The 288358-nt window shown below is 37.2% G+C and overlaps 6 protein-coding genes, 3 long non-coding RNA genes and 2 other non-coding genes across 15 annotated transcripts; 4 read left to right on the forward strand and 7 right to left on the reverse strand.

Moving 5' to 3' along the window:
• Positions 1 to 24038: 24038 nt before the first annotated feature.
• Positions 24039 to 44363, forward strand: LOC148854203 (mediator of RNA polymerase II transcription subunit 22a-like). 2 transcript variants are annotated; one of them, XM_088985635.1, is made up of 4 exons: positions 24039 to 24659; positions 26644 to 26838; positions 33249 to 33314; positions 43958 to 44363. In XM_088985635.1, exons 2-4 carry the CDS (start codon positions 26653 to 26655, stop codon positions 44192 to 44194), a joined length of 489 nt encoding a protein of 162 aa, XP_088841761.1. In that variant the 5' UTR covers positions 24039 to 24659; positions 26644 to 26652; the 3' UTR covers positions 44195 to 44363. The 2 variants fall into 2 exon arrangements, with proteins under 2 accessions (XP_088841761.1, XP_088841762.1); XM_088985636.1 differs by having other exon boundaries at positions 24061 to 24655.
• Positions 33585 to 34442, forward strand: LOC148854204 (uncharacterized). Its single transcript, XR_016113167.1, has 3 exons — positions 33585 to 33698; positions 33906 to 34160; positions 34304 to 34442. It is a non-coding gene; the product is annotated as an uncharacterized LOC148854204 (long non-coding RNA).
• A 2900-nt stretch (positions 44364 to 47263) lies between the features above and the next one.
• Positions 47264 to 49413, forward strand: LOC148854205 (uncharacterized). Its single transcript, XR_016112577.1, has 4 exons — positions 47264 to 47423; positions 47533 to 47593; positions 49041 to 49221; positions 49310 to 49413. It is a non-coding gene; the product is annotated as an uncharacterized LOC148854205 (long non-coding RNA).
• On the reverse strand, positions 47621 to 169564 carry LOC148854206 (PH, RCC1 and FYVE domains-containing protein 1-like). 3 transcript variants are annotated; one of them, XM_088983040.1, is made up of 9 exons: positions 168586 to 169564; positions 154020 to 154106; positions 152709 to 152798; positions 89267 to 89347; positions 88776 to 88964; positions 86561 to 88684; positions 54427 to 54573; positions 50784 to 51076; positions 47621 to 48269 (listed from the first exon to the last, which is right to left on the reverse strand). In XM_088983040.1, exons 1-9 carry the CDS (start codon positions 168631 to 168633, stop codon positions 48131 to 48133), a joined length of 3198 nt encoding a protein of 1065 aa, XP_088839166.1. In that variant the 5' UTR covers positions 168634 to 169564; the 3' UTR covers positions 47621 to 48130. The 3 variants fall into 3 exon arrangements, with proteins under 3 accessions (XP_088839166.1, XP_088839167.1, XP_088839168.1); XM_088983041.1 differs by having other exon boundaries at positions 88776 to 88916; positions 168586 to 169544; XM_088983042.1 differs by lacking the exon at positions 54427 to 54573 and having other exon boundaries at positions 168586 to 169546.
• A 13345-nt stretch (positions 169565 to 182909) lies between these two features.
• LOC148854207 (HVA22-like protein a) lies at positions 182910 to 190838 on the reverse strand. The gene is made up of 5 exons (XM_088983043.1): positions 190545 to 190838; positions 190290 to 190316; positions 190073 to 190195; positions 188981 to 189224; positions 182910 to 183247 (listed from the first exon to the last, which is right to left on the reverse strand). Exons 1-5 carry the CDS (start codon positions 190598 to 190600, stop codon positions 183179 to 183181), a joined length of 519 nt encoding a protein of 172 aa, XP_088839169.1. The 5' UTR covers positions 190601 to 190838; the 3' UTR covers positions 182910 to 183178.
• A 16183-nt stretch (positions 190839 to 207021) lies between these two features.
• Positions 207022 to 211186, reverse strand: LOC148854208 (transcription factor BHLH062-like). Its single transcript, XM_088985141.1, has 5 exons — positions 210866 to 211186; positions 210143 to 210266; positions 209167 to 209285; positions 208828 to 208955; positions 207022 to 207802 (listed from the first exon to the last, which is right to left on the reverse strand). The coding sequence occupies exons 2-5, from the start codon at positions 210184 to 210186 to the stop codon at positions 207344 to 207346; spliced, it is 750 nt and encodes a 249-aa protein (XP_088841267.1). The 5' UTR covers positions 210187 to 210266; positions 210866 to 211186; the 3' UTR covers positions 207022 to 207343.
• Positions 211187 to 223107: 11921 nt separating this feature from the next.
• On the forward strand, positions 223108 to 230273 carry LOC148854209 (uncharacterized). Its single transcript, XR_016113249.1, has 2 exons — positions 223108 to 224067; positions 229677 to 230273. It is a non-coding gene; the product is annotated as an uncharacterized LOC148854209 (long non-coding RNA).
• Positions 230274 to 246464: 16191 nt separating this feature from the next.
• Positions 246465 to 246537, reverse strand: TRNAV-UAC (transfer RNA valine (anticodon UAC)). The gene has a single exon. It is a non-coding gene; the product is annotated as a tRNA-Val (tRNA).
• Positions 246538 to 251311: 4774 nt separating this feature from the next.
• Positions 251312 to 252949, reverse strand: LOC148854211 (transcription factor TCP15-like). The gene has a single exon (XM_088982314.1). The coding sequence runs from the start codon at positions 252584 to 252586 to the stop codon at positions 251414 to 251416; it is 1173 nt and encodes a 390-aa protein (XP_088838440.1). The 5' UTR covers positions 252587 to 252949; the 3' UTR covers positions 251312 to 251413.
• A 9142-nt stretch (positions 252950 to 262091) lies between these two features.
• Positions 262092 to 275908, reverse strand: LOC148854212 (ran guanine nucleotide release factor, putative (Mog1/PsbP/DUF1795-like photosystem II reaction center PsbP family protein)). Of its 2 annotated transcripts, none has more exons than XM_088983646.1 (8): positions 275647 to 275908; positions 275312 to 275414; positions 275161 to 275196; positions 274881 to 275018; positions 270213 to 270299; positions 264422 to 264469; positions 264264 to 264340; positions 262092 to 262450 (listed from the first exon to the last, which is right to left on the reverse strand). In XM_088983646.1, the coding sequence occupies exons 2-8, from the start codon at positions 275384 to 275386 to the stop codon at positions 262303 to 262305; spliced, it is 609 nt and encodes a 202-aa protein (XP_088839772.1). In that variant the 5' UTR covers positions 275387 to 275414; positions 275647 to 275908; the 3' UTR covers positions 262092 to 262302. The 2 variants fall into 2 exon arrangements, with proteins under 2 accessions (XP_088839772.1, XP_088839773.1); XM_088983647.1 differs by having other exon boundaries at positions 275312 to 275397; positions 275647 to 275871.
• A 62-nt stretch (positions 275909 to 275970) lies between these two features.
• Positions 275971 to 276042, reverse strand: TRNAM-CAU (transfer RNA methionine (anticodon CAU)). The gene has a single exon. It is a non-coding gene; the product is annotated as a tRNA-Met (tRNA).
• Between the last annotated feature and the right edge of the window lie 12316 nt (positions 276043 to 288358).

Below are 288358 nucleotides of genomic sequence, written 5' to 3' on the forward strand. Positions count from 1 at the left end.
TTGGTTTATTTAGTTTGTTTTTAAGCGAATAAGCCAAATGCTCACCCCTAGTCAAATGAGCCAATCTATGTTGCCACGGTCAAATAATAAAATGAAAAAATTAGAAAATAAAATAAATTGGGAACATTTTTAACATATATATTAAACAATAATAAGTATGATAAATAAAAATGTTTTAATTAATGATGGAAATTGAATGTCAAATTTTAAACCAACTGGAAATAAAAATATTTTTCTCTTATCTGTCATTAAATCCTATATCTAAGATATATTTTTATCGTCATTAAATTTTTGTAATTAAACCGATAATATTAATTTTAATAGCATAAAAATAAATATTTTGAAAAGTAATTTGAAAACAAACCATTTTCTTCCCTCCCAGTGGTGGACAAGCAATCCGTCCATTTGAGGTCAAATGGATTAATAAATAATGTCACAATTAAATAATCAAAATTAAAATAAATAAGTATTTTGATTGATGATGAAAACGGAATGCCAAATTTAAAATCTACCAATAGGTGAAACGATGTCATAGTCAAATAGTAAAAAAAATAAAAATAGAAAATACAAAGAATCACAATAAATAAATAAAAAAAAGATAGCGCAAAATTTGGGCACATAACTAATGTTATATATTTATAAAAAATAAAATATTGGGTACATTTCTAATATTATGCATGCGTTATATTGAACAAAAATAAGTGTTATACATAATAAATAATTTTGTCAATTATATAAATTTAATACAAAAGTTAATGCCAACCTAGCAATCAAACTATTTTTCTTTTTTGGTCGTGGGATAGTGGTTTTGGTCAAATCATATCATAGACAAACAAAAATTAAGTGTGATAAGCAAAAATTATGTTATATAATGTAAATGAAATATATAATTTAAATGGAAAATTATAGTCAAAGTCATACATTTAAATTTATGTCGTAATTTGGTATAGAAACCAACAAAACTATGACAATTGGCTCTACATTTCAAATTATAAAAGCCTCTGCCATGTCATTGGAGGCTTATGTGATTGTTGCCAAAATGAGACTCTTAATCCATGTTGGACAACAAAAAGCCTATACCAAAAATATGTTTTCAGTTTCTCCCCCGCTTCATCTATCTCCCAATTTCCCTCCCTTCTTTCTCATTCATACAGTCATCTTTCAATATCTCGCTTGTCTCTCCTAGTCTCCCAGCTTCATTTTGTAACCAAAGTGAAACTTCCCTCTCTCTCTCTCTCACACTCACACACACACATACTTTCTCCCTTTCTCTCACTCACTCTATCTCTGTCTCAATCTCAATCTCTTTCATTATTATCCATCACACTTCATCTCGGTCAATAGCTCTTTCTCCCTCAATCTCTATTGTTCCCTTAGTCTTTCTCCCACTTTCTCTCTTGCTCTTTTTTTTTTCCCTTACAAACTTATACAATATTAATCAAACCATTACAAAAAAAAATAAAGTAACCAACCATTTATACACTCAAATTATAGATTTCTATCAAATTGGTGTAAATTTTATAGTAAAGAGTTTATTGTGAATTTTTATCAAATTGGTGTAATGATTTTTGAATCATACCAAGTTGGTCTCGTGTATTTGTATACGATCTGTTTAATACCATATGAGTGTATAAGAAAAAAAAATGAGAGAAGGAGCAGTAGAGAAACAGAGGGAGAACAATAAAAATTAAGGGAGAATGACAAATTGACCAAGAAAGAGAATGAGAGAGATTGAGGGAAAACGATAGGTAGAGAGAGCGAGAATGATAGAAATTGATAGGGATAACGTAAATACATAAACAAAAAACCATTTGTATTTATTTCAAATCACACAATCATTGAGCAAAGAGAGACGATTGTGAGAATGAGAGAGTGGGGAGAGAGAGAGAGAGAGAGAAAAGAAACTAAAAACCCTTTTTTATTTTCCAATCACCCATCATTGAAGGGAAATTTTTGTATAAGTTTTTTTGTTATGTCCAACATGAATTAGGTGTCTTGTGTTGGCAACAGTCACATAAGCCTCTAATGACATGGTGAAGTTTTTATAATTTGAAATATAAAGTTGATTGTTAGAGTATAGATATAGATATAGATAAAACTATTGATTCTTGTGAAATTTAATGGAGTAATGGAGATAGTTAATGGCATAATTAATGAGGATAAGAGAGATAGTAGATGGTGACTTTGAAATAAATAAATAAAAGTGACTTTGAAAAGAAACTATAAAGCATAAAAATGCCATATTGGCATATTCCATTTTAATATGTAGAAATTATTTATTAAGACACATTCCGTTTTAATATTTATATTCTATTGGTTTGTTTGCCTAGAACATTAAGCCATACATTGGTATAATTATTTTGTTCTATAATTTGAGAATAATGTTCTAGAATAAAATTTTTGGATTCTTTTATTGTGGTGGAATTTTTTATTGGACTAGCTATTAGCTCGTCCTTTCCTATTTTTATTGCTTATAATGGTGGGTAAAATGATTCCACAAATTTCCCTGTTGTCGTTGTTTTCCAAGCTTTAGATAGATTTTCTGCAACGCATAGTTCAAATTCTACCGTTGGAGGTTTTATATTTTTTAATTGTTTTTTTTTAAAACCAATCACAAAATGGGGTGTTTTCCTTTAATTCTACCATCTCCTCGTACCATAATTCCTTGGTAAGATCTTTCTCGATTTTAGAGAATGATTTAAAAAACCATTTTTTTCTTTATTGGTTGTGCATTAAAGTCTAACTTGATAAGGTCTTTATCAATTTGGAACTTTTATTCTAATTCCATCATATTTATTTCAAAATCTGCCTTTGTGGGCTCATAATATTTTATTGATTGACCTTATTTATGAGTTGTATGATAGTCCGAAATAGACTTGTTCATGGGTTGGGCCGCCCCCGGACGGGCTTGAACAAGTATATGGGCCCGCGGGCTTAACCTCAGGGCCAAAAAGCCTGGCCCACAATAAATTCGAGCTAGGCTCGGGATTTGCCAAAATAGCCCAGCCCGAGCCTGGCCCAACCCGACCTATACTTAAACCTAAATAAAACCCCTAGTCGAGACATTTATGTCTCTTCTCATTCTTTTTTTCAGCCGACCCTTCATCTCCAATCTCCAGTTCTCCACACTGCACAGTTCTCATCCTCACACTCTCACGCAGCCACAACCGGCGAGGCGGCGAGCGTTCACCGATGCAACAACTTTGGCGGCGGTGGTGAGCTCTCTCTCTCTCTCTTTCTTTCTCAAACGCGAATTGATCAAGTGATCATTGTCAAAATCGCAGGTCAAGCTCGCAGCTCACAGAGCACATTCACCGTGAATTCTCCGGCGAATACAATCACCGGCGGCAACGATGAGTGGCTTGTTTCTTCTCTCTGCTGAAAAGAACAAGAAGAATCGCATAAGTGGCTTGTTTCTTCTCTCTGCCTAGGAACAATTAACATACATAAATAATCAAAATAATATTAAACAATAAAATAAGAGAAATGTTGTAACTTGTAAGCCATAAAAGAGGGATGGGGTGAGAATTGAGAACTTGTTAGTGCTTGAAGCAGAAACTTCAGGAGACTCATAAACGTCAGGCTTCGGGCTCGGGCTCGGGCTTCCGGCTTTTTGTCAGAGTTGGGCACGGGCCCAAGTTCTAGGCCCATTGGTCGGACCGGGCTCAGGCTCGGGCATATCATTTTTCTGTTAATGAAGACTAAAAGCCCGGCTCATGAACAGGTCTAGTTCGCAATTGGAGTCTCATAGGTGGCATAAATGATGCCTGAGGGAGGACATGTAGATTTTGTTAAATCTATCGACCTCCTGGAATAAGATCTTACATCCACTGGTTCGGAGTACAGAGGCCTCGAAGGGGTTGAGGCCCTCCTAAACCTTAATTCTACAACTTTACTTATTACCCAATAATTTGCTTAAGAATTGTAACATTATTCCTAGCATTGGTTTGGAACATGGTAGTCATTCCCCTAGTTCTTGTTATTCTAGTATTATGACAAACAGTATTCATGGTTTTAAAATAGACCTTATAGAACAACGCTATATTCTTCGATCCTGGTTTTATGTCGAAACCCTGGGTTTGAAGCCTAAGGGATAAGACTTCATGTATTCCTGGATCTGTTAGTGATACAAAAAAGTTTGGGAAAGCATTGAAGTATATGTGTCATTAGTGAAGACTTTCTTCTATGACTCCTAACAATGAGTCATTGAATTTATTATGTATGGATTATGTCAAACAAGCTAAAGCAACTATTTGTAGTTCCAATTTGGTTAATGGTTTTATGGCTACTCGTATTAGGCCAAAATGTATAAAATTCTAATAAGATCTCTTCTTGTAGACTTTTATCACCTTCTTGTCTATGAGAGAGAATGTTTATGATTCATTTCCTAGTGCTATAGTCATCTCTACAGTTCTACATTTAAGTTTGTTCTTAGACTAAATATTCATTTCTTATAGATCTCAAATGGTGCAATTTTTGGAATAGTCCAATTGTGTAGAGATTTTTCTATATTATCATAATTTACTTCTATGTTTTTTATCGGCAGTGATTTGGTCAAGGATGAACTACCACTACCTTCTTCAGAATCATTGCTTGAGCTAGAGGGAGTCTTAAATAACTTTTTCATCTTATCCTTTTACTTCACCAAATACGGTGAGTCAACTAAGACGACCTTCAACACTTTGGCCTACAATGCGACTTCAACCTTGGCTCAAGGGTTCTAGCCTTGGTAAAGCTGGTAGATGTTTAGTCTGTCCAGTTGGGGTTCTAGCCTAATGATATTTCCGAATAAGTTACAGTCTTTGGGTTATAACCAAAGGTTCAAGGATGCTTACTAGTAGACAAATATTTGGATGGGGTAGAAATAGGTTAAATCTGTAACAAATTCGGTCTATCAAAGAAGGATGGAGGGGGGTTTGGGATCAATGGCTCTAATACCAAAGTTAGATGAACAATATGAACAATATGACACATATGACGAAAGGATAAGAGGGTTAGGATGGATATGGAGCCGATGGAGATAACAACACGAAGATGAATATGTTATGAAGAAAACATAACGATAACAACGATTTTAAATATTTCTTCATATAATGAAAGCAAAGATTTAAATATTTCTTAATATTGACTTATAGATAAATAAATCAGACAGATAGATTCTTAGCGATGATACAACAACAAACAATCTCATAAAAAATTACAAAGCTCACAAATAACACCCTTCTAAGATCACTCGAAAATAAAAACACTAAAACTATTACAAAGTACTAAAAACTTTGAGACTTCTGCACTTCGGAAATTTTTTTCACACTCTCCAATCGGGGCTGAAACTCCTTATATAGAGGTTGTTGCAACTTCTTGAAAGGAACTGCTTTATTCGAACTTATCTGCTAGGGTTCTATGATTAAGATTCCTTTTGGATATTTTTGGCGAGCATCTAAATAATTGAGATGCCTTATTATCTTTTGTCCTATTAGGCTAGCTGTAGAAGCTTTTTACTGTTAGGATAGGAACGGATTTCTCAACAGTGATGTTGACCTTAGTGCGAGCTGAGTGAGCGGATTCTTTCCGTCTCGCTGTTTTTTGAGATGCCTTTACTTTTTTCTTTCACCCTTTTGCCATATAGAGGGACGGGTTCTCAAGCCCAATGGGATCCAGGTCAGGGAATTTGTTGTAGAGCTTATCCACGTATGACTCGAAGAAAGATTGAGAAATGTTGTATTTGTCAAAAGAAGGCTTTAAGGTTTATGTGATATCAAATTTATCCCACCACTTTATCTCTATTACTCAATCAATGGATGAAGTCATTCAGGAAACATCCAACTGATAGCTCCATTTTAAGATCTATGGGAGACAGAAGGTTTTTAAGAATTCAAACGGTTTGACATGGTCGAAGTCCAAACAACTTCTCTCTCTTTCCAAAATTTTTATACTTGTCAGCTAATTCTTGACAGGGGAAAATATCATCTGAGGCTCCCCATGAGGTCCACCAAACATAGGCCCAGTCAGGGTAAGGTCATTGAAAATCTTCAAAGAATCTGATAAACCACGAATGTCCAAAAATGGAGTTTTGTAGCATGAAGAATTTATGCTAGGTGATGAAGGAGAATTTGGCCCGACCTCGTGACAGGGAGACATGTGGACGCAACCCCGCATAAGCGACAACTTGATACTCAATTTGGTTGGCCAAATAGCCTACGACCAAACCGAACCAACTCATGAACACTCATAATTTCAGCTAACTTAATACTCTCATATCTGATAAATAACAATATTTTAATCTCCAATAATTATTGAAAATTTATAGTGAAAAATCGCAATTATTGAAATATATTGATAATGAAAAAATACAATAATTATAATAATTACAAAAATACAATAAGTACTAAAAATATATTAACTCAATCAATTAATAGTATAATCTCTAATAAATATTAATTAATCAATATGTTATAACAAAAATACAATACATTCAATTTAAAAAAAAATCAATAATAGTTGTTTAATCTTCAATAGTTAGTGAAAGCTTTCTGTTAAATAACAAAACAAAATAAATTTATACATAATCATTGAAAATACATTTATAAAAAAATAAATAATTATTAAAATACAATAAATACTAATTTTAGTATATTTAATTATATAATAAACTGAGATTAAGTATTTAAAATTATTATTAATAAATATATTTTTGAAAGTTATTTTTCTCGACTTATTACTTGATATAAACGAAATTAGTTATTTACAATATTATGTAAAAATATTAAATTCTTATTAATTTCAATATTTTGTTATAATTATTTTTCTACTTTTCAGATTTTTTTTAATTTATTTATTTTAAATATAGTTATGTAAAATATTTAAGTTTTTAAATATTCATAATTTATTGACTTTAAGTATCCATAAAAGCATAATTTATACTATTATTACATAAGTTCATTATTAATTTTGTAATATATTAAATTACTATTAATTTCAATGTTTTGTTGTAATTATTTGTCTACTTCTAAGATTTTTATTACGTGATTTTGTTATTTTAGCTATTTAAAATATAGTTGTGATAAATTTTTTATTATATAAATATTTAAATAATCTATAAGATATTTAAAGTTTTTGTTGTTTTAATTTTATTTATTTATATCTATTACATATTATTAAATATTTGAAAAAACTAATAAATATTTAGAAGTTATTATATAATTTTAGAATATTGAAATAATAATTATTTTTTTAATCCAAACATTTTTTAGATAGATGTAGATAAAAAGTAGGGGAGAGGATAAATAGGAATTAAAGATACTTTATAAGATAAATAAGAATTAGAGATAATTTTGGAGAAAGTGGAGGAGGTAGTTTAGCATAAATTTTAGGAGAAGAGATTATGTAGGTTATATGAAAGTGCATTTCATTCGTTGTTTAAAAAATGATATGGAATAAAAAAATAAAAAATTCAAAGAATAAAAAATTTATTCACTGCCTTGTTTTAATATATATAATTTTTACTTTATACATTATATAGTATAAAATGCTATTTTAATATATACTATAAGGGTGTCTTATTATAATATTTATTACAATATATAGTAAATATTTGTCTTGGATTAAGTGTAGGTGATATGAATTAAATTTGAATATATAATATTAACTTCTTTCTCTCTCTCTCTCTCTCTCTCTCTCTCTCTCTCTATATATATATATATATATATATGTATGTATGTATTATTCAATTAACTTGAATTATTAGGCCCAGGCTTGACAAAAAAATTTGTGGGCCTAATGTCTAGAATTTCTTGGTTGGGCTTATACGGGTCGAGCTAAACCGAGCTAAAATGGTTACCCTATCCTGAGTGGGCATTCTAGCCTGAGTTCCCATTATAGACCTCTTATAATTTTTTTTAAAGGGAAAATTCCACTTTAGTACCATAAACTTTGGGGGCAGTGTCAAGTTAGTACCTGGATTTTCAAATATGTCATTGTTGTACTTAAACTTTCAAAAAGTATTAAGTTGGTTCCTATCATTAACCAACCATTGGTTATCTATTGGAAATGTCAAAGCTACCATTCAAAAGAAGACATTGTTTATTGTCTTCTATCTAGAGAAGTGGTAATATTCAAAGAAAAAGAGAGAGAAAACGTGAAATATGATAGAGGGAAACAATAATGAAAGCAATGATATAGATAATAATGCATTTCATATCTAAATGTAGAGGACAATGACTTCATTAGTTTAGAATCTCAAACATCTCAAGCGATTCGGAATAATGTCTTCTTTTGAATGGTAGTCTTGACATTTTCAATAGATACTTGACTTTCATTAATGGTAGAGATCAAATTGACACTTTTTTTGAAAGTTTAAGTACAATGTACTAACTTGGCAGTAGGCATTAGACCTGTTTATGGGCTGGGTAGCCCAACGGCCCAGCCCAGTTCGCACCCCGGCTGGGCTTGGTCATATAATTAGGCCTACGGGCCTGACCTCGGGCTTAACACAGTAAGCCCGACTGTGTTTCGGGCCGAGCTCGGGATTTGTCAAAAAAGCCCGGCCTGGCCCGACTCAATATTATATATTTTATAAAATATATAATATGTATTTTATATATTATATAAAATATATAAATAATATAATATTTATTAAATTATATATTTATAATTTAATATATATATATATTTATTATTTTCTTTATAATTTCAATCTATCTCTCTCTATTCAATTGCTTCAACATTAATAATAATAATAGTATAGGCTAAATTTTGGGCCCGGGCCCAGACTCGGGTTTCGGGCTTTTTATGAGGACCGGACTCGGGCCCAAGTTGTAGTCCCGATGGGGTCGGGCTCGGGCTCGGGCATTAAAAAAATTTGTTAATACACATTAAAAGCCCGGCCCGGCCATGAACATGTCTAGTGGGCACTACCTTAAAGTTAAAAGTAAATGTAATTTTCCTTTTCCAAAATATTTTGCCGAAAAAACCATCATACGTTCATTACTCTACCCGACTCCAATCCATTATCTCCAAAACTGCCGGCACCCCTAACGTCAACGACAATCATCTCCGGCGAGGTAAGACCAGTCTCCTCCCTTCTTCAGTTTCTTCTTCTTTTATTATTCCCCTGTTATCTCTCTCTCTCTATCTCTCTCTCTTCTTCCTCCCATATGTCGCCCCGCTGCTAAACCCGGCGGCGGTTGGTTATCGTTCTATCCCTCTTCTTTCTCCTCCTATCGTCCCAACTCTCTGCCGCTGTCACTGTTAAATCAGCCGAACAGAGCAGCACCAAGACAATGGCCAACCGCTGGTCGTCGGTCTTCATCCTGCTCTCTTCTTCCGATCCCTTCTTCTTCTTCTTTATTTTTATTCTTAACTGACCACCCTTTCGATTTGCAATCTGTTATGCTTGACAGCAATATTCAGACTGATATTTTGAGCAAAAATCATTTGCCTTGTTTACAGCAATGTATAGAACGTTTTTAACTGATCGTTACAGTTTTCAACATTTGTTGATTGGTTTTACTGCTGTGTTTTCCATAGTCATAGGTTTGAATGTTGTGTTCGCACTAGAGTCCCAGATTTTTGGCTGGTAATTATCCCCTCCCCAACAATACTCTGATGAAATATCATTTTGGTTAGACAATAATTTATTTATTTTTAACTGGTACACAAAGTATTACAGTTGATTAATATGGAAATGTACAACTCATTAATTTCCAAAGAACAAAAAAAAAGTTACTCCTGATCTGCATATTTGTTTGTTTGTTACCCAATTAAAGCTTTTTATTTCCTCAACTAGTTCATTGAAAATATAACAAACACTTTATAGAACCTACCGCTATAAAGACAGATTGCTTGGCCTGAGGTTTCTTAGGCATATGAGCTAGAACCAGTGTTGCAAATGGTTTGGTGAATATGTGCACCTCTTATCTCCAAGATTCCCACCCCTCTTATCACCAACACATTGGCAACAACCGTTGGTCCGTTGCCAATGTGTGCATCTATTGCAAAAATATAATAAATGGGTTCCTTTTGAAGTTCTTTTTATAGGGGCAAAACTGGAAATTTTGGTTGATTATGATTATGGCTTCCAGTTGAACCAAGCAACAGTAATTGGAATCCGATTCCAGTTCCCATCTGAGCCAAGTAGGCATTGGGAATAGGCGAGATTCCGATTCTGGTTCAAATTCCGATCATGAACACGAACCAAACGAACGGCTATTCTTCTTCTTACTGAACTCCCGATACTTTTCTTTATTTTTCTGTCCTTTTCCTGCCTTTCCCTCTCTATGGATCTGTTATAGGCAGAGGATCAACTGTAGCCAGATTGGTCACTGCAGTTGAGGGGCAAGTTAAAAAAAAAATATTTATAAAGAGTAAAAAAATATTTATGATCAATATTTAAAAAATATAGAGAAAAAAATAAGCATAAGGGGCAAGTTAAAAAAAAAAGAAAAAAATCAAAGCAAAAAAATATATTAATCAAAATTTCAAAAAAAAAGTTTAAAAAAAGAGAAAGGGAGAAATTATAAAGACCCTTTAAAAAAATAAAAAATCAAAAAATCAAAATTATGAAGAATTAAAAATCATTAAAAAGTAAAAAATATAATACAAAAAAGAAAAAAAACAATAAGGAATAGAATGATGGCAAATAAACAAGCGATGAAATGGTGGTAATAAAACAAATTAAAAAGGGAAAATCAAATAAATTAAAATAAAAAAGGAAAAATGGTAAGGAAAAAAAAAGGGGGATTTCTTGGGGAAGTAAAAGAAAGTAGTGTGTTGTAAGTATGTGTGGCTAGGCTAAGTTAGCTCAGCAGAGTATCTCCATTCTGATCTCTCAAGTCAAGGTGGGTCCTAGTCATCAGCTCATTTGCTCCATTCATTTAGATGTTTTGGCTTTTCGGGAGTTGTGGGTTTCCTTTGAGTCATCAATAAGACCATGGGAGCTATTGGTCCTGGCCGAACAAAACCCACACCTGTTGAGTTTCCTTCCCATCTGGTTTAAAATGAGGTCCCTTCGTGATTCTCAGTCTTCGGCAAGATCTTAACTCTACAATCCCACTACTTGGTTGGTCTGGCGCAGCATGTATATGACAGTAATAGTTTGTATGGCCCAGTTTGGACCTGTTGTAGTTATCCTTGAATCTTCCTTATTGGAATGTAGTCACCCCGAAGGTCTTTATTCCCTAGTGAGTGTTTCCCAGTAGCTTCATTTGGGCGAATCTGTGGGGTTTGGATAGGTTGAGATTTGTAAACTCAAGGGACAACGACTCGTCTGAGATCTTTTTAGTTCATGTTTCCCGACTTGAAGGTACTTAAAAGAACCTTAGCTGAAGTTTTTGGGACGAGCCTTCCCTCATGAAAGCACTTCCAGGTGTCTCTTTTCACCAGAGCTTGTCACCCTAGAAAGCCAGTATATGTGCTAAGTTCCGTTCTTTTTTTCTACTCAGGAGAAAACCGTTCAGCCTAGGGGTCCTTGTTCAACTTCTGTCCAAAGCTGCAGGTTGATCTTTGTTTGCGTCTTTTAGGAAATTAGAGGTTTAGCGAAACCTGGGGCGCAGCATCTACTCCTCTGTTCCCTACGTAGATCCGGTTATTGGACATAAGAAGATTGACTAATGAAGCTAGAAATTCTTACTTCAAAATAAGAAATCCCACTTGCATTAGGAGATGTGAGAGAGCTTGGTGCTTTCAGCACTAGTAATGTCTCTAAGAAAGCTTGGCTTTGAAGGACGTCCAAATGGAGGAGTGTACACCCAGCAACATCAAGTCCTAGGTCCCCAGATTCAATCTTGAGGCCTCGTCATTGCCCAAGTTCCACCGGTTCTTATAGAAGCCAAATCCAGCTTACTCAGTGCCTTTGTTCCAAAATCACTGTCATGCTCAATTTCAGTCTGGTTTTCCAATTTGCAGTGTCCACCTAGCATCATTAAAGCCAAACCCCTTGGTTGGTCTTCGCCATAGCGTGTGAAGTTCAGCCTTGTCTATGTCAATGTCGGCACAATACCCAGTTATGTTAAGTGAGCATGAGATTCGGGTCAGCCTGGTTTTGCAAGGTCCTCCGGTGCCAGTTTTCCCCTCGGCATAGGAGGACCGTGTTCAGGTTCAATAGGAAGAAGGCCAGCTCAGGTCCCATGAGCAGTTAGGATGCGGTCTTAGATGTAGCAATTTCCGTTGCGAGTGGGAGCTTAAAGCTGGTTTTCTCTTCTAAAGAAAATAAAAAGAAAAGCAAGATCTTGTTGAAATTAGTGTCTTTACCATCTCATGTTGAGGATTGGGATCCTTCCTATTGAGTATGTAGGCCCGTTTAGCTTGATCAACCGTGGTTCACGTTTAGACTTCTCAGTGAGATCCTTGGGGGATGACAATATGTTTTTAAAAATAGAAAAAGAGAAAATGTAAGATAAAATAAGATGCAAAAAAACTAACAAACAAACAAAATAAAAAAAAGGAGAGAAAAAAAATTGTAATAATAAAATAAAAAGGGGAAGCAAAAAGGAAAAAAAAAATTAAAAAAAAGACAAGAAGGAGTTGATAATCAAATATATAAACAAGCCATGATGTAATAAAGCAAAGCAAACAAAACAAAAAAAAAAAAAAAGAAAAAGGAAGAGAACTCCTCTATACAATGGCAAGTTGCTTCATACTCAACGTCTTTTTGCATGATCAGGCATGGATTTTGAGTTCTCCGAATATTCCGGTTGTGGCCCAGATTTGATGAATAGAATCCGAAGTGGCATATCTGATGTCGTCTGCCTCCTTGGCTCCATTACGTGGGCAAATGTCATTCACCTGGCTCGTGTTGAACTGAACTGGCCTCTGCTCAAAGCAGCCTTTGAATGCTGATTCCCTGATAAGATGGTCTTCCGTTTTGGCAATAATCAGTTGTGTCCGACTCTTAAAGAAATAGCCTATCTACTATGTATGTGGATCAAGGATGAGGTGATAATTCCTGTTAAAAAACCTGGGTACAAGAAAGAGGTGGCCCAGTACCTTCAGTGCAAAGTAAGTCAGGAAAAAATGTTGAATGATCACGTGCTCTCTATTGGCTATCTGCTCTGGAGGAGTGTTACCCAACTCAAGCAGCATGATGAAGAGTGCGAGTTTTGGTTACGGTGTAGCCACACATAGACCCTTTTACCCATGATATTGGCTGAAGTTCTGGCGGGTTTGACCTTGCTACGAAATGTAAGGAAATGGCCTTTTCAAGGATCCCTTCAGGTGTTGCAATTGTGGCTCTGTCACCATCTTCCCTTCTTGACAGCACCCAGAAGGACATGCATACAGCACCGGATTCCTTTACGGGTCGTGGAAATACTTTCCATTCGCTAAAAGTTTCTACATACAACTTGGCTGGATTGTTATCAAGTACTTCTGGAAGCCACCGGCGATTCAACCGTCTGGCAAATAGATCGGAGGTTGCAGGAGGGATGTGATCAACCACGTCTAGCCGTTGAGCATAGACAGAGCATTGTGCTAGTAGGCATCTCATCATCAGTTCCATATATCCCAATGAGAGTGCTTAGGCAGTTTGGGTTTAAGCAGATGGTGCCTGTTCTCGGTTGCGTAAACAAAGATTTCATTCAGTTTTCGGAGCCAGATTCAAGATTGGTAAGGTTCTTCAGGCGGCAATGGGAAACAAGTAAAAGAACCATACCTGTGTTGGAGCATAGCGAGCAGCCGTCCTGCAATCCAACTTATTACTCATGGCTACAGCAGACAAGAAGTCTTTCCGGTAGCCTTCCCACGGAGCTACCTGAAGCCACATCAGAACCCAGTCCACCCCGAATCCCACCTAAGCCGGCCCCCAGTGATGTTGATCCATATGAGGTGTCCAAGCTGCAAGCAAAGAGGATCCACAGACCCAGTGAGTGATGTAGTGTTGGTGAAGGGAATGAGGAAGAGCGAAAAAAAAGGAGTCGTTGTTTTGACTCATTTGATGTCACCTATCTTTTGATATTATATTTTCTGACATGGGGCATGACAATAGCTTTCTTTTTCATATGTACATGTGACGAGGCAGTTTGCATATACGTGTATATTCCTTGTTGTTTCTTGGGCCTCACAATCTTGACTCTTTTCGTTGATAAAGATACAAATATGATAAAAAAAAGAGAGAATGATACATATATATATATATATATATATAATAAAAAATAATAAAATGTATAATAATTATAAAAGTGATAAAAAATAAATCATATAATAATAAATAAAAAACAAACAAACAAGCAACCAAAACAAAAAAAAGAAAAGGAGAGAAAGAAGGAGAAAAAAATTAAACAAAAAAAAGAGAAAATAATAATAATTAATAAACAAATAAGACAAAAATGATGATGAAAATGAATGAATAAAATGATGAAACAAAAAAGGGGCGAACAACACATCACTAAATTAAGTTTTGGTGGTTGTTAGAGCACCATTGGGAATCCTATACCTTGGCGTATAATCGCAAGGTCTGTTGCGAGAGCAATGGCACAAGAATAGCATCAGAGTGATAGCACCATACCCCCTTCCTCCTCACGTTCAGCTACTTCGTTAGACTCGAGGATACCAGCCTTGGTCCATACGCTGAATATCTCAAACTTCAAGAACAGTTGGAAGATGTAATAACTCATTTTGCAGCTTTTCCAAAGAATATAGTTAATCAATGCCACCTCCTCCCTTCTCCACAAATCCAAATCCTCAGCCCCCAATATCAGGAACCACACCCGCAAGCATGCCTCCTCTTACATCAACTACTAACAACACTTTTACACCACCTTCCTTTACCTTCACAGCTTCATCTCAACAATCCTCGCCCCAATCATCCTTCAACTTTGCACCTCCGCCCCCACTCGTATTTAGCTCTGAAGAGCAAACGTATCATGAGTATTTTTTCTCAGCCATCTTTTACTAAACAATCTTACCATCAACCCCCACGACAGCCTTCCTTTAGCTTCCCAGGACAAGCTTATATCTAACTCTCCCCAACTCTTTTTGGGGAGGAGGAACCAAAATTCTCTATGCCACCTCCCCTGTTTCAAACCCCTCTGAAGGATGATGTAGAAAAATTGAAGGAGGAGATGAGACAAGTGAAAGTTGTGCATAATTCAGGGATCATGAACTTTAAAAAGAGTTATGTCTTTACCTTGACATTAAGCTTCCTGAGAAGTTTAAGATTCCAGATTTTGAAAAATATGATGGTAAGAGTTGCCCTCAAACTCATTTGAAAGTCTTTTGTGGAGATATGTTCCAGTATGGGTCCGATGAGAAATTGTTGATTCAGATGTTTCAAAAGAGTTTGACTGGCGGTGCAAGAACATGGTTCGTTAACCTGAAGGAGGACAAGAAGAGGTCATGGAAAAATGTCTCGAAAGCATTCCTCCTTAACCACTTTTCTTATAATATGGAGTTGGTATTGGACCAAGCCGATTTAGAGTTGGTGAGTCAAAAGTAGGGGAATCATTCCTGGACTATGCTTACCGTTGGTGTGAGGTGGTGGCCAAGCTCTATCAACTCTTTCCTAAAGAGGAAATGGTTAGGACCTTCATTAGGACCTTGAAGGATCCCTACCATACATTGTTAGTGGCCCAACCATTGAAGGACTTTAGCGATGTTGTGAATAGTGTTGTGAAGATGGAAGAGTCTATGCGTCACGGGCGCATGAATCTCATCATATCCTATCCCCTTCCACAAACTAGCTTTGTAGCCACCGTTCAGGCTCAACCTACACCCGCCAGATCACCTTTGGTAATGAACCCTCCACTTAGACCGCAACCACCAAACCCAATGATGCCCTATCAACCTGCACTTACAATAAACCCCCAACATCCCCCTCCTAGGTACAACAACATGCCTCATATCTATCCCCCAATGGCTCCTCCTCGTCCCCGCTTGGAATGGAGAGAACTCGCCCAGATCCCGTATCCCCATTCTCAGTTATTGCCTACCTTGGTCCAGGAAGGATACTTGAAACTATTGAAGTGGAAGCCGCCTCAAGAGCTCAAACCCAAGCATTATGATGAGAATGCATATCGTGCATTTCACTAGGGGCCCGACCACACCACAAATCATTGCATAACATTGAAGTTTGCTATCCAGGATTTGATTGACAAGAACCTAATTACCTTCAATCCAGTATCAGACCCCCCACCACAACCTGGTATAGGCATAACACAAAACCCTCTTCCTAATCACAGAGCTGGTTCCAGTTTGTCAATTAACTTCATAGAGTGTGGAATGGAGATTTTTGTTAATCCAAAAGAGGGAGAAGAAGAATTTCATCACCGGCTTGGCACAAAGCTTTATAATGGTAGTGTTTGCAAGATGGACCAAGATGATCATGTCGATCCAGTGCATCTAATCCGCCCATGAGAGGTTACCGGTTGAAGCGCCTATCCCTTAGTGTTGGGAGCTGACACTGAGATTAAATCATTTTCTCAGGTTTGAATTGTAATGCCAAAATGGGGAGTCAATGATCTCTATCCCACTTCTTTTCATATTGAGAGTTTCTAATGCAAATAGTTAAAATACAATAATGTTTTATGTCATTCAATGACACTAGTAGAACTACGTCCGGCCTGATCCCTTTCACAAGGGCACGTAGCACAACCCATATCACGGGTCTGACCCCTATCGTAGGTATTTCTTATTTCCCCTCATTACTCTCTTGTTCCAGGAATTCACACTTGAGCTGTACGATTTTGATATTGAGTTAGACTTCACCTTCATGGGCATTGAACAAGAAAATCCTGGTGAGGAAATTCCAAAGGAGCTTCTTGATCAAATAAAGTGATTTGGAGAGAATAATCCGAAAGTCAAATCTGAGGCCATAAATTTGGGTACCAAGGGTGAGCCAGAGGAATCATCGATTGGAGCAGACTTGTCCCGTGAGTAAAGAGCGGGCTTGGTGGAAATAGTTATATTTTTGCATGGGCTTATAGAGATATGCCTAGTTTGGATACTAATATAGTGATTCCTGGTTATTCTGGTGCAAAAACAGTCAATGTGAAAAAAAAAGATAAAAAAACCAGGAAAATAAAAAAAGAAGAGAAAATAGAGAAGGAAAAAATAAAATCCAAAATTCAAAAGGAAAGGTGTAAGAATGCTTTGACCTAGACCCGTACCCCGACATATATTGCTAGGTTAGTTATCGAGTCATGGCACAAAATTCTTTCCATCACTTATCAACTAGTAAATCCGATTGTTTCCTCCTTAATGAAGCCCATTTCCATTTTGAACTACGTCTGGCCTAATCCCTTTCAAAGGAGTACATAGAGCAGCCCATCTTATGGGTCCAACCACTTCCATAAATAAAATATCATTTTCCCCTATTTTCTATCTCCCTCACCTGAGATGCTTACTCGTAAGAGAGTGATTGGTCCGTTCAGGGTTAATTGCTCGTAGAATAAGGCAGTGTTATTCCCTTTCAAAGTCCCAAAAGCATGATTGAGGAAGGTTGTTTGTTGATCAAGAGCTCTATAGTTGAACTTATTGTCAACCTCCTAACCTTGTAATCAAGTCATCATTCTTATCCAAACTGGGGCAGAGTTATAGTTGCCAAAACATAGTCCATTCCCATTGAATATCGCCTGAGCCGGCACAGAACAAAGGCATCACCCTAACCTAGTGCTCTGTTGATCAATCAAAGAAAGGACTGGAGGCCATCCCCAATTGTTCCTCTTTCCTCATTGATTATTTGAAGTCACAAAAGTTGCTAGTTAACCAATTGAGCTTATACATTAGACTTATTTTTCGGCAAATTAGCCAAACCCACTGAATGCACCTCAAGAATCATCAAAGGGCTAAAAAAACAAATCAAAAAACAAAAAAGAAAAAAGAGAAAAAAGAGAGAAGAGAAAAAAACAAAAAAAGAAAAGGAGAGGATGAAGGAAAATGCTCAACATATGCTTCTTCAATATGCAACATGTAGTCAATAATGTGAAGGGAGGACATCCTTGACCGCTTGTTTGACCTTGTGCATTCCATCATGATAATATATATTAAAATCCCCTAGTTGGCCCTTTGAGCCTTTTTATCAGCCTTTTCTTCGCAATAAACACCTTACAACAAGTAGGTGTCAAAACAAACAGAAAGCGATTAGGGAAATTAAGCAAGAACAAAAAAAAGGAAGAGAGGAGAAAAAAGGGAATCAACTTTTGGTAATTCTGCTAATAATGAAAACAAGGCAATTGTCACGTAAGATCAATGCAAAAGTGAATGGGCAAATGGAGAATCAAGAAACAATTATAAGCAATTGGGCAGCTAAGATGGTTTTATTGTTATGGGATCTTTCATGATGACATCCACATGTTAGTTTTGATTTTCCTTACCTACTTACATTTTGTCCCAAAATAAAGTCCTCCATAATCAATAAGAAAGCACAATTCATATTGGTGAAGAATATGAAGAGCAATCTCCATCCATACAGATAAGAAGAAAAGCCTTGAAAAAAAAAACAAAATAAAATGATGATAATTTCCCAATAGGTGATCCAGGTATTTGATACCTCATATCAATTGTTATTTGGGCCTTTTAACCCATCGTTTGTAACCTCATTCTCGTACCACATTTTGTCCTAATGAGCAAGACCTCCTTGATCTTTAAAAAAATCGATAGATCAACACTAGACAAACCTATTTGGCCGGCGATGAAGAATCATAATTGTCACTTGCTCCATTGAAATATCAACTTCATAGCCCACCTTTTTTGTTCAACAAAAAAAAAAAAAAAACTGGAGCAGACAGCCTATGATAAGGCTTTTCTTACAACAAATCTCTTGTTCAACAATTTATAATTCCATCATGCATTTTTTGAATTCAATGAGTTTTAAGTAATGATCGGATACACATGCATCTGATGTAAACCGGATACAACCCATTTGGACATAAACTACTCTCATATGAGTTGGGGTTGAAGGCACTTTTGCTCTTGAATTTTTGAAAATTTTCCTTGTTACCATTTTCATATTTCATGTTTGTGTGCTTTGCTCAATAATTAAATTCTTACTTATGCTACATTTTGAAATGCTAGACCTTTTCAGTGCGTACTCTGCTTTTATCTGGCTTTATCATCACATCATATTCTTTTGCTTACCCAGAAAATCCATCGGTCATGTCAGCCTTTATGCCTTGATCTGCGTTACAAGTCCTGTTTGGAAATCTCCATTCTTTGACCAGTACTAGTTTTAATTGAGTAAATAGAGATGACATAAGTAATAAAAAACAAACCAAAAATAAAAAATAAAAAAAGATAGAGAAGAATATTATCTGAAACTCTGTCAAATCTTTTAAAATGTTATAAAAAAGAAAAAAGAAAAAAAGGGCTAAAAAATATTTGTTGGTGTTTTGTGAGCGGTTTACTTTCCCTAACATGTTTTTCTTAGTGATAGATTTACTTTCGTCAAGTTTTTACACATCCAGATGTACTTTAATCCAAATTTTCCCAAATCTAGTTTTCGTAGATTTCCCATATCCAGTTTTCACAGATTTATCCTAGATCTAGATTTCACATGTTTACTTTAATTCAGTTTTCATGGATCCATATGTACTTTAATCTAGATTTTCTCAAAACCATAATTACTTTGTTTAGTTTTCACAGTTTTATCCCATATCTAGTTTTCCCATATTTACTTTAATCCATTTTTTCGTAGTTTTTTTCCCAAATCCAGATTTCCCATATTTACTTTGATCCAAATTTGCGCAGATTTTTCAGATCCAGATTTCCTAGATTTACTTTAATCCAGTTTTTGCATATTTATCCCAATCCAGATTTCATAGATTTACTTTAATCCAGTTTTCACATATCCATATGTACTTTAATCCAGATTTTTCCCAAATCCAGATTTACTTTGTCCAGGTTTTACAGTTTTATCCCAGATCCAGATTTCCCATATTTACTTTAATCCAGTTTTTTCGTAGCTATATTCCCATATCCAGATTTCCTAGATTTACTCTAATCCAGTGTTTAACAGATTTTCTAGATCCAAATTTCCCATATTTACTTTAATCCAAAATTTCACAGATTTCCCAAATCCAGGTTTCGCATATCTACTTTAATCCAGTTTTCCGCAGATTCTCCCATATGTGGTTTCACATATGTACTTTTTGTCTAGTTTTCACCATTTTATCTTACATTCAGATTTCGCATATTTACTTTAATCCAGCTTTCCTAAATTTACTTTAATCTATTTTTTTGTAGTTGTTTTCTCAAATCCAGATTTTTCTAGATTTACTATAATCCAATTTTTCACAGATTTCCCATATTTATTTTAATCCAAAATTTTCACAGATTTCCCATATTCAGATTTCGCATATCTACTTTAATCAATTTTTTGTAGATTTATCCCATATCCAAAATTCACATATTTATTTTAATCAAATTTTCATAGATCCATATGTATTTTGATCCAGATTTTTCCCAAATCCAGGTTTACTCCAGTCTAGTTCTCACAGTTTTATCCCAGATCCAAATTTCACAAATTTACTTTAATCCAGTTTTTGCAGATTTATCCAGATATAGTTTCTTATAGGTTCACTAAAACCTAGTTTTCGCAGATGTATCATTGATTACACAAGGAGGGGTCTTTTCTCCAAATAGTTTTCCTATTATCAATCATTTTCTTTCAAGGCAAATGTACCATGATTCTAAAGGTTCTTGATACCTTGGAAATGTCGCTTTGCCAAGAATAAAATGGTCAGAACGTAATGAAAGGATGCTGCACGAGAATTCCCCTTATTCTTTTCCTTCCCTTACCATAATTCTCCTTCCTCGTCTTGCCCTTCTTCTAAGCTTATCCATCGCAAAAATCTCCGTGTGCTTCTTTTGTCTTTATTGTTTCGTGGTTTCCCACTTCACAACAAAGAGGGGCAACTGTCAGCACCTGATTTTTTCTCGGTCCACCGCCTAAGCCTCCAATTCACCCCAAACACCTGTTTAGACCCTTTCAACCTCTCTGAAACACCCAATAACTCAGAAAGCCCAAATTTCACCCCGAGAGCCCTCAAATTCACCATTAAACCTGCTTGATACCTATCCAATGGCCCCGATCGACCCTCACTTACACCTCAACCATTAGATTAGATTAGACACAACCATTAGACCCAGAACATCTCGGAACACGTACCCATGAAATTTGAACTCAAGATTCCTTCATTCACCCGTCCATCAAACAAAGATTCCATTTTGACCATTCACGCACCCACAACCTATATCCACTTGATCCGAACACTTCTAAACTAATCAAACTTTTCTAATCACCCCAGAGTAACAAAAAACCCCTACATATGAAATTCCAGGCCAAAACACCTTTATTTACCCTCAACCCCATAAATATTATATTTTGAGGCTCTAGATTGATCAAACTCCAAATCTACCCGATCCAAGCCCTATTGGCATAATCTAGCCTTAAAAATCACCTCAGACATCCCAAAAATCCTATCCCATGAAATTCCAGCCCAAAACACCTTCGTTTACACTCGACCCCACTAAGATTTCATTTCGAGGTTCTAGATTGACCATATTCCAAATCTGATCGATCCGGGCCTAGTTGACTTTATCTAACCTTACAAATCACCTTAGATTACCCAACAATCATACCCCTATGAAATTTCAGCCCAAAACACCTTCATTTACCCTTCATCACACAAAGATTCTATTTCGAACCCCTAGATTAACCGAATCAAACCCTTTCAAGATCTGCCAAATCCAGACCTTGTCAAGCCAATCTGACCTTACCAATCAACCTAGAATGTTCGAAAACCCCACTCTACAAAATTTTAGCCAAAATTTCCCTAGTTAATCCTTTCATCCAAAAATATTCTATTTCGGCTAATCCTATTAACTCACTCATCAAACCCCTTCTCAACCATCAGACCCACCTCGCCAATTTTTTGACCCGGGACCACCCATCATTGAACCAAGAACCCAATTTAACCCAACTTGCCAAAAATTATCAAAAACACCAATGTTTCCTCAAAATTACAAAACACTCCTAGCCCATTATAAAAACTCTCATATTATCTTTTATATATATTAATACATTAAGGTGGTCTCTTCGTGCAGGAAATGGACCCACGTGAGAGTAATCCAAATCGGTTGGATGCAATTGGAAAACATGTACTGATATATAAAAGGTTATGGCTATGGAGATAATTACTCACAGCAGATCTTGTGGTATCAGGGAATTGCTCCATGATCAACATTTTCACGCCACGGTAGTCGAAAAGGAATAGAAGCAGCGTATACCAGGTGATACACTACAACACGATGACCTGAACCATGAGACTGCCTGCCTTCGGATTATACATGTCTACCAAGAGAGGGATCCTAATAACTAAGGTGTTGGGCAACGTGGAAGATCAATAGAGAAGATTGTGATTAACCATTCAAGGCTTCCATTCCTGGTAAAGTTTGCCCAGATGCCGAGAATGATGATCATAATTATCTTCTGTAATGTATCAGTGGCGATGAAATGGAAGTTCATCTTGTAAGGGTTGTTGGTAGAGATGAACTAGAAGGAGAGAAGCAGAATAGCGAATATAGCAATGAAGTGTTTGATGTTGGAGCACTGGTCCGACGAGAAAATCTTCCACCACCGAATTGAGCCATATGCTGATAGGCTAAGATCATAGCCACGTAGAAAGGAACCATGGTGGCTAAGACCGTGTAGAGATCTCCCCATGAAATCATCTTTCGAAATTGTCGTAACCGGTGAGAATCAGAAATTGGTAGTTAGGTTTAGATCTAATGAGGCTGAAAACCAACAGTGTAGAGTGAAATTGAAGATAGGAATTAAGGGTGAAGTGGGTAGTCCGGATCTTTTGCCCACGTCTATCCACAACACGCTATCCCCGTGAATTGGGAACATCTCCCCCTATACAATACTATGTAAAGGATGAGATGTTCTCCATGTATGGCTATGATTAACGTGGGCAGGAGATCCAAACTCTAAAATGGGGAGAGAGGAGGAACTTTTTATTAACTAACCGGGTATAAAAGACCCCCACTACTGCTCCTTCTGTTGTTATGTTGATGGCCAGGAGAGAGACTGCTTGAATCAAAGAGGACAACCTAGAGAGAGAGAGAGGTGTTTCACCCGATTAGACCCTTCCGACCTCCTGTAATTAAGTTAATCGGAGAAGATGGATAGGTTAGGGGGTTTATGAATATAGGTGGCTCATGTTAGAAGAGGACATAGGATTGTATATGACGTGTACACACTCCCAAGAAAAACTTTGGCTGTTGAAGAAGTCCTCCCTCCTCCTAGGGAGACTACCATCGTGCTCTTAAAATAGGGGCTTTCTTTTCCTACTTCGGTAATTTTTTGTTCAAACAGAGAAAACATAATTGGATGAAACATTTTTTCCTTTAAAAATGATTTTGGGATGGTTGTAATTTGACCCTAGAGATACCCTCCATAAATGTTGTCACGGACCAAACTGGATGGTTTAAGGGTTAGATCTAGGGATGAGTATGGGTTAATTTGGTTGGGTTTGGAGGCAAAAACTTGAATCAATTCTCTAAGATTGTGTTTGGTTTAAAGGCAAATCCAATTACACTTAACGCGTGTGCCCACTCCTCATGCCCGAATATAAATCCATCTATTTATTTATATGTCTATCTATCTATCTATCTATATGGCATCACATTTTACTTATGCAATATAAACTCCGGTGCAAAGTTTAAAATATCAAAAATGTATTTGAACTTTGGATATGTATAGGTAAAAAGAAAATTTAAGATACACAAGAATACACCATTGACTTATTAACATACAATTAATTTAGTATCTTTTATTATTTTTATTAAAATTATTTTATCAAAATTTAAAAATCAAGTTATTATTTAAATAAACAACTATTGTTTTCAATATAATTGGGTTTATAAATTTGTTCATTTTGAAATTAGTCCTACCTAGACCCAAACACATAGATCAGATTAGGGCTTCACCATTATAGTTATTTATTATTCTTAAATAATATAGTTATAATTATTTTATTTAACGAAAATAATAATATAATTTATTAAAGTAAATTAGAGATAGATATCCTGTACTTTGGAGTAATGACAGATAGGTACCCTAAACTTTCATTTTTTTCTATTTTGTTCGCAGGGGGTTCCCTGCTAGTTTAACCTAATCCGGAAGAAAAGACGGGAGAGGCACTGTTCATTATATTCTCCGCTTGAACCAGCGGCGGAGTAGCGAAGATCTCCTTCCTCCCTCGGTTTCACCTTTCTTTCTCTTTTTCTCCCTCTCTCTCAGTCTTCCTCCTCTTCCCCTTCTTCATCTTCATCTTCCACCGAACCTATTCTTGGAGACGACGACCCTGTGCATTTCATTCCTCCGCCAGGCCCAGAAGCACAGCGGCGGTGATAAGGAATCCTTCCCACCATCAAATCTCCCCTTCTTTCTTCTTCTGTTTTTATCTGTTTCGAAAGCACTGTTTATCGTCATTATTCATCATCTTCCGGTGAACAGCGGCAGCGAACGAACCCCCTCCGATTGCTCCTTCTCGCTCTAAAAATTACAGAGCAAGTTTTGTTCGGACAGAGCACCCGTGCAGCACCGATTCCAACTTCGCTAGACAACTTGGGTTTCACTGAAGCCCAGAAGTAGATCGTTCTCCATCCCCGCCGAGGTATTCAGCTACTTCGTTCTCCGACCACGTTTTGGGAGCAAGTGCGTGTAGGTAATCTTCCTTCAACCCGTTTCAGTGCCCTCACTCTTCCATTTTCTCATTCTATCTACTTATTTGTGCATGATCGAAGAATGAGAAAAGGAAGAAACCGATCCTCTGTCAGCTTTAATTTGGTTCATCTGTCCTCTGCTAACCTCTCTTTTCTAATAGTTTCTTATTTCTGATAGCTTCTGTCTCTCTCGTCTGTTTCCGATAGTTGCTGATAGTTTCTTGTTCGTTAATTTTATCTTTCTTATTCTGTCTTCTTATTATTGTTTTAGTCTGCATGGAACTTTTCGAATCTGTTTATTGTTATATAAGGTTTAAATCCCAGTATTAAATTTGTACCTCCGGTTCCACGTTATTCTTTCTCTCTGAATTTTCGCTAACATGTTTTATCAGGTCTTTGATATTCCTTTGTCCTTGCTGTTTCACCACTTTTTTGCTGCGTTTCATTTTTACCTATTCTTCTCTGTTATCTCTTATCAAACCGCATGGGCGTTTCCGGTCCTTGAATGTTGCCGTTCATTTTCTGTTACATCTTTATATTTTGTTTTACCCACTGCCGTAACAAGTTTGATCAGTTTCGGGTGCGTTTGATCTCTTTCCAATTCAGTATGGCTTCAAGAAGATTTTAGTTCTTGCCGAATGACAAGCTTAGTTAGTATGAGTGTTTTAATTTCTGCTGAAAAGTAGATTAGTGTTCTAGCTTATGGTTTTCTTTCACCTTATTTTCGTTTTGTTTTGTTTTTATTTTTATATCTTCTCTTTTTGTTTTTTATCTTCATATTATACGGTTTTCTTGGATCATGTTAAATGGTTTGTTCTAGCTTGTGCAGTACGTAAAATAATTGTTAAGATGTGTGCTCACTGTGGTGGCAATAGGCTGTCTCTCATTAAGTTTGTTTTTGTTGAATAACATGTTTCGGGTATTCATGTAATCCGGGTCATCAGTTTCCTTAGTCTGTACATACTAATTTTTAGCATTCCAAATGGGCCCCACCTTTGGACTCGGGAGAGAGGTGCCTAACGCATCCGAGTCTAACCCGGACTGGTTTAGCCAGTGCCTAGGCTTTGGAGTCGTATTAAACCAAACATGCTTTCTGATGTTGATCTCGAAGGTCCCATCACCCCTACTTACAGGTACCAGCTTTTGTATATACTACTTTTCCATATTTCTGAAACATTGCAACATAGTTAACATTATCGATCCATAAACGTTTTTTCTTGTGTTTCTATATTATTATGGATAAATCAGGTATTGTCTTGTTTGCCTTTTTGTTTTAATTTTATTTATGACAAAGATGGCATTGTTTATTATGGATTCTTCATTCATCAATTAAATGTTTAGCTAGTTGGATATTTGTATTTCTGATTTAGTTTGCTTTACAAGAACCATTTGTCATCAACCTTTTCTCTCGCCTGTTTTGAGTTTCAAATTCTTAAAATGAAAAAGAAGAGTTTGGACATTTATGTTGAGAGAGAAAATCAAAACAATTTTCCTGGGGGTCTTTTGAACCCCATCCATACTGTGAAAAATTACCTTACATCTCAGAGAAAAAGGAAAAAAGAAAAGAAAAACAATTTTCCTAAATCTTGAGTGTTTTGAGGCGGTCTCCTCCCCTCTCTGTGGAACAATCCCTCATCATTGATAAACAGGTATGCCTCCCAATTTTAATGAAAAGAGGAGAGTTTAAGGTATACATATTATTGCTGTTCGTTTGTTTTTCCACAGAAGATGATACGATTCATGTGTGCATCACAAACTCTCCTAGGGGTCAATCAGGGTCACTGTAAATTTCCAAATTCCAAACCATGCAATGAAATGCCTCTTCACATCTCTTTTTGGAGAGTTAAGAGACATTATTTTATTTCGTTTTACCCTTGTTTTTACCTTTTTTGCTTGCTAGGGCTTTATTATTACTTTGCAGTTAGAAATACCTGTATTATTTTTTTTTGGGAAAAGTTAGAAATACCTGCATTATGTCTCGTCCAGGAATAAAAAATGAACAAAGGAGTTGGAGTCGGAGTAGGAGGGGGTGTGGGAGTTGGTCTTGGAGGTGCTGGCAGTGGACCAACTGCAGCAGCTGCAGCAGCTGCAGCTCAGAAGCAGAAGACTTTGTTGCAGAGGGTTGACACTGACATTACCAACATTGTTGATAATTTTAGTCACTTGGTTAATGTTGCTCGGGTAAGCACTAATCTATATCTGTGTTCTGTTTTTTATTAATAGATCTGCTTCGCATTGTTGTGTAGTTAATTGTGTGTTCAGGATCCTTTTTTTTTGTTTTTACATCGCTTCATGTTTTGGTAATTAATTGTACCGAGTTTTTGAAACTTTGCCTACCAATTCGACTTTTGATGTTGAGAGTCCATGTATACTAATGATCAGAAGCTATCTTTTTTCTCAATTAAAAATAGCATTTTGATAGTTATGAGTTATGGCATTTTTCTTTAGCTGTTTGAGATCTCAATATTGATGAACTGCATTATGTCCAATGGGAAGTAGAGAAGTTGAGAGGGAATTACAGGTTAGGAATACATTTCACTTATTAGATAGCTATGATAAATTGACAATAGCATTGAGCTCCTAGAGGGAGCTAAATTACACAGAAAAGTCTACCTTTTCATTGTTCTGAAATCATTTGCTACACATTATGCATAGATAAAAGAGGAGGCTGGATGGTGGTTCTATATATGTGAGAAGAGGAAAGCTGTTGAATTGTTACAAGGGATAGGGTGGGAAGGAACAATTTATTTTGGCTATGATGTAATCTCAATCGGGCGGGGCCAAGAGAGTTTATTCTTTCCCCCCCCTCTCTCTCTCTTGATCAGTATTGGCAAATATTAAGATTATGAAACTTTAATTACAAGAGAGGAGGGAAGTAAACTTTCTTAACTCCCCCACCGGCACAAAACAAAGGATACAAAATTAGAAATAAGCCCAAAAAAGGAATCCCTATTCACCCCTTGCTTGGCTAACCCCTTTTTTTAATAAATGAGTAAAGCTTTATTAAACCAGCAAATAAGAGTTACATGCAACCCATAGAAAGGCATGAAATGTGACATTTCCTTTAAAGTTAGTTACAGAGTTATAAATACAAAAGAAATTACACGTAAGCCCAAAATAAAGTATCCTGGAGAACCCCTTGTTTTGCAAGTGAATCAGCCATTGAGTTTGCTGATCTGCCTACCCACTGAACTCTGATTGTCATATTCCTTGTTAATCATTTAACCTTTTTGAGAAGATCTCTAAAACCCCAAATCACAGTGTCCGGATCCTTTAGCCAACCCACTATCACTTGGGAATCCCCTTCAATGATTAGATGCTCTATGCCTATGCTTGACTAACCCATTATCCAACTGTATTTCTCCTCAATGTCCCTATCCACTTAAACTTTTTCCTTTCATTGCTGTAGTTCCATATACCAGAGTTGTCTTCCTTTAGCCATCTCACCACCACCTCTCAGTCACCTTCAATTACCGATTTTCTTAGGTTCAATTCCTTTTCTCATTGGGCACCTTATAGAGCCGCAAGGATCTCAGCCCTAAGAGAGTCTCCTTCTACAATAGGGCTTGAGAACATGGCTATAATAAGCCCTTCCTCATTCCTAAAGACCCCCCCTATACCAGAGAACCTTGGGTTCCTTAAGCTACTACCATCAAAGTTCAGCTTTATGAATCCAGAGGGGGGAGAGGTCCAAGAAGGATTAGAAACCTTATTAACCCGGGCAGAATTAGCTATCTCTAACCAAATTCTCAGCAAGTCATCCAAGGAGAAAACTGTGAATAGGTTCAAGGATTTCAGCCAGTGAGCCACCCTTAAGTGTAGGGGTGGATTCGAGCCGAGCCGAGCCGAATACTTGGCTATTTGAGCTCGGCTTGCTGAAATTGTGTTAGGCTCAAGCTCGAGCTTGGCTCGGTTCAAAGCTCACAAGTTCGAGCTCGACTGCAATCCAATTTTTTTTCTAAAAAATAAAAACTATACATATAAAAATATTTTTTATTTATATATAAAAAATAAGAATTATAAAAATGATTTATTATTATACATATAAAAAATAAAAAATATACATATAAGAGTATTTTTATTTTACATACAAAAAATAAGGATTATAAAACTATTTATTATTATGCATAAAACATAAAAATATTATATATAAATATAATAAAAATGATTTACTATGAACCCATTTGGCGTGTCTTTCCGTGCGGTCTTTCGGCTGTTTACAAGCCAGGAAGACCGATTTTCGGTCTATTTCCGTTTGACATGTGGAAGATCTAGTCGCCAAAAGACGAAACGCCGAAAAGACGTGAAAAGCCCATTTTTGGCTGATTTCGGGAAGCTCCAAATGAAGATTCTCGTGTCTTTTGTGCTTTATTCTCGCGCGGAAAGACGCATGGAAGACGCGCGTCTGCCAAACGTGCTTCAGGCTGCTCAGATCTTCATGCAAAAGCTCAATGCGTCTTTTGACTGTCAGAACTACCAGAAGGTTTTCCCAAAAAGACGCACCAAATGGGCCTTATATGTTTATTTATATGTATGTATGCATGTATATAATAAAAAAATATTTATTTATTATACTAGGCTCGAGTAGGCTTACAAGCCGAGCTTTACTGGGCTTGTGCTCGGCTTGATTAGCAAACGAGCCTATATATCAGGCTTGAGTTTGGCTTGAAGCTCGGTTTAAACTGAGCTGAGCTCAAATAGCTTGTGAGAAGCTTGACTCGTGGCCACCCCTATTTAAGTGTATCAGGTCCATTACATTCTCAATGGTATCCTCCTTTTCTAAGAAGATATGTAAGTTTCTTTCTTCCCAAATAAACCAACAGACTGCTGTCCTAATACATCTGTGCATAATTCTCCCTCTTTTTAATGGACAAGTAAAGTAAGAATGAGAGAAAAGGCTTTGCACAATAGAAGTCTCCCCTTCTTTCTCTTATATTGTGCTTATTCTCTTTTTAATTAATAATATTGTTTCCGTTATTATAAAAAATAGTTACTCAAACAGAAAAGGGTACTACCCAAAATATTTATAGTCCTGTATTGACTTTTAAAATTGAATAATAAACAATGAAACAAATGACTTTATATTCTATGTTCAAAGGATGTGCCACAGTTGCTTTGGATAATCACAACCAATTAAGATTCTTTCATCTTTAAGTGCTTTATTTATTTATTTTAAGGACTAGGATCCATCTTGGTTTGTATGTTTTAGATCTGGGTTCTTTTTTGTAATTGAGTGGCAGTGGCTGGGATTGTTTATCATTGTAACAACATTTAATCCTTGAATTTTCCAAAAGGCTGAGTCATATAGTTGGTTCATGTAACCTTAACCCAACTAGAATCTCATATTTGATTTTTTCCCTTTTTTGGAGTAAAGGCAAAAAGGGTTGGTACAAAAGTGCTTGGTACAATGGTAAACAATCCCAGCAACTGCCACTCAATTACAAAAAAGAATCCAGATCTGGATTTTCTTTTGGAGTAACACCATTTAAAAAGTGCTTGGTACAAAAGAACATCTGCAGATGTAGTGCAGCTTGGCCACCCAAAGTCTTTACTCTTTAGCAAGGAACCCAGATTTGCTACTCACTTTTCCTACCCACTCTCTACCTGCTGTGAATTGCAGGCTCACGGCAGGTAGAGAGTGGGTAGGAAATCCCATTTATTAGCAAGAGGGTTCTATTTTGTGGAATCTGGTCCCTATAGTCATCTGCTGGTAGATTTGGTTGGAGAGGAATCAGAGGGTATACTCTATTTGTGAGTGATGTCGTATCACTTCCTTGTATCTCTCTTTCTTTTTCTCAAAAAATTTTCTTTTTTATTTGGTACATAAAAACTGAATTCTTAGGCTTGAGTTTCTCTCTTTGTAGTTCTCAGTGGCAATGGGTATTTGGGATGATTAATTTGTAATCTGAAATATTTTTCTTGTTTTTGCTGAGTCAGTTGTAATTATGTGGGGGAATCTCTTCTTTTTTGTTTTTTTTTTTGATCAGCAAAAGAGAATTTTATTTGAAACTAGGGTTAAAATAAGGTTTTACAGCTTTGTGTATGGGATTAAAGCTCCCACACTATTACAAGTTTCTGTCCCACTTTACATTGCAGCCCAAAACAATTGTTGCCTCAAAGCCCCTTGTTTAGCAAGATAATCAGCTAGTCCATTTGCACTCCTTCTAATCAATTTGAATTCAACCTCAATGTGCCTCATTCCCTGTTGCTTAGCTATCTTCAGCCCTTGTAGCAATGCCATTACCTCCGCTTTTAGAGAGTTGCCCATGTCAATCGGTCCAGAGAACAGATCTAATATTCTCCTTCCAGAATTTCTGATTACTCCCCCAATACCTGACAGTCATGGATTTCCAAAAGAGCTTCTGCCAAAATTCAGTTTAAACCTGTTACCATCTGGAGGTTTCCATTCTCTTTTAGTCTTGAGGATTGTGCTACTTCTGTCCAAGATATGATAATGTCTATGATTGAGAAATCTTGGAAGATATGCATAGATCTTACCTAGTGAGCTACTTTAACTTTGATGGTGTCAATTACCTCCTCCATTGTTCTACTTCTGTCCATAAATATTCTGTTGTTCCTTTCTTCCCAAATCACCCAGCAAATAGCTGCCTTTGTAGCTTTCCACATAACCTTCCCTCTTTTCTTTGGTTGACTCAAAAAGTCCTGGTTGAAGAGTCCTGCCACATCTTGAGGGGAAACCCACCTGCAACCAAGGAGAGTACAAAAAATTCCCAAATGTGATGCACAAAGGAGCAAGATAATAATAGGTGTGCCAGGGACTCACTACTTTCCATACAAAGGGGGAGCGCAGGTGAGGAGAAAGGCATACATAAGGCCTTCTTCTCTGTAGCATATCGCAAGTATTTACCTTGCCAAGGAAGATTTCTCAATAGAAAGAATCTCTTGCCTTCTTTATTTTATATTTTAATGAAATCTTATTCCATCCATCTTTCAAAAAAAAAAAAGGAATATCTACATGTGTATAATAACAGAAACCATGGAGAGATCCTTCCCGTGCACAAAAACTAATAAGGCAACGAGCTGTTGTTATACAAGAAGGTTCTTTCTACCTTGATTTGTTAATCTATCAGGTACTCGATTCATCTATTTAGGAATCCATCTTCTCTGAGCTGGAATGGGTGCCAAAGTCTCCAATTAAGTTTGATACCCATGCACTGTCACTGATTGCTGCAGTCTGGGCAACTCTCCCCTAGGATCCCTTTGTAGAGTTTTTTTTTTTTTTTTTATTTTATTAAAGCCTTGCTTATATATATATATATATATATTATTTATACAATTGATTCAAATTTACTTATAAAAAGGATTTCTCATGCTCATCTCATATAAGCCAAACCATATGAATAAGGCCTTGTTTTTGTTTTTTTTTTGATGAGTTAAGGCCTCTGTAAAATTCATCATGCTATTTTCCTTCCTATTTAAGAGATTTTTAATATTCATTTTGCTATACACCTTTTGATTTAATGAGATATACCTTACCTTTTTCAAAAAAAGTAAAGTATTTTTTATAATTTTAAATGATTTTATTTATTTATATTGTAAACACGGAAAACCAATCCTTTTAATTTCAGTTTGTATTGTACTAGCACATTCAGGATTCTCTTGGTGACAGTATGATGCATTTCATTCAAAAAACTATGAGTCTGGATACAGTCCCCATGTATACAAGAAATTGTACATTAGGACTCAATGTGGGCCCAAAAAGGCAAGCATATGAAGTTACCAGTACTGTCTATTCAAAAATAATTTAGGAAAGCAGCATATGACACATCTTTAAAATCTGTTTATCTCAATAAAGCCTTACAGATATAAGATGCCATAATCACCAGGCCTTCAGGATTTCTACAGGCTAGTCAACAAACTGGCCTTTATATTAAGATCTCTCTCTCTGTCTCTCTCTGGGGCACAGGGGAGGGGTCCTGATCAAGCTAACATACAATGCTTGAGAAGCCACCTCATCTACCAGTACATAAAAAAAAGGAAAAAAATAGAAGCAGCAGATTTGCCTCTTATTGGGCAGGAGGCAAGGACCAAGGATTTCATTGAGCATGGCCCATATGCCTAGCTATGACAAAGGAAGGTTATGGTTTGCATCATAGTGAGTGTACTCAAATGTGATATACTTTAATCAATAGTGACTCCAAGGGTGAAGAAAACATCACATTGAAATATTTAGATCAAACAAGAATTTCTGTGGAAGCACTCATAGAAGAAAACATCACATTGAAATATGATAACTTTATGCATTTGGAACTTGGCATGAGAGACTTGAATTTGGAATTGTTTTGTTTCTAACTAAAATATATCCTTTCTAGGCTAGCTAATTTCCTCTATGTTAATGCATTTTTGGTCTATTGATGAAATGCTGTTATTAACTGATGTATCATAGAAGAATTCAATGTATTATATTTTTCTATATATTTATATTTTATGGTGCATTGTATTTCCTTTTTAAATTTCAAAGAAAATGTATAGTTCTAAAGCCTAATGGTTTGGGCCCTGATTCAAAATTCAAGTTAACATCGTTGATGCAAACACAAGTATTTTCCTCAAGAGGTTATCACTTCTTATAGGTCAATGATCCACCAGTCAAGAATTCTCAAGAAGCATTCATGATGGAGATGCGTGCAGCCAGAATGGTAGGGGCATCTATTCTCTTATTGATATTTCACTAGCTTGTCTTAGAAGCAGATATTTATCTAGGAATTGTTCTAAAAATATAGCCTTATCTACTAACTTCTATATTTTCAATTAATATATCTTATGGAGCCTTAAAAGGTCCATGGAGAAAAAAATGTTGTAATTGAATTTATTATTTTTCACTGATATAATTTGTAGAGCCTTGAAAGGTCCATGAAAAAGAAATATTTTAATTGGATTTCTGATGTTCTCTCTTTTCCTTTTATATGTACATTTTGGAGGGAGTCTAAGGTCTTAGGTGCACTAGAAGGCTTTAACATGATGGGTTCCTACCCACCTTTTCATAGATTTGACATGAGGAATTTCTTGCAACAATGTTCTAGGTAGGTTTTCAGTCATTTCAATTTGCAAACCTCACACTTGGATGTAAAACATGTAAATAGACCATAAAAAATCCTAACCATTTTCATGTGATATTCATTTGATCTTTCCCATATCTGTTTTCCCCTCTTGACTTTTCAAGGAGAGAATTGTTTGATCTAAAGTGTCAGTGGGATGAGTCTATTTAGGTGCTACTGTTTTTTCTGTAGGTATACAATCAGTGGACTACTGCCTCCCCAAAAGAAAAAGAAAGAAAGAGGTAGAAAAGAAAGAAAGAAAAAGAAAAGAGGAAGAAAAGAAAGAAAAAGAAAAGAGAACAAATTTCTGCGTACTATTTTTGGGAAGAAAGGAACATGATGTTCATCACTATACCTAGGAGAAGGGGTAAGTTTATGTAGAGATGCACAAGGCTAGAGTGATTTGGACAATTTGGGATAAGCAGCTGAGTCCATTTATTAATGAAAGTAAAAATCCTAACCATTTTCATGTGATATTCATTTGATCTTTCCCTTATCTGTTTTCCCCTCTTGACTTTTCAAGGAGAGAATTGTTTGATCTAAAGTCTCAGTGGGATGAGTCTATTTAGGTGCTACTGTTTTTTCTGTAGGTATACAATCAGTGGACTACTGCCTCCCCAAAAGAAAAAGAAAGAAAGAGGAAGAAAAGAAAGAAAGAAAAAGAAAAGAGGAAGAAAAGAAAGAAAGAAAAAGAAAAGAGGAAGAAAAGAAAGAAAGAAAAAGAAAAGAGAACAAATTTCTGCGTACTATTTTTGGGAAGAAAGGAACATGATGTTCATCACTATACCTAGGAGAAGGGGTAAGTTTATGTAGAGATGCACAAGGCTAGAGTGATTTGGACAACTTGGGAAGAAAGGAACGCAAAAATGTTCAAGGAGAAGGCACAAAGCAAAGAAGACATCATTCAGAGTATTGCAGTGAAAGTGGTACATTGGGTAAAAGATCATGTTTCTTTTTTATTTTTTATTTTTTTTGGGGGAGGGGGGGGGGGGATAAGCAGCTGAGTCCATTTATTAATGAAAGTAAAAAATGAGGTAAGAAGTACAGGCATTCCTTTGGTATGGTAGCAATTACTGCCCTACATCAAATAGTATTACAACAGTAGAAAAGTTTGGACAACCTGTTTTGATATAAAAACTGTAAAAGAAAGAGAAGAAAAGGTTTCAGCTGAGAAAGAGAGAAGCTTAGAGTTAGGTTTGGCCGCCCCTTTCATTAGATTATATACTAATAAATAAAAGAGAATACAAAGACAAGTATGCCCTTAGTAAGTCGACTAATAACTCCCTAACTATGCTATGTAAATAAAAAACATGTTATATCAGCCAAAAGCTCATCACTCCCCCTCAAGTTATAAATAAATGTCACACATTCCCAACTTGTGTAGACCATGCTCTAGCTTGTATCTTGCAACTCTTTTTGTAAGAACATTAGCAAGCTGCAAGTCAGATGCAACATATGGCAAGCAAACTTCTCTAGATGTCACCCTTTCCCTTATAAAGTGTCTATCCACTCCTATATGCTTCGTCCTATCATACTGAACTGGGTTGTGGGCAATGTTAATTGTTGTTTGACTGTCACAATAAAGCATCATTGGTTCTTCAGACTCAATTTCAATATCCCCTAACAAGGAACGGATCCAGAGGAGCTCTGAAACACCATGTGCCATGACTCTGTATTCAACTTCTACACTTGACCCTGCTACAACTATCTGTTTCTTACTTTTCCATGAAACTAAATTACCTCCAACAAGAGTACAAACTCCTGATGTAGATCTCTTCTCATTTAGGCATCTTGCCCAATCAGCATCTGTGCAAGTCTCTAACGTTAACTGTCCATGGTCAACAAACAATATGCCTCTACCTGGGTGTCCCTTCAAATAGGAAAGTATCCTATCCATAGCCTCCCAATGTTGAACTCATGGGCATGCATGTATTGACTCACCACACTCACTGCATAAGAGATGTCTGGTCACGTCATACATAAGTATAGCAACCGCCTCGCTAACCTTTGATATCTTCCAACATCCTTCACTAGTTCATCCTTTGAAGCATTTATCTTATAGTCTGATCAATAGGTCTTTTGGCTGTCCTTGCCCTAAGTTTTCTTGTTTTCTGTAGTAGATCTAGAACATATTTTCTTTGTGAGATGAAGATCCCATGCTTGGACCTCGCTACTTCAATGCCCAGAAAGTATTTCAGCTCCCCAAGATCCTTAATCTCAAACTCTGTGTGCAGATTCTTTTTTAGGGTATCAATCTCACTCTAATCATTTCCCGTGACTACAATGTCATCCACATATACTATCAAAACTGACACTAGTGACCCCCTACTCTTCACAAAAAAGAGTATGATAAGATTGAGTTTGAGTATAGCCAAATACAACCAATGCACTTCTAAACCTATCAAACCAAGCTTTAGGCGATTACTTTAAACCATATATAGACTTCTTTAACCTGCATATATTTCCTTTTTCCACATTATTGTAGAAGCCACCTAGAAAGTCCATATACACTTCTACAAGTCCTCATTGAGAAAGGCATTTGGAAGAGTGGCCAAGAGCATGTAGCTGCTAGTGATAGAAGAATCCAAATTGAGCTCATCTTTGCCACAAAGTTTTCAAGTAATCTATGCCATAAGTCTGAGTATACCCTTTTGTAACCAGCCTCGCCTTGTATCTTTCTATACTCCCATCAACCTTGTACTTCACTGTATAGACCCATTTACATCCAATTGTCTTCTTGCCATCAGGCAAATCCACAATCTCCTATGTTTGATTTTTAATCAATGCTTTCATTTCCTCCTGCATAGCTGTTTTCCACTTAGGTTTGGAGAGAGCTTCACTAACACTTATGGGTATAGACACAGAGTCAAGGGAGGAAAGGAAGGCCTGGTAGAAGTTGTTTATGGTATCTTCCCCGAGCTTGAAGTGATTCAATCAATGTGACTCAATTAGTGTTGAAATCCTCCCAACGAAGCACAAACTCATACCGATGTGGGTCTGAGGATTTCTAGGTGGCAAGAAATAGGAATGGCGACAACCGTGACAATGACGAACAACGACAAATCTTAGAGATGGAATAGAGGACGATACACAAAGAGTTGGGGGATTTCCCAGAGGTCGGTAGATGGAGAAGATTCATCAAGGTGGAGTCAGAAAAACTACTGATGGAAGAGGTATTCCACCAAAAAAAGATAACAGTGAAGATCAGGAAAGGTAGAAAAGGAACAATTTATCTTGTAGGGGCGGCGATCGCTTGGTTTCAAGGTTTTCTTGATGGAGCAGCGAATGTAAGTTGGCTAGCAGAATGCAAGGGCACCCTAAGACTACCAAATAAAACTTACATGGCAAATAGAAGAAGAAACTCAAAAGGATGGTTCGTAACATTGGAAGAGAGGTTTGAGAAAGGGAGAAAACAGATAATTATTATACCAAAAGGTAAAAAATTAGAAGGGTGGATTGGGATAGCCAATGAACTGTATCAAATTGTAACCAAGATCTGGACGACGAGAAGCAGAAACAACAGGAGGTTCAGAAACGAGTTGAAGAAAGATTGAAGCAAAACAAGGTGGTCTCGAAGGAGGAGATGAAGGAGAGAAGAAAGAGATTAGAAAAGATGGCTAGTTTGGGAAGGAAGGAATAATTGAATCTTTAAAGGCGTGGAGAAGTCCAAGGAGGCAATTGTAGATAGGATAATTATTATGACTATTCATTGGTTGAAAACTTTGGGTTTGTTTAAAGACTTATCAGCTGAAGATATTTACAGGAATTGGGAAGTGGTGGCTTTTACAACTTCCATGAAACCTATTGTGCAGGATTGTGGTCCCCACCAACACAACAAAGAGTGAAATTGAATTTTGATGGGAGTTCAAGAGGTAACCCGGGCCCTTCAGGTATAGGAGGAGTTTTCAGAGATGAAAATGGCAAAATTGTGGCTTTGTTTTCAGGACCAATAGGAGTGGGGGACTCATTGAGAGCGGAGGTGATGGCCTTGCTTCAAGGTGTAAGATATGCAAAATAGTTGGGGTTACACCAAATTGAGATTGAGGGAGACTCTAAATTGTTGATCGAGTGGCTGCAATCTGGTAAGTTGGGAGCCTGGATTTATAGACAGCCCATAAGGGAAATCCACAATACAACAAGGGAGATCGGTGCTTCAAATGGACAAGGAGATCAGCTAATGGTTTAGCTGACACGTTGGCTAAACAAGGGACTGTGAGGGAGAGTATGTTTTGGGCAGTTTTGTAAGAAAGATAACTGGGGCTCAACACCTACTTAGGGGGTTGACAGTTGTATTTAAATCTGGAAAGTTATTTAATGAAGTTACCATTTCCAATAGAAAAAAAGATTAGAAAAGCTGGGGACAGAGGAAGAGTTAGATGAAGCAAATATTGCTTTGGTGGCTCTATCAACTACGACATCCAAAATACTTGTAGAAGGGAAAAGTGAAGATTGGAAGAAAAAAGTAGTGCTCAATGTGAAAAGCAAGGTGAACGACTGGAAGTCGGTGCTTGAAGAAGTGTCAAACAAACTGGGACTGAAGTGGACGATCATTCTCATGCCATTTGAAGAGAATAAGGCGGTGCTGGATTTGGGCTTTGAGGAGGCTTAACACCATTGAAACTTGAGAGGGCATACCATTAGGTGGAGCAAGAGACATATGTGTTTGTGTCAGTCGAACTTGGAATCTCCGATGAGCTGATAGGGAGTGACGTGGGTTCCTCTACTGTGGAATCAACCTCCCTTTGTTGTCGTAAGCACTGTTGTGTAAAACACGGAGATATAGGATGTAATGGAGGTTGCAAAGTGGGTGAGATAGGTAGGTCAGACACTGGAGTAGACAAAGGAGTTGGAATAGGAAATGGTATAGATTGCTCACTTCCTTCTCCAAAACACTCCCCACTGAGAAGAACCCCTCTGAGAAAAATGGTGTGAACTCAAAAAATGTGACATCTATAGTAACATATTGACTCCTATAGACTGGATCATAACAAAAATACCCCTTATGATTTCCTGCATATTCATGGAAGACACTTCTTCGCCTTAGGATCCAGCTTTGAGTTGTGAGGACCAACGACATAGACAAAGCATACACATACAAACACCCTTAGAGGAATATGGAATGCCTCCCTCTTAGGAAAAAGAAGGCTGAATGGAGTGCTATATCCAAGAGCACGAAAAGGCACCCGATTAATCAAGAACATTGCTATAAGAAATGCATCACCCCCAAAACGAATTGTAACTATAGAGTTCAACATTATGCTTCTTGCTACTTCTGCGATATGTCTGTTCTTCCCTTTTGCTACACCATTATGTTGAGGAGTGTATGTACAACTGCTCTAATGGATAACTCCATGCTCCAATGGGTGTGATAGTTTTTTTTTTTTTTGGTCCAAATTTTTCATTAGCATTGTTTGATCTAAACACTTTCACTCATACCCTAAACTATGTTAGCACCTGATGGAATTGTTGGACCAAAGACGATACCTCATCACGGGATCTCATCAAATATATCAAAGAGTATCGAGATTAATCATCCACAAATAAAAGAAAATACCGTTAGCCATCTATAGGGGAAACATGATATGTCCCCCACACATCAGTATGCACATTATAAAAAATAGAAGAATGTCTACAATGCTTTCAAATTGATAACCCTCACACTCCAAATTGGACAAATTGACGGACTCAAACAATTTGGAAAACAAAAGAACGCAAAGAAGCAAAAGATAAATGTCTTAACTGATTATGCCAATGCATAATTTGACCCATTGATTCCGACTCAATACTCCTGCTAATATGATGACTCTGATGATTGGTAAGTGCATCAAGAAGATATATTCCATTCACCTTACGACCACTTCCAGTCGTCCTATTTGATTCTCGATCCTGCAAAACACAATGGCCAAGGGAAAAAATTATAGAACAATTCAAATTCTTTGTCAAGCTTCTAACAGATAAAGGATTAGTGTATAGCCTAGGAACATGAATGACAAAAGGTAGGATAATGGTATCAGTTATCTTGACTGACCCTTTCCTAGTAATAGGAGCATGTGATCCATTAGTGGAAACTCTATCTCTGCCAGAGCAGGGGTGGTATGAGGTGAAAATGGTGGAAATGTTGGTCATATGTTTTGAGGTTCCTGAGTCTATAATCCGGGGAGATCGCCCCTTACCTGTAGTGGATACATATTTTGCAGTGGCATGTGAACTACCTGTGTATGCAAGCGAGGTAGAATGACTACCTCCTAATCCACCTGCACCTTGCTGGCCACTTGATAATGAGTTGGAACTGGCGGTATCCTTCTGATTTAGAAATTGCCCATATCTCTCTAGTTCGGCCTTCATTGTAATTGCTGCAACAGACTCTAGAGGGGTTGTAGTAGGTGGCCTTGGTAAACCACTAGTCACTGCAATATTCACATTTCCCTTCTTATTTCTGAGCCAGCTCGGTACAAGGTGTGGGTAAAGCTTCCAACAAGTATTTCTGGTATGTTTGGGTTTCTTACAGTAGTCATAGATCAGATCCCTTTTGTCCTTCATTGGTTCATTTCCACCCTTGTCCCCATTCGGCTTAGGCTTCACTATGCTAATCATAGCTGACTGCTCAAGGCCTGGGTTCCTCATCATCATATTCTTCCTATTCTTCTCTCCAGACACAAAGGCATATGCATGCGAGAGAGTTGTACCGTTTCAGGAAAGAATATGTTGTCGTGCAATATCATACTCAGGGTTAAATCTAACTTAAAGTTCAAAAACCCTATTTTTCTCTACCAGCTTTTGATAAATTGTTGCATCTTTGTTACTTTCCCAAATCAGTTTCCAAATGATCTATCTCTTGCCATAAGGTTTTGAGGGTTGAAAAATAAATAGCAATAGACTTATCTCCTGGCCTATTTGCAATAACTTGGGTTTTCAACTGATAAACTCTAGCAACATTTTCATTTTGTGAATAGGTTTCTGCTACTCCATCCTAAATCTTCTTAGCTGTGTTAGCCTATAAAAAATTTGTACTTATATGGGGCAACATGGAATTACATAGCCAAGTCATCACTGTGTAGTTCTCCTATACCCATTGGGAATGGTTAGTTTTAGGTTTCTTTTCCTCACTAGTAATATGCCTCAATTTCCCACGAGCACCAATGGCCATCTTTGCAGATTGTGACCATTCTAAGTAGTTTGTACCATCTAACTTGACTGTAGTGATGGTTCTGACCTAACACCTATTTTTCCAGATCCTAGTTCTTCTTTAAATTTGTTTTCAACTCCACAACCCTCCATAACTCTTAGAATAGATTAGGAAATCAATTTGAGATGAAAAGAAAAGTATTTATCTCCTTTAGAAACCTCAAACACCCTCCTAGAACCCTAGAAGCCCCTTCCTTTCTCTAAAGATTCTTTTTTCCGTGGGAGCAGGAGAAGAGGGAGAAAAGGCTGACCTCCAAAAAGGTTGGGACTTGAACCACCCCTTCATAAAACCTCAAGAAACCCTAGAAAACTAGATTGCCACTTCCTAAGTCAAAATTGAAGAGTCCTACTAAAACAAGATTCTCCCCTTTCTTCAGTTCTTCCTGATTTTGGTGTAAAACCCTAGACCATCTATAAGGGATTGCAATTCCACCAAAAAATCCAAAAAGAAATCTTTAAAATTGCTCTGATACCAAGTAGAAAAATTTGGACAACCTGTTTTGATTTAAAAGTTGTAAAAGAAAGAAGAAAAGAAAGAGAAGAAAAGGTTTCAGCTAATAAAGAGGGAAGAGAGATAAAGAGAATGGGAGAAGCTTAGAATTAGGTATGGCCACCCCTTTCATTAGATTATACATTCATAAATAAAATAGATACAAAGACAAGTATGCCCTTAGTAAGTTGGTTATTTTTGAGAACTTAAAAACACTTTTAACTTAAAGCATAAACTAGTGGCCTAAGGCCCAATAACTTCCTAACTATGCTATGTAAATAAAAAAATGTTATATTAGCCCAAAATCTAACAACAACAAGCATAATCTATCCCAACACGTTTGGTTTTCTATTAACCCCTTGCTTAGATAAAGCATCAGCTAGCTTGTTTGATTTAATAAAGATTACTTTTTCCCATAAAAAAAGCTTTAGCATCCTATACTAATCTTGATCCAAAAGGGAGAAAAAATTTTCAAACTTTTAGCCAATGGACCAGTTGTTTCCAACTCCATGGAAGATATTATCTGCAATCAAAAGATAGAAGAAAATTGCCAAACACCAAATACAAGAGTTTAGTGAATTGAATATAGTAACAAATGTTTGGTGACAAAAGCCAATTAGGCCTTCTCTTTTGCAATGTCTTTTTTTTCTCATCAATAACACCTTCATTAATTCATCAAAGTAGATTTACAAAAGGAAGACAAACACACTTATCTTCCAGGAGCAACAAAGAATCTCAAGAAAAGGAAAAAAGGAGAAAAGAAAGAAAACACACTAAAGTTACAGTTTGGCCCAAAAAAGTGAATCCCTTTCTGCCCCTTGTTTAGCTATACCGTCAACTAGGGAATTATCCGATCTTTTAACCCAACGTATCTTAACCTCCATCTCCTGCACCAGCCACTTGAATTTCCTCTCATTATTGTACTTCCATAAGCCATTGTGATATTTAAGCAGCCACCCTATCACCACCTCTGAATCCCCTTCAATTAAGAGTTTCCTGATGTTCAACTCCTTAGCCTTTTGGACTCCTTCCATAATTGCAAAGATCTCAGTTCTAAGGGAGTCACCCACTCCAATTGGGCCTGAGAGCATGGCAGAAATGACCCCATTTTCATCCCTAAAAACACCCCCAGTCCCCAATTGTCTCGGATTTCCCCTGCTACACCCATCAAAGTTTAATTTCACGAATCCACTAGGTGGAGGGGTCTAAGCCACACTCATTACTGACTTAGTTTGTGTGCAACTTGCAATTTTACCCCACTTCCTCAACATGTTATCCACAGTGTAATCTGTGAAAAGCTCCAAAGATTTCAGCCACTGTACCACCCTAATATGAATGATAGCCCTCAGATCTGCTGCTCCTCTCTGAGCTTCTGAGAATATCCTGAAATTTCTTTTTTCCCAAAGTGTCCAATATACCGCAGCCCTTAGTCATCTTCACATTGTCCTTCCCCTTTTTATCTGCCACTTGAAAAAAGGGGAAAAAAGGCCTTACAAGTCTGATGGGGGGTTCCAACAACAACCAAATAGGGACAAAGCCCATTCTCAAATTGACCTCGCAAAATGGCAAGACACCAGTAGGTAAAAACAGTCTCCCCATCCGCTTTACAAAGAACACACCACTGAGGTGACAAACAAGTATTGGGGAGAAAACTGGTGGTAGGTCATGAATAGCTTTCTCCACCCAGGTTTGTTTCCAAAATTTTATGGAGTTACCGGAATTCAAATTATACCTGATATTAGGGGAGAAAACTGGTAGTAAGTCATGAATGACTTTCCAAGGAGAATTGCTTGTGGTCCTAGCTCTGATTTCAATGTCCCATCCATTATGCTCCAGCCCATGAATACTTGCCACTATTCTAGCTTAAAGATTCTCCTTCTCCAATGTGAATCTCCACAACCACTTTCCCAACAGAGTCATATTCCTTCTCCTAATATTCCCAAGCCCCAAGCCACCACAAGTCTTACTCCTACAAACTATCTCCCAGCTCACTCTATGATCCCTCTTTTCCTCTCCCGGTTCCCACAGGAAATCTTTCATTAACTTCTCCAATCTATTAGCAACATTCATTAACTTCTCACAAGTATTAATCTTTTAAGTACATCATCTCTCAATAAAAAGCTTGGATTTTAGGCTTTTAGGTTGAATTAGTCTTTACCAAATTTCAGAATACTATATTGCTTAAGCAATTGGGGTGTTATGTAATATTCTTTGCATAATTTTAACCCATGTTACATAAGTTTGGATGTGGGTACATGTTAATGAGTCCGTTCCACCTGACCTCCTCAGACTCATATTTATGTTCTAGTGTCCTAGGTGTCAAAATGGGTACTTAAGATAAATACAAGGAATGGGGTAATATGGCTTTTAACCAATTAGGTATTTTTTAGATTTGTATCTTTAGTCTTTGAAAAGACAAGGTTTTAATTGAGGGTAATTTTCTAATGTCTAGATTGATGATATGCTTTTCTATTCTCTTAGTTTCAAAGACCAACTTATCTGTTATGGAACAACCGATATGCTGACTTTAAAAATACCTTTGTCTTTTTCTAACTCAATCCAAAAACAGGTTCAGGCAGCAGATTCGCTTCTTAAGCTGGTATCGGAGCTCAAACAGACAGCCATATTTTCAGGATTTGCATCCCTTAATGAGCATGTTGAGCAACGGATTACTGAGTTTAACCAACAGGCAGAAAAAACAGACCGCTTGTTGGCCCAAATTGGAGAGGAGGCAGCTGCTAGCTTAAAAGAACTTGAATCTCATTACTACACTTCTATCCAGAGAACCGATCAACTAGAACCATGAGTTAGAAAAGAATACCAGTCATCCTTTTTTTTCCCTTTAGATGAAAAATGGAATATGGTTTTTAATGTTTTTGTGTTCTCTTGTAATTCACATGATAGCATTATACATAGCTTGTAGATTTGAACAAAAAGGAAATTATACAAATAGAACCTATTGATAGGGGTGTAAACGGATCGAATTCGAATTGGATCAGGTAATATTCAAATTCGAATAGAAAATCCAATATCCAAATTCGATTTGATATTCGTTCGATATTGAAAATAATATCCATATGGCAATATGATTAAACGTTCGAATATTTGATTAATTAATAATTTTAGATAATAAATATATAATATGAATATTTTATTGATATAAAGTATATAAATTATTTATATAACTTAATTATTATATATGAATTATATAAAATATTTTATATATTTTGTAAAAATTAAATAATCGATCAAATTCAGATATTTATCGAATCGAATCAGGTCATATTAGAATTCGAATTCGATTAATTATTCGGTAGGAATAGGATATCGGAATTTGATTGATTAGATATTCGAATTATCCGAATTTGATTCGATTATGTCGAATATCAAATTCAAAATCGGATTTTCGAATACCGTTGACACCCCTACTTATTGAACTGTTTCATTTGTTTATTTAAACTAGTAAGTGTGCATGTGCTTTACATGTGACAATTTCAGATGATGATAATGATGGTAATAATTTATTAATTTTTTTTGTTTTAATTATTAATCGGATGTAAATTGCAAAATCCAAATTTGATTATATAAGCACCTTATCCAAATATGAGATAATCGGATTGAGTTGTAAAGTTTCAAGTATCATTAATAGGTATACTTGTTTTGCTAGATTCTTTTTTTTTGTAATATTTTATTTTTTTTGTGTATTTTGTTTATTCATTTATTAAAGAAATGTAAGATTTAAATAGAGGGAATTTAATGAGGTAAAAAATAGTAGTTTAATTTACAATTTAAACTTCATAATTACATAGGGACTAAATTAAAAAATGAGTATTACAACCAAAAAGTTTCACAATCATCTTATTCATGTTTTTAATAGTAGTGTAAATATAGAATTATAAATACATTCAATTTTTTATAATTTTTGTATTATGACATGTCACACTTACTTTTTTGTTTAATATGGTAATTATATGATATACATGTGCTTGAATGTTTTTTTTTGGTAAAACTTACATAGTTTTTCATTTTTGTATATTTATATTTTATTAATTGTTGTTATTTATTTATGACATTAAATGTTAACACGTTTGACTTAAAAGTTGAATTATTGACCTTTGCCAAATAGTAAAATAATTTCATTTTTTGTCGGTTTTAAATTATGTATTTTATTTTCATTATCAATAAAAATATTTATTGTTTATTATACTTATTTTTAATTTGATTAATACAAATATCATAAATGTGTATTTTTCTACATTTATTTTTATTTTAAAAAAATTATTACATAACTATGACTTCATAGGTTGATCAATTTGATTTGGATGGTTAAATTGCTTAGCCACTACTTAGATAATTGAGTTAGTTGTAAAATATATGGATTTAAATTGTTAAAAATATTAACGTAGATATAATTAGTAGCATTTATTAGCAATAAATAACTTAAATATAAGATTTAATAAGAGAAATGAGAGTTAATACCTCAAGTGCAAGCATTAATGCGAGGGGATTAAATGAGATGGAAATTAATAGTTGAAGTTACATTTTTAACCCTTACAATTAGAGATGAATTTAATAGATAAATATGAATAGTTTAGTTGCCACTAAGGTTGACATAAAGTTGTAATAAAATAACTTTTATATCATTTCTCAAACAAATAAATATAGGGTAATTTTAGTCCAAAAAACTTTCTCTGCATCTGCACTTTATATATAGTATAGATTTTAAACGAAAAAGGATTTTTAGTCATGTTTGAGAATTTATTTTTGGATTTTGAGGGGGAAAGTTGGTCAATGGGATTTTGGTTCCCATTGACCAAGAAGCCTTTGTTCTTTTTTCAGATTTATGTAAGATCCATGGAAAATTTATTTTCCCTTACCATCTCTCGGGTAAGTAACTTTTCAATTAGGGAAATTGCTAATACTTGGATGTGACAGAGTTGCCTTTTTAATAATGATTTTTATAATTAAAATGTTCATTGTCTTATTTACTTGGGAAATAAAAGAACATGGGTAAGGTAAATACATGGTTCAAAGTATCGATATGCCCTTATGTATCGCCAGGGACATATCAGTGCTTAAAAACACACGCTCAATGTTTTTTTTTTTCAAAATATGATTTACAAAGATGTTTTTAATGTTTTTTTTATTGAAATAAACCAAAGTCCCAAAACACCTGTAAATAGGTGTATCGAGACTAAAAGATACGATTTCATACGCCCAATACAATACGGGATGTATCATATCGATACTTTGAACCTTAATTAAATGCACCTACTTAGGTAAGTGTTTATTGAGAAATACTTATCCGATAAATAATTTACCAAAAAGAGTGGCTGAATTTTGCAAAGTTTTTGAACTAGGCCTCTTCTCCCAACCACCAAGGCTATCAGCATGATGATTTTGCCTTAAATCTTTGACAATACAATAAGGGGGTGTTTGCCAATGTAAATGTTTTTGTTTTCTAAAACGGAAACAACTGCACGTATGCCATTGGTGAACTAAAATGATTGTCGCCCTTTCCAGCAAAAATAAATTGTGTATAATTCCTCCACGTACGCCATTAATTTTTCATATTCTTTTTACGTATTTCCATATCCCTGCGAAGTATTAAAAGGCAATACTTTTGGATGTAGATCTTTGCGAGAGGACAGAGGAGTGATTGGGTCTCATACCATTGGATGGACACTTGAAAAATCAGTGGGTAAAAAATCAGTGTAGGAAGCTTTCAGTTTTACCGCTAACATATGAAGCGTTCAACTTGAAGGGAAAAACTTAATAACCAATCGTTCAAATCTTACTTTTGTTTTTAGCTGTCAATCAAGTATATACTTAAGTAACTAAACTGCCTCTTCCCCCGAAGTGCTGCAGTCAGGATCTCAAATGGGTTTTTGAGCTCTGGGCTTGGGATGTGCACTGCTTTAATAAGAAGGCTCAAACTGGCCAAATGGGCATTAAATGGAAACAATTCACAGTTATTTATTGCAGCATGGAAGGGATAAGTCCGAACATTAGCAAAAGATGGGTCCCTGAAAAAGGTAATGAAGTGATTTTGGTGACTCAAAATCAGTTGCTCTTCCGTACATACTCGGTTCAAAGATAAGAAGGAATTTCCTGCTAATATGCTTTTCTTTCAACAATATCCAGGACCCGGGAAGATTAATTTGGGTTGTGATAAGCATCCGGAAGTGAAGCAATCAATTTGATGGTCCAAACTCCTGACTCCAAAACTACCTGATAGAATAATGTATCAGTTGAACTAGATAAATTAGTGATTTAAGTACCATGTCTCTCTGTACAATTAGTATACTGTGGAAATATCAATTAAGTTTCATGCATCCACAAGCTTTTCAATGCTATCCTCTGTGAAATAAGCTAGCATTTTCTTTGGTTTCTTTCAAGAAAATCTAATCTAGTCTAATTCAAGTTAATGGAAACCCAGAGACCAAGGGCCGAAAAACAAAAATTATGCTGTGAAAAACTAACCAGTACCTCAACTGGAAATACATGAAATCCATCCAGTAAACTTGAGAGTGACAACTGCATAAATTCAACACAGGCAGCAGAATATCCAGATTCCTTGATATATGTCTTCTTAATTGCTTGAATGCTTCAATTCTTTTCCGACTACCTGAAATCTAACCCATGGATCCTTCTAACATAGCAAGCCCCACATAAGCGGTGCAAAAAGAATTTACAATTACCGTTAGTGGGGAGGGTTATGTATATCATTAGTATCAATTATTTAGGCTGCTTTCTCTCCTGGTGCTGCTGATGAAATGCCTATGGATTTCTCTGTACCAAGGATGTTGTGCCGCTGGAAGATCTTTATCCTGTTTTCAGCCCACCATTTCTCTGCTTGTTTCTCACTGAAATGTTTCCGACTGCAGAAAAGTGAAGAGGAATTGAATAAGTACAGATTATTGACACAACATGCATTATCAGTGACTGCAGAGGGGTTACTGATAAAAAAATGACTACATGGATGATTGAAACACCCTTCCAATTGGTTTAGTGAAAGGGCATTTATGTTTGTGCTTTCTATAAGGGCCACTATACCCAACAGAACCAAATGGACCAAACCAATAATGTTGGTTCTGGTTCTGTGGCTTTGTCCCAATTAATAATTGGGTTGAGACTGGTTCGTGCCATTCAAACCAATTCAGACTCGAACTGTTTACATAGTTAATAATATATAAAGGCTTCTTGGTTTTCTTGTAATTTTTGTTATATTTTATGTCCAAAAGGGTAAATTTCATATGTAGTATCTAAGATAATTTTGATTAAAAACTGCTTATTCAAAAAAAAAAAAAAGATTACACACTTTTTTATCAACATATAAACAGTTACTATTTTACCATAATTTTTATTAACATTATATCATAAAAAATAAAGTTTTAAATTGCTATTATCATAGGTTATTATAGATCTCAAATATAATTGGGTCAGATCCGATTGTCCCAATTAATAACTGGGACGGTTGGGTCTATCATATGGGACTGATTAATAATCAGTTTGGGATTGGTACACCCAGTCCCAAATCAGACCCGACCCATTGACAAGTTCTAACTAAAAGATGTACTGGTGATCAACAATATTACTACTATAATTGTCGTATGCATTTCTTACTATGTAATATCAATTTTCTTTTATAGGTATTTCTTGCTGTACAGTTGGGGGTTATTGCTTGGTATGAAGGGAAAAAAATCTTGGGCTGACAAGTGTGACGACATGGTTCAAATCTAAGAGCCACCACTTAATGCAAAAGTTGCCAGGGGTTAGGTCTGTATCCAGTCTCTCTCTTCCAAGACCTCTGATAGCTAAGATCATCACTGGGTAAGGCTCTTTTTTTCCCTCTTGCTTTATACCCTCCATAGTCCAGGGCATTGGAACTGAGGCATTTAAGCTTTTAGTTGGTTCACAGGCTTTAGTTCAAAAGAGATGCAGAAAATGCTCGGTATCAAACAAAAACAAAAATCTTCCCAGGAGAGAGCAGTTGAAAAGAGAGGTTGTGAAACCAGAAACAAGCTTCCTATAAGGTGCCTTCAAAATTCAAATAATGGTTGACTGAGATATGAATGCAGTAGATCCTTTATCCAAAGAATGAACATTCATGCATGCATATGTATATATGTAGATAAACAACGTTAGTAAATAAAATTGGAAATACAATGGCAAAGACTGGGATATGCAAGGAAAACCTTCATAGAAATGCCAGACTTTCTGGGTATCAGGGAATTGCATCTTTATTATACAAGGACAATGTGATGGCATGCTTGATGGACTGATGGTTTATACTCTTTTATTTAATATAATATCATAGCACGGATGTAGTCTCAGTTTGATCATTTAGAACCCTAAGAAGAAGAGATGATGGTTTTAACCATCTCATCAAGAGTGAAAAACTTGACTGGCTAAAAATAAGTTACCAAAGCCATTGGCTAGATCTGTGCAATTGGTAATAATTTGTCTTGTACTCTATCTGAGAGCTTGTGCCATTTGGCTCATAAATGATACTTCTAAGGCACACATGGAGATTTTAGTAATGCTTCTTTTGGTAAGAGTGCAAATGCAAATATGTTTGGTTTATGGAAATGCAAACTTGGTTTGGTTTTGCATTGGTAAACTTTGTATTCTTACCAACTTTATTTGGTTGTGGTTGTATAAAGTACAAACATGAATTTCAAGACTGATCTACCTTTTCTACATTGACCAACATTGAGTGCAAAATTTTGTGGAAGCAAACATTGCTCCCATTTTGAATGCAAAAATGTCAAAAAAATTACTTTCATTTTCAACACAAAAATGCATTCTTACCAAATGCATACAAAACTAAACCAAAGTGCAAATTCACTTTGGTTCAGCACTTGTATTCCTACCAAGCACAGCCTAAAAACCAAATATTAGGGCATAAATGAACTAGGTCCAGGTGGATCTGGATTATACTGGATTTGATTTTACTTTGCAGATGTTGCCTGCAACCAATTTTAACGAGCCCAAGTGAAGATTCCTTTTTTTTTTTGTGGAGAACCTGCATCTTATCTGACTTGTAAATCAAATATAGCTCGAATACCAATATGCACTATGAAATAATGTACACTAACAATGTCAAGTATCAAGTAAATGCAGTCTAGCTCTATCTCAGATCATGATCAACCAAAATATGACATCCAATTTAAGGTTCTGATCCCAACCACATATTCAATAAGATAGAGCAGGGCTTAATCCTTTTATACATACATGAATCTCTATTTCAAGGTTTACTCTAGGAAGGATGTAGACTGGGCCAGAACCAAGGTACTGCTTCTCTATTTTATGCCCTTTGCAAATAAGTTGGAATCTGGAAAATTCCTTTTGACCACCAACTAGGAACAAAGTAGATGGTATTGTTCTCATACCTGAAGCGTATGCGTTTGAGGTCATTGCCACCACCTGGCAAGGAGGAAAGAGTTATGTAGACTCCTGGTTCATCTTGTACAACCCAATCTGTTGGTTCAGTTTGTGCCTGGTTTCTATTGCATAAGTATGGATTCGCCTGGATGTCAGTGGAACCTTGTTCAAGAGAAGTAAGGCTGTTCAAGTGGTTCTCAGTAGAAACAAGGCTTAGAGCATTGGATGTTTGTCCAGCAACTGAACCTGATTCGCTGTTGATAGTAAATCCACCAGGCACCCTTTCAGCCATGTCTTTCAACTGGTAGAACATTGACCATATATTAGCACTAGAATGCCAAGTGATGCATGTAGTAGTAACACGTGGGAACTGTAGGAGACAAATGGGAAAACAACTGATTCATGGGATGATGATGATGAGTTCCCAGTCCTTTCATCATTTTCCATGTTGGCACACAAATTTGGATCCCTTCATATTCTCTTTTGATTTTCAATATGGGTAGGTCCTGGGTACATTTTGATGCATAAAAAGAACATACCGTAGGGGTATCATGCAAAACACAGTATTGTTATTATCAAAACAAGAAATGCTTAAGAACTTGGTTAATATAGGATATGCTTGTCAAGGAAAATTTGCTCCCAATAAGCTCAAGAGCACAATGTAAAAATAGAAACAAGTGAGTCTGAGCTAGATAACATTATGAGGTCTTACATATAGTGGCCCAGTTAAATGGCCATAAAATTGAATAAAGATGTCATATTATTCCCAACGAATATAGATAGAATATGGCTATCAACAATATGCAGGTATAATCTTCATTTCATGATATGCAATGTTCTTTCTTTCTTTTTTTTTTTCTAATTTGGATTTGGATTCCATTTCTGCCCTAATGTATTTCAGGTTACACTAGGAGCCTGAGTTCACCAGTTTTTGTCATTCTTGTTATTACTTTAAGTTCTGTTTTTATTACTTGAGTTTGGTCCCACTTCATAAGGGCAAAACTTGCATTTCAGTTGTACTTGAGAGGCTATATAAACATCAGCCACCTGGTGGAGAGATTACTTTTCTTTATTCCACCATTCTTTCAATTCCTCTTGCCCTCTCTATTTTGTCTTCTCTATAATATAACAGTAGTTATAATATGGAATCAGATTTTCTAGTGGCCTGTGATCATCCATAGAAGTCTTTTTTTTTATAATAAAATAAAAATTTATTAAAAGAAAAAGACAAATACAAAGAAGGTGACCAGTAGTCACCCAAGAAAAAAAATTCTGACCCTTCAAACATTTCCAGGGCAAACAACCACCCAACAAAAGAAACACACCAGAAACCCAACACTCCAACAAGAAAAGCCTAAAAAACCACCCCAACCATACAAATACTACCCTTTCACAAGCCTAACATCCAACAAGGGGGGTGGGGAAGAACAAAAGAAAAACTCTCCACTCCTTTGGTAATTTCTTGAATTTCATCACTTTCTTATTTGGTCCAAGCCCTAAAAGACATCTTTTTTTTTTTACTCTTGAACCTTCTAATGCAAGATTAGCCTTCCCGACTTCCAAGATATCCTTAAGCTTATCATTAATCCTTTCCAGTTCCATAACCACCACCACCATCATCATCTACACTAATTCTGTTTTGCCAATCCGTTCTATTTCAAGCCATATTCTTGATTCTTTTTTTTGACTCATGAACCTTTTTAACTGCAAGATTAGCCTTCCTGACCTCCAACATATCCCTAAACTCATCATTAATCCTTTCCAGTTCCAGAACCACCACCATGCCTTATCCCAACTATAGGGGGTCGGCTACATGATCAATCCGTTCTACTTAAATCTATATCCAGTGTGTTTAAATCATTTCTTACTACTTCTACCCACATCCTTTTTGGTCTACCCCTTTCCCTTCTAGCCCCTTTAACTTGTGACAAATCACTTCTTCTAATTGGTGCTGTTGATGGTCTTCTATGCATGTGACCAAACCATCTTAGTCTACTTTCTCATTTTATCACCTACTGGGGCTACTCCTAGGTTCCTATGGATGACTGCATTCTCGATCCTATCCTTTCTAGTTTTTATGCTCATCCATTTTAGAATTCACATTTCTGCCACTCATTTTTTGGACATGTTACTTGACTGCTCAACACTCTGCTCCATACAACATAGCTGGCCTTACAGTTGTTTTATAGAATTTTCCTTTTAGTCTAAGTGGTATTTACCTATCACATAAAACTCCAGATGAACCCATCCGTTTTGCCCATCCTGCTCTAATTCTTTGGGTGACATCCTCCTTAATCTCTCTCTTGTTACGAATTATTGAACCAAGGTATCGGAAATGATCACATTGAGTTATCTCTTGGTCTCCAATCCCAAGTGTATCCCTATGCACTTCTACTAGTACTAAACTTACATGTCATATACTCTTGTTTTGGTCCTTATAAGCTCAATTATCTGATCAGCCACTAAAACTTCACTCTTTTCATTAATAACTCCTACAACCACATCTTCATTCCTTTCATTGATAGCTCCTGCACTTCTAAACTGTGTCTACTGTGACTGTCAACAGAATTTGAAAAGCTTTCTTCTGGATCAGCATCAGTCATCCTCAGATGCAATGGATATTTCTCTTCCGATTCTTTGAATTTCTTCCTAGCATAATCCTCTCCCCTAATGTTGTATTTTTTCCCTTGAATATTTGATCATTTATCTCATTCCCATAAACAGTTCTATCTTGTTATCCTTTATCTAAAAAAACCATTACCCAATGTTGGTCCCAACTATCTGGGGTCTTGGGAGGGGTAAACTGTGTATGATCCTAACATTTGGCATTTTTTTCAGACAAAATGGACTCTCAGACTCGAACCATTTTCTCACACTTGTAGTAGGTCGCCTCCTCTTCCTCTTGGTAAACATGTTGTTAGCTATTGTTGGGTATATGCTATAAAGTCCCTGCTCAACAGGACTATTGAGTGATCAAAGGCTTTGCTGGTAGCAAAAAGGTATACCTAAAAATATGGGATAAATTACTTTTTGACATTCTTTTCCATAGCAAAGGCTTTGCTGGTAGCAAAAAGACATACCTAAAAATATGGGATAAACTACTTTGTGACATTCTTTTCCATAGCTAAGGTTGGGTTTGTTCAAGTCATTAACTCTCCCAACTAATTTCAATTAGGCATTGCTTTAACTCAATATTAAAAATGCTTATCTACATAGAGACTTACAAGAAGAAGTGTTCATGGAACAATCTCATTGGATTTGTTGCTTGGATGGAGGATAAAGTATGTAGGTTACAAAGAGAAATATATCACCTAAAGCAATAGATAATGGCTTGGTTTGAGTGGTTTAGTTAATTTGTGGAGTTTGGTATGAAACAATGCTGGGTTGATCACTTAGTATTCAGCTATGGCAATGTGTATAGGAATATTATATTGGTGGTTTATATTGGTGAAATTTACAGGGAGTGATACTCAAGTGATATATATATATATATATATTTGGAGAAAAGGTAATGCATTATAAGGATTATTACATTGTTATTGGCCTTATTTCTATCAACATCACTATGGATGTAGTAGTGGTAGTAGTAGTAGTAGTAGTTGTTGTTGTTGTTGTTAAAGAACATGAAAGTTTAGCATGTCTTAACCTCACCTGTATGGTTAAACATTTGATTACTTCCTTTGCAGCCTTGCATTTTTCAGCTTCATCCCTTGCTAGAGCAGTGGCTTCCTTTAGTTGCTTTGATGTACTTTCTAACTTAGCTTCCAGTACTTGGGATTTGTAGGTCAGATTTTCCACCTATAGAATCCAGGTAAAATCTTGCTTAGTGATCTTGCAATCAGTTTAAAAAACTAATACACAATCAAGTAGTTATTTTATGGGTCTAGTGATATACAAGGTTTGATAACTAGATACCTGCACATGGCAAGAATACTAATGGCCATAGGGTAAGATATCGGTATAGGTATGTGGAGAAACAGTCCGGTAAATTAGTGTGGTCCCTGCCATATTAGTTACTATTTTTCATTTGCTTGTTAGTAGTCTTTCTGAGCCTTTTTAGCTACTGTTATTGTTGCTGTTATTGTCTGTTAAGTAGTGGTTTGGTTGGCAGGGGCATAGATGTCATTGTAGTTATTTTTATGATAGAAACATATAAATAATAAATCTGGGTGGCAGAAATAGATTAGATCTGCTCCCTTTCTCTTCTCATTCTTCCTCTCTTCTCTTCTCTTCTCTTCCTCTCTTCTTTCTTCTGGTTTTCTCTTTATTTTTTCTTGGTTTTCTTGCTGAAACTGCACCAGAATACTGGCTGACTCTGAACAGCACCAGCCTTCATGGTAGCAGAGCAGGGTTTAGGGCATGATAGGGTTCCCATGTAGGCTTGTTCCAGTTGAGGGAAAGCTGGTGGAGGAAATTACTAGTGGCAAAGTGTGGTACAGACAGGTGATTGGGTAATTGTATCAAACTTCTCTTCAGGGTGTTCATTATGGAAGCAAACTATGGAAGTTTCCAGCTCAGAAGAGTGAAATGCTCAATCTAAGGGTGAGCTGCTCAATCACATTGCTTATCACTGCAATCTGTGCGCTTCCAGCTCAGAAGAGTTCAAAGGATTCAATGTTAATGACCTCAACGGGAATGTGTATTACTTTCTGCACTCCTCCCCCTCTATTCCACACACACCCCATAGTCCCCTCAATAAGAAGGAAAGGAACTTGGACTCTAAGCTTTGATGGAAGTGTCTTGGGTAACCCTGGAGTTGCCGGCATAGGGGGAACCCTAGGAGATGAAAATGGGCTCATCTGCTGGGTATACAGTGGACCGATTGGAATAGCTGACTCTACAAAGGCAGAAGTGTTAGCATCTCAGGGATTCGCCTAGTCGGCAAACAGGGTATTCAGAACTTCTCCATCGAAGGTGACTCAGCAAACACTAGAAAAAGGTTAGGACAACAGGAAGCTGGATTGTGGAGACTTAGTCACTTCTTAACAGAGGCAAGAGATCTATTGGCTCTTACAAATGTTTCTCTGTACTGGATTCCAAGGGAGCTAAACGCCATTGCAGATGGATTAGCAAAATTAGGTGCCACTCTGGAGTCCTTGTATTGTGACAAAACTCCTCCTGTGTAATTCTCAGGGGTCTGACCCCTGTCATGTATTTGTACACCTTGTGTACCCTTCTCTCCTTTTAATGAAAACAATTAACTTCTTTCAAAAAAAAAAAAAAAAAAGAAAAAAAAAACTATGGAAGTTTCTCCACTTCTAAAGAGAGGATTGCCTTTAAGGCTTGGATCTGGTCACAGACTGAGATTCTGGAAGGACATTTAGTGCAATAGCAGGCCTTTAGCCGAGTTATTTCCCCAGTTATACCAGCTTGCAGAGAATCAGGAGGCAATGGTGGCTGACTGCTATGAAGTGAGGGACAACAGCATTTCCTGGAGCCCTTATTTCAGAAGACAGTTCCAAGATTGGGAAATTGACCAAGTGGTTGAGCTGTTTCAGTTTCTGTCCAATCAGTTGGAAGAAGACACTTGGATTTGGAACTGGACAGCAGATGGGCTTTTTTCAGTTAAATCCTTTTCCGGAAACTTAACAACTGGAGATAGAGCTGATGTTCCTGCTGACAAAATCTGGAATCCGACACCCCCCTCTAAAGTAAATGCTTTGGTTTGGGCTGTAGTTTTGGATAGAAGTCTATCTAAAAGGAACCTGATTAGAAGAGGTATACAGATCCAAGATCTGCTGTCTGTGCAGTATGGCCAAGGAGAAGAGGAGAACAACCATATGTTCCTTCATTGCCCTGTTTTTGCAGAAATTTGGGGGCATTTTCTCTCCTCCTTGGGGATTATCTTGGGTTATGCCAAATCCTGTGATGGATCTGCTATGGTGCTGGGAGCTCCAGGGCCTGCAAAAAGTGTGTGGATGCCTGTTCCTGCAGCAGTGATTAGTACCATCTGGGCGGAAAGAAATAGAAGAATTTTCCGAAACAGTTCCAAGGATGTAGATTGCCTAATTTCTTTTGGCAAGTTAGTTTCTTGGACAGCAGCTGCTAAAGGTCTTCAGACCAGGGTGCTTGGAGCCCAGCTGGGGTCTAGAAGTCTGTTTGAGCTGTAATTTAGTTTAGGGTCTTGGACCCAGTCTGTTGCTCCTTCAGTGGGCCCCCTCTGTAATCTCTTGTTCTGTTCTAATAAATTTACCTTACCTTTTTTCAAAAGAAAAAAAAAATGTAGGTTTGTTCCAGCTGGATACATGAGGATATACTAGGGCGGGATATTTCAGCCTGTTTTTCCTGATTCTTGGAGGTTTGTTGGAGAAATTCTTTCTGCCCAAGATCTGCAATTTTGGAGATCACCAATAACCAGGAAGAATCAGAGTTCTTTGGATCAGATTAAGGTTTAGGGGCTAAACCTTTGGAGAGAAGATGGGCCGAATGGCCCATAGGCTGTTTTCTTATTTTGTTTCTTCATGTTCTTTGCTGTAATGGGCCTCAACTTGGGCCTTTTCTCTTATGTTATGTACTTTTTAATTATTTGCCCAACTAAGGGCCTCTCTGTAAATTACTGAAATTAAGTTAATGAAATAGGATTAGGGGTGTAAGAGGAGATTATGTTCAAAAATCTCTCTCTGAACCCTTATTGCCGCCACCTTCTTCTTCCTCTTCTCTCTTCTTGAATCCTGATTTCTGCTATTCTCAATCACTTTTCTGCGTCTTTTTGAACACTCCATTCATTTCAGAAGGTTGTTTTTCTTCTTGGTACCAGAGCGGGCTGTTCTTTTTCTCTTTTCTCCTCTTTCTTCCCATACACAGTGTTTATGGAGAACTGAATTGGATGAATAGTTAAAGAAATATTTTTCAGCCTAGTTGTTAGTGGTTTTTGGAGAGGAGGCTATCTTTGTCGTCCCCTTGACAGTATCAAGTGTGTTGTCCGAAACCCTAATTAACTGGAGAAATCTGCTTGTAGGCCCCATAGGGAGTTTGACCTTGGCGCTCAGTGACTGAAAGACTTCTTGTTCTTCATCTTGAAGATCGATTCAAGTTGCTTGGTGTTCTGTGAAGTCTACAAGGTGCAACTAGTTTTTTCTGTTTCTCCTGGGTTTCGGGTGTGACGCAGTTAATAGGTACGGCTGCATAGAGGTTGATTCACAACACAATATTTTTTCTCTTCATTGATTGTTATTTGAAGTTATTAGAAGTTATTTTTGAAGTGTTTTAGAAGATGGACCCTTCGGAAGTTGAAAACAAGCATGTTGCTGAATCCGGACAGGTTCCAGGAGCCTTTGTTGACTCTCTACTGGCTGTGACCATAGTCAAGCTTGATGGAACTAATTATTTGGCATGGTCACAATCAGTAAAAATTCATATCTGCAGTAGAGGCAAATGGGGTTATATCTCCGGGAGCAAGAAGGCTTCCTCGAAAGATGATCCATCCTATGAAAAATGGATGCAAGAAAATTATACTGTAATAGGATCTAACCCAATGCAACCTCAAATTAGTCAACACTATTTGTGGATGAATTCAGCAAAGGAAATATGGGACAGTGTTGCTAAAATTTAAGGCAAGGGGAGAAACCTTTGGCTGTTTATTTCTCAATACTGAAATCTCTTTGGCAAGAAATTGACTTGATGGAAACTGTAGCCTAAGAAAGCACTAATGATGCTGAAACCTACAAGGAACTAGTTGAGAGAAACATGGTGTTTGAGTTTTTGACGGGATTGAATCCTGAGTATGACATCACAAAGCAGAACATCTTATCCAAGGATAGTGTTTCGTTGTCTCAAGCCTATGCCTTGGTAAGCAGTGAAGAAAGCAAGAGACTAGTCCAGGTTCAAGGGGCTGGTCTAAATGATCACTTTGCTAACATGGGGGTGAAACCTAAGGGAATTACAGGAAATCCAGTTGGCTCAGGGAAGAAAAAAGTTATTTGTGAGTACTATAAGAAACCAAAATACACAAAAGACAATTGTTGGAAACTGCATCCGGAGTTTCTTCCCCTTCGTTTTCAAAAGAAGTCTAATAATATGAAGGCAAGAAGTGCCAATATTGCTGCTGGTCCAGATAGTGACAGATGCCTAACTGAAGAGAGGACTGCTAGTGAACAGTTAGCAGTTATAAAGGCAGAGTATGAGAAGTTTGGAAGGATGATCAGTCACCTAGAGGGTGCGGCCTCTTCTTCCAATCCTCTAGGAAATTCAACCTCTTCTGCATTTGCTCATTCAGGTGTACGGGCTTCTGCCAACCATGCAACTATCTCAGGTAATCGTAGGATCCCTTGGATTATTGATTCTGGTGCTTCTTAGCCGTGATAGAATCACCCTAGCCAATGGCTCTCTTGCTCCTATCTCTAGCAAGGGAACCATCAAAGCTACAGATTCTTTGGTACTTCCTTCTGCTCTTCATGTACCCAAACTAAATATAAATTTGTTATCTGTAAGCAGCTTAACTAATTCTTTGAACTCCTGTATAATCTTTTTTCCTTCCTACTGTGTTTTTCAGGATCTGGAGTCTCAAAAAGTGATTGGGAGTGGCCACGAGGCGAATGGAATATATATGCTGGATACTCTTGGACAGGGCCAAGGATAACCTGGGAAAGCTGCCTTTGGATCTACATCTTCAGAGTTTGTCAGTCGTGTCATGTTATGTCATTTTCATTTGGGTCATCTTTCTTTTACTTCATTGAGTCATTTATTCCCAGAACTATTTAAGGGAATTAGTTTGTCAAGTCTTCATTGTGATTCTTGTGAGTTATCAAAACATTGTAGAAGTAGTTACCCTTTGAGTAATAAAAGATCTTCTTCTCTATTCCATATTGTGCACTCTGATGTGTGAGGGCCTTACCACTTACCCTCTATGGGTGGCTACAAATATTTTATCTTGTTCATTGATGATTTTTCACGATATACTTAGATATTTTTGATGAAGTCCTGTGATGAAGTTCCCAGACTTGTGAGGTAGTTCCATGAATTTGTTCTAACCCAATTTGATACCAGAATCAAAATTTTCGTATCTAACAATGCAAAAGAATATTTTGAGAAAACCCTAACCTGTTATCCCATTGATTTGGGGGTTATTCACCAAAGTTCCTGTGTTAGGACTCTAGAACAGAATGGAGTTGCTGAAAGAAAAAACCTGCATATTGTTGAAGTTACAAGAAGTATCCTGTTTGCCTCACATGTCCCTATAAGATTTTGGGGTGATGCTGTTCTCACTGCAACCTACCTAATCAACCGTATGCCATCCAGGGTGTTGGGGCTTAAGTCTCCTTTCAGTCTTCTTCATTCGAGCAAGGACCTTTTTCTTATTCTACTCCGTGTCTTTGGCTGCACTTGTTATGTACACATTCCAAGTATCCAGAGACATAAATTTGAACTGAAGGCCCACAAGTGCATTTTCCTTGGTTATTCCCCCACACAAAAGGGTTATTGTTGTTTTGATCCAAAGACTGGAACTCGGTGTGTCTCAATGGGTGTCACCTTTGATGAGCTTTCTTCTTTTTATGATCCTTCTCAGGAGAAGCATTGTCCAAAGGGGGAGAATTTGTCATAGTTGTTTGCTCTCCCCCTTCCTATCCTAGTTGAGTCTTATTTTGAGCATCTTCCTCCTTCAAATGAGTCAAGGGAGGATCAGTCATCTCATTCTCATTCCAGTGTTCCTATTCCTCCTCCATTACCTCCTCGTCTTCTTTTTAATCCAAGGCTATACCAACGACGGAGAACTAGAAGTGAGCAGATTGTTTCCTCTACACCACATGAGCCTCTTGCACTCCCAGTCACAGAAGAGACAACAGGTATTGATACAGTCCCTTTGGAGCCATCCTTCCTAGATCTTGATGTCCCTCTTGCTATCCAAAAAGGTAAAAGGAAGTGTACTGCACATTGATACCCAGGTCTGTGTCAGAAGCTCTTACTTTGGCTATCTTTCTTATAGTTTGCTCTCTCCTTCATATTTTGGCTATCTTTCTTCTGTTGCTTCTAACCCAATACCTAGGTCTGTGTCAGAAACTCTTACTATTCTAGAATGGAGGGATGCTATGAGAACAGAAATTGATGCCCTACATAAGAATGACACTTGGGAAGTGGTTGATTTGCCTGAAGGGAAGGAACCAATAGGCTATAAGTGGGTTTTCACCATCAAATATCATGCTAATGGCACCATTGAAAGGTACAAAGTTAGGCTGGTTGCAAAAGGTTATACATAGACATATGGAATTGACTATCTAGAGACCTTTGCTCCTATTGCAAAGATGACTTCTGTGAGGGTTCTGCTATCTCTGGCTGCACATTCAGATTGGCCACTTTACTAGCTGGATGTAAAAAATGCATTTCTGAATGGAGAGTTACATGAGGAGGTCTATGTCTCTTCCTCCAAGGATGTATGACATAGATATGGAAGGGAAAATTTGCAAGCTGAAGAAATCTCTTTATGGACTTAAACAGTCCCCTAGGGTATGGTTTGAAAGGTAGAGGTGTCAATGGACCGGTTTTGGGTTGGACTTTGTTCAAATCAAAATCCATTTGGATGGATTGGACGGACCAATAAGACATATTGAATTTAGACAGACTGGATGGACCAATATGACATATTGGATTGGACTTGGTCCATCCATAATGAATTTATATTGGATTAAGCCAATATTTGGTTCATTGATAGAAGATAAAAACATAAGTGTCAATGGACCAAGTTTGAGTTGAAACCAATCTAAATTAACAGGAATTTGAATAGATTGGACAGTCTTTGGACCGGTCCAAAATGGTCCAAAATATTCATTGTACTAGATTGGACCAGGTCCATTTGTAATGGACTCACACTGGACTGGGCCGGATTGGACCAAATCCAGTTCAATTGACACCTCTATTGAAAGGTTTAGGGCTGCCCTTGTTAACTTTGGCTATGTATAGACTCAGTCTGATCATACCCTCTTTGTGAAGAGGAGAGGCTCTTTGGTAGTATATCTGATTATGTATGTTGATGATATAGTTGTGATTGGAAATGATGTATCAGGGATTAATGATCTTAAATCTTTCCTTCATACAGAGTTTGAGATCAAAGATCTGGGGGAATTGAGATATTTTCTTGGCATAGAAGTTGTTTGATCTAAGGATGGGATCCTTATCTCTCAACGAAAGTATGTACTTGACTTGCTCACTGAAACAAGGAAGATGGGTGCTAGACCAATTGCTACTCCTATTGATATGAGTCATAAACTCTCTGCCTTAGATGGAGTATTGTTGAAAGATAAGGGAGTCTTCCAGAGGTTACTTGGGAAACTGCTCTATCCGTGCATGACTCGACCAGACATTGCATATGCTGTCAGCTGTATTAGTTAGTTCATGCATGCTCCCAGGGACACTCACATGGCAGCAACAGAACAAATTCTGTGTTATTTGAAGGGTTTTCCTGGAAAGGGAATTCTATTTGCTAAGCATGGTCATATGAAACTTGAAGCCTACACAGATGCTGATTGGGCCAGAAATGTTGATGACAGAAGATCTACCTCTGGGTATTGTAGCTGGGTGGTAGGTAATATTATTTCTTGGAGAAGCAAGAAACAATCAGTTGTTGCCAGATCTTCAGCCGAAGCTGAATACAGAGCCATGGCTCATGGAGTTTCTGAGCTACTGTGGCTTCGATCCTTGATGGAGGAACTGGGTATTGAGATGATAAGCCATTGATGTTATACTGTGATAATCAGGCTGCCATGAACATTGCTCATAATCCAGTACAACATGACAGAACCAAACCTATTGAAGTTGACAGACATTTTATTCGAGAAAGAGTGGCTTCTAGAGAAGTTTGTCTACCTTTTATCTCTTTTGAAGGATAGTTAGTTGATTTCCTTACCAAGGGCATCCCCAAGGCTAAACTTCAGCATGATATTGGCAAGCTTGGCATGATTGACATCTATGCTCAGCTTGAGGGGGAGTGTAGAGAAGATGGGCTGAATGGCCCATAGATTGTTTTCTTATTTTGTTTCTTTATGTTCTTTGCTGTAATGGGCCTCAACTTGGGCCTTTTCTCTCATGTTATGTACTTTTTAATTATTTGCCCAACTAAGGGCCTCTTTGTAAGTTATTGAAATTAAGTTAAATAGGATTAGGGGTGTAAGAGGAGATTATGTTCGAAAATCTTTCTCTGAACCCTTATTGTCGCCATCTTCTTCTTCCTCTTCTCTCTTCTTGAGTCCTGATTTCTGCTATTCTCAATCACTTTTCTGCATCTTTTTGAACACTCCAATCATTTCAGAAGGCTGTTTTTCTTCTACCTTCAATTGGTACTGGCACTCAGTGGTTTCTGAGTAGAGAATAGCCTTTTTTGAGATCGACAATTTATAGGAAGTGATTGGGCTCTTCTGGAAGGAGTGGCTGAGTCTTGTTTGGTTTTCTCTATGCTGGTTCTAGGTTTCTTTTTTTTTTTTTTTTCCTGAAAACAGGCCAGTTTTAGGGTTTTGACTTATCCTAATTATTTCCACTACTTTTGATTCCTTTACTGGGTTGTTAAGGGAGTATTTCAGACCTGTAGTTTGTACTGCTGCATAGGGTCTGTTTCAGTCATCTTCTTAAGTATCAGTGAGATCTTGGTGGTGTAATTATCATGGAGACTGTAGAGGAGATGGGCTGAATGGCCCATAGACTGTCATTTCATGTTATGTTATGTTTCTCTTTGTTATGGGCCTTATTCTGGGCCCATACTTTGTAATATTATGTTTTTTGTATTTTTCTGCCCACTCAAGGGCCTCTCTGTAATTTATCAAAGATTAACACCTTAATAAAATGTTTAGAGTGTTAGAGTGAGGTTAAAGTTCGAAACTCTCACTCTCTAACACTCATTGCCGCCAGCTCTCTCTCTTCTCTTCCTCTCTTGTTTGTTTAGTTTCTGTTTTGCATCTAATCTCAAACAGTTCCATACAACAAGTGAATTGTTTTCAACTTGGTATTAGAGCGGGTCATTGCATGGCGTGTCCCTCATGTGGTTCTAGTTCAGCCAACTGCATGAGGAGGTTCTAGGGCTGAATGTTTACAGTCATTCGCCTGGTTCTTGGAGGTCATTGGAGGGTGCCCAAGTTTCTATACACTTGGAGAAGGGTTCGGTGACCAGGAAGAATCAGAGAGCAAGTTTTCCAGCCTGATTTGAAATCAGAAAAAGGGGATTTCGAAGCTAGCTCAGAGAGCAAAGTGTTCAGCCTGGTTTGAAGTTCAAACCAGAGATACTGTAAGTTGTTTTCTCAGTTCTTTGCTGAGTTATTTTGTTATTCGGGAGGACTGTTAAAGCATTCAAAGCACACCTCCATTCGGCCCACTGTTGTTGGACTGATTCTACTCAGAAATTTATGGGTTATTCTGGAAGTGTGGTTCGACTGTTATTGGACTTCCAAAACTGCTGAAAACTAATCTAAACTAAGTAGTACAAGCCTCTACTTTAGTTCAGCTACTTCTTGGACCTAGACGGAGTGTTTTTGAAGTGATTTCTACTGGGTTAACAGTGAAGTGTTGACTGTTGCATACATATTGTTTGTAAAAAGTCCTCTTAGGTACTGTGGACTTCATTTTTTGTTCTCCTTGGGAAATTATTGTTGGGAACCAAGGATACATATTGTTTGGAGGCCTGTTGATTGTTCCTTGAAGGCTGAATCAGGGTTTCTTCTCCTTGAAAGTGCTGCCACTGAACTTGGTTCTCACGGCTGTCAGATCTGAACTGAGTTTGTGTGTTGCTATGTTTGCTATTGTTTCAACCCAATCTGAGTTCTTTGAAATCAGGTCACTTTTGGAAGGCTTACCGAAACCCTAATTGAAGCTGTTACATAATGGACTTCTCAGAAATTGAGAACAAGAGCACTGCTGAATATGGACATAATTCGGGAACTACAACTGATTCCTTGTTGGCTATAACTACAGTTAAACTGGATGGAACCAATTATTTGGCCTGGTCACAATTCGTAAAAATTCATATTTGCAGTAGAGGAAAGTGGGGGTTTATCTTTGGGAGCAAGAAAGCTACCCCAGAGGAGGATCCCTCTTATGAGAAATGGGTGCAGGAGAATTACACAGTGATTGGGTGGCTTGTGAACTCAATGCAGCCACAGATTAGCCAACATTAGCTGTGGATGAACTCGGCCAAAGAAATCTGGGATAGTGTTGCAGAAACTTACTCCCAGAAGTTGAATGTTGCCAGAGCCTACAAATTGAGAAGTGATGTGAAGAATCTAAGGCAGGGGGAGAAGTCACTTGCAATATACTTCTTAACCCTGAAATCTCTATGGCAAGATGTTGATTTGATAGAGGCCGTGACATGGGATACCCTCAAGGATGCTGAAACATACAGGAAATTGGTTGAAAGGAATAGGGTCTTTGAGTTCTTGACAGGGCCGAACTCTGAATATAACATTACAAAGCAAAACATCTTGTCCAAGGAAGGTGTTTCATTGTCACAAGCATATGCTTTGGTCAGCAGTGAAGAAAGTAGGAGGCAAGTGCAGGTTCAAGGAGTCAGTATCAATGATCATTTTTGCAAATATGAGAATTAAACCCAAAGGGGTTACAGGAGCTCACAGTGGCATAGGAAAGAAGGAGGTGGTGTGTGAATATTGTAAGAAGCCGAAACACACAAAGGACAAGTGCTGGAAATTGCATCCCAATCTTGTTCCTATCAGATTCCAGAAGAAGAACGATAGTAGAAAGACAGAAAGTGCACATGCAGCCACAAGCACAGATACAGAGGTTGAGTCTACCAGTGCACAGTTGGCAGCCATGAAAGCTGAATATGAGAAGTTTGGAAAGATGATCAACCAGCTTAAAGGTGTAACTTCATCATCCAACCTTTCTGGAAGTCCAGCCACCACCGCATTTGCTCACTTAGGTATAAGGGCTTCTGCTAACCATGCATCCACCTCAGGTAATCTCAAAACCCCATGGATCATAGACTTAGGTGTTTCTGATCACATCACCAACCTTTCCACTTTGTTTGTTTCATATGATTTACTTCCTGGTCATGACAAAATCACCTTAGCTGATGGTTCTCTTGCCCCTATTTCTAGCAAGGGAACTGTCAAGGCTACAAACTCCTTACTCTTATCTTCCACTCTTCATGTACCTAAATTAAATACCAACTTATTATCTGTAAGTAGTTTGACCAAGTCATTGAATTGTTGTTTAAACTTTTTCCCTTCTCACTGTGTGTTTTAGGACCTGAAATCTCAGAAGGTGATTGGGAGTGGCCATGAAGCGAATGAAATATACTTGCTCGACACCCCTGGCCAATGCTTTGATCAGCCCAAGAATGTTGCTTTTGGTTCTACTTTTCCAGAGTCTATCAGTCAAATTATGTTGAGTCATTGTCGGTTGGGTTATTTACCTTTTTTCTGCTTTAAGTCATTTGTTCCCAAACTGTTTAAGGGAGTCAGTGTGTCAAGTCTCAATTGTGAGTCCTATCAGTTGTCAAAGCATTGTAGAAAAAATTATCCTGTGAGCAATAAAAGATCCTCTTTTCCTTTTCATATTGTGCACTCTAATGTGTGGGGGCCTTACCACTTATCCTCTATGGGGGGTTACAGATATTTTATCTTGTTTATTGATGACTTTTCTAGATTCACTTGGATATACTTAATGAAATCCCGGGATGAAGTCCCAAGACTTGTGAGGCAATTTCATGAGTGTTAGCGTAGGGGAATTTCTGTCTTTATACATTGGTCGATGTTGCTGATCTGTAATGTTGTGTTGAAACATGTGCTCTTAACTTAAGTAAGGGCACATAGGTCTTTTCAGTTATGTTCTAATAATAATATAAATACTTACTGGCCGACTGGGAGAAGTCAAGTTGACTCTTTCAGTTCGAACCAGAATTCTCTCTTTTCTCTTTCTCTCTTTCTCTCTTTTTTTATCACTTTTTCTTCTTCTATATAACTGAACTCAGTCAGGCCGAACTCTAAGGCAGACCTGAATTATAACATGGTATCAGAGCTAGGTTAAATCTGCCTAGATTTCTGCTTGCCTAGGTTTCATTCTCTATGCACCCTATCTAGGGTTTTCCTCTTTTTTTCTGTGTTCAATTGGAGATAAGGGAAAGGGCTGAAAAGGAGTGATCACCCTCTTCCCTTGGGGGTCTCTATGCCTCCAGTCAGGTCATATGTGGTCGGTTGCTGTGATTTTTGAGATCGTCCTCTCCTAGTAGAGGAAGAATAGAGGGCCGAACTGTGTGTGGCTGTTGTGTGTGAAGCGGCTGTTGTGTGTGGACTGCTCTCCTGCTCGCATGGGTGTTACTTCAGCGACAAGGTAAGAGATTCAGTGCATGATATTTGTTATGGATTAAATAGGTGTGTTTCAGACCATTTGCTAGGGTTTCGGCTAGTAAGTGCTAGGGTTTATGCTGGTTTCTTTGTGCATTTTGAAGGAAGAAATATGATCATATAGTGGTGAGATTTCAGGTAGTTGTAGGAGTAGGGTTTGTGGTGTGAGCACATTTTTTAGCAACAAGTGCTGAAATCAGTGTGACGGGTGTGATTTAGGGTTTGTGGTGTAAAGAGCACACATTCCAGCAACAATTAGTGCTGTAATCAGTGTGACAGGTGTGACCTAGTGGTGTGTAGTGTGCAGATCTCAGTGATAATAGAATTCAGCAAGTGTGCAGAATTGGTGATAACATAATGGGAGACAATAATGATTATAAACCTAGTGTGATGGTGCCTAAAGACTACCTGAATGTTCAGATGACCTCCATTAAGTTAAATGGAGAGAATTATGTGCCTTGGGCTAAATCCGTTGAAGTCTTTCTAAAGGCAAAGAAGAAGGTAAAACACATCAGAGAGGAGAAACCCTCCTCTGACTCTCACGAGTATGAAGACTGGGAGCAAGAGGACGCTCAGATCATCACATGGTTGTAGAACAGTATGGAACCCAGGATTAGTGTGAACTTCATGTTCCTTTATACTGCCAAAGATGTGTGGGACCATGCGAAGAAATTGTATTCGGGGCAGGACAATACTACCAGAGTTTATCAGCTTTATCAAGAGTACTTTAATCTGCAACAGGGCAATCAGAGTCTTGAGGAGTACTATGCCAACATGAGGAACATACATAATGAGTTGAATGTCTATCATCCTCACTTCTGATGTCAAGATTCAGCAACAACAGAGAGAGCAACTCGATGTGACTAGATTTTTGGTGGGACTAAAGTCTGAATATGAACCAGTACGGGCTCAGATATTAGGGGGATCAGCTCTTCCGTCCCTAGAAGAGGTATTTGCTCAACTTCGGAGGATTTCTATCGGATCTACTGAGAACTCTAATATCTCAGATAGATCTGCCTTTGCTGCATTGAGAGGCCGTGGTGGTAGAGGTGGAGCTCGGGGAGCTCAGTCTGGCCATGGTGTTGGTAGTGGTTCTGCATATGGCCGAAGTGGCAATGGTGGGTCTACTTATAATCGTGGTGGTGGTCATACTGGGAGCAGAGATTCAGGGGGAGCCTGTGGTAGAGGACGTAGCTCAGGCCCGAGGAAGTGCACTCATTGTGGTATGGATGGACATACCATCAACTATTGTTATGATTTACATGGTCCTCCCTCAACCTGGGCCAATCATGCCGCGACCAGTGACTCAAGTTCCAGCTTTAGACAGGAGAATCATTCATCTGACCAGTTGCCTCCTACATCCACAGATGGTCCCATGAAGGAGATGGTGAGTGTTCCCCGTGATGAATATGAGAGGTTTATCCAATCACAACAGAACACGACGACTTTTGCTCACTCAGGTATGGCTTGTCTGGCATCTACTCCCAATCCCTAGATCATTGACTCTGGAGCCTCCGATCACATGGCTGGAACTCCAGTTGTGTTTTCCTCCTTATCTCATTGCTCAACATCACAATCTGTCACCCTTGCTAATGGTTCCACATCCTCAATTTGTGGTGTTGGTAATGTTGACCTAGATCCTGTATCCCTCTCATCAGTTCTGTATGTTCCTAAATTGCCTTTTAACCTTATGTCTGTTAGTAAGCTGACCAAATCACTTAATTGCTCCATTACCTTTTATCCTTCTATGTGTGTCTTTCAGGATCTCAAGACGGGGATGAATATTGGTGGAGGGCATGAAGCAGGTGGACTGTATTATCTTGACGGTGGTGGTGGTAGAACTTCAACAGCTCTCCAGTCATCTCTTTCTCCTCTCCAGTGGCACTGCCGATTTGTCATCCGTCGCTCAAAGTCTTGAAGTCCTTGGTTCCATCCTTGAGTCAGCTTTCTGTTTTGGATTGTGAGTTGTCAGTTTGGGAAACACCATCGCGTTCCCTTTAGTTCTAGGGTTGATAACCGTGTGTCGAGTCCTTTTTCTTTAATTCATTCAGATGTTTGGGGTCCTTATAAAGTAATGTCATATAATGGATACAAATATTTTGTCATTTTTGTGGATGATTTTTCAAGGATGACGTGGCTCTATTTAATGAAAGAAAGAAGTGAATTGTTTACCATTTTTCAAAAATTTTATGCTGAAATTCGTAACCAATTTGGTACCCACATCAAAGTTTTTCGTTCTGATAATGGCCGCGAATATTTATCCTCATCATTTCAGGAATACCTAGACCAACACGGCATTATACATCAGACCTCGTGTACCTACACCCCACAACAAAACGGGGTGGTTGAGAGAAATAATCGCCATCTCCTTGAAACAACAAGATCCCTAATGCATCACATGCATGTTCCCAAACCTTTTTGGAGTGATGCAGTGCTTACCTCTTGTTTTCTGATTAATCGGATGCCCACGTTCATCCTTGATGGTTAGTCTCCGTTTCAGGTCTTGTTTCTCACTTTGTCTCCGTTCCCTCTTACGCCGAGAGTTTTTGGGTGTGTCTGTTTTGTCTATAATCTGGGTCCCGGGAACGACAAGTTTGATGCCCGTTCTCTCAAGTGCATCTTCCTTGGCTATTCTCGGACCCAGAAAGGGTATAGGTGTTACCATCCCGGTTCTCGACGGTCCTTTGTGTGTGCTGATGTCTGTTTCTTTGAGTCTACTCCGTTCTTTTTGGGGTCTGGTGATGCTTCTTCCTCCTCATCACCTCCTCCTCTTCCACTTCCTGTTGTCGATCCTCCTCCCTTTGTTCTAGTCGTGACCAAATCCTTGCCTCCGGTGCCACCACCTGTTGAACGCCCACCTATCCGTCATGTGTATACACATCGCCCACGTGCACCAGCTACTACTCCTCCGGCTACATCTCCGTCGACGGATCCGACACCAGACCCCCACTTAGCATCTGAGATTGATCTACCCATTGCTTTGCGGAAAGGTAAATGTACTTGCACCCTTCATCCCATTTCTAATTATGTTTCTCTTACTCACCTTTCCGCTTCCCATCACCAGTTTGTTACCTTGTTATCATCAGTTATTGTTCCTAAGGATGTCTAGGAAGCCCTTGCCTCTCCAGGGTGGTGCCATGCCATGGAAGAAGAACTCTCAGCCCTTCATCATAATCATACTTGGGACCTCACTGCTCTTCCTCCTGGGAAGCAAGCTGTTGGTTGTAAGTGGGTTTATACGGTTAAGTATCTGCCTGATGGTAGTGTTGAACGCTTGTGCGATTAGTTGCAAAAGGGTACTCCCAAACCTATGGCATTGACTATACAGAGACCTTCTCACCGGTTGCCAAGATAGGGTCAGTTCGTGTTGTGATCTCTCTTGCAGCCATGTATGAGTGGCCACTATATCAGCTTGATATCAAGAATGCCTTTTTGCATGGTGACTTACTCAAGGAGGTCTACATGGAGCAACCTCCAGGGTTTGTTGCTCAGGGGGAGGATGGTAAGGTGTGCAGACTAAGGAAGGCTATATATGGGCTTAAACAGTCTCCTCGAGCATGGTTTGGTAGGTTCAGTGAGGTGGTAAAGAAGTTTGGCATGAAACAGTGCAAAGTTGACCATTCTGTATTTAGTCATGACTCTTCGGGAGGAAAAATACTGTTGGTGGTGTTGTAGATGATATTGTTATTACTGGGAATGATAATATTGGTATTGACAGGCTGAAGACTTATCTGTAGGATCACTTTCAGACAAAGGATCTGGGTAAACTGAAATACTTCTTGGGGATAGAGGTAGCGAGATCCAAGTATGGGATTAACCTATGCCAGAGGAAGTATGTGCTTGATTTGCTGGAAGAAACATGCTTGTTGGGTGCCAAACCAGCTGAAACACCCATGGACACAAATACCAAGCTAAGCAGTGATATGGGTGAAGTGTTTGAAGACCCTGGCAGATACCGACGAGTTGTGGGCAAACTGAACTACCTAACCATTACCAGACCAGACATCTCATTTGCAGTTAGTGTGGTAAGCCAGTTCATGCAAAAACCTCTGATTTCTCATTGGAATGCGGTTCTGAGAATTGTGAAGTATCTAAAAGGGGCCCCGGGTCGCGGTCTGATATACAAGAGTGGGGGAAAACTTGAAATAGAAGGGTATTCTGATGCTGATTGGGCCGGTTCTATGTCTAATAGGCGGTCTACTACAGACTATTGCACGTTTCTGGGAGGTAACCTGGTGACATGGAAAAGTAAGAAGCAGACGGTTGTGGCAAGAAGCAGTGGAGAAGCAGAATATAGGGCTATGGCGCATACCGCTTGTGAATTAGTGTGGCTAAGGAACGTTGTATAGGAAGTAGGGTACAACATTAACACTTCAATGAAGCTCTATTGTGATAATCAGGCTGCAGTTCATATCTCCTCTAATCCAGTGTTTCATGAAAGAACCAAGCACATTGAGGTTGACTGTCACTTTGTGAGGGAGAAGGTGCTGAATGGAGAGCTAGACACTACACATGTTAATACAGGAAATCGGTGGGCTGACTTATTTACAAAAGGCTTGAGTCGGGGAAGAGTGGGCTACATATGTAACAAGCTAGGAGTATATGATATATACTCACCAGCTTGAGGGGGAGTGTTAGCGTAGGGGTACTTCTGTCTTTATACCTTGATCGATGTTGCTGATCTGTAATGTTGTGTTGAAACATGTGCTCTTAACTTAAGTAAGGGCACATAGGTCTTTTCAGTTATGTTTTAATAATAATATAAATACTTACTGGCCGACTGGGAGAAGTCAAGTTGACTCTTTTAGTTCGAACCAGAATTCTCTCTTTCTCTCTTTCTCTCTTTCTTTATCACTTTTTCTTCTTCTACATAACTGAACTTAATCAGGCCGAACTCTAAGGCAGACCTGAATTATAACAATGAGCTTGTTTTAACTCAATTTGATACCAGAGTAAAGGTTTTCAGATCTGATAATGCAAAAGAGTATTTTGAGAAGAGTTTATCCTTTTATCTCTCTGACATGGGGGTTATTCATCAAAGCTCCTGTGTTAGAACCTCTGAACAAAATGGAGTTGTTGAGAGGAAAAATAGACATATTGTTGAAGTTGCAAGGAGCCTTTTGTTTGCCTCACATGTTCCCACAAGATTTTGGGGTGATGCTGTACTTACTGCTACCTATCTCATAAACCGTATGCCATCCGGGGTTTTAGGGTTTAAATCCCCCTTCTGTCTTCTTCATCTAGACAAGGATCTCTTCCCAATTCCTCTTCGTGTGTTTGGCTGTTCCTGCTATGTTCACATTCCAAGTGTGCAGAGACATAAGTTTGAACCGAAAGCCCACAAATGTATCTTCCTTGGTTACTCCCCCACACAAAAGGGTTATTGTTGTTTTGATCCAAAGGCTGGCACCCGACATGTTTCTATGGATGTTACCTTTGATGAACTTTCTCCTTTTTATGGTTCCTCTCAGGAAAGACATTGTTCACAGGGGGAGAGTCTGTCACAAGTTTTTGCTCTTCCTCTTCCTGTCCCAGTTGGGCCTCTTGACAAACCTGTATCCTCACCAAATGAATCAAAGGAGGATCAATCACTTCATACCTCTTGTCCTAGTGCCCCTATTTCTTTACCTCCTTGTCCTACCCATAATCCCAAAGTGTATCAAAGGCAGAGATCCAGGAATGAGCAAGTAGTTTCCCTTACAACAGATGAGGCTCATACATTCCCAATCACAGATGGGATAACAGGTACTGCTTCAGCTCCTTTGGAGTCGTCCTTCCCAGACCTTGATGTCCTCATTGCTGTTAGGAAAGGGAAGCGGAAGTGTACTGCACACTGCATTTCCAAACACCTTTCTTATGACATGCTTTCTCCTTCATACTTTGCCTACCTCTCTTCTGTTGCTTTTAACCCCATTCCTAGGTCTGTCTCAGAAGCTCTTGGGATTCCAGAATGGAGAGATGCCATGAAGACTGAAATGGATGCTCTACATGCAAATGGTACTTGGGAAGTGGTGGATTTGCCTGAAGGGAAAGATCCAGTTGGGTGCAAGTGGGTCTTTACCATTAAATACAAGGCTGATGGAACTATTGAGAGGTACAAGGCCAGACTTGTTGCAAAAGGCTACACATAGACATATGGGATTGACTACCTGGAGACTTTTGCCCCTGTTGCCAAGATGACATCTGTGAGGGTTCTTTTATCTCTGGCAGTTCACTTTGATTGGCCTCTCTATTAGTTAGATGTAAAGAATGCTTTTTTGAAGGGTGACTTACATGAGGAGGTCTACATGTGTCTTCCTCCAGGAATGTATGGGAAAGATATGCAAAGAAAGGCATGTAAATTGAAGAAATCACTTTATGGTCTCAAACAATCACCTAGAGCCTGGTTTGAGAGATTGAGCTGCATTTGTTAAATTCGGCTATGTTCAGACACAGTCAGATCATACTCTGTTTGTAAAGAAAAGTGGATCTCTAGCAGTGTATCTCATTGTGTATATTGATGACATTATAGTGACTGGTGATGATGCCTCAGACATTCTGGCTCTTGAGTCTTTCCTCCGTACAGAATTTGAGATTAAGGATCTGGGGGAGTTGAGATACTTCCTTGGCATAGAAGTTGCCAGATCCAAGGATGGGATTCTTATTTCCCAAAGGAAATATGTCCTTGATTTGTTGTCTGAAACTGGAAAACTGGGTGCAAGACCAACTGCAACTCCCATTGATATGAGTCACAAACTTTCAGCTTCGGATGGAACTTTGTTGGAAGACAAAGGGGTCTTTCAGAGACTTCTTGGGAAGCTTCTGTATCTGTGCATGACTAGGCCAGATATTGCATATGCTGTCAGTTGCATTAGCCAGTTCATGCATGCTCCTAGAGATACTCATATGGCAGTAGCAGAACGGATTTTGTGCTATCTGAAAGGCTCTCCAAGAAAAGGAATTTCTATTTACCAAGCATGGTCATCTGAAACTTGAAGCCTATACTGATGCTGATTGGGCTGGATATATTGATGAAAGAAGATCTACTTCAGGGTATTGCAGTCTGGTGGCTGGTAATGTTGTCTCTTGGAGGAGTAAGAAACAATCTGTTGTGGCCCGATCCTCCGCAGAAGCAGAGTATAGAGCCATGGCACATGGAGTCTCAGAATTTTTGTGGCTAAGGTCCTTAATGGAAGAACTTGGGATTGATCATGACAAACCCATGATGTTGTACTGTGATAATCAGGCTGCCATCAACATTGCTCACAACCCGATACAACATGATCGAACCAAACATATTGAGGTTGATCGACACTTTATTCGAGAAAGAGTCTCCTCCGGTGAAGTGTGTCTTCCATTCATTACTTTTGAAGGACAATTGGCAGATTTTCTCACCAAGGGCATTTCCAAGGCAAGGCTTCAACATGACACTGGCAAGCTGGGCATGATTAACATCTATGCTCAGCTTGAGGGGGAGTGTAGAGGAGATGGGCCAAATGGCCCATAGACTGTCATTTCATGTTATGTTATGTTTCTCTTTGTTATGGGCCTTATTCTGGGCCCATACTCTGTAATGTTCTGTTTTTTGTATTTTTCTGCCCACTCAAGGGCCTCTCTGTAATTTATCAAAGATTAACACCTTAATAAAATGTTTAGAGTGTTAGAGTGAGGTTAAAGTTCGAAACTCTCACTCTCTAACACTCATTGCCGCCAGCTCTCTCTCTTCTCTTCCTCTCTTGTTTGTTTAGTTTCTGTTTTGCATCTAATCTCAAACAGTTCCATACATCAAGTGAACTATTTTCAACTGAGACAGTTGGAAAGGAACCAAAATCCTTTGGAGAAGGATCTATGGGGTCTGGGAGTATGTAAGATAACACCTTTTAGATTACTACCATTAAATTTGATGGAACAAATTATTTGGAATGGGCCCAATCGGCTATGATGGCTATTGGAGGATGGGAGAAGCTTGGATATGTAATTGGAGACATTAAGCAACCAGCAAAGGAAAACCCAACTTATGCTAAATGGGTTCAGGAAAACTATCTAGTGATGACTTGGCTGTGCAACTCTATGCAGCCACACATCAGTAGAAATTACTTATGGGTGACGACTGCTAAGGAAACCTACTCACAGCCCCTGAATGTTACTAGGGCATATGATCTGAAAAGTGAAGTGAATAACTTTAAACAGGGGGAGAAACCTGTATTGGTTTACTTCTCTACCTCGAAATCTCTCTAGCATGAGATTGATCATTTGGAGACCATTGAATGGGAAAGCCAAAAGGATGCAGCAACATGTAGGAAGTTGGTTGAAAGAAACAGGGTGTTTGAATTTCTTGCTGGACTGAATTCAGATGGAGGTAATCTGGTTTCATGGAAGAGTAATGCTCAGTTTGGGAGTACAAATACAAATTTGTAGAGTGTAAAACCTTGTATTTTGTATTATTTTGTATGTATTTGCACTGTACATATTTGTATTTGTACTACTACCAAACTGAGCTTAAGAAACAATCAGTTGTAGCAAGGTCAAGTGCAAAAGCTGAATACAGAGCTATGGTACATGGCGTTTCAAAGCTCCTCTGGGTCTAGTCCATGTTAAGAGATATCGGAATAAAGGCAGAAGAACCTATGATGATTTACTATGATAATCAAACTGCAATTAGCATTTCCCATAACCCAAGTTTGCATGATAGGACGAAGTGTGCGTACCATATGTTGCATCTGACTTACAGCTAGTTGATGTTCTCACAAAAGGTGTTGCAAGAAACAAGCTTGAGCATGATCTATGCAAGTTTGGAATGTGTGACATCTATTCCAACTTGATTGAGAACTGTTGAGATTGGGCTGATAACACTTATTTCTTGTTCATAATGTTTAGTTAGAGTTATTGGCCCACAGCTCATTAGTTTATGTTTTGTTAAGGGTGTTTTTTATGTGCTTTTAGTCGTAGCCGACTTACTAAGGGTATACTTGTCATTGTATTCCTTTTTTTAGATGAGTATATAAGCTAATGAAAGGGGTGGCCAGATCTGATTTTGGCTTTTCTCACATTCTTTTCTATTTCTCTCTTCTTCTCTTCTCTGCAGATTTTTCTTTTCTCTTACTTTTCTTTCATAGGTTACAAATCAGATTGGAGTTTTGCAGTTTCTACTATGGGATTCATCAACGGACAGGTTAAGGAACTGAAGATGGAAGACCCTACCTATGGGAGTTGGACTGAGAAAAATGCCTTAGTTATGTCATAGCTTCTGTCCTCTATGACTTCAATGATTGCTAGGATAGTTCAGCACTATCCTACAACCCATCAAATTTGGCAGAGGCTATCTAATACTTATGGACAATGAAAGAATAATGGAAGGGTTTATAGGTTGACACAAGACATTGCAGTTTTGAATCAAGGAAATTTATCAGTTGCTACTTACTTTGCTACCCTCAAAAGGCTCTGGGAAGAACTTGATCATCATCTCATCATTGATTGAAAAAATCTGAAGATAGGAAATGTATCAAAAACAAATTGAAGGAAGGGTGTTTAAATTTCTTGTCAGATTAGACTTCAAATGATGGAGACAAGAAAAATTTGAAGTGTTCTCACTATGGTGGGAGAAACACACTGAGGATACATGTTGGACTCTGCACCCCCATCTAAAACCAGCAGCTCTACAGAAGGATAGGAAGCCAAGTGAAGGGCCGAGAGTCCTTGGGCATGTAGCAAGCTCAAATATGATGGATGGAATGCATAAAATTGGAACCACTAGTGTTTCATCTGGTATGGGACAAACCACTACTACTTCAAATAGCTTCCCCGAGTTCATAGATAAGTAGGTAGACAACCTCAATCAAGCTATGGCTCAGTTGAAAAAATCCTCTATTGCTTCCTCCTATTTTGCCAAGACAGATGCCTCTGCACTTGGTGCTATTCAGTCTTGTTCCCTAAACTCATGGGTCATTGACTCATGAACTTCTGAACACGTGGCCAACAATTCTTCTTTATTTTCATCTTATCATCTAATTTTTGAACAAAACAAAGTAAGGGTTGCTGATGTCTCTCTATTGTTCATGGGAAAGGGGATATCCAACTTGGAAAAGCTCTTTCTCTCAACTCTACCTTGCATGTTCCTAATTTTGCTGCCAACTTGCTTTTGGTTTCTAGAATAACAAAAACTTTGGATTGTATTGTCACCTATTCCACTCATTGTGTTTTCCAGGATCAGTTGGCAAAACAAATGATTGGGAGTGGTCGTGAGTTTGGAGGTTTCTACTATCTCAATGAAGAAATAAGTTCAGCTCTCGAGGCATTGTCTACTAATATTAGTGAATGCAAGGAGTCTAGTACTTTGTTCTATCCTTGACATGCCAGATTGAGGTCCTTCATTGTAATTTGTGTCAAATGTCTAAACATTGTAAAACAAACTATTCAAGTTCTAGTAATGTAGTCAATGCTCCTTTTGATTTAATTCATTCAGATGTCTGGGGTCCTTCACTCATTACTTCCATGGATGGATGAGAGGGGGAGAAAAAAATTTGTCTCAAAATGGGTAGTTGAGGGAGTTACTTTAAACCAACATAGTCAGATTGTCATGGATTTTGTGCATTACTTCAAATCAATATTTAGGAGTCCCTTCGCTGAAAGGAATGTGGATAGATGGTTTGGATTGGGCAAACTTTTCGGAGGCTTCCAAAAGTTGGTTGAAAAGAGAGTGATTTGGAAGAAACCAAGGAAGCTGTGTTCTCAATGGTTAGATCCGAAGCACATGGTCCGGTGGTTTTACGATGGCTTTCTATCAGGGTTGTTGGGATTTGCTGAAAGTTTTTTAGTGAATTCTTTGAGAGAGGAGTGATTAACCCGGGGCTCAATTCTACCTTTATAGCTTTAATCCCAAAAAATCTGAAGCCTTTCATCCAAAATATTTTAGGCTGATTAGTTTGATCAAATTTTTGTGTAAAATAATTGCTAAGGTGCTTTCAAGAAGGATCAAAGTTGTTCTCCCTTCCTTAATTTCTCCTTGCCAAGGGGCTTTTGTTGAAGCCTTGAAGGCAAGCAAATTGTTTACCAAATCTTGATTGCCAATGAAGCTAATGAAGATTTGAAGAGATATGGGAGAAAAGGTTTGGTGTGTAAATTGGACTTGGAAAAGACTTATGACTTGGTAGATTGGGTTTTTACGTTGGAGGTTCTAGAAAACTTTGGATTTGGTGATAGATGGTGTAAACGGATACCAAAATGTGTCAGGACTTTTCATTATTTTGGTTAATGGAACTATGGTGGATCATTTCTAGGTATTTAGGGGATTAAGACAAGGGGACTCCCTTCCTTCTTATTCACATTAATAGCAGATGTGCTTAGAAGATTGATTTCTTGTGCTGATTCTAGAAACTTGTTGAAGGGTTGGATGGTAGGTAGAAAGGAGGTTCCAATTACCCACTTGCAATCTGTTGATGATACCATTGTTTTTTGTGATGGTGGTAATCCTAGATGGGTGCAAAATTTGAGGATGGTTGTACTTATCCTTGAAAAGATGTCAAACCTGAAAATTAATTGGAATAAAAGTTTTGTGGGCATCAATATGGAGAGAGAAATTGCAGAAAGGGCCAAAACTTTGGGGTGTAAGGTTGCTCAATGGTTGATGAACTATTTGGGTTTGCCTTTGGGGGATAATCCAAGAGGCAACCATTTCTCACCCTAATCAGTTCCACACTAGCAATTTTGTTGGTGTATCCAAGAGGCAACAATTTCTGGTATTCGGTAATTGAGAGGTTTACTAAAAAATTGGCCACATGGAAAAGAAGTATTTGTCCTTGGGGGGTAGAATCACCCTAATCAAATCCACACTAGCAAATTTGTCAGTGTACTTTCTTTCAGTTTTCAGGATTCCAGTGGGGGTTATTAAGAGGTTAGGAAAAATGATGAAGGATATTTTGTGGGATCCAAGGGAGAAGGAGGACCATAGAGTCAGATGGGATGTAGTAAGAAGCAAAAGGTTTGGAGGGTTAGGTTTGGGGAGTATTCAGGAAAGGAATGTGGCTTTGCTAGCTAAATGGCTTTGGAGGTTGTCAGTTGATAGGGATAAGTTGTGGGTAAAGGTAATTCTAAGTATCCATGGGCTTGCAGCTGATGGTTGGGATGCTAGAGTTTCGGCAAGGGCTATAAGAGCTTCTCCCTGGAAGTCTATCCATGCAATCCTTCCTCTCTTCTTGCCACATATCAGGTATAATCTTTGTTTTGGTAGTCTTGTAAAGTTTTTGGAACATGTTTGGTTGGGCACCTCACTATTAAAAGAACAATTCCCTTCCCTTTATGCAATTTCCAATTGGAAGAATGAATTGCTTCTTTTGTGGCTCCTTCCAATTCTAACTCAGGGCTTGATTGGGGTTTGAGGTTTAGAAGAGGTTTGTGTGATTGCGAATTGGACGACACTTTTTCTTTGATCCAAAGTCTTGAAGGGGTGTTTTAGAACCCTTTAAGATGTGGTTGTTGAAATTGGATTCTTTTCCCGTTGGGTTCATTCACGTGTGCCTCTTTCTTTGTGTCCTTAACCCAACCAAGTGATAGTTTGGGCATATCTTTTCTGGTAAAAGAGGTATGGAGTAAGACAATTAAACTTAGGATTAGAGGCTTTTGCTAGTAAGCGTTTCTGGAAAGAATTAATACTTATTTGCTTTAAAAGAAAAGACCTAATTGGTGCTTATCCCCTCACTAGTATCCCATCTGTAAGGCTAATGGTGAATCTTCCCATCACTCATTGATCGCTTGCCCTCTGTATCATTAATTTGGGAATGCTTTTTCTCCTTGTTTGGGTGTAGGTGGAACTCTCTGCCAAATGTAAAAGCTTTTTTAGTCCAACCTTTGTTAGCTAGAGGACGAAGAGGGGAAAACTTTTGTGGAGATACATGAGAGCAGAAGTCTGTTGGACTATTTGGGAAGAAAGGAAGCTGAGAACAATTGCAGAAGAAAAAAAGAAAGGAGTAGGAATGCCCTTATTGAAGCCATCGCCATTAGAGTGTTACATTGGGTGAAAACCCTAAGATTGTTTGAGGATGTGTCTGTGAAAAACCCTTTGCCACCAGCCTTGCCTTATACCTTTCAATAGACCCATCAACACGATGCTTTACTGTAAACGCCCACTTACAACCAACATAGTTCTTTCCCTTTGGAAGATCAACAAGGTCCCATGTGTGGTTTTTATGGAGGGCATGAATTTCCTCACACATAGCATTTCCCCATTCAGGTAATTGCAAGGCCTATGTAACACACACTTAGGGATAGACACTACAAACAACAGAAATGAAGGCACGGTAATAAAGCAGGCAATAGTATGCTTGATACAAGCCCTCACACTCTTATGAAGGGCAATAGGAAGGTCAACATCACGAGGAGAAGGTTCAAAGATGCCTGAAGGATCACAAAATGAGATTTGCCTCATGAGAGTCTGAAGACAACAGCTGCTAGCTGATTTTACACTTGAATTCAGTGGCTGATCTAATGACAGACCTTTGTAATGCTGCCAAGTATAATGAGAAAAAGTATGACAAGGCGGCGGAGGCATTGGAGACTGCTGTTGACATGGGGAAGGCTGGGATTGGGACTGCAAGGGAGTAGGAGCACGGGAAGGAAAAGAAAGAATGTCTCACCTCACCACCACTCTCCCTTGAGGTGAGGCAACAAAGAAAGGATGCGACTCAAAGAAAGAAACATCCATGGAGATGTATACCTAGTGAGACACAGGGTCAAAGCACTTATATCCCTTGTAAGTAGAAGGGTAACCAAGAAACACGCAAGGAATTGCATGGGGGTCCAACTTACTGGATGAGGGAGAAAGGTTTTGGACAAAACATTAACACCCAAACATGCAGAGGGGATGGAAAACAGAGGAGATGAAGGGGAAAGTAACTGATGTGGAGCCCGCGAGTGTAATAATCTCGACGGCATGCAATTAATTAGGTAAGCCACAGTGACAACTACATCAACCCAAAATCGCTTTGGAACATTCATATGGATTAACAAACCATAAGCCACTTCAAACAAATGCTTGTTCCTTCTTTCAACCACACCATTTTGTTGTGTTTTTTGGCAAGAGCCATGATGTAGTATACCATTATCCAAAACATAGGCATTGATATCCTTATAAAAGTATTCTTTGGCATTGTCTGAGTGAATAATTTGAGTACGAACATGAAACTGAGTATACACCATATGATGAAAATTCTTTATAATGTTAGGAACTTCATCACTAGAACACATTAGCATCAGTAATCATCAATAAAACTGATAAAATACCGACACCCACCTTTAGCTACAATAGAACAAGGGCCCCATACATCAGAATGCACAATATGGAATGGAAAATCAGCTCTTTTATTAATAGGAGGATATGAGCTCCTATAGTGTTTGCTTAACTGACAAGTAGCACATTCTAATGACGACAAAGACACTGACTTGAACAAAGGACAAATGACCCAAATGACAATGCCAGAGATAAATTTGGTCTTTGTTACATTGACTCTTATGCAAGCTAGACTGACTCAAGTCACTCCACAAACTGGTGCTCTTAGAAGAATCAGAGATCGCTAAATCCAAAATGTAGAGCCCATCTGTCATGCAATCTCTACCAATCATTCTCATCAAAGTCAAATCTGGAAATACACAAGAGTTAAGGAAGAAGGTTATAGAGCAATTTAAAGGTTTAGTAATGCAATTAATAGATAAGAGATTAATAGGAATCTTTGGAACATGGTAAACATTACAAAGGGTTAGGCCAACTAGAAGAGAGACAACTCCCTGTCCAGTAATAGAATAACAAGAGCCATCAGCAAGTTTAACTTTATCTTTTCCAGACAAAATATGATAAGAAGAGAAAAGTGAAGACTTACCGGTCATATGGTTTGTAGCACCTGAATTAATGATCTGGGAAGACTGAGAAGGAACTGGGCAAACATTGAAAGCATTGGATTGGTTACTTGAATTTGCTGAACACGAGCAGTGTTGCTCTGACTAGACTGTTGACTATCATGGCTAGTTGTGGAAGAAGCAACATTAGCTGCATTAGGTCCTTTGTTCTGCTTCCCTTGAAACTTCTTAGGTTTACCAACCAAATCCCAACAAAACTCCTTTGTGTGTCTAGATCTCTTACAATGAGTACACTAAAACTTGTCTTTGTCACTTCCTCCCTTCTTTTGTACCTCACTCTTCTTGCTGTCCCCCTTAGACAATAAAGCCACTTGCTCCCCTTCAGGAGGATTCATGTCAGCCCTCCTAGTTTCCTCAGATTGTACCAAAGAAAACACTTCCTCAAGTCTTGGAAGCCCCTTACCACCCAAAATCTGAACTCTAATAGGTTCATAAACAAAATTCAGGCCTGCTAAGAAAGCAAACACCTTTTCTTGAGAGATCAATTTCTTGCAAGCAGAAGCATCCTCTTCACTCTTCCAATCTATAGACTTGTAGTGGTCTAGCTCTTTCCAGATGGAAGTGAGGGAAGAATAATAGGCTGCAAGAGATTTCTCTCCTTGTTTCAACGCAACTGACTCCACTTGAAGTTAGTAGATCCGAGTAAAATGCCTTTGTTCAGAGAATGTGGCCTTTGCTTGGTCCCAAATTTCTTTGGCTATTTCAGCCCATATAAAATTCTTTCTAAGTGCAGGCTGAATGGAAGATGTAAGCCAAGGCATAATAAGGTAGTTCTCTTGCTCCCACTTCTCATATTCAGCCCCTTCATTAGTAGGCTTCTTAGTTTTCCTGGTAAGGTACCCTAAATTTCCTTTGGCTCCAACAAACATCTTCATACTTTTGGACCATTCCAAACAATTCAGTCCATCAATAAGGACAATAGATACAAGGAAGCCAACACTGTCCATCCCACTACCAGAACTAACTAGTCCCCCAGAAGGGTTTGAAGTGACAGAACTCTCTAAGGACATAACTGAAACACACTATTTTAGAATCCAAACTCCAAAGACTAGGGTTTTTTCTGGCACACTCAGTCACATGACTGCAGCAGTCCAAGATAACAGCACAAGAACTGATCTAGGAAGGGTAAACTGAAGCCTAGAAACACTTACTCGAGGACTGCAACCACTTGGACATAAAGCTGGTCACCAAAAAATAACTTCCCTTAAACCAAACACACCTTACGGTTAACTACCAGCACCTGTTTTGGACATAACAGCCTTCAACCAACCTTCAAACACAGTCCAAACCAGAAACCCAGCAAAAAAAAAAAAATTCCTTATATAACTTCTGTGGTCCTCTTACATGCTTCGGTCACTTGACGGTCAGCCCAGAAACAAGAAAACACAACTTCGTCCTATGACCAAGGAATGGGGAATGAAAAACTTGATGAGACGATCAGATCACAGGGCAATCATGAACTATATCCTCTTGAGAAATGAACTAATGTGTTGAAGAAGAGAAGGGAAATCTAGAATATTTTGTGACAGATTATTGCTTTGATACCATGTAATCAGTCACAACATATTCTAGGAGAGAAGAGGAAGGGAGAGAGGAAAAAGGAAGAAGACAATGAACAAAATGAGGGAAAAATTGAATGGGTAAGTGGCAGCTCCCACTTCACCCTAATATATTAATAAGATAAATAATTACAAAGTGGTCCTTGGAAGAAAGAAAAATGACAAGAAACCCCCTGTGCCTGAAACATTCATAAAAGCACCCCTTACAACACAGGTTTTCCCCAAATTTATTTACGGAGAACAAATGGATGGTAATAGTGAAGGATATCTATGCATCGAGCTCAAGCACCCCTTAATCCATATTCTCCACCTTTCCCCCAACTCAAACTTCTCCATAATCTCAAGAAGGAAAGATCAGTCCACATAATCATAAGCCTTCTCTGATCAACAATTTGTCTACCCTCAACAAAGACACCTTGAAACTGTGAGGTCAGAGGGTAAAACGTTTTTTGGCCTGCCAGTTAATACTTTTGCACTTAACTATTATTTTGTAAAGGCTTCCCACCAGACTTACAGGCCTGAAGTCCCTTGGGGTTTTCGATTCTTTTTGGGCACTAAGGCAATGAAAATAGCATTTGCTTGTGTATTGAAGTGGCTAGATCAAAAAGTGGCATCAATTTATCTCAAAGGAGGCATGTCCTAAATTTACTTGAAGGTTATGGTTTTTTTGGTAAAAAACTAGAAGAGTCCCCAATGGATCCCAACTTTAAGTTGGGCACTACTAATCAAGGTGAACTATTTGATGATCTGGGGAGGTATACGAGGTTTTTGTTTTTCTTGATAAGTGAAATTTTATTAATGAGTAGTAAACATAGGCAATACAAGCATCCCCGCAGAGAGGCACAAACTGCTACTTCTCACAGATTAAAAACATATTACAAATTGTCAAGCACAGCTGAGCCCAATACAAGTCATCCCTATTTACCCCTTGCTTAGCTAGTACATCCACCATCAGATTAGTTGATCTCCTAACCCAATGCATCCTCACATTCATACTTCTAGTAAGCCATCTAAATTTCTTCATCTCATCCCTAAAGCACCAAATTATAGACTGGTTCCTTCAGCCAGCCTACCACCAATTTTGAACCCCTTTAATCTCCACATTTATCAAACTTAATTCACTTACAATTTGTACCCCTTTCAATGCAGCAATCAATTCCTCCCTAATGGAATCTCCTACCCCTACTGGACCTGAGAACAAAGCAATGACATTTCCTTCTTTGTCTCTCAACACCCCTCCTATGTCTAAGGGGCCTGGGCCCTGGGGTTGCCTTGACTACTCCCATCAAAATTTAGTTTCACAAAATCTTCAGCTAGAAGCTTCCACATTAAATTTGCACTTTCCTTTCTCGATGAGATTCTGGTCACCACCTCCCAACTTCTCCATATGTCAACAAAAGAAAATGGTGATAAGGAGTCCAATGTTCTAATCTAGTGCATCACCCTCACCATAACATGATCTCTTACTGCTTCCTTACTTCTCTCCATCTCTGAGAAGATTCTAGCATTTCTTTCTTCCCAAAGAGTCCAAATTACAGATACTCTTACACTTCTCCACATATCCTTCCCCTTCTCTTAGGCCAAACAAAGGTAGAATAGGTTTATTGGAAAACTACTTGATTATGTGACCAAATATTTCCCTTGCAGTTAGTGTTGTGGGTTAATTTATACAGAATCCTCAAATTCCATATTGGGATGCATAGAACAAAATTGTGCACTAGACTGCTATCTAAAAAGCTCCTCTCAATGGTCATTTAGAAATTAAAGGATATACAAATATTTATTAGGATGGGTCCACGTTTAACAGGGTCTACTACAGAATCCTCAAGTTCCATATTGGGATGCATTGAACAAAATTGTGCACTAGACTTGTATCTAAAAAAGTTCTTCCAAATGGTCATTTAGAAATTAAAGGATATACAAACATTTATTGGGATGGGTCCACATTTGACAGGATCTACTACTTGGGATTTCACATTCCTAGGAGGTAATCTTGTCAAGTGAAGTATAGTTGCCAATAGTAGTGCTAAAGCTGAGAGTATAGGGTTATGGTGAACTAGTCTAGCTACAAAACTTGAAAAGATTAGATACTCTTTGTTGACTCCTATGTTGTGTTATGACAATCAAGTTGGTGTCCACATCACATTAAATCCAATTTCTCATGAAAGGAATAAGCACTTAGAGATTGACTACACTTTATGAGTGAGTGAGAGAGAGGGAGAGAGAGTACTCAATGAAGTTGTCTTTTTCCTATGTGAGATTTGAAAATTAGTGAGCTAATTTGTTTTCAAAGAGTTTGAGTTGAGTTGAGTTAGTTAGGGTTATTTATGTCTTTTTCCTTATATTTTTTTGTTTCTTTAGTGTTGTCTCACGGTATAAGTTCTTTTCTTCCACCAATTTCCTCTTCTCTTTATTTCTCTCTATTTGGTCTTGTTCACTTCTGTGTAAGTCATAACTAGCAATTGCCCTTTTGGATTTTCAGTTGGAGTTCCTATTCTAATATCTTAATGTTGTGAAGCAGATATAAACAATGAAAAATTAATAAAGTAATGGAAGAATGTAATCTGAAAAAAGTTAAAGTCCCATCTCTTTTATTATTTTTGTGTGTGCACATCATCATTATCATAAGCCTTATCCCAACCATATGGGATTGGCTACATGATTCCTGTTTCGCCATTCCATTATGTTTAGTGCCTTATCCATTGTTAAATTATGTGCAATTCAATCATTTCTTACTACGGATAAGTTCGGGAGTGCTTATTTTTAAGTGCTTATCAAATAAGAACTTATTTTGGGCCTGGACCACATCAATGAACACTTTTTTGCATTTGGGAAATAAGCCCAAGAAGCCCAAATTTTGAGCTTATTTTTAAGTGCTTATTCAGTAAGTTCTTATTTCCTTTCTGGTCCATCTTGGCCCACCACATCATTTTGAAAATACCCTATACTACCACTGTTTGAAATAGGTGCTTTTTCACCTATATGCACTTATTTATAAATAAGCACTCTCAAACATGGGTTACTACAACCATGTTTACTGCCATATACATGCATCAGAGAAATAATTACCTGTGCCTTGAATCCAATAATTTCTTGTATGAGGTTGTCATTTGTGCGTTTTGAATCATCAAAACTGACTCGAGAGGTGCGAAAAGGAATATGTGGTGCAGAGATTGCTGAGTGAAGTGGACTTGGCTTTTTTGATGCAGGAGATGTTGAACGAGAACCTGTCCTTGAAGCAGGAACAGAAGCAGAAAACACTTTCTTTGAATTTCCAATCAAGGAGGCAAATGTTTTTGATGAGGAAAAACCTCCCCATGATGAAATTCCCTCCCGAAGAGAAGAGCTAGTGCAGAACCTTTGTTCTACTTTTCTGTTGCCCTTGGGCTGCCTGCTCTCAACCAGCCTCAGTGGTTCAGAGGAGAATCTTGAAAGTTGCCCATGTAATCTAGAATCCAACTGATCTTTTTCTGCTAAGTCACTGGAAACATGACTTATACTTCCACTTTGAGTCCTAGATAATCGAGAAATTAATCCAGAATCCATTGAGTTTTTAATTTTAGTAAAGCAATCATCACACACACGATAAGGCTTGTTGGTGTTTGGAGCCAATGAAGCTTTTAGAGATTTCTTAGTGCTGCATGCTTTGCAAAATACAAGCCCACAATTATAACAATTGTGACGCTTTCTTCTGAAATTAAATGCATTGTGACAACTGGAGCAAATGGAATGATCAGCACCAGTAACCCATTTATGGAGACAGATGACAGCAGTAAAATTTGAACCACACACAACACTCCTAGCTTGTTTATCTTTCAAAGCTTCAACAAGTGTAGGAGCATTTCTGTCATCATTATCTCCATGTCCTAATTGGCCATTTTCCCCCTTTCCCCATGTATAAACCTCGGCTTTTGAAGTCAAAATTGCTACATGATAAGAACCACATGCTATCTCCTGGACAAAGCAGTTGTTGATCTTACCTCCAATGCAAGTGGGAAGCTTTCCATCAGATCTAGGACAACCCAACTGCCCATAAACAGTACTTCCCATTGTATATACTCTTCCTGAGGTTGTAAGAGCAATTGTGATGTCATGCCCACATGCTACTTGGCAAAGATCAGTGTCATTCAAAGCAGTTACACATTCAGGGATTAGTCTAGAATCCCTGTCACCATGCCCAAGTCGGCCTTTATCCCCATCACCCCAGGTGAATAGCTTTCGAGATAAAGAGATATCAGAACCAGAGGCCTCAACCACAATTTCCACCACAGCAGCAGTATGCCAAACACCACAGGCTACTTTCACTGTGTGCAATCCCTTGAGGGATTCTACTTCTCTTGGAATTCTTGTGCTGCTACGATCTCCATGGCCTAGGGCACCAAACGTACCTTCACCAAATGTAAACAATTGGCCTGAAGATGTTATGGCAGCTGTATGCCAAGGTCCACAAGAGATTGATACCACATGTGTACCTTCCATTTGACCACTTAATCTTTTAGGGATCCAGTGGCTAACCTCACTTCCATTCCCAAGAAGACCAGTATTGTGAGTACCATCTCCCCATGTATAAAGATCACCAGATAGTGTAACAGCGCACGTGTGATATTCACCACATGCTGCTAATTCAATATTCATTCCACTGAGAGCATTAATGAGCTTTGGGTGGGAAATATCTTTTTCTATTCCATGACCAAGCCTGCCTCCTGACTCTTCTCCCCAACTAAAAATCTCCCCTTGCCTAGTGACCAACACAGCATGTCGACCACCACAAGCAATATTTTGGACATCAAGCACCACTGTAGAGTCAAGTGCCTTTGGAAGAAGTGCATCCTTCTTGGGGGCAGATGAACTTCCAATTCTGAGCATACCACCACCCAGGACCCCTTCACCAATGCCTTCTCCCCAGATAAAAACATCACCCAGTGCATCAAGATCATCATGACAAGATCCCTGGCTTGATGGGCTTACTGCACTAGATAGACTAACTCGAAAATTATCAACTGTAGAAGCCCGGCCATTTGAATCATCAGCAGTAGAAGATGAGAATGAACCAAGAGAGTTGGCAACTGCTTCTGATTGAGTAGAACCCTTGGCAACTGCAGTATATGATATCACATCAGAGAATGCCTTTCTCAGACCACTACGTGGAGAACTCTCATGAGGAATCTGAATTTGTTCGGTAACTCCAGGATCCTGTAAGTTGGGAACAAAATTGACATGAAAATTGAATTGAAAAGGTATTCAATAAATAAATAGAGTTACATGATCATCATAGCAAGAAAACCTTATGAAAGGTATCACTACTGCCACAGGTAAAAAAATTGTGGGAGTTTCTTTGAGTACTGCCACGTGGACTATCTGATGAAATTCTATCAATCCTTGATTCATTTCTCCAGTTGGGGTAGCTACCGCGTGAAATCAATGCCTTCAGACCAACAAACCATACCTCAGCTTCGTCTTTATCCTTACATATCTGTCATAGTTCATAATGTTTTAAACCAAGACAGTTAAATGAGTAGGATGGTACAATTGTATATTAACCTTCCAAGCTTAGTCTGAAGAACTAATTATTTTAAGGAAATTTCTATGGTACTGTACCTAAAGCACTTTAACCAATTACACGTGAATTTAAATGAAAATACCAATTGATTGGTTATGGATCTGTTGGGTACCATACTTCACTGCCATAGCACAATTTTTATTTTAAATCTCTTTGTATTTTTTAATGCAGCAATGTTTGTATGCAGGCAAGAGCAACAAAGCAGAAACACTCACCAAATCCAATGATCTGTCACTGTATATAAGAGAAAATGATTGATATTCTTTCTCGGGGCGTGGATAGCGCTTAAATATTGCCTGAAATACAATGAAATAAATTGTATTCTCTATCATAAAGTGAAAAATAGATATAATCAACATAAAAAGATTTAAGTAATGGGAAATAGAAGTTTATAATTGTTCTACCTAAAAATTTATACACAAGCTAGTATGATAGTCATTAGAAGTCAACTAATCAGGGGTTTTTCAGTCATTTCATCATGTTCTAATTCTATGTAAATGAACAGTCATGTTCTAACTTAAGTTACGCAGTTCATACTTAATCAGGGGTGTAAGTGTCATTTTACTTATCTTTAGAAATCTATAAATAACAGTTGACTGGTGAGATGGGCTACCTTGTTCTGTTCAGCCCTCCAGTCTTCTTTTATCTTTCTCTCTTACTCTCTTTTCTATCTCCCTTCTCTTTTTTTCCTACCGACTCCGGTAGGGTTTATTTGAAAGCTCAGATATTATATCATAGTATCAGAGCTCTGAAAACACATCAGAAGGCTGTGAAGGCAGAACTGGTAGGGAGTTTTCATGCACCTACTTTTTCTTTCCTTTCTTGGTGTCATCCTGTGTGACAGGATTGGTGGTTGTGTAGTAGTGTAGATTGACCCTCTATTTGGTTGTTACCAAGAGGGCAGTATGCTGTGTGATATTATTGGTTAGTTCTCTGCTGCTTCTCATGCTGTGCAGTTGAGAAATACACCTGTAGTAATTCAGAAAATATAGGAAAAGGAAGAAAGAAGGGAAGAGAAAGGAGAAGTGGTTTCAGTAGTAGGTTGTGGAAGAAGAAGAGAAGGGAAGAGGGAAAAGAAGAGTTTGAACCTCTCTCTCAAGCCCCTTTGATCTCTTTTATTAACTTAATTCTAAAATTAAGTACAATTATTACCAGGATGCCCTTAATGGGGCAGCCGGCACTAGAGAAATAATTAAAGAAACAAAAAAAAAAACCCATAACTAAGGCCCATAACCAACAAACATAACCTTAAATACTACTTAAAAGAAATAAAAAGCACTAAGGCCCATTCAGCCCATTCTCACTACACTCCCCCAAGCTTGCTTACATAGTGTTGAAGCTTTTGGCTTTGGAACTCCCTTAGTTAGAAAATCTGCTAGTTGCTCTTCTGATGCAATGAAAGGAAGGCACACCTCTCCTAAAGCCACTCTCTCCCATATAAAGTGTCAATCTACCTCAATGTGCTTAGTTCTATCATGCTGAACCGGATTGTGAGCAATGTTAATAGTAGACTGGTTATTACAATACAACATCTGTGGCTCGTCACATGAAACATCCATCTCATCAAGGAGAGATCTAAGCAATAACTCAGAAACCCCATGGGCCATAGCCCTATATTCTGCCTCAGCTGAAGATCTAGCAACCATTGACTGCTTTTTACTTCTCTAGGAAACAATATTTCCCGCTATCATAGCACAATAACCTAATATGGATCTCTTGCCATCCACATTTCCTGCCCAATCAGCATTAATATATGCTTCTACCTTCATGTGTCTATGTTTAGCAAACAATATACCCTTCCTGGGGGTTCCCATTGTTAGATAGTGTATGCCCTTAGCTCCAACTAGATTGATGTATAGATACATTTATTTAAATGAATAAAAAGTACATTATTGTTTTATGTTGATATTGGTATGCATCTGTGAAATAACCCCTTAAATTGGATACTTATGAGACTCGTGTTAGTTTAGAATGTTCTCAGTCGTTGGATAGACTTGGGGAGTTTATCCTGCCAATGCTGACATTGATGTGCTGCCAAAGAAGTTGGGATAGCTTGTCTCAGCTGCTAGGGTTAGACCCAAAGCACATGCATTGTGTGTTTGGATGACACATTGAACCCGGACCATTTTCCAATTATGCCCTAGACCTTGGTGATTGATGGGCAAAACTAGAAAGTTACACATAACCCCTAGACTTGGTTATGGTACTGCACTAGGAGTTGGATTGGGCTATCTTTGACATGCCAATCAGTGAGATCAATTGAGGGTCAAAACATGGGTATGCTGGGGTAGTCGGAGAATTCATTTACGTGGATGATCATAGTGATAGGACCGGCCCCTTTGTTGGACAAAGTGAATGATAGGGCTTACACTCTCTCTGATGGAAACCTAAACTTCCGGCAATGGATTTCAACTGTATTTGAGATTTGGTTTTGCAAAATATATTTATATGATATATATATATTAATGTTTTATGAAAAATGTTTGCAAAAGGTTTTAATTCCCGGGATCCATTCGGGCAGAGAGTGTGACACTGTACCTTGTAGCCAGGGGAGAGGTCCTTCCCTGTTAGGCATTGTTGTGATCATTATGGGCTGAGAGGTTAAGTGTAAGAGACCATTAAGGGTTGATTACCTGATGAGCTTTATCTTACTTAAGTCCATTATTCTTGGGTCTTCATAGGATGGCTGAATTCAAGGGTCATTTAAGTGTAAATGTTGGGCCCATATTGAGCCCATAGTGATGTGCTCAGGGGTTCACTGTGTTTAGTAGTGAATTCGACCAAGCCTTTTCACAGAGGCTGGGCCGAACCCATGTAGACTTATGTGAGGTCATTGTGGGGTTCCACGCCATACAAATCAGGCCTAAGTTGGCCATGCAACATCTTGGGTCATGAGACTTTGAAGCAAATGGGCCTAAGGCCCATAATTAATAAGATTAAGTAAGCTGTCATGTCATGTGCTCTGGGTCGAATCTGGGTTTGGAAATGGGTATGGAGAACCCATCCTTTAAGAGGATAAGGTTTATCTCTTAATAGAGTCCAGATCCAAATTAGATTTGGATAATCTCCTAATTTGATTAGGAGAAGTGCTCCATAAAGAGATGAAAGAAGAAGAGGGCGAACCAGACTAGAACACCACTCTTTCTTGTTTTCTCTTCTTCTCTTTTGTCTTCCAAGAAACCCTATCACAACCTAGGCTTTCAAGGACTGATAAAGATCGATTTTCTTTTGATTTTTGCAAGAAAAATTCAGAGAAACTTCAGGCTCACCTTCCCCAGTTCGATCCAAGCAGTTGGGTTGCAGTTTTTTTCTGAAAATTGCTGAATCAACTTCACCTACACACTACGCCACCTTCAGTGGAGGCTGGTTTTAGGACTAATTTGGGCATGAACTTCCCACCTTGGGATCGACATTTGTGGTATCTGTATCAGGTATAAATCTCCCTCTTTGATTGGTTTCAAATCTGGTCCGGTCCAATGCAAGACCGACCCTGAAAAATGTTGTTTTTCAAAACATAGGGAATTTGATTCCCAGAAGGATTAGGAAGTTTTTGAAAATATGCCCAGCATGGTTCGGCCATTCATATGATGGATCCTTCCAACAATGGTATCAGAGCACTAGGTTCAGCCCTTGGACTGAACTAAACTGGATTTGAACCAAAACTCAAATTGGCAAGAACTAGTCTAGCTAATTTGAGCAGTTAGAAGAAATCTCTGAGAATTTGGTTCTCAGAGTGGGTCATGATCTGAAATTTTTATTGATATATTCTGATATATTATAGAATTGTTCTATTATGGATTCTTGAAATCTTGGGCAGAAAATGTGATGGAGATCAAACTCTTGATGGTGGCAAGATTTATGCACACTGAATTTATTAATTTGGTTATTTGGTCTGTAATTAATTATTTTTCTTTTTTAGAAAGAATGTATTAGGTTTTTCTGATGTGAGCAATAGAAGATAGGGTTTTTCTTTTTTTTTTTTTACACATCGGAGACATCGTTGAAGCTTGCAGAGAAGACAGAGATTGCATATGGAGATCGATCTGCAGATGGCAGCTTCACAGGGATGTTTTTGTCCGGATTGGATTCAAACCATCACACTATCAGCCCTAGCCATTTATTTCTAACTATTTGCTAATATGATTGTGAATCATAACTGAGAATTTCAGATCATTACCTATGTGAATTGATGCATGTTTTGGACACCAAACCCTAGGCCGATATGACCTAGTTTTGGTCCAATCTTGTTGGGCTGAACCTATGGTTCTTTGGGGTTTGATCACAACCCCTTGGATCACGGTTTAAGTGACCGAAAATTATTTTAGGCTAAGGGTTTGATGGCCCATTTCATGGACTAATTTGGCCCATACTTGAAAAACCCTTTTATGTTAGATTAAACCAAGACTATCCCATTTCAGCATGGAATGCTATACGGGCTGAATTGCTATTTGCAATTTAGCCCATATACCAAGATAAAATTTTAGATAATTTGGTCCATTGATGGGTTGATCATGTGTTAATCTAAATGGATATGGGTTTTACAAGTTTTAAATTGATATGGATAAATTATGTATGTGTATGTGATGTGCTAAATGGATGTGATTTGTTTCATGGGCCATAAGTGCTTGGCCCATGTATTGACTTATGTGCTCTCTACGAACATCATGGTTGAATGCACATCATTGCCATGATGCCCATGGATCATTACATGATCTCATTTTTCTAATGGGCCCCCTCAATAGCTTGTTCCCCAAGAGGAACCTCGCAGGAACCCTAACCCATTAAGGGTCCATTTGAATTTGACTTTATGAAAGTCAGTGGGGTCATAAACTAGTGGGAGGGGCCTATCCTAAAATGGAAGCCTCTTCCATAGTACCTTGGGGCTCCCGATATGACGGGTCTGCACTTACCAGACATAAAGGTTTAATCTAAAATAGCAATGAACCTTGTTTGATGGAGGCTAAAGGGAAAACTCATTGGATGGGTGGATATGTGATCCTTCACAGAAAGTGATGGGGTTATGCAACTTAAATAGTTGGCCCCATGCACCTATGTGATTTCCCACATTTCCAAGGACATGAACTGTGTCCTCATCACTAAGATAGGAGGGAAATATCAGAGATGAACAAATGGAGATGGAACATAGATAAAAGTCCATTTTATGAAATATAACATGAAACAATATTATGGTCGTGAACTAATTAATCGTGCCTTTTATCATAAATGGCACATGGACAGTTCGCTAAATTGTTAGATGACAACAAATTGAAAGGACCCAACTATGCAGACTGGTTTCGTAACCTAAACTTAGTGCTTATGCTAGATAAATTGGACAAGGTTGCCAAAAACCCAACACCAGAACGTCCAGGTGATAGGGCTTCTGAGGCAAGGAGGCAATATCAGGAATGGGAAGAAAAAAAAATTCTCTTGCCCGGTATTATATCATAGCCTCCTTGGATAATTCTATCCAGATACAATTTGACAAAATCAATATATGCAAAGATATCTTGGATAGTCTAAAAACCATGTATGAAGAGCAGAATCGTTCTGCAAGACAAAAGGTCCTCAAAATGTTGATGACCACGAGGATGACCGAAAGCCAACTAGTTCATGACCATGTCATGCGGATGATAGGTTATATAAAAGAATTAGAGGCTCTTGGCTCCTAACTTGACGACGACACTAAGACTGATGTCCTGAATTCTCTACCCTCATCCTTCAATCAGTTTGTCATGAACTACAACATGAACAAGCTAAAAGTTAGCTTGCAGGAGCTCAACAATATGTTGCAAAGAGCTGAATAATTGATTAAGAAGGACAAGCTAACAGTCGTGCTTGTTGAAGGTGGCAAATCTGGAAGGAAGAAAGGGAAGGGTAAGAAGAGGCCTTAGAAAAAGGGAGGCAAATCGAAAAGGCAGAAGAGAGATAAGTCATTTGATGAATGTCACTTCTACAAGCAGATTGGGCACTGGAAGAGCAATTGTCCTCAGTATCTGGAGTCCTGCAAGCACAAAGATGGTAATTTCGAATCTCGTCATAGAGACCAATATGTTGGTCACTTCTGTATCTTGGTGTATTAATTCATGCATGTAATACATTGTAGAGGTTCAAGGAAAGTAGAAGGCTAAATGATGACGTGGTTGTGCTTTACTTGGGGACGACTGCAACTATTGCAGCTACTGCTATATGAATAGTAGATTTAATTTTTAGAGAAGGAATTGCTACATTAAAAGATTGTCATTATGTACTTTTATTTAAAAGAAATATGATTTCAATTTCTAAGTTGTGTAATGATGGTTATCCTATTTTGTTTAGTAATAAGATTACAATTAAATTGAATAACAAATTCCTTATTCACGGAGAACATGAGAATGGTCTTTATGTTCTCCATCCTTCTCTAGGAACAAATGTGACTGAAATTGTATCGGAACACATCCCCAAGAAAAGAATATGTGATACAGTTAATCCCACGTGTCTATGGCATTACCGATTTGGCCATATTAATATAAAACGCATCACAAGATTGGTGATGATGGTCCTCTAGATTTTCTCATTGTAGAAGATTTACCAACTTGTGAGACTTGCCTCCAAGGCAAGATGGAAAAAAAGGTCATTTACAGGTAAGCCTCAATGAAGTACGGGCACACTTGACCTTATACATACTAATGTATGTGGTTTCATGAATATTAGGACACGGAACCAACACTGTTACTTCATAACTTTCACCGATTATTCTCGGTATGGTTACGTGTACCTAATGAGACATAAGTTTGAATCCTTTGAAAGGTTCAAGGAGTTTAGACAAAAAGTCGAGAAAAAGTTAGGGAGACAGATCAAAACCCTTCAATCAGATCGAGGAGGTGAATATTTGTTTGACGAATTAATTGACTGCTTAAAGGACAATGGGATTATATCACAATTATCTCCTCCTGCTATAGCACAATTAAACGGTGTGTCAGGAGGTGAATATTTCAGAGTTACTTGTATCCTTTTGGAGGCATGCATTGGAGACTGTAATTTACATGTTGAACCGGGTTCCAACTAAGTCGGTTCTTAAGACTCCTTCTGAGCTATGGACCAGCAAGAAACCAAGTGTAAGACATTTGAAAATATGGGGTTGTCCAACACATGTCAAAAAGACAAGTGTAGACAAATTGGAGTCCAAAATCAATCGCTGCCTATTTGTAGGTTGCCCTAAGGACTTCGTAGGGTATCTTTTCTATGATCCACGAGAACAAAAGTGTTTGTTAATCCAAATGCCTACTTCTTGGAGGAGGACTACATCCTGAACAATCATCATTAGGAAGTTGTTCTTGATGAAGAGAGCTCAGGAGTAGTAGGAAATAACCTATAGATTCCAAATGGTAATATCCAACTTAGAAGATCTGCCCAGGTTTCTAGACCTCCAATTCTTTACGACTATGATCAAGAAAGTTACTTGATGGAAGCTACGAATAGTGAGGAAGATCCCATGACTTATGCAGAGGTTATGTTAAACATAGACTCCTTGAAGTGGGTAGGTGCCATGAAAGTCAAGACAGACTCGATAAGAAATAAAGATACCTTCCTTGGACCTAGCAACCTCAATGCCAAGAAAATACCACAACTCCCCTAAGTCTTTGATCTCAAATTCAGAACTGAGAAACTTCTTGAGAGCACTAATTTCTTTTGTATCACTGCCAGTAACCACAATATAATCTACATAAACAATAAGGAATGTCACCAAGATGCTTCTTCCCTTAACAATGAGGGTTTGATCTGATTGAGTCTGAGTGTAGCTGAATTGAACAAGAGCAACCCTAAACCTATCAAACCAAGCATGTGGAAATTGTTTTAGGCCATAAAGTGATTTCTTCAATTTGCACACCTTACCTTACATCTCCTTTCCATATATACTAGGAGGACGGGACATATATGCCTCTTCAGTGAGATCACCATTCAAGAATGCATTCTTAACATCAAACTGATACAGAGGCCAATCATAGCTCACTACTAAGGATAAAAGAACTTTCACTGAAGTCATTTTAGCAACTGGAGAAAAAGTCTCAATGCAATCTATCCAATATACCTGGATATATTCCTTAGCAACAAGATGAGCCTAATACCTCTCAATTGACCCATTTGCACAATACTTGATAGTGAAAACCCACTTGCACCCAACAGGTTCCTTCTCAGCTAGCAAGTCAACAATATCCTAGGCATTGTTTTTATGAAGGCCTTCTATTTTAGTCCTCATAGCATCCCTCCATTCTAGTGTGGCTAAGGCTTCTAAAAACAGACTTTGGGATGGGTTGAGAGGAAATGGAGGCTAGAAAGGCATAGTAGGATGGGGACAACAAGTCGTAGGAAAGGTGTTTGGAAATACAATGAGTTGTACATCCTCTTACCTTTTCTCAAAGCAATGGGTAGGTTAAGGTTTGGAAACAAGGGTGCTGGTGGAGGGGGTGATGGACATTTCCTTTCTTCAGTAATTGGAAGTGCCTGAGGCTTAATTGGAGGTGTGGGATCAACTTGTGTTTGCCTTAGCCTTTGCTGCTGGTACCACCTAAGAGAATAGGTTGAGTGGTAAAAATTGAAGGACTAGCAGGAGGAAGGGGAGGAGCAGGAATGGAAGACCTTGATAAAGTTTTGATTTGCACTAGAATCGTGTTAGAATTAGTATTAGAGAGAGTTACAAGAGAGAATAGGAGAAGAAGAAAAGAAGAGAAAAGAGAAGGAAAAGGCTAGAGAGAAAAATCACTCTCTCTAGTCGGCCATGTTATATTTATATGTTTCTATTCAATAAAGCAAAAGACTACTATGTCCCTACTTAAGTATGGGACACATTACTTAACATAAACATTACACATCAGCTTGAACATAAAATAGAAGGACTAAACTACCCCTATATAGTCGACACTAACAGTCCCCCTCAAGCTAGTGAGTATATATCATATAGTTCCAACTTATTACATATGTAGTGCACTCTTCCCCAACTCAACCCTTTGGTGAACAAGTCTGCCCATTGACTTCTTGTGTTAACATATACAATATCTATTACTCCACTAAGCACCCTCTCTCTCACAAAGTGGCAGTCAACTTCCATATGCTTTGTTTTCTCATGAAACATTGGATTAGAAGAGATGTGGATTGCAACTTGGTTGTCACAATAAAGCTTCATTGGAGTGTCAATTGAATATCCCATCTCCTATAGAAGATTTTTCAACCACACTAATTCACAAGTGGTATGTGCCATGGCTCTATATTCAGCTTCTGCACTGCTTCTTGCCACAACTGTCTGCTTCTTACTTTTCCATGTCACCAAATTACACCTAAGGAAAGTATAATAACTTGTAGTGGACCTTCTATCAGATACAGAACTAGCCCAATCAGCATCGGTGTATCCCTCTATTTCAAGATTTCCTCCACTCTTGTATATCTAGCCACGACCAGGAGCTCCCTTTAAATAACTTACAATCCTTAAAACTACATCCCAATGTGGAACCCGAGGTTTCTGCATAAACTGGCTCACCACACTAACTACAAATGAAATATTTGGCTGAGTAATGGTTAGGTAATTTATCTTACCCACCAACCGCTTGTTCCTTCCAGGATCTTCTGTAATCTGAAGAGCTATACTCGAAGTAGTAAGAAGGAGAAGAGAACCACAGAACTGAAGAGAATGTCGAACTGTTCTATCCAGTCGACCAGTCCTTTATTTATAGATGAATATGGTACAAGGTACAAGAAATTACTGGGATGCCCCTGATTAGTGATGGGACACCCAGATGACTTAAATCATTAAACAGGATTAGGCCCAGGCCCATTAACACAAGCCTAGTTACAAGATAAGGTAAACATAAGAATGGGCTAATAAGAACTCTTATCAGCCGAACATCACTCTAACATTCTAACATTCCCCCTCAAGCTAAGCATGAATATCAATCATGTTTAGTTTGCCAAGTATGTCCCTGAACTTCGTTGATGCCAGCCCTTTAGTTAATACATCTGCAATCTGCATCTCTGATGGAGTATAAGGCACACAAAGTTCTCTTGAAATAATTCTCTCTCTGACAAAGTGTCGATCAATTTCAATATGTTTTGTCCTGTCATGCTGCACAGGATTGTTGGCAATGTTGATAGCAGCTTTATTATCACAATACAACTTGAGAGGACCCTCAGTCTTGATACCAAGCTCATTAAGGAGAGTCATGAGCCATAAGAGTTCAGCAACCCCGTGTGCCATAGCCCGGTATTCTGCTTCTGCACTTGATCTAGCCACAACATTCTGCTTCTTACTACGCCATGTGACTAGGTTTCCTCCCAAGAATGTACAGTAACCTGAGGTTGATTTTCTGTCTCCAACGGACCCAGCCCAATCAACATCAATGTAGGCTTCAATTTCAAGTCTGCTGTTTTTTCTGAATAGAATTTCTTTCCCTGGGCAAGTTTTCAAGTATCTGAGGATTCTTTCCACTACTCTCATATGAGGGGTCTTTGGTGAGTGCATGAATTGACTGACAACATGCACTGCATAGGCAATATCTGGCCGAGTAAGGGATAAGTATATCAGTTTTCCTACCAACTTTTGGTACCTTTCCTTATCACAGTATTCCTCACCCATTGATTCTTGTAATCCATGGCTTGGTTCTATTGGAGTGTCTGCTGGCCTGCACCCCATCATGCCTGTTTCTTCTAGGAGATCTAGCACATACTTTCTTTGACATATGTAGATTCCTTCTCTTGATCTAGCAACTTCATCCAAGAAAGTATCTCAGATTTCCCAGGTCTTTGATCTCAAATTCTGAAGCTAAGAACTCCTTCAGCCTCTTCATCTCTTTCACATCATTTCCAGTAATCACCATATCATCCACATACACAATGAGTGCTGTAAGTTTGTCATCCTGTCTCCTTGTAAACAATGTATGATCTGCACTGCTCTGAGTGTACCCTACTTTCTTCATGGCCAAACAAAGTTTCTCAAACCATGCCCGGGGAGATTGCTTCAAACCATATAATGCTTTCCTTAGTTTACATACCTTCTTTCCAACATCATATCCAGGTGGGGGTTCCATGAATACCTCTTCATGAAGATCACCATTTAGGAAGGCATTCTTCACATCCAGCTGATGAAGTTCCCAAGAGAATTTTGCTGCTAGTGACAGTAGAACCCTGATTGTGTTGAGCTTTGCTACTGGGGCAAAGGTTTCCTTGTAGTCAATTCCTTCCTTTTGTGTAAATCCCTTTGCCACAAGTCTAACCTTGTACCTCTCAATTGACCCATCTTCCCTGTGCTTTACTGTGAATACCCACTTGCACCCAACAGTGCCTTTCCCTTCTGGCAGGTCCACCAATTCCCATGTCCTTGCTTTCATTAGGGCTTTCATCTCCTCATTCATGGCTTCTTTCCACCTTGGATCAGATGCCGCCTCTGAATACCTGGAAGGGACACATACAGAGGAAAGAGCAGACACAAAGGAATGATAGGCAGGGGATAAGTGTGAGTAAGAAACATAATCGACTATGGGATGCCGAGTGGTACAAGAACGAACAGGCTTACGGAGAGCAATAGGAAGATCCAAATCTGAATTGAGTGAATCAGAATTACCTTGGATTGCAGAGACAGATTGATCTGAGTTCAACTGGTTGCAATCATGAGGTTGAGGGGCCTTCTTCCTTCTACTGTATGTAAGTATCTCTTTTTCTTGTTTACTGGAACCTTCAGGAGCATCAGCCGAATCTGGAGAAGCAACTGGCACAGTGGAAGTCTCACTAGGTTGACCCGGAATGTTACAGCTAGTAGTAGTGGAAGGTGATGAAATGGGAACAAAAAAGAAGGGAAAATGAGAATCCTCTTCCAACACACTACTCTCCCCCTGAAGAGGATTCAGAGAAGACTGGAAATAGGGTTGAGACTCAAAAAAGACTACATCCCTAGTGACATTTTTTCTTGGAGACAGGATCATAACACTTATACCCCTTCTGCGTAGGAGAGTACCCCAAAAATATTCCCTTTGTAGCCTTAGGATCCAGCTTGGTCTTCTTTGGATCTTTCACATGTATGAAGCATGTACAACCAAAAACCCGCAGGGGAGGAGGAAATTCTGGAAGAGTGGGACACAAAACAGAGAAAGGGGTCTTCATACCCAGTACCTTAGATGGCATCCGATTTATCAGGTAAGATGCAGTAAGAACAGCTTGAGACCAATATTGCTTGGGCACATTGTGCTGGAAAAGAAGGGCTCGAGCTGTCTCCAATAGATGCTTGTTCTTGCGCTCAGCAACCCCATTTTGCTGAGGGGTGTAAGCACATGATGATTGATGTAACATGCCTGCATCTTCCATGAATGAGTTCAGGAATCTTTCAAAGTATTCAGCTGCATTGTCTGAACGGAATTGCTTGATCTTTTTATCAAATTGTGTTTCAACCATCTTGCAAAACATCATAGTTATCCGGGGAACTTCTTCACGTCCTTTCAACAGATAAATCCAAGTGCACCGAGAATAATGGTCAATAAAACTGATAAAGTAACGGAAGCCATCAATGGAAACAATGGGTGAAGGACCCCAAACATCAGAATGAACCAAATCAAAAGGGGCTTGAATTTCATTACTAGAAATTGGATACATTGATCTACATTGTTTTGACATTTGACACACATCACAAATTAAACTTTGACTCGGAATGCCCTTACATAATTCGGGAAACAACATTGCTAAGGAAGAAAAAGGCAAATGACCTAGCCTAGCATGCCACAAGTGCAGCCTAGCTATTGACTCCACACTTTCCGGACTAGTAGTAGAAATTTGCAAGGCTGAGCTGACATCTTCATCAAAATAGTAGAGGCCCCCATACTCATGACCACTCCCAATCGTTCTCCTCGTCAAGTTGTCCTGGAAGACACAATGAGAAGGAAAGAAAGTTATACTGCAGTTCAAGTTTTTTGTAAGCTTTGAAACAGACAACAGATTTGAGGTAAGACTAGGAACATGTAGGACTGATTTAAGAGAGAGATCCTTGCTTAGGTCAACCACCCCCTTTCCAGAGATGGTGGAGAGGGACCCATCAGCTACTCTCATCTTATCCTGGCCAGACAACAGATGATATGTGGAGAATAAGGACATATGTGTCATATGGTCAGTGGCTCCGGAATCAATCACCCAAGAGGTAGAATTAATGGAACTAGATGCACTAAATGCAGAGGTTGTACCTGATTTGGCAAGAGAGGTGGAAGCTAAAGAATTGTTCTTCAGACGGGCTAATGCCCGACTGAGAACCTCTACCTCACTAGCTGTAAAGCCCAAAGTACTTGGTCCAGAGGAGTTGGTAGCCTGCCTTGCGGTGGAAGATGACACTGTCTGAATACTCTGTGAGTTGTCACTACTGTTGTTGGTGGCAAGATTCCCACTTGCTGTGTGGCCCTTATGTTGCCTTTTGTCCTTTCTCAGAGCAGTTGGCTTCAGATGAGGGTACAGGACCCAACATTTCTTCTTTGTGTGTTTCTCACCACCACAATGTGTACACTTGAGGGACTTCTTGTCTGAAAATCTATTCCCCTTAGTGGAGACTAAGGCTGAATGTTCTCCAGGTAGTTCTGTTGACTGTGTCTGAAAGTCAACTTGCATCTCCTTTCTCCTTACTTCTTCATTCCTCACCAGGTAGTAGACATGGTGAAGCTCAGGTAATTCATCTCTCCCTAGAATCTATGACCTTATACCTTCATATACAGGGTCAAGACCCGCCAGAAACTTGAAGGCTCTGCCCTCCTCAATCTGCTTATCATGCCTCCCCTTATCATTAGCATTTTCCCAATCCAAAAGCAAATGGTGGTCAAGCTCTTCCCAAAGGCCTTCCAGTGTTGCAAAGTAGGTTGCCACGGACATGTCTCCTTGCCTTAGGGCTGCAATGTCTTGGTTCAGCTTGTAGATTCTAGCATTGTTCTTTTTCTGGCCATATGTCTTAGATACTTTCTCCCAAATTTTAGCAGTTGTGGGGAAGTGATGAACAGTTCTGGCCACCCTAGGAGTCATAGAGGCCAACAACCAAGACATGACTGTGGCATTTTCCTTGCGCCACACGGTGTATTCAGGACTGCCAATTTCTGGTTGTTTCTTGTCTCCATCCAAATAGCCTGTGAGGTCACGAGAGGTAATGAACAGCATTGCTGAGACAGACCACTCTTTGAAGTTATACTCATCTAGCAGCACACTTGTAATCTGCAAGCTGTGCAGATTAGGGTTTTCCAGGTTTGAGGACCTTGTAACAGGTCTGTTATCTCTAGAGGAAACTTCACCGGATAGTGAGGACATCCTGACTTCAGTCCAAGAGTTGTTCACAGTGCTGTAGGTGGTTCTATTTAGGCCTGGCCGAAGTGGTCACAGTGTTCACAGTGCTGGTAGAAGTGTTCATAGTTCGGGTACTGTGCAGTGCTGTTTAGGACTGGTCGAAGTAACTGAACCAGTTCACAGTGCTAGTAACCGAAGTTACTTCAGTTAGGGCTTGTTCTGCAACCTGAAGTAACTGTGCAGTGCAGTAACTGAAGTTTACAAGTAGGACTGATAACTGACCTGAAGAGAATCTGTAACTGAAGTTACCACAGTTCTGCCCAAGTCTTGCTGGGGCACGAAGCTGCAACTGTAGAGAAGGCTAAGTCTTTACCACTTGTTCTGCGCAAGTCTTGCTGGAGTACGACGCAACAACTGTAGAGGAAGCTCTCCCCCTTTCGGCTAGTGCTAGGACTGCTGAAATCAGTCCTCAACTAGGTCTGTCCTATACAGACCTCTCTTAGTAGCCCAATAGCTACTATTTGCTGGAGATAATCTAGTAGGACATCTACTTCTGGGTCTTACTTCCCTTGAGTCCTACAACCAAGAGAAACCCTAGGTTCGAACTTGCTTTACTCTCTTACACTCCTAGGTCTTGACTGCAGCAACCCAGAAAAGGAAGAGAGAAGATGAAAAGACAGCAAGAGAAAAGAGTGCGCTTGCTGAAACCAGGAAGGAGCTAATGCTCTGATACCATGTAATCTGAAGAGCTATACTCGAAGTAGTAAGAAGGAGAAGAGAACCACAGAACTGAAGAGAATGTCGAACTGTTCTATCCAGTCGACCAGTCCTTTATTTATAGATGAATATGGTACAAGGTACAAGAAATTACTGGGATGCCCTTGATTAGTGATGGGACACCCAGATGACTTAAATCATTAAACAGGATTAGGCCCATGCCCATTAACACAAGCCCAGTTACAAGATAAGGTAAACATAAGAATGGGCTAATAAGAACTCTTATCAGCCGAACATCACTCTAACATTCTAACATCTTCAAACTCCTCACCCATGTCACTACTCAGCTTGGTATTTGGTTCCATAGGTGTTTCAGCCAGTTTGGCACCTAACAATCCTGTTTCCTCCAACAAATCAAGAACAAACTCCCTCTGGAACAAATTAATACCATGCTTAGACCTTGCTACTTCTATCCCCAAGAAGTATTTTAATTTACCAAGGTCCTTTGTTTGAAAATGCTATTGTAGAAAGGTTTTCAGCCTATCAATCCCCAATTTATTATTGCCGGTAATGACAAAATCATCTACATATACCACCAGTAAGATCTTCCCAACATGCGAATCATAGCTGAATACTGAGTGATCAACTTGACATTATTTCATACCAGACTTCTTTATCACTTCACTGAATCTACCAAACCACGCATGGGGGGACTGTTTAAGTCCATAAATGGCCTTCTTTAGTTTGCACACCTTACCATCCTCCCCCTAAGCAACAAACTCCGGTGGTTGCTCCATATAGACCTCCTCAAGGAGATCACCAAGTAAAAAGGTAATCTTGATGTCAAGCTGAAATAGAGGTCAATCATGCATAGCAGCCAGAGATATCATAACACAAACTGAACCAATCTTAGCAACAGGAGAGAAGGTCTCCATGTAGTCAATACCATATGTAGGAACACCCTTTGGCAACCAGTCAAGCTTTCAACCACTCTACACTACCATCAGGTAAATACTTAACAGTGTATACCCACTTACAACCAACAACATGCTTACTAGGAGGGAGCGTGGTGAGATCCCACGTATGATTATGAGCTAAAGTAGAGAGTTCTTCCATTGCATGGCGCCACCTTGGAGAGGCAAGGGCTTCCTGGACATCCGTAGGGACAGAAATAGAAGACAACAGAGAAACAAATTGGTGATGAAAAGCAGAAAGGTGAGTGACAGAAACATAATTAGAAATAGGATGAAGTGTGTAACTGCGTTTACCTTTCCACAAGGCGATAGGAAGATCAAGGTCAGAAACTGGGGGTGTGGCTGGTGTGGGAACAACTGCAAGATTTGTTGATGGTGACGAAGTTGGAAAAGGAGCTGGTACATGTTGTCAATGCACATACACTTGACGAATGGGTGGCCATTCAACAGGAAGTTGCATCGGAGGCAAAGACTTAGCCACAACTAGAACAAGTGGAATGGGGTCCTCAACAGGAATTGGAAGAGAAAGAGGGTGTGAGGAAGAAGAAGGGACACCACCTGACTCAAAGAAAAAACTGAGTAGACTCAAAGAAAGTAACATCAGGACACACAAAGGAACATCGGGAACTAGGGTTATAACACTTATACCCTTTATGGGTCCGGGAATAGCCAAGGAAGATACACTTAGTGGATCGTGCATCTAATTTGTCCTTTCCCGGTCCAAGATTATGAACAAAACATACACACCCGAAAACCCTAGGAGTAAGAGAAAATGGAAACAAGGTATGAAACAAAGTAGTGAAAGGATAATGACCTTCGAGGATGGACATGGGCATCCGGTTTATTAGGAAGTAAGATGTAAGCACAACATCACTCCAAAAATGTTTGGGTACATTCATATGGTGCATAAGGGACCAAGTAGTTTCCAAAAGATGACGGTTCTTTCTCTCAGCTACCCCATTTTGTTGTGTGGTGTAGGTACATGAAGTCTAATGGATAATGACATGTTCCAAATACTCCTAAAACGATGTATAAAAGTATTCTCGGCCATTATTTGAAGAATCTTAATGTGTACACCAAATTGGTTGCAAATTTCAGCACAAAATTTTTGAAAAATGGAAAACAATTCACTCATTTCTTTCATTAGGTAAACCCACGTCATCCTTGAATAATCATCAACAAAAATAACAAAGTATTTGTAACCATTGTATGACACTATTTTATTTGGACCCCAAACATCTGAATGAAGTAAAGAAAAAGGATTCGACATACGATTATCAACCCTAGGACTAAAGGGAACATTATGATGTTTCCCCAACTAACACAACTCACAATCCAAAACAGAAAGATGACTCAATGACGAACCTAGAGACTTCAATGCTTTAAGCGATGGATGACCAAGTCTACAGTGACACTAAAGAGGAGAAAGAGATGTTTGAAGAGCCGTTGACGAACTACCACCACCATTAAGATAATATAATCCACTAGCTTCATGCCCTCCACCAATCTTCATCCCCGTCTTGAGATCTTGAAAAATACAAGAAGAAGGGTAAAAATTGATAGAGCAATTAATAGACTTAGTTAGTTTACTAACAGACATAAGATTAAAGGGAAATTTGGGAACATACAAAATTGAGGACAGGGATAATGGGTCTATGTCAACATTACCAACACTACAAATGGAAGATGTGGAACCATTAGCAAGAGTAACAAAGTGTGGTGTGGGGCATTGAGAAAGGGAGGAAAACACATTTGGAGTTCTAGTCATGTGATCGGAGGCTCCAGAGTCAATAACCCAGGGGTTGAGTTTGGATGCCAGACAAGCCATACCTGAGTGTGCAAGAGTAGTTGTATTCTGTTGAGACGTCTAAATAAACCACTCATACTCATCACGTGGGACACTCATCATCTCCTTCCTGGAAACATCCGTAGATATAGAAGGCATCTAATCAGCTTGTTGACCCTCTTGTTTGGAACCACTATCACTGGCCACTGCATGATTTGCCCAAGTTGAAGGTGGGCCATGCAAATCATAACAAAAGTTGATGGTATGCCCTTCCATACCAGTGTGCACCTCCTTGGACCATTACTACGTGCTCTACCACGAACTCCCCCTAAATCTCGACCTACAATACGTTTGCCACCACGACTATACATAGGTCCACTACCACTAGTACGGCCGGATTGAACTCCCCGAGCTCCACTTCTAACACCACGGCCTCCCCCTCTTGTCACTGCAAAGGAAGACCTGTTAGAGATATTAGAATTCTCTGTAGGCCCAACAAAAATCCTCCGAAGATGGGCAAATACCTTTTCTAGAGATGGAAGAGCTAACCCTCCTAATATTTATACTCTCGCTGGTTCATATTTAGATTTCAGCCCGACTAAAAATCTGGTCACATCTAGTTGTTCTCTCTGTTGTTGTTGAATCTTAACATTAGAAGTGAGGGGATGGTACACATTCAACTACCTATCCTGGAGGAACAAGAGGAAGATAAGGATGAACCCTCTTCATTGGAACCCGATCCAAGAGGGCAAAATCATTCTACCTATCCTGGATTCCTTTGATTGAGTTTCAAGACATATCCTGATTTCGAGCTTGAGGACAAGCTCTTAGTCCAGGAGGGGAGTAATGATGTGGACACGTTTATTGGGAAGAAGTATAGCCGCCGGCAGCAGCAGTAATTGGGTGTTCTCAGTTCCCATCTTATCTAATTCCAACTAGATACAGTTCTATCTTATCTATTCAACATTCTTATCTTATTTGTTTTCAGTAGTAGGATTAGTAGGGTGTTTTATCTGTTCAATGTTCTTATCTTATCTTATCTGTTTTTAGTAGTAGGATTAGTAGGGAGTCTTATCTATTTAGTGTTCTTATCTTATTTGTTCAGTAGTATAGATTAGTAGGGAGTCTTCCTAAAAGTAGGACTCTTATCTCTTGTAATCTCCTATTTAAGGAGATAATAATATTCAATAAAGGCATCGAAAATTTCAGTCAAGAAAGAGAGCAAGGAGAGTTGGTGATCTCTTGAACAAATCACCATTAAGGCGCTGAGATAGGCTCCTTAAGAAAATGGAGGAACAAGGGAAAACAGGAGGTTTTCCCCGTGGACTGACCCGTGACGAGATCCTATTCGCGGGCCCATAACAAGCTATCCCTATTCGGAACTGTGGTGTTGGGCACAAGTCAACACAAATATTTGAGAGGAGCCAACACAACTCAGAGTAATTCAAATGGAAAAATGATAATCCATACTATACCATAAGTGAGTACACAAAATAAGGATTTGTGAGAAAACCCTTTATAAGTTAATTTGAGAGGAAGATCAGAATGAGGTTTGCTTGTTTGTTTCTGTGCTGCCAGTGCTGCATTGCTAGCTACTAGTTCTTTTTGCCAAGCAGCCTTTTCTGGGTGTTGTGTGCCCAGTATCAGAAGGAAAAGGTCTCTAATAAGAAAAAGTAATAGAAAAAGTCTCTTTCTATAATTATAGTGATTGTAGTCTTGTAGAGGGCCTTTGGTTTTGGTTTGTTGTTCATATTTTGGCCTGGTTTTTGTAAAAGTATTTCCTGTGTTTATCTTGTGTAAGAAAGATATTGTGTGGAATTGTGGTTGACACCATCTCCCAATGCAGTATGTATGACACAATTGAGTTTTTCATACGGCCAATCTAATCTCATTGTCATAATATTACCTTATGCTCTCTCTCTCTCTCTCTCCAAAGTCAGTCCTTGAAACTAGCAATCATACCTCCTTCATATTGAGGTCTGTGAGGTTCTGCTAGACACTGAAAATTTGGATAAAAGATGAAAGAAAACATTAATTGTTTGCAAAGCAAAATGCCTACTAATTCCTGTTACAGAAAGCATGCCTCAATATAACTACTGCTCTGTAAATCTTGATATTTTAACTACTTATAAAATATATATTTTTTCTTTAAGGTTAGTCTTGAATCTTGATGTCTGGAGATAATTCGAATTCTCTACCAGTACTAGCTAGCCAAAGTGCTATCTCGTCTCTTGCTTCAACCCCAAATGAAGATGATGCAACTACAATAGCTCCTCCATCTTCAAGCTCTGGGAATGATGTTGGCAAAAGAAGTTCAAGTACCACAACTTTAGAGCCACTATCTAAAAAGAGAGTTATTTCTATTGTATGGGAACATTTTAAAAAAGTAATTATTGATGGACGAGTCAAGGCAGTTTGTAACTATTGTAATAAGAGGTTTGGTAGGGAATCAAAAAATGGAACTAAACATTTGCACGAGCATTTGCATAGGTGCCCAAGGCGTAATCAACAGGATATAAGGCAACAATTTTTAGGGGCAAGTCAAAATAAGGATGGAAAGTTTAAAATCACATACAACACCTTTGATCCAGAAAACTCAAGGAGAGAACTTGTTAATATGATTATTCTACATGAGTATCCTCTCTCCATGGTCAATCACATTGGATTTAGGAGATACTCATAGTCTAGAACCTACATTTACAGTGGTTTCGAGAAATACAATTAAAAAAGATATTCTAAAGATTTTTGAGCAAGAAAAGAAGAAGACAATTAAGTTGTTTGGAGAAGAACGAGAGTAGAGTAGCCATTACAACTGACATGTGAACTGCTAATAATCAGAAGAAAGGGTTCATGGCCGTCACAACACATTTCATTGATGCTGATTGGATTTTACAAAGTCGAATTATAAGGTATGCCTTTTTAATATAATAATTCATTAATAGTATTTAGTATTCTTAAGTAAGTTTTGGCATTTTTTATATTTATTTTTTGTTGATTAGCTTTGTTATGTGTTTTATTTATTGTTATAGGTTTGTTTATGCGCCTTGTCCACACACAAAATAAGTTTTTGCAGATATGTTAGTGGAGTGTTTTTTAGATTGGAATATTGATAAAAAGTTATCTACAATTACCGTTGATAATTGCACTACAAATGATGCCATTTTCAATGATATTGTAGATAAGCTTTCTATGAATTCACTTATATTGGATAGAAGATTCTTGCATATGTGTTGTTATGCACATATACTTAACTTGATTATATAAGATGGATTAGTTGTGATTGGAGATGCCATTGAAAAAATTCATGACAGTATTGTGTATTGGAAAGCAACCCCTAAAAGAGAACAAAAGTTTGAAGAGACATCCCAACAGTTGCAAATTCAAAGGAGTAAGAAGTTGTCTCTTGATTGTAAAACCAGATGGAATTCAACATATGAGATGCTTCATATTGCTTTGATTTATAAGGATGTTTTCTCTCGCTTAAGGCAACGTGAATCACAATATAAATGTTTGCCAAGTGATGAAGAATGGGAGTTGGCAAAGGAAATTTGTGGGAGGTTAAAGTTGTTTTATAATATGACTGAGTTATTCTCAGGAACCAAGTATCCCACAACAAATTTATATTTTCCCAAAGTTTGTGAGATCAGAATAGCATTATCTCAGTGGCTTAGATGTTCATGTGAGGTTGTAAGGAAGAGGGCATTGAAAATGGTGGAGAAATTTAACAAGTATTGGTGTGCGATTAATGGCATTTTGGGTGTGGCAGCAGTATTGGATCCAAGATATAAGATGAAGTTGGTGGAGTATTGTTTTCCTATGATATATGCAGATGGTGCATTAGATGAGATTGAGAGGATTCACCAATTGGGTTATGACTTGCTTCATGAGTATCAATCCAAATCAAATATAAAGAAGTTGGATATGATAGTGAAATTTTAGTTAGTCCGGTTTATACATCTGAAAACATTGATATGGAAGAACAAGATCCGTTTTCCAATTATGACTTGTTTGTTAATAGGAGTTCAAGTAGTTTGATTGTGAAGTCAGAATTGGACTATTATTTGGAAGAAAATGTGCTGCCTAGAAATTAGAACTTTGATATTTTAGCTTGGTGGAAGTCAAATGGACTCAAGTATCCTACCTTACAAATAATTGCCAGGGATGTGCTAACTATTCCTATTTCCATAGTTGCTTCAAAGTCTGCCGTTAGCACTGGGGGAAGGCTAGTAAGTCCACATCGTAGTAGACTTCATACCAACACATTAGAGGCATTGATGTGTTCTCAAAATTGGTTGGCGCATGAAATTCAAGGTAATGTTATTTAAATTGAATATTTATATATTGAAAAAAAAATGAATGTTCATCATTTCACCTTTATAATTAACTTTCTTCTTTTATGTAGATGCTCCTGTTGGTGAGGATCCTTGCACTTATAACGCCATCAATAGTGATGATTTAGATATAGATGATTAAGTATTTAAATAGTGATGATTCTGATATAGTTTTAACTTAAACTCCATATACTAACTCTTGGTTTTTTTTATTGTTTTAGGAAAGTGGGGCTGTGGATTGAAGTAGAAAGTTGATTGAGTGAGATGGAGATGCATTTGTGTACTTTGGGTTTTCTTCTAAAATTTTCTCTCTTCTTCTCTCTTCTCTAAAATTAAACTAGCAAACAATTTATTTTCCTTTAGTTCTAGAGAGACAAGTAAATTATTAAAAAAAAAAACTAATATCATCTCATATGTGAAGTCAATTAGAAAATGCTTCAATATGGCTTGTACAGCAATACCTACTAAAGTGCAGCAATATGCTCACTGGAATTCCTACAGCAAAACTGCCAAGGTAGTATAATAGTTGTTTTGTAAATTGTTCTTGATCTTTATCTTGCAAGATTGAAAAACAGAATATAATTTAATTGGTGAAAACACACTTAACCTTCTAAATGTTTCTATCATAAAGCTTTTATGTGTGGATTGTGATAATACTGAATGAAAAGGGCTAACAAAGAGAAGTAAACCCAACACACCATTAAACCATCTCTCTCTCTCTCTCTCTCTCTCTCTCTCTCTTCCATTACATTGGCATTTGATATTATAACCCTATAGTTGATGCCTACTACCCCAAGTAATTTTCTGGCTATTTATTTTGTAAATAAGAGATCAAGCACCATCAACTGTATGACCCAGCTCCAAGCCAAAAGGTTGTTTTGTGAGATATTTGATAGTTTTCTTCTTTGTTCGAACTGTGATAGTTTCCTCTTGTTTGCAGATCACCGCGTGGACGCCATTCAAGGAGTCCTAGGCTAAGGTACTGAGCCTAGGCTAAGGTGTAGCTCGTGTAGGGCCATTTGGTTTGTGGTTGTGGGATTGGAATTTAGAACCGTGATGAAAGATTTCGGTTGATACTTGTGAGCACTTGGTTGTGGCATTTTTTTTTTATTTTTAATGCGGGACTAGCTTGTAGTTTTTAACTCATTCTTATTTTTTCTTTGTATTCCTCTTCTTTAAAACATATGGTGTTTGAGTTAAATTAAATACTTAGAATTTGTTACAGATACTGGTAAGTTGCCTAGATTCATCACAGACTTGTCCACTATGGGACTTGCTTTATTTTTGATGGATGCTTGGTGTTTATACATTATAGGTTCTACTCTCATGCTAATGAGCTACTGGTTAGGCCTTCAAACTGGTCAAATTGATTAGTGCAATGCGATCATTTTTATAGATTAACGAAATGATGCAGGAGCTTAAGAAAGAATGATAATCGATTTTGGAAAGGAACTTTAGTAGACTGTGAATAAGCAGCTGCTAAATCTAAGGCTGCTAAGCACAACATTATGGGTGTAGCAGTAATGTCAATGTGACCATTTGGAATTGGATACAATCATCGGGGCGGGGCGGGTACACGTCAGGGATTACCCGTCCCCAGAACTTTAGTTGCGGGGCAGGTACATGTCGGGGATTCCCTGTCCCCGACAGGGCCGGGGATGGGGGTTGATTCTTCACCCCGATACCGGGGACAGGTGCGGGGATTTTAGCTGTGGGGTGGGGACGGGGAGTGCCTTCCCTGCCCCATACCCGCCACATTGCCATCCCTACCCTTCATTAGATTATATACTCATAAATAAAAGAGAGTACAAAGACAAATATGCCCTTAGTAAGTTGACTACTTGTGAGAACTTAAAAACACTCTTAACTTAAAACATAAACTAATGGGCCTAAGGCCCAATAACTCCCTAGCTATGCTATGTAAATAAAAAAAATGTTATATCAGCCCAAAACTCAACACTCCCCCTCAAGTTGGGAATAAATGTCACACATTCCAAACTTATGTAGATCATGCTCCAACTTGTTTCTTGCAACTCCTTTTGTAAGAACATCAGCAAGCTGCAGGTCAGATGCAAAATATGGCAATCAAACTTCTTCATATGCCACCATTTCCCTTATAAAGTGTCTATCCACTTCTATATGCTTCATCCTATCATGCTGAACTAGGTTGTGGACAATGTTAATTGCTGCTTGATTGTCGCAATATAGCATCATAGGTTCTTTGGCCTCAACTCCAATCTCCCCTAACAAGAAACGGATCTAGAGCTCGAAAACACCATATGCCATGGCTTTGTATTCAGCTTCTGCACTTGACCTTGCCATAACTATTTGTTTCTTACTCTTCCATGAAACTAAATTATCTCCAACAAGAGTACAAACTCCTGATGTAGATCTCCTGTCATCTAGGCACCCTTCCTAATCAACATTTGTGTAAGTCTCCAACTTCAATTGTCCATGGTTAGCAAACAATGTGCTTCTACCTGGGTGTCCCTTCAAATAGGAAAGTATCCTGTCAACAGCCTCCCAATGTTGAACTCATGGGGCATGCATGTATTGACTCACCACACTCACTACATAAGAGATGTTGGGTCGTGTCATACATAAGTATAGCAACCACCCAACTAACCTCTGATAACTTCCAACATCCTTCACTAGTTCACACTCTGAAGCATTTATCCAGTGGTTCTGATCAATAGGTGTATCAGCTGCCTTTGCCCTAAGCTTTCTTGTCTCCTATAGTAGATCTAGAACATACTTCCTCTCTGAGATGAAGATCCCATGCTTGGACATTGCCCTTCCTCGTGGTTAACTTACATGAGGTAAAATGTGAAGGCATACCAGTCATGGTTTCAAATGCCACCAAATGTCGCTAATGTCGCCCGACATATGTTGATGTCGAGGCTCACCGACATGAAAGTGGATGGTAATATAAAAATTACATTATGTCGGTTGACATTTCCTATACTTCGGAAATGTCGACCAAACCAGTCCAAATAACCAAAAAAAATACAATTTTTCCTATTATGTTGACTAATGTACATTAAAAATATAATATATTAGTATATTATATTAATATAGTACAGTATATTAATATAGATTATTCCATTAATAATTTCTATTTAATATTTCAAATAAAATATTTATAAAAGAATTTACACAATATAAAAATAAAAGAATGAATTAATTACTTTATAATATAAAACATAAAATGTATTTATTATAAATTTAGTGTTAAATTTTATAATAAACCATATTCTAAATTTAATATAAAAAATCAGAATAAATTTAATAAATTTTATACTAAAATCATAATTTATTATAAATTTAGTGTTAAAAACCATAATAAATTCATTAAGTTTTATAAGAAATCAGAATTTATCATGATCTTAATACTACAAAAAGGAGAACCAATTTATTAAATTTATAATAAAACATAATGTATTATAACTTTAATATTTAAAAAATCAGAATAAATGTATTTCTATTTACTAGTGTGAAATAAATATATTATAATTTATAACAAATCAGAATTAAAAATAAGAAAAGAAAATATCAGATAACCTTGTAAAAACATCAAAATGCATAATGAATCAGTAAATCATCATTTACTAATTTGTTATTGATCTTAGTTTCTTAGCTTTATATAATGGTTGGGAATAAGATAATAGTCTAGAAATATGTATTAATGCTTCTTTTATCATTTTACAAAATATCTTTGCATATTTCCACATATTTCATAATATTTCCACAATGTCTCTAATTTTTACAATATTTCCCCTCGACATTTCTGACATTTCCGACAAATGTCCTATATCTTGGTAAGCGACATTTCCATCGACATCGACATTTTAAACCTCGATACCAATCATATGAGCACTGGCCCCATAGTCTACAATCCATCGGCTAAAGGAGGTGGAACAAGCAAGTGTAGTACCTGTTTTGGCATATGAACTAGATAGATTACTAAATCCAGAACCAGATGACGATGTGCCACCCTTCTCTAGTTGCAACAATATATTCCTGAGTTTGTCCATCACATCAGAGGAGTCGAGCACATCTGAGGGTTGACCATCATTAGTAACTGAGCATTGCCCTTCTTCCCAGTTTTGTATTTCTCCGGTTTTAGATGAGAATTGAGCTTCCAACACCTTTTGTTAGTGTGTCTTGGCTTCTTGTAGTACTCACAAATAACATCCTCGACCTTCTTTGCAATGGGATGTTTGCTAGTATTTTGCTTGGGTCGAGATGACATAAAGGCAGAATGATCACTCAGAGGATTGCATCATGGCAGTTCTTCAGCTTTCTTCCCCTTGTACAAGAGAGTAAGCAGTAGCAAGAGAGACAACGCCTGCACTAAGAATGTGTTGCCAGGTGAAATCAAACTCTGGGTTTAAGCCTGCCAAAAAATCAAAGACTATTCTCCTCCATGTAATTCCAATATTGCTCACCATCTTCAGGGTCTTTCCAAACTAGAGCTTTCAAGTGATCCATTTCTTCCCAGATAGACAGTAGAGAAGAGACATACATAGCAACAGATCTCTCCCCTTGACGCTTACTGCAAGCTTCCCTCAAAAGCTGATACACTCTAGTAGCATTGTTAACTTGGGAATAAGTAGCAACTACCATATCCCAGATATCCTTGGCAGATGGAAGAAACATGTAATTTCGGGCAATATGAGGTTGCAGTGAGCAAATCAGCCATGACATAACAAGGGAGTTGTCTTGTTCTCACCTTGCAAATTTTAGGTCTTCAGGACTCAGCTTCACTTTCGTTCCTGTGATAAATCCCAGTTTACCCCTCCTAGTAATGGTAAGTTTAGTAGACTGACACCACTCTAAAAAATTAGTTCCATCTAGTTTAACAGTAGTTATCATACCACTAGAAATATCTCCAGTTCCTAGGAACACACTGGGAACCATCTGAAGATCCTTACATGATTCCATATGCTAACAAGACACTTTTTCACCAACCAAAAAAATGACCCCCAACACTTTAACTGAGGTTCCAAACCCAAAAACTAGGTTACCACACGGTTAAGAACCAAAGGAAGACCCAAAAAACTAGGTTGGCCGCAAAATAGAGGCAGAAAAAAATCTCCCAAAAATACATAGTGCTCATAAAATTACGAGACCACTTCCCGTCAATCACAAATTGAAAAACGACCTGAATGGTCTAGGTTTTACAGCAAAAAAATATCATTAAACCTGTTGTACATGGCTCAACATCAAATATGGAATTTCTGCGATTTTTCCTTGAAAAATCCACCAAAAATCATAGAAGCTTCATATGATGACGAGTCATACCAAAATTTTTCTAAAATCAGGGTGAATCAAATAGTGCTGGTTTCATAGACTACCACCAACACCCGTACGAACTGCTGACATCATCCAACAGCGGTCTGACATCAGTAGTTCGCCTCTGGGTAGGAGATCAGCAAAGAACCAACTCCCAAATGTTTCTACCTGCTCTGATACCAAGTTGCAGAAACTAGGTTTTCAAGAGAGAGGAGGAAGAGAAGAGAAGAGAAGAAGAAGAAGAGAGCAAGTGTTGATGGGTGTGTTATTCACTATTCACACCCTCAAAAGATTACTTAATTTGAGAAAATAATAATTACAAGAAGGCCCTTATCTGGGTAACCAAATACTGAGAAAGTATAAGAAAGGAGAAAAAGACCAAAAACACCCCTGTCTAACCATTCTCAACAGGGCCCACATGTACCCCTGCTAGAAGTGGGTTCCTAGGGAGGCCTAGTTAGCTATTCAACATTGCTTCTTATTTTCTTGAGTTATGAAACTTTATATGGATTTATAGTTGCTTGTTAGTGTCCTAGTCTTTCTTTAAGTTGAGTCATGTGACTATCATGTGAGTCACTTAAGTGGGGGTAAATCCATTAGGAAAAGAAATGAGAAAAACAACAAACTTGGGATGTTAAATTAGAATATTAAGAAAAAAGTCCACTTGATTTATCCAAGAGAAACTAATAACTTGATTGGCCTTTTTTTTTGCATTGAATTCTCTTCAGCTAAAATACTAAGAGAAACTAATAGAACTTGATTTGCCCTATTGGTTTTTTATTTTTACTCTTTTTATTTGGCCCATAATTATTAAAGTGCTTTTTCTATATATTTTGAACTATAAAAAATGCATAAAAATATGTATTTTTTGCATGAAACCACCATAGTTGTCAAGGCGCCTAGGCGATGGAATTTAAAAGTATAAAATATATATCCCTACTCCTCTTAAGCTATGTTATTGGTTTTTTATACTAACAAACATACCAGTATGCTAGCTATTAGCAATAAAATCATTTGAATAAAACATAAAATTCCATAGCTAGCATCTAAGCCAAAAAAAATGGGGGATTGCAGATAAGAAAAGAGTGAAAAATAAGGGGGCGGAGCCCCTGTTTCGTTCACAACGTAAGTTGTCCATGAGGACGATGTGGACTGTGTTCAAGGGGGTGGAGACCCTGTTTCAGGCTAAAAAAAATGGAGGAGGATTGTTAAGAAGAAGAAGGAGAAGGAGGAGGAGGAGGAGGCGGAGCCCCTGTTTCATCCCAAAAGAAGAAGAAGAACATACCAGGAAGTCTTCCTGTCATCGTTTTCTCTTCTCAGCTCTCGTTTACTATTCTCTTTTATTAAAGTAAAAGAGAATTACTTCAATAAAAAAGATAATATACAACAGGGTGTATTGTAACAAGATAAAACAAACCAATAAAAATGATATAATATATATGTACATTCAAAAAAACAGTAGAGCATATATATGTGTGAGTGCCTGCCTTGACAACTATGGAAACCACTAAATAATGTTATTATTTGTGGCTTATGCCTTTTTACGCCTCATGCCTTGAGGCTTGAGGCTTATGCCTCATTCTGACAAAGGCTTAAGCCTCAAACTAAAGTTGTGAGGCTTAAGCCTTGAGGCAAAATCTGAGCACCTCGCCTCAGGGCTTAAGCCTTTTAAAACAATAGGTAACCGTGGAGTGAGAGGAGGCCATGGTAGTGGTAGAGATGGGAGCATTAGAGGTCTTGGTGTTAGTGTTGGTGGTAGGAGTATGGTTAGGGAGTGTAGTCATTGTAGACGGGAAGGACATACTGTGAACTTCTGTTATGATTTACGTGGCCCGCCATCTACATGGGCCAATCATGCTGCTCTAGGAAAGAATGGTGGTGCTATAGGTGATGAGTCTATTGCTTTAGGCACTGGAAAGAGAAGGAAATGTCTCTATAACCCGAGAAGAGTACGAAAAGCTTCATCTATCTTCCCCTTCCCTTGGTAATACTCAACCCTTGCAAAATTAGGTGCAACCTGCCTTGTTTCCTCTTTTAAGCCATGGACTATCGACTCTAGGTCCTTAGATCACATACTGGGTCCTCAGACTTGTTTGTGTCTTTATCCCCTCCCTCCACTGCCCAGTCGGTTACACTTGCTGATGGTACTGACTCTGTTTTTCTTGGTACCGGTGATGTAACTTTACATTCTGATTTGATTTTGCCTTTTGTGCTATATGTTCCTATATTTCCTTTTAGTCTTATGTTTGTTAGCAAGTTGACGAAATCTTTGAATTTTTCCCATCCTATTGTATTTTTTAGAATCTTAAGATGGGGAAGGCGATTGGTGGCAGGCATGGAGCTAGAGGATTGTACTATCTAGATGGTGGTGGTTCGCAAAAATCTCTTCATTTTTCCATTACACCATTGCAGTGGTATTGTTGATTGGGTCAACCATCTCTTTTGGCTCTCAGGAGTCTTGTTCCAGATGTCGTGTCTGTTCGTGAGTTGTAGTGTGAAATCTGTCAACTTAGTAAACATCACCGTGTTTCTTTTGCTCCAAGAGAGATAAAGTCTCGAATCTTTTTGAACTTGTTCATTCAGATGTTTGGGGACCGTGTTCCGATTGAGTCTTTTAATGGTTTTTAAGTATTTTGTTTCCTTTGTTGATGATTTTTCAAGAATGACTTAGATTTATTTAATGAAATCTCGTACCAAAGTTTTTGATATTTTTCTCTCCTTTTTTTTTGAAGAGTAACGAAGAAAATTTATTAAATTAAAAAGAAAGATACAACTTTAGTAGGTGACAAGGTAGCACCTGAACAACTGAAGCAATGAAAACATGTTTACATTGCAAGTTGGAATATCAAGAACACCCCAGAGATTTTCTTCTAGGTCTGCACTATTAAATTGCTCAAATTCTAGTAGAATAAAGACCCAGCTTGAAACAAGCTTTCCTACCGAGGCCACCACAGCTTCAATCCTTTTGGACTTGTCTTCGAACAACCATTTGTTTCTTTCCTTCCATAAAGTCCAGCACACTGCAAAAGGGATGCAACTCCACAATATTTTTGCTTTATTGCTTCCTTTAAACCTTGGCCAGGCTGAGAATATCTCTACAGGTGAGCAAGGCTAGAACATTGACATGTTGAAAAGGAAGGAATAGAATTTCCAGATGAAATTTGCCACTTCACAAGAGAAGAACAAGTGCCATAATGATTTCTCCTCTATTCTGCACAGGTAGCAGTAATTGTCTATAGAGAAACCCCTTCTCTTCAGATGTTCTGTTGTTAGTATACTGTCTAGTGCTACCAGCCAAGCAAAGGCTTCCACTTTTGGTGGGACAGGGTTCCCCCATACTCCATCTACTTAATTCGCAATTAATTCCTCCTTGATCAGAGATAGAAGGATTTCACCAAAAACCTCCCATCCTGCATTCCTTCCACCACAACCCATCATAGAAGACAGAGATAGCTTGGACTGTTCTAACTTATCCAACAACAACATGCACTCCTCCACTTCTTGATCCAGCAAAGGTGAGGTTGGGACACCACACCAACTGATCACCTCTCATCTCGTAACGTTGTGCAATCACCACCTGATGTTCTGCTAGTCTGTAGAGTCTTGGACAGATATCACACAGCTTCCCAACCCCACCCCAATCATCCTCCTAAGTCCCAAAACCTCACCCTAGCCCCCACTCCCACCCTAACGCTCACTAAACTCCTGAATTCCTGGTTAAATCACATAATGCCCTTCCATACACACTCCATAAGAACTTGATACCTCTCTTGGCTCCCAACCCAACCTTGCCACTCCATATTTCCCTACTACCACCCACCTCCAAAGAGAACCCCTTTCCCTTTCTAACCCAAACCTCCATATTTCCCTACTCCACACACACTCCACAATGTCCTAATCTGACAGCCCAAGGCTGCTGCAAACCTATCCAAATCTGATTGACCTAAATTTCCAACTCCAATTATATGGCTCTTTTCCAAATTCACTTTCAGCCCTAAAAACAGCTCAAAGTTGGCTAATATAGCTCTTAAGTTCAACACCTACTCCACATCACCATCAAGAAATATCAGTGTGTCATCTGTGTATTGTAAATGGGAAATGCATGGGCCTTCCCTCCCCACCTTCAAACCTTCAAACCAACCTTGTTGAACCCCTTTCAGTAGCAGCAAGTTCAGCACCTCCATAACCAGCACAAACAGGAGAGGGGAAATCGGATCCCCTTGTCTCAGCCCCCTAGAGGCTTGGAAAAATTCCAAGGACACTCCATTTAGCAGTAGTGAAAAAGAGACAGTTGATATACACCCAAACATCCACCCATCAAATTCTGAATTCCTTCCAAGAAACCCCACTCCACATGGTCATAGGCCTTCTCTATATCAAGCTTGCACACTAGACCAGGTTTCCCACTTCTTAACCTTGAATCAGTGCACTCACTAGCCACCATAACTCCATCCAGTATTTTCCTACCTTCTACAAAGGCTATCTGAGAATCTCCCACCACTTCATGAAGCACTTTTTTCAACCTCAGGACAAGACTTGGGCTAATAATTTATAAGGACATCTTATTAGACTGATTGGCCTCAAATCTCTGATATTCACAGCTCCACTTTTCTTCTAAATTAAAGAAATGAATGTTACATTAGCTCTTCTTTTCAGACACTTGTTCTCACAGAAATCCTTGATCATCACATGAAGTTTTCCTCCAAGAAATGCCAACATTGTTTTATAAAATTAAAATTAAAGCCATCAGGTCCCAGAGCTTTATCTCCACTAATCCTTTTTAATGCCTCCTTCACCTCGGCTACCTCAATCTCCCTCTCTAATAGAGGTGTCAACGGTATTCAAAAATCCAATTTCGAATTTGATATTTGACATAATCAAATCGAATTCGGATAATTCGAATATCTAATCGGTCAAATTCAGATATCCTATTCTTACCGAATAGTTAATCGGATTCGAATTTGGATATGACCTGATTTGATTCGATAAATATCCGAATTCGACCAATTATTTAATTCTTATATATAATATATAAAATATTTTATATAATATATATAATAATTAAGTTATATAAATAATTTATAAATTTATATACTTTATATCAATAAAATATTTATTTTATATATATTAATTATCTAAAATAATTAATTAATCGAATTTGAATCGAATCGAATATTCGAATATTTAATCGGATTCGAATTTGGATATTAATTTTCAATATCCGTCGGATATCGGATTTTCTAATCGAATTCGAATTCGGATATTGCCTTATTCGATTCGAATTCGGTCCATTTACACCCCTACTCTCCAACCAACCTACTGAAATATCACTAAGCTTTTTAGGCACAATTTCTCCCAAAGAAATCCAACACAAAGTTCTTCATGATGCTCTCCTCTCACCGGAATGGAAGAGGGCGATGGATGATGAATTTCATGCTCTTCGATCTAACCACACTTGGGACCTTACCTCTCTTCCTTCTAGGAAGAAAGCAGTTGGTTGTCGGTGGGTTTATACAATTAAGCATCATGTTGATGGTAGTGTGGAAAAATATAAAGCACGCTTGGTAGCCAAAGGGTATACACGAACCTATGGAGTTGATTATACTAATACTTTTTCACCCATAGCTAAAATGGGTTCTGTCCGTGTGCTTATTTCCCTGGCTGCACACTTTGATTGGCCGTCGTTTTAGGTGGATATCAAATATGTTTTTTTTTCTCTCCATGGTGACCTAGAAGAGGTGTATATGGAGCAACCTCCAGGGTATGTTGCTCAAGGGGAGGAAGGAAAGGTGTGTCGATTAAATAAAGCAATATATGGATTGAAACAATCTCCGATGGCCTGATTTGGGAGATTTAGTACTATGGTACATCAGTTTAGGATGACACAATGTAGGGATGATCACTCGATGTTTAGTAGAGATACTACTTCTGGGAAAATTGTGTTGGCAGTCTATGTTGACGACATTATTATCACAAGGAGTGATGGGCATGGCATTGAAGAACTCAAACAGTGCCTACAAAGCCGGTTCTAGACTAAGGACTTGGGGCACTTGAAATATTTTATGGGCATAGAGGTAGCAAGGTCAAAGTGGGGAATTTCCCTCTCATAAAGAAAGTATATGCTTGACTTGAAGAAACAGGTCAATTAGGGGCAAAACCAGTGGATACACCTATAGATCCAAATGTGAAGATGACCGATAGTGAGGGGGAGCCCCTAGTTGATCTTGGACGATATTGGAGATTAGTTGGGAAGCTGATTTATCTAACCATCACAAGTCCAAATATCAAGGTATAGTGCTCCATCTTCATCTTGGAGCACAATTTAGGATTGAATTTTGGGTGTGAACAACCACTTTGGGAGCTGCAATTTGTGGTCTCCATATCAGGTGCAAACCTATTCACTTTTGGAAATCAAATTGGGTCATCTAAGGGGAGATCAATCCTAGGAGAAATTGGAATTTCCAATGAGAATTCCGGTTCTCTATTTCTTGGTCTGTTAAAAGTATTGAATTTCACCATAGAAACCCTAGCAAGATTTGACCTTTTGGGTAATCTATAGTCCTTTCAACACTTTGAACCATTAATCTTGGATTGGTCCAATTCAATGTCTTATTGGACTGCCCAACCCGTTCAAATTGGTTTTGATTCGGATGTGGTCCAACCTAAACCAGGTCCATTGACACCCCTGGTTGAGTGCCTTTTTTATGGAAATAAAAACAAATTTTCAATACTAAAATGAGGGTTCATTTCTTCTAAAAAATGGTAGCCACTCTTTGTTTTGAGTTGGCCATGAGCTTCTTGGAGCTCACACACCTATTGTGGTTTAGATTGTCATTCAATTAATTACCATTATGGCTTACATGGCCCACTATCCACTTAGGCCAATCATGTTGTGACTAGTAATGAGGAGATAGGTGGCTCTCATCAATGGGTAGCTAGTAATCTAACTCCCTCAACTTCAGAAATTGTTAGCAAAAGGTATAATTTGTGTCTCACAAGATGAATATGAAAGATAGGTGGCTCTCATCAATAGGTGGAGAAAGGCACAAAAGGAGATGGAGAGAATGAATCCTCTTCCACCCTACTAGTTTCCCCTTGAAAAGGATACCTAGGAGTTTGAAAGGACAGAAACTCAAAGAAAACCACATCCTTGGTGACATACTTTTTCTTGGTAACTAGATCATAACACTTATAGCCCTTTTGTGTAGGAGAATACCCTAGGAAAACACCCCGAATAGCCTTTAGATCTAACTTTGTTTTCTTCAGATCCTTGACATGAATGAAACATACACAACTAAAAACTCGAGGAAGAGGGAAATCATCATGGGTAGGACATAGAACGGATAAGGGAGTTCTCATGCCCGACACCCTAGGTGGCATCCCATTCATCAGATATAAAGTTGTAAGAACTGCCTGAGACCAATAATTCTTGGGCAACCTGTGTTGAAATTGTAAGGTATGAGTTGTTTCTATTAAGTCTTTGTTTTTGCACTCAATAACTCCATTTTCTTGAGGAGTACTAGCACAAGATGATTGATGCAAAACACCTGAATCCTCCAGGAACACATTCAAAGAGCTTTCAAAATACTCAATTGCATTATTAGAATAAAGTTGCTTAATCTTCTTGTCGAACTATGTCTCAACCATTTTGTAAAAAATAATAGTAATTCATGCTACTTCGTCATGACCTTTTAATAAGAAAATCCAAGTGCATCTAGAATAATGATCTATAAAGCAAATAAAATGTTATAAGCCATCTATAGAAACAAGAGGTGAAGGGCCCCAAACATCAGAATAGACTAGATCAAAAGGAACTAGAATTTCATTACTTGAAATTGGATAAATGTTTCTACATTGCTTTGGCGTCTAACACACTTAACAAACCAAACTTTGACTCAACTGTAATTTTGAATTGATGTCTTCATCAAAATAATAAAGGCCTCCAGACTCATGACCGCTCCCAATCATTCTCCTTGTTAATTTGTCCTAGAAAACACAATGAGTAGGAGAAAAAGTTATACAACAGTTTAAATTCTTAGTAAGTTTGGACACAACTATCAAATTTGAAGCAAAACTAGGAACATGAAGAACATTGTTGAGGTTTACCCCCCCCAAAAAAAAATAGTGGAGAGGGAACCACCTGCTACTCTCGCCTTATCTTGACTAGACATCAGATGATAGGGGGTAAAGAGCAAGGACATATGTGTCATATGGTCAATGGCTCCGAAATCGATGATCTAAGAGCTAGGGTTAATATCGCTAGTAACACTATGAACAGAGACAGTACTTGACTTAGCGAGAGAGGAGGATGCAAGGAGATTATTCCTCAACCGAGCCATAGCTCACCTAAGGATTTCGACCTCATCAGCTGTGAAATCTAGAAAAAATGGTGGGCTAAAGGAACTAGTGGTCTGTCTTATTAGTGAAAAAGCAACTGCAGATATCATCTTTTGACCTTCTGCACTGTTACACATGGCAACATTCCCACTTGGTGTTTGACCCTTTTGTGGCTTCTTATCCTTCCTTAAGGCTGCTGGATTCAAATGAGGATATAAAATCCAACACATTTCCTTGGTGTGCCTCTCACCCCCACAATGAGTACATTTGAGATTCTTCTTGTCAAAACCCTTTCCTCTCTTTCGGCCAGAAGAAACAAGGGCTGAATGTTCAACAGATGGCTGCAGCTATGTATCAATTTGCATCTCCTTTCTTCTTACCTCCTCATTCCTCACAAGGTAAAAAGAATTCTGTAAATCTAGAAGTTCATCCCTTCCCAATATCTTGAACCTTATACCTTCATATATGGGGTCCAACCCAGCTAGGAATTTAAATGTCCTTCCTTCAGTTTATTTGTCATGTTTCTCGTTGTCCTTTGTGCTGTCCCAGTCAATTATCAGGTGATGATCCAATTCTTTCCACAACCCTTCCAATGTATGTAGCTACAAACATGTCTCCTTGCTTTAGGGAAGCAATATCTTGTGTTAATCTGTATATTCTAGCATTGTTCTTTCGCTGTCCATAGGTCTTAGAGACCTTCTCCCAAATCTTGAAGGCGGTAGGGATGTGCTGGACAGTCCTTGCAACTCTTGCAGTCATGAAAGCAAGGAACCAAAACATAACAGTCGCATTTTCTCTGCACCAGGTTGAGTATTCAGCATCTTCCTCCTTAGGTTCCTTTTTCTTTCCATTAACATACTCCATGAGATTTTGGGAAGTAATAAACAACCTGGCTGAGACTGACCATTCCCTGAAATTGTACTCATCTAGCAACACAAATTTGGATTATCAAGGTTGGAAGTTCTCCCAGCAAGTTGGTTGTCCTTATAAGACACTTCACCTGAAATCAATGACATTTTTCCCACTTATCAGCTCACAAAGAGCAACCCCAACACAAACAACAACCTGTATACTACTGAGACACAGGTATGAGATCCACAAGAGCACTCCCAGTCACAAAAACTAGCTATAGTACTCAGACCACCTGAACTGTTATACTTCAATTGGCTACACCAACACTTTGGTTCCAACACAAAAGTAGGACGGTCTACTCAGTCCTAGATCTGTTCAAAAAACAGATCTCTCTAGTAACCGAATGGCTATGGGTTTGGTACAAAGGCGACTTGTAAAATCAAGAATGCATAACGTTTAACATCACATTAGCTATTTGGAGTAATGCAATGGGGGGAAAATAAAGAGATTGAGAGTTTCACATGTTTGAATGTGTTTTTTATGTTATGCATGCTCTTATTTTTAAATTTTCATTTTAAACATGTTTTACAAGTTAAGTTTATGTATTTTAATTCGAGATAATAAGTTTTTTAAAACTAAAGTTTATATTTTTAATTAATATTATGCTTAGTACTTTTAATTTTTCGAATTGTTGTTTTTTGAAAATTTTGGCTTTTTTTTTTTAATTTGTGTGCCTTGCTTTGAAAAGGCATGCACCTCATGCCTCGAGCTCAAAATGCCCCTTGCTAGGACTGTACACAGGTTGGTTCTGTTTGGTTTTATGTACTTGGACCAACTGAACCGATCCTATCAGGTTATTTATTTAATTAACTGAAACCCACTGAGTAATTTGTAAAACTGTTCAACCGAATTTAAATGTTTGTTGTCGGTTCGGTCAGTTTAATCAGTGAAACAAATGTATGTTCAACAATCAATGTTGTTGCTGTATCAGAACTTAATAGCCAGTGGGACCCATAATAGTAGCATGCCAATGCATAGGGAGATAGGACAGCTTGATTAGTCAAGTGAAACTGTCAAAGTTCTTTTCTTATAAAGGTTTGGTGGGACCTAGTGGGACCCAATGTCATAATTAACATTGGAAAACCTATACCAATCCATAGAGGGGATTGAGTGATAATAGGGTCCAGTGGGACCCAGTGTAATACTGTGAGAAATGAAATAATGTGATGATGTCATCCCACTAAGATGCATTTAAATTTCGGTTCGGTTTTGATTTACAACATAATAAACCACAACCAAGCCAAAGAATCAGATTTTGCATTTTTGAAACCGAGAATGGCCAATTTTTCTTGAAAATCGACCATCTCGGGTCGAGTTGGTCCAGTTTGGTCAGTTTATAATATTTTTTGAACAGCCCTACCCCTTGCGCTCTTTTTGCACCTCCCCTCACATTTGCATCATTTGCTATGGTAGTGACAAGACGGTTCCACACTTGCTAATCTCCTGGCTTTTTGGTTCTTTTATTTGGGAATGGTTTTCCTCTCTTTAGTTGCAGGTGGAACCCTCCCTCTGATGTGGCAGGCTTTTTTTATGCTAGCTTCTTTAAACAACTGAAGAAGAGAGGAAAGATAATGTGGAGAGCAACAAGAGAAGCAATGTTGTGGTCAGTATGGGGGGAAAGAAATAACAGATTTTTTTATCAACAAGAATAATTTCATTAATAAGAAAATGAGTAGAATGGAGCACCACGGAGAGAGATAAACTCTCGTAATTCTCTCTGGGATGACAGCTGATTACACAATTACAACAGACTAGAAAAGTTGATCCCTTCCCACCCCTTGCTTTGCCAAGGTATCAGCAAAAGAATTGGCACATCTTTTTTACCCACTGTAGCTTAACTTCTATGCTTTGTGTTACCCACTTGAATTTCCTTCTTTCAATCATATAGGTCCACCAACCAACCTCCTCCTTTTGTAGCCGGCTCACTACTAGCTTTGAATCTCCTTTAATGATCAATCTTCTGATGTTCAACTCCTTTGCTTTTTGAATTACTTCCATCCCTGACATGATTTCAGCCCTCAATGAATTACCCATACCTATTGGACCTGAGTAGAGAGCAATAACTCTTCCCTCCTCATTCCAAAAACACCTCCTATGCCTGAAGGACTCAGGTTCCCTTCACTACTACCATCAAAATTCAGCTTGATAAATCCAGAAGTGGGAGAGGACCATGTCGGCCTGATGACAGCTTTAGATAGAGAAGAATTAACCACACCCTTCCACTTTCTAAACAGGTCATCAATAGAAATCCCTTCAAAACTGTCTAGCAAACAGCTGCTCTTGTACACCTCACAAGATCCCCCCCCTTCTCTTTCTCCAATTGACAAAGGTAGAATCAAACAAGCCTTGTACATTTGGCGGAGGGTTCCAAATCATACCCAAATATCATAAACAAAAGAAGAAGAGATTAATAAGTGATAACAAATCTCAGCATTGGCCTTAGAAAGGGAGTTCACATCTGCCCCCCACAGAACACGCCCCCAAAACGCCCCACATGCACATCTCAGCATGCATTGAGAACATCTCCCATACCCAATACACAGTTGGGATGTGTTGTGGGACGTTTTTGGGGCGCTTTCTGTGGGGGGCAAATGTGAATTCTTAGAAAGGATACACCAATTAGGAGAAAGGCATCTCTTGTCTTTTTCTTTGAATGAGATCAGAAGTATTGATTCTTTCTAAGAAAGCTTCCCAACAAAAAGCACTAACCCTAGGAGGAATAGGCTTTTTCTAGACCTCCTTAACAAGAAAAGGCACCATGGAGGTGTTTGGGGGTTGGGTCAAGGCCAAGGAGTAGGGGTGTAAATTGGATCAGGCAATATCCGAATTTGAATCCGATTAAATATTCGAATATTCGATTTGAATTCTAATTTGACTAACTAAATATTCGGATAAAATAAATATTTTATTTATATAAAGTATAGAAATATATAAATCATTATATATAAATTATATAAGACATTTAAATATTCTATATATTATATATAAGAATTAAATAATCGGTCGAATTCAGATATTTATCGAATCGAATCAGGCCATATCTGAATTCGAATCTGATTAGCTATCGGTATGAATAGGATATCCAAATTCGACCGATCAAATATTCGAATTATCTGAATTCAATTCGGTTACACTGAATCTCGAATTTGAAATCAGATTTTCGAATACCGTTGACACCCCTACTGAGGAGGCACGGGAGAAAAAAAATAGAGGATGCAAGACACAAAACCATTTGACTCTAAGGGGTTCAAGAACACCCCTTCCAAACAATGAAGTAATTTCAAGACATTATTTACTTCTACAACACTAAGCCCCCTCCTAAACCCCAAATTCCAGGCAAAGCCAGAAGTACGGGTGCAATCAAATCGAGCTCTAATTGAATAATTTAGGCTTAAGTTTAATTAGGCATAGCTCGAGTTCGATTCTAATCAAATTTGAATTGAGCTCGAATCTCAAGGTAAGCTTAATTAGTTATTCGAACCCGAGATTGACCAATAAAAGGTTCGGCTCGAAAAACTTATGAGCCTAGCTCAATTAATACACATACACAAATATTTATATATCTATATATATATATATATATATATATATTTTATAATATACATTATGAAAAAATATTTTTATATTTTATATGTAATATAAGAATATACTATATTATTTAGTCAAACTCAAACTCAAGCTCGAACCTAATAGAATTTTAGTCAAGCCAAGCCAAGACATGTCAAAGTTCGACTCAACTTGGTTCGATTGCATCCCTAGATAGAAGGCATCAAGAAAGAAGACACAAGCTCATCCTTAAGGTCAAACATATTATAAAGATATGGAAAATTGTTCCCTTAGTGGTGAATCACTAATCCATACATGCTCCCAAAATTTAACCAGTTTTCTAGAGCACAAGTTATATCTGATAAAAGGAAAGAAAGCAGGTAGAACATCATGGATAGATTTCTAGGGTGAAGCTCTTGTTTCTCTAGTCCAAAGTCTAGCATCCCATCCATCAACCACAAACACATGAATGCTTATTAACACCTTTGCCCACAATCTATCATTTTCTGTTGGTAATCTCCATAACCACTCATCCAATAAAGTTGTATTCCTTTTTTGGATATTCCTTACATCCAGTCCATCGAATTCCTTGCTTCTACTCACCATCTACCAACAAACTCTATGATCCCTCTTCTCTCCTAGTTCCCATAAAAAATCCTTTATCAATTTTTCTAGTCTTCTACTCACTCCTAGAATTCTGAACACTGACAAATAGTACACAGGTAAGTTGGTCAATGTTGACCTAATCAATGTAATCCTCCCCCCCCCCTCCCCAATGACAAGTTGCTTTTCTTCTAGGAGGCCAACATTTTAGTGAATCTCTCAACCAGTGGGTTCCAAAATCTAGTATTTCTTGGGTTATCACCCAAACCCAAAGGTAGCTCCAAAAATGTCATAGGCCATTGAGACACTACACAAGGGCTAGGTCTAAGTAAGTACTGGTCGATAGTATCCCTATCAAGGTAGTATATTGGTTGAAGACTCTTAATTTGTTCAAGGAATTCTCAATGGATAATATACTTAGAGGTTGGAATGTTGGTTGGTTATCTAAGGTCAAGGTCTGTGGTTCTGGAAGAGTGGTCCACATTGGCACAACAGAAGATTAAACTAAATTTTGAGGGAAATTTAATTAGTAATCTAGGTCTGTCAGGCATAGGAGGAGCTCCTAGAGATGGAGAAGGAAGAGTATTGGTTCTTTACTTGGGACCAATAGGGGTAGGAAATTCCTTAGGCTCAATTTGTAATGGACATTCAATCTCTGGAGTCATCCTCTTTTTTTTCATCTAACGAACCACTGGTGCCAAGACCAAGGAAGAGGAGGTAGAGGAGGAGGCACAATAGGAGTATTACTACCACTACAAGGGGGAAGAGGAGAAGGAGAAGGATCAACTATACTAGTTACTGTTCGAGCAAGAATCAACATACAAAAAGAGTCCAATCTTCACTAGCAATCTCCCCCTGAGGAGAAGGACGAGAACAAGAAAAGAAGGGAGTAGACTCAAAGAATGTAACATCTTTGAACACATACCTTTTTCTAGAGTGAGGGTCATAACAACGGTACCTTTTTTGGACTGAAGAGTATCCCAAGAAGACACGCTTAATAGACTTTGGATCAAATTTCAAACTAGAAGGACTCATGTCATGGACGAAACAAATGGACCTAAAGACCTTAGGAGGAAGATGGAAGGTATCCTCATCGGGAAAAAGAAGTTGATGAGGAGACTGGAGATGAAGGGTCCGCGAAGGAAGTCTGTTAATAGGATATACAACTGTTTGTACAGCATCCCCCCAAAACCGAGTTGGGACATGCGCCTGGAATAACAATCCCCTTGCAACTTCGACCACATGTCTGTTTTTCCTCTCTGATGCCCCATTTTGTTGAGGGGTATGAGGACATGAAATTTGGTGAACTGTTCCTCTCTCTTCAAGGAAAGTTTGTAAGTGCTTCTCAAAGTATTCCTTGGCATTGTCAGATCTAATAATCTTAATCTTCTTTTCAAATTGTGTCTCCACCATATTAAAAAAGCATTTTATAATTGAAGGAACTTCATCTCGGCTCTTCATCAAATACAGCCAGGTATATCACGAGTAGTCATCAACAAAGAGAATAAAATATTTATAACCACCCATACATGGAATAGAATAAGGTCCCCAAGCATCAGTATGTATTAAATGGAAAGCAACATTACTTCTCTTGTTACTTGCAAAATATGTGGTTTTACATTGCTTTGATAGTTGACAGACTTCATATTGTAGACCAGAACTAGACAAGGACTCAAACAGACAAGGAAATAAAAACTTCAATGAACCAAAAGACACATGCCCAAGACGATGATGTCACAATTTCAATTGACTTAGTTTTTCATCATGACAGGACTCGGACTGACACATTAACCCAAACTTTGGACACTAATCAATAAGATAAACTCCATCGGCTTCATGTCCACTGCCAATCGTCTTCCCCATACTCAGATCCCGGAAGACACAATAAGATGGAAAGAATGTTACAGAACAATTATGAGACTTTGTAAGAGAGCTAACAGATAAGAGATTTCTATGTAGTTGTGGGACATGGAGAACTAATTTTAGAGAAAGGTTGTTGGTAAGTTTAACTTCACCCAAACCCGAGACTGGGGTCTAAGATACATCAGCAACAGTAATCTTACCTTTTCCTAAAAAAAATTATACGTGGTAAAGTAGGAAGGCATACCAGTCATATGATCGCTGGCTCCTGTGTCAATTATCTAAGAGCCAGAGGATGAAGCATGACACGCAAGTGCAATACTTGATTTTGCAAAGGCACTGGAAGGTGTATGTGAACCAGCAGATGTAGGCAACCCACTCTTTTCAAGATGGAGCAAGACGCCTCTCAATTTTTCAATCACATCAGAGGTGTCATGAGTAGATGCCTGAGTAGAAGAATTTCCCTCGAGCATGTGAGTCTGAGAATCATGACTAGCTGTAGCAACATGAACATTTACCTTCTTTCCGATTTTAAACCTCTCAGGCTTTAGGTGGGGGTTTAGTTTCCAACACCTATCCTTGTTGTGCCTTGGCTTCCTGCAAAATTCACAAATTATATCTTCAGGTTTACTAGAACTCCGTTTGGGTTTTGTAGACACAAGAGCTATGTGCTCACTGACAGGAACTTGCATCATGGCAATCCTCCTACTCTCTTCATTCTGCACCAAAGAATATGTCGTGGAGAGTGGGAGAGTGACAAAATATCAGCACTAAAGATGTGTTGCCTAGTGAAATCATAATCGGCATTTAGTCCAACAAGAAAATCAAAGACTCGGTTTTTCTCAATGCACTTCCTGTATTGTTTAGCATCAATAGGATCCTTCCACTCCAAAGCTTCTAAATGGCCCATTTCTTCCCAAACTATTTGTAAGAAAGAGAAATACATGGCCACTGATTTCTCCCCCTATCGCATATTACATGCTTCTCTTCGTGACTGATAGATTCTAGCCATGTTCTTCGCTTGAGAATAAGTTGAAGTTAACCTATCCCAAATGTCCTTAGCTGTTGGAAGGAACATATAGTTGTGGGCAATGTGAGGCTGCATAGAGCATACTAGCCATGATATAACCAGCAAATTATCCTGGTCCCATTTGGAATAATTTGGATTTTCAAGCTTCAGCTTAGCTTCCTTGGCGGTAATAAACCCAAGCTTACCTCTTCCTCCGATTGTGAGCTTAGCTGATTGAGACCATTCAAGAAAATTTATACCATCAAGTTTTACAGTAGTAATTTGCCCTCCAGCACTGTCATTACTTCCCGGGAGGACATAGGTAGTTACGTACACATCCTTGTGTGAATCCATTGATCACCACCCCTCTAAAAACACTTTTCTCACCAACACCACAATCTCCCAACACTAGCTGAACACCCAAACACCTTTCCTTGAAGGTTAAACACGGGCGACAACAATAAACAGAGGAAACGAAGGTGCTGGCGGCAAAATAGGGGAAGAAAATATTCCCAAAAATAATTTTAAGGCTCCAAAAAATCTGAGACTACTTCTTGTAGTCTCAAAAAATCACCACACTTCAAACGCAAGTGGGTTTAACTACAACCAGCCCACCATGCGAGCATGCAAACCCTAAACTCCAAATCTGTAATTTTCGCCAATTTCATCTAAAAATAAAATGTAAAACAGCTTCAAACCTCCATGATATGTATATCAAAATTCCTCTAAAAATGAGGCGCATCAAGGGGTGTCAAAACAGAAAATGAACGTCGCCAACTGTACGGATTGCTGACGTCAATTGACGGCGTGCTAACACCAGCAGGTTCATCTATTAGTCATGACCAACGGCGGATGCTCTCCTTGATCTTCCTGTTGAAGATTAATTAGTTTTATGATGTTTTTCTGAGTAGATGTTTTATGTTAGTTGTTAGATAGGAGGTGGGGACCATAGTAGTTAAGTGAGTCCAAATTTTATTATGTTTTTTGAGTGTTATATATGTTGTTTTATGTTTTTCCACCCTATAAGGGCATAGTTGTCTTTGTACTATTCTATTATTTTAGTATAAATAATAAGTGAAGGGGGCGGCCAGATTATCGCTCTCTTTTCTTTCAACTTCTCTTCTTCTCCTCTCTTCAAGAAACTACTTTCTTTCATATTTTTTAATTCAACAGATTTCTACTTGGTATCAGAGCGAGGTTAGGGTTTCTTGAAGCATTCTTATGCAACCCTAGATCAGCCAACTACATGAAGTATGTAGAGAACACTGATGTGGGCCCCACATCTATGGTCCCACTGTGTTTTTGGGTAGAATGTGTTCTAGTCATCCTAGGGTTAGCTGGTGGTTAATCGGTTATTTCAGTTTTACTTTGTTCTATTTGTTATGTAAATACTAAGGGCAGATCTGTCCTTTCCATGTAATGAGCATAACCTATAAATACTAAATAGAGTGGCGGCGCAGAACATTTAGATTCTGTCCCTCCTTTCAACCCTTTGTGTTTTACAGTTCTCTCTTCTCTTCCTCTTCTCTTCTCTACTTTTCCTTCTATTTTCGAACCTGAAATCTATTAGGGTTCAAGGCTGATAGCAGTCTTGAACTTCTACATGGTATCAGAGCAAGGTTAGGGTTTCTCATGTGATTCTAGTCCAACCGACCACATGAGAACCATCTAGGGCTGGAAGCTGATAAAGTAGAGTTCGTTGACTGATTCTTGGAGATCACCAGAGGGTTTAGCAGTTGTTGAAGACTTTCCATGGTTGCAAAGTGTTGGTGTTGGTGATCAGGAAGAATCAGAGAAGACTAGGGTTCGGGTAACCTTGGAAGGCAGCGAACAGCATTCTCTTGTAAGTTATTTTATTTTCAAAGAGAAGTACTATCAGAGAAGATAGGTTGGACCTATCTAGAAAGGGCAGCCAAACCATTCTAGGGTTTTCTTCTTTCTATTCTCTAGGGTTTGGTCTTAACCCTACAGCAAACCCTACCAATCTTGCTGCAAACCCTGCTACTGGGTCGGGCCTTGTGATCTACTTGTGAAGCTCTTCTTAAGTTTTTTTCAGCATTGATCAGTTTTAGGGTTTCATATTAACCCTACTACAAGTCTTATCTGTATGGTACTGCTTGGAATGTGCGGCTGAGAATTTTTTTTGACTGATTAAAACCCTAATTCTGCTTCAGCACATCAGATCATTCTCCAAACTGTATTCAGATCTTTTTAGGGTTTCAAACTCTTTTAAGGAGTGAAAACTGTATAGACTGTTGCTGTTGTGTTTGCTAATTGGTTTCAGATCAGACTTATACTGGTTTCATGCACATATACCGTGAATATAGATTAGTTCTATACTGATTTTTGATTGTGATTGATAGTCCAAGTGCTGTTCTTCGACTATAGTAACCCTAATTTTCAGACTACTGGTTCTTGAACGAAATGGAATTTAAAAATCAGGCAGAAGGCAGTTCTAGGAATAGCAGTTATGGTAGTGTTTTTGAGATAGGTTTTCAGATTACAACTGAAAGATTTGATGGATCAAACTATTTGGAATGGACCCAATCAGCCATGATGGCTATTGGGGGAAAGGGTAAATTAGGCTATCTCTTGGGAGATGTGAAAGAACCTTCCAAGGGAGACCCCATGTATACCAAGTGGGTCCAAGAAAACTACTTGGTTATGACATGGCTGTGTAATTCTATGCAGCCTCATATCAACCGAAATTACTTGTGGGCAAAGACAGCCAAGGAGATATGGGATGTTATGAAAGAAACTTATTCCCAACCCCTTAATGTTGCCAGAGCTTATGAATTGAAATGTGAAGTGAACACTCTTAAACAAGGAGAGAAACCGGTTTCGGTCTACTTCTCTACCTTGAAGTCCCTGTGGCATGAGATTGATCACTTTGAGACTCTTGAGTGGGAGAGTCCCAAAGATGCACAGACCCATAGAAAGCAAGTCGAGACAAACAGGGTGTTTGAGTTTTTGGCAGGTCTGAATTCAGAGTATGATATTGTGCGACAACAGATATTGACCAGAGATAGTGTGACTCTCTCCCAGGCATACTCCTTAGTGCATAGTGAAGAGACTAGGAGGAAAGTCAAGATGCAACCTCAGCCTCTTACACCACCCCTTGTAGTTGTTAAACCCAAATTAGGAGGTGATTCAGAAAGGGACAGGAAAAGGAAGATAAAAGAGATGTGGTATGTGAGCATTGTAAGAAACCCAAACACAAAAGAAACATGTTGGAAACCACATCCTCATTTGGTCCCGACAATGTTGAGAAGCAAGAAGGGTAATGCTCATGTGGCCGTGAACACTACTTCAGCATCCTCGTCTGGCACAAGAGGCACACCTTTAGAGAACTTAGCTACAGTTTGAGCTGCTTTAATAAAGTTGGAAAAGGAAGTTGGGAACTCAGCTTAGCCACCGCAGTCACCATCAGCCCTTGCCACATCTGCTTTTGCACATTCAGGTACTCGAACCTCAGCCTACCATGCCTCAACTCCAGGTACTACTGAACCCTGTTAGGTAATAGATTCAGGTGCATCCGACCATATGACTAGCTTGCCTTCATTGTTTACCACTTATCATTTGTCTTCTGGTAGGGATAAAGTATCTATTGCTAATGGTTCTCTTGTCCCCATTTCTGGCAAAGGTGACATCAAGCTATCGGATACTATCTCCTTGTCTTCTGTCTTGCATGTTCCTAAGCTTGATACTAACATTCTTTCAGTTAGTAGTATTACCAAACATATGAACTGCTCAGTAACTTTCTTCCCTGACCGATGTGTTTTTCAGGACTTGGAGACGAAGGAGGTGATTGGGACTGGCCGTGAGACGAATGGGATCTATTTGCTCAGGGAGAGTTCTCGTCGGGAACAGTCATTGGATAAGAAGTCACTTGTTTCTCAGATTGTGAGTCCGGTTATGCCAAGCATAACCGATTGGGTCATTTGTCTTTTCGATCCTTAAAGAGTCTGTTTCCTACTTTGTTTTGAGTCTGTTGAGTTGTCACAGTTGAAATGTAAAAGTTGTGAGTTTGCTAAACATTGTAGAAAATCCTAATCATTGAGTAATAAAAGGAGTAATAGTTCTTTTGATATTGTGCATACTGATGTTTGGGGGCCATATCACATCCCTTTTATGGGTGGGTACAGATATTTTTTGTTATTTGTTGATGACCATACTTGGTTTTCTTGGGTTTATCTTATACGTTCACGAGATGAGGTTCTCGCCCTGACCCAAAACTTCCACCAAATGATCCTAATCCAGTTTGATGCCAAGATCAAAGTTCTTAGATCTGATAATGCAAAGGAATACTTTGCTAAGCCATTGGCATCTTACCTTCTTAATCATTGGGTTATCCACCAGAGCACTTGCCCTCATACACCTCAGCAGAATGGGGTTGTAGAAAGGAAGAATAGGCACATCTTGGAGGTGGCTAGAAGTATTATGTTTACCTCCAATGTCCCTATTCACTTCTGGGGTGATGCTATCCTCACGGTGGTATATCTTATTAATCGGGTTCCTTCCCGGGTTCTTGATATGAAATCTCCTTGTTCCCTTCTATACCCAAATGGGGAGTTGTTTACTGTTCCCCTTAAAACATTTGGTTGTACCTATTTTGTTCAGCTTCTCGGACCCCATCACTCCAAATTTGAACCAAAGGCCTCCAAATGCATCTTTCTTGGTTATGCACAAACTCAAAAGGGTTATTGCTACTATGGTCCTGTCTCAGGGAAGAAGTTTGTCTCCATGGATGTCACTTTCTTTGAGGAGACACCCTATTATTCTCGGGTTTCTCTTCAGGGGGAGAGCAATGAGAGTGGGGATTTGGGTCCTTTTCTTCAGGGGGAGAGCAGTGAGAGTGGGGATTTGAGTCCTTTTCTTCAGGGGGAGCACAGTGAGGGTAGGGTTAATACTTTTGAGGCTGTTCCCTTACCTATTCCATTGGGTGATGAGGGCTGCAATAGTGAGGGTGGTCAGAGGGATCAGGAGTTGAGAGTCTATCACAGGCGGTGCAGGCAGGCTGATCCCGGTCATCAGCAGTCTAGGCCAGCTCCAACCTCTTCTGCGGCTCCAAGTCCAGGTATTACAGTCCCAGGGCCCACAAAGACTCCTTCCACTATTGCCACTTCACCTCCTGCAGACGACCTTGACCTTCCCATTGTCGTCCGTAAAGGGAAACGGCATTGTACCACATCTACAGCCCACTGCATTTCCCAATTTTTATCCTATGGTCGCCTATCTCCCTCCTACAGGTCCTATCTTACTTTCGTTGCCAAAGTCCCTATTCCAAGAACAATGCAAGAAGCCCTATCAGTCCCGGAGTGGAAAGATGCAATGCAAGTTGAAATGGATGTCCTGTTGAAAAATAATACATGGGAGCTAGTTGATCTACCCAAAGGAAAGAAACCAGTTGGATGCAGATGGGTATTTACTGTGAAGCACAATGTGGATGGCTCCATTGAGAGGTACAAAGCTTGGCTAGTTGCAAAAGGGTTCACCCAGACTTATGGTATAGATTACTTGCAGACCTTTGCCCCGGTAGCCAAGATGACCACCATTCGAGTTCTATTATCTCTTGCAGCAAGCCACACTTGGCCTTTGTACCAAATGGACGTTAAAAATGCTTTTCTGAATGGAGACCACAAGAAGAGGTTTACATGCGGTTGCCTCCTGGATTCTATGATACAGAGACAGGTAAGAAAGTCTGCCGGCTCAACAAGGCATTGTATGGTTTGAAGCAGTCACCTAGAGCTTAGTTTGATAGATTTAGACAAGACCTTGGGAAGTTCGGTAATGTACAGGCCCAATCAGATTATACACTGTTCATCAAGAGGGTGGAGTCCTCTCTGACACTACTTGTAGTATATGTTGATGATATTGTGGTGATAGGAAATGATAGCCATGAGATTGAGTCCCTCAAACAGCTCCATCAAGAGTTTGAGGTGAAAGATCTTGGTGCTTTACTGTATTTTTTGGGTATTGAGGTTGCTAGATCTAAACAGGGGATCTTTGTCTCTCATAGGAAATATGTTCTAGATCTGTTGGCGGAAACTGGAAAGTTAGGTGTCAAGCCTGCGGATACACCCATTGAACAGAACCACTGGATTAGTGTAGAGAGTGGGGAGCCTCTTGAAGACAAAGTTATGCTCCAACGATTAGTGGGAAAGCTCCTATATCTCTGCCTCACTCGGCCAGATATCAGTTATGCAGTTAGTGTTGTCAGCCAGTACATGCATTCTCCTAGAACCACGCATCTTCTTGCAGCAGAAAGAATATTAGCATACTTGAAGAGATGCCCGGGTAGAGGTATACTGTTCAAGATCAATGACCACATGAAGGTGGAGGTCTATACGGATGCCGATTGGGCTGGGGGTGTTGATGACAGAAGGTCTACCTCTAGATATTCTGCCCTTTTGGGAGGTAACCTTGTCTTTTGGAGGAGTAAAAAACAGAGTGTTGTCTCCCGATCTAGTGTTGAAGCTGAATACAGGTCAATGGCTAATGGAGTGGCTGAAATTCTATGGCTTGGATCACTACTTGAGGAGTTGGGTATTGAGTATGAGAAGCCCTTGATGTTGTATTGTGATAATCAAGCGGCTATTAATATAGCGCACAATCTGGTGCAGCATGACAGAACTAAACATATTGAAGTTGATCGACATTTTGTACGAGAGAGGGTCTCATCACAAGAAGTGTGTCTCTCGTACCTCACATCCAATATGCAGCTAGTAGATATCCTCACCAAAGTGGCCCCACAGCTATGGTCCCACTGTGTTCGTAGGGTAGAATGTGTTCTAGTCATCCTAGGGTTAGCTGGTGGTCAGTCGGTTATTTCAGTTGTTCTTTATTTCAGTTTTATTTTGTTCTATTTGTTATGTAAATACTAAGGGCAGATCTGCCCTTTCCATGTAATGAGCATAACCTATAAATACTAAATAGAAGTGGCAGCGGCAGAACATTCAGATTTTGTCCCTCCTTTCAACCCTTTGTGTTCTACAGTTCTCTCTTCTCTTCCTCTTCTCTTCTCTACATTTTCCTTCTATTTTCGAACCTGAAATCTATTAGGGTTCAAGGCTGATAGCAGTTTTGAACTTCTACAAAGTACTAAACGGCTTATCGATCTGCTATAGATTGCCCAGTTCTTGGGGTTTTTGGTGGGATCTAGACATCAGGAAGGTGATCTACTGTTTGGCATCAAAATCAGGAAGAACTGGAGTACGGAGAAGAGTCCCAGAAAAGTTGGACTCTTTGTTTTTTATCTGATCTTGGGCGCCCAGGTATTGTTAGTTTTCTTTTGATTTTCTGAAGAGGGCGGTTTGGTTTCTGAAATTTTCTAGGCCTCCCGGAGTGATCGATTCACTTTTCTCTCTATTGGGAGGCATGGGGAGGAGAGAGATTTCCCTCCAGCTAGGGTTTTCTTCTTCCGGAAGGGTTGGTTTCTATGTGTATGGTACTAAATTATTTTTTGAAGGTCTTCAATCAATTTTTTCTTATTGTTGAACTGTTTGAAGTAAAATGGAGAGTTGGAATACCGAGATGAAATCTACTGGTACTGTGGGACTAGGTGTTGGAGATATTTTTGGGTCTGGGATCATTACTACAATAAAACTTAATAGTACAAATTATTTGGAGTGGGCACAATCAGCTAAGATGGCTATTGGTGCCCGTGGAAAATTAGGGTATCTCACTAGGGAGAAGAAACCTGATACAGACTCTTCCCGATGGGTGCAAGAGATACATGGTAATGTCTTGGCTATGTAATTCTATGTTACCTCATATTGCAAAAAAAGTCCTATGGGCTAATACTGCTAAGGAGATTTGGGATGGAGTGACTGAAACCTACTCTCATAAGCAAAATGAAGTCTAGGCCTATTAGTTAAGAAATCAGGTGATAAGTACGAAACAGGGAGAAAAACCTCTTGTTGTGTATTTCTCCATGCTGAAAACCCTATGGTAGGAAATAGATCACTTAGAAACTGTGGTATGGGAAAGTGTAAATGATGCAGCAACTTATCACAAACTGGTAGAGAGGAATAGGGTTTTTGAGTTCTTGGCAGGGCTGAACCCTGAATTTGACATTTCTAGGCAGCATATTCTTTCTAGGGAGGGTGTAACACTCTCTTAGGCCTATGCTTTTGTCTCTGGAGAGGAGAGTAGGAGGAATGTAATGCTAAGACAGCCTGGGATTGACCAATCGGCTATGGTTGGTGCAACAAAACCTAAGCCAAATGGAGACAAGGGGAGTAGTGAGACTAGAAGGGAAGATGAGAAGGACTTGGTGTGTGATCATTGCAAGAAGCCTAAGCATGCCAGGGACACTTGCTGGAAGCTTCATTCAAATCTTATGCCTACTCTGATAAGAAACAAGAAGGGAAATGCAAATGTAGCCACTACAGGAGACTCTTCAGCCCCTCTCTCCCAAACTGATTGGGAATCCATTGCAGTAACAGTAGTGAGAACAGAATTGGAGAGGTTTGGGCAGCTTATGAGTAAGAAAGATTCACCTAGCTCTAGCCTTCTAGATGGACAGTAGAATGCAGGAGCCAACTACACCACTTCCTTTGCACATACAAGTAGTTCATATGCAACTGCGAATCTTGCATCCACTTCAGGTGAGGAGGGACCTCCCTAGATTATAGACTCAGAAGCATTTGAGCATATGACTAATGCCCCTACCATTTTCAGTTCCTATCAGTTGTGCTCTGGTAGAGGTAGAGTCTCTACAGCAGATGGTTCACATATACCCATTGTTGGGAAGGGGACAGCTAGAGTGACCAATGATATAACTATGTCATCTGTTTTACATGTCCCTAGACTTCATACCAACCTACTGCCTGTTAGTTCTTTGACAAAAATTTTTGAATTGCTCTGTGACCTTTCTTCCTGGTAATTGTGTTTTGCAGGATCTGGAGTCAAAGAAAATGATTGGGAGTGGTCGTGAGGTGAATGGAGTCTACCTTCTGGATGAGATTCCGAGACATCAGGGCCATCATGTTAGCAGCAGTAGTAGTAGTGGGTCAGAGTCAGTAAACCAGATTATACTTTGGCACAATCGCTTGGGACATCTTTCTTTTAGTTCTTTGAAATGTTTTTTTCCCAAAGTTGTTTGAGTCTGTTCAATTATCTACTTTGGAGTGTGAGAGTTGTCAGTTAGGAAAGCATTGTAGACAGTCTTTTAAACCAAGTAATAAAAGAAGTACTTCTGCTTTTAATATCATTCACACTGATGTATAGGGGCCATATCAAATCCCTTGCATGGGAAGATTCTGTTACTTTCTCTTGTTTGTGGATGATTAAACACAATATTCTTGGATATATTTGATAATATCACGTGATGAGGTTCCTAACTTAGTACAACAATTCCACCAGATGGTTCTCACACAATTTGGAGTGAGAACTAAGGCTTTTAGATCAGATAATGCCAGAGAGTACTTTGAGAAGGAACTAACCACGTATCTCTTAGAACATGGCGTAGTTCATCAGAGTAGTTGTGCATATACACCGCAACAGAATGGAGTTGTTGAGAGGAAAAACAAACACATTGTGAAGGTGGCAAGGAGTCTTATGGTGTGTGCTTCAGTTCCTGTGCAATTCTAGGGAGATGCAGTTCTTACAGCCGTACATGTGATTAACCATGTTCCTTCACGGACTTTGGGGTTTAAGGTGCCATTTAGCCTCATTTTTCCAGATGGAGAGATATTTCATATACCTCTGAGGGTTTTTGGTTGTGTTTCTTTGTTCACATTCTTGGTCCTCATCGCAAGAAATTGGATCCTAAGGCCAAGAAATGTGTTTTTCTTGGGTATGCACAGAACCAAAACGGGTATTGTTGTTATGACCTAGTGTCAAGGAGCAGATTTGTCACTATGGATGTTACCTTTTTTGAATCCACATTCTTCTTCTCGAGTGGTTCTCCTCAGGGGGAGAGTTTTGGGGAGAACTCACAATCTGCTCCTCTTCCCGTTTCTATGGTGCCTCCATCAGTTCAGCCACCACCTGCACCTTCAGTTCAGCCAGCATCGGTTCAGCCAGCACCTGCACCTCTAGTTTCATTACCTGAGCCACTACGGTCAGCCTCACAGCAATATCAGCACCGACAGATGATGGTTGACTCCACATATCCTCGACCCACACCACTCTCTGTCAGTCCTTCTGAAACTCCAGATTCAACAGATATAGTTCCAGGTATTCCTCTTGAGCCTGAGTCTGTTATGTTTTCTTATGATAATGTTTTTGTCCCTAACATCATTGTTGCAGCTGATCCCACTGACCTTGATCTTCCCATTGCACTTCGTAAGGGGAAGAGAAAGTGTACAGCCCACTGCATTTCACACCATCTTTCCTACAGTGCCTTATCACCATCCTACCGTGCTTTTCTTTCTTCCCTGGATTTTGTGTCTATACCCAGAAATGTTACTGAGTCTCTCTCCAAACCTGAGTGGAAAACAACTATGCAAGATGAGATGGATGCTTTAGTCAAAAACCAAACTTGGGAAATAGTTGATCTCCCCCCAAACAAGGAGACAGTCGGATGCCAATGGGTATTCACAGTGAAGTATAAGGCCGATGGCAAGATAGAGAGGTACAAGGCAAGGTTGGTAGCAAAAGGGTATACTCACACCTATGGTGTTGATTATCTAGAAACCTTTGCACCAATAGCTAAGATGAGTTCAGTTCGTATCCTTTTATCTCTGGCAGCCACCTATTCATGGCCCTAGTTCCAGCTTGATGTAAAAAATGCTTTCCTCAATGGTAACTTACAGGAGGAGGTATATATGAACATTCCAGCAGGCTTTTATGAAAATGTTGGTAAAGGAAAGATGTGCAGACTCAGAAAATCTTTGTATGGACTGAAACAGTCACCCAGGGCTTGGTTTGACAGGTTCAGAGGGGCACTCATCCGTTTTGGATACATATAGACACAGTCTGATCACACCCTCTTTGTGAAGAGGAGAGATGCTTTGGTGTCAATTCTGATTGTGTGTGGATGATATAGTGGTGACAGGAAATGATCTGGAGGAGATTGATGATCTCAAGAAATCATTGCAGCAAGAATTTGAGATCAAAGATCTTGGTGAGGTCAAATACTTCTTAGGGATTGAAGTTGCAAGATCCAAGCATGGGATCTTCATTTCGTAGAGAAAGTATGTACTTGACCTACTGCGAGAGACTGGGAAGCTGGGGACCAAACCAACAGACACTCCTATTGATCCAAATCACAGAATTAATGGTGTGGATGGTGAACTGGTAAAAGATGTGGGGAGATATCAAAGAATGGTGGGCCGACTGCTATATTTGTGTATGACACGACCAGATATTTCCTATGTTGTCAGTGTTGTGAGTCAGTACATGCATGCACCTCGGGTTCAACACTGGGAAGCTATTGAGAGAATACTTGCATATCTGAAAAAGCACCCTGGCAGAGGTATTCTTTTCTCAAATCATGAGAATCCGAAGCTAGAATCCTATATAGATGCAGACTGGGCAGGATGCTTAGATGACAAGAGGTCTACATAAGGAGTGTGTACCTTTGTAGGTGGAAACTTGATCTCCTAGAAGAGTAAGAAGCAAGCGGTTGTGGCAAGGTCAAGTGCAGAGGCTGAGTACAAATCCATGGCTCATGGTGTCCCAGAACTTCTTTGGGTTAGATCTCTTTTGAGTGAGATTGGGGTGAAAGCAGAGGAACCTATGATGTTATACTGTGACAATCAGACTGCAATCAATATTTCCCACAATCCAATTCAGCATGATAGGACAAAATACATTGAAGTTTGTGAATAAACCCTAGTTGATTCTAGGTCAAAGTAGAGAAGAAGGAAGAAGAAAGAAAAGAGAAAGAAGGAGAAGAATATTCAGCCAGACTAGAAGAGAGAATCTGAAAAAATCACTCTCCTAGCCGACCCACTTGGATTTTATTCATAAAACTTGGAGTTACAAGAAAGACAGTTTTGTCCCTCATATAAGACGGGACACATAACTTAAACTCAGATACAATAGACCTTTCACTTCCAAGAAGATAAACTAGAATGACCAAAATACCACTGACTCGAGCACTCTAACACTCCCCCTCAAGCTGGAGAGTATATATCATATAGTCCCAGCTTGTTACAAATGTAATCTATTCTTCCCCGAGACAATCCCTTTGTGAAGAGATCTGCCTACTGATTTCCTGAGCTTACATGAGATGTAGTAATTACCCCACTTATCACTTTCTCTCTCACAAAGTGACAATCCACCTCAATATGTTTAGTTCTTTCATGGAAGACGGGATTGGATGAGATGTGAATAGCAGCTTGGTTATCACAGTATAGTTTCATGGGTTTGTCAATTGAGAACCCCATCTCCTGTGGTAAGTTCTTCAGCCATACTAGTTCACATGTGGTATGGGCCATAGCCCTGTACTCTGCTTCTGCACTACTTCTTGCCACCACTGCTTGCTTCTTGCTCTTCTAAGTTACAAGATTGCCACCCAGGAAGGTACAATACCCTATGGTTGACCTCCTGTCTGATATAGAGCCAGCCCAGTCAGCATCTATGTATCCTACTATCTCAAGAGTTCCCCCCTTTTGGTATAACAAACCACGACCTGGAGCACCCTTTAGGTACCTAACAATTTTCAGAACAACTTCCTAGTGAGGAACCCGAGGGTGTTGCATAAACTGACTCACCACACTCACAACAAATGATATATCTGGTCGGGTTATGGTCAAATAGTTCAACTTTCCCACCAACCTTCTGTATCTTCCAGGATCATCAAATTCTTCACCGGCATCCACACTTAACTTGGCATTGAGTTCCATAGAAGTCTCTGTTGGTTTAGCACCTAATAACCCTGTTTCTTCAAGTAGATCAAGAACATATTTTCTCTGACATAGGTTGATCCCCTGTTTTGACATCGCAACCTCAATCCCTAGGAAATACTTTAGCTTCCCCAGATCTTTCGTATTGAACTGGTCCTGTAAGAATTTTTTTAGCTTGTCAATGCCATTGTTGTCACTTGCAGTTATGACAATATCATTTGCATACACGACTAGCAAGATTGTCCCATCCTTGGAGTTATAGCTGAACACAAAATGATCAACTTGACACTGTTTCATCCCAAAGGCCTTCACCACTTCACTGAACCTGCCAAACCATGCACGTGGAGATTGTTTCAGTCCATAGATTGCCTTTTTGAGCCTGCACACCTTACCAGCCTTCCCCTGAGCAACAAACCCTGGTGGTTGCTCCATATACACCTCTTCAACAAGATCACCATGTAGGAAGGCATTTTTGATGTCAAGTTGCACAAGAGGCCAATCATACATAGCAAATAATGAGATTAACACCCTAACTGAACCAATTTTAGCCATAGGAGAGAATGTCTCCATATAATCCACACCATATAACTGAGAATAGCCCTTGGCCACTAACCGTGCCTTCAATCGTTCCACACTGCCATCAGGGTGGTGAGTTCCCACGTGTAATTATGTTGTAGAGCAGAGAGTTCTTCTTCCATGGCTTGCCTCCACCCTAGGGAGGTAAGGGCTTCCTGTACAGTCTTGGGAATGGGAACCGATGAGAGTAAGGATATAAACTTGCAATGAGAAGCAGAAAGGTGAGCAATGGAAACATAGTCTGAAATGAGATGAGAAGTACAAGTACATTTACCTTTCCGTAAAGCAAAAGGAAGATCAAGATCTGAGGGAGAATGAGCAGTAGCAGGATCTGTCGACAGGTGCTGAAGTGGAGGAGGGGCCGAAGCACTTCTGCGGGTATACACTTGAGTAATTGGCGGCCTCTCTGTAGTAACAGGCATATGATGTGCATCTGCAGTAGGAATGGGAGCTACGGGGAAAGGGTCCATAACCGGTACAGGAAGAGGAACCACAGAGGGAGAAGAAGAGACATCGACATCTGAGAAAAAATGAACTGATTCAAAGAAGGTGACATCAGAGCACACAAACGATTTATGAAATTTTGGGTTATAACACTTATACCCTTTCTGAGTCCTCGAGTAGCCAAGAAAAATACACTTCATAGCTCGAGCATCTAGCTTGTCTACTCCAGGCCCCAAGTGTTGAACAAAACAAACACAACCAAAGACTCTTGGGGTGAGGAAATGGAGACAAAGTGGGAAACAACACGGAGAAAGGGGATTGACTTCCAAGGATTGACATGGGCATCCGGTTTATCAAAAAACAGGATGTAAGAGCAGCATCGCTCCAAAAATGTTTTGGGACATGCATATTGATCATCAAGGACTGAGCAGTTTCAAGAAGATGTCTATTTTTCCGTTCAGCTACACTGTTTTGTTGCGGGGTGTAGGCACAAGAAGTTTGATGAATTATTCCATGATGTTCTAGGTAATGCTGAAATGGTGAGGAGATGTATTCTTTGGCATTATCAGAGCGAAGTATTTTCATATGAGCACCAAATTGAGTGCGTATTTCAGCATGAAATTTCTGAAAAATAGAGAACAATTCACTACGGTCTTTCATAAGGTAGATCCATGTCATCCTTGAAAAGTCATGAACAAAGATTATAAAGTACTTAAACCCATTGTATGACACAACTTTAACTGGACCCCATACATCAGAATGAACTAAAGCAAAAGGACTAGAGACACGACTATCAATTCTTGGACTAAATGAGACTCGATGATGTTTTCCTAACTGACATGACTCACAATCTAACGATGAAAGATGACTCAAAGAAGGAACTAGCAGCTTCAAAGCCTTGAGAGAGGGATGACCGAGTCTGCAGTGCCATTGGAGAGGAGTAAGAGACAACTAAAAAGCCACTGGGGGGCCACCACCATCAAGGTAATACAAACCACCTGCTTCATGCCCTCCACCAATCTTCTTCCCCGTCTTGAGATCCTGAAACACACAAGAAGAAGAATAGAAGGTTACAGAACAATTAAGAGACTTTGTTAATCTGCTAACAGACATAAGATTAAACGGGAACTTAGGAAAATATAAAACAGATGCTAAAGACAAGGAGAAATCAACATCACCAACACCACAAATAGGAGATGTAGAACCATTAGCAAGAGTAACTGACTGAGATGTGGAGGAGCGAGAAAGGGAAGAAAATACATCAAGAGTCCCAGACATATGGTCTGAGGCTCCGGAATCAATGATCCAGGGTGAGGCTTTGAAAGCTAAGCAAGCCATACCTGAATGGGCAAGTGTAGTTGTGTTCTGCTGAGATGTTTGAAGGAACTGCTCATATACTGCCCGTGGTACACTCACCATTTCCTGCCCGGAAGCACAAGTGGGTGTGGAGGGGGTTGGGGCAGTTTGCTGGCTTTCAGTAATTGTGCTACTACTCTTAGATGTAGCATGATTAGCCCAAGTGTTGGGTGGACCACGCAAATCATAGCAGAAATTAACTGTGTGCCCCTCTAAGCCACAATGTGTACATTTTCTCTGAGCATTACTCCTTCCTCTTCCACGGCCTCCCCCTGACTCTCGGCCTCCAGTCCGGCCACTAGACCGGTTAAACATGTGTTCACCACGGTTGCTTGGAGGGCCATTGCTGCCACCACTACTTTTACTTCCACAGTCACTCCCTTTAGTCACTAACAAACCAGATCTATCAGAGAAGGAAGAATGTTCCACCGGCTCAATGGATGTCCTTTTAAGACGAGCAAAAACTTCTTCAAGTGAAAGGAGAGCTGATCCCCCCCAATATCTGTGCTCTGACAGGTCATACTCAGCCTTCAAGCCCACAAGAAACCTAGTCGCATCAAGCTGTTCACGTTGCTTTTGTTGGATCTGGACATCTAATGTTAGAGGGTGATACACATTTAGCTCATTGCGGATGTTCCTCAAACTTGCATAATACTCCTCTAAGCTTTGACTTCCTTGCTTCAAATTGAAGTACTCTTGGTATAACTGATACACCCTAGTTGTGTTGTCTTGTCCAGAGTACAACTTTTTTGCATGATCCCAGATCTCTTTGGTTGTATCTAGGAACATGAAGTTCACACTAACCTTTGGTTCCATGCTGTTCCAAAGCCATGTCATTATCTGTGCATCATCTTGTTCCCAATCACTAAACCCAGGAGAATTAGAGGAAGGTTTCTCCTCCCTCACATGTTTTACTTTCCTCTTGGCCTTCAAGAACACCTCCACAGATTTTGCCCACTGTACATAGTTCTCACCATTCAACTTGATGGATGTCATTTGAACACTTATATAATCTGAAGAAAGCATGATGCTGGTTTTGTTGTCATTCCCATCTACGAAAGAAGCCATCTCCATTATTTCACCTTCAAGTATACAACACAACCACACACTCTTTCACACGGCTTATCTCACTTATAGCACCACCAACCCCAGCTTTAAATACACATTACACACCACACACTAAGGCTGAAATCACTCAGTCTTCACATCAAACACCTGGGCTACACACTGCAAAACCATTCACCACCACACACTAAGACTGAAATCACTCAGTCTTCACATCAAACACTTGGGCTGCACACTGCAGAACTGATTACACACAAGGTCTAGCACACAACCACCATCACCACCAATCACCACGACACAATCACCACCAATCTATTGCTGCTGTGAACTTCAGCAGTCGACAACTCTTCTTTCAGCATACATATGAAGAGAAATGCAGAGAAATACGACTGAAATGCATATCAGTCACACCAAGCATCACCACAACCAACTTTTGAAGCAACAAGAAAACATTCGCAGTCCTTTACTTGGACAAACAACAGTAGTGTTCATACCTGTCCACATTCAGCCCTCTTCGATACTGAATAGAGGGTTTAGTAAACCACTTCAACGACCACCACAGCAACGACTGGAGGCATTCTCACCTCCAGAACCACAAAACAACAGCTCCTTTTCAGCCCCTTATCGAACCTCCACTCATGTCAATCGAAAAAGAAGAAGACGACTGTGAAAGCTGGCGGCAAACCCAAAAAGAGAACAGCAACAAGAAAGAAATAAGGATACAACCTTACAGCTCTTATACCATGTGAATAAACCCTAGTTGATTCTAGGTCAAAGTAGAGAAGAAGGAAGAAGAAAGAAAAGAGAAAGAAGGAGAAGAATATTCGGCCAGACTAGAAGAGAGAATCTGAAAAAATCACTCTCCTAGCCGACCCACTTGGATTTTATTCAAAAAACTTGGAGTTACAAGAAAGACAGTTTTGTCCCTCATATAAGATGGGACACATATCTTAAACTCAGATACAATAGACCTTTCACTTCCAAGAAGATAAACCAGAATGACCAAAATACCCCTGACTCGAGCACTCTAACAAAGTTGATAGACACTTTATAAGAGAAAGGGTAACAACTGGAGAAGTTTGTTTGCCTTATGTCTCTTCAAAGTTGCAACTGGCCGATGTTCTCACTAAAGGGGTGGCAAGGAACAAGCTTGAACATGATCCACGCAAGTTGGGAATGTGTGACATTTACTCCCAACTTGAGGGGGAGTGTTGAAGATTAATTAGTTTTATGATGTTTTTCTGAGTAGATGTTTTATGTTAGTTGTTAGATGAGAGGTGGGGACCACAGTGGTTATGTGAGTCCAAATTTTATTATGTTTTTTGAGTGTTATATATGTTGTTTTATGTTTTGTCGCCCTATAAGGGCATAGTTGTCTTTGAACTGTTCTATTATTTTAGTATAAATAATAAGTGAAGGGGGCGGCCAGATTATCGCTCTCTTTTCTTTCAACTTCTCTTCTTCTCTTATTCTCCTTCTCTCTTCAAGAAACTACTTTCTTTCATATTTTTTAATTCAGCAGATTTCTACTCTTCCGATGCTTTGATACCAAGTTAAAGTACTTGAGATCTGAGAATAAGAAGAGGAGGAGGAGAAGAAGAGGAGTTTGTCGAAGAAAACTGATGTATTACTGTTCACTCCTGAAGAGCCTTCTTAACATTTTTAAGAAAATTACAAATGGGCCCTTGAATAGGTGCCCAAATACAAAAAAGGACGAAAAGACATAAATGCCCTTACATTCTCAACAACATTCATCTATTCCTTTGTGTCAATCATCTCGTATTTCTCGTCCACCTGATCGCTATGGCTTCTTTTCAAGTCATAGCCTCCATAATTGGTAGTCGATGGGTTTAGACCATAAAACTCAAATCTGATGGTACTCTGGACAGATACAAGGCCCGTTTGATTGCTCAAGGCTACAAGCAAAAGTATGGGATTGATTATAATGAAACTTTTGCACCTGTGGCCAAAATGACAACAATTTGTTTGCTACTAGCCATTACCGCTCTCGAACAGTGGACAGTTCACCATATGGATGTCAAGAATGCCTTCCTCCATGGAGAGTTACAAGAGGCAGTTTATATGAAACCACCTCCCAGCTACTGTGACAATACTCAGTTGGTGTGTAAACTGAAGAAATCTCTATATGGCCTTACAAGCTCCATGGACTTGATCTGATCGCTTCTGTACAATAGTGTTGGAGGCTGGTTTTCAGCAGAGTGATTCAGACTACTCTCTCTTCACTCTCAAGCGGGCTCAGGGATTGACTCTTCTTCTGGTCTATGTTGATGACATCCTTATTACTGGAGATGATGTGGATGGTATTAACAAACTCAAACTTCTACTTAGTAACTCCTTCAAAATGAATCTTGGGCCAGTAACATACTTTCTTGGACTCAAAATTCAAAGATGTCATCGGGGTTACTTTGTCAACCAACAGAAATATGTTTCTGATTTGGTGTCTCTTGCTCGCTTGACTAACTCTAAACATGTTGATACACCTTTGGAGCTTAATTGTAAGTTAAGTAAAGATGACAATGGTCTTCTTCCTAATGCTACCCTGTATCGACAACTTGTAGGTAGTCTTATATACCTAACCATGACTAGACTTAACATTTCCTATGAAGTTCAGATTGTGAATCAGTTTGTTTCTGTTCCACATCAACCTTACTATTCTACAATTCTCCGAATTATTCGTTATGTACAGGGTACACTATCACATGGCTTATTTTTCTCATCCTCTTCATCCACACAACTCCGAGCTTATGTAGATGCTGACTGGGCAGGTTGTCTTGACACTCGTCACTCTACTACTAGTTGGTGTATATTCCTTGGTGATTCTCTGATTTCTTGGAAATGCAAGAAACAACAAACGGTTTCCAAATCATCTACTGAAGCCAAGTACAGAGCCATGTCTTCAGTATGCAGTGAGATCATCTGACTTAAGGCACTTCTTCATGACATGAATATTGATCACTCATCTGCTATTCCTTTGTTTGCTAACAACATGAGTGCAATCAAGATTGCAACCAATCCTGTATTTCATAAGTGCACTAAACATATTGAGGTGGATTGTCACTTCATTTGTGACCTTCTTCATGCGGGTCACATCTCTCTCCCACATGTTTCATCAGGTCTAAAGGTTGTGGATCTCTTCACCAAAGCCATGACCAAGCCCAACATAATTTCCTTGTTGACAAACTGATGCTTATACCCCAGCAACAGTTTGAGGGGGAGTGTAGAAGAACTACTGAAGGGTAGTTTTGTAATTCTACTATACTTTATCTTTCTTTCTTGTACTGTAATAGGCGTGTACTTTAGTGTACAGTTCTTTTATTCTCTTTGTAAGGACAATCTTGTCCATTTACATAAAATTAATATAAATATTTCTTTTCTGGGTTGGTTCAATCAGATTGATCAACCCTAACAGATCTGAGCCTCTGTCACTTTCCTTGATCTTTCATTTTCTCATGAACTGACACTCCAGAGTTCTCTCTTCCTCTCTTTTCTTCCTATCAATTCCACTAGGGTTTACTTGAAAGCTTAGATATTGTAGGGAAGAAAGATATTTTAGACTGTAATTTTTTATTGGGAAAGCAAAAAAGGGAAGACAAGGTTATGGTATTTCTCAAAAACAAGATATCATGAATGCAAGGAAATTGGTCATATAGTGTTTCACTGCAAGAAGAAGAAACAACATCAGGTTCCAGTAATCACCCCTCCATTAAGCCTTCCATGTAGAACATTCTAAATTTTAAAAAAGAGCACTATTATGCAAACTTACAGTACGCTGTCCAGGTATTATTCTTGAAACATGACTTAGTTTAAGATGCTTCTCCTCTTTTCCAGAGTACCATATCAATAAAGACTCGTCCTGAAAAGTGAACACATGAAACCAAGAAAATGGAAGATGTCAAAAAAATCATCCTACTCAAATAACAAAAATTGTTGAAACAATTGAGAGAGCTGAAACCAACCACAGAAAGCTAACTCATAACCTGGAGTCTTGCCACTAGAGTTTTAGCTTCACTCATAGTTCAAGGACAAACTACACTGCACCATGAACACTTTGCTCAAAGCAGCATGTCTCTCTTTTTTCTTTTTTTGATAATTGAAGCTTTCTGTATTTACGATACTTAAATTTTACTCGCAAATCTATGTAAGCTTTACATTCTAAGTGCATGTTTGTTCAATTACACCCAAAGGTGATGATATTCAAGATGTGGGTTCATCTTATTCCATGTTTTCCCACCATTTAATTTTATATGAGAAACAGGTCCACAACAGTTTTTAACTCTGCTAACAACTTATTGAGGAAATTCCAATTAGTGCATTGGGAAAGTAAAATGCCACTTGTTAGGTCATCCAACATGCCATTAAAATGTACATTGTCACAAAATCTCATTTTCCCAAAATATGTACATCATTACTTCCAGGAAATCAGATGCTTAGGTCTTGAAATTCAAGAATTGAAGCAGGCTTAATTAATATTCCCCTATTGGAAATTTTCTATATAGGTTACAAGACAAGAATGTTGTGAAGGGAAGCAAATGGCTGTTTATATTTCCTTCTCCTTTCATGAAGACAACCAAAGGTGCAGTAGCCAACAAAACAAATCTGGTTTCTGTATTACATGATATGGAATACATAACTGTAGAGAAGATGGGCCGAATGGCCCATAGGCTGTTACTGTATATTATCTTTATGTTCTTCTCTGTAATGGGCCTTATTCTGGGCCCATACTCTTTTATGTTCCTCTTTTGTAATTTCTTGTCCAACTAAGGACCTCTCTTGTAATTACTAAAAGGTTAACTTAATAAAAGTGTATTAGAGAGTTAGAGGGAGGTAATGTTCGAACTCCTCATCCTCTAACCCTTATTGCCGCAGCTCTCTCTTCTTCTCTAATCCTCTCTTGCTAGTTTTCTTTGTTTCAAACACAGTCCCTACTTCTAGGACTGTTTTTCAACTATAACAAGCACTGTTAACAGTTGAAAACTGCAATTTAGAAACCATGAGTCACTACCACAATGCTGAGGAAAACATCATGAGATAGGAAACACAACAGTTAATCATATGTTAGCAATTAGAAACTTACATTAGCAAGCCGAAAAGGACAGAACTTTGGTTTCCCTCTCCTTCCATATTTTAGGAGATATGCTCCTTTCTTAAGGGCTGTAATAGCCTGCACTCATAAAGGGGAAAGAGAAAAAGGGAAATCTATAACATGAAATAGATGCATATAAAAAGGAACATTTGGTGCACACTCTATATAGGAAAGCAAATATGAACTTATAAAATTATTTAGTAACATGTCTTACTCTCACAAAAACTTTTGGATAAAAAGGGAACAACTTTTTGTCCTTCAAGAGAAATATGTTTCTAAAGGGGCATCATTGCCTACTTGTAGAATATGTTGTAGAAATGCATAATTATCCAAAAATAATACAAAAACAGAAAGGAACCTCAAAAGAATGAAGGCAAGATAAATTGTTGGTGCTATAATCAATCAAATTATTCATAGTGGTAAAAGATAGAACTTGGATGACTGCCAACTATCCAGAAGAAGATTTAGGTCAATCAAGACCTCAAGGAACTAGATTATGGAACAAGCATACAATGAATTTCAGCTTAATAGCATCACCAAAAGGATACAAAGAGGACAAAGGAGTTGAGAGGAAGAGGCATCAGCCACCACCAACACTCAAAACTCTTAATGACTATGTCACAAGGTTTTAAAAGGCTAAAGGCAGGGGCGAGGTGGTTGGGTGGAAAAGAGGTGAGGCTTAAGCCTCGAAGCGGTTTGAGGCATAAGTGTCAAAGTATAAATACAATTTTCTTTTATTTTTATGTATATAAGTACAATGTATGTACATATATGTATATAGACACACAATTCATTTCATTTTATAGCCAACTTACATATTTTCTTTTGATTACATATATTCTTTCTAATATGAGCAGGCTAGTTGGTACCTTCGAATAGACTTTTTTTCTTTACTATCAAAAAATTCCTTAACTTTGTTACAATTACTTCTTGATCCTTGTAGCTTCAACAATTGTATCATCCAATTGTGGTCAAACTGTCCAAGAATGAATTCATTTTGATCTGCATTCTGCTGCACTGATAACTGATCATAGGAATGGAAATTATCCTTGATACCCCTTCTTTTGGCTTAAAAAAAAATCCCTTCTGTTGTATAGTGTATACTTACTTTCTTAAATTTTTTGAGGGTAACAGCTCTAAATATTCTGCACTTTAGTCTAGAGAAGACTTTGATAATATGAACTAGCTGATGATTCTTATTCCCCTTTATCCTTCTGGCAATACTAAAACTTTTAGCCTTCTCCATTGGTTCTTCAATGGATGATATATCCAAAACATATTCTCTTTGTAGCTTGGCTCCTTCTAAGATTTGACATGGCTCGGTAGCTATTATGGTTTTACAGTTTTAGTTGGCATAGCATCATCCTGATTATTAGATGTCTGACAATTGACATATTGATTGCAAAATGAAACATATAAATTACATGGCTCTCCACACACATAATTATTGCATCAATACTTCCTAGCACTTCAGTACACGATAGAAAAGGAAATAGTTATTAATAGGTCACCTGCGTAGCTTCTAAAAGTGAAAAATATTTGATCAGAAGTAGAAGAGCAGTGAGAGAAATCAGATTTGAAGTGTTCCCACTAGAGGGAGTTAAAGATAGGAATGTTAATTTTAGAGGATGTGCAATTTGTATCAACAAAAATACACTCCAAGAAGAGTTGGTTGACAGTTACACATCTAGGAGTACTGGAGTACCTACCCAATATCATTCTTCTATATTCTATTGTGTTGAGATTCAGCAGTGTTTTTTATGTTTTTTTCTCATTCATAATCAGTAGTGAGTGTTGTTGGGTCATTAGCTAGTGTTATTGGGCCCAAGGCCCATTAGTTTATATTGTCTTTTGGGACCGTTTATGCTATAAGCAGTAGCCGCCTATTAAGGGCATATTAGTCTTTGTAATCAATTATATTTTATGAGTATATAAGACATTGAGTGGGGCAGCCATATCATTATTGGCTTCTCCCCTCTCTTCTTCTCTTTCTCCTCTTCTCTTCTCACGAAGAACTCTCTCTTTCTTTCTCCTTTTTCACTGTTATCAAATTAGGTTGCTATTTTCTCTTCTTCTATTTGGTATCAAAGCAACTTTTGTTTTTTTTTTTTTTGAGTTCACCATCATGCAGCCCTAGATCAGTCAACTGCATGGTGCCCAGTTCTTGGATTTTTTGGTGAACCTAGAATCCATTCTCGAAATCAGGAAGAACTGGAGGAGGAAAAGTCCTAATTGCAGGACTCTTTATTTTTTACCTAGGAAGGGGTGATCAGGATTTTGTAGACTTCTTGGTGTTTTCTGAAGGGAGTGGTTCAAATTCTGCAGTTTTCTAAGGTCTTTGGAGGGAGCGACAGCCTTTACTCCTGTTTCTACCAGCTCCCACGGAGATAAGAATCTTTGTGGGTGGAGGTTTCTGGGTACTAGAAGGTTGGTTGATGCCTCTAAAGGGGATAAATCTATTTTTTCTCATCTGCAGCTGATTTTCTAAACTATTATGGGAATTATGGAGGGCAGTGGAGTTGAGTACAAGTCTACCAACGAAATGGGACTAGGTAGAGGAGGTGCTAGTGACCCGTTTGGGGCAGGGGCCGTCACTACAGCTAAGCTTGATGGTACAAAATATTTGGAGTGAACACAATCAGCCAAAATGGCTATCAGTGCTTGTGGAAAATTGGGGTATGTCACCGGTGAAGAGAAGAAACCTGAGATTAACTCTTCTTAGTGGGTACATGAAAATTACATGGTGATGACCTGGCTGTGTATTTCTATGTTACCCCATGTAAGCAAGAACATTTTATGGGCTAACATAGCTAAGGAGATTTGGGATGGAGCTGCAGAGACTTACTCATAGAGTGAGAATGCTGCTAGGGCCTACCAATTGCTACTAGGCAGGGAGATAAATCTGTTGCAACTTATTTTTCAGCCTCCAAAACCTTATGACAGGAGATAGATCATTTGGAGGTTGTGGTTTGGGAGAGTAATAAAGATGCAACTATTTAACAAAAGTTGGTAGAGAAGATAGTATACCTAGGGTTTGAGCTTCTAGTAGGACTCAACCTAGAGTTTGATCATGATAACATGTTCATTCCCGTGATAGTATACCTCTCTCTCAGACATATGCCTTTGTGTCTGGAGAAGATAGTAATAAGGATGAAACCTAAGCTATTTGCTAAGAATGTGACGATAAGGAACTTAAACCTTGAGCTATTTGCTATGGTTAGCACAATGAAACCTAAGACCGGTGGTGATAAGGGTGGTAATGAGAGTAAGAAGAAGGACAAAAAGGATTTGATCTGTGACTACTGCAATAAGCCTAAGCATACCAAAGATACATGTTAGAAGCTTCATCCACATCTTATACCAAGCCGGCTTAGAAACAAGAAAGAGAGTGCTAATATGGCAGTGACTAGTGACTTATTTGGACCACCTACCACAACTTCTTTAGAGTTAGTTGCAATAGCTGCAATTAGGGATGAGTTAGAGAGATATGGGCAGTTTCTAAGTTTGAGAGATACAACTAGTTCCAGTTCTTCACTGAGTGGACAAAAAGGTGCAAGTGGCTCATGAGCTAGTCATTCTAATTCATTTGTACATATAGGTAGTTCATATGCCATCGCAAATCATGCCTTCACTACAGGTAGGGGGGACCTCTCTAGATTATAGATTCAGGAGCCTTAGAACATATGACCAATATTTTTTTTTTATAGGAAACGGTAACTTTCATTAGATAATTAAAAAGATTATAGACTTACCACCCACAAAAATGATGGAAAAAGAAAATCAAAAACTTACAAACAGGCACAAAACAAAGCCTTCCTAGTAACTCCTTGTTTAGCTAAAGTGTCAGCCATTCCATTTTCTGACCTTCTTACCCAATTAAAGTGCACCCCAATCTCCCTTGCTAAGCTAATAATCTTTCTTAGAGGCTGTCTAAGAGACCACACTCCCAGGTTTCCAGTTTGCATCCACCCTATTACCAGCTTGGAGTCTCCTTCCACTTCTAATTGATGCATGCCCCATTGTTTTGCCAATTTCAAACCTTGAAGTAAGGCCATTACTTCTGCCCTTAATGAATCTCCCACCCCAATTGGACCCGAGTAAAGGGCCAAGACTTTTCCTTCCTCGTTTCTGTACACACCCCCAACTCCCAACGGACCTAGATTACCCAAGGAGCTTCCATCAAAGTTTAGCTTCACCTTGAATTGAGGCGGTGGTACCCAAAGTAGAAATCTGCTAAATTCAAAAATATGAACAAAAAAAGTAGTTTCTTGAAGAGAGAAGGAAGAGACAAAGAGAAGAAGAGAAGAAGAGATCTTGAAAAGAAAAGAGAGCAATCATCTGGCCGCCCCCCCTTCACTTATTATTTATACTAAAAATATAAGAGTAGTACAAAGACAACTATGCCCTTATAGGGTAGCATAACATAAAACAGCATATATAAGGCTCAAAAACATAATAAAATTTGGACTCACATAACTATTGTGGTCCCCACCACCTATCTAACAACTAACATAAAGCATCTACTCATAAAACAACACAAAACTGATTAATCTTCAACACTCCCCCTCAAGTTGGGAGTAAATGTCACACATTCCCAACTTGCGTAGATCATGTTCAAGCTTGTTCTTTGCCACCCCTTTAGTGAGGACATCAGCTAACTGCAACTCTGAACAGACATAAGGCAAGAAAACTTCTCCGGTTGTTACCCTTTCTCTTATGAAGTGTTTGTCAACTTCAATGTGTTTTGTCCTGTCATGCTGAATTGGATTGTGGGCAATATTGATTGCAGCCTGATTGTCACAGTACAGCATCATACGTTCCTCTGCTTTCACCCCAATCTCACTCAAAAGAGATCTAACCCAAAGAAGTTCTAAGACACCATGAGCCATGGATCTATACTCAGCCTCTGCACTTGACCTTGCCACAACCGCTTGCTTCTTACTCTTCCAGGAGATCAAGTTTCGACCTACAAAGGTACACACCCCCTGATGTAGACCTCTTGTCATTTAAGCACCCTACCCAATCTGCATCTATATAGGATTCTAGCTTCAGATTTTCATGATTTGATAAAAGAATCCCTCTGCCAGGGTGCTTTTTTTAGATATGCAAGTATTCTCTCAATAGCTTCCCAGTGTTGAACCCGAGGTGCATGCATGTACTGACTCACGACACTGACAGCATAGGAAATATTTGGTCGTGTAATACACAAATATAGCAGTCGGCCCACCATTCTTTGATATCTCCCCACATCTTTTACTAGCTCACCATCCACACCATTAATTCTATGATTTGGATCAATAGGAGTGTCTGTTGGTTTGGTCCCCAGCTTCCCAATCTCCCACAGTAGGTCAAGTACATACTTTCTATGAGAGATGAAGATCCCATGCTTGGATCTTGCAACTTCAATCCCCGGGAAGTACTTCAGCTCACCAAGATCTTTGATCTCAAATTCTTGCTGCAATGATTTTTTGAGATCATCAATCTCCTCCAGATCATTTCCTGCAACCACTATATCATCCACATACACGATCATAATTGACACCCGAGCACCTCTCCTCTTTACAAAGAGGGTGTGATCAGACTGGGTTTGAGTGTACCCAAAACGGATAAGTGCCCCTCCAAACCTGTCAAACCAAGCCCTAGGCGACTGTTTCAGGCCATACAATGATTTTCTGAGTTCACACACCTTTCCTTTACCAACATTTTCACAAAAACCTGCTGGAATGTTCATATATACCTCCTATAAATCACCATTGTGGAAAGCATTTTTAACATCAAGCTGAAACAAGGGCCATGAATAGGTGGCTGCTAAAGATAAAAGAATACGAATTGAACTCATCTTAGCTACCGGTACAAAGATTTCCAAATAATCAACACCATAGGTCAAAGTATACCCTTTTGCTACCAACCTTGCCTTGTACCTCTCTATCTTGCCATCGGCCCTGTACTTTACAATGAATACCCATCTACATCCGACTGTCTCCTTGTTTGAAGGGACACCAACTATTTCCCAAGTTTGGTTTTTAACCAAGGCTTCCATCTCTTCTTGCATGGTTGTTTTCCACTCAGGTTTGGAGAAAGCCCCAATAACATTCCTGGGTATAGACACAGAATCTAGGGAAGAAAGGAAAGCTCGGTAGGAGGGTGATAAGGCACTATAGGAAAGATGGTGTGAAATGCAATGGGTTGTACACTTTCTCTTCCCTAGGGTCGACACCAACATCCCACCCATTAGCTGCCATCCCATGAATAATTTCCACCACCAAGTGCCACAAACTATCCTACTCCAAAGGAAATCTCCACAACCACTTTCCTAACAAAGCTACATTTCTTAATCTAATATTGCCAATGCCTAGACCTCCCACTTCCTTTTTCCTAGAAACTACTTCCCACTTCACTAAATGGTCCTTTTTTGAGTCACCCGGTTCCCACAGAAAATCTCTCATGAGCTTTTCTAACTTATTGGCAACCTTGGCAGGAAGCTTAAAGGTAGATAGAAAATACACCAGAATGTTGGCCAAAGTGGGCTTGATTAAAGTGATTCTACCCCCTAGTGAGATATAATTTCTCTTACACCCTGCTAGCTTCTTAGTGAATCTTTCTAAAACAGGGTACCAAAAATTTTCTGTTCTAGGATTTCCCCCCAGGAGCAGACCCAAATATACCAGAGGCCAACAACTTACCTCACAACCTAAAGCCCTAGCCACCAATCGCACTTCATCATCCCGTAAATTCACCCCCGCTACACAACTCTTGTTCCAATTGATTTTCAAATTAGAGACTCTCAAAATGCATCACCACCAATCTCAAATTATCCATCTCCTCAATTTCAGTAGATTTCTTGAATCAGCCCTAGAAATCAAGACACTTAGGACATCCACTACTAAGGTGAATAAGAAAGGTGACAAAAGGTCTCCTTGTCTAAGGCCCCTCTTTGCAAGAAAGAAGTCCCTAGCTACTCCATTCACTAAGATTGAGAAGTAACAAGAGGTAATACAACCCTTCATCCACTTACACCATCTCTCCCCAAAACCTCTATTCCTCAACACTTCTAGCAAGAAATCCCAATCCACCAAATCATAAGCCTTTCCTAAGTCAAGTTTACAGATCAGACCCTTTCCTCCTTTTCTTTTTTTGTAATCCACACATTCATTGGCTATTAAAATTTGATCATCAATTTGTCTCCCTTTCACAAAGGCCCCTTGATTCGGTGAGATTAAGGAAGGAAGGACTTTCTTAAGTCTTAGTGCAAGAACTTTAGAAATGATCTTATACAGACTCCTCAGACTGATTGGTCTAAAGTCCTTGGGCTGATATGCAGGCACCTTCTTAGGGATCAAAGCTATGAAAGTAGAATTTGCACCCGCATTTATTTTTCCTCTTGCAAAGAATTCCAAGAAGACCTCCACTAGGTCATCACCTAAGATATCCCAACAGTCTTGATAAAAATCCATAGTGAATCCATCCGAGCCTGGGGCTTTTGGTCTTTCCATAGACAAAACTGCCTCCTTTATTTCTTGAACCTCAAAAAGTTTTTCCAGGGGTTCCAACGGTTCCCTTTCTCCAACATGCCACTCAAAGTCGGTTAGAGTCTATCTTGCTCTACTGGGGCTGTCATAAATGGATTTAAAACGCTCCACAAAAGCTTTTGCAATCTCTTCCTCTCTTGTCAGCATTGCCCCATTGCATCCCAAACTTTCCACTATGTTCTTCCTCTTTCTTCCACTTGCCAAGCTATAGAAAAATCTTGTATTACCATCTCCTTCCTTCTAAGAATTTCCTCTTTCTTCCACAAAAGCCAACCACTTGCATCTTGATTTTTGTCTCCAACTTATCTCTTCTTTTCTAAGAATTTCCTCCAACTCTTGTTTCAACTTCCATCTCTCTTCCCTTTCTTCATGCCTCAGTCCTCTCTCTGCCTCAGCAACATCAAGTTCTTGAATCCTTTTACTAATAGCATCCTTTCTATCTTCAATTCTACCAAACCCTTCTTTGTTCCAAGCTTTGATCCTGGTTTTTAGTTTTTGTAGCTTCTTATAAAACCTATATCCTTTCCACCAAAACTCCACTTGATCCTCTTCCCACCATTCTTTCACTTTCTTTTGAAAGTCTGGATGTAACAACCACATGTTTTCAAATCTTAAGGGGCAAGGTCCTCCTCCTAGTCTTTCTTGAGATAGTCTAACTGGACAATGATCCAACGTAGGTCTAGGTAGTGCCCCCATCACTAAACCACCCCATACTTCCTCCCAGTTTGAAGAGAATAAAAATCTGTTTAATTTACAACAAAGTGGTTCTTCCTGAAAATTAGACCAGGTAAAATCAGCTTGCACCAACGGTAGCTCCCTCAATTCAAAAGAATCCATAAAACAGTTGAACTTCCTCATGAGGTGATCCTATGGTTGGGGTTATTTGTTTCAGTTATAAACCTGATGACATTAAAATCCCCTCACAAGCACTAAGGGCCCTCCCACAATCGCCTTATATCTGCTAATTCCTCCCAAAACTCCTCCCTTTCTCTATATGAATTTGGCCCATAAACATTTGTTAAAGCCCATTCCAATCCATCAATTATTCTTCTGAATTTCATTATAACCGTATAGTTACCAATTAATTCTTCTGTACAGTACAAATCCTCGATTTTCCAAATTGTCATAATACCCCCTAAGGCCCCCCAAGACTGTGCAAAAGCCCAACTCAGTCCTCTAGCCGACCAAATACTTCTCACCCATCTCCTATCCACCTTTGACAGTTTTGATTCCTGAATCAACACAATATCTGGCTTTTCTTTTCTGAGCATTTCCTTTATCACTCTTCTCTTCCCTGGAACTCCCCAATCCCCTTATTACATTCCAACTAATAAACTTCATTGAGAACCTAACTTATGAGCAACCCTAAAAACCACCTTTTTCTAACCTGACTACCTTCCTTTTCTCCTAGAACACCGCTTGTCATAGTCCACTTCACACCCCAATCTCTCCACTTCACTCAATTTCTTCTTCCTCCTTTTAGGTGTCCCACCTCCAAGCTTTTTCTTCAAAATATCTTGTTCTTTCACTCTTTTCTTTTTTTTGACTTTTCTTCCCAATTCTTCTCTTTGTTGTTTTTTGGCCCAATTTTACCCTTTCTCCCTCTCTTCCCCTTACTTGGGAACTAGGAACTGGAGTGTCACCCTCTTGTTCCTTTTCAAAATTCTCCCCTAATTCCTCCTCTACCAAGAGTCTAAAGGTCTGCAAAATTAATCCCCAAATCCTTTCCTCTTCATCCACAATATCCTTCAAAGCCTCCACATCCTCTAACATCTCTGTTACTTCAATCGAATCACTAGGACAGTCAACTTTTGGAAGAGTGTCACTAGGATAGGCAGCCTTTGAATGACTGTCAACTTCACCTATGGGCTGAGATAAAACAACAACTGGGGAAGGGGGCAGATTAGTATCAAAAACTCAAGGAATACAAGAATCAAGACAAAAACTAGAAACAACAAAACCTAACATGTCACCAGTTCTGCCTAGGTTCTGAGGGAGTTTGCTAGGAGAGGGCTCCTCAAGATCAACCTGTGTTGCACTAACAAGGGAGCAGGGATTGCCTATTTCTTTGTCATTTGACTTGGGAGAGAACAAACTCGAACTATTGACACCTTGACCTTGATCTGGATGCGGAACAGGTTCTTCTCTGAATTTGGCCAAGATGTTCACCTCCCTCGAGGTACCTCCTCCCATTCCCAAGCTCTTCATAGCTCCAAAGAGTTCGCAGGCTCAAGGGTAAAATCTTCTCCAAACAGAAGTTTCCACACCTTGGAACGACATATAACCAATGTTTTAACCATTTTCTCCTCATACCACCTCTACTCCAGTAAAGATAAAGTTTCCACAACTAATGGCTTCCATGTTTCCATTGTTGGGAAGGGGTTGTTAAAATAATTGATACCATTACCCTGTCTTCTGTACTACATGTTCCTAGATTGAGTACTAATCTTTTATCTGTGAACAGTTTGACAAAAAATTTGAATTGTTCAGTAATTTTTTTCTCATGGTCATTGTGTTTGCAGGATCCGGAGTCAAAGAGGACAATTGGAAGTGGTCGTAAGGTGAATGGAGTCTACCTTCTCGATGTGCTTCCCAGTCATCATGTCAACAGTAGGAATAATGACTCAAAGTCAATGGATCAAGTTATGCTTTGGCATAATCGATTAGGGCATTTGTCTTTTGGTTTTTTGTGTTTTTTGTTTCCAAAACTGTTTAAGTATGTTAAGTTGTCCAATTTGGAGTGTGAAGGTTGTCAACATAGAAAACATTGTAGACATTCTTTTAAGGCAAGTAATAAAAGATGTTCTCTAGCTTTTGGTATTGTTCATATTGATGTTTAGGGACCATATCATGTCCCTTCTCTAGGTGGCTACCATTATTTTCTTCTACTTGTGGATGATTATTCACGGTATTCTTGGGTATATTTGATGAGATCTTGTTACAGGTGCTCACGGTTCGGTTAATCGAACCGTGGGCTTATTTTTGAAACTGAACCAGGGTTACCGGTAACCGAAACCAAATTGAAGCCAATCAGTTAACCTATTGACCGGTTTGGTTCATCGGTTTTCTATTATTTACAATACATATTATATTTATATATAATAAAACACTAGAAATATATATTATTATATTTTAAATAATAAATAGTATATTATATATATATATATATATTTATTTAATGCATATTTATTAATTTATAATGTATAGAAATATAAAATATATATAATATATATAAATATATGTATACCGGTCGGTTCGGTTAACTACCGGTTTTCTATTTTTGTTAACCGAAACCAAACCAACCGGTTTGGTTAACTGAACTTTCAGTTCGGTTTCAGTCGGTTCAATTTTTCGGTTTTTCTTGCTCACCCCTAGATCTCGTGATGAGGTGCTTTCCTTGGTACAATAGTTTCATCAGATGATGTTTTTTGATAAATGAATATAATTTATTAATTCAGAAAAGGCAGTACAGGGAACTCAAAAGAGGCACGAGCTGTTACCTCTTCAAGGCAGTATTACATCAAATAAAAAACAGAATTAGTCATAAATACAATTACAAAGCAACCCAAAATAAATGTTCCCTAGTAGCCCCCTGCTTAGCTAATCTATCCGCTAAGGTGTTTGCTGATCTTCCCTCCCAACAAAAGGTAACTGTCATATTTCTTGTAAACCAGTTGACTTTCCTTAATAAATCTTTGTGTCGCCACATGGCTGAAGTTGGATCTGTCAGCCATCCCACAACAATTTGAGAGTCTCCTTCAACTACCAAATGCTGAACTCCTAATTGTTCTGCAATCTGAATACCTTGTACCGCCGCCAAAATCTCAGCTCTATTAGTCTCCTAATCCCATAGGACCTGAAAACAAGGCTAATATATTGCTCTTCGTATCTCTTAGCACCCCTCCTATTCCCAATGGGCCTGGGTTTCCTTGGCTGCTGCCATCAAAATTTAGCTTTACCCATCCTTCAGGCGGAGGGGTCCACACTGCAGAATCCCTGTCCTTGTATGGCTGCTAGCCACCACTAACCAATTTCTCCAAAAATCATCAAAGGAAAAAGTATGAAACAGGTCCATAGTAATCAGCCAATGAATGGCCCTAGTTAAGAGGCAAACCCTGTCCTTGAATATTCTTGCATTCCTTTCCGTTTCATCATATGATGTTGATGCGGTTTAAAGTATGAGTTAAGGTGTTCAGATTGGAAAATGCTAGGGAATATTTTGAGAAAAACCTAGCACCATATTTATTAAAACATGGTGTAGTCCATCAGAGTAGTTGTACATATACTCCACAATAGAATGACGTAGCAGAAAGGATGAAAAAATATATTGTGGAAGTGCCAAGAAGTATTATGGTGAGCTCTACAGTTCCAATTCAGTTTTGGGGTGATGTAGTTCTCACAGCAGTCATATTGATTAATCAGGTGCCTTTTTGTGTTCTTGGATGCATTGTTCCGTTTAGTCTTCTTTTTCCTGAGGCCGAGAAATTCCATATTCCATTGAGGGTGTTTAGATGTGTATGCTTTGTCCATGTCCTTGGTCCTCATTTCTCTAAGTTGGATCCTAAGGCAAAGAAGTGTGTATTCCTCAAGTATGCAGGGAATCAAAAGTGGTATAGTAATTATGATCCTGTGCTAGGGAGGTAGTATATTACTATGAATGTCACTAATGAGTCTACACCCTTCTTTTCTAGGAATCTTTCTTAAAGGGAGTGTTTTGGGGGAGGAAATGAGGAGCCTACACCACTTCCTGTTCTAGCTCCTTTACCTACAACAACGCAAAGAGGTTGATTCCACACCAAAAGAACCCATGTCACTTCTATCAATTCAGCTAACACAGACCTAGGTATGCCTTTTGCTCCCTCTAATGTTTCAGTTCCTATTGATACACCCATTGACCAGAATCACAAAACTAATGCTTCAGATGGTGAACTAGTAAAGGATGTTGGGAGGTATCAGAGATTGGTGGACTAGTTGTTATACTTGTGCATGACACAACCAGATAATAAGAGATCTAAATCAGGAGTGTGCACTCTTATTGGAGGCAATCTAATTTCATAGAAGAGTAATAAGCAATCAGTTGTAACCAAGTCAAGTGATGGAGCTGAATATAGAGCTATGGCACATGGTGTTTCAGAGCTTCTCTAGGTTTGGTTCTTATTAGGAAATATTTGAGTTAATACAGAAGAACCCATGATGTTGTATTGTGATAATCAAGCAACAACTAACATTGCTCATAACCCAATTTAGCATGACAAAACAAACCATATAGAGGTCGACAGGACATTTTATGAGAGAAAGGATGATATTTGGAAAAGTGTGTCTACCATATATTGCATCTAACTTATAGCTAGCTGATGTCCTCACAAAAGGAGTTGCAAGAAACAAGCCTGAACATGATCTACATATGTAGAGAATGTGTGACATCTACTCCCAACTTGAGGGGGAGTGTTGAGTGTTGAGATTCAATGGTGTTTTTGCTTTTTTTTCTTGTTCATAATCAGTAGTTAGTGTTGTTAGGTCATTAGTTAGTTTTATTGGGCCCAAGGCCCATTAGTTTATATTGTCCTTTGGGACTGTTTTTGTGTTATTAGCAGTAGCCGCCCTATGAAGGGCATAAGTGGGGCGGCTAGACCATTATTGGCTTCTCCCCATCTCTTCTTCTCTTTCTCCTCTTCTCTTCTCATCACGAACTCTTTCTTTCTCTTTTCTTTTTTCACAGTTATCAAATCAGATTGCTATTTTCTCTTCTTCTACTTATTGCATGTAAAACTCTTAAGAGTATTGTAGACACTATTTGATGAGAACAAGCTAATATACTATTACCATTAAATTACAATGCGGTCCTAGACATTAATCAAGTTGTATCCATCTATTACCATTAAATTACAATTGCATCCCCTAGATGCCTAGAGTATACCTACTAGAAACCCCAATTCTGATTCATTTTATGCAGTTTCGCTTGAATTTCTTTATGTTTTGTCCCCATTAAATTGCAGGGACCACACACTCCTTTTCATTATCCTACATCACAATCTCTATAGGACTTTGTTCTCTACCAAAAGGTTAGAAAGCAAAAACCCAAAAATCATGGTTTCACCATCCATGCTTAAGAATGAATACAAATTTGATTGCAGGCAAGATAATCAGCAGAATACATTTTCATTTCAGTAGTATAAATGTAGATATAGGAAAAGCTTACTACAAATTTAAGTATCAATAACTCAATTCAGTTATTGAATAACCATGATAGTAATCTACAACTAATAGTTTTCTACATTGACTTACCAGCTCTGACTTTAAAGAATTGACTTTGGAATTTCCAATAAAAACATAGCCAAGAGGTCCAGGCCCTGACTAGCACATGATAAAACTAAGATTCTTCTCAGCAACCTTTATTTGTCATAGAGGAAATATGCAACTCAGATGTTGGGTTTTCTACTTAAAATTGAAGTGTTGAATACCAATGTGGCTCCTCCTTTGAAATGTCCTTTATGAGATGGTTAGCATGAATTTTTTATGTCGTTAGGATAAGAAAAAGGTTGAATCTGGAAGTCCCAACCAAATCAGAAGTTCCAGCTGCTGGACCAGCAAAAAATTCTGGTGTTTCTATTTATGAGTTTTAGAACAGAGTGAGAGACATATACCCTACAGATATAAATTTTAACACTAAAACAAGCTGTCTGTTATGAACATTTAAAAAATCATTCATTGATATTGTCTATTTTATTATTGAAAAAAAAAAAAGAAAAGTGCCAAAGCAAACTATGCTTTTTAACAAAGTTCAGACGGCAGAGCATATAACAAAAAATTGGAGTACATATAATCCGTACTGTTTTTGGAATTCGCAATATTTTCCAGTCTTGATCAGTGTGACAATCAAATGCACTGTCGTATTCTTTAAAAATTTCATGACTTCCCAACATTAAGCTTACTTAAAAGAAAAAAAATAAAAAATAGTCTCATAAAATCGTAAGTTCCAAGAAAAGAAGAATAAAGGGAGCTAAACGAGCAATTAAGAAACACATCACCTGCTCGACATCCCTCCCAGCAGCGAAACCCCTCTGGAAATCAGCCATTCACGTTGCAATCTCAGAAAAAGTTCCCTCGCACAATAGAACCCATTTGAAGAGCAATCTGGAAGGTAAAAAGACAACAGTGTGCAAATCCGCCCCATAAAAGAACCTCCCGAGCGCTTTTGTGCTTAAAATTTGAAAACCGAGCTCTTCATTTATTCCATAACAACAATGAATCATTAGTTTCGTCAATAATCTCAGCGCGTACAAACATCCGATAGAATACCTCTAGCAGTGACATTTCGCGCTCATCCGAGTGGCGCCAATAGATTTGCTTGAGAGCCAGCAACTAGGTAGAATATATGAAATTATTCAAAACACAAATATTTGCATTCTAATCTCAAGTGTACATCAAATGGAGAAATGGAACGGAAAGAGGATCACTTCATCATCGCCTTTATCAACCTCCTTCAATTCTTCAGAAATTTATATGTAAATACACTTCTTAGCTCTAAAATAGCTTGAATCCCTTCGATCGAACCCTGACATCTTATGCATTTCGTCTAAAACCTGCTGGGATTCCTTCAAGTCTCGCAATTTAAACTTGAAATGTTCATTTGAAACCTTAAAAACTGAAAATTGTGGCAATGCGGAAGATTTATACCTTCAATGCCAAAAAAGAAGAAAAAAAGGATTGAGATATCCACCATAGTCAGCCATATTTTACGAATCTGAAATCGTTTAGCTCCCCAATCAGAAAGAACAATGGAAAGGAGAACTACCAATTTCGTTTCAGATAAGTTAAGACATTACATAATCTGAATAGTCTCTACTTATCAATCAAAGCTTCGAAAAACGAAGAAAATCGAAGGTTTACGAGGACTAATCCCTCGCGCCTTAACGTGCACCGCGCTCCCTCCGGTTGCCCCATATTTTAACTGTTTTTTCTTTTCGATTCCATTTCTCCCGTTTTCCGCCACGTCAGCAGATGAATACTTTTGCACTTTTGCTCCAGTGATCGATTTAAAATTGACGCAATGGCTGATTTGTCCTTTTCGATTCAAGGAAATGACAAACATGTTACCCACCCGAAAAGCGAATAACGAACACTCCGGATCTCCTGGGACCTGGTACGACCGGCTTCCATCAGAGCAAATCTGTGCCCACCCCCATTCTACCAGACGTGGAAATGGAATTGAAATTTAGAAACACCGAATAAGAAATAAACACGTCAGTTGAAAGTACATTTGTCAATTTGGACAATAGATACGGATCATTGACGTGTTTTATATAATTTATAGTATCCAAAGTCAGTCCATTTAATTTCAACAATGAATACTATTTTCTATATATATATATATATATATATATATTTAACTTATTAATTTTTATTTTTTCTTATTAAATTTTATATTTAAGTTATTTTTTACTAATAAATATTAATAATTAAATCTATATTAATAATTTTAACAATATAAATTTATATATTTTAAAATTGACTCAAAAACAAAATCATTCTTTATCCTCAAGTGGTGGTTAAGCAATTCAACCATCCAGATAAAATTGATTAACCAATGAAATCATGGTTAGGTAACAAAATTTTTAAAATATAAATAAATTAAAATTTACAAAAATATAGAAAAAATTAGACACACTTGTGATATTTTTTAAAACAAATTAAAAAAATAAGTGTAATAAATAATTATTATTTTTATTGATAATGAAAATGAAATATATAATTTAGAACTGACCAAAAAGGAAAATATTTTACTCTTTGGCAAAGATCAATAATTCAATTGAGTCAAATGTGTTAATATTTAATATCATAAATAAACAATAAAAAATAACAAAACATAAAAATAAAAAATACATAAATTTTGCAAAAAAAAACATTTAGGCATATGTATAATATTATATAATTATCATATTAAACAAAAAGTAAGTGTGGCATATCATATTCATTTTTACACACAAAAATACAACAAAAATTATAGAAAAAAATTGAATACATCTATAATTCAATATTTATACTATCATAAAAAATATGAATAATATTATTGAACTTTCTTTTGACTAAAATAATCATTTTTTTAATTTAATTCTTATTTAATTGTGAGGTTTAAATTGCAAATTGAACTACTACTTTTCATCTCATTTAATTCCTTCTATTTAGATATTACATTTCTTTGATAAATGAACAAAAAAAGGATACACCAAAAGATAAAAAACATTACAAAAAAAGAATGAATCTAGCCGAGCAGGTAGGCCTGTCAATGATATTTGAAACTTCAAAACTCGATTCGATTATCACATATTTGAATGAGGTGTTTATGTAATTAGGTTTGCTTTTTGCAATTTGCATCTGAATATGCAACAAAAAATTGTATCTGATTAATAATAAAAAACAAAAAATAAAAAATATATATTTATATAAAATTTTTGATACATTATTCTATCATTATCATCATCTAGAATTGCCAAGTGCAAAACACAAGCATGATTACTATTTAAATTAAGAGTATGAATGGAATGAGAGTGGAAATTTTGTTTCACTAAAATACCTACAATTTTGAATTTGGTTCCTATCTAATTGTGAGGATAGAAATGTAATTTGAATAATCACTTTTCTCTTAATTCAAATCCTCTCGTTAAGCATTATTTTAAGGTATTAACTTCCACTAACATTCATTGGATCCTATATTAATTAATCATATTAAAGAAAAATAAGTGTAACAAACAATAATCATTTGTAATAATGATAAAAATAAAATACATATGTAAAACCAATAAAAAAATAGTTGTTTTCCTATTTGGTAGCAAGTCAACAATTCAATCTTTTTGGTCAAATACATGAACCCTTGATATAATAATAATAATAATAATAATAATAATAATAATAATAATAAAATATTTATCTTTAATGATAATAGAATAATACAAATTTAAAACCAAAAAAAAATATAGAGTTATTTTCCTATTTGGTGGTGAATCAACAATTCGACCCTTTTGGGTTCAAATGTGTGAATCATTGATGTCATAATTAAATAATAATAATAATAATTAAAAAGATAAAGCACACAAAAGTATAAAAAATCTATACTATATAAAAAGTGTGAATGCAATATGAAATTTTTTTGGACTAAAACTGCCCTCTACTTTTTTGCTTAAGAAAGGGTATAAGTCATTTTATTACAGCTTCAATGCCTACTTTAATGGCTACTAAAATGCCCATAATTGTGTATTTAGTCCATCTCTAATGGTAAGGTTGAAAATGTAATTTCAATTATTATTTCCCACCTCATTTAATCCTCTCTCATTAAGTCTTATATTATTAACTCCCATTTTCTCTTATTAAATTATATATGTATCAATATTTTTAACAACATAAACTCATATATTTTAAAACTAACTCAAAAACAAAATCATTTTTAATCTAAGGGGTGGCTTAGTAATTCAACCATCCAAATCAAATTGATCAACCTACAAATTCATAGTTAGGTAATAAATTTTTTTAAAATAGAAATAAATATAGAAACTTAAAAAAATGTAGAAAAAATTAGACACATCTATGATATTTATATTAATCAAATTAAAAAAGTGTAATAAACATGAATTATTTTTATTGGTAATGAAAATGAAATACATAATTTAGAATTGACCAAAAATGAAATTATTTTACTATTTTGCAAAGATCAATTCATCAATAGTTCAAATTTTGGGTCAAACATGTTAACATTTAATGTCACAAATAATAAAAGTTAATGAAATATAAAAATGCATAAATTTTGCAAAAAAAAACATTTATACACATGTTTAATATCATATATTTATCAGATTAAACAAAAAGTAAGTGTGGCATATTAGAATTATATTTACACACAAAAATACAAAAAAGTTATAGAAAAAAATGTAGAAAATTTTGAAAACTATCATCATCACCATCATCAAAAATTTCCACAGCAAAGTGCATGCACTTTTACTAGTGTATTTGATGAAAGCGGAATTGGCAAAGAGGCTCATCCTACCCATTGTATGAACAAGAAGATGAATGAATCTCTTATATGCTTATTTTTTCAAAGCAGAGCAATTCAACTAGTCTAGCTTTGGCATGGGTTTTTTGTATGTGTATACAGAAATTCTATACACATTGTGAAAGCATGGGATCATTCCACCATATATTAGGAATATTCTCTCTAAGCAAAAAATCTATACATATTGTAAAAGCATGGGATCCCATCGTATATTAGGAATATATTCCCATGAATTTAACATAAATATTTGGAATATATTTTCAATGTGTGATAGGACACTATGTGAGCAGGATTTTTGCTCGCAAGAGATCTAGGCTCAACAAAGTGATTATTTTATTTTGGTATATTTGGAAGGAGTGCAATAGAGTGGTTTTTGGCTACAACGAGTTCAACCCATAGAGAGTTATCACACTTAATGTTCAAAGAACCAAATGCATAAAATAGGAAAAGAGAGAAACTTATGGGTCAAAAGTTCAATCGGGATCAAATTAGAGGTCAAACCATGATGATGTGGCATATATACATATGTACTATTTTTTTGGTGAACATATATGTATATATACTATGACAAGTTCCTTAATTTTTAAAGCAAATGATCATTGGTTCAAGTAATAAAGTAATAAAGTAATGATAATTAACATGATTAAAAAAGTAATGTATACAATAGAGAGTCATTAATTAACATGATTAAAAAGATAAACTAATTAATAATAATTAAATAATAGATAAAAATAAGGATAAATTTCTTAAATTATCATTATGGTTTAGTTAATTTACTAAGTGTACAGTTATTGTCTAAAAATTGACTAACACTACCCACACTGTTTATACAATTGACTAATACTTTCCTTACGTCGGCGCCCGTTAATAGAAAGATGAAAAAATGATTTTACCCTTTATTCTTTTTCAAATTTTAAAATAAAAGAAGGAAAAGGAAAAAGAATAACATCGCTTAGAGACTTGAAAGACTTGGGCAGGAACGGTTTCTGCGGCTAAACACTAAGTGTTCTGAACTTATGAACACCGCTACCGCTTCTGCCGGCGAGAGGAAAGAGTCTGTCGATGGCGGTCTAACCCATATTTACACAGATACATAAATTTACTAAATAATGTAGTTCAGAAATGATACAGGCGGAGGAAGAAGAATCAGACATTCAGACCAGAACCAGATAGATAGGATAGGGTGATGATGGAGAACTCAGCCACCGCTTTGGCTCCTTTTCTTCTTCGGAATTTGGTAACCTCTATTGGGCATTTTTCTTTGGAGCTAAAAGATTACAGATCGATCGGATATCTAGAAATGGTGAGAAAGACACTGAACATTTGAGACCTACCTTCTCCATGCCTATAAATATGGAATACATTCTCTACTAAATTCATTGTCAATTACCATCTCAAAAGCTTTCTCATCAATATTCCAATCTTGGTTTCATATTCTATAATCAGCATCCAAGTTTCTGTTAAGTCCAACATTTCTAAGCTAAAGACAACAACACCAAAGAAGAATGTTGCTCATTCCTAGAATCTTCGGCAAACAATGAAGCAACATCTTTGACCCATTTTCTCTGGATATTTGGGACCCCTTCGAGGGCTTCCCTTTCAGCACAACCCTCAGCTCTGTGCCCAATTTGGCTTGAGAAACCTTTGCCTTCGTCAATGCCCGCATCAATTGGAAGGAAACCCAGAAGCACACATATTCAAGGCTGATCTTCCAGGGCTGAAGAAGGAAGAAGTGAAGGTGGAAGTAGAGGAGGGAAGGGCCTTGCAGATTAGTGGAGAGAGGAGTAGGGAGCATGAAGAAAACGACAAATGGCACCGGGTGGAGAGGAGCAGCGACAAGTTTTTTAGGCAATTCAGATTGCTGGAAAACGCAAAGGTGGAAATCTCAGATTTGTTGATCTAGGGCTTTTGGAAATCTCAGATTCTCAAAAAATAAAAATAAAAAGATTTCTCAAAAATTTTCATCATCCGACTTGAAGAGGAATGCAAAACGGGGTATTGCCTTCATCATCGTTTTCTAAATAATCTTCATCAGTCTTGCCGCTGCAACCCATGGAGGGTTTGCATGACACAGGTCCTCCTTTGTTCTTGAAGAAGACCTATGATATGGTCAAGGACCTAGCAACCGACTCAATTGTCTTCTGGAGCAAAGCTCGTAATAGCTTCATTTTTTTGTGATTCCCACAAATTCTCGAGCAATCTCCTTCCCAAATATTATGCGGCTGAACGCTAGAAGTTTTCTAAGCTTAGGAATACCACTACCCTGCAACAAGGTTTCTGACGGCGAGAGGAAAGAGGTTGTCGGTGGCTATCTAACTAGACAAGCGAACAGTAGAGAAAGAGGGAGGGAGAGGACTGACCCAACAGGAAAAAGAAGGGGAGAGATATTAGAGGGGGAGGGAGGTGGAGGGTAAAATTATGTTTTAAAAATATATATCACGTGCAGTTTTGATGGAATATTAAGGATGTTAACTTGTAAGGGTTGAGTTAATCAATTGTCAGAAATAATAGAAATAGTGTTAATTAATTTTCAAATAATAAGAATACATTTAGTCAATTAGTCAAACTATAAGCGTAGTTAAAAAATTTACCCTAAAAATAAAAGGTTATGGGTTAAATTCTTGTCACATGCGTTTTCAAATTTCAATTATTTAATGATCCAGGAAATTTCACGAAACTGGGATCAGTCCACCAGTTTTATAATTAAACCAGTTAGTCAACTGGTTTTCACCAAAATTTTAACAATTCTAGTTTTGAGTATTAGAGATGTTCATAACAAGACCCAAACCGATCAAATTGACTAGCCTAGTACGATCCAACTTGAATTGGCCTGTTTTTCTTCAGCACTGATTAGTCTTGGGTTACAAAAAACATAAATCGATGGTTCGGTTTGGTTTCAGTTTTCATGTGTGAAAAACGAAACCAAACCAACCCGAACCAACTTAGATATATCAGCTTTATTTCAGAAATATACATATTATATATAAAATTTCTGATATATAAAAAATCAGTTTTAATCCATTAAATCATTTTTAATTTCCAGGCATCCAACCTTTGCTTTCTTAGAGTTGAATCCTTTACCGTTCACACCGAGAGAATCATTCACAAAATCGAGTCAAACCGATTCAAATCGACTAGGTTGGTTTTATTTAGTACTGGATCAGTTTCGGTTTCATTTCTAAGTAAACCGACCAGGTCGGGTCGATTGGAAAAACACTAGCAAGCCGATCCAACCCGACCCATGAACAACCCTACTTGGGATGTGACCAAATCAGCCAGTCTGGTCTGATTTCCTACACTAGTCACACTCCCAACTACACAATGCAATGAAATACAAAGAGCTACAATGTTGGAGTCATCTACACGACCAAACTCAGAGGTAGCTTTGCAAGCCATTCGGGTATTGGCATTGGCACGAGATCATCAAATGTTGGATCTATTAACCAGGTAGAGTCATTTCTCGTTTGAGAAGGCCTGGAGGCTACGTGGTTAGTAGCTGAGAGCAAGTGACTAGCTACTGTTAAGGGTGTCGACCGGTTTTGGACTGGATCCCATCCAATCCAAAATCAATTTGGACGGATTGAACAGACCAACAAGACATATTGGATTGGACCAATCCAGTCCAAAAAAAATTATTAGATTGGATTAGACCTGAAGGGTTCATAATAAATTTATATTGAATTGGATTGGACTAAACCAATATCTAATCCATTAATATAAAATAAGAATATAGGTGTCAATGAATCGGGTTTGGATTGAAATCAATCTAAATTAAAACAAATTTGAACAGATTGAAAAATCTATACATTGATTTGGATGAATCCAAAATGGTCCAAAATATTCATTGGATTGAATTAGACCTGGTCCATTTGTAATGGTCTCATATTGGACTTTAGACTGGATTGAATTGGACCAAATCCAATCCAATTGACACCCTACCTACTGCTTTCAATGTTCGTTCTTGGCAAAATATACCATGTTATTGCAATCAAGCAGTTGGCTAACAGGCTAAGTATGGTATTTCTCATCCAGCTTGCTTTACGTGGCCTTCTATTCCTTCCTTTCTCATGTAACTTAATTGGAGCAATGTAATATTGCCACAATGCAGCAATTTTACTGTAGCATACTAGCATTGGCCAAATTACAAAGTTAGAGTTGTTTCTAATTTATGCTTTTATTTTTAAATATTATCAATATTGTGCTATGTTCATAATAATTTGTCATAAATTCAAATGTATATACATCATTAGTAATTTGTCATAAATTCAAATACATATACATCATTAGGCATCGCATTGGAGAATCAAGATTCAAAGTGTTAATATTCTTGATAGGGTTTTATTCGGTCAAAACTCTTCCTTAAAAAATGTTCTAATACTTTGTCAATAAATGTATCTTATCATTTAATAACATTTAAAACAAACAGAATAAATTAACCCTTAGTACCCGTGAGCCTAAAATACAAATATGTATCATATGATACATGTATCCATACTTATAAATACCTTGAACCCCAACTGCAATAAATGGAACCCCTCTCAAATACAAATATAAACAATTTTATCACACTTTTCCAACACTCCCATGTAACCCAATGCAACTCAGTGTTTTCAATTCATTATTAATCCAACGGGTCAAACTGCTGGGTTCATCAAAACCTGTCAGATCAGTGACCCATTTTAACCATTCATGGGTGACTTTTTTCATACAAATAAATATATATAAGAAAAGGAAATTGAAGAAGGTCCATGCGACCATTGAGGAGAGAAAGACTCTTGCCTCCCTTTTTATTACCAAAAAAGTATGATAACTAAAAAATTGATAATCAGCCAATATCATAGAATAGCTAACAAATACTATGGGTATTTGTCAAAATTCACAAAGAGGTTCGGATTGGTCATTGATATAGCCAAATTTGCCCAACTAAACTGCTCCAGACACGTTACACCTTGGGAACCTCATCATCACTTCACAAGCCCCAAGGTTGCAATGCCTGGAATACCCCCGAGGCTTGTAAAGTGACAAGAATGCACCCCAAGGTGCGACACGTGTCTATAATTGATTGGTTGGACTTTGGCTATATGATATATCCCCTACTTCCGAGGTTGAGGCTGAAGTGGAGGTTGACAGTATCACTCAGGTTCGACGTCAAGTGATGGAAGTAGCTGAGGTCTAATTGAGTGGGCCCCATTGCTTTGGCGTGAGCCAAGTCCTCAGGACCTGTTTGTTTTCTCTTAATTCTTATTTTTTAAGAGGAATCTTTAAACTTTAAGAGAAAATTGATTGTTTGCTTCCTCTTATCTCTTAAAGTGTAATCATACAATTTTTTTGTTTTTCAATGATATCTCAAAAGGACAAACAAAAACTCTAATATATGGGTTCAAAATAGATATTTGATAATTTTTAGAATTTAGAATTTAGAATTCAGAGTTCAGAACAATATTCTTTGTATTCATAGTTTAGAGGAAAAAAAAGTTCACCAATACCAATATACATCTTATTAAAATTATTGCACTTTCAAATGTCAAACTTCAGAGCAAATGAATAGGCAAGAGTTCAACTCAAATCCATAAGAGGAATTTGGATTCATTCATTTGATAGGATCCTTTGAAGTCTGAACTCGATGAATTGTATCCCCCTCTATGTAATGGACCTTAGTGATGTTAATGAAGTTCCCATTTTTTAGTTAGAAAAAGAACAAGGAAAATATTTAATTTGCTTGAGGAAATTCAAAATTGGACACTAACTAACTCGACCAGTTCAACCAAGACTCGACTAGTTCAATCCATCGTTGACCCGGTTGGTTGAATCGTCCGAACTATCACCTGACCAAGATTCTAGGTTTAGTTTAATCAAGACCCGTCAAATGATCAAAAACCGTTGACTTGGTCAAGAACAATTCGACCATTGACCCGCTTGACGTGGTGATAAAGTTGTAGGTTGCACACTCAATGCATGCAAAACTTCCAGAGGCCATAACTTTGCACTTCGATGTCTAATAGGGGTGTATTTTTTTTTTGGATAACTTTTTGAGATCTATGCGTCCTAAGGCGCAATAAGCACCTTGCCCTGCTAATTTCGCTAAAAAACCTCTTTTTTGGCCTCAAATTGCAATTTTTAATATTTTTATAAATAAAGAATTAAAAAGTGAATTAAAAATATAAATTAAATATAAAAATACATATAACATATCTAAAACATATTTATGGCATGGTATAAACCATTTGATCCGACTGGTCAAATTGATGACTTGCAATCTAGAGGCAAAAATGGTTTAACCTTCGGTCCAGTTTTTTAAAACTTTGGCCATGTGGCCAAATCAAGAATTTTCATGTTAGCTAGCTATTCTAAATTGTTTGGTTTATTTTGAGAAGACTGCAAATACAAAAACAGATGTTACCCCACTAAATTATGCATTTGTCTTTTTGATTGAAAGAATATTGATCCCAACATGATTGGTTTCTGCACATCTCATCATAAGTTTGAGACACACCATGTATGAGATGTGCAGACATAGATTATTGAGGGACTCATACTCTTGAAATTACTCTTTTATCACACACCCATACTACCGTGTTATACAACAAAGCTTCAAAATAGTACTGACTGTTTTTTTTTTTTTTTTTCTTTTTTTTTTCAAACAGCCAAGCTTATCCCCATCTTATGATAATGCCACTAAATGGAAGGAACTTGGGAACTCAAATACTGAGGGATGGAACAACACATAGGTGGATGGTTTGATCTGATATCCCTATGGATTGATACATAGGTATATCTCAATCCTTATTGTTTCGTATCAACAAGTCTTAAGTTTTTGGAAAATTTTCATATTAGTACCCTATAATTTGGGCCTAGCATCACTTTGGTCCTCAAATTTTAAAATGTGTCAAGCCAATATCTAAACTTTCAAAAGATGTCAATTTAGTTTCTACGGTTAGTCATACGTTAAATGGCATGTGAAAGAACACAAATGCCCTTTGGGTGTCATCTAATTTTCTTTATCAACTATAAGCTAAAATCTCTTAGAAGAGAGTCAGAACCGGAGAAGAGGGAGGCAATGGTTGTTCCATTTTACCCAGTTACAGGCTATCAGTACCAACCACCATGCAGCATTTACTATTATCCTCCACCTCCTATGCTACCACGACTTGCACTACATTTTCCCACTTAAACTATACCATTGCTGCAGAGAGCCAGATTAAGTATTGATAAGGATTCTATCTTGGTCTAATCCTTTTGAGTATATAATGCATGGGTGCCATTGTTGTTCTCGGAATTCCAGAGTAAATTTTAATAAATACTCTTATTTTCCATTTTTGGTCTTGGACCAGAGTTGAGAAAGCATGCTGGTTTCTGGGAAGGAAAGAAAGTGGAAATCCGGGCATTGATTCTCGGGGTGGAAGCTTAATTAATGGAAATTAAGTGGGAAAGAGGAAGATTTTTGTGAATATAATCATAAGAAATCTTGTTGGGAAGCGGGGATTCGGTAATAAACAAAGAGAACATGGAATTAAAATTTTTGAAAGGATTAGATTTAACCATTTAATAAAGAAATGAGAATTAAATTTTAATATTACTCAGATGAAGCAATGGGAGAAGAGGAAGGAAGCCATGCTTGCATGAGAAGAAATGGAAGAAAGCAACAGACAACGAGGTTGTTGTCCCCTGGTTTGGATACCCACCTTTGTCCTTGTTGGTTTGAAGGAAGTGATGATGGTTATATGGGTTGTGAGGAAAAGAAACATCTCTCTGTTATAATGGAAGAGAGATTGAGAGCTCTCAGACCCACCTCCCTGAAAACTGATCCACCTACATTGGTGGTTTTCAACCCCAAAGGGCTCTCAAACCAAGGTGGAAGTTTGAGTGGAGAATTCTCAACCCTTAAGGTGTTCGAGAAAAGCAGAGAATCACAGAGGAAAAAAAAAACATCTTTGTTTCTATGGATCCTCTTCTAAATCTGGAACTTGAGGAGTCTGTTTAGATCAAACTGTGTTGCTGCAGTCTTGAAGTGTGCTGGCCAATTTTTAATTTTTATTTTAATTTAAAATTCTCCCGGACGTGACGTTGGTCCCATGAAAACAAAATCACTTGCATGTTGTTCGGGCTAGAGACTTCAGATTGATGCATTTTTGCCCAAACCATGATGTTGGGCATTGGAAGGATCCTGATATGAGGAATTTTAAATTAAAATAGAAATTAAAATCACTTGCATGTTGTTCGGGCTAGAGACTTCAGATTGACTGCATTTTTGCCGAAACCATGATGTTGGGCATTGGAAGGATCAGGTCCTGATATCTGCTTCTGTTTAAGTATTGGATTCAGATTCAGACAACCCCGAGGCTACTACTAACGGGATCGTTTTGAGGAAGCAATTGCAGCTCATGATGAGCAGGATGCAACACACATGAACAGTGTCATGTTTCCATGAAAGTAGCTGATAAATAGTGTTTTGAAGTGTAATTTTTTCATTTTCAAAATATTTAATTTGTACATATCATCACATGATATACATAATTAACAGTCTACTAGCAAATACTAGATTATCACATTTTAAAAGTTAAGGTATTGAATTAACACATTTTAAAGGCCAGAGACCAAAATGACACTAAACTCAAAGTATAGGGTACTAATCTAAAATTTTCCATAGGTTTTTTTAAATTACATTTGTACATTAATTACACCATTGATTATGCCATCAATAGAAGTCATAGTTCAAAGTACCAATACTTGATATGCAAATTCGTGTATTTTAAAATTTATAAACAACTATTTTTTTTTTCTTTTTGGCCCACCTTTTGATAGGGTTTTGTGACATCGTTTTTTAGGTTGTATTTGGTTGCAATGCAACTTTATTTGCACTAGTACAAATGCTTGGGAATGCAAATGAAAATAATGCAAATTCTGGTTTAATTTTGTTTTAGGTTTTACCTTATTCTGTTTGAGGTCTTATTTTACTTCATTTGTATTATAATTAAACAAAACAGGATAAATTTTAAAATAAAAATAAATCATGATTCGCATTGAAATCATTTGCACTACCATAACTTTGCATCAGTGCAAATAAAATTGCATTGCAACCAAACATAACCTTAACGTTTTATAACATCTAAATCCTCTAACCGGTTAACATATATGTCGTATTGGTGACCAAATGGTATGGTACTGTGTGTGTATGTTGTTTTACATGACAAAACAGGATTCTTGTAGCTGACTTCATGTAGTTGGGACAAGGCTTAGATGATGATGATGATCTATCAAAATACTAAACCATAAAAACTATTTTTAGTACTAGAACCAAATTTTATTAATTAAAATTTATGAATTTGCATATGATATGTATCTTAAAAATTCTAATGGATGTATTAATTAATATTATAATTTCCAATGAATAACAACATATTATTTATAAAAATAAAAGTATTTTCAAAATATTTACAATTTAAGATTAAGTTGACTTATTTCTGTTAATATATGGCAATAAAAATAATAAAGTAAAAAAAATGATTTAGTAATCAAAATATAATAGTTACACATGATTTATGTCTTGGATCTTTTACATTCTTGTGAATCCAAATATTTTCTAGATTAATTACACATTTATGTAACTATTAATTAATAGTTTAACTTAAATAAATAATATTGTTCAACTATGATACCGAAAAAAAAAAACTTACAATCAATCAACCAGCTTCATAAAAGAAGTGACCAATCAGGTGCTATTCATCAAACTCATGGGGTTGCTTTAATTAATCAAATCTCTTCTTGTAACATAGATTTTCCCTAAACAATAACATATTAATGACTTCATGCATGTAATAATTTGTAAAAAACTATAGTATTTGTTTAAGATCATTGATTGATGATGCATTATTAGTTATATTATCTGTGTCTTGCTATATCAATGCTATACAAAATTGGATATTTGTCTTGAGTTCCATGCAGGCCATAAAATTTAAATCCGAACACCACATGATGTGGCTAATACTTGCACACTACCATGCAGGTCATAAAATTTAAATCCAAATACCATACGTCATGTGGTTAATACTGGTACACCTGCACATCATAACATGTGCCCTTGCACCAGATGATATTAATTTATTTCTTCGTATAAACCATTAAAGGATGCATTTTTTATGTGTATGCCTTATTTATAATTATTTCAAACTTTGACTTAGTGCCATTAATGTATTATGGGATTTGTAAAAGTTTACTTAATGTATCTTAAGGGTATCCATATCTTTCCATCGCACCTATGTGTATCTAAAGCATATCCTAAGACGTCCAAACTTACCAAGATACCAATACTTTGGAGATGTTATGAATAACATTTTAAAGAATCCCATCGTCATCAAAATAAAAAGAAAATAAAAATTAATCTTCATCTATGAAAGGTAAAGAGTAGCAAACCACATAATTACATGTGTATCATATAAACAGGAGTTATCTTTCAATATAAACAATATTGAACAACGATGGCCATCGACCAGAGACGCAACTCAGCTAGAGACTAGAGGTGTATTTTGTCTCACCTTTAGTTACTCTTCATGAAGACAGTGTATACGAAATTACAATGCTCAATACCTGTTGTCATCGTCAAAGATCATGTAATTGCCATTCCTTCTTGATGTTGTTTCTCTGTCAGCCTGCAATATCAAATTAATAAATTGGATTATATAACCAAAACGGATAGGGTCCACTGAACATTCATGAAACCGGTATAATTTTATTTTTTGTTTCATACAAGGTTCAGGGCCTTTTTTTTTTTTGTGAACCTGATCCCATGAAGCACTCCATGTACGGGTGTATCGGGAGACTTCTGATACGATACATATTGGTTGATACAGTCCGATACGATACGAAATTTTGATCCTTGGTTTCATAGTGAGTTTAGAACTGCCATTAAATGCTCGAATTACTCATCATCAAGGTTCAAAGTATTGATGGATATCATACAGTATGATACATACAGGTTTTCAGGGTCACTACAAGTTATGCCCTTTCAATAGGTTTAAACACTAATATTCGTCTTAATATATCCATATTTGAATTATCAAAGTGAAAAAAAAAACTAAAAGAAATGCCTTGTGTATCCGGAGTATCAATATTTTGAGCCATCAATTGGATTATTCTCTTGGGTGCGCAACTGTGATAGTATGGGTGCATTCACACCACCACTAGTGCTAGGATACTTGTTGGCATTTAACCCATACTACAAGGGCAGATTCCCTCGGAAGTGCTGAAGTTGAATCTCCTATTATTAAAGAAGACAACTAACTATTTTAACTTATAGGAAATTATACCAAACCATGATTTTGTATCCTCTCTTCACCCTAAAGTCTATAATAATTAAACCCCGATGAATTGTCCCCTCCCCCACCAACACACACACACAGCACTCATTTCATGCAAGTGTTTCATATTTTCCAGCAAAATAACAACATAAAAGATAAAATAATGAGGGGAAATGTCCAGACTCGGTTATCAACATGTTAAAAGTGTCGTAGAAATTCATACAAGTTTTAAAAGGTTACATAGGGTTCAGTTCTATTGACCAGACTCAAATAAAAAGAATAAAAAATACGGTGTGGCACCCGACCACGGTTTGTAAGTTTGAACAATAGACAGGCCCATGTTACCTAGACACAGCTGGATATGGTATCGAATACAAAATTTACACTACAAATTGAAGTATCAGAGACTATACAGAACCCCTGTACAAGCATACATGTATACATAGTTCAAGACCTAAAAATAACAATTGCATAGTTCTTCCAATCAGGCCAGGCTTCAAATTCAGCGATGACACATCTTGTGGTATAGTAAGGGGAGGGGTCAATTGCTCTAAAGGAATGACACCTAAAGGGCTGACAGGTATCTTTTCTTTCTGGTTTCTGAAATACGGCTCTTTGATTTATCAATAAAAAAAGGCTCTTTGATGCGGATGGTGTTTTCTTGTTGGTGCTTGAGTTGCAAAGCCTATACACTTCTATACCTTCCCCTAATTTTCTTCTTTTTAATATTTACTATTGATGACTATTGATGAGGGCGGATTTGGCCCCCCAATGATATTCTGACACATGGCACCTCGGAACAACTAGGTGACACCCGGAGAGAACAACTTGCCTTAGCCAAGTTGATGGTGTCCCACCTGGCGGCTTAGCCCTGGCGCGACTTGGCCCAGGTGCCGACCTGGCGGCCTAAACCAAGCGCAAACTGGCAGCCTGGCACAGGCGCCAACTTGGCGACCTGCGAGACATGCTCGCCAACAAATTCAACATGCATATCCAAACACTCCCACGATCCTTGGAAATGGCCCACGTGCCGAACGATCTGGAGGGTGGTCAACGTGCATGGCGGCTACCTTAGGGAATCTCGGACCACTTAGACGATTTCTCAAAAATCTCGGATGCGGTGCGTGAAGCCCGCACCAAACAATGCCTATATAAAGGCACCAACCCCAATGACATGAGGGGGGCAAGTAAGCAAATTCTAGCTCTCATACTTTGTGATTTTTAGCTTGCAGTCTACTATGAGAGTACTGACTTAAGCATCGAAGCAACCTCGTCGGGTTAGCCACCCCGGGTCCTCTGACATTGATTCCTTGCAGGTCTCTAAAGAACTACGAAGCTCAATAATCAATCCAGCTTGCCACCAGGCTTTTCAGCACTCTGGGCAGCTCGACAACTAATAGGCAGCTCGGCCCTCTGGCTAACTCGACAACTAATAGGCAACTTGGCCCTCTGGTCAGCTCGACACTCTGGTCAGCTCATCACCTAACCTGCCTAGCTCGGCCCAGTCAATTCGTCACCTAACCTGCCTAGCTCGACCCAGTTAGTTCAACACCTAACCTACCCAGATCGGCCCATTTAACTTGGCACCTAATCTGCCCCCAACTTGGCCTAGTCAGCTCGACATCTAGGTCCTCATTCAGCAAAAGTTCACTTTGGCCTCCAAGTCATCGGCCACTTGGAAGCAGACCAAATGATGAGGTACTTAGCACAAAAAATTGATACATCACCAAAAATTGATCCATCAATTGGCGTCGTTTGTGGGAATCGCTACAAAAAGCTAAGTTCTCATCCTCCAAAAGGCTGTGCCCTCTTCTTCCAGAAAGCTGAGTTCTCACCTTTTAGAAACTAAAAGCTCTCACTTTCTAGTTTCCATTTTTTATGAACTCAAAGACTATGCAGGAAGTTGATGGCCAACAGACTAAGTAGCTCTACCAACTTTATTTCAACTCGGATAAAGCCTCATCAGTCCTCTTTGCGAAGTACCCTCTACAAAGATGAGCTCTCTGTGGCTTTCGCGGGAGTAGGCAACCAACGGACTACATGGATGCCCCTGCCGGTCGAGCCTTCCAAGGCTCCCGTGCGAGCTGGTGACCTAAAGTCAATAGTGCTGCCCCCGTAGGTCGAGCTCCTAATAGATTCTTGTAGGAGTGGGTAACCGACGCCACTAACAAGGCTGATGCAGCGCAGCCATAGCTCTAAGGTGTCGAGCTGATAAAAGACCTCGGCACCACATAAGACCCAGTCGCCTCTTTGGCATGACCAAAATCAAAGATCAAGGAGAGTGGACTACGAGTCACTCCCAGAGCCTAAGGCCTAAAGTGCTGAACTGGCAAAGACTTCGGCACCACATAAGACCCAATCGCCTCTTCGACATGGGCAAAATCAAGGGTAAGGAGAGTGGACTGCGAGTTGCTCCTAGAGCCTAAGAAATTGAATCGACACTTACAAGCTCATCGAATTAGTCATTTCAGGCCAAAAGGAGCAATCTACTCCCTTCGCCGAATTACTTTCAACTCGAGAGTGGGGGGCAAATGATGAGGGCGGATTTGGCCCTCCAATGATATTGTGATACATGGCACCTCGGAACAACTAGGTGACACCCAGAACCACTTAGGCAACAACTTGCCTTAGCCAAGTTGATGGTGTCCCACCTAGCGGCCTAGCACAGGCGCCAACCTGGCGACCTGCGAGACGTGCTCGCCGAAAAATTCGGCATGCATATCCAAACACTCCCACGATCCTTGAAAGTTGGCCCACGTGCCGAACGATCCTAAGGGTGGTCAACGTGCATGGCGATTACCTTAGGGAATCTCGGACCACTTAGATGACTTCTCAGAAATCTCGGATGCGATGCGTAAAGCCCACGCCAAACAATGCCTATATAAAGGCACCAACCCCAATGACATGAGGGGGGCAAGTAAGCAAATTCTAGCTCTTATACTTTGTGATTTTTAGCTCACAGTCTACTATAAGAGTACTGACTTAAGCATTGGAGCGACCTTGCCGGGTTGGCCACCCCGGGTCCTCTGACATTGATTCCTTGCAGGTCTCTAAAAAACTACGAAGCTCAACACTCAATCTAGCTTGTCACCAGGTAGCTCGACACTCCGGGCAGCTCAGCAACTAATAGGCAGCTCGACCCTCTGGTTAGCTTGGCAACTAATAGGCAGCTCGGCCCTCTGGTCAACTCGACACTTTGGTCAACTCGTCACCTAACCTGCCTAGGTCGGCCCAGTCAACTCGTCACCTAACTTGCCTAGCTCGACCCAGTCAGTTCAACACCTAATTTTCCCCCAGCTTGGCCTGGTCAGCTCGACATCCAGATCCTCATAAGGAAAAGTTCACTTCGGCCTCTGAGTCATCGACCACTTGGAAGCAAACCAAATGACGAGGTACTTAGCACAAAAAATTGATACATCACCAAAAATTGATTCATCAACTATCAAAAAAAGATATTGAGAAACAACTTGTTCAAAAAATGAGTGCAACAAAAATGTGAATGCTTAGATGGATGAGTAGCTCCAACAGGTGATAAAATGAGAGAAAGTAGATTGAGATGGTTTGGTGATGTGCATAAAAGACCATCGACAACACCTATTAGAAAAAAAATGATCTGTTACAAGTAGAAGAGCCTAGAAGCAATGTTCTGAAAATTTTAATTGTATCGTAAATCACAGAGAAAGTTGAATCAAATCGAATTGTGAATTGTATCATAAATCGTAAGATCATTTCTATTTTTTACAAGCTTGTCAAAATAAATATAGATATATTAAAAGGCTAAAATATATATAGGAAAGTGGCTTTACCCTATTTTTAATCTATATATAGCATATATGTACCTAAAAAAATATAATTTAGCACTTATACAATAAAAGTCTAAGATGATATAACCAAGTTTGACTTGAAAGTCAAAGAAATCCACATACAATGCTTCTTTGACCTACATATGATGACAAATAAACTCAATTTCTAGTCTTAGATAACATAAATAAATCATTTTCTAGTAAGGGCTTTAAATGTCTCCCCTAGCAAAACTAAATATAAACAAAAAAATAATAATAACAAAGTAGAGAACTAATTCTTAATTGAATTTATTTGAATCATATAAATCATATAAATCGTATGATTTATGAATAAAATTGTAGGATTCAAACAAAACTATAAGATTTTTGCAGAAAAGGATTCAGACATAAGATTCAAATCGAAACCCTTGGGATTCATGATTCAAATCATGAGTTTTATCGCAAATCATAAGATTTTGACAACATTGTCTAGAAGAGCTAGGGACAGACCAAAAAGGACTTGGGTGAAAGCAATAAGAAATTACTTAAGCACCCATAGTTTGACATGGACATGACACTGAACAGATCGGACTGGTTAAACAGGATTCATGTAGCTGACCCCATATAGTTGGGACAAGGCTTAGATGATGATGATCAATAAAAATAAAAATAAAGGTATTGGAATTGAACCCTCATTTCTCAAAAATTCAATCAGTTAATTCTCTCTCATACTAACCAACAAAATTAGAGCTTACAAGTTGCTGGATCATTTCTTACATTGTTATCCAACTAGTGGACCTCTATTTAACTAGCACATGTATTAATTTTCTGCATAAAAGAATGTGGTATTTGGGGTTGATTTGCGCAGACTTGGGTAACTAGGATTGTAATTGATTTATGATATGCACACCCACCCACCCGGAGCCAACTCCAAATGCATTATCGAAGTTAGTGAATAAATCCTGTGATTACATAAGAGATGATATTATCATTTCAAGGCAGTACACCACCTACTTGAATTCCTAATTAAAAGATATTCCAACAAGTTCTAGTATCACAAGAAAAAAGAATTAAATTGCTGCATCAAAATTAGTAACTGTGATATTCATCTTTTTTTTTTCTATTCATCTTCCATACCCATGACTTTGTTTTCATTTTTCAAAAAAAAAAAAAGAAAAAGAGTTTCATTAGTCTTTCCCATTTAATGGAAAGGTAAAAATTGGTTATTGAGTGCACTGTGATTACCACTGAACAGGAGATAAAACTATTTCCGAAATAATCACTTAAAAGTCATTATACATACCCTGTGAATTAACTTCTCAAATTCTTCTGGTCCATTCTCTGCAATGTATTTCTCTGCAGCAGTAAGAATGTCATCTGGCTTACTGAAGACATCCTTCTTCCTTGGGATATACCAGATGTTAACTGTCTGCCGGTTTACAAAGAAAGGCCTAACAAAATGCTCATAAACATAAGCAGCCCCACTGAAGTATGGCAAGACCAACCAGCAGGTGACAATCAGTTTTGCATAAGGCCAAAAGGGGAGCCTGCCATAGGATAAGGAAGTTCAAGTGAAGGATTGTAGTTTCTGAAGTTACATTTTTTTTTGCTAAGATAGTTTCTGAAGTTACATTCTCAAAAACAAAAATAATAATAATGATATAAAACAAAGAAATGAAAAACAGCCATGCGGAATTTGATCAAGCCAGGAGTTGTTTATATGCAGTAATATTCTTATGGGTGATCGAAATACCTATTTCTAGCATGTCTCATGGGAATGGGAAGAACATAAAAATTAAGGAAGGAGGTCTACCAGCATCTTTTCCTCGGTTTTTCTACCCAACCGTTGTGTTTATTTAAATGTAGAGGGGGCAGATAGCAAGGCTTTCACCATAAAAGGTGCAGTTTCAGTTGACATTGTTTTTTACCCCATTTGCATCATCAAAGGGGACGGAGCAAAAGTATCTTACAATGTTGCATATTCATCTCTTCAATATTCAAGATGTTGAGAAGTATCAGATATTACAAATTATATGAAAGAGGGGGTGTGGTTTTAATTTTCCTCTAAAACTACAAACATCCCCCTTCCTTAATTTTTGACAGCAATGATGGGGACCTTTTAGGCTATGTTTGGTTTAAAGGAAAATGCAGGGAAAGGAAGGGAAAGGATTAGAGAAGAAAACCAAACATAGCCTTAGAGAAGAAAACCCATGAGAGAAATATCAAAAAGCATTTATACCCAAGGGCACAAATCCCACCTATATCCGAGTTTTTAACCATTAATTTCTGACGATACTAGTACTGCCAATCCAAATTAAAGCAAAAGAACAGGATCTGAACGACCGCCAAAATCGCGAGCATATTATACAGAATAGTTAATTGGGGGTAAAGTTACCATTCTATGACCTTTGCGAAGGTAAGCTCAAAGAGAGTAATCATAGAATAAAGAATCCAATAAGTGAGCCACTGCTGATCATCGAGACGGGACTTGGATTCTATTGCTCTAATTGAGGCGTATCTGTAAAAAAAACACTCAAAAATGGGTTTTCACTCAAAATCAAAATTGCCAATTTTAATTTTCTGAGAAGAAAATTAATAGAAACCCCACTTACAGAGGATACACCAGAGTAATCAGAGGTCTGCAACCGAATCACAAAATTAAGAAAAGAAATCAAACCGAAGCAAAGAAAGAGAGAAACGAATGCACTACGATAACATAAAAGAAGAAGAAAAAAAAACATGACTTCTGCAAAAAAATGTTGAAAATAAACAAACTTCATAACGATGAGTTAAGCTGAAAAACAGTCATATAACATGCATTTTGTCGCCTCTCTTTTCTTCACAGATTCTAAACAGAGAATACGTACCCGGCAAGAACGTCGAAGTTCTTGGCCACCACCTTGAGAAAACTCCCAGATCCCATCTTAAATTTGTGATTTTTTTCCGAAGTTATTTTCTCCTCTGGCTAGTTTCAAAATCTGGGTAACAGCAGGAGATTCTTTGTAAGTTGATGGGAAGGTAACGCTAGGCCTGAAGTGTGCAAGGGTGTTTGAAAAGCAGCGTTACAGAGCTTCGGTGAACCACCGCACCCAACCGCAGAGAATTAAGGTCTCTTTATTAATTTTTTCTCTGTCGGAAAAAAAATACCCTTGGTGATCCACGGAATTACCATATTCTAGCAGGTTCTTAAGTCAAACAAACGACTCCTTTTTTTCCTGAAGTGGTCTGCTTTTAGGCTTTTAGGTGGTGTTCGGTAAAAATGAAGTTTTAAGTCTCAAAGGCAAAAAAAATTTCGAAAAATATTCAATGAAAAATTTACTTTTGTGATTTTGCAGATATTTGAAATTTTGAATACAGTAGACTTGTTCGGTTATCTAAATATTGTGATATAAAAAGTTTTATTTTACAAATTTATCTACTATATTGTTATTTAAATAATAATAAACCAAAATAATTGAAATTTTATAATATTATATAAAATAATATTGATATAAAATATTAATTGAACAATTATTATAATATTTTATAAAATATTATAAAATGATATTAATGAAATAAACCTCTCCACACTTTTAAATTGAAACAGAGGTGCTTAGATATTGATGTTAAGGTTGTCTTTAATCAAGACGACGAATTTGGTCATCGATTGCAAATTATAAAACTCATTCAATCGACGAACAGTGAAACAAAATAAGAAATCATATCCAAAAGGTCATACTTGTTTGGATTCTACTCTATGTTCTAGCCATTGTTGTTGAATGCTTGTGTTGTGCTTTTTTTTTTTTTTTATCAGCTCTTTGAATTCACTGGTCTCTCTGAATCTTGAGGCCAATAGTGATGGGTCCAGAACCACTATGTGATTTTTATAACCCCCATCTATAGGTGACCAAGACTAACAATTCTTATCGCTGATTGAGATTAGTTCCCCATCAAACTAATCTCAATCCAGTCCTATCACACTTAAAACCCCACTCCAAATAGGAGTCTATCTCCAACTTACAAAACACTCTCATAGACCTATATGTATCAAGTGTCAACCCAATAAGTAAATATATATATGAAATTGACAAATACTAACACCGATCAGGTGCTAGTAGGGGTTTTTAGACAAGGTATGCTAAAGTTGGTGGTAGAGAGGTTGAAACAAAGGAGATACCCATTGTCTATGATTTTTGTTGTTAGTCACTGGTCATCAATCATCAGAAGCCCATCGTCATTAGTCTATTTGGTTGCTAGTTGTCGGTCGTCGATCATCGGAAGCCCATTATCTTTAATCTAATCTACATTTTTGGTTGCTAGTTGTCGGTCCAGTCATTAGAAGCCCATCGTCTTCAATCAAATATGTATTTTTGGTTGCCAATTACCGGTTGCTAGTCACCAGAAGATCATTGTTTTCAACCTGGTCTATGATTTTGGTTGCCAGTTGCTAGTCGCCAGTCACCGGAAGCCCGTCATCTTTAGTCTAGTAATCTATGATTTTTGCTGCTAGTCGTCAGTCACCAATAATTAGAAGCCCATCGTCATCAGTCTAATAATCTATGGTTTTGGTTGCCAGTCATGGAAGCCCATCTTCTTTGTTCCAATCTACGTTTTTCTTGTTGCTAGTTGTCAGTTGTCAATCACTAGAAGCTCATTGTTTTCAATTTGATCTATGATTTTGATTGCTAGTCTCCAATCTTCGATCACAGTTCATATACCTCCAATTTTTTTTTAATGGTTTGAAAACGAAGAAGATGAATATTTGGATATTTTTATCAAAGGGCATGGGTTGAAAACCATTTTCGTTTGCTGCCTTCGAATGCACTTAGAGGTAGCTCAACGTTTGAATAATTCAGAGGAAATTTCAGTGTTCGGATGATCAGTTCAAAGGTTCTCAAAGTAGTATCGAATTTGAATATATTCTGATTCATATATTCAAATCCGATCCGACACTGTTCATGTCAGCTTGATTCAATCCGAAGATCCGATTGAATCTGATAGGACTGATTTGAATTCGAATCCTATCATTAAGTCGGATTTTTTGATCTGACTTGATCCAACTTGTTTTCTTTAAAAATTAATAAATTATTAAAAGAAAAATAAAATATACTAATTTAAATAAAGTAAAAAATAGAAATATTTTTTAATTATTTTTATTATATAAATACATGTTTTTTATAAAAAAATAATATAAGAAATTTATAAAAATATAATATAAAAAATATATTTATAAATAAATAAATAACATATATATATATATATTATGTATATTTATATTTTTAAATATATAATATATATCGTATCAAATAGGGGGTGATTCGAATCCGATCTGATTTTTTATCAGATCCTATCATCCGATTTTATTTGAAGATCCGATCAAAGGTGATTTGAATTTGATCAAATAGGATTGGACCTCGAATCATCATCCAATCCATTTGCACCCCTACCCTGAAGCATTAAAAAGCAAAAAATTCAACGTTCGTAGCTCCATTCAGTGCTATGGAACGCCACCTTAGATTAAAGAGTTGATAACTAATTTCTAGCCCAACCCTGTTGAACCATCCAACCATCGGTTTATAATTCACCCAAATCCATCAATTTAAGATGTGGAGGAAAATGGATTGAGTGTTCTCTGTAAAATCAGCTTATTACTTGGCTTTGCTTGAAAACTCGAATGAAAATTTCCAAGATTCTACCTTCCTTGCTCCAACGTAGAAGAGGGTTTGGTCTATCAAAGTTCAACCAAAAATCCAATTCTTCATCTAGCGGTGCCTCAAAGATATAGTTCCTACTATTGCTAAGTTAAAAGAGAGACACCTAGTGGAAGAAGATGTATGTCAAAGATGTGGAGAGAATGCTGAAACTTTAAATCACATGTTGCTTCATTGCCCATTTGCTAGGGCCATCTGGTTTGGTCTTAATATCTTCGTGTCATCCTCTTCTACAGTAGAAGTTGCTTTTCATCAATGGATCTCATCTCATCTGACTGATACTTCAAGTAATAGTGAGGAGAAGAGTAGAGTGATTTCCATAAGTTGTTGGCTTATTTGAAAGTTGATGAATAATTTAGTCTTTCAAGGGGATAATGATCATTCGACTTTAGTAATAGAAAAAGCTAGAGCTTTAATTTCTGAGCAAATAGAAGAAGAGTCTTTCGGTGGTGCTCAAAGACAACCAATTAAAAACAGTTTCAGTTCATTGGGAAAAGCCTCCGCCTGGTTATATCAAACTAAATACAGACACTTCTAGGAAGTTAAATCGCTCTCAAGTAGCCATAGGTTTTGTTTTGAGATCTGCTTCAGGCTCCTTGATTTCAGCAGGAGGTAGATGTACTCACCCAGCTCCAGTGTTAACTTTAAAGGCCTTGGCTTTGAGAAAAGGTCTTGTAAAAGCGGTGAGTGCAGGGTTTTCTTGTTTAATATAGCAGAATCAGATTGTCAATCTCAAGAGCGAGAAAGTTTTCAAAGTGAAGTGGGTCCAATCCTGAAAGATATTCAAGACTTAGCTCGTCGGTTCCAAGCTTTTTATTTCGTATGAATTAGCAGGAGTGCTAATCGGATAGCTCACAAAGTGGCAGCAGTTTGTTTTCGCACAGTTAGCTGGTATGGCTGTGCCGCAAGAGGCCGTCATTGGTTGGAGACTTAGTTCTGATCTTATTTTGGTTTTTTTTTATTTATTTACCAAAAAAAATCCATTGGTCATTGGGCCAATTATCCACAGATTAGGTTGGATTATGATTATCCATTTGGATCAGCAAAAGAAGTATTTTGATAGGTAATTTCATGGAATAAGTTGGTTTGTAAATCTTTTCAATAAAAAAAAATCTCAACAGTAATCATTATCATCTTTTAAACCTTGTATCAAGTACATGGGATCGGTATATATATTTCTCAAATATATTTTTAAAATATATTTACGTGGGCTTAAATATTCAAATGGATCGAGTTAGGTGCCGCGCACATTTTAAAAATATAGATAAAACTTTGAAATGTAGGTTACGTCATGTAGGTGATGGGTAAACCCTCGTTCAGCACAACCCAATCCACTCATTTGCCCCCCATAAGTTGATTCCAATCTGACAAACCTTACATTATTTCATCCTTTTTCAAGGGACGAAGCCATTGATCCAAACCATTCAGTATATGGGCCACTTCACACAAACATTTTTAATTTCTTTGGCCTCCAAGCATTATACACCGATTCCCTCTTTTTTTTTTATTTAATTTGATAGAAATTAAATGAGAAATGCTTTCAGGTTCATTATATTGATTTGTTTTAGAGTGTTTTCTCGATGATCAGGCAAATCCATTAATTTGACACCCTACAAGGTAATACTATAGGGGTTTGGTACTTGGTAGACTCATAAGGGTTTGGAATGCATTTTGTTAGTAAGAGACCTAGACTCTTTTATATAAATGATGAATATTCAATTGGAATTTGAATATAAATGAATCATGATCAATTTATATCCATATGCTAGCCGTTAGATATGCAAATAATGACCCCACCATTGATGAACAAAACAACAGTAGGCAAAAGGCCAATTGTCTTCATTCACACATGAAGTGAATACATAAACTCTAAAATCTCAGTTTATATTTTATCCATTCCCCCTACTTGACGGTATGATGGAGGAAGCAAAAATGGCATCTCTCTTATCCTACACACCTTTCTCTTCAAAATGAAGAAAACAATATAAATTACAAAGAAATACACAAAAAATATAGAAAATCACAAATTTTCTATACCATATTTATTTTATGTTAAAAAAATTAGAATGTTGCAATTGGTTTGGTGAAAATATCATAATTCTACTTTCTAACTTTACCCTCAACTTTCTATTTTTTTTCCCATTGTATATATTGTCATTGAAAAGTAATTATGAAAAACATAAATAAAGAAAATAATATAGAAAATCATAGAAATTTCTATACCTTACTAAAAAAAATGAGAACATTGCAACTGACTTGGTTGAAACACCTTGGTTTTACTTTCTAATTTTACCCTCAACCTTCTATTTTTTCTCATTTTATATATGCCATTGCAAAATAATTATGAAAAAACACATAAAATGAAGAAAATAATATAAATTACAAAAAAAGAAATATATAGAAAATTTAAATATATATATATATATATAATCATAAAAATTCAAGAAAATAACATAAATTATAAATCTGTACCATATTGAAAAATAAGAATGTTGCAATTGGTTCGGTCAAAAGACTCCGATTTTACTTTCCAACTTTACCTTCAACTTTCTGTTTTTTTTTCCATTGTTATATTGTCATTGCAAAACAATTGTGGAAAAAACACATAAAATGAAGAAAATTATATAAATTACAGAAAAACAAAGAAAAACAGAGAAAATTTACAAAAAAGATAGAAAATCATAAAAATTGAAGAAAAACATAAATTACAATAAAAATAAATAAAAAACCATAAATTATAGAAAAATGAACAAAAATCGTAGAATAAAATAAAAAATATATATTTACTACCATATATAAAAAATGAGAATGATTCAGTTAGTATGGTCAAAAGACCTCGATTTTTCATACTAATTCTACCTCTTAGTTTTATTTGTTATTCCAACGTATCCCAATTTTATATGAGGGTGCATGATAGTTGTTGGAAAAAATAAAAAAAAAACTTTGCCTTTTCTAAAAAATCCATTTGTTTTCTAAAAAATGAATCAATATAATGAACATGAAAACATTTCCCGATCAAATACAACTTATTATATTAACGGAGACAATCGAAATAGAGGGGAAATGGGAAAAATACCTTAAAAAAATAGGGAGAAAACAAAAAAAAAAAACTTAATTTAATCATCTAATTAATTGTTCACTAATGAAAACAGAAAGGTAAAAAAATTCATTCCTCCCTTCAATTTGATTTCGTGGTTTGGGAAGACCATCCGATACTTGACACGTGTTGGCTCTAATCAATGTAGAGGTTCATCAGGTAGGTAATTCAAAAGAAGATCAGATAAGGTCTAAGGGGAGAGAGGAGTAGGTTCCACAGCAAATTTATTATTATTTTATTTGCTTCATCCAATTACAAGTGTTTAACTGTTAATTAAATAAAATTTGAAAAAAAACATAAAGAATTAAAAGGGAAAGTAAAAACCAGGCTTTTCGACGAAACATTATCACCATCCTCATTTTTATAAATGGTACATATATAATTATCTTAGGACTTGAACGGTATATAAACTTTCATCTATGTCCCAGATATAAAAGCATAAAAACATTATTATCAAAATCAAATACCTAGTGGATCACATAGGCCATTCCACTAATTATGAAAAGAAAACGGTTTCAAAAGATTGCATGATCTCGAGCAAATTCGTGGAGGTAGAGTAACTATGTTTAAATCGACCCAGAAGCCCAGCCTAGGCCCATAATACGTATTAACAAAAGAGACCGGAGAAAAACGACAGGCTAGCTTCCTGAAATCGGCCATATGGCCTCTTAGTGAACCTCCATCGGATTCCTTGTTTAGTCTGATTGCTAAGGTCTCTAAGACTCTCTAGTCTCTACCATGTGAGCCGAGCCACACCAGACCTGAGCAGCAAAACCATCCACAATCTACCCATTATGTGCGTCCCAACAATAGAAGCAATCCCGGAGGCACCGGATTGATGATCGAAGGACCACATGTCTACTGAAAAGCGAATCAGACTGCAGACTGATTAGCCCAAAAGTTCAAGTTATTAGGGTAAGTTGTTTAAATTTTAATCTTCAGGATCTCCCTGTCCCCCTTGAATACATTTGTAGTGGTGAGTTTTGGAGACGTGCTACCCCGTCTTTTATAGTTCCTTTTGTTTTTATAAAAAAAAAAAAAAAAAAAAAAAAAAAGAGAGAAGGATGGAAGGCTTTATCGGCAAGCTAGGCTGGGGTCCAGGTGAGTGATGCAGCGATTACACTTTGCGATCACCTACATTGACCTTATTTCAACTTGGCAAAGACTATCTCAGTTCGCGCCTTCCATGATGCAGCTCTCAAACCATAAAAACAGAGATGTAGGAGGGGGTCATCAGTCCATGCTAGATCTCTTTATCCACAAAATTTTCCCACATCCCCATGTCTCTACTCGCAAAATACTACCGTCTTTGTATCGAAAATATCTATCACGAATGACAGGGAGAGATATTCCCAATGTTCAAATATAATGTTTCCTCCATAGGGTTATAGGGATGTGGGAAAAGTTTGTGGCTAAGAATACAAGCTCCCATCAGTCCGGTTCTTCTGACACTTTGACGCCTTGTGGTTACTGGTTACTGATACCTAATGTTTTAAAAATTGATTTGGAATTGAAACTGTTTTGGCCATCGGTTTTTAGATTGATGATTCGAATGAATATCCTATTCTAATAAAAATTTAAAAAAATAAAAAATAAATAAAATAAAATCACTAAAAATCATTGAATAAATCGATAGTTTAATCACCCGAGTCTTTCAACAATTTTTTACTAGAAACTGAATTTAAGATAAAACAAAACCAATTGTCAATGATTCCCGAGCTGAACAACGGCAGTTTGAAAACATTGGTGACACCTCAATATGTTATATGTAGAAAACCAGGAATCGTTGGCCAATATATATGTATGGGTTTTTTTTAACAAACTACCACATCAGAACATTGTGTAAACTGTTCTGTTGGAATATTTTCCACCAATTATGAACTTTTGCAAAAACTCTAATTGAGCCAAAAACCGATTTGATTGGCGAGGCATTTTTTGTAAAGCTATAAAATTCTATTGTAGAAATTGCTTCTTGTTTTTAGGATGGTGATTGGAGCACATCCAATTTTAACAAAGGGGAAATAATATATTTTCGTTCTGTTTGCAATACAATCTCATTTGCACCAGTAACAAATTAGAAGAGTGTATTTTGGTTTGCTATTACTTTGGGTTGCACTTACTTTTATTTTCATCTATACTGCAAACAAACAAAACAAATAAAATTTGAAATAAAAGAGATTGTATTGCAAACCACAAACCACAAACACTCATGAAATTTAATTTCTTAAATTACAATACCTCCTCATCATAAACCACAAAAGGTAATTTCTTACAAACACTCATGAGTAATTAATGAGATTAAATTACAAAAGAGGTGTTTTCATAAATTACAATAATCAATCAAACATTTCATTCTAAAGAAGGCCCATGTCTTTCATGGATCCAAATGTTATGATGAATAAATCAGATATGCATTAGAAGATAATATTATTCTAAAAAAAATACCAAACACAATATGCATTGGTAATGTAATTTTTTTATTTATAATAATAAAATTACCCTTCATATAAAGTATAACAAAAATTACACTAAATCATAAGACTTTTATATATTATTAGACTCCAGCAAATACAAATATGTTCAATCCAAATATAAAAATCAAATATCATTGTATTATCATATATTTGTATTTGTACTAAACCTATTTATATTTACACTTTTTCCAAACATAGCCTTAAATATATAATTGGTTTGAAACAGAAAGAAATGTCTTTGACCCAATTATAACTGAGACACAAAATTCAAAACTAGAATCAGTATAATCAGTTCCATCAGGTGGACCCGACTGATTGACAGCTCTAGGTTTGGAACATGAACCTGCTATGTTGGCTCAATTGTGGATGTAATTCACATTGATCGGTCCAAGTCAAAGGTGTTTGTGTCTTTTAAGATGGAAAGGAAATTCTAATCCTTATAAAAAGGAGAGAATGCTCCTTTAAACGTGGATAACAAAGCCTCATCCATGTTATAAAGAGAAATTCAAAAAGGAGCAAAAGTGCGCTCTTTAGAATAGGAGCGTCTGCCATAAAAAAAAAAAAAAAAAAAAAAAAAAAAGAATGGCAGCGTCTTAGCAATCACACCATCTTACATGGACACAAGAATTGATTTCTAATTCTAACAACTAGCACTAGTATCCTTATTTCATGACTAAACTAATTACTCCATTTTCATGGTAGTGAACAAATTCATCAAAAGGCAAGCTTGTTTTCTAATTTTGATGTTCATGTTTTAGTAGCATTTGACAAGGAACTATCATTTCAATTCTAAAGAATTGAAGCATGAATGGAACCGAATCCAAATCTAGTCCGGGGATTCATAGATGAATTGAAGCAGTTCGCCACCAGGTGGACCAGGCAGTTCGCCACTAGGTAGCTCACCATAAGACAGCTCACCACTAGGGAGCTCCACTCTAGCTTTTACAGGCCACTTGGGAGCAAATGTCACTAACGAGGTACTTAACCAAAAAATTGATACGTGACCAGAAATGGTTACATCAGTATGCATGTTAGGTAAATACAATGAACTAACACTTAATAGCTATGGAGGTAACAGACCAGTTGAATAATTGGGTTAATTGGTCAGGAATATGGCCAATGTATTTTCATGGTGCCAATCAATTGGTTGATATGGTAGTCATAGCGGAGACTCAGGATCGAATCCTACTTGCACCTAGGTTATGAGGTAATGGGTTAGGGGATGGGCTAAGGCCATTGTATAGTCCTTCAAAAGAATTAATATATATATAATGCAAGAAATATGAAACTATATGCAAATCTTTGGAAAGAATAAAACTAGTAATAGTAGGGATGAACAAACAAGGCTTCTTGGAAATGCAAGATACGTAACTGTCTATCATATGTGTGGATATTTTAGACCTGGAGTAAATGACCTAAAATTACAACTTCTAAACAGCCAATACTTGATTAGGGGAATGCCATAAATGCAATATGAGTTTTAAAGTTGACGTAAAAATTCTTGGAAAGAATAAGATAAACAAACAAGACTTATTGGAATTGTAAGATGCGCAACCGTCTATGTATCGATATTTTAAACCTTGAGTAAATGACCCTACAAATTATAAGTTGTAAACAGCCAATAGTATTTGATAGGAAAGCCATATTAATACAATATGAGTTTTAAATTTGACGTGAATTCCAATATTGAGTAATTGGTCAATGTAGGAGAACCTTCATGGCTTCATGTGAAGGATGATTAAATTTATTGCATCATTCTTATGTGGTTGTCCTCTTCTCCATCATCTTATTAACAGCAAGTTATTATTAACTATGAATCTATATAGAAAAAGCTTGGACCTCCTGAAAGCAAAAAGGCCATGCGAATATGGCATCCAGCCATACACGGGGAGTATCTCCCATAAATGTATGTGAAAACCCATTTGCTCATTACAAAGCTCACTTATGTTTAAGGGTGATCCATGTCCACCCTTACCTGTATCATATTTAGGCGATTAGCTCGTCACACCAAAATACAGAAGGTATTTATACTTTTTTGATATCTTTCGAAGGGGTCATACAACTTCCCCCAACTCAGGTACAGATGGAATTCTATCCCTGGTACTACCAGCAGCAGAAAACCTTATCAACCAGAGTTGGTTGGCACCTTATTATACATAAGGTATTTATGATTGGCTGGAATTCTCGAACTTAAGTGGACCTACCCTACCATTGGGCTATAGCGCATGAATTGGATTATTATTATTATTTTGAATGAAGTGTTATCTGAATGTTTGGGTTAAATGGTCAGGGTCATGAGTGGGGACAGCAGGGTGCATGTGAGTTATAGGGAGCCTGCAGTGCAAGGGTTTGATCCTGTTTCTTCACTACGAGAGTGATGTGAGATTGCGAGGAACCCTCTCAACGATCAGGTCTTTCACCTTATCGAGGTTTTAAAAACCGACCCTAAATTAGAATCATTATATCCACTGATTTTTTTGTTAATGGTTCGACCATCTGATTCAAATAGATGATTCATTCTAACTTAAAAATAAAAAAAAAAATAAATTAAAAAAGACTAAAAACCATTGAACGGGTCAAAGGGTTTGACGGTTCAATCACCGATGTCAGCAGGTCACTGACCAAATGGTCCAACCATCAGGGTCAGCGATAGTTCGAAAACATTGCCATAAATTGTATTGTATTACACATGGTTTTCGAACCGCCATTGACCCAAATGGTTGGACCGTTCGACCCAGGAACCGTCTAGGCAATCAGTTCCATTTTACCCCAAACCTAATCTTTGGCCAAAAACACAGATCACTATCCACAAATATATATATATTTCATGCCAAAGCCCCTACAGTTAGACATGTGGCTCATTTACATTCAAACACCTGTCATTCCAAAGATTTAAACAAAATGGACACATGTCAAATTTTGATTAGTGGTAGTTCAAGAAAAGAACCCACTAACATGGAGAGTGGAGCCTACCACCATGCAGAGTTGTGAGAAGTGGGAAGCTCCCACTTTCAATCATTTACTAAAAAAAGGAAAATATGTTATTAATTAATGTTAACTACTAAATTAATTAATTAATTCCAGTTATTGATTACTAATAATAATTACTATTAACTACTTTCAATTAATTAATTACAACTATTAATTACTAATTAATTACTGTTAACTACTTCTAATTAATTAATTTCGGCAATTAATTACTAATAATAGTTACTCACTGATAATAATTAATTACTCAAATTTATTAATTATAATAGTTACTGTTAATACTTAATTACTGATAATTTATTACTCACAATATTGCTCATTAATAATTCGAAATGATGATTAATTAATGATAATTAATAAATATTTTCATAATGGTAATTAATAATTCAGAAATAATCATTTTATATTTATATTAACTCATATTAATTATTTTGAAAAATAAATATTTATTTATATTATAATTATTATCAGAACTTATAATTCATACATTTATATGAAATAATTCATTATATTATTATAAGTAATTATAAGTGATAATATTATATTAGTTAATATAATTATATTATTACTATTATTATTATTATTATCAATAATTACAATTTATTATTACTAATACGAATGAAGATAATTATTACTTCTGAATGTTAATTAACAAGTATTTAATAATGTTAATTATTAATTGAGATATAATCATTTTATATTAATATTAATTCATATTAATTATTTTATAAATATATAATTAGTGTTACTTATTTACATTATCATTATTACAAGTAATTATAATTAATACTATTATTATAATTAATTCTATTATTATTCTTCAATAAATAATTCATTTAGTGAAAGTTAAATTATAAAACTTTCCATTATTCAATATTGTTAAACTAAAAGAATTATAAAAGCAAATAATAATTTCTTTTGCAAAAATCCAAATAATAATGATTTCTAATAAGATTTAATTACTGATTAAAATTACTTACTGATAATTAATTCCTTAATTATAACAATGATAATTATTACTTCGGAATGTTAATTAATTAATGATAATTAATAAGTATTTTAATAATATCAATTATTAATCGGGATAAAATCATTTTGTATTTATATTATTCATATTAATTATTTTATAAATATATATTTAGTGTTACTTATTTACATTATTATCATTATAAGTAATTATAATTAATACTGTTATTATTCTCCAATAAATATTTCATTTGGTTAAAGTTAAATTATAAACTTTCAATTATCCATTATTGTTAAACTAAAAGAAATATAAAGAAATTATTATTTCAGAAATTAACTAAAAATCATAATTATAACAAATTAATTAATAATAATAATTTAATATTACTGATTTCAAAATTATTAATATATTATTAATCCATATTACTCAATAAAGACATGGAATAAAAAAAATATTCAAATTGCTACTAAATGAATGAACTAAAAATCTACGAGTATTCTAATTGACTTGAATTTGGCACATCAACATGCCCAAAATTATAATTTCAACCTACATTTCCTATTTCCATCTCCCAATTCCCATAGTTCAAACATACTCATACTCATACTCATTATCATCATCATCATCATCAAAATCATCATCATCATGATTTTGTTGTTGTTGTTATTATTACTACTACTACTACTACTACAACTACTACTACAACTACTACTAATGATGATAATTATTACTTCGGAATGTTAATTAATTGATGATAGTTAATAAGTATTTTAATAATGCTATTTATTAATTGGGATATAATCATTTTATATTAATATTAATTCATATTAATTATTTTATAAATATATAATTAGTGTTACTTATTTACATTATTATTATTACAAGTAATTATAATTAATAATATTATTATAATTAATTCTATTACTATTCTCCAATAAATACTTCATTTAGTGAAATTTAAAGTATAAAACTTTCTATTATTCAATATTGTTAAACTTGAAGAATTATAAAAGCAAACATTATTTTATGAATTAACTAAAAATCGTATTTATAACAAATTAATTACTTAATAAAATAAAAATAAAATAATAATAATAATAGTAGTAATAATAATGATACTTTAATATTTCTGATTTCAAAATCAATACACACATAATAAGAATATATTATTAGTTAATAATAATAATAATAATAATAATAATAATAATAATATACTTATTATTATTACTGATTTCATAATTATTAATATATCACTAATCCTTTAATAATATTGATTATTGCTAAAAAATGTTAATAGCAAAATTTCATTACTTAAATTATTTTCTGAAATTACCCATTTTAATTCGGATAGCTAATTAATTAATAATTTTAATTTCTCAAAATTATTATTTACTGAATAATTTTAAATACTCTTTGATTAATGACCTTATTTTTGAATAATTGGTTTTTTATGTTATAATTTTTTTTTGCAATAATCCAAATAATTTTTCATTTGCAATGCTAACCATTTTATTTTTTCTCTCATTCAGTTTTTCAAAAGATAAAAAAATAAATTAATGATATTTACCTACTTTTATCAAATTATGTATTTATCAAGTTGTTGCCATTGATGATGACGATGACGATTAGTCAACTTTTTGAAAGAGAGGAGTACTAATAATAATTAAATAATTACCGTTAATATTTCTCATTATTAATTTGGAATGATAATTAATAACAATTTTTATAATGGTAATTAATAATTCGAAATATTCATTTTATATTTATATTAACTCATATTAATTATATTGAAAATAAATATTTAATGTTAATTTATTATATTAGAATTATTCTAAAAAATTATAATTCATACATTTATATGAAATAATTAATTATATTATTATTATCAGTAATTATAATTAATACTTATATTAATTAATACAATTATATATTTATATTATTATTATTATCAATAATTATAATTAATTATTACTAATAATAATAATTTCTGATAAAATTTAATAACTGATTAAAATTACATACTGATAATTAATTCCTTAATTATAGCAATGATAATTAATAAGTATTTTAATAATGCCAATTATTAATCAGGATAAAATCATTTTATATTTATATTAATTCATATTAATTATTTTATAAATATGTAATTAGTGTTACTTATTTACATTATTATTATTATAAGTAATTATGATTAATACTATTAATATTCTGCAATAAATATTTCATTTGGTGAAAGTTAAATTGTAAACTTTCAATTATTCATTATTTTTAAACTAAAAGAAATATAAAATCAATTATTATTTAAAAAATTAAATAAAAATCATAATTATAACAAATTAATTATTTCATAATAATAATAATAATAATAATAATAATTTAATATTACTAATTTCAAAATCAATACACACATAATAAGAATATATTATTAGTAAATAATAGTAATAATAATATGCTTATTATTATTACTGATTTCATAATTATTAATATATTATTAATCTATATTACTCAATAAAGACATGGAATAAAAAAATATTCAAATTGCTACTAAATGAATGAACTAAAAATCTATGAGTATTTTAATTGACTTGAATTTGACACATCAACATGCCCAAATTTATAATTCCAACCTACATTTCCTATTTCTATCTCCCAATTCCCATAATTCAAACATACCATTATGTTATGTACATGTTTTCCTACATTTTTCCTAAAGATAAATTCTAGCCAGTCTACATGCACTGTGGAGAGTTTAGACTTAAAATATGTAACCATGATCAACCAAAAGAAGCATTGCCACCTAACTTGGAGGTGACTTCCATATTTAGGGTAGTCCCATTATTTTCCTTTCTTTCATGTTTTCTCTATTGGATGGGTTTTGGATTCCTAATTAAATTATCAATTGATTATAGTAATACATGATGATTTGATTATAGTCATATATTTTTCATCTCTTATTTCAGAGGACAGATGCATCTGCAAATGTTGTTTGGCATGGATCGTTTTTCTTAGCAGCTCTTTGAATGATTTTCCTTCCTTGCCTCTTTGAATGGATATCATTTAAATGCTTTTTATCCATTCATATGTCCCTAAATATTAAGCAATATTGGTGATATTGTTGTAAACACCCATCTAATTTTACTATTTTATAAATAAATTAATGATTTCAAAGTTATTGATACTTTTTTGGGAGTGGATTGCTCAACAGGACATTGATTTTTTATTGTTAAATAGTAAATTTCAAATTAAATGATACTATAGTTGCCCCTTACTTAGTATGGGGTCATTGTCTAGATAAAACATGGTAAGTCTATTAAAACAAATAAATAGACTAGCCTAAATGCCTATTATAAATAATTAAAAAAATGAAATAATTCAAATTAAATCAAATAATTACTTGCTGAAAATTACTGAATTAAGTAAATAATAATAACAATCAATTATTATAAAAATAATTAATAATAATAATCATCAAGTCCTTAATTAAGTAAATAATAAAAAATGAAATAACAATCATCAATTATCATTAATGTTTATTCAAAGCATGCCCCATAATAATTACCAAATACAGTAATTAAACCTTAAATAAGAATCAATGTTTATTAACAGTCATTGAAATTGTGAAGCCAAATCATTAATATTTATTCTTAAATGCAAAATATGAATTAAAAAATCTATTATATAATAATTATAGTCGATTGGAAAAAAATATTTTAAGTAAATATTTGAATAATTACAAATTTAGTTAATATTATTACTATATCAAAAATTTTAAATTAAATACTAAAATAAATTAATAATAAGAAGAAGAATGGTTAAATTAAAGTAATAAATGGTTCAAGTTGAATTTAGTGACCCGTATACTTTTATGGGTTTAACATATAAGGGTCAATTTATGTGGACCTGTAGACTGTATGAGTGTCTTAAAAAATGGCAGTTTATAAACAATAATAAAAAATGACAATACATATATATATATATATATATATATATATATATATATATATATATATATATATATATATTAACTTCTCCGTACTTAGTACGGGGTCATTCACTAGTTTGTAATTAATTCAGATTTTCAGGCAAGTACAGCCATTTGTTAGAGCAACCACTTGCTATTGTAAGAAATTCAGCCAAGTAATATTTAAATTTGTACTTCATAGAAAAAATGTTAATTTGAATTTATCACCAGATAACACTAGAGATTGTAAGACTATTAACCTCCACACGTACCAAACTCTTGATCCAACCATTGTCATTCGTCAATGGTGCATCATCATCTTTGTCGTCATTGTGTATTGTACACAATTACACATGCTAAACTTAAAACCCAGCACTAACCCATATGCATCTGAGAAGCCTATAGTTAAATTGAGGATTAAACATTTATATAATTTTCGATGCTCTCTGAGCACATCTAAAAATATGATCCAACTAGAACTTGATAAGCTTATACCCTGCCTGCAACTTGTTCTCCCCCTCTGACGACTGTGGTATTTTTACTACTAAGCAAGCCTTCTTTTGCTGCATATGATTGCTCCGCAAGCAATTGTGCAGGCCACGAGTCTGAAGGGGTGGGATATCGAGCATGTGGTCTGCTCACTTGTGAGGGAGGTTTACAAGTTTGTGCAGTTTCAGGCTCTGGATACACTTGAAGGTCACAATGGACAGGAAAGACGAATACTGGTGCAACAACAGGGGCTGGCTGCAAAGTGGAGTCTAAAACAGGCAATGTGAGATGATGATCCTCAGGCAGATGTGATCCTGAACTCTTGTTCTGCAATGGGGCTGAAGCTGCAGCCCATGCAGGTTTGCACTGAACCCTTTCCTGTAGTTCACTCTGTAGCTTCTCAATTTCAGCTTCTAGGGCAGAATTCTCCTCTCTCAGCTCACTCTTCTCAATGGTCACCTGCCATCGGCCATCCAAAAGGGAAAAGGCTTAAAACAAGTCTTATCAAAAATATTCTGGGAGGAACACATAAACATATTGAATTATATGACCACATGTGGGAGGACAAGTTTATTGTTCTCACAGGATAAGTTACACCACATGGAAAAGGTGAGAAATAAGAGGCAATCAACTCCCTAACATTAAGAAGCATGTGTCGTGGGGGAGGCCCTACTGAGCATGCATTAAGTGATTGTTACTTAGCAGTAAGAATAAAATATAATTGGTGGTTCGAAAGTAATTGGTTGGATCAAGTTGAGATGGGCTCAATCATATTGGAACCCTAACCAGCTTTGGATTAGCGAACACCAAACAAGGAGAAACCAATTCTTCTCTCAGGATTCCTTTGTCAAAAAAATATGTTTAGAAATGTTTAATCATGATTGAACTGGGTATAAAAGGCTATGGAATACATTGGTCCCAGCTATCCAGGATTTTGGGAGGGGCGGACTGGATACAGACCAGATAACCAGATATGACTTTATTGCATGCAGTCAGCTTGATTATATTATATACCCTGTAAGGTTTCAAACTTCACTTATTTGTGATAAATGCACTTCTGAAACCAAATTATTCAAGCTGATGGCATTAAATTAGCTATTAATCTATACCTTTTGTTCCCCATAACTTTTCTTTACTTTCGTATATGTTTATTCATAGGTAACAGTAATACTGTTTATGTTTTTACAATCCATTTTATTAGTAATTGTAGGAATTTATGTATTGAACAATAAACAATTTCATTATCTCCATTACAAATAAAATTTTATGATTTCGGACTGATAACCAGTCTTAAGTTCTGCAATCTAGTTTGGTTTTCAGAACAGTATCAAACATTCATGGTGGTTTAGTCTAGCCAATGTCAAAAGTCCCAACCACCAAGAATAAAGAGGGTTGATTGAGAGAAACAGAAATTGGTTGAAATGAGTTAGGTTGAAACAACAATATAAAGCAAGAAGAAAGCAGTGTGGATTTCAAATGCTTACATAGTGTGATTCAGATAACAGAGCTGCATTTTGCCTTTTGAGACATTCAACCTGAGCTAGCAGATCCTGCAATATTCGAGTGGCATCACCTAAAACAGTGGCCTTTCCATTGTTCTGCCTAGCTGGTTCTGTAATTAAATACCACTTTCAAATGAATTTATCAAGTTTGCAATTTCAAAGCAAAACCAATCAAGTTAAACAATGAGGAGAGAAAGAGCTAGCTAATCCCCAATGGTCCTCTGGGGAAAACAGGCACATCAATACTAGTTCAAGAAGGCTTCAAATTAATAAAAAAATCATGAAAAAAATAAAAGAAACAATAAATGGGAGGAAATTTACCAAGAGCATTTCCTAGCTCAAGAAATAGCTCATTCAAATGGTCACGTTTCAGTTTCTCCCTCTCAGCTTTGTGAATTTTCTTTGGAATTTTCCCATGGCTTTTTTTGTTCGGCAACGAGCTGCACAAAAAAAAAAGGCTTTAAGACACTAAAGCAAGATGACATAAGAGCAAAAGGCATATATAGATCTATTATTTTTTCTTATCTGAGTATGTATTAATGGATGCCAAAAGGTGCATACTTAACATATTCTCATGTACATTTCTGCAGCATCAAATAGAATACCCTATTCTACCTGATTTAGGTTTGTACCTAACACCATATGAACTATATACAATCATAAATTATTACAGAAACCATATTTAATTACACACAGACTGCAGATCATACACACAAGGGTACAAAAATATAACCTATTTACCAAACTGATGCTTTCGACATTTATTTAAGGCTTCCTTCTCCCACGAATATGATCTACATGGTAGTTTCTGCAGCTTGTCCAAGATGAATTATTTTGGTTTGGTTTGCCTAATAAGTATTTAGTTATTCACTTTTGTGGCTTTTTTCACCATTTATAAGAGCATGAGTCTCCACTATTACATTCTATCAATATCATGGGGATGGATAAATATTTACTTATCCACTTTTGTATCCTTTTTCCCTTTTAATGATTTTTATTTTCCTTTGAAAAAATTAGGTAACACACTACCGTAAAGCCTTCTATTGCATGTAGAATAGAAGAATTGCCTTTGCAGTATATGTCTAACCCTGGTATTTCGTGTTTTTCTTGTTTATAGGACTAATTACAGAGGAAGCGATGGCTAGACAGAAAGGTAAATATATCAATATAGAAACCAAGTACAAAAGCATTTTTACAGCTTTTTCTCCAAAAGATGAAAAGATATTAAAATGGAAAAGAAATTAAAATGGCACTTTCATTGTTCAAAAACTTAAACTTTCACACTTCAACCACTGACCTGAAAACTGGTTTCTCCGCCACTGGATTTACCTCCTTCTCCATCAAAGCAGATGCCTATGAGCCGATTTTATATCAAGTCACCAACTTCACAATAGATGCACCAACAGGGATATTCTTAAAACCTGGTATAACACAAAATATGAAGTGAAAAGACTTCAGAAGGTGCAATAAACAGATCAAATAGGGAAAAAATAACCATTTCAACCAATGCAATTCAAGTGCATCGGTATCTGAACCCCGTATGACAAAGAATACTGTAACAGCAAAATGATTCTATTGTGCACACACATTCCATCCTATACACGCCATAAATACCAAAAATATAAATTTTCGATACCTAGATCTTTACCTATAGAGTTCTTAAGGTCCAAGAGAATCGAATTTTAGCCAAAATTAACAGAAAAAATAGAAGAGGAAAAACATAGGAAATAGAGAAGAAAACAAAAGCAGGTTGCAATCAAAAAGCACCAAAGCAAGATAAATGAAAACAATACCCAAATTTCTTACAATCAATAGATGAATTTCTAAGACAACCCACAGGACCAAATTAAAACCTTACAAAAAAAATCAAAGCCCAACCAACTACCGAGACAAATCTTTCCACTTAATCAATTTGGTAAGATAATCACAACTCTCAGAAAAATTCAACAGATGGATACTATAAGATTAAAAAATAAATAAATAAAAGATTGACATGGAAAAAAAATTGGGGAAAACGCACCTGCAAAATCGATCTCGACCCCGAAGGCCCGAAAATAAAACTAAAATCTAACAGGAATAGCAAGAACAAGAAAAGGAGATTAATTACTAAGTAAAGAAATACGGAAGTAATCCCAGGAGAAGAAAAGGAGCAGGAAGAAGAAGAAAAAATGGCAACAATGGTGAGAAACTATGACAAATAGATTAATTAAAATTAAAAATTGGGGATGTCTAGATCGACGAGGTTGGGAGAGACACTGTGGCTGGAATAACCTTTCCACGCGATGCGTGTGCTTAGCACTCGCCCTTTACAGGCATTGAATCAAAAATCGCGAGCTATCGCATGGTACATACTTTATATTGACAAAATTGTCCCTACAGCTAAATGACAACAGTGCCCTTCGGTTCATTGGTCAATTGTCGAGCTCTATCATTTCCATTCCATCTTGGTACTTCCACTGCCACCTAAGCTCGACGAAACAAGGAGGAAACAACACAATTACAACCACCCCACGTTCCTTGTCAGAAATCTCTGTCTCTCTCTCGTTCTTCTACTTTACAGTTGTTTATTCTAGTATTTTAGACGTGTGGTGGCATTTGGACATCCGAAAGGGTAACCCCTCTGAAACGTCACTATAAATACAAATATATAAAAATGGTAAAAGGTCGTTGTAAGGGTATATAGACATTAAAATAATGATAGAATAAATAAGGAATATTTGGTGGTTGTGAGGGTAAATTAGCCAAATGGAAAGCTTTTGACAAACCATGCCTGGAGAAAGTGTTTGTTTTGTTCGGGCTATAATTATGATCGTTGTATTTGGATTCGAGGGATGAGGGCCTAAACTAAGAATCATCCAGAGGCCCAAGCTGCAAATGGATCTGATTAATTTTGTTTCAAACAAAGAAAATCAAATTAATTTGAAGCTCAAAATCTGCAAAAAGGTTCATCTAAATTCAAAAATCAAATGTAAAATCAGATACTATGTATTAATAAATAAACAAAAATACGCTTATCTAAATCCAAAATCCACTCTGAACTCTAAATAACTCCTACCTTTTCTTTCAAACCAAACACGGTTTTAAAGAGGAATCGAGATGGACCTGCATCTAATTTCTAACAGAGTATCAACTAATATCCGAGTTTGATGGATCACACTGTCAAACCTGATTCAGTCCAATTATTGTGTGAGCTAATGCCTAAATCCAACATAAATGAAATTTGGATTCGAATCCCATTAAATTCAACTCATTTGCAGCCCTTGGGACACTACAACTCAACCAAGTATTAGTATGAGGACCGTTTTGGGCTTTGAACTTTCATCAGCACAACTACATGAGACCCCGGCTCGGTGAGTCCTTTCTTCCGTGATGAACTGTTGGCACCAATCCTACATTTTGTCTCTGTGAACCGAGGAGAAAGGGGGCTTAGCGGGAAGAAGATTATACCATGAGAGAAGCAAGGAGGTCAACATATTTCAAATATACAACAGTGATTCTGGCAATGCAATGTAGTTGGACCCTCATGTCGATCCGAATAAATCAGCCTTTCCACGGAGGTAAATCTTTGCACGCTAGGCAAGAGAATAACAAGTTACAAATTCTGTCTCAATAGGACATGTATTTCCATTACTATGAAATACATGTACCAGAAGGAAGGGACTGAACGGTGTGTTGTGTGGTATCCACGCGCAGACAGACACGGATTGTTGTTTTGGGGACCTTGAGAACATAAGACACGTGCAAACTGTAATTTCGCGTCGTCAAGAGAGCCAATGCGAACCCACCCCACGTTATCTAAATATCTACCACAACACATCCATTCTTAGGAAGAAAGCAACGGGCAACCGGCAACGGAAGAGTTGATGGGTAGGCTGACGGCACAGGAAATTGACTGAAGCGTGGTGACCGCATGGCAGATACGCTTCACTCCCTCGCCCGTCAAGCCCCCCCCTCCAATTCTGCTGCTGCGGCTTATCTTCTTCTTGGCTCTCACTTTTCCAATCCCAACCTAGTTGAAATTCCATTGATATCAGAACTCAGACACATGGTTTATGGGTTGATCCGGATCGTGCATCTCCAATATAGAACAACCCAGTTTTTTTTTCATAACTAATAGTAAAATATTTATTCCACCTTCTCAGTTTCCCAATGAAATGTTCAAACTTTGGAGTCTGAGTTGTGTCTGGCTTAGGTTGGGTCACCCCAAGCTACCTGCCGGAAGCCCCGTCAACCAATCCATTAAAATATCAAACATACCAAGCCTCTAGGATTCTTTTTTTTTTTTTTTCTGGTAACAAGAGAAAGCAAATGGAGGTAGCATCCAGCTTCTACTTTCAAATTTCTGTATGTCAGATGGGTAAAGCGGAAGATAAAAACTCAGCCTATCCCATCAATCCATATTCGGATATTCCCCAAGGATGACTACCTTGGCTGTGCTAGTGCATGTGATAGAGGGAGGATCTTGTTTCAAATGACTGGAGCTGCAGTGAATCCATTAATGGCATCTTTGATAATATGCAAGCGAGAGAATAACCAAATTTTAATGGTCCCCAGTTCTTCTCAAATAAAAACCAAACTGCTGAATAACCGCGTTCACTCGCTTCCGGTGAATTTTTCTGCAATCAACGAATGAAGAACAATAAGCAGAGGAAATGCAACATCTAACAGCACCATCGGTGTACATCACAGAGGCCTTTGGTTCCAATCCCAGCGGCCATGGCCCCCAATTCTTGTCCCATTCCATTTGGCGCCGGCTGTGGTTTAGTTTTCTTCACAAGCACTCTTATAAGAAAAATCTACATCGGGACAAAACAATTTTGACTACATTAGAATTAGATGATCCTCGTGATAAAAATTCATACAGGACAAAAAGAAATATAAAGTCCACAATCCAAAAGAATTCTGTTTGTCGGATGACTTTCAGTTAGGAATGTCAATGGGCGGACCTGTTATGGTGGTTCACAGGTCCCAACCCCTCCTCGCATGCTGAATAAGTAATAGGATATACTTCTATTACAAGTTCTTGAGTAGACAAGATGATAACGGCGTTCCATAAATCTACCATTCAAGGGAAGCGTCAATGCATCGAACCCCTCCACATACCAGAGCTCAGAAACAACAGGCTGCATGAATTTCCACAAAATTCTCCCAGCTTATAAGCTAAATATAAACTGTCTGGTTTTTCTTGTATTTTCCTTTTCCTTCGGACCGTATAGCATATTTTTCTGACCATCTGGAAAGATGCAATACATGGAAAGGTTGATCAGCTGATTCAGTCAAAGTATATATGGGTTATCCAACTAGTGAGATCTCAAACCACCTCCATTCACTCATCCACATACAGCACTGGAGAGCATAACCTCTTCAACCTCCCACATCTTGGTTCTAGCACATATTAGAATATCAAATCCGAATATTACCTCAAATCCATTAACTTTAGTGTTTAGACAAGTGACCAGCTCATGAAAGAATTGGAGTTGATCAGGATGCCTCTGTTGCTCCTACCCGCCAACAAATCAAACCATAAAACAGAAGTAACTAAAATACTAAAAAAAAAAAAAACAGGCAAATGCATTGATAGACAAATAAAAATATATTCCTTTCATCATGCTCTTTATAGCTGGACAAATAACTAAGCAAAAACATGCCTATTTCAGTAGCTGTTTTTGGTGTGCCCCAGAAGATGTACAAATAAAGCATGATAGCAAGCAACCTAAGAAAATAGGGGAAAAACAACTTTTCTAATCAGGTCAATTAGGGAATCTCCCTAGACGTCCCTAGACGTCCCACCTATAGGGGAAAAACAACATGATTACCCTATCCAATAATAGACAGTTTAACAATCTAGAATTCTCTTGTACAGCAAAAAATGCAGAAATACTACAGAAAATTGTGAACAATTCTCTCAGGTCAGGTCATCTTAGAGCAAAGTTTGGTTTGAGTCCAAAAAGTCCAGAGGTTACATATGTCATATCTGTATATCCAGATAGTTGACGTGCTTCGTGCTCTTTAAGGCTTACAATGAGATTAAAAAGTTTGTTCTCTTATAAGTTGCTTCTCAGGTGCACATAGGAGAAGATTTCAGTTATATGTGAATGGCTACACGGTCTGTCCCAGAGATCACTTAAACATGCAAACAAGTATAATTATCATAATGAACGGAGAAAAGAAAAGGAGAATAATTATTACCATGGATTTGATAAGCCAAGATTACTCAAGCTGATGAATTGTACATTATATTATGTAATAACTACAGTTCATAGTGATTAGCGAAAAAATATAAAATCTAAGGAGCAGTTTGATCAGATGCTTGTAACCAAATCATCTAAGGAACTGTAACAGTTCATTAACATATCCAACAGCTAGGGAAAAGATGAAAGATAAGTTAATAGATCCTAAAGGAGGTCAAACCACATAAATAAGCAAGCCAATCTGTAACTCCAAGAGGAAGGACAAAAAACACACTAATTAGGTCAGCCTAACAACTAGATAATAACAAAGCTATAAAATTTAATGAACTAGTGCTTGTTTCCCAGTAAAGCACATTTTATATATTGATCTTCCATGTGTATTCAAGATTCCAAAATGATCTTATATGAAATAAGGAAACAAAAATAAAGGACAAAGATATGATTTGAAACAATAGGCAGGAACTTTAATGAAAATTACAAAGACAAGGTGGGTCACAAGCTTTTAATAATAAATGCCATCTCTTCTGGGTTTAGTGAGAAAAATCTTTAAGAGAAAAGCAAGGAGACCAGTAGCTTCAGTGATATAAATGCCATATACCACCTTAAAATTTGGTCTCATACACAATAACAGCATTTTGAAGAAAGCAAACACTCAAAAGAAAGAGATTAATGTAAGTAGGAGATACCAGCCAGGACCCTAGAAGCACACCCATTGAACAAAATCACTCTATCTAGGATGTTATCAGTAGGCAAAGATCCTCTGCTACAGCTTTAACTACTGCATTTGCCTCATCTTCAATCTTGCAAAATATGGTGTAGGTTTCAATGCAGTGAAGAAGAAAATGCATAAGCAAAGCAAACACAGATACAAAATGCCTCAGAAAACCCAAATACCACATATTTTGTGGCAGGAACAGGTAGAAAATGATATGAAGCACGAAACATGCCAAAGAGTGATATAAAATAGAGTTCAATAGATAGAAGGAGGAAAAGAAGAACGAAGAAATTAAAGTATCTCTCACTTTGGTCCCCTCCTGCTCCTGACCTCATTATGATGAATTTTGACTGATATAGCCTGGGCAACCATGGTCTAATCATGCCCATTTTCTCTAGACCCATGGGACATGGTGATTCTACAAGGAATGAATTGTTAGCAATACTGTTGAGATTGGGTAAATCCCTCAACTACAAAAACTTGGTGGAAGGGGACTCTAAGATGGTGGTATATTTAAAAACAACAGCGTAGGTGCTTGGAGATACAGACATACTATGAGGGAGGCCAAACATTTTGCTAAGGAACTAAGAGTAAATTCAGAGATCAGCCAACAGTATAGCCAATGCCTTGGCAAGAAAAGGGGTGAACAGAAACCATTTGTAATGGGAGATTGTCTCCCAGAGGAGCTGATTGTAAAATACGAATTAGATGAATGGTATAAGCGAATAAAGTAGCAGGGGATAACCTATCAAAAGGGGTGCTTGGCACAATTTCTGTGTTTGTATCTCATTCTTTATTTTATAAATCAAACTGACAAAAAATACAAACAATAGATGTCCAAGTAGTTACCAGAATACTCACCTGCAACACAATCTAAGCCAGTGTTGTACTTAAATGGTAATAATTGAATCTTCTATACCTTAAAAAGCCTCAAAATACAACACCGAAGTTAACTTAAAAGATTGACCAAACGGAAAGAAATGTTAAATTTGTCAAAGTAGGGAAGAAATATATCTCTTGTAGCCTGCCTGCAAGCAAGCCAAGCATGCAAGTATGACTTTATTGGGATTCACGTGAGTAGTGTATGGAATGAAGACTCCCGCATGGAAAGGAATGAGAAGTGCAAGGGACTTATATACAAGGATTGGCCCACAACCTAATGGCTTAAGCTTTTGGGTTAAAGGTGATATCTAACTCTTGTGTGTAAGTCTATGTTCAAATACGAGCTCTCCAGTTTTGTCAACTCTCCTCAATGCACAAAAGCGCAGGCAACATTCAACATTGGTAGATTAAAGAGAAAAGGGAAACAAATAGAAGAAACAGAAAACAATCAAATTGAATTCTATTCTTACATAGTAAATCCAAGAAGGTGAAAAAAAAACATTAAACTGGACCCTTATTGGTGCATTTAGAATACTAGTAAACGTGTACGTGCACTTGCACGTGACAGTATCTCCAAGGCAAAACTATTTACAATTCATGGACAGTTTTTGAACAGTTATAAGCAGACAGTTTCTTAATTGTTATAAGTGGGCAATTTTTGGAGCGAGAGTAAAGGACATATATGCCTTCTTTATTCCCATTGTATGTTGCTTAGATAAGGGGTAGAAAATGTCCAATGAAAATTACAGAAAAAAAAAATAGGCATTTGCTCTTCTTTATAGGTAGTATGGATTTTTCCATCTAGACATACTGTCAGATTTTTTCTTATGCTTAAAGCCAATTGACTTAAGTTTATAAATTTCAAATAAGGTCTTTCTTTAACAGTCACCAGAAACGGAACTTCCCTATGACAATTTCCATTATTTTGAGTGGCATGCCAATATTTGAGAGATCTGAATTTATTAAACTTGTTTTTATGTCCTAGAGTGTCAATCATGAAATTGTTGTTCAGCCACGGTTGTTGCATGACAATAATGAGACCTAATCTTATTTTCTGAAGGTATAATATTAAGAAGTATAATTCCCCTTGTTGATGGCTTGAAATTGAAACTGCAATCTTGAGAATGTAGGGAGGAGGATTTTTCTGAAAATGCCTCACATGTCTATGCTTTCATTTTAGCAGTACTTTTTGGCCCTGCACCATTGTAATATTCCAGATTGAGGATATGAGGCACTGTATTCACCTTCAGGCTTCAAGAAAACCATGGCTTTAATATTGAGAAAAATGAATTCTTCCACAACAGGCAGTTTGTATGATATTAGAAGCTATATATGTAATATTGGATTAGAAAGCGGCGATGATTATAAAATAATAGATAAGTAGGTAGAAGAAGTATTATGATAATAATAGAAGATGGAGAAAAATCAATGAGCCAATTACAACGGAAGGAATAGGAAAATTATAATACAAAAAGGGCAGAAAACAGCGCTTGCTTGAGAAATAAATAAATAACAGTTTCTACCTCCATCCAAAGTAACAGAGAATAACTAAACAGTTCGTGTCATCTCATCTGGTTTACTCATTTTTGTTGTTGGTGGTATTGACCTCTTAGATTGTGATGGGGCCGTACCCTGGCCTGGTTGACCTGCCACCTCGGATTTGATGGGGCAGGTAATCAACAGCCGCCCAGACGACGAGGGGCACGTGGCAGAGGATTGGCCCTCCGCAATTCCCCACGATAGAGAACACAGAACCACCCTGAAACCTTGGACGGAGGGCACCTCTGTGAACGCCTCGTGGTCCGACAAGCGAGGAGTGCCGTTGCACTCCCCCCAAAACACTACAATTCTCTTGCTTCTTCTTGCTCTTCAACACTGTTTGGCTAAGACCAACTAGTCTTAAACAGTTTGGCATAGTCAAAGTCAACCTCCTCTCCGCCCTTACTGACTTGAGCATTGGAGCGCCCCACCTCGGGGCCTTTAACTTCACTCTCTTGCAAGTCATCAAGCTCTTTTTTCACCTCGTCCTGCTCACTTCATCCACCACAGATCATCCTACACAACTCGCCCGTTGCTGCACATCCAGCTCAACTCGTCCAGTTCAGAAGGACCCTTTTCTGCTGTTCATCCACCTCAACGCAGACAGCAATAATGTAGGGCCTTGATCTTCAGCACGCTTACCACATTCTGACCACATTCCATACCTCTGTGGTCAATGTCTCCAACATCTCCCACTCGCTTCCCATCAAGCTGAGTCACAACAACTATTTACCTTGGAGGGCGTAGATGATTCCAGTCCTCAAAACTCACAAATTGTTTGGTCTCATAGAAGGAACCATACAAGCTCCTCCAACTCACATGGATGGTTCTGATGGACAGAGAGTGATGAACACATAATATGATGACCGGGTGCAGTTGGATCAACTTGTTCTTGGGTGGATCATTTCTTTTCTCACTAAGAGTGTGGTGACAAAAGTGATCGGTTTGACCATATCAGCTGAAGTCTGGAAGGCCCTATCTGCAACCTACTCCGCCATCTCAAGGTCGAGAGCTCTTCATCTAAAGCGACAATTGCAGAGCATCAAGAAAGGGTTAGAATCGATAATCGAGTATGTCAAGAGAGCCAAGGTAATTGCCGACAGCTTAGCAGCTATTTCTGAACCGGTAGGCAAAGAAAATCTTATTTTCTGCATTCTTTCTGGACTGGGGACCGAGTATGAGTCCATAGTCACTGTGATCACCAATAAGACTGATTTTGATTTTCTTACTATTAATGATATACTGGGACTTCTCTTAAATCATGAGGCATGGTTGGAACAACACAATCCGCCCCCCTTCTGCAAATTTTGCCGCACATGGTCAAAATAAAAATAATTGAAACTCCAAAAATACAAACCGAGGGGGTGGTTCTACTCCCGGCAATGGCAGAGGTCGCGGTAGTGGTCGAAACCGTGGAGGTTATCCTAATCAGCATAATGGCAACATAAAAAATGGTGGTGGCCATGGGAAAGGAAATTTTTCCCAAATCATCTACCAGGTCTGCAACAAACTAGGCCATGATGCTCTTATCTACAGGAGGCGCTATGACTTATCATATCAGGGAGAACAACAGACTCCTTCAAACACTATTGTGTATCACACAAGTGTTGGGAATGAGGTTGATCCCACGTGGTATCTAGATTCAGGCGCCACTCATCATCTAACTCCAGATGTAGACAATCTGCAGAATTGGTCCAAGTACATGGGTTCGGATCAGGTTACTGTTGGTAATGGACCATGTTTGCAAATTTTACATTCCGGATCTTCATCATTGGCACATAATAATCATACATTTGCTCTCAACTCCACTTATCATGTTCCTCATATCATGCAAAAAAAAACTCCTAAACCGTGAAGGCTGTGGGACTCCAACAACCAAAATTTCCCACCTTCCCTCCATCCTTGCCTCACTAGCTATATGCAACCACAAATTTTCAATTGGAATAGGAAAAAAAAGGGGAACAAGAAAAAATAAATCCTTCAAGAATAAGAGAGAGATGTTCCATGAAAATATTAACATACCAATTGAGATATCCATGCATCTATCATGTTATCTTTTATGATTTTTCTCGTTCATCCTAATGCTTCAACATCTCATATACGGGTTTTCTTCTTCAAATTCTCATTCTTCTTCTCACCCTCCCTCTCGATACCATACTAGCTCAATGCCACAGTGACGCCTCCCTGACTGGCTGCCTCCTCTACTTCACCGAGAATCAAACTAAGCTCCTTAGCTGCCTTCTTGCCAACTCATTCCAAATGTTTTTGGATGGTAGTTTCCTTTGTTATGACACTTGCAATTTTTACAACCAGATTCTTTTCGATTTACACCTTAGCGCAATGTTGGAAGATGTTGAGCAAAAACAGATGTACGCATTGTTTACAAAAGGCGGGGAATGTGATTCACAAAAGGAGAGGTCGAGGCATTCGACAAGTTTGAGGTTTTTTTTTTCGAGTTTTAAAAAGGATAATTTACAAAAGGGTATAATTGGTATTTGAAAATCAATTTAATGTTTTCTGTTTGGAAGGGAGGTTTTTTAAAAGTTTAGGGGAGGTGTTTGTTAAAATAAAACTAAAGGAGAGGTTTTTATGATTGTCAAAAACTTTAGGGGAGGTTTTTGTATTTTACCCTTTTATATATTATTTAATGGGCTAAACAAAAAGGATAGCCCATCTCTCGTACCCATAATACTTGAACCTGAGCGAAGGTGGGAACCGATCCCATCTCTGCCGCACTACAACCAAAGAAAGACCTTACCAATATAGCTAGCCAATTGCAGTGTTTAATTAGATTCCCACTTGTTCTTGGTAACATTGATAAAATACACCTTTGTTGATAAGCTTGATTAGAGTTGAAATATTAAAACCCTGAATGTCCTTAAATTAAAATAAAATCAAACCATAGATTAGTGACCTCAATGGGGTAAATTTTCATTTTCCAACACAATGTGGGAATCTTATGTGTGGATTAGGAGAGTGAATGGCCAACCAATCAGAGGTTCCACCTTTAAATCAGCTACATGGCACTAAAACAAAGTAAAAGTAACTTGTGCAAGGAATCTTCTTTTGTGCTTTTTCAGTTAATACAGTAAATAAATATACTTTATTATTCCCATAAGTCTTATACTAGTGCATAGCTTATGACATGACTATACCCGGTTAGTAATATTATAAAATTATAACATTGGAATGGCACATTCCATGTCATCAATTTGGAATTATATAAATATATATTATATATTTAGGGAAGCAAATGCAATTTGGACAGGCTCAGTGGGGGAATTTGTTGAAATTTGAATGTACCTAGTCTGAAAGCACGTGGTCAGTGTAAATTCTTCAAATCGGATATTTTTAATTTCCTTGTATAGGAATAATTTGGCAAATCCCTAACTTTTCCCTAGCTTAATACTCTTGAGACTAGTCATTTCCATTTCTATCTCAACCAAGTTGAAATCAGCCCCCCACAAGATAGTTTCCCACAATATCCTCATAGAGGGGTGGCCACGAGCAGAGCTTTCTACAAGCTATTTGAGCTCGGTTCGGCTTGGTTTTAATCGGGCTTCGAACCCAATTTACAGGCTTGTTTATTAATCAAGCCAAGCTCGAGCCTAATAAAGCTTAGCTTGTAAGGCTTACAAGCCGACTCGAATATCTACATATATACATACATACATACAATAATAATAATAATAATAATAAAACTATAGAAAATAATATATATAATAAAAATATTATATATAATATTTTTATTTTTATATATAATAATCATTAATTATTATAATTTTTAATTTATTGAATATCAAATAATTTTTTTAATATATAATTTTTTTAATTTTTATAAAACATTTTTCTCAAGTTGAATACAAACTTATGAACTTTTGACTCGAATCAAGCTTGAGCTCAAGCCTAATACTACCTTGGCGAGCCGAGCTTGAATAGCTATTTGGCTCGGCTCAGTTCGAATCCACCCCTAGTCCCACATCACATCCCTGTGTATATTAGGAACATCTCCCAATGATATCTCATCATTTTTTGTACTTATCATCAGTAAATGTTTCTAATACACGACAGGGATGTGCTATGGACGTTGTGAAAAACTATCTTCATGGGGCTGATTTGAGCTCATCTCAACCATGGTCCAAAGCAAGTTTTAAAGTGTCGATTTATTTGATAAATTGATAGGTTTTTTCATGTGGCCTCTTTTATTGGTTAAGGTCAATGAAATAGCCTATTTCATTGGCCTTAACCAATAAAAGAGGTCACATGAAAAAACCCGTCAATTTACCAAATAAAAGAGATAAACCTATCAATCCTTTGAGATGCGTTATTTATCGGTGCATATATATATATATATATATATTATTGATATGTTTTAATATTTTGAAGCTTGGTTCAAACATCGGCACATGTAATATTTGTGTTAAGTATTTCAAAAGTAAATGCATTAGGAGGAATTCTAATGTTTAAATTAAGGTTATGTTTGTTTTGAAAGAAAAGTTACGAAAATAAATGATCAATGCATAGTTTTCCTTTAAAAGCACTGTTGGTCCCACCTTTGTCTGAAGCGTGCTCGCGAGGCAGCTCGGCTGCAATGATGCTTGATAGAAGTACCTATCGAAAGGAAACGTGGCACGTATCAAACTCGTGAAATAAACTTTACCGAGTCATTTGGTCAACAGATCCGACGGTAGGCAGCATTCCTTGCTAGAGACGCGTCTCCAAATTCTTTGCTTCCCAAGCCATGTGTCCTCAAATTCCACGTATCTGTATTCTGTAACCGCCATCAGCATCAGCAGATTTTACAGCACTCAAATTACAAACTGGTAATTTACCGTTGTAGGCATCATTAATTATTTACCGTTGGATTAATGATAGAAGAGTTCGTAAGTTCGTAAGTAGTATGATATCGTCACACGTTGGAAACACCTTAAAATTAAATTATCCTCGGCGAGACGCGAGAGGGAAAGGGAAGGAGAGGGTTTTGTCATGTCTGTTGTTGGTATAAAAGGACGGCACTCGTGTTCGTCACCTGCGTTATCTAGAGGTCCTGAAATCCTCTGAGAGACGGAAGAAACTCATCTACACTATCGCTCTGGAAACCCTAACTCCATATCCTACCTAGGCCTCCATTTTCTCTCGGAAAAAAACTCATCTACACTATCGCTCTTAGAGACGGCCTCTGAATCTCTAGCTTTCTTTACCGGCTTTGGTAGCTCCGGGGAGAACTCTAATTTTCTCTCGGTTTCTTTTGATTCATTTGTTTCGAAACCCTAATTTCTTCATCAGAACTCTGGTATTTTTTTCTTTTTTTTGGCGACACCGAGTGTGGTGAGGTTACAAGGTTACCGAGTCCTTCTTAGGTGTTTTTTGCCCCAGTTTGTTGAGCCCTATTTATTTTCTGTAGGAAAATCTAATTGGTTTAGACGTTTCTCTGTAACCCTAGTCTTGAATCCTTAATTTGCAAGGCTAGAGATTTGTTATCTTAGTTTTAATCTGGCAATTAGAACTGCTGCTTCTAGTCTTCGGAGGCCTTTGCTCCAATACACAATAACACAACTGTGGCTTGTTTGAGATCGGGCTAGAAATGGTTGGAGGTGGGAGCAGGATGGGCGATGGGCCCTTGGGGATAAGCAATGCGAACGTTTTCTCTGCTCTCGAAAGCCTTAGGAGAAAGAAGAAATCTGACAAGGAGCATGGGTCGTCGAAGAGCAAGGGATCTTCCAAAAATCAGGCCAAGGAACCTGAACCCCAGGTTTACTGGACGCCGGCGCCTCTGACGGTGAAATCTAGGGCCGATGTTGATGATGATGACGACGATTACTATGCAACAACAGCTCCGCCTAGTGCTTGGGGTTCGACACAACCGCAACAAAGGATAGTTCAGCTCCCGTTGAGGTGTGTAGTTCGATCAACTCTACCTTTCTGTTTCTTTCCAGAGATATGCTTTTTGGGCGATGTTTAATTCAGTATTACTGTTGTGATGGGGGTACATTATTGATTCATTTTCTGTTCAAACAGTCACTCTTTGATCTCAAAAGCCTTATGTCAAGATTTTTCTTCAGCCTTATCTCCAAATTCCTGTCTGTTTACAATATGCAATGCTAATATCTGATTTGGATATGTATGTTTTAATGCAAATAATTATCCCGTATCTATGTGGTGGTTTTTCATGCTGTTAACGGACGTTCATTTGTTTATTCTTATATAAATGTTGTTCCTAGAAATGATTTTGATATCCAATACTGATTTGAATTCAATATTGATATTTCTGATATGAATGGAAAAAATTGATGTCTGTGATCATTATATCTCTGAAGAAGGCTGTTTTCTTGTTTGCATACGTCAGTTGTAAGTGCTGGATGAACCCACTTCTAATGAATACATATCTTTAACGCATTTCACTATTTCCTACTCTGATCCGATATGCATAGTGTGATTTAAGTGTATCAAAATACTAAGACTCTAAACCACAAGAGACTGAATGTGTTTAGAGTCAGAATCCAACGCTTGTCCAAGAGTCTGGCTTGGCAAGATGAGAAAACATAGACTCACGAAAATAGTTCATATATGATATATCATCAAAGTAGTTCACTTCTTTACTAATCAAGCAGAAGAAAATAGTTTTTTTTTTTTTTTTTTTTTTTCTGAATTCTGACATTGTATGCCTGGAAATAATGTTGACTTTGTTACTAAGCAACATTTGTATAAAAAATTATAGTAATCTTGAACATTATCTGTTCATTTATGTCAAATAAAAATGGAATGTTACGTTGAAGCGTCATTGAGAAAGGATTATTGGACTCTGATGCATGTCTGTCATGGGTATGCCATCTATTTAGGAAAATCCATGCAACAATGGTGCAATCGTGCATATTTGTTTTTTCCTACATTTGTGGGATGATATTTGTGTTCCTGTGCTTATTTGGCATGTAATCCTAGCAAATGCAGTCTTGATGCAATGCATATACATAATAGTTGTTTTACTGTTCAATGAGGTTAATGAATCATAAATGAGGGGAACTTATTGATAAAAAATAAATGAGGGGAATTAATAAGTTTTGCAAGTTGTCTAATTTATTAAGGGTAAAGTCTGTAATTATACTTTGTTAATAATAAAAAGTACAGAATTATATTGAAAATATTCCCAACCGCAATGTAAAAGTTGCACAACCATAAGCTCACAAGTTGTCCACTGTTATGGAGTTCTACATGGAGATTAACCTCTTTTATTTGCATTACTAAATTCCTTGAAGGTAGATGACACAGACACTAGGGAGTACTAGTTTTTCTTACCACTTAACTAAGTAAAAAAAATGCTGTGTATCTTTATTTGGTGCCAAAACACTCTTAGACACCTATATAAGAAAATAAAATAGTGAATTATTTAACAGCTTTCTAAAATTGGTTAGCTCTCATAAAGGTGAGTGGTTTTTCACCCTTTTTAATGGATATCAATCCAAGCAGTCTATGATGTGCATTTCACTTTGATGACATTAGAGTAGTAAATTTTAGAAGCTGAATTCTCTTGCAAGTTGCAAGTTGCAAGTTGCAAGTATTTACTGTACTGAATAGCTTTTTATAACTAGAATTTTTACTAGTTAATTAAAAAATGTTAGTTTGATGACATTTTATTCTTCCAATGGATCATGATACATTGGGTGAATTTGTTTGGCCAAAATTTCAGAAACTCATCACAAATTTTTGGCATTTCACACAAAACTTAGTTTATCTGAATTTTCAGTTCTATAGGATCCATATGGAGTTGTGTTCTAAGAGATATTTATATTGTCTCTTATTTGGCTATGAATATCAGAGAGCCCTTGTGTGCCAGGCTCCTGATTACCATATACTTGTAGTCCTACATGGGTTGTTGTGAACCTTCCTACTGTTTGTGAGTGAAGTTGATCAATTACTCAATTTCAAATACGGAAAAATTCATAATTAGTTCATTGATAAATCATGTTGTCTTGTTATGTGCAAAGAAGTTACTTATAATGAGGGAAAGTAGAATAAGAAGGTTTGTTATGTGCAAAGAAGACCATCTACAAAATCAGTAATAAGTGGTTTGTTACAAGTTCTAGGGACTAGAAGAGCCAGGGATAAGGACTTGGGTTGAAGTATAGAGAAAACATTTAAGGGCATACAATGACAATTAATAATTGTCACTATACACAACTCATTCCGATATGACATCTCTAGGAGCACCAACACATGGACCAATGAAAAGTTTTCATCAGGTTTCAATATTAAACGGGCCATGGGTGTGATTTCTTCTAGAGGATAGTCTATAGGTTTCTAAGGCTGCTGCCCAACCTCAAACTAGGAGTTGAACAAGACAACAATTTTCTTATCCAAGGTTGAAGTTACAAAACTGGGAATTAAAGGAGATAGTAGCTTTCTCATCCAATCTCTAAGGCTGCTGCCCAATCTCGAGTGTGCTAAACAAAAGGACTTGAAAGTGGAAAGTCGATGTTTCTCCTCTCTGCTTTTTTAGAGAACAATCTTAAAAGAATGCATACAATTGAAACCAAAAGGAGTTACTTATAATGAGTACCGCTTGAACTCTCTCTCTCCAACACCATAAACACCAAAAATCTCTAACAACAAAGATCAAGAAAGTTGAGACAAACATATTTGATACTAGAAATTTTGTTGAATCCGAACAACAAATATCCAAAATTGACTTTATAAACTACTAGTTACAAAATTCTAATTTTTTAAGATATTCAACAACCTTTGCTTATTAGGACTTTGATAAACATGTCATTTTCATACTTCTCAATTAATGTGGAATACAATAATTAAAAGATTTTGTAATAGTTCTCTTAACAATTTAATATCAAGTTCAATGAACATAAAACAAACTTAAACGTTAATAAATCTCAATAAGAACATGTTAATTAACATGCAATAAATTTTTCGATTGGAGTAGTAACCCAACCTACATCAATACAACTTCAATACATATCAATAAGATCACAGCTAAAGCATTTTCAATATATTCAACGATTTAATATCAAAGCATTTAATAAACGTAATTATCAAATTGCAAATCTATTCGAGTTGTTCACTTGATTGACTGGTCAAAGTTAACCAATTTTCTATTATTAAAAATTGAAATCATAAAAGACTTATAGGTATGCGGTGCAATACTATAATGGCCCCATTAATTATAAATGAAATTTCATTGGAAGTCTCTAGTTTAAAGCAATATTTCATTTGTGAAAAGATTTTAGTGGGATGTGGGATGGGAAAGGGAAAATAGGTGGATTTTTTCATGTTCCATCTTTTTTTTTTGCAAATGGGAAAATAGTGGAAAAATCAACCTTAATAGCAATTTTAATTAATTTATTAGTATTATTTTTATTATTTTATAGTTTATTATTATTAATTATTAATTATTAATGCTTTAATGAAATAATTTTATTTATCTAATTAGTTACTCATTAAGAATTAATATTTAAAATTTATTTTATTAAGAATTAATAATTTAAAATTTATTTTATTAATATTTACTATGAATTAATTAATAATGTTATGTTTAGTATTAATTATATTTAATTATTTATTTTTTGGTATTTAATTTATTGAATGAATAATTAGGTTAATAATAAATCCTTATTTATTTATTCATTAACTTTTTTGTTAATTATTAACTTGTTCATATTAACATTTGTACTATTCTGTATTAAATTCTTAATTAGATATTAATTATTTAAAATCCATAATTAGTTAGTTTATTATTTTAGTTAAATAACGTTTTACATTTTTTTTGTTTTTAAGTTATTATTAATCTTATAATTTATAAATACCCATGACTTAATTAATAACTTGAATATTTGAATACTATTTATTCATAAATTATTAAATTAGTTTTCATTGATAAATTATTTAGTATAATATATTTTAATTAAATTATTAGTTATAAAATAATTATTTAATTATTATTTTTTATTGATTATTTTTCATTAATATTTTATTTTATGATACTCATTTTAATATGTTATTAAATAATTAATAAATTTATGGGTTATGAATCTAGTATTAATCAATTAATTATTTAATAATTTAGTATTAATTAATTATTAAACTAAGGTTGAATTTTCCGCTATTTTCCCATTTGCAACAAAAAATGGAACATGAAAAAATCCACCTATTTTCCCTTTCCCATCCCACGCCATTGTTTCCCATCCCACTAAAATCTTCCCACAAATGAAATGTTGCTTTAAACCAAAGAATTCCGATGAAATTTCATCTATAGTTAATGGGCTATTTGGGTATTGCACTACATACCTACAAGTCTTTTATGATTTCAAATTTTAATAATAGAAAAATGGTTAACCTTGAATAGTTAATCAAGTGAACAACTCGAATAGATTTGCAATTTGATAATTACGTTTATTCCACATTAATTGAGAAATATGAAAATGACATGCTCATCAAAGTCCTAATAAGCAAAGGTTGTTGAACATTTTAAAAAATTAGGATTTTGTAGCTAGTAGTTTATCAAGTAAATTTTGAATATTTGTTGTTTGGATTCAACAAAATTTCTAGTATCAAATATGTTTGGCTCAATTGCTTGATCTTTGGTGTTTATGGTGTCGGAGAGAGATAGAGTTCAAGCGGTGCTCATTATCAGTAACTCCTTTTGGTTTCAATTGTACGCATTCTTTTAAGACTGTTCTCTAAAAAAGCAGAGAGAAGAAACATCGATTTTTCACTTTCAAATCCTTTTGTTTAGCACACTCGAGGTTGGGCAGCAGCCTTGGAGATTGGATGAGAGAGTTATTATCTCCTTTAATTCCCAGTTTTGTAACTTAAACCTTGGATAAAGAGAATTGCTGTCTTGTTCAACTCCTAGTTTGAGGTTGGGCAGCAGCCTTAGAAACCTATAGACTATCCTCTAGAAGAAATCACACCCATGGCCTGTTTAATATGTTGAAACTTGACGAAAACTTTTCATTAGTCCAATTGTGTTGGTGCTTTTTAGATATGTCATATCGGACTGTGCTGTGTATGGAGACAATTGCTTATTGTCATTATATATATAGTGAGCATTAAAGGACCCCCTTGGACATGGTTGTAGAGGCTTAAGGGACCCCCTTGGACATGACCATGTGACTTATTTCCCTTTTTATATGTATTTGATGACAATGTAGGACATGTGTTTTAAGAGAGTTTTGTGGTTTATTCTGGTCCTGCGTGCTCTCTATTTGTCTCCTGATGTAATGACTGCAAGTTTTGCTCTCTGTTGTTTTAGTGTTTTAGTGCAAGTTATCATCATTTATGCACACCTTGTATTATTATTTAACCCTGGAAGCCGATATATATCTTACAATACAGTATGATACATATTTGATGCTTTCAACCTTGATTGGAGAGTTGACATTGGCAATGTTGGACATGTTTTTTCATGGGCGACACCTTATCTCTGGGGTGAAACTTGCTTACCAACATTTCTCTTACTATATCTTTTGGTGTTTTCATTCTATATTCACTTGCAGGTTTAATTTTTCCTATAATTTCTCCTACTATATCCATGAAGCCTAAACAAACAAAGGTTTAGTGTCCTTGAACGGATTCTAGAGGTTTTTACTTTTAGTCTTTCCTTCAAGCGTATGGTGGCGGGTGGCGGCTCTGATGAACAAATGACTAAAAGAAGGTGATGAACAATGTTTTTGCCATTTGTTGATATTATTTTTAAAAAAGTCAATCTATTTAATTTTTTTTTAAATATATTACTTTTGTTGATATTAAACCCCAAAAGTTGCCCTTATATGGTATTACCCCTAATATTATCTAACCTTGCTTCTGTTTTAACTCAACCTAACCGGATTGATGAGAACATGGATGACACACTAGCAAATGTGGAAAGGGCACAAGGAGCGTTGCTCAAGTAGCACAACAGTATCTAATCCAACCGGTGGCTGATGATTAAGATCATCTTTGTATTGATTGTTGTACATAATATCATTTATAGCCACTACACCGTCAAGTGATCAAGTCTCATCCAATATTTCAAAAATTATACATCATATACAATGAAGTCTATCATTGCATGGATATACAATAAAATCATTGAGTGGTCGTGTTTATTCTTAGTTGACGTTTGTGAATGAACAAAAGTACTAACTACTAACTATAAAGATTATGCATTTGGTTTGGCGAGTTTAAGTGGTATCAATTATCGATTTGAGTGTGAGATTGATGAACTCCATCAAATTGTCAAAATATTGGTGGATGCTGATATTGCATTTTCTTGACACCATTTGTTCTCATTGTAGTTTCATTTCAGTGCAATTTGGTCTACTTCTGTCTTAGTCTTTACTTTGTTTCATCTTTTATTACTTAATCCATACTGCAAACAATTGAACCTGTGCTGAAACTCAAGACTAAAATAAACCAGAATTTGCACTCAATAGTTAATTTGTTTACAAACATGGAAATGGGATCACACTGCAAACTAACAAGTAACAAGAAAGGACTGGGGAGGGTTCAACTTCCTTAATGTCTTAAGATTCCTCTTAAGAGGAGTGTTGAAACAAACAAGCCCACACATGAATATAATTCTCAAAAGATTTGGCACATGACCCAACATAGATTTTGGTTTTGTATCAGGTTCGAGTTTGAAAAAAACTAATCCGAACATTACCAACTAAGATTTTTACCACTATTAATTACTCAATTTTCATGTTAAAAGAATTGATATTTAGCCATCATTGTGATTGCACGTGATCTGCACATGACCTTATTGTGATCCGCACATGACCCGATTGTTGTAACTTTTTAAAACCCAATTTTCTCTTTAAAACCGTTCACATGTGATTGCACGTGACATTGATTAGGGTTTTCTTTTGGATTGATTCGATACCACATAAGTCATACTAAATCTTGAGCCAAATTCATGTATTGTTCTGTTGAGGCTCCACTATTTCTAATCTATATAACAAGAGGTAAACCGAGAGGTGAAGTTTGCATCACCCAGAAAGAAACAAATGGTCCATTTCATGCCACATAATCCCTTTATCATTAAAATCCCAAACATCTTCTTAACCTTTATCACCCCAATCCCCAGTTTTTAGTGTCTTTTAACACCCTTTGTTATACTAGGTTTTGCTTACTTTTTGCACAAGTCTAGCATTAAAAGGTTAGACATGAAGTTTACAAAGAATCAAAGCCAAAAGTTCGATCTGAAAGTGAATTGCAAATTTAGAGATTCATATTCAATCTTCTTACTGGACTAATCAAACTTTGCTATCGAGGTTTCAATACTTACAGGGATTAACCCATGCTCTAATCTTGGTGGTTTTTCCTAGGTACAACCAAGAGACAACATAGAAAACAATGTGCATTTTGGAAGGTTTATAAATTAGTCTAAGCCAACCTGAAAACAAATGTTAAAAGATAGCTAAAATTATCTCTAGAAAATTTAACAATTAAGGCATCCCATCTATATCTTTTCCAAGCTTCAACACTCCATGATCTAAGAATAAAAAACAACACTAAAAACCATTTTTTTTTACACAACCAAAGTCTTTCCTCACGCATCCATAGGAATTTGATAATCATCAAATATCTAGCAAGTTATTAATATAGTAGTTTTTTGTTCCTTAGCCATCTAACTTCACATGTCTATCTAGGTGATATATTTCTTTTCCAAGTTTAAAACTATTAAGAAATTTGGATCCATAAAGAATGAATGTGTATTTAGCTAAACTATTAGTACTGTGAGCATAACCATTAATCATAGATAATTTGCATTGCAATCATATTGTAATAACCTACACCCATGCTCTAGATATTATTTTAGCTATTTTTGCCAATTTTGAAGAACCTACACCCAGCTATTTGTTATAACTTCATATGGACCAAACTAGATTAGATTTTAGACATCTTTACTAATTTTCAAGGGGAAATTTTCCAAGTCATTCGACTGCATGGTGCAGTCGGATAACTAGGGGTGCAAATGGAACGGATCATGATTCGATTTTATCTTATTTGGTCGAATTCGGTTCACCCCTATTCGGATCTTCAGATCGGATAATATGATCCAACCAGAAAGTGGATCATATTAGGATCATCCCCTATCCGATCCGGTATATATTATATATTTATAAATATACATATATGTGTTATTTATTTATTTATAAATATATTTTTATAAATTTGTTATATTATTTATTTTTTATATAAAAATATGTATATATGATGAAAATAAATAAAAATAATTGTATTTTTTTATTTTTGATTTATTTAAATTAGTATATATTTTTTTTTATTTTTATTTTAATAATTTATTAATTTTTAAAGAAAACAAGTTAGATCCGAAGATCCGACTTATCGATAGGATTCAAATTCAAATCGAGTCCAATAAGATCCAATTGGGTCTTTAGATTGGATCTGATCTGACATGAACAATGTTGGATTGGATTTGAACATACCCTGAATATAAGTCATTGTCCAGGGAAGAAGGAGAGGAGGAGAAGATGAAGAAGGAGAACAATAAGAATAAGAAAAAAAGGTGCTTACCACTTGTTGATTTTTTTTTCTACTGATTGATTCTACGGCGTTAAACGTCTATTGCACAAGGAAATCACCAATGGTCTTCTCACTCGTCATGGTTTGGCTCGAATATGAGAGAATGGAGGGGGGGAACTGAAATGAGACCCGATCTCACGACATGTCTTGGTTGTACATTGGGAACATCTAAATCATCCAAAATGAGGAGCAGATCGCACTTCAGTTCAACTTAACTTCTAAATCATCCAAAATGAGGTTTTCCATTTTTTTTGTCTTTTAGTGTTTGGTTCAACCGGTTGGATTGAAGTTAACGACAAAAACCCACTATTTTGAGGTTAGTCTGAAGGAGTCAACATGCATGCCTCCTATTGGAGGGTCCATTCTTCTTGTGAATTGACAAGTTCACTAGATTTGAGTTCACCCCATACAGTTAGTGGAGTTACAACTTACAAGGAAAACCCGAAAAACCATATGATAGTGATCCTTTTTGCCTTCCACATATAAATTTTCAAGCTTCAATTATTGTTCTAAGGTGATGTGACACATCCACAATCACAAATCTTATGTAAGTTAACATTTGCGCCCCACAAAGCGTGCCCCAAAATTGCCCACATGAACATCTCAGCATGCATTGGGAACATCTCCCTACTTGTTATTAGGAGATGTTCCCAATACATGGTTAGAATGTGTTGTGGGACGTTTTTGGGCCATGCTCTGGAGATTGGCTTCGGTCAAGGCAAGCCCATGCTCACACCATGCAAACAGCCTCTTGTAACCTTGCATGGGGAATATCTCCCCATGAAATAAAGTACATAAGCACGGAGATATTCCCAATGCATGGTTGTAAAAGTTGTTTCGAATGAGAGCTGCCTTGACCAAAGCCGAACTGTGCTTTGTGGGTTGCAGATGTGAATTCTTCTTGCCCATTCATACAGTTGTTACTTGCCCATTACACTGATAGTTATAATTATTTATGCAAATAATAACATAAAACTTGACTTTTGATAATCTAATGTTCAAACGCGACAATTCAGTATCTGAACTTTTAAATTGTGTCAATCTAGTACCTGCAATTAACTAGCTATTAATCAACCGTTAAATGGCATTTGAAAAAGACACAAATGTCCTTCAAGTGTCATCTAATTTTCTTTATCAACCATCCAAATGTTAATAAAAAATTAACAGTCCCAAATCTTTGCCTCTTTTATTCAAAAAAGTTAGGGTCACGTCTTAGTGGCCATTCTGGTCACCCCAATTCTCTAGAATAGAAGAAGTAAGGATTTGGGATTGTTAAATTTTTGTCAATGTTCCGATGATTGATCAAGAAAATTAGATAACACTTGAAGGGCCTTTGTGTCTTTTTAAATGCAACTTAACGATTGATTAACATCTGGTTAACAGTAGGTACTGGACTGACATGTTGTGAAAGTTCAGATACTGAATTATCGCATTTTAATGTTTGGGGACCAAAATGTCACTGGACCCAAAGTAATAAATAAATATTTTTAATTAAAGTTATTCATCAAATTTATCATCTCAGACATAAAATGTAATTAGAGAATTTTATCCATTAAAGACAAAATAAATAAATAAACAAACGATCCATTATAAATTTGTAGTGCTTTATTCATTTGGTTCCTTCCTCTTATTTATGCCTCTATTAATGAGGCTGTAGAAGGTTGTTCAATTAGCTCTTCTAAACATATGAAAGTGTTAGGCGGAAGGTGGTTTCATTTGGTTTTATTGGAACTTATGGGGGATAGTATTCTTCGAAATCAAGATGTGGATGTGGATTAGGTCTCTAATGGATACAATTGAAACTATAGAAAGCAGCAAATTTGATATCTTGCATAGCTTGAACCACTTTGAGAGTTGTGGTTGCATAAATAGGCTCCTTCTCCATGATCTAGTACAAAACTATAAGTAAACAATCCAGCTCTAGTGTAGGGGTGTTAGTGGACTGGTTCATGATTGAGATCTCACCAACCATGCAAGCTCCTCCAACTCACATGGATGGTTCTCATGGACAGAGAGTGAAGAACCTAGAATATGATGATTGGGTGCAGCTGGATCAACTTATTCTTGGGTGGATCATTTCTTCTCTCACTGAGAGTGTGGTCATAGAAGTGGTCGTTTTGACCACATCAGCTGAAGTCTAGAAGGCCCTATCTGCAACCTACTCCGCCATCTCAAGGTCGAGAGCTCTTCATCTAAAGCGACAGCTGCAAAGCATCAAGAAAGGGTTAGAATCGATAATCGAGTATGTTAAGAGAGCCAAGGTAATTGTTGACAGCTTAGCAGCTATTTCTGAACCAATAGGCAAAGAAAATCTTATTCTCTACATTCTTTCTACACTGGGGACCAAGTATGAGTCCATAGTCACTGTGATCACCAATAAGACCGATTTTGATTTTCTTACTATTAATGATATACTGGGACGTCTCTTAAATCATGAGGCATGGTTGGAACAACACAATCAGCCCACCGCTAATAATCCCCGTTCTGCAAATTTTGCCACACATGGTAAAAATAAAAATAATTGGAACTCCAAAAATACAAACCGATGGGGATGGTTCTGCTCCCGACAATAGTAGAGGTCGCAGCGGTGGCCACAACGATGGAGGTTATCCTAACCAGCATAATGGCGGCAGAAATAACGGTGGTGGCCGTGGGAAAGGAAATTTTTCCCAAATCATCTACCAGGTCTACAACAAACCAGGCCATGGTGCTCTTACCTACAGGAGGCACTATAACTTGTCATATTAGGGAGAACAACAAACTCCTTCAGAAAATGTTGTGTATCATACAAGTGTTGGGAATGAGGTTGATCCCACATGGTATCCAGATTTAGGTGCCACTCATCATCTAACTCCAGATGTAGACAATCTACAGAATCGGTCTGAGTACATGGGTTCGGATCAGGTTACTGTTGATAATGGACCATGTTTGCAAATTTTATATTTCGGATTTTCATCATTGACACATAATAATCATACATTTGCTCTAAACTCCACTTAATCTACTTTCTATGAACAAATTCATCAAAGACAATGATATTTACCTTGAATTCCATCGTGATTTCTTTCTTGTAAAGGATTATACGGGGAGAGTTCTCATCGGAAGAACCTATAGAGATGGACTCTTGACTCCCATTATCCTTAACGCACATACATGTGTATGTTTGTGCTTATGACTATATAGGTAATTACACTGAATTTTCTATTCATGTCTCTCAAGAGTACGAATGGTTGAGTTTGGTGGGACGTGAAAAATGGTGCACTAATACCTAAATGTATGCATGTAAATGAATAAAGTACATATTTAATGTATATTATGACATTTAATGTAAATGAATAAAGTACATATTTGATTCATGTTTTTATGGTGTATTTCTGTGTAATACCCTTAAACTGGACACTTATAAGACACATGCTAATTTAGAAGCTTCACGACCATTGGATAGATCTGGGGAGATTTATCCTACCAAGGCTAACACTGATGTGCCACCAAATTGGTTGGGGTGGCTTGTCTCAGCTGCTAGGGTGAGACCTGAGGTACATGCAGTGTGGGTTTTCTTGAAACCCTAAACCGGACCAGAATTTCAGTATTGCCTTAAACCTTGGATTTAGATGGACAAAACTAGAATGTTACACCTGACCCTTAGACTTGATTATGATACTTCACTAGGTGTTGGATTTGGTTGTCTTTGATATGCCAATCAGTGAGATCCTTAGAAGAGGTCAAAACCTGGGTATGTTGGGACAGTCCGAGAATTCATCTGAGTGGGTGATCATAGTGACAGGATCAGCTCCTTTGTCGGACAAAGTGAATGATCGGGGATGCACTCTCTCTAATGGAAGCCAAAACTGTCAGTAGTCGATTTCAACCGTTGAAATTTGTTTTGCAAAATATATTTATATAGATATATACATATATATTATGGTTTCAAAATGTTTGCAAAAGGTTTTAATTCCCGAGATCCATGTGAGTAGAGAGTGCAGCACCGTACCTTGTAGCCGAGGGATAGGTCATCTCTTGTTAGGCAGTGTTTGATCATTATGGACTGAGAGGTTAAGTGTAAAACCATTGAGGGTAATACCTGATGGGCTAATCTTGCATCTGATCACAGTCATTGGGTTTTTATAAGGTTGCTTGACCCAATGACCATTTAGTGTAAATGTTGGGCCCATTGATGGGCTCAGGGGTTCATTGTCTCTTACAGTGAATTTGACCAGGCCTTGTAACAAAGGCTATGCTGAACCCATGTGGCTAATGTTTAGATCAATGTTTGAGTCCCATGCAATACAAAGATATCCAACTGGGCAGTAGTTTGGAGGATAAGTGAGCACATAGACTTAATGGGCCTAAAGCCCAATTCGAACTAGCTTAATGAGATTAATTAAAGATGGGCGGTTCTGGGATTTAGATCAGCAAATAGGATAAGGGATTGTCCCTATCCACTCAGAGAGTCCAAATCCAAATAGAGATTTAGATTATGAGGGCTAATCTTTATATGTAGATAAGGGATTATCCTTATCTCTTAAAGAGAGTCTAGATCAAAATACAAGATTTGGATTAGGAAACTCCTAATGGGATTAGGAGAACCTCTCATTAAGGGTATAAATAGAGGAGCAGGGTGAACCTCCAATTCATCCTTCAGTCTACTGATTCAAGAGAGAATATAGCATACAGTTGGACTGCCTCTATCTTCTGCTCTTGCTCTCTCCTACTACTGTTGCCATAACCAATTCGATCTCCACTCTGGGAGCCATCAAGAAAGGGTTCTTGATATCATCTTTTGCCAAAAAAATGTGATATGAAGTCGTGCTCACTCACCCTCCATCAGATTCTTGTTGAAGAGCCATCTTGCTGATTCTGCTTCATCATGCATCGTGTCATCTTTGGTGGAAGTAGTCTTTGGATTCATCCTTGAGCGTGAATACCTTCATTAGAGGTTACTATTACTTCGTATCATGTATAACCCTCCACTCCCTTTTGGTTTCAGATCTGGTCTGGTTTAAGTTCAAGATTGATCCTTGAAAATGCAGTTTTCTAAAATAGGGAATATGATTCCCACATGGGAGATAAAAAAATTTTTGAAATTCCGCCCTATCTTCCTGCAGGATTCGGCCATCCATATGATGGATCTTTTATCCATTGAACTAATACCTAAATGTATGCATGTAAATTAAGAATGGATTATTTATCCTTGCATCATATGGTTGTGATCAACGAAAAAACCTAACCATAAGAGAATGTAATATTAGCAAAATGTATACGTGTGCTTTAGTAAAAGAAGTGAAATGGTACGTATCAAAGAAGAAGTGAAATGGCATATTGCTTGAGTGTCAAGCAAAGCAATGAAAAATTTACAATATTGACATAAATTATCATAACAAGAACACCATAAACTACTAAGCTATTGAGGGGGGGAGCAGATAAACAATGGAAGGCCAACAAACTTTTGTACTATACTTATTCTTTTTATCACCTTGTATTGGATTGAGGGTCCCACCCATCCTTGTAAGAAAAAATAACTGAGAGGAACAATGACTGAGAAGTTTCCCCGCCTTGAAGGAAACCTGCGCCCTGCTCGTCCAAATCCTGTGCCATTTTATCGTACAATTTCGACCTTCGATCGGAATTCAAAACAGGGGAACCTGTTTGGTTTGTGAGCACAATCTCAAGAGAAAGCATTCGGAACTTTAACTCTGGAGAGCAGAATCTAGAGAGTACCCGAATCAGTAAATTGATAATTTTTGGATGAGGAAGAATGGCCATTCGGAACACCAGGATCGGAGAGAAACCAAATCATAGCTTCCGTTCTTGCATGGATCCAACAAATTCTAATCGCCCTTGCCAAGTTGCCATACTCATGCTTCAAGACTGAGAAAAAGGCAGGCAGAACCGTCTCAGGGAAGTTCTGTTAAATGCCATCTTCACTTCATTGGCGGGTAAAAAAGCGCAATATTATACCCAATAAATCCATGACACGTGGATATTGAGGATGGGACAAATTCTTTGCCCAGAACTTTGACTAATCAAAACCTGAAACCGACCCCCCCCCCCAGTGCACCCACCGCCGGCGGCTGCCACCCGTGGCAATGGCATGATTTTGACGATACTTTTGTCGCAGATATTCGCAGATATTCCCTAGTGAGCCACATAGTTTCGAGTTCAGATCGACTTCGCGCGCACACACATCCAACTGTGCATTGGGAATATCTTCCCATAACAAGTATAATAAATATTATCGATATACGCTCTGACGTTTATGTCGGACGCACTCTATAGAGAGTTCATCCGAACTCCATAGTTTCAAACGAGCCCAGATGTCCTTAAAGCAAAAAATTAAAATTCATCCTTAAAGCAAAAAAAAAGAAAAAAAATCATGAGATGCTCCTAACGTGCGACTTGGTTCCCTATTTTCAGAGTGTGCAGCATTTTCAGTCCAAAAGGATAGTCGTCTCGTCTCTCGTCTACACCAGCCCCAGCATTCATTCACTTGCACGAATAACCCAAAGGAGAAGACCAATCAAGCAAAAGATTCAATTTGCTCAATTTCGTCCACTCCATGCGCCCCCTGTGTTTGTGACTTTGCTCATTGGACCTTTTCTTATTAGTGGACGAAATAGCTAAACCGATGAGAAATATTAATATATCTATGATCAGGTCGGTTCAACTAGTAAATATGGGAATTTTTCCACTTTTATACAATAAAAATTATATTTAAAATATAAATATTAATATATCTATGATCAGGTCGGTCCAACTTTGGTCAGTTTATAAATAGCTAAACCGATGAGAATTTGCTAAATTGAAGTCAACTAAAAATACTAGAAAACTGACAAACTCGGGTCGAATTAGATCGGATTGGTTGGTTTGGTCAATTTCATCAGTTTGATGAACAACCTTAGTTAGAATGTAGGGTGGGGCACATGTGGAGCATGCCTTGTGCAGAGCCAATCCAATTCTCACTATGGGTTTCGATTCTCTGAAATGCAACACGTGGCAAGTTATTGAGTTCTCATAGGAATGGCAATTTCTACCCTACCCTCCTCGACAAGGCAAGTTTCTTTCCTTGATTGAAGGACGGGTTTTGGGGTGAGGATGGGTTTTGGGATTCTACAACCCGTAAGGGTACGAATAGAGTACGATATTAGGTTAAACCCAAACCTCCCCAACTCGATGTTGAATTTAATAATATTAATTTAATAAATTAATAATTGATAATTTATGCATTTTCTACATGTCTTAATCAAATAATTGGAAATTTTGTTGTTTATTTATGTTATTTTACTTATTTATTGCTTATATATGACAAGAAATAATAGGAAATTAGATGCGGGTTTTAAACCCAATTGGCCCCTACCCTTGAATGCGGCCGGGGAGGCTAGGGTCAGGGAGGGTTTTACATTTTCATCTGCAATGAGGGTTTGAACTTTCAAAATCCAACCCATATGAGTTTTGGGACAAGTATGGGTTAGAAGATTTAAGGAGACGAATAGATTATAGAATTTACAAAACACTCCCCAAACCCATTATGTTGCCATCCCTCAAGCTGCCATAACCTATTTCCCCCACATCGATGCTTTTCCAACAATAAATCCAACGACCTAGATTCTAGGGATTGATGTGTAGACATGTTGAAGCCTAATTTCAGGTCCAAACGATTAAAACTTGACCAATTAACCATATCCTACCACAACGCCCGTTAGGTTAACTCCTAGCTAGGGGTGTAAACAGTATTCGCAAATCCGATTTCGAATTCAATATTCGATATTCGATATAATCGAATTGAATTCGGATAATTCAAATATCTAATTGGCCGAATTCGGATATCCTATTCATACCAAATAGTTAATCATATTTGAATTCAGATATGACCTAATTCGATTCGATAAATATCCAAAATCGACCGGTTATTTAATTCATAGATATAATATATAAAATATTTTATATAATTTATATATAATAATTAAATTATATAAATAATTTATATACTTCATATACTTTATATCAATAAAATATTTATTTTATATATTTATTAATTATATAAAATAATTAATTAATCTAATTCGAATTGAATATCCAAATATTTAATCGAATTCGAATTCAATCCGTTTACACCCCTACTCCTAGCTTCATAAGATCTTCTTAATCCAAATTCAATCTAGGCCCAGGGAGACAAGTGGCAACTTTAGTAGCACTAATACATCCAAACTTGGGCTTACCATGAATGGTGCTGGTTTAAACTGGGTTGAGACATGAATGATGATAGATGATGATATATAACATTTTCCATTTTCTGCCTCCCCTAAAAAAATTAAACATCAATTTTTTTTTTTTACCATCAACAGGTACAGGGCAAGGGCAAGGATGATGCTGATGATATATCCTATCACATGTTTAAACTTTAAACATATAGTATTTTTTATTGTTTTACGCCTAATTCAATTTATGGTTGATCTATGAGAAGACTGAAGATAAATATGATATTTGTATTGTGCTTTGTTTTCATTTTTTACTTTGATACCTCTTTTCAACTTTATTGGAGTGCATTTATGTCTTATCTCCCTGTAATTCTGAGAAACTTCAAGGTCATTATTGGATTGCATGTAGAAGGGCATGGACTTGCTATAATTTGCACTGATGCAAATGTTACTTTACTTTGGTTGGTTGCAGTAAAAATGAAATAAAATATAAGACCTAAAGCACAATAATTAATGCAAATAAAAATACAGTGCACATAAAATTGCATTGCAATTAAAAAGCACCCGTTTGTACTAGGCACAGTTTGAAAGGAGTATAAATACAAATATGTAGAATGCAAAACTTGTAGGGCTGAGCATAGTTTCGGCTTAAAGGAAGTTTCGATACAGTCGATTCGGTTTAATCGGGTATATGGTTTGGTTTCAGTTTTAAATTTCGGTTATTTAATATTCGGTTTTCGATTTTGGGTATGATAATTTGAGATTCAGTTAACCAAAATTATAAGGTTATATTAATAATTATACTAATAACCCTTTTAGGCCCGCCAAAACTCCAAAAGCCAAAACCCAAAACCATATCGACTAACGACTGTCGAGTGTCGAGGGGAGGTAACCAGGTAGGCGACCGTCTGAGTCTGACCGTCTTCCCTCTTTCTGAAGCAACAACTGAACTCAAACTCCGGTGACGGCGAGCAGAAAGTCAGCGGCGACTGAACGGAAGTCTCTCATTCGACTTCGAGTCTTCGACCATTCTTTTTCTTCTTCTCTCATTCGACCATTCCCTTTGACCTCCGACCTCTGTCCTCTGTATTGTTTTTGACTTTCTCAAGTCTCAAACTCCAGCATTGACAAGCGACAACAAAGTGGACGACGGCAACCAGCAAGTAAAATCTCAGGTATTTATTGTTTATTTTTTTCTTTTTCTTCTTCCCTCATTCCCTGCAATTTTCTATAAGTACTGAGTAAAGAATGAAATATTTTTTGGTTAAAAATTCAACCTTTATCTCACTTCGGTTTTAATCGAAAAAACCAAATTAACCGAAACAATTTTTGGTTCGATTTGTTTGGCTTAACCTAAATCTGGTTTCGTTTTGGTTGCCACTTTTCTTAGTTCGGTTTCCAAAAGTTTAATTTATTCGGTTGGATTTCGTTTGCTCACCCCTATTATTTTGTATACATTTATATTATATATTTTTTGTATTTATATTTTTTCCAAACAGAGCCTTAGAAAACTTCATTCAAAAGGAATACAAATACAAATATATAAAATAAAATAATACAAAATACAAGTTTTTACACCTTACATATATTTGTATTTGTACTTCTAAACTAACCCACTGTCTCAACCATCCTGGCATCACATATATAGCAGTCCTACATTGGGAATATCCTCCCATTAATGATGATAAAATCAAGTAGGCGAGATTCTCAATGCACAGCTGAAGCATACGTGAGGAACAAATCCTAATTCGTTTTTTACAATGCAAATTAATTTGGACTCTCATTTGTACTAGAGTAAACATGGACAATTTAGGGCCTCACTACTTGGTGGTTAGTCTGCATGTGTAATCCAATGCTTGACTGTTTGTGACGCACCGCTGATCCAGCGGCCGGACCGTTCAACCCGTCACCTGGTCCTGCAGAACTACATAAAAATCCATTGACTTTGGTCCAAATTCCAAAACCATTGATCCGAATGGTTAAACCAGTCATTCGGATCGTTTAGCATCCCGATTTAAAAAAATAAGTCATTAATATACTTCTTGTTTATTAATTTAAGATATTCGTAAAATATTAGAAATAATCTTAGAACAATGAATCATTTTACACTAATGAATTGACAATGTTCTATTATTAAAAACAAAATCAATCATATTAAATGGATGGGCAAGTTAAATGGGTGGGTTGTAGCACCCACCCAAGAGTTGTCCTAGAGGCTATAGGGCTACAACGTACTAGCGTAACAAAGTACCTAGTCTTTCCAAGAAAATGATTCCAATAAAGTATACGATGAGATAGAAATTTAAATTCAGAAGATATCTTTTACCTCTGTAATATCGTCAGCTGTTCAGAAATGAATCCAATGGGCTTCATGGATTTTGGCCGAGGTCACTGTCTTATGTTCTTCCACTTTACAAAAGCTTACGAATGAATGGTGCCAACCAACTGTTGCTATTAACAGGAATATGCAGAGCTCGCAGTGCGAAAAGCCGTACCACAGAAAATAATAAGAAAACTAAAAGCCCGTTTGGTAAATATATAGTGGTTATAATGGGCCTGGCTAGTTTGGCAATGTTTTTATTTGTTTTTTATTTTTTTAAAATTTCTATGCTAGAACAAGAATTTTATTTCTTGTTCATTTAGAATGACAGAGGTATTTCTTGTTCATTTACAATGACAGAGGCATTTGGTAAATTGATTTTTGAGAACAGATTTTTATTATACAGAAACAAAAATAGTGTTTGAATTGTTGTCGGAGATGTAAGTTTGGGTGAATCTGGGCAGAACAACGACGAATATAAAACAGAGCAACGACAAGTATAAAACCAAGTACGACAAGAATGAATACAACCTACCTGTTTATGTGAATCTGGCCAGAAAAAATGTCATCGGAGATTTGTTCCGTTCGCTCACTGACCGGTTGTTGACGTAACAGAGCCGAGGCCCTCCTCTAGGTTGTGCAGCAGCAATGAGGTAGTGTCAATGAATGAAAATTTGTTGTTTTAGAGCTTGTTTTAATCATTCCGTGTGAAATGCCAAATATAACACTTTTTCATATGGGAATGTCACACATGTGTTCGTTAATATGCATCAACATTACGAGAACCGCGCGTTTTTTGAGAGTGTCGATTCGTCAGTTATCATACAAGCACTGCTCTGCGAGAATGATGGAATTAGGGCTGTTTACGGGTTGGGTTGGATTGGGCCGGTTTACTAGTTTTTTTTCAATCGATTCGACCTGAATGGTTTAGGTCGGTTTCAGTTTAAATATATATATTTCTGAAATATATATATATATATCGAAAATATGCATATTATATATTATATTTCATAATACATTTTCTGGAAATATATTTAAAACTGAAATATACATATTATATATGATATTTCAGTGAGAATATATTTATTAGAAATACATTTAAAATTGAAATATATATTTCAAAAATATACATATTATATATAATATTTCAGTGAGAATATATTTATAGATAACTCGGTTCAGTTCAGTTTGGTTTGGTTTAGTTATTGAAACCAAACCAAATTATCAGTTTATCCATCTTTACAACCTAAAACCGAATGATGATGAATAAAAAATAGTCAAATCAGATTGAATCGGGCCAAATTAGTCAGTTTAATCGATTTGAATTTATTTATGAATAACATTAACTGAAACAATAGAAACACTCTTATGAAACGTTGCCAAATAAGACCTTAATGACCCAAAATTACGTTAAAACTGAAATTTATTCCTCACAGAACACATCTCACACTAACCTTACAGTCACGTACAGTTTATTAAAAATATTTTCCCTAAATAATAACATATAAATATGGAAAATGTTCCCCATCACGGTGGGATGCGCCTTTGAGGTCGATGTATGGAGTGAGGAGCAGATCCGATCTCCAAAAGTTAATCGGCGTAACGCTTAACATCCCCTTCACTCTTCCAAATGTTTGGAATTTGCCAAACTCAATACTCCGTCTCCGTGAGGTTACGTCTATTCACTTCTCTGTAAACCTGCTTGCATGGTAAGACATTTTCTGTAAACATACGAACCCACAACCCACGTATCACGTCTTCATCCAACAACACTACTGTCAAATCAAAGTCATTCGATCTCCTTGGCTCCAAAATAATATTTGATAGAGCAGTAAGGGAGTCCGTCTCTCTCATTAGTCATTAACCACAGCCGGACAATCTCCAGTTTAGACTTTAGATACATCTGATAGATTTGGACCACCCACTGCGCTTCGCATTTTTCACTGACAATTAGATTGGAATCTTGCGTTATCCAGATTTTGGATCTCGAATTTCAATCCCCAATGACGAAGAAATCCCACATTCCAATTCAAATCTCGAATGCGTCTAAGTATATATTATATAAGATCATACATATATGTAACCAGGTACGATGATTACTGTAACAAACGACGACACCTGCGCTTCGACACATCATCAGCCCACTTTTTCAGGATTTTGTTTTCTTCTCTTCAATTTTTCCAATTCAATTACCACATTCGAAAGGGACGAAAGATGATTCTGGAGCTGTAAGTTAAACAAAAGAAACCAGAGTGGTTGCATGCCACTTGAGTACAATGCTGCAGGCTGCATTTTGGTCAGTTGGATGGGCCCTATTACAAGTCCATCAAACACCATATATCTGCAAAATTGTGCCCATCTTCTGGATCCCACATCTGCCACTCTCCTAAATAATGCTCCAAAATATGATCAGAGAGAGAAAAAGGACTTTGGTATAGCGACAGTTCTGGTGCTGGCAGAAAGTGATGGGACTGGATCTAATAAGCATAATACAGTAAACACGTTAAATGAACACTTGTAAATATTTTAACAACTGTTAAAATTGGTTTTTAATCTTTTACAAGAGTAATTGGAAGTATTTTAAAGAACAGGTGTCAAAAAAAATTTATATACATCAGAAGAAGGGATAGGGGGACGAAAGGGATACCTATTCTTGGAGTAATTAACCAAAGGGATTTAGAATTTTTAGAAGAGTAGCCAGTTGCTTGAGAGTTAGCTTCTAATAAGCACCTAACTTGGAGAATTAAAACTTATATACATTGGAGGGAGGTGGGGAAGTGGGCATTTATCAATTTTCATAGCCACCATAAATGTTATTGGGTTCTTCATTGAATGGGTATGCTAATCTAACATCCAATTAAATCTCTCAATAGCTTAAGCCCCAACAATTGAAAAGTATGGAAAACATAAATTGATGTTTTAAAATTGCCCATTACTTGCAAATTGTATAATTTTAAAAAGAATATCATGCCCAAATTATGGAAATATATGTATCTTTTATCTATATCTAATACATCTTTATATATAAAAAACAAATGTATAATAATAAGAATAAGAATAAAAACAATGACGATGATGATGATGATCACAAAAATTATAATAAGACAATGACAATAATGATGATAACGAAAAAAGTACCATATCCCTTAAGTATAATATTAGAGCCGGTGGTGCCTTTAAATCACATTAGTAAGTTGCACATGCAAAAGAATATTATATATGCATAAAAATGTGCATAATGATGCTGCCCAGGATCGAACTAGGGACCATTAGTGTGTAATACTAACGTGATAACAACTACACCACAGCATCAGACATTGGCTACATTGTCTAAGATTCTTTTAGGTTATGTTTTGTTTGAAGGGATAGGTAGGGAAAGAAAGGAAAACCCATACAAGGTTTGTAAAGGTTTTCTCACCTTTCCCTGCACTTTCCTTCGAACCAAACATAACTTTAAATAAAGCATCATTTATTTCAATGGTTCATTAAATTCCTAAGTTTAAACTATCTCGCATTATAGTCTCTATTATCAAAAAGACTAAATCATCAGTAGAATTTCCTGAAGCTCCCCAACATAAACAAACATCATGTCCAATATTATTTCCAACAAAGTTTCATCACCCTGAGTTAACCGATCGAGATAAATTCAAACAGCATTGCAACATGCAGATCTATCATAACCCGAGTCCATGGCCAACAAGAATTTCTTTCGTTAGATTATACATACAACCTCAAGAACCTAAGTTCTTCAGCTTCCACCTTTAGAGGTAAATATATATGGTTAATAAATACACCGTTGAAAATTAGTTTGATATATACAAATGCTACCCCTCAGTCCCTAGATATATTTAAAGAGTGTATTGACATACAAAAGCGCCTCTCTTTATTTTACAACCAAACCTAGCCTAAGCCATAAGCATGGGCCACCCCACCTCACCCATAGACCATTCCCTAGGGGTTCCTTCTTCTGGATGGTCCCTAGCAAAAGTAAGACCTGGGGTGTGTTAGTCGAATATACAGACAGATACTCGGAGAACTAGTGAAGGAAAGAAAAAAGAACAAAGTAAACAGCTAGCTAGCTAGTAGAAATTAAAGCGATCAATGGCATTATAGCTAGACGAGTTGCTTAAATGGTCCCGAGCTGCAAGCCTGCAAGCTATGCCCCATCTACGATGTTGATGACTCTGTAAACTACAGAATGAGGGTCGGTGGGTAATGGGTTGAGGTGTCATGGAGATTTTTGGTCCACTAAGGTAAAAAAAAAAAAAAAAAAAAGAAGGTACTCTGTTACGTAGTCTTCCATACTTGCTGCTTCATTTCTCTTTCCTTCTTTTCTCCCATTTCCAGTTGGGCGTTGAAATAGTATTAATGATATATAGATTCATGCCTTCAGTCATCTATCCAATGAGTGATCATTTGAATTTCTATCTGTCGTGTAAGCAACATACCCACACGGCTTTTGGAACTTTGAATAATAGCCCTTCAGTTTCTTGAATTTTTCCACTAAAAAGAGTGAAGAAAAGAGACTCCTTTTGCCATGTAGCAGAAGGTATAATTCTAGCTGAAAATCACGACATGGAAAGATGGTGGATTAGTAAAACATATGGCCCCATGTCTGTCTACCACCTCAGCTATCATTCCACATATAAATCATTCAGCAACTGCGATCCAAAAGATGTATTTCGTTTCGATGTTTCAAGTTATACCCAACTTTTTATTCTTGTGCATTTCACTGGAGTAAGGTACTTTCTTTTGAAAGAAAGATAGCAAAGTGCTTACTTGATAGACATGTATCCACATTCACTCAATCCGGCTGTTTAATTAATGACTGTATGTATAAAGAGAGTGTTGTACTGTCATTGGTAAATTATAAGATATACAACTGGATGTTAATTATTTTCAATTGCTTTATAGATACTGTTGGTTACTACAAGAAACTGATCACCTGCAATTGAAATACATTTTTACAAGAGTAAGGTAAAGAAATAGAAAAAAATAAATAAATGATATAGAATTAGGCGATGACCCTTTTTCTGTGTGTGTATATGTGTATGCGTGTATGTGTATATGTGTGCATAAGAGAGAGAGAGAGAGAGACTCTTTAATTTCATGTAGTAGCAGTAGTAAATTTGTGGATAAATCCAATTGTTATAAAACTTTGTATTGGATTGAAGAGAGGAGTTGGAATTTACTTTCAATTATCAGAGAGATAAATAAAAATAATCTGCAATCTAGCAGGGAGAAAATTCAGCTTCTGCATTGGAACCATGGATCCCTCAATACGCATAATATAGGGAAATTAAAGTCTTCATTACTCAACACATCAACGTTGTTCAAATACAACAGGTGGAATTCCACAAGTCTTTGAGTTCATGACCTCTGAAGATTCTAAGTTTATACTGTAGCTATTAGATCACTCCCATAATAAAATAATTGGGAATACAAAGTTGTGGTCTTACTGGAAAGAGTACTATGGTAATGAAGAAATTATTGAAATGCTTGGTTTCTTTAATAAGTTTGCATTAGGGTTGGCATATGTATCAAGAAATACCCAACCTGGCAATATTTTATAGGGTTTAGCTAAAATCCAGAAGATTAAACAACTGAATCAAGCTTAACCCACCAATATCATAAGTCCAATTTATAAGTCTATGACTTTTATTTAGTATCATTACAGCTAATATCGATGTATTAATGTTTTTAAAGGACAATGATTACACAACGTACAGAAAATAGCTATTGGCTTGTGATTTTTCCTTATTATTTTCAAAATGGAGGCCAAAGTAAGAGCATTTTAATTTGCAGTCATTAAGTCTAAATACAGCACAACTTTTTCAAGAAAGTTACAATATTAAACAACTTAAACCACCGAGCTATTAAACCCAATTTATAATCTATTACTTTATTTTATGATCATTACAACTCATTACTAAAGAGCAAGATTATTACACGATACACAAGAAAATGTATTGAAGTTTCTTTTTGTTTTTTTGTAAAGGAGGTTTGTGTAAAGCAGCACATAATTTAATTCATATTAATTAGGTATAAATAAAATCAAATTAAATTTTTCATGTTCTGATATACAAACTCCATTAGGTTTGTAAGCTAATCTTGATTTACCAATAGTTTAATTAGCATTTAAAAGCTTGCCTTTTTTCTTGACCTGCAAGATACCATTGTCACCAAAAGAAGAATTGTGTTGACATTCTAAAACTAGCAACAAGTAAATAAAAGCACCAGAAACATGATAATTATGGCATTAAAAGCTCGGCCCACTATTTGGGCAGACCAATTAAACCACTAAAATCAACCAAGTTCAAATCTATTTCGGAAATTTTGTTTGTGAAATGAAGCAAAAAAAAATAGACAATATGAGAAGAAAACTAGAGGGAAATGATGGAATTCTGTAGCATTATTATGCCTATATATAATAGCAAGGTTCTTTAATATGAGATGCACATGCTCATTGATTTCTATCGACCAGTCGATGGACCCAACATAAATGATCCCCCCTGACCCAAAATTAACAGAAGCTGATGGACCCAGCATGACTATTATGCATTTTCTTTCTAGATTTGTTTCTAGTAATGTTTCTTGACTGTCTACCCAAAAAATCTAATTGCATATGTAGCTAATTAAACTCAAATAATTAAGCAGATTGATAAGCATGAGATTATAAGTGGTGGTTTTTATGTTCAATTAATAATTATTCCTATAATGCTACAACCACACACATAATAGCCAAGCTATAAAGAAATTATTTAACGTATGTTAATACTGTCAATCTCTAAAACTGAAACTAGTTCAAAGGAAATTAATGTAATCAAACAATAATAACATGAACCAAAGTTATTAAACATTCTACTCATCACTAATACAAAGTCTATTTACTATGCTCGATCAGCTATACAATTCTACTACCCTCCAGGAAAAAAAAAAAAAAGCAGTACATAATCCTTCATTCCTTCTAGTTAGCTACAATCCATAACAGTAATAATAAAAGAATTCGTTTGCAACAACTCTATTCGGGACAGTGTACCATTATATATAGAGTTATATATAATTAACCTTCATTTTCAGATAATATAATGTTGTATCCTCTGAAGGAAGGAGATATACACTTGTAGTTTCTATCGCTTCAACCAAGAAACGCTTAGATTGCAACAAAAGCCCCATTAAGACTTCAGTTTCCACCTCTTTTCAATGAACTATATAAGAGAAGAAGTTAAATACAAAACTGATATGATAGTGTTAGAACTGTGAAAGATGTGTATTAGCATATTTTATGCGTAGTGTCCCCGTCCAAGAGGGGTTCCCTCTAAAGAATGGTCCTGATTGATCAGTTAGTGGGCCATGTGTGGGGTCAAGAACACCCAGCACCAATCAATTGTGCCAGCAATCACCCTCTATAAAAAGGGGAGGAATGATCCTCTTGTTAGTCAGTGACATTGTACACTGGTTTAGACAATAACCAGCAACTGGGGCTCACCACCTGGAACTGATAAGATGTGGCTCCCACCACCCTGTAGTAAATGGATGGACCCACTGCTCTGATGGTCCTAAATCACAGTTGCAGTAACGTGAGATGCATGGAAGAGATATTGAGAATCAAATACGAAAGCAGTACCTGTATACTACAGTGCAGTAATACTGTTGTATCTTTCTGTTTCAACCTCTAGTTGAATTTCCTGAACTGAATGTTTCACCCCCCCCCCCCCCCCGCACCACCACCACAACCAAAGGAGGAGAGAGAGAGAGAGAGAGGTGATGTACTTCTACCTCTTATGTTCTGTGTGGGTTAAATTCATGAAAAACCCTAGATGCAAGTCACAGTGATCCTTGAGCATTGCATGCATGTTAATGTTTTACTCGAACCAAAAGCAAATACTGCAAGTAGCCTTAAAGAAATAGATTAACAGCCAATAATGATAAGAAATTGCTGGATAACACCCAAAGAGACTTGTAGCAAAAACCAGCCAAATACCCCATGTTAAATTCTGTCTTCTCGTGCCCTAGAATCCTCTCTACTTACTACTCAAAGCACACATTAATTAAAGGGAAAAGAAGGAATAATAAACTCGTCAAATTTGGAGAAATCAAACGGAGCGTGTTTCAAGTGCACATTATATATTTTAAAGGATTTCAGGAAAAAAAAAAAAATCAAGCCATACATGTATGAATGATCGATCTAGGAATGGTGATGACCAGGTGTGTCATGTCGTTCACTCCCCTCGTGATGCTGATGGGACCCACTCGCCTGAGAGTCTGATGCGCCGGTGCCTGTCAACGGCCGATAAGCATTAAGGGCAGCAAGCATGCCCAAGTGTCCCTCGGACGAGCCTCCGCTACCACCGATGCCTGAAGGGCCTAACTGTTGGCTTGGCAAGAGAGCCATGGGAGTAGGGAAATTCATGAAATGTAGTCCGCTGGACATGGACCCTCTATACATGCTAGTGTTACTAACCGAAGGGAATGTCCAAATGGAATCACCACTCGTCACTTGGTTGTTAGGGTTAGTAACCATCCAAAAGGTCGCCGGAATCTGACCATGGCTCGCCGGAATTTGACCCGCGCTTGATTGCAACAAGTAACTCCCCATTTGATGCTGTTGCGACGAAGGACTCGGATCCTGCTCCGGTCGACGCTTTCTGCTGCCAATGCCAGTGTCGGTGTCCGACATGTCTAGGCATGGATCACGCAGCTCCTGCTTAGCATGTAGCATGGGGTTTACATTGTTAGGGTGAAAATTTAGAAGTGCAGAGGTGGAGGAGGAAGTCTCCGATGACAACCCAACGCCAGGGAATAGAATTCGACGTTGTTGAGACTCGTCCATGATGCTGCGTTCCCACTCGCTTCTCATCCTTAACTGTGGTGTAGCGACCAAGTTTGGATTGAAGTACGTGGTCCTAAGCTGAGATGGGGCCGACATACTAGACCCCGTGCTACGGAGTGAAATGTTGAGGGACGTGAAATTGGCAGGAATTGTGCCGGTACCGGTGGCGGCAATCACCGCCGGCTCTGCCTGCTGGAGCAACCACTCGATGGTTTCGCCGTCGGACTTGTGGCCTAGTTCTCTAGTGAGCTGAAACACCCTAGCGGCACAGGTCGCTGGCATACGGATGCGACGTCCCCGGCCATCAACCTTGGTGTGTCGGTCTTTAGTGGAAGTCCTCTTCGGAGGGGCCTTCTTCGCTGCTGCTGGCTCGATGGTTTGTAGACTGGAATTGGATCGGATGGTGCTTGTCTCGGCAGATATAGCTAGAGATGGGTAGCCCGAGCTTGAACACACATCCTCTTCTTCCTTCTTCTCTAGCAATTGCAATGGAAAGTTTGGCCTACGGATCCCGTTATCTCCTTCCATTTGATTGATAGCATAAAGATTTTAACAACCCTTGCTAATACAAATAATAAGAATAATGCATCACCTGTAGAATGGACGGTTCCCACTTTAATTTAATATCTTCTGGGTGTGTGGGTCTCAGCTTAGCGTCTCTCTCTCTCTCTCTCTCTCTCTCTCTCTCTCTCTCTCTCTCTCTCTCAGTCTGTCAGTGGTGAGAGAGTGGTGAGAAAGGGGATGATGGGCTGATGACGGTCTCTACCGTTAGCCTGCAATAGCTTTCACATTCGTTTGAGTTGAGGGGCTCGACTAGCTGCTGGGTCTATACTCTAGAGAGAGAGAGAGAGAGAGAGAGAGGGGGGGGGAGGAGGGCGAGCTTTAAGCAACAAATATAATGAGTGGAAATTATATGGGGGGCATAAAAAAGCAATATTTTTGGGGAAATTTTTTTGCTTTACCATAAGCTTTATTTTCCCCCTTTATTATTATTAGTATTTAGAATTATTTTGTATTTTTAAAGTCTTTATAATATTTTTTCTCTCCTTTCTAAATCTTGCTTCCTTTTATTGTGGTTGGACAGTCCCTTGGCTCAGACTCCACGTGCGGTGCTCTTTATCATTCAATCCATAAAGAGAGTGGTGGCCGAGGTGGGACCCGATCCCAAGTCAAAAAACGAGAGACCGGAAAGAAAAGATAATCAAGTGGGTCCCATCTCATTCAAGTAATCATTGCCTTTTGCCTTTGGCCTTTGCCTTTGTTCTTAACCCTGGTTGGGATTAATAAAAACGCCCATGACCCAAGGTTAGAGTATGGTTAGGGCTCAGCGTTTTAACCTATTTTGGTCTCCCCTCCTTGGACTTGGACAGAACACAGAAGAGATGCCTGCCCCAAGTCCTCGCAAATCTCTCAACCCATCGGAATATCAGATTTGAGAGTTGAGTTTAGACTGTTAAGAGCTTGGCTCCCCACATAGACACAAGTTGTTAGCATTTTCCTTTTTTTTCCCTTTCTTTCCCCTTTTGGGTGAATACAAATCACATTGTAAAACCAGCAAGAGTTTGTCTTTCTAATAAGAGAGCATCCGTTACAAACAATTCAATAACTAACTTACCTAACCGATGGTGTGAGTTTGTGACCAACCAAAATACCAAATCACTATTATTAGATATCGTAAACAGTCGCTAACAAACACTTAAGCTCTTTAGCGAGATCATCATAATGGGGGCCCATTTCACTTCTTTCTCTCTCTCTCTCTCTCTCTCTCTCTCTCTCTCTCTCTCTCTTTTGGGGGGTTCAATTAAGTCCATGATGTGCCATTAAGTTGATCACATGATCCTCTCAGTCTTGTAACTTGTTAGCATCGCCATCAATCTGTACTTCTCATCACCCATCTGATGGTAGGGTAATTGTCCGAACCTGTCGCATTTACACAATGGTCTCTCTCTCTCTCTCTCTCTGTATATATATATATATATATATATATATATATATATATATATATATCATCCGTCTTTGCTTTGGTAGGTATAGCTGGGTTCTGGAGCACCGTCCAATGAGCCAACGACATAATCAAATTCGATCATAACTCTAATAGGAAAGATACAATTATTGTAAATGAGAACAAGCAGCAGCAGGCTGCAGGCCTAATGGATGAACGACACACATAATTGTACATGCATTTTTTTTCTGGTTAGATTAGATGGAATCTAATAAAAAATGAGGCAGCAGATACACATGCCACACTTCGTGTCTTAGGCTGCATTTCAACATCATTGTATAATGGTACTACCGACGAATTCGTCGCCCTACTTGCTGCACTGCCCCACGCCACAACATTGAGAACCACCTACCATGGATTATTAGGGGACCCATGGATTAGCCCGTGCTGCTCATTCTGAAACAATGGCCTTTTCCTGTGACTGAGATGGCTTACCTTACCGATTTCTCTCTAACCCATTCCAGAATTTGTCGGACTGTTGGTTGTAATTCAACTACAATCTCTTGCCCTACCTCTAATTAACACCCACTCATCCCCCCTAATCCTTCAATCTCACCCCCCCCCCAAAAAAAAAAAAATCTGGATATTACAAACTTTAACAACCAACTCATTTACTGTAGCTTCTTTGAATCAACCCAAATGGCCTAATTCTATCAATATTTGCCAAATAGAGTAAAATGGTAACTGTAATCAAAGTAAAAAAGACAAAGTACAAAATAATGTTTGTTAATCCCAAAGATATAGATTTTGCCGACGTTAAATTAACTAGGGGCCAGGTGGGTTTCTATTCTATCTCCAACTTGATAAGTTTTAGGATATATGGTCACTAGACTTGACAACAATTATATAAAAGATAAAGCGTTTAAAGTAGTGTGTTATGTGGGGGTCATAGGGAACATGGGCAGAGAGAGATGAAAGGATTGAAAGCTGAGATTCACATCCGAACAGAAACTACACAAGTTAAGGCCTAAGTCTTTTCTTGGCAAAGATAAAGAGCGAATCAGCAATGCAATAATAAAGATTAAGGAGAGAGAGAGAACCAGAGAACAACTGAGTAAGCATCTATTAAATATAAAAGTACACTCTTGCATATTCTTAATGTGGTCTATAAGAGGTATGATAAAAGTACACGTGCCGAAAACCCAATTCCTTTCACTACCCAAAATCCAAAGTAGCCGTCTGATGATCTGATCTATTTCAAACTTTTATGCTGCCAGAATATGATGATGAAGGGATTATGTAAAAGCTCATTACACATTCCACCACGTCTTTTGATTCTCTCTCTTTCTCTTTCTCTCTCTCGGTCAGTAGGTACCTAGTTGTTGACCTATAGACTAGCTGCATCCCTACCGGATCTGGTAGGTAGATCTTATAACTTGAGGATTCTCCTCTTCCTTCATGTCTGCCACGTGTATGGCTACACTTGGTTATAATGGAATTATAATTATCCATTCAAGAGGGGAAATGAAATAACATAACCAAACAGTACCCTCATTAAGGGCATTTTCGTCAATTAGGCTCGCATCTTGGGTCTGGGGAGGGGCGAGCCGAGCTGAACCAAAATAAAAGCCGGTGGGGATTGGTTTCCATTAAATTCGGGGTCAGAGAAGCAGTTAGGGGATGGGACCCACGGTCCAGCTCGCCAAGGGAATGTCCTTCTCGACTCCCTCTGGCGAAGATGGTGGGTGGGCTGACAACGCCACGTCAAACTCGACAGTTGGAATCTTCTTGCCTGGGGGAGCAACCAACAAACTCCACACTCTCTAGGGCTTACGTCATCGACCCAGCTATGAAACACTATGTGGCCTAGGGCTGACGGAATACGACTTAAAAACTGGCAGTTGGGTCACATCACTCCAGACTCTGCCTGCCGCTAGCTATTCCGGACTCATATAAGCTGGCCGCCAGAAACCCCTCACACTACCCTCTAATTAACATTTTAACAAGATTTCCATTGGGGACTTGTCCTCTCTGCATTTGCACCTCTCTTTTGCTGAAATTACGGAGCTGACCTGAGCTTAACTGAGGAAGATATGAAACTAAGATTAATACGGAATTACGGATTGAAATCTGGAATTTTCTATTGAAATGTGCTTGCTTATTCCTATCTAGAATTGGCAATTATTTGATGTGAATTGCCTACCAAAGATTTAAATAGGAGTCAACATCAAGTCAGGAACAGAGCTCTTGATCAGAAATAATTATAAAATGTGGAAAACATAGCACATACTAAGGACAGTGGTCCCTTAACCATTGCTAAATTTCAAATAGTGGACACTATTGACTGTTCATTTGATCCAACGACTTTATGAGATGTTTACAGAGTACTCGACAACCAGTTGACCCGTATTACTACTACTATTCATATCTCTATTAATAGTTAAGTTGTATATTTATTTCGTTCACTCTTTAAACACCCAAAAGTAAAACAACAACAATAGAGATATATTATGCTTAGCTAAAATATTTGGAATTTTCTTAGAAAAAAAATCCAAATTTTAAGAATAATTTCAGTTGGCGATGTTCATAAAAAACCGAAAAACCTAAAAAATGGAACCAAATTCAAAAATGTGGTTTATCGAATCAACTGGTCCGTTTCAATTCTGTATTTCTAAAAAATCAAAGGACTACTTTCATTTTCAGTTAATCTAGAAAAAACCAGCAGCTTACCAAATCAATCGATATATATTTATATATATTATATATATTTTTAATATATGTTACATATTATATAGAGAGAGAGACATCATGCTTATATTATATTTATAAAATTTAATATATTATATTATTTATTTTTTATAATTTATATATATATATATATATATATATTTATTTATTTATTTATTTATTGTAATATAAGTTATAAATATAAAAAATAGAAGAACCAAACTGATCAAAAACCAAAACCAGTCAAACGATTATACGGTTTCAGAACCAGTTTGGTTTCAATTAAACCAAAACCAGTCAAAAACCAGTCAAAACCAGTCAAACGATTAAACCAAAACCAGTTTTGTTTCGATTCGAAGAAATACAAAAAAGGTTCGGTTTCAGAAAATTACCCATGATTCGATTAACCGAAATGGGAGCACCCCAATTTCCAAGTGGGAATTTACATTTCAAATGGAATAAAAGGTTGTCTTTTTTTTTTCTTCTTTTTTCAAATTTTTGTGCAAATCTGTTGGTCTATCATATTACGGGTAAGGACAACGTGGTATGTACATGACAAGCATTTCTAAAGAAATGGAAAATTTGAAGAATTTCGGAATCAATCCCAAATTCCTCTGATTTCGGCGAATTTTAAGGCCTTGATTAATGAAATGATATGACCTTCATTTGTAGTCTACCTTGGAGGAGTAGTTAGGGCATAGCCTAAAAATACAATACATAGTCATGGGAAATGCCCTCTTCATTTGTATCACACAAATGAGGTTGTCGACGCCATAGCCATCAGAAATTAAGAATCAGACCCAGTGTCACATGGAAAATATATAGCCTGGGCCCAAGTTAATCACTCATTTGCTAAGTCAACCTGCACTAAGTTCATGACTTCACAAGGTTAATCAAACAATTTTCCGAAGAAAGAGGTATACATGGTTTTAAGCTTTAAAAGAAGGGGTTTTTATAGTTCAGTCCACCCCTAGGGTGGAGATAAGATTTGTAGTGGTGAACTGAATCCTGCCCGTGGATTGATGTTAAATTCGGAGCTATTAATAGACAAGGAAGGGCTACAATTCAGATTTATGAGGTGGATTGCAGTATCCCTTGAAAGAATTAGGTAGGCATTGGTACCATCATGATTTAAATAAAAACAGCTTTCAAATGGACTCTTGTTCATATTCTTATCAACCCAAAGGTTGTCTAATTTGGAATCCATCCAAAAGGTTTAGAAGACCAAAAATCAGCCTAGTTGTAGGATTTTAACACCTCATTTAATTAGTTTATTGCAGGTGGCATTTGGTAGTGTATAAATATCGTAGATGGGACCGTTTTGGTTCTGTTCACGATAAGATATGGTGTTCTGTTATGTGTGGATAGGGACGGACCACACCCTAATTTATCATTTATAGTATTTTGTGGATGGTTCACGGTATAGTGTAGATAGTTTGTGAGAAAATTTTAGTATAATTCATGTGTTACATTGGTCAAATTACTCTTATTTTATTTAATCTTTTAATAATTTTTAATATAATTATTATCTATATACCGGTACCGTTTTTAATTTATTTATCATATAAAATATAAAAATTAGACATTTATGATCGATTGTATAGATCTCCTATAAAATATATATATAACATACATAAAATAAAAAATATATTTAGAGTATACTTGCAAAACGACACCATGGATGTGAATTCATCCAATCTACACAACGCGGAGCAGCGATATCCATGTTGGAGTTCCACGCAACGCGGAGCAGAACGCAGATGTGAGCGAGAACTGAAGCGAGAACACACGAGTCATGCCAAACTCAACTCAACCTTAACTTGTCAATCAATCAAGTCGTAGATTGTATTTTCGAGGCAGATAATTAGCTTGCTTCACTGGAGTATGACCTGACCAGAACGTCTCTAAAGCGATGACACGCTGATTGTAGACGTAGACCAATAAAATAGTTGCTTCTGAGCCTAACGTAACAGTTTTTTTTTTTTCTTCTGAGGAAAGAGGCTAACGTATTAACACCATTTTGAAAGTAGAAACCACTAGTGAATGTGAAAGGTGTATGATCTCCCAAGATCTCTGAGGAATAACGACAAAGGATAAGATTTGAAATATAAGGATAGAGTTGCCAGCAACTGGAAGTATGGTCCATTAATGAAAAATGGGATTAAATACAGTCTGCCACCCTGTATTTAGGATAGTGACACTTAACCCCTTTAACTTACGACTTATTTGCAACAAATACCCATTCTCAACATTAATATTCCAGCAATTTGCCCTCACCAGCCTTTAACATTCCGCCAGAAAAACTGGTCATGTGATTATAACGTCCAAGTTTAATTAACTATTTGTGTTATTTTATCATACCATTTTGCTAAAAAGAAAAATGATGAAGTACAATTCTTAGTAGAAAAAGATAAAGTACAGCTAAAAAAAGGAAAAATAAAGGAAAAGTAGGAAATTATAGATAATACAGAAAGTACAACAAAAGATGAAGAAAAGGGGGAAATAAAAACAAAAACAGAAAAATAGAAAACTATAGAAAATGCAACAAAGAAAAGAGAAAATACAAAAGAAGAAACACTAAAGCTTGCAAAAAAAAAACTAAAAATACAACAAGAGACGCCGTACTTTAACATAACTATTTTTGCTATTTCGATATTTTATTTGCTCAGCCATTGAACTTCAAATGGGCATTTTATCTGTAGCATATAAAAATTCAGGGTTAGTCTTTGTTACAAATTAAAGTTCAGGGGGCTAAGTTCCACTAACACAGTGTGTACTTTACCCTTTTTTTCTTATGAATACATTAATTAAAATAGTTCAGCACAATGTAATGAACTCGTGTCAAATCATATATAAAGAATGAATTCAATCGATCATGTCAAAGTTGTATGTAATAAGGTGTAATCCAACGAAAACCATTTGTGAAAGGTTCATCTAGAAAAGACCTTGGAATCCTCAAAACTCCTTTTTCAGCTTTGTGGAGGGATGACATGGCCAATCCAAACAGCTCTCTGACAAACACTATCTCGCTGTGCTATTTGTGAGATTCTGTACATAACAGGTCTGCGTCCTGCTCTTTTCATGTATTTTTACTCCACAAACTACAATTATTTCGTTCTGAGAATGAAAGAAAATTGTAAAAGAAAGGGGGTCAGGAATGCCACGTGTTAGACAGTGAGGCCGAAACTTTCCAAGTGTCATAGATAGAAGAACTTTATCTCCTATTAAATTGTAGGTACAATCACCTTCCCGCGGTGGATATAAAGAACCAGAATTTCTTCATCAAGGGAGGTGAGGATTCATCATCAACCGTTAAAAGCAATTGTAAACCGGAATTTTTTTCAAGTGTGGTATCACAACCATGAAGTGGAAAACACTCAAAACAGGTGAGATGCCACCTCAGCTTTCCACAAAATACATTTGAGAAACCAAAGCGGTTAAACTACGTAGTAAAAATGCATCGAGGTAAAAGAGAGGAACCTGGCCTCGAATGCTTCATATTGAGCAAGCTGAACCGTATATAATACACAAATAAAAAGAAAGCTGGACTAATCGCCACAGAAGAGGTCCTGCATCTGAAGCTCTGGTTTATTCCAAGTACAAAGAACAGAAAAATAATGGGTTGTCACCGGCAATATTTCGAAATTTTGTTTAAAAAGGCGATTAGAACTCAAAACATAGCTAGCAGATACGAAATTCCCCAGTGGCAGGATTTGTTTTTTATTTGACACAATGAAAGATAATTACACAATCCTAAAAGAGAAAATAGAACAACCTAAAGCATCAACAAGAAGAATATAGTCCAGTGGCAAGATATTTCATTAAAAAAACATGCAATCTTAGGTTTATTTATTGGAGTTTTTTATTGAAGGTTTTGTTTTGCATGTTTTGTGTAACATGCTTCATTAGAATATCTTGCAAAAGCCAGCAACATTCCTAGTTTCCTACGACGGCTGGATGTTGAAATTCCTGCGGCACTCGAAGCTTATTCAGTGATTGGCTGCTTTCTAAGCAGTAAGCACCACCTCGATTAAGGGTATCAAACTATCAACCATCAAGAGAAGCTTCTATGAGCTATTATATTGGTATTGTTATATACAATAATGCAACATGATCGAAAGCTCAACCATACAGTACCCATACACGAAACAACTTTTGTCTTAATATAAAAGCTCAAGTTCCTCTCTCTCTCTCTCGATCAGCATAAGTACCGTTTTGCCTAATCATATTTTTGCTGAAATAAATAGTCCTTTCGGCTAAGTGCGAGAAGTACTTTATGACTTTTATAAGCAAAAGATACACGGGGTGCACCCGGATGAGAGCCATAAAATCTCCACCTTTATCGAGTACTTTTTGGGGCTAAGATTTGGTTTGAAAATGATGTCACTTTTAATATGTACGCGGAATTGGGTGTCTTCAATTAAAAAACAAAAAATAAGAATTCTGATCACACTTCTCCAACCTTATCTTCCTTGTACACCAATGCAGAATGCCCTCCCCCCTAAAAAAGTGCCCTGCTTTCTGGGTAAAAATTAAACATCATAAATAGCAATGAGTGGAGATATTTTCTCCAATAGAGACAGATCAACTGTATTTTGCATCAAGCATATGATACACCCATGAAACCAAAATCCAATTACGAAATATTTGATGGGACCAGTATAAATTCCACCAATCAGGTAATCTTAACCATCAAATGAATGAACCTTTCTTTCTGAATTCCTACCTTTTTTATGTATCCAAGCTGATCTTAGGGCTGGGATCATGTAACTTGTAGGACGATTGGAGTTGGCCCATCAAGGAATTATCAACCTATATAATAAATTCGATCTTCGTTAAAGACATAACCTGCTAAACGTTCAGCACACATCCATATGCTGAGGTTATCCTCTGGAGAACATGCCAAGTTTTTTCTTGAATCAATAATATGAAGCCATTTGGTAGCTTGCTAGCCAGTAATGTTGGCCGCTTGTGTCAGAAAAGTTCAAGTGCCAGAGTTTGTGGGATCCAGTGTTGGAAAATGTCACACAGCTTGCTATAATTGTAGAGGACCTCTTGGAAACTTTTAATTGTAACAACAGTAACAGGAAAGAAGAGTTATTTTAATAATTGGCGAACAAAAACAAATCAGAAACACTATGATATTGAGATATAGAAAAGAACATGTGAAGTTACATCATGGTAACCAATAATATTTTTTCATTTCAAGGTAAATTGTTACCCAACTCCCAACATCTAGCATGAATAATTCCCAACCTCCTCATTCTTCTGTGATCAAGCATGTCAAGGTGAATAAACTGGACTGGTAGTTGAAATCATAGGAAAAAACTCAAAACCATTATTTAGAGATTGCACGAGAGCAGCTATGCAATAGGTGTACGCCGATGTGACATTTGATTACACGCAAACAAGCAATAACATAACAGAGGTCAAGGACATCCAAGAAGTCGATTTATAATACAGAATGATCCAGTGCACATTCAACTTGGCATTGTCATTTACATTTCAGACAAGAAAGCACCGAGCATAAAGATAAGCACTATTTTTTCCCGGGTGAATACCTTTAAAGGCACGCTTAAGTCCCCGCACCAAAAAGGTTCCAGTCATTGACCTTGAAGCTTGAGACAGCAAGTTTGAAGACATCAGCCATTGGCATACATCCAGATTGTGCGGCAGAGACAGCTAAACCAGCTCCCACTGTCCTAGCACTTTCACTCAAAGGGCTGAAAATGAAAAACAAAGGAATGCTTACAGATTTAAGGTTTAATTACCATTAAACTTTAGTCTGCATTAGCTTAGCCATTAGCCAGCCCTAATTAAATGCACAGGAGAAAACATGACCAAATACCCACCATTCAAAATCTGCTACATCCAACTTTAAAAAAAAAAAAAAAGAAAGTCTTTTTCCCAATATTTCTTCCCAGGGATGTGAAAACTGCTTTGCTACTATCAAACCTAAACTTGTTTTTGGAACAACTTTTTAGGTAAAACTGGCATTCAAGAAGTTTGAATTCCCTGAAAAGAAAAACAAAATAAAGGCTTCATAAAAAGTTGTGAAAGCCAACTCTAATCTTTTTTCCCAGAGCTGTAAAACAGTTTTGCTAATATCGAATAGTTTTTTAACTAGTTTTCTGGCAAAAACCCTTAAGAACTGAGTTTGTTTCCTGAAAAAAAGAATGTCAAAATAAAGGCTGAATAGGAGCTAATGTTACCTGGATATGCAAGGACTCTCGGCTGGACATGGTGTCAGATACAAATTTTACACTAAAAGTTGAAGCATCCAAAATAATGTAGCACCCTCTAATGAGTAATGAGCCCGGATCTCCTGCAAGTGTGCATATGGCATCCAATCATACATTGGGAATATCTCCAGTGCATGTACATTAAATTCTTGGGGAGATGTGTCCAATGTGTGGCTGGATGCCTGTTCTTGCAGAGTGTGTGCACAGTCTCTGCATACAGGAGATCCCATTGCCCCTTTAACAGGTACCCGGGTATCATAAAATAGAAAGAGTTCCCAAAATCCATTTTCTTTTGGCATGCTGAGGTGGACACGTATTGTAAGCCATCAGTTGATCACCGCTATATCCACTCTGTCCTTAAAGAAAAGTTGTTATACCATTGTGCAGTTTAAAACCAATACACCCCTACTAGTTTTGCACTGGCCTCACGTCAATACAATGGCAATCCAAAAATTTTAGTCCATTTGTTTTCCTCTCCCCCCATTCTACTTATCCATCTCTCTCTTCTTGCATGTAAGAATGCACATGCCACTCAACTAGTTATCAATAAACCACCAAGTGCAGATTTAAAAGTGAGGAGTGTCACTAAAGTGCAAGGGGGTTCCTATGGCCTGAAGTGCAAGTCAAGGTGCATTTCCGGAAGAAGTAAGGTGCAACTTAAAATAAAAAATACAAAAGAAAAGCAAAAGAAAAACTCAACATACAAAAAAAAAAGAATACGCAAATCTAAATTCTGAAAGAAATAAAACATTTCCAAAACCCTATTAGCTCAAATTGGTTTGAGAATTGTGATATTAACATGAAAGTTGTAACCTTGTGTGTTCAAGTCCTACATGGACTAAATTGTTTAAACTCTAAACATCATAAGTACAACCTACTTTACAGATTCAGCATTAAATTCAAGATTAATTTATTAAAACATAACAACCAGCCATATGAAAACACACTTGGGCCCAGGCCAGGTGCACTCGACAAAATGAGACTCACTGATGAACCTAGGCATACCTTTTAGAAGCCAGATTGACTTGAATGGTGATGAGATTCTTTGCAAGCAAAAACTCTGAACACACTCTGCAAGCATGGGTTGCACAACATAGTTCCCAATATACAACTGGATGATATGTGCACAGAGTTTTTGCTTGCAGGAGATCCAGACCCACTTGAATGGCCAACGTAGTTCCAACATCACCACAGGTTTTTGTGGGAATGACAAATACTATAAAGGAGCATCGTACAACTCAAGGGGATGGGTTGCACAAGTTTAAGTTACCAAACTAGTATGGTTGATACTTACTTTATTAAGATTGGCTCATATGCAGTGATTAGCACATCAGTGTTGACTTCCTTAAGACGCAAATTTGCCAAATAAACCTGCAGACCCCAATCCACAATTCAGCCTATCAACTTGTAACTGGTTGCTAGCACATGTGTTAAGACTTGAAATGAACTTACCCTCACAATGTTTTGTGCCTCTCTTCCTTGACGTCCTTTAGAAATGGCCTATACACAAGCAATAAGAAAAGTTAACAATCAGTGTATTGTTAATATATAAGCATGATTGCATGCAGATAGTGAAATATGATGGCAAAAAATACAGACATTACAAGAAAGGGCATGTGTCAGTTATTAGAAATGCCTCTGTTTTAGGCCACAGAACACCCATTGCTTATGAATACAGTCTGTGCAATTTGGGAGACTTGTTCCCTTTTTTTCAGCCTTGGAGTTGTACTTTTCACAATGGTATGTTTTCTATAAAATCTGTTTGTTTCGTTGGCACTTCAATGGTCATCTTTCAATGGAGGTGGATTATGGAAGCTCATGTACCCTCTGAGAGGTCTCAGTTGACCAGTAAACTGCACAGAGTTCTTAGATAGTTAGATGAACCCCTGGAATTGTCTGATGACCTAGATGCTTCTGCACCCGTAGAGTACAGAAATAAAGGCCTGGCTTGGGAACTAAATCTATTTAATTAAATTCCTATAATATAGGAAGCAAGTTCCTAGGTGGCAAGTGGTACAAATTGCCAAATTTCATTTTTTACAGTAAACTAAAAGCAAGAATCAAATATCGATAGCCCAATACCCAAAGTTGGGTATCAGTGTGTATCAATATTACCAATACTCCATTTTTTTCTTTTTTTATAAGTATTAGAGGGATGGAATCTATCATCCCAAAGTTTTAAAGCTTTTAAAACATGTGTGCATTGGTGTATCCATGTGTATCTGGATGCACAGATTCAGGGCATATCATAATCCTTGACTAAAAGTAGAGAAATTCCCAATGGTGTCTAATTAGATTTATTTTGTTCTTGCATTTCTTAATTAAAGACCACAGCTTATGTTGTTTTTAATTACTACCTTGATTTTCCCTTTTCTTGTAGGTATTCTTGTTTTCCCTTTAATTACTAGCACAAAGCTTTCTGCAATGTTTATCCCTCTTTCTTTTTCTTTTTTTTTATGAATGTGTTTATCCCTCTTTCTTATACAGTGAGATTACAACTTCAATTTTATATTGTTATAAAATAATAATTTGTATAAGGAAAAAAGTGTCTCATGCACCCCCACTGAAATTTATGCTAGCACTGGCTACCTAACCTGACACCCCCTCACTTCTACCCCTTACAATTACATGTCTTGGTTGATGACCCCCCCCCCAATACATTTGATTTCTGATCAGTGATCACTACCTGTCTTGCTAGTGCATCAGCCATGCTGTTAGATGATCTCTGAGTCCAAATGAAGGAAATCCTCAATTCTCTAGACAGGCTTCTCATCTCTTTCAAGGAGTTCCTATGCTGCCAAGATCCAGGACTGTTTTCTATCAATTTCTTTTGGCCCCATTTAAATCATTTTCCAGTGAGGAATCAGTTTTTTATCACATTTTGGAAAATTCCACATAAATTGCAAGGAATTCCTCAAAACATTTTTCCAATCAAAATCACAGTACAACATCATTCTCAAGTGAATAAGTGAATAATTCCCCAAACAGAACACTTTTAACCCCCCCCCCCAAATGTATTTGAGAGGAAAAGTGCTTCCCACTCTAACTGTGATTCCCTGCACCTATGAAAGAATAGTTCCCGTAACCTGGACACCACTTATAGACTCGAAAAAAATAGAAATCAGAACTCTGTTGAAAAAAAAACAAAAACATATTAAATAGAAAAAGAGGCTCAACAAATAAAAAACCAAAACCCATTAACTATAATTATTTCTTCCTACAACTAGCATCATCATATTTATATTCCAAAAATGCACTCCTTCATGATTGTAGAATTCCCAAGAGTTTATTTCTCTTCTTAATTAGATAATGAAAGGAAACTCAACCATAGCCTCAAGATCATCTGGACTTCATCAGAGAGGCCAGAGGCTGGGCCCAATCTTTGAAGACCCTGCCTCTTCTAAGTATTGATTTTAAAGTTCCTTTGGGAGGTGCAATATTCTTTTTGTGCGTGTGTGTTGTATTCTTTTTTATTTGGTAATTTTATCAGAACTTTATTAAGGATAGAAAATAGTATACACAACAAGCTTCTCAACAAACTCATGTTACCCTCACTCAGTCCACGTACCAGTTTTTTTTTTTTTTTTTTGAGAAAAAAGGTTAACTTGATTGAGAAAACAGAGAGTACATGAGAGGATGTACAATCAGGCTACACACAGGTTATAAAGGCATATTTCTATCACTGTACAAAAAAATCCCTGTGTGTATCAGTTTTAGCCAAACTATCAGCCACAGAGTTTAATTCCCTAGGAATCCGAAAAGGTTTACAGATAAGGAATTTAACAGATCTCTAGCCTCATTTAAATAGTGGGCCAGTCTCCATGGACCTCCTTCCTTCTCCCCTAACCACTTTATCATGTTGCTGGAGTCTCCTTTGATTGTTAGATCAGTGAAGCCTAGGTCTCTCGTGATATGGAGCCTCATTAAAGCAGCTAAAATGTATGCCGTTGTGGAATCTGCAACTCCAATTGGTCCACTAAATACCCATAAAGGATGGCCATCCCTCCTCTTAAATACTCCACCAATTTCTGCTATTCCCGGGTTTCCTGTAGCACTTGCATCAAAATATAAAGTCACATCCTTCTCCTCTCTTTGATGGGGGATGTTTTTCCCTCTTGAAGGACTGGGAGAGGAGAACAATACTTCCACTACATTCTGCTGAAGCATATTCATGGACATTCCTTTGAAGCTGTCCGAATTCTGCACCCACTGATTGCACAAGTATATTATATGAGAGATTAAGTCTCCAAGTGATCTAGCTTTATTATTGAAAATGCGATTGTTTCGTTCTTCCAAATACCCACATTACTGCTTGAGCTACCGTATGCCAGTATATTCTTCCCCGTTTGCCTAGTCCACTTCCTTGCCATTGTCTTAAGAAATCTTCTGTGTTCCAGGAAAACCCAACTGTACCCTACTAGGTTAAGTAAAGCCATATCTTCCTCATTACTAAGCAATGTAAGAGGAGATGGTCTGCCGACTCACCATTACTGAGACTAAGGATACAGACATGGGGAGAAATGTACAGCCTTCCATTGAGCTTTTTCTGTAAAAGATCACAGGTGTTTATTTTCCCCAAGCAAGCCTCCCACACAAAAAAAAAAGAGATTCTAGAGGGTACGTGAACAATCCAAACTCTTCTATAGACCCATAGTTTGTGTCACCCGATACCAAGGCTCTGAAAAAGGAATTAGTTGTGAATTTACCAGCTGGATGGAGCTTCCAGATTCGTTGGTCTTGGTTTGAAGGGGAAACATAGACCTCTCTTAAGGCATGTAGGAGTTCGGCAAGATCCTCATTCTCCACATCCCTTAAGTGTCTTCTTAGGTTTAGGTTCCAGTTTGAAGCAGGGGTTGAGTCTGAAAAACAGGAGGCTAAAGTAGCTTCTCTGTTTTGGGAGAGATTGAAAAGATGAGGAAATCTGTTCGCTAGACCCACCAAAGATCAGTCCAGAATTTGATTTTGGCCCCATCCCCTACTTTATATCTAATAAAGGAAATAAAGATATCATAAATGGAAAAAATACCTTTCCAAGGGTTAGAGGCTTTTGTTAGATTCAAGGTGACCTTGCTGTCCCAACCGTTGACATTCTTTCCGCATTTGCTGATTATGACCGAGGTCCAAAGGGCGTTTGGTTCTAGAGGAAACCACCACAGCCACTTCTCCAGAAGTGCTACATTTTTTTTCCTTGATCCTTCCTATTCCAAGTCCTCCAGCTTCTTTTGGTCTACAGACTAAGTCCCAACTGACTAAGTAATTTTTTTTCTCTCCACCCCCATCCCACAAGAAGTCACGCTGCAGCTTTTCAATTTTATTTCTGATCTTGGCCGGGATTTGGAACACTGAGAGATAGTAACTAGGTACTAAGGTAGGTTAGCCAGGGAAGCCTTTATTAAAGTGAGTCTTCCTCCTTTAGAAAGATAGCCTTTCTTCCAAGTTGCCAGTCTTTTTTCACACTTTTCCACTACTGGTTCCCAAAAGCTTTGGCTTCTTGGATTCCCTCCGAGAGGCAACCCCAAGTATGAGATCAGAAAAGCCTCCACTTTACAACCTAGGATCACCTTGAAGCTGTTTACCAAACTTACACTTATGTTTATCCCCACAATGCTGCTCTTGGAAAAATTTACTTGGAGACCTGTAACTTTCTCGAAACACACAAGGACCTTTTTCAAGTTAATGATAGAATCCAGATCAGCCTCCAAAAAAACAATGACATTAGCAAAAATCAAATGGGACAAGTGAATTGAGTCTCTTCCAACTTTAAATATTTTCAACAGGTTTAGGCTTTTTGCTTTCTCAATGAAGTGACTGAGAATGTCTACAACCAGAGTAAACAGAAAGGGGGAAAGGGGGCAGCCTTGCCTAAGACCCCGACCTGCCTGAAAATAACCTTTTGGTTCTCCATTTATCAGCACTGAGAACTGAGCAGAATTGAGTCACCCTTTTATCCAACACACCCATCTTCTTCCAAAACCTCTTAATTCCAACATATTGAGCACACAGTCCCGGTCAACTTTGTCATATGCTTTCTCCAAATCGAGTTTTATAACCACCCCAGACTTGTCTTTTTGTCTTCTGTCTTCAACACATCATTGGCCACTAAAATACTATCAATTATCTGCCATGAAGATTCTAAGCTGGAACTTAAGGGGTTTGGGAGAAGGAATGAAAAGAAGCTTAGTGAAAGAAACCCTTAAAGAGGGAAAATCCAGATATCGTCATCCTACAGGAAACTAAAAAGGATTTGGTGGATAGGAAATTAATAAAATCTGTATGGGGATTAAGAGGGAAGAGATGGGCAACCTTGCCAGCCATTGGGACATCAGGAGAAATCATCAACCCATGGAGAAAGGAGGTAGTTTCAGGAACAGAAATAGATGCTGGAGAGTTCTCCATCTCTGTCTTGTTTACAAATGTATCTAATGGCTTCAACCGGATTCTGACAGGAGTGTATGGGCCCAACTCCCCTCGGGACAGAGCAAGATTTTGGGAAGAGATTGATTCTCTCTACGAATTTGAAGACTTCCAGTGGTGTATCAGAGCGAGATTTTGTCTTGCTATGTTCAGTGTCATATCCAATGTTAAATTATGGGCCTTTAAATCATTTCTCACTACTACCCGTGCCCTTTTAGGCCTGCCCCTAGCTCTTCTCAACCCACCAACTTGTGACAGATCACTTCTCACCGGTGCTATAATAGATTGTCTTCATCACCTATTGGGTCTGCTCCTAGGTTCCTATCAATATATTCATTTCTGATCATATCCTTCTTAGCTTCCCCACTCATCCATCTAAACATTCACATTTCTACTACAATCATTTTCGCTGGACATGTTCACACTATTCGATATAATATTGCCGGCCTTACAGCCATTTTGATGGGGTAGGTGGAGAGATAATGCGGTAGTCTTTGGATGTTCAGCCTCACAATGGTCAATGAAGTATCTAGGACTCCCTTTGGTACTTCCTAGTTCTAGTCTCATAAACAACTATAAAGCCAACAATGTTGTATGGAACAGGATTCATCCTCTCTAGTTTCATCAATTAATACTATATTATATCAGTAAACCACATAAACCATGGTACTTCCTCCTGAACATGCTTAATCAATTCATCCAGGGGAAAGCACAAGAAGAATAAAAATGATAAATATTGATCGAAAGAACAAAAATGATAAGTCAAACAAGCAAATAGTAAAGCTTACACATGAAATTAGTGTGGCTTCAAATTAAACAAAAGATTTACCATTTGACCAACTGCAGTTGTAACTATTGCAGGCATGTTTCTGTAACGCAAGCTTTCTACTTCAACAACTCCTGACTGGTCAATCACCTGATAGAAATTATAAAAAACATGAGTTTTAACTGAAAGACATACATGTTATACCCCAAGCTATTACACATGTTTTATGTACACATGTTATGTTATTAGTTTGCATTATATGATCTCTAAAAAAATATTCACTGCAAAATAAATACAGCATGTCAAAGTTTGCAAATCATTATGGATCTGTTCTGCCATTCTACTTTGTTTAGTCCCATATCCATTGTTGAATTTATTCAAATCATTCTTACTACTTCAACCCATGTCCTTTTTGGCCTGACCCTAAGTCTTCTTCATATGTGACTGAACCATGTTAGTCTAATATCCCGCATTTTATTGCTGATTGAGGCTACTCCTAGGTTTCTAGGAATATGTTCATTTCCTTTTTTTTTTTTGATAAATAGGAATATGTCATTTCTTATCATATTATTTCTAGCTTTTGTTTATAAGTAAAGAATCATATTCCATTAATTCAAAGATCGGTTACATGAAAATCCCCTTGGAGAGGCACAAGGTGATGCCTCTCCATACAGAAAACAATAAAACTACATCAAAAAGTGCATGACTGTTAAAAAAACACAAATTACAGTTGCGCCCAGAACAATGTTTCCCTGTTTGTCCCTTGTTTTGCCAAGACATCAGAAAATACATTAGCTGATCTCTCAACCCACTGTACTGTTACAGACATATTCCTTGTCAGCCATTTGAATTTCTTTATTCTAGCTTTCTCACCCATCCATCTCAACATTCACATTTTTTGGACATTTTGCTTCTTGACTGCCCAATATTATTCTATACAACATTTTTGGCCTTATAACCATTTTATAAAGTTCTCCTTTTAGCCCAAGCAGTATTCTCATATTGCATAGGATTCCCAGATTGCCCATTCTACCCATCCCACTCTAATTCTATGAGCAACATCCTCCACAATTTCTCTCTTGATATGGATCATCAAACCAATGTAATAGAGAAGGTCACATTGAAATGTATCTTGGTTTCTAATCTTAATTGTACCCTGTTTTTCACTCCTATTGTTATTAAATTTTACATTGCATATGTTCTACTTAAATGCTGTCAATCCCATATAGTTGGGACTTGGGACAAGGCTTGGATAATGATGATAATGATATGTTCAATTAATCATACTTATTTTAAAGCAACTTGTTTCTAATCATGGGTACAAAAGATGTAGCACCCCTCAAGCCTTTGACAAAAGAATTTGGACTGTTTGTCCATCTGGTAATTTCTCTTCTAATTCCTTCTTTAAGGCCCTTGTTTCAGATTCACAAGATCCCAAGTTTCCTGCTAAAAAAGGTGTGGAACCCCGTTGTCCCTCCAAGAGTTTTTTCCTTTTATTTTTAATTTTTGTGTGTGTTAGGGAATATAAACATTTGTGATTTGATGCAAAGGAAGAAGCAGTGGCGTGCTCATGGAGTGGGCAGGAGAGGGAGAATTTGTGGGAGTTTAATCAATCATGTTGTTTTGTTGGGTGTGAAGGAAGAGAGAAACAGAAGAATTTTGGACAATAAAAGCAGATCTTTTGAAGAGGTGGAAGCACACATCTATCATCTCTGTAATTCTTTTTTTTTATAAGAATCATCTCTGTAATTCTAGGGCTCTCAATTCAAAGGCTTTTCAGGGTTTCTCCTTGAACAACCTCCAGAGGAACCTTGAGGAGATTCTCCACAGCTCTCCTCTTCCTCGCCTGCATAAATTGAACTCTAATAGAGTGGAAGAAACTGAAACTCACCTTTGATGGCAACTTCTTGGGCAATCCTGGCAAGGCAGGCATTGGTTGGGTGATCTTAAGGAGAGACAACAGCATTCTTTGGGCCTTTAGTAGCCCTGTAAACGGAGTGGATTCAAATTGAATCAGACCGTTCGAATTCGAATTCAATTGTAAAAGTGATGATTCGAATTTGATTAAATATACGGCGGATGTAAAAAGTTACCAACTGAATTTGAATTTGACTAGTTAATCGAATATTCGAATTCGACTAATTATTCGAATCGACATAAAAACCCCAAGTCTTGAAGAGTAAAAACGAGCCTTTGTTCACCGTAAATGAATGACTCGGGCAAACGAAGAACAACAAACGAAAAAAGAAAGAAAACAAAACACCTAAAAAAAACTAAAGCAAAACGAAGAACAACAAATGAAAAAAAAACAAAAAACAAAACACCTAGAAAATCTAAAGCAAGCAACTAAGTCTCTAGTCATAATAACAAATCCCTTTACCACTGGTAACATGAATAAAGAGAACAGTGTGAGAGAAAGAGAGAGAAAGAACAGGGGGAGAATAAAGGGAGAGCAAGAGAGATAGAAAGAGGGGTTGTTCATCAAAAGAGAAACAAAGGAGAAGAACATTGGGAAGATGCAACAGAGAACTTGAAAACCCCAAACCTTCGGCTGATTTTTCTGCAACAATGCCTCCAGCTACTAAAGTCCGGATGTCTCATTTGAACGACCACCACCTTCATATCATAGAGAGACAGAGGGGAATGGGGGAGAACCGGGGCAAATGAGATGGAGTAGTGAAGATGGGGGAGAACCGGGGCAAATGAGATGGAGTAGCAAAGATGGGAGAGATGACATGAACAATAGTGAGGGATTACCCACTCACCGCTATTGGTAAATGGAAAAGTAGAACTAAGTGGTCTTGTCACTCAGATGATAATCGAGTGTTTTTGTATTTTGTAAGAGATATGTAATTAAATGTCAGAAAGCATTAAAAGGGGGTAATGTTAAAAATATATTATATAATATTGTATTTATAATATAATCAAAGTCAATTATTTATTGAATTGAATCAACTTATATTCGAATTCGATTCGATTCGATTAATTAATCGGTAGGAAATGAATATTTGAATTTGACAATTTTTACTATTCGAATCATCCGAATTCGATTCAATTACATCGAATCTCAAATTTGAAATCGGATTTTCGGATACCATTGACACCCCAAGCCTTTAGCAGGCTAATCGGTGTCACTAACTCAACAAAAGTAGAAGTCTTAGCTGCTCTTACAGGCCTTTGCATCTCAAAGCAGCTAGGTTTGTTGGCCATTTCCATCAAAGGTGACACAGCAAACACCATCAATTGGTTAGGGAAGGACAGCAGTCCCTGGAGGCTGGTTCAATTTTTGAATGAAGCAAGGGACACTGTGCATTCTGCACATTCTAGGGTAACTTTGGATTCCCAGGGAGCGCAATATGTTGGCTAATGGGTTGGATAAGGCAGGTGTACATGGAAAATTTGTATAGTGACAGTATTCTGCATGTGTAAAGTTCATGGGAGTGCTTTTTTTAGTTGTATCTTGTCTCTCAACTCTCTCCATGTATTAATACAGTTATTCTGTTCAAAAAAAAAACAGATGTAGCAAAACTAAGTGATGGTAAGAACACAGAAAATAACAGCAGCTGAAGACACATGCTACTTTTCAACAGAAACTTGTTTGTTATATTTAACAAATTCAGCTCAGGAGGAACTGAGGAAGGGCAAAATCCGTTACATCTTTTTTGCTGGTTCAGCGGTCAGCACTGAAAGAAAAAATGTGGTTCCAACCTGAGATACTGACAAATCAACTAAGAACCATGCATGTTTAATAAGCTCACAGACACCTAATATTTTAAAGTACATGGCATAATCCTTCATGATAATGAGGAATAAATCTCAATGTTCCTCAGGTTAGATGATGTGGTTTACTTGATAAATCTTGATGTTTCACTAATGACAGATATTGGTATGATGTGGTTTTTTTTATTCATGAAAGACACACAATAAGTGCAAAAGACAAAGTGAATTATCTAATAGTGAACTATAAGAAAAAAAACAAGTATAAGCCAATGCTTTAAAAACCGGACTAGTAACCCAGGCATGTGCAAAATTATCCATATAAATTAGAGATCCCAACTTCTGACTGAACAAAAAGATGATTCCTTTCATGTCTACAGTCTTGTTTTTCATTTTGCATCATTTACTCTTTACCCATCCAACAATGCCCTATGCCACTAAAGGTCCAAGTCTGTAAACAATGCAAGAGACAATAATGTCCATCAAGGTCCTACATAGAGGTTTTCCATAATTTTATCAATGATTTGAAGATCTTAGACAAAATTCTAAGAAAAGTTCAAAATTAAGCTAATTTTCTTCTTTTACATTAACTGCATCTCTCTACTTTCATACTTCCTCTAGACTTGTTTATTTTCCTACATCTTCTCTATTCCTCTTGTTTTTACATAGCTTCATGCATACTTTATCCAATGTAGATTACTAGATTTTAATACAAGAACACCTCAAAACCTAGAAACAATACTGAAATTCCAGAATTTGGAACTTAAAGCCTGCTAATTTTAATGTGGTGATGCAGAGGAGTCAAAGCTCTATACATTTTTGGACGAGTATCACCTCTGTGGTTTTATTCATTGCACACACGCACACGTAACTATTGACTATACCAGGGATTTGGTCAAGTGATGGCAATATACTCACAAATCTTCCAAGAGAAAGACAATATTGAGGGAGGGACAACCAAACACCCTTAAATGCAGAAAAATATCAGAAAGTCGAGCTGAGTATAAGGCGTACCACGCTTCCTTCAGCATCTTGTTCTACTGCAAGGTCTTGAAGAAACCAGGAAGAACTTGCATTATCTTCAACATTGTGCTTCAGCTCTAATAGCTCAAAGATGAGGCTCTCGTCACGAGCAGGATCCACAAAAACCTCCTTTAACCAAGAAAAGCAAGCAGACATTCAGAAAATAAAGACATTAGAGGCCACCCAGAAAACGACGGCATCTTTATAGAAAGTTCCATTTAAATACAAAATTATCTGATTATCAAAATACAAATATTAAGCAAAAACCAACCTGGTGATCGGGAACTTCTCGGATGTTGCTCACATCCTACAAATCAAAAATTAAATAAAAAATCACCATTTCATTGCCTCCGTTCAAATCCAAACATGTCAGATAGGATTTGACTCGGAAATAAATAAATGTATGTGAAAAAACAATTGACCTGGAACCTAAGAGAGAAAAAGCTGGATATCGCACCGCCAAACAGAAAGCGCTCAACACAGTCGTCTCCACGCATGCTACCACCTCCTGTTTTCACTGGAAACCTGGTCAAAAAAATTACAGTAAAACAGGGGATGTTTTCTAGTATACGAAATTTTCCAACATTGATAATAAACCAATTATAAGTAAAAAAAAAATAAAAATGCTGCAAATGTATTCACAAAAAATTAACAAAATAGAAAAAAGAAAAGAGGAATTGTTGCTTTGGAAGTTAATACAATAGCAAAACATCTTTCTTCGAAAAACAAAAGATTATTAATCAGTGTTTTAACTTACGGGCAATGCGTGGTCCGTAGCCGTTTGCAATGCTCTGTGTAGGCGGGAACCCAGAAAACCCAAACGGGCGACTATTTTCAGGGAAGAACTGAAACCCTAATAGGTTAGTAATTAGTCCAGGGTAACACGTAGTGGGAGACTATGAGTCTGGGAGAACACTCTGGGCTGTGTTGGTAGTGTTGCGAACTTGCGATGTTACAGCTAAATTGCTAAAATGCCATTTTCGCGCGTTAAAATTACGCGGGTACTAAATGTAGAAATCAAAAAGTAAAGTGAAAAAACAAGGAAAAAAAAAGAGTATTTCCGGAAGCAGCATCTGAATTTTATCAGAGCCAGGTTTCGATCCTGGGACCTGTGGGTTATGGGCCCACCACGCTTCCGCTGCGCCACTCTGATTTTTGTTATTAAATTAGATTATATTATTCTCAACCTAATACAAAGCAATGGTTGCTGCTTTTTTTTTGGGGCGGGGGAAATTGTCGAAAACTCACCATCAGTTTTCAACATTTCTCTTAAATCCACCACAACTTTTCAAAATATCTAAAAATCACCATATCAGTAAGTTTCTTTGAGGGGGGGGAATTGTGGAAAACTCACCATCAATTTTCAACATTTCTCTTAAATTCACCATAACTTCTCAAAATGTCTAAAACTCACCATATCACTAAGTTTTTGTTTTTTGAAACTCACCTTCCATTAGTGCATCTTTAATGTTTCTTAATAGAGGTGTCCATGTCAGTATAAATAACAATTTTCATGACCACATTACCCTTTAATGGTGAGTTAGAGGAAAAATGGTCTTTTTCAGTTTTTTATTTTCTTGGTTTTATTTTGTATTTTTAAATTTTTTTACATTTTTATATTTTCTATAATATATAAAATTTTTATTTTGTTTGTAATTTCTATAATTTTTTATATTTTGTAATTTCTATTTTTTATGTATTTTATATTTGAAAATATTTTGTGAACTTTTTCCTTTCTTCATGTCTAAATATTAAAATGGTAATATATTAACATCCATTAATTTATTTTGTATATATTTTATATTTTCTATGAAGGTTAAAATGATAATATATTAACGTCCATTAGTTTGTTTAACGTCAAAGATATGGTGAATTTTAGACATTTTGAAAAGTTTGGGTGAATTTAACAGAAATGCTGAAAACTCATAGTGAGTTTTAGACAATTTCCCTTCTTTTTTCTTTTGTACAAACCAATGGATGTTGCTTGCATAACCATTAATATCATTTTATTTTGCTAATATGAGGGAAATAGAGACCACCTCACCCAATATTGATATGCTTAGTCAGGCTCTTTGAAAACAGCAAATATGTGGTTGAGACAACCACATCTAAAAAGTACGAATAAAAATGGTTAGCTTATGAAATTTTCGTTAGACTAAAATACCCCATCTATAAGGTTTGAACCAAAGAAGGAGCAATTATAAATATGTAATTTTGTTTTCTCATTTAAAGATTATTATGAAATGATTATTCTTCTTAATTTAATGCTTATTACTAAAAAAGTAAAAATACACAAAACTCTATTCTTTTTGTTCATAATTTTAAAACAAGTTAATGGCAAAAATGTTATTTAATATCCCCATTTAATGCTTGTTAGGGAAAATATACAAAAAAAATAATCCATCTTTTTGTTCAATAATTGTAAAACAAACCATGGTAATTGCTTAAACCTCCCATGAAGTTTTTGGCCATTGTCCAAACCCTATATGAAGTTTGGTAATTACAATCACATCTCCTAAACTTCTTGACACAATTGCAAATAGATCCCTTTGTAAAATCCTCTAATAAGGGGGCATGAAAATGTCCAAAATACCCATGTAATTATTATTATTGAGGTTGTTTAGACATAAAAAACAACATAAATTTTATGAACAACAAAAAATATAGTTTAAGTTGCAATTTCATCTTTGAGCAATTGATATGAAAGGAAATTTTGGAAAATACATCAACTATGAAAAAAGAGATTATAAGGGATTGAGGTAGTAATTGTTACGAAGAAAATTTTGAAAAATAAACGTTTTTGTCAAACATAACTACATGGGTATTTTGGATATTTTTGTGCTTTTCGTTAGAAGATTCTACCAGAGTGTCTACTTGCTAATATGTCAAAAAGTTCATGGGAAGTGATTGCACTTACCAAACTTTAGGGGGTTCATCAATGATAAAAAATTCCATAGGAGGTTTTAGCCATTTACCCATTTATTTATTTAAATTAAAAAATAAAAAACTGAAAATACATCTATGTTCTCAATAGCCAATGTTGGGCCACATTAACCACCATTAAGAGATTTCTAACTTGCAAATGATGAACAATTTATTCTTTAAACTACTTTATTATTTTTTTAAATATTTTTAACTTATTTTCATTGGTTAAATATTTTCATTGATTGTTAAGGTATCGAATGGTTTTCTCTTCTTTATTCCCACCATATGGTGGGTTAAGTTTTCATTTCCTTTACCTTAAAGCCCACATCATTGGATGGCAATATATCTACAAGAGTAAGTGATATTTTTTATAGTTGTTCATTATAAGGTTTTTAGCTATTGAAGGAGCTAGAGTTGGATTTATCATATAAAAGTTAATTATTGCAAAAAATAAAAATACATATATTATATACTATAATCATCACAAAATTTGTCACATGCAAAGCACATACACGAATACTAGTATCATATAAAGAGCATTGGAATAGGAGATCGACTTCAATGCTTCTTTTAAAGGTGTACATTGGGAACATCTCCGTACTTCTATGCCTTTTTTCATAAAGAAATATTCCTAATGCTAGGTTGTAATGACTCTACCAAAAGTGTGAGCACAGTCTTGTGAGGATCAAATCCAATTTCCTATAATAGTATATATGATGAAATTAAAAACAGCCCAAAATGGTATGATGTTGATTTATTATGTTGTTGGAAAAAATATATAAATATGAAAAAGCATACATATATTATTTTTTTCTATATTTTAAGAGGGGGAGAGTCGGTCAATAGTATTTTGGTTCCCATTGATTAAGATAATCATGTTCATTTTTTCAAATATATGTGGAGTCCCTAAAAAATTCATTTCCCAAGAAAATGATAGCAAAGTTCAAAGTATCGATATGTATCATATCAGGAGCACTATAAAGGGTGCATTGGGGTTTTGACCGGTTCAAGGGTGGATGAACCTTAAACCAGCCCCCATGAAACCAGATTTGAAAAAAAAAAAAAAGAAAGTATCAATACTACTTGATACACCTCTACTGGCGTATTGGTTGATACACTCTCACTATACATTATCGTGGCATTTATTTTACTATTTGATGACACTTGAAGATGCCTTGCTTGATAATGCTATTTCTAGTGCTCAACTTACCTAGTATTGGTTGCTGCTTTGAGTGGATTATTGTCTGCTTTCTACTTAGTTTAATGTTATTGTTGTCTTTTATAGTTGTTTTTTGGTGTGCTTTGTTAAGTTTGTTTCTTGTGATTTTAGAATTATCAATGAAGTTTAGGTTTTGACTTAAAAATAGAAAAAATATTATTACTCAATGGATATAAAAAAAAAAAGAGTATGGCAAGAATATTGTCTTTATAAACATTCTCATATGGTTTCAATTGTTCTTCGAATCACAAATCCACCATTTATTTGAGGGTATAAATGGTGAAAGATTAGTCAAACTTCCATTGAAAAGTATTGTTTTGATTAATACATGCTTAGAATTGGTGAAAAACGATTACTCTTTTTTGGTAGAAAAAAAAATGAAAATACCATTAATCATCACAATAGTAAACTGGCCATGTTTGGAACCAATGTCATTTCCTAAGAGATGTTTTTTTGAAAAGATAGTGATGCATTGGTATGACATTCTCTCTCTCTCCTCTTAGGGCCATTGCTGGGTGTTGTGACATACATAGGCATTTTCAATGCCACATAAGCATATAAAAAATGAAAAAATCAAACGTAGTCTAAAAAAATAGATTTCAAACATGGCATTGATGTCGTCAACTCCAAACACTAGCTAAAACATTACAACCAAAATAAGGGCTTATAAAGGAGAATATAGCAATTTACCATCTATAGGACAATCAATCCAAAACCCAACAATAATGAACTGAGTAACACCATTAGGTTCCTACTAATAAAACTTAGGTCCCATTTGGTTCACAAGAATAGGGGTTTGGAGTCGGAATTAGAATGGGCCATTATGATTCCACCTGTTTAGTTGGGTAGAATTGGAATTCCATTCCCATTCTTGATTGAATGACATTTTCTCGTTTGAATGAATGGCCACCTATAAGCACCCAATTTTTGCTCGGTCCCCTTTCTAACCCACTTCTCATACTCCAAATGCCCAATCAGACATCACCAATATTTTTAGAACATGTCAAAACCCTAAGAAACCAAATTTTAACTAAAATACCATCAAATCCATCGTTAAATCCATAAGATTCCTTTTCGATGGTCCCAGTTACACCACATTACCATACCCGTTACCCGATTAGATCCCATCACATGAAACCAAACCTTCAAACAACCAATCTCACCAAATTTCATCCATAAATTCTTTAATTTCACCATTCATCCATTAAAGATTTCATTTTGATACACCTCACACTACGGTACTTCTTGAACAAAAAACCTATGATCCACACATATTTGACATGACCAAACCCTCTCCACAACCTTGTAATTCAAATCCATGCCACCCTACCAATCATAAACTTAAAATTCCCCCATTTACCCATCCATTAAGCAAAGATTCAATTTTTAACCCCCTCATTAGTCGAAAGACCCATGACGTAAATTCCCCAAATCCTAACATCATTAAAACTATCAGACACTCCCATTAGACCCCAAATACCCTATATATCCACCACCTAAATATCAGATCCAGAAATCCCCATTTTACCATTTGTACACAAAGATTTCAAATCGATCACTCTCGTTGCTCATCACACTCAAAATCTTAGATTTCCATCATGACACCTCTCACGAGACATTCAAACCTTCAAAAAATCTTCAACAACCACTTGATTGATCACCCACCAAATTTTAGACCTCAAGATGTCCATTTTGCCCTTTATCCAAAAAGATTTCAAATCGACGATCCTCATTAGCCACAACTCTCATAATTTGAGATCTTCATCGAGATACTCCATCAAAGACCCTGAAACCTCTATCAACTTCCTGATCAACCATCCACCCAACTTCAAACCTCAAAATATCCATTTTGTTATTTATCAAAAAAGATTCAAAATCGACGATCCTCATTAGCCACAATTATCTTAATCCAAGATATTCATCGAGATACTCCATCCAAGACCTCGAAACCTCCATCAACTTCCCGATTAACCATCAACCCAATTTTAGACCTCAAAATACTCATTTTGCCCTTTCGTACATAAAGATTCCAAATCGATAATCCTTATTAGCCACCACTCTCCTAATCCGAGATCTTCATCAAGATACTCCATCCAAGACCATGAGACCTCCACTAACTTCCCGATCAACCATCCACCCAATATCAGACCTCAAAATACCCATTTTGCCTTTTATCTAAAAAGTTTCCAAATGAACCATCCTCATCGCCCGATACACCCCTAATTCAAGATCCATCATTGCACATCATCTTACACCTCCAAACCCCATCAAAACCTTATGATCGATGATCCATCACATTTTAGACCCTAAAATGACCATTTTTCCATTGGCTTAAAAAGATTCCATATGAACCATCATCATTACCCGATATGCCCCAAGTTCAAGATCCATCGTCACATATCATCTGACATCTCCAAACCCCATCAAAACCTCCCGATCGATGACCCATCACATTTTAGATCCTAAAATGACCATTTTACCCTTGGCTTAAAAAGATTTCAAATGAATCATCCTCATCGCCTGATATGCCCCAAATTCAAGATCCATCATCACACATCATATGACACCTCCAAACCCCATCAAAACTTCTTGATCAATGATCCATCACATTTTGGAACCTGAAATGGCCATTTTACCCTTGTATTGAAAAGATTCAAAATGAACCATCATCATTGCCCGATACGCTCCAAATTCAAGATCCATCATCACACATCATATGACACCCCTAAACTCCATCAAAACCTCCCGATCAATGATCCATCACATTTCATACCCTAAAGTGACCATTTTACCCTTAGATTAAAAAGATTCCAAATGGACCATTCTCATCGCTCGATACACCCCAAATTCAAGATCCATCGTCTAACACCTCCAAACCCCACCAAAACCTCTCGATCATCGACCCGTTGAACCTCAAGCCTTAAAATTACAATTTTTAGACACCTTAAAACCCCCTTGGAAATTTTCATTACAAAATTCCCCATTTTACCCCTCCATCTACAAAGATTCCAATTCGTGCGATCTCGTTGGTTGAGAAAAACCCTAATATCTTGAATTTTAATCTCTGCCCTTGAATCCTCCACATTACACCCCTTGACTTGCCCTCTCATTGCAAAAAACCCTCTTTTTTGTTTTTTCACTCAAGTCCCTTCACATTTATGGAAATCACCTCAAAGCCCTCACTAAACCTAGAATCAATCATAGTCTTAGATTTGAGCCCCCCTTGCTTCTCCACCCTATGATTGGCCTAACCATCATTTAGCACTCCAAAAACCTAGCCATCCTCCTTAAAAATTCGGCTAAGCCATTTTCAATTTAAATTTGAAAACTCCCCCCATTCTAAGCATTTAACAGTCTGTTTGGTCGCCGACAAAGGATGGGATGGGAAAGGATGTGATGAGAAGGGGATTTTTTTTTTCTCAATCCTGTCACCTGTGTTTGGTTGCTGAGACTAGATATCCTGCCAAATCTGCTTCCCAATGTTTGATTGCTGAGAAAATTTTACAGGATTGTTGGATCCATCCTAGTTTGACAAATTCATACATTATTCAATTTCACATCACAAGACTTGTTTTGGGGAGACGTGATGACATGGAAAAATAAAAAATTCCTATATAGTAAATATATATCATACTTGAAATAGCTAATATAAACAATTTCATCAAACATGTCATAGGTCAATTCCCTAATAACCAAATATTTGCAGCCATCATTTAAACAAGTATAAGATTGACATAACCACCAAACTAATGACCAACACAAGAATGACCATCGATTGTGAATGGTCCTCTTTTGGTGCCTTCACCTTCGTGCCAATATCCTTTGCATGGATCCTATAAGTGTTCCCAACTATGGAGTTTTGAGGTATTGAATACATATTGCATTGGTAGTGCTGCAATTGGAATACTGCCTCGTTGTAAGTGCTATAGGAGCAAAAAATTGCTCCGCTAAACCTATGTCCTTGGGCATTACACTCTGCCCACGTGAAATAGATTCTTGGTCGACGACCTTTGAACACAACGCAATATTTTGCCATATGAGTACCTATACAAATGTAAATATATATCTCATAAAACCTGCAAATATATCACCAATGGTATTAAAGCCAACACAATATTTTGCCAAAATACTTGCTAATTAACCTGTGACCCATATCATACATTTACAACCAAGCACCACCATATAAAGAGAAAAATCACAGTCACAAATTGCAGTGGATAAAATTCAATGCATCTAAACCTATAATTATATCATCCATCAATCAATTTGTAAGACGTTTGGTTTATTGCTAGTTAACCTATGACCCATATCATGCATTTACAACCAAACACCACCATATAAAGAGAAATGGTACAGTCACAAATTGTTGTGGATTAATTCCAATGCATCTAAACATGCAATTATATCATCCATCAATCAATCAAGTTGCAAAATGTTTGATTTCACCAAACACTTGCAAATTAACCTATGACCCATGTCATACACTCATAACCCGTGAATAATAAGTCACAAAAAAAAGTTTATATAGCATCTCAATCATTGTGTGTATGTTCATACAACATCTCGAACCAAATATCCAATGCACCTCAATAAAAGCCAGGAACAAAATAATGCAATGGATATCTAATTAGTTAAATTGTCTATTAATGTCTAAAGAGAAGTCAACATCCAACCTAGTATTTTGGATGCAATCTTCATATCCAGCCATTCTTTCCTCAATTGAGGCATAAGGGCATAAAATGCTATTGCCCTATTCTCATACTCAGATAAGAAGTCTATTGCCTTAATGAGGAATTTTGGATTGTCATCCCCAAGGCTATATACATCCTCAAAATTTTGGTCCTTCTTCAAGAGAGAGATGTTCTTCTCAATTGCATTTGCTAACAGCGAAATGCTATAGGTAATTGTCTGCACTTCATCAGAAACAATGCTAGCATATGACTTTCTTTTCCCCAACGAGCTTCTCCCTTCAGCAGAGCTACCCTCTTCTGGTGGCCTAGCCTGTAGGTTAGAGTCACCGGCATTGTCCCCCTCATCTAACTCCTCATACACTGGCTCCTGCATTGTGTGTGTGTGTGTTATTTGGAGTCATTGAGGTTGCCTCCAGTCTAAGTGTCTCCTTAGCAGTAAAAGCTCCAGTCCCAGTTACTTGATCATTACCAAAGATTATTGCAAGTTGGTCATAGTTATGTATTGACTTCCTTCTAAACTATTTTGCCTCAGGGTGTGTCTGACCATATGTTATGAATAATTCTATCATCACCACATTACAATAAAAAAATGCCAAGATTTATACACAAACAATACTAAATCAACTTTACCAGGATGTATTCAGCCCATACTTTAAGTTCTGCATCTATTGTCTTCGTAAGGTCATTCCATGAGAAACCACTTGAGTTTAGGATGTTTGATATAGTAGTGAAGTTTTTCTTTATCGTTCTCAATCGGTTTCAAATGTTGTTATAGGTGTAGTCCACCCAAAATGTCAAGCTTATAGCCCTAGTAGCGACACTATATGCCAGAACCTTAAAACTTTTGTCAACATTGTTTCCAAGGTTTGCTTGCTCAACGAGGGTCTCTATTAATAAGTTGTCCATGACATGTTAGGCTTGGCCAACCTAATGTCATATTGAGTAGGTACAGAGTCCATTGCTGGTTCAAATAAAGAAATCATAGTGCAATTAGTCATTTCATACATGTAATACAACATGACATGCTTTCACACAATTACATGCATGGTACCAAATACAATACACATAACAAATTTAATAACATAAGCTACTAAATCCACCAACACATATGTTGAATATTAAAATATTTAAAATCCGAACAAGAGTACAGTTAAAAATACAAATTCATAGCAAGATCCCATATAATAAAAACAAACAACTAAAATTAATTTCGGTGCCTAGACCAAGATACTTCGTAGTCTGCCCACATTTGGTTAGCTATCTCCTCCCTGAGTCGGTTCCCTTCTCTAGACTGCTCATTTCTACTAATGTGTTGGGAAGGTTGAGTTGTTTGGGTATCCATCCCATCATCCGACTTATCTCCATCATTTGCATCCAAGTTTGCATCTCCTCCATCTTGGTCATACTCAGACATGATCCGATCATATGGATTCACTCCCATGACATGGTTATGTAATATGCAATGAGTAGATACTGTTTTCACTTGAGTTTTGAATGGGTAATGTTGTTTAGAAACCAAAATCGGGAAACATTTCTTAAGGACACCGAAGATTTGTTCAACTGCATTCCTAAGTGATGCATGATGGATGTTGAATAATTCTTTTGGATTCTCGGGTTGATGTGTTCCCCATTCCTTCAAATGGTATCTTATGCTACAATACAACATTAAAAATCTAGTGTTTAAAACAAACCCAACATCCGCAAGATGATAGTTACCTAACTAAATATATAAAAAACAATATTAGAAACAAACCCCCACATCTACTTGTGCAACATCCATATGACCTACATGACTTTGTATTAATACCTGTAGGAATATATAGTTTAAGTTATATTACTAGTCATTAGTTAACATGCGGGAATTTGATGCAGCACTTTCCCATCCAGGTAATACATACGTGAAATACAGGTCGAACGAATATGCAACAAAAATATTTTGTGTCGGGTAACCTTTACGACTACGAAATCGAGCTACATCTGCAGCAGGAACCTTTACAGGTATATGTGTGTCGTCAATTGCCCCAACACAATCCTGCAAAGCATTTCATTTTGATAGTGTATTTTCATTTTTAATGCCTAAATAATAGTGTAGATAGTTCATATGTATGTAAACTTTGATGTGTTTGTTACCTTCAAGTATGGCCAAAAGTCAGCTCGGTTTCTAATCTCAAGAGGTACTACTACACCATTTGGTTGGATTAAATACTGCATCTAGTATCAAGTTGAAGTGACAATTCATAGTCTCTCTAAACCTATTGAATTGGAATCCCATCGTTCTATTCCTAACATTGTGTGCTAATATGTGTAGGAATCTAGTAACTTGTTTCTCCATGGTACTTCGTAACATGTCATTCTCAATTGATTATAACAATCAATTAGCTTCTCGTATATAGTCGATCCAATAAATCTTGCCTTTCTAAGTCCCAATTGATAGATGGCTCCCTATCCACGTAGTCCATCCATTCTTGTAGAATGGTCAATGCCAATGTAGTTGCAATGGTTGTAGCACCGATCACTACAATCATAAGTTCTTTGTCCATCCATCAAAGCAAAATATGTGTGAAAAAATGTTAAAATTGGATTCCTTAAATCAATTTAAATCAAAGGAGGGATCAGAAAATGATGATTTTTTTTATTAGCAGACAAATACACATGATAATGAAAATTCTATGCCAAATAAATATTTAAAATAAATATAGTTATCATCCCAAAAATAGATATCTTTATAGATACTTGGGTTAAATATCTGCAGTTCATTTTGATATAGGTAATTTGTGAGGGAGACACTTGGGTTTCTTTGCCTATGATGGACAACTGTTTATAAAGCTCTTCAGTTCATTTTTTCAGGAGGTCTATGATGGACAACTGTTTATAAAGCTCAAAAATGGTGTTTCTTTGCCTATCATGGATCCTTGGGTATGGTAAATTTTCTTTATTTTTATTGACATTTATTTAGTTGGGATTTATGTTGTTCTTTACATTGTTAAAATAGGCTATTTATGACTATTTTCTGTGTTGGACATCCAAGAGTATTTATGTAATTTTCCTCTCTTATTTGACAAAGTATAAATTATAATGAAAAGGGTTGATCACCCATTCTTCTCTCTCTCTCTCTCTAAACTTTGCGTTGTTTCTTCACTTTCTTCTCTTCTCACATATTCTTTTTTCTTCTTTATTGTCTTTCTTTCAGAATTAAACAAAAGAAAACACAACTATTTTCTTGATTCTTTGGCATGAAGATCTTTTTTTATTGCGTGCTTATGGTTACTCCCCTTTATTGTTTTTTTTTCTTTACTGTGGACTTAGTTCTTTATTTTTTTTTCAACTTTAAGGTGAAACTTATCATATTGCAAAAGAATGAATACTTATATTGCTAGAATAAGTAATTAATCTTGAAAAAATATTGCCATTAATTTTATACCAAGAAGCACTATCAAGTATGTTATTTTAGCTAGTTCTGACTTGGGAGAGAAGTATATCAAATAATCAAAACTAGAGAAAAAGGAAAAATATACAAGAGTTTACAATGGATAACAAGATCAACAAACTGTTTGGTAGATGCCTTGGCCAAACAAGGGGTAACAAGAGATAGATTACATTTTGATATGATGTTTCATAGAAAAGGCATTTTTTTTGTGGGAAGGATAGGAAGCATAAATATAAGCTGCACCTAGTAAAGTGGAACAAAGTGTGTAGCCCAACAAAAGGGGGGGGGGATTGGGAGTAAGAAAGCTTAATTTAGCCTGTCTTGCCAAGTGGCTGTGGAGGTAGAATGAACAGCCTGATGCATTATGGAGAAGGGTTATTCTAGCTAAGCATGGAGCAGATGTGTCATTTAGGGAGCCAGCGGAGACTAGAATGTCTTATGGGTGTGTTGTATGGAGAGGAATTCAAAAAGTGTTGGAGGAATTTAGAAAAAGAATCAGATACAAGGTGGGAAGTGGCACGATAATCAAATTTTGGACTGATATTTGGTGTGGGGATCAACGTCTTTATCAAAGCTTTCCCAATCTTTATGAGATTGCTCAAAACAAAGACTGCATGGTTGCAGAGGCATTTGCTTGGGTAGGAGATACTCTAATTTGGTGTCCAATGTTCAGAAGGAATTTAAATGATTGAGAGGTTGGGCAGTGGATGGAGTTGATGCAGTAAATATCTGGTATAACTTCTAGCTCCATAGACAGAGAGAGGAGAATTTAGAAGTGGGATAAAGAAGGATTTTTCACCGTAAGGTCCTTCTATAACAAACTCACGAAGGTGGAGGTGGTGGATTTCCTAGAAGTTGGTGTATGGAAATCTGCAGCCCCTCCAAAAGCTGCATTTTGTTTATGGGTGGTAGTGTCGGGTAAATGTTTGACAGCTGAGGATGCCTATGTTTCCTAGCAAGTGCATTATGTGTGGGGAAGCATCTGAGGGCTTAGAACATTTACTAATCCATTGCAGAGTTGATCGTCTCCTTTGGACAAGGTTTTTGGGGCTGTTTGAAGCTCATTTTTTTCCCAGAAAATGTGCTAGCAGTTCTTCAGAGTTGGCAAGGTAATTTGGAGAGCAGGTCCAACTTTAGTGATCTGGTTGAGCATTGAACAACTCCTTGTTTTGTAGATTTGGTTATTTCTTTCTATCTAATATATTAC

The sequence above is a fragment of the Nelumbo lutea genome, chromosome 4 (assembly GCF_056320005.1).
Source record: "Nelumbo lutea isolate HS-2025 chromosome 4, American lotus-T2T, whole genome shotgun sequence".
Classification (NCBI taxonomy): domain Eukaryota; kingdom Viridiplantae; phylum Streptophyta; class Magnoliopsida; order Proteales; family Nelumbonaceae; genus Nelumbo; species Nelumbo lutea.

What these genes read in the sequence shown, in the direction of transcription:
- LOC148854203 (XM_088985635.1), top strand. Translation starts at nt 26,653, where the DNA reads ATGAACAAAGGAGTTGGAGTCGGAGTAGGAGGGGGTGTGGGAGTTGGT. An exon ending in ACTTGGTTAATGTTGCTCGG is followed by an intron (nt 26,839 to 33,248) that starts GTAAGCACTAAT and finishes CACTTCTTATAG; the next exon opens with GTCAATGATCCACCAGTCAA. An exon ending in AGATGCGTGCAGCCAGAATG is followed by an intron (nt 33,315 to 43,957) that starts GTAGGGGCATCT and finishes ATCCAAAAACAG; the next exon opens with GTTCAGGCAGCAGATTCGCT.
- LOC148854206 (XM_088983040.1), bottom strand. Translation starts at nt 168,633, where the DNA reads ATGGCTGATTTCCAGAGGGGTTTCGCTGCTGGGAGGGATGTCGAGCAG. An exon ending in CTGGGAGGGATGTCGAGCAG is followed by an intron (nt 154,107 to 168,585) that starts GTGATGTGTTTC and finishes TTATGAGTGCAG; the next exon opens with GCTATTACAGCCCTTAAGAA. An exon ending in GTGACAGATCATTGGATTTG is followed by an intron (nt 88,965 to 89,266) that starts GTGAGTGTTTCT and finishes GAACTATGACAG; the next exon opens with ATATGTAAGGATAAAGACGA.
- LOC148854207 (XM_088983043.1), bottom strand. Translation starts at nt 190,600, where the DNA reads ATGGGATCTGGGAGTTTTCTCAAGGTGGTGGCCAAGAACTTCGACGTT. An exon ending in AACTTCGACGTTCTTGCCGG is followed by an intron (nt 190,317 to 190,544) that starts GTACGTATTCTC and finishes ATTCGGTTGCAG; the next exon opens with ACCTCTGATTACTCTGGTGT. An exon ending in TTGAGAAGTTAATTCACAGG is followed by an intron (nt 183,248 to 188,980) that starts GTATGTATAATG and finishes TTGATATTGCAG; the next exon opens with GCTGACAGAGAAACAACATC.
- LOC148854208 (XM_088985141.1), bottom strand. Translation starts at nt 210,186, where the DNA reads ATGGAGAAGGAGGTAAATCCAGTGGCGGAGAAACCAGTTTTCAG. An exon ending in GCGGAGAAACCAGTTTTCAG is followed by an intron (nt 209,286 to 210,142) that starts GTCAGTGGTTGA and finishes TTTTTTGTGCAG; the next exon opens with CTCGTTGCCGAACAAAAAAA. An exon ending in TGTTATCTGAATCACACTAT is followed by an intron (nt 207,803 to 208,827) that starts GTAAGCATTTGA and finishes GGCCGATGGCAG; the next exon opens with GTGACCATTGAGAAGAGTGA.
- LOC148854211 (XM_088982314.1), bottom strand. Translation starts at nt 252,586, where the DNA reads ATGGAAGGAGATAACGGGATCCGTAGGCCAAACTTTCCATTGCAATTG.
- LOC148854212 (XM_088983646.1), bottom strand. Translation starts at nt 275,386, where the DNA reads ATGCGTGGAGACGACTGTGTTGAGCGCTTTCTGTTTGGCGGTGCGATA. An exon ending in AGGCACAAAACATTGTGAGG is followed by an intron (nt 264,341 to 264,421) that starts GTAAGTTCATTT and finishes TGGGGTCTGCAG; the next exon opens with GTTTATTTGGCAAATTTGCG. An exon ending in TATGAGCCAATCTTAATAAA is followed by an intron (nt 262,451 to 264,263) that starts GTAAGTATCAAC and finishes TTTCATTTTCAG; the next exon opens with CCCTTTGAGTGAAAGTGCTA.